The 282,230-nt window shown below is 40.6% G+C and overlaps 23 protein-coding genes across 58 annotated transcripts in view; 9 read left to right on the forward strand and 14 right to left on the reverse strand.

The window, feature by feature from the left end:
* Nucleotides 1-980: 980 nt before the first annotated feature.
* On the reverse strand, nucleotides 981-2,622 carry LOC117150676 (putative gustatory receptor 28a). The gene is made up of 3 exons (XM_033317681.1): nucleotides 1,993-2,622; nucleotides 1,155-1,757; nucleotides 981-1,100 (listed from the first exon to the last, which is right to left on the reverse strand). Exons 1-3 carry the CDS (start codon nucleotides 2,620-2,622, stop codon nucleotides 981-983), a joined length of 1,353 nt encoding a protein of 450 aa, XP_033173572.1.
* Nucleotides 2,623-3,373: 751 nt separating this feature from the next.
* LOC117144657 (putative gustatory receptor 28b) lies at nucleotides 3,374-10,738 on the reverse strand. 5 transcript variants are annotated; one of them, XM_033309968.1, is made up of 3 exons: nucleotides 10,070-10,738; nucleotides 3,702-4,262; nucleotides 3,374-3,639 (listed from the first exon to the last, which is right to left on the reverse strand). In XM_033309968.1, exons 1-3 carry the CDS (start codon nucleotides 10,736-10,738, stop codon nucleotides 3,511-3,513), a joined length of 1,359 nt encoding a protein of 452 aa, XP_033165859.1. In that variant the 3' UTR covers nucleotides 3,374-3,510. The 5 variants fall into 5 exon arrangements, with proteins under 5 accessions (XP_033165859.1, XP_033165880.1, XP_033165851.1 ...); XM_033309989.1 differs by lacking the exon at nucleotides 10,070-10,738 and adding an exon at nucleotides 8,470-9,184; XM_033309960.1 differs by lacking the exon at nucleotides 10,070-10,738 and adding an exon at nucleotides 6,570-7,302.
* A 4,332-nt stretch (nucleotides 10,739-15,070) lies between these two features.
* On the forward strand, nucleotides 15,071-20,924 carry LOC117135304. Its single transcript, XM_033295492.1, has 2 exons — nucleotides 15,071-15,199; nucleotides 19,967-20,924. The coding sequence occupies exon 2, from the start codon at nucleotides 19,977-19,979 to the stop codon at nucleotides 20,634-20,636; it is 660 nt and encodes a 219-aa protein (XP_033151383.1). The 5' UTR covers nucleotides 15,071-15,199; nucleotides 19,967-19,976; the 3' UTR covers nucleotides 20,637-20,924.
* A 13-nt stretch (nucleotides 20,925-20,937) lies between these two features.
* LOC117135302 (dedicator of cytokinesis protein 9) lies at nucleotides 20,938-44,645 on the reverse strand. Of its 9 annotated transcripts, XM_033295482.1 has the most exons (15): nucleotides 44,569-44,633; nucleotides 43,857-44,287; nucleotides 31,882-31,998; nucleotides 31,265-31,800; nucleotides 30,900-31,203; nucleotides 30,015-30,836; nucleotides 29,324-29,956; nucleotides 28,930-29,265; nucleotides 27,217-28,692; nucleotides 25,548-27,158; nucleotides 25,339-25,485; nucleotides 22,714-22,924; nucleotides 22,367-22,655; nucleotides 22,076-22,308; nucleotides 20,938-21,611 (listed from the first exon to the last, which is right to left on the reverse strand). In XM_033295482.1, the coding sequence occupies exons 2-15, from the start codon at nucleotides 43,950-43,952 to the stop codon at nucleotides 21,523-21,525; spliced, it is 6,900 nt and encodes a 2,299-aa protein (XP_033151373.1). In that variant the 5' UTR covers nucleotides 43,953-44,287; nucleotides 44,569-44,633; the 3' UTR covers nucleotides 20,938-21,522. The 9 variants fall into 9 exon arrangements, 8 of the variants coding, with proteins under 8 accessions (XP_033151373.1, XP_033151374.1, XP_033151375.1 ...); XM_033295483.1 differs by having other exon boundaries at nucleotides 27,217-28,689; nucleotides 43,857-44,645; XM_033295484.1 differs by having other exon boundaries at nucleotides 25,548-27,149; nucleotides 43,857-44,645.
* Nucleotides 23,145-25,327, forward strand: LOC117135303. Of its 2 annotated transcripts, XM_033295490.1 has the most exons (5): nucleotides 23,145-24,050; nucleotides 24,144-24,280; nucleotides 24,341-24,853; nucleotides 24,945-25,077; nucleotides 25,135-25,226. In XM_033295490.1, the coding sequence occupies exons 1-5, from the start codon at nucleotides 23,322-23,324 to the stop codon at nucleotides 25,198-25,200; spliced, it is 1,578 nt and encodes a 525-aa protein (XP_033151381.1). In that variant the 5' UTR covers nucleotides 23,145-23,321; the 3' UTR covers nucleotides 25,201-25,226. The 2 variants fall into 2 exon arrangements, with proteins under 2 accessions (XP_033151381.1, XP_033151380.1); XM_033295489.1 differs by having other exon boundaries at nucleotides 23,145-24,280; nucleotides 25,135-25,327.
* Nucleotides 44,646-45,125: 480 nt separating the features above from the next.
* LOC117135137 (general odorant-binding protein 28a) lies at nucleotides 45,126-45,843 on the reverse strand. Its single transcript, XM_033295194.1, has one exon. It carries the CDS (start codon nucleotides 45,650-45,652, stop codon nucleotides 45,221-45,223), a length of 432 nt encoding a protein of 143 aa, XP_033151085.1. The 5' UTR covers nucleotides 45,653-45,843; the 3' UTR covers nucleotides 45,126-45,220.
* A 345-nt stretch (nucleotides 45,844-46,188) lies between these two features.
* On the reverse strand, nucleotides 46,189-127,334 carry LOC117135136 (rap1 GTPase-activating protein 1). 4 transcript variants are annotated; one of them, XM_033295191.1, is made up of 6 exons: nucleotides 125,109-125,447; nucleotides 114,669-115,074; nucleotides 84,731-84,929; nucleotides 48,185-49,894; nucleotides 47,639-48,127; nucleotides 46,189-47,555 (listed from the first exon to the last, which is right to left on the reverse strand). In XM_033295191.1, exons 2-6 carry the CDS (start codon nucleotides 114,911-114,913, stop codon nucleotides 47,400-47,402), a joined length of 2,799 nt encoding a protein of 932 aa, XP_033151082.1. In that variant the 5' UTR covers nucleotides 114,914-115,074; nucleotides 125,109-125,447; the 3' UTR covers nucleotides 46,189-47,399. The 4 variants fall into 4 exon arrangements, with proteins under 4 accessions (XP_033151082.1, XP_033151081.1, XP_033151083.1 ...); XM_033295190.1 differs by lacking the exons at nucleotides 114,669-115,074; nucleotides 125,109-125,447 and adding an exon at nucleotides 126,997-127,334; XM_033295192.1 differs by lacking the exons at nucleotides 114,669-115,074; nucleotides 125,109-125,447 and adding an exon at nucleotides 92,431-92,859.
* A 3,337-nt stretch (nucleotides 127,335-130,671) lies between these two features.
* Nucleotides 130,672-132,037, forward strand: LOC117142389 (serine protease inhibitor 42Dd). Its single transcript, XM_033306336.1, has 4 exons — nucleotides 130,672-130,689; nucleotides 130,747-131,588; nucleotides 131,639-131,777; nucleotides 131,837-132,037. The coding sequence occupies exons 1-4, from the start codon at nucleotides 130,677-130,679 to the stop codon at nucleotides 131,977-131,979; spliced, it is 1,137 nt and encodes a 378-aa protein (XP_033162227.1). The 5' UTR covers nucleotides 130,672-130,676; the 3' UTR covers nucleotides 131,980-132,037.
* Nucleotides 132,038-154,159: 22,122 nt separating this feature from the next.
* Nucleotides 154,160-156,365, forward strand: LOC117140784 (probable cytochrome P450 4d21). Its single transcript, XM_033303879.1, has 5 exons — nucleotides 154,160-154,460; nucleotides 154,583-154,969; nucleotides 155,029-155,098; nucleotides 155,158-155,354; nucleotides 155,415-156,365. Exons 1-5 carry the CDS (start codon nucleotides 154,298-154,300, stop codon nucleotides 156,128-156,130), a joined length of 1,533 nt encoding a protein of 510 aa, XP_033159770.1. The 5' UTR covers nucleotides 154,160-154,297; the 3' UTR covers nucleotides 156,131-156,365.
* A 609-nt stretch (nucleotides 156,366-156,974) lies between these two features.
* LOC117149093 lies at nucleotides 156,975-165,116 on the forward strand. 2 transcript variants are annotated; one of them, XM_033316740.1, is made up of 6 exons: nucleotides 156,984-157,132; nucleotides 161,971-162,818; nucleotides 162,945-163,314; nucleotides 163,414-164,010; nucleotides 164,138-164,529; nucleotides 164,695-165,116. In XM_033316740.1, the coding sequence occupies exons 2-6, from the start codon at nucleotides 162,024-162,026 to the stop codon at nucleotides 164,899-164,901; spliced, it is 2,361 nt and encodes a 786-aa protein (XP_033172631.1). In that variant the 5' UTR covers nucleotides 156,984-157,132; nucleotides 161,971-162,023; the 3' UTR covers nucleotides 164,902-165,116. The 2 variants fall into 2 exon arrangements, with proteins under 2 accessions (XP_033172635.1, XP_033172631.1); XM_033316744.1 differs by lacking the exon at nucleotides 164,695-165,116 and having other exon boundaries at nucleotides 156,975-157,132; nucleotides 163,414-164,015; nucleotides 164,138-164,229.
* A 25,954-nt stretch (nucleotides 165,117-191,070) lies between these two features.
* LOC117140434 (serine-rich adhesin for platelets) lies at nucleotides 191,071-224,284 on the reverse strand. 12 transcript variants are annotated; one of them, XM_033303380.1, is made up of 15 exons: nucleotides 223,888-224,284; nucleotides 212,009-212,094; nucleotides 210,684-210,760; nucleotides 204,929-205,392; nucleotides 204,561-204,680; nucleotides 204,166-204,243; nucleotides 200,537-200,744; nucleotides 200,239-200,475; nucleotides 199,960-200,141; nucleotides 198,313-198,523; nucleotides 198,198-198,209; nucleotides 197,967-198,092; nucleotides 197,750-197,892; nucleotides 193,972-195,058; nucleotides 191,071-193,838 (listed from the first exon to the last, which is right to left on the reverse strand). In XM_033303380.1, exons 3-15 carry the CDS (start codon nucleotides 210,687-210,689, stop codon nucleotides 192,579-192,581), a joined length of 4,134 nt encoding a protein of 1,377 aa, XP_033159271.1. In that variant the 5' UTR covers nucleotides 210,690-210,760; nucleotides 212,009-212,094; nucleotides 223,888-224,284; the 3' UTR covers nucleotides 191,071-192,578. The 12 variants fall into 12 exon arrangements, 8 of the variants coding, with proteins under 8 accessions (XP_033159271.1, XP_033159247.1, XP_033159279.1 ...); XM_033303356.1 differs by having other exon boundaries at nucleotides 204,076-204,243; nucleotides 223,888-224,282; XM_033303371.1 differs by having other exon boundaries at nucleotides 192,579-193,826; nucleotides 204,076-204,243; nucleotides 223,888-224,283.
* Nucleotides 224,285-227,954: 3,670 nt separating this feature from the next.
* On the forward strand, nucleotides 227,955-238,751 carry LOC117140425 (myosin-VIIa). Its single transcript, XM_033303343.1, has 10 exons — nucleotides 227,955-228,132; nucleotides 229,822-230,085; nucleotides 230,150-231,271; nucleotides 231,327-231,842; nucleotides 231,962-232,981; nucleotides 235,079-235,288; nucleotides 235,343-235,641; nucleotides 235,704-237,239; nucleotides 237,289-237,412; nucleotides 237,480-238,751. Exons 1-10 carry the CDS (start codon nucleotides 228,109-228,111, stop codon nucleotides 238,728-238,730), a joined length of 6,366 nt encoding a protein of 2,121 aa, XP_033159234.1. The 5' UTR covers nucleotides 227,955-228,108; the 3' UTR covers nucleotides 238,731-238,751.
* On the reverse strand, nucleotides 238,684-240,377 carry LOC117140490 (zinc carboxypeptidase). Its single transcript, XM_033303453.1, has 5 exons — nucleotides 240,207-240,377; nucleotides 240,011-240,147; nucleotides 239,500-239,884; nucleotides 239,048-239,435; nucleotides 238,684-238,960 (listed from the first exon to the last, which is right to left on the reverse strand). The coding sequence occupies exons 1-5, from the start codon at nucleotides 240,369-240,371 to the stop codon at nucleotides 238,767-238,769; spliced, it is 1,269 nt and encodes a 422-aa protein (XP_033159344.1). The 5' UTR covers nucleotides 240,372-240,377; the 3' UTR covers nucleotides 238,684-238,766.
* Nucleotides 240,378-240,466: 89 nt separating this feature from the next.
* LOC117140485 (zinc carboxypeptidase) lies at nucleotides 240,467-241,998 on the reverse strand. Its single transcript, XM_033303440.1, has 5 exons — nucleotides 241,828-241,998; nucleotides 241,648-241,775; nucleotides 241,198-241,588; nucleotides 240,754-241,141; nucleotides 240,467-240,694 (listed from the first exon to the last, which is right to left on the reverse strand). The coding sequence occupies exons 1-5, from the start codon at nucleotides 241,996-241,998 to the stop codon at nucleotides 240,483-240,485; spliced, it is 1,290 nt and encodes a 429-aa protein (XP_033159331.1). The 3' UTR covers nucleotides 240,467-240,482.
* Nucleotides 241,999-242,442: 444 nt separating this feature from the next.
* Nucleotides 242,443-243,028, forward strand: LOC117138992. Its single transcript, XM_033301067.1, has 2 exons — nucleotides 242,443-242,679; nucleotides 242,734-243,028. The coding sequence occupies exons 1-2, from the start codon at nucleotides 242,515-242,517 to the stop codon at nucleotides 242,863-242,865; spliced, it is 297 nt and encodes a 98-aa protein (XP_033156958.1). The 5' UTR covers nucleotides 242,443-242,514; the 3' UTR covers nucleotides 242,866-243,028.
* A 124-nt stretch (nucleotides 243,029-243,152) lies between these two features.
* LOC117138969 (CD109 antigen) lies at nucleotides 243,153-251,226 on the reverse strand. 5 transcript variants are annotated; one of them, XM_033301018.1, is made up of 8 exons: nucleotides 250,993-251,226; nucleotides 249,050-250,339; nucleotides 248,726-248,987; nucleotides 248,396-248,663; nucleotides 245,952-246,165; nucleotides 245,376-245,554; nucleotides 244,422-245,320; nucleotides 243,153-244,345 (listed from the first exon to the last, which is right to left on the reverse strand). In XM_033301018.1, exons 1-8 carry the CDS (start codon nucleotides 251,052-251,054, stop codon nucleotides 243,257-243,259), a joined length of 4,263 nt encoding a protein of 1,420 aa, XP_033156909.1. In that variant the 5' UTR covers nucleotides 251,055-251,226; the 3' UTR covers nucleotides 243,153-243,256. The 5 variants fall into 5 exon arrangements, with proteins under 5 accessions (XP_033156909.1, XP_033156946.1, XP_033156929.1 ...); XM_033301055.1 differs by lacking the exon at nucleotides 245,952-246,165 and adding an exon at nucleotides 246,365-246,515; XM_033301038.1 differs by lacking the exon at nucleotides 245,952-246,165 and adding an exon at nucleotides 246,771-246,924.
* Nucleotides 251,227-252,418: 1,192 nt separating this feature from the next.
* LOC117140856 (CD109 antigen) lies at nucleotides 252,419-260,266 on the forward strand. Its single transcript, XM_033303988.1, has 15 exons — nucleotides 252,419-252,831; nucleotides 255,004-255,181; nucleotides 255,243-255,721; nucleotides 255,783-256,113; nucleotides 256,169-256,452; nucleotides 256,515-256,626; nucleotides 256,691-256,837; nucleotides 256,894-257,569; nucleotides 257,622-257,753; nucleotides 257,816-258,234; nucleotides 258,293-258,640; nucleotides 258,694-258,871; nucleotides 258,929-259,284; nucleotides 259,345-259,801; nucleotides 259,871-260,266. Exons 1-15 carry the CDS (start codon nucleotides 252,746-252,748, stop codon nucleotides 260,095-260,097), a joined length of 4,410 nt encoding a protein of 1,469 aa, XP_033159879.1. The 5' UTR covers nucleotides 252,419-252,745; the 3' UTR covers nucleotides 260,098-260,266.
* Nucleotides 260,267-260,428: 162 nt separating this feature from the next.
* On the forward strand, nucleotides 260,429-263,459 carry LOC117140862 (sodium- and chloride-dependent glycine transporter 1). Its single transcript, XM_033304001.1, has 9 exons — nucleotides 260,429-260,709; nucleotides 261,354-261,649; nucleotides 261,705-261,760; nucleotides 261,839-261,962; nucleotides 262,021-262,354; nucleotides 262,416-262,567; nucleotides 262,629-262,757; nucleotides 262,815-263,015; nucleotides 263,075-263,459. The coding sequence occupies exons 1-9, from the start codon at nucleotides 260,532-260,534 to the stop codon at nucleotides 263,375-263,377; spliced, it is 1,773 nt and encodes a 590-aa protein (XP_033159892.1). The 5' UTR covers nucleotides 260,429-260,531; the 3' UTR covers nucleotides 263,378-263,459.
* Nucleotides 263,460-265,002: 1,543 nt separating this feature from the next.
* Nucleotides 265,003-267,667, reverse strand: LOC117140870 (sodium-dependent proline transporter-like). The gene is made up of 9 exons (XM_033304013.1): nucleotides 267,413-267,667; nucleotides 267,131-267,262; nucleotides 266,911-267,074; nucleotides 266,752-266,846; nucleotides 266,225-266,679; nucleotides 266,003-266,151; nucleotides 265,785-265,913; nucleotides 265,516-265,722; nucleotides 265,003-265,449 (listed from the first exon to the last, which is right to left on the reverse strand). The coding sequence occupies exons 1-9, from the start codon at nucleotides 267,555-267,557 to the stop codon at nucleotides 265,180-265,182; spliced, it is 1,746 nt and encodes a 581-aa protein (XP_033159904.1). The 5' UTR covers nucleotides 267,558-267,667; the 3' UTR covers nucleotides 265,003-265,179.
* A 273-nt stretch (nucleotides 267,668-267,940) lies between these two features.
* LOC117140878 (sodium- and chloride-dependent glycine transporter 1) lies at nucleotides 267,941-270,398 on the reverse strand. The gene is given in 9 exon segments (XM_033304024.1): nucleotides 267,941-268,355; nucleotides 268,418-268,624; nucleotides 268,727-268,855; nucleotides 269,045-269,182; nucleotides 269,184-269,283; nucleotides 269,335-269,435; nucleotides 269,492-269,655; nucleotides 269,720-269,851; nucleotides 270,072-270,398. Coding segments are annotated over 9 exon segments (1,407 nt in total). The 5' UTR covers nucleotides 270,235-270,398; the 3' UTR covers nucleotides 267,941-268,082.
* Nucleotides 270,399-270,930: 532 nt separating this feature from the next.
* LOC117150695 (sodium- and chloride-dependent glycine transporter 1) lies at nucleotides 270,931-273,723 on the reverse strand. Of its 2 annotated transcripts, XM_033317708.1 has the most exons (9): nucleotides 273,561-273,723; nucleotides 273,144-273,275; nucleotides 272,923-273,086; nucleotides 272,775-272,863; nucleotides 272,205-272,674; nucleotides 271,999-272,147; nucleotides 271,803-271,931; nucleotides 271,529-271,735; nucleotides 271,190-271,471 (listed from the first exon to the last, which is right to left on the reverse strand). In XM_033317708.1, the coding sequence occupies exons 1-9, from the start codon at nucleotides 273,721-273,723 to the stop codon at nucleotides 271,190-271,192; spliced, it is 1,785 nt and encodes a 594-aa protein (XP_033173599.1). The 2 variants fall into 2 exon arrangements, with proteins under 2 accessions (XP_033173598.1, XP_033173599.1); XM_033317707.1 differs by having other exon boundaries at nucleotides 270,931-271,471; nucleotides 271,999-272,674.
* Nucleotides 273,724-274,800: 1,077 nt separating this feature from the next.
* Nucleotides 274,801-280,272, reverse strand: LOC117150354 (sodium- and chloride-dependent GABA transporter 1). 3 transcript variants are annotated; one of them, XM_033317211.1, is made up of 11 exons: nucleotides 280,097-280,272; nucleotides 277,826-278,381; nucleotides 277,049-277,180; nucleotides 276,810-276,985; nucleotides 276,716-276,756; nucleotides 276,535-276,655; nucleotides 276,137-276,476; nucleotides 275,925-276,082; nucleotides 275,737-275,865; nucleotides 275,470-275,676; nucleotides 274,801-275,402 (listed from the first exon to the last, which is right to left on the reverse strand). In XM_033317211.1, the coding sequence occupies exons 2-11, from the start codon at nucleotides 278,184-278,186 to the stop codon at nucleotides 275,142-275,144; spliced, it is 1,926 nt and encodes a 641-aa protein (XP_033173102.1). In that variant the 5' UTR covers nucleotides 278,187-278,381; nucleotides 280,097-280,272; the 3' UTR covers nucleotides 274,801-275,141. The 3 variants fall into 3 exon arrangements, with proteins under 3 accessions (XP_033173102.1, XP_033173101.1, XP_033173103.1); XM_033317210.1 differs by having other exon boundaries at nucleotides 277,826-278,474; XM_033317212.1 differs by lacking the exons at nucleotides 276,716-276,756; nucleotides 277,049-277,180; nucleotides 277,826-278,381; nucleotides 280,097-280,272 and having other exon boundaries at nucleotides 276,810-276,892.
* Nucleotides 280,273-282,027: 1,755 nt separating this feature from the next.
* LOC117142835 (adult cuticle protein 1) overlaps nucleotides 282,028-282,230 on the reverse strand; it is a 1,037-nt gene continuing 834 nt past the window's right edge. Inside the window, exon 2 of the mRNA XM_033307070.1 lies at nucleotides 282,028-282,230. This exon is cut by the window's right edge and continues 622 nt beyond it. The gene's annotated coding sequence lies outside the window, so the exon portion shown is untranslated.

Here is a 282,230-nt window from a genome sequence, read left to right on the forward strand (position 1 = left end):
ATTAAGAATCAAATATCTTGAGATTTACAAATATTTTAGTTTCATATATATTTTTTTTTGTAAGTTATTAAAATGTAATAAATATAAAATGTGTTGAACTGAAAGGGTCAAATATAACTGGGTCACATTTCACAAAATCACAATCAGCGAAAGAAAATCCAATGCACTTAGATTTCATAAAACTGCGGATTTTCGCATACGAAACGGGTGGCGTGTGGAAAAGTAAACAAATCGTAAAGTAGAAATCCGAATTGATAACAAATTGTCGAAGCCTTATCAATGCGGCTAATCGTGATGATTAGCACTAGGTGAACAGCGAACATTCACGACTAACCCCACACACTTGTAAGCTGCGAAAATCGACAAGCGATCAGAGCAATGTTTCAACTGTTTTTTATTTCGCTATCATAGGGGCACAACTCACCAGCAAATGGCATAGAAAACACCAATGGATGGCAGTCTGAGGCAATAAAGCAATCAAATGTCGTTGCTTCAGTGCGTATTCAGGCTGGCTTCCTTATTGGATTAGTGTTTTGCCTCCTTTCACATGGCGTGCTAACTGGGATTAGGTATCAGTTGGGGCCAAAAGTCAGTTACCGCTGCAGATTATGTTGCAATGTTGTGAAGTGGAGCAAGCAGAAGTGGGTCAAGCCAGCCCTTAGCTTCGAAATGGGTCTCGGCCAGCATTCTCCATTTGAGTTCATTAGTGAAATTCAAGCAGCTTATGTCAGCCAGCAACACAGTAAGTGACGTAGCAACCAGCTTTTTGCAGTCAATTGGCTTACGTTACGTGAATACGTATCGTACTGTTTAAATGTAATTGAAATGTGTACTTGCCTTAAATATTATATTATTGCATAAAAAATACGATTTAAAAATTGAATTTACTGCGAGCTGGAAAACTTCAATTTATTTATCATTTGTACGTAAGGACACTTTAGGTTAAAATTGAATTGATTAATGTGCATAAATAATTTTATTCAATCGCCGAGATGAATGGAATGTAAATGATTTGTTGAATTGGAGCTGGTGTCGTCCATGTGATGCGTGAATCGAAACTGGATGAGGATAATGAGGTAGCAAGTGGCAGCACCAGTAATCTGCAAATATATTAACTTAAATAAAATATTTAACTACTTACAATAATAGTTCACCGTAAAAATCAGTGTGCGATCCAGACGAAAAAGTCCCGCGGCTGTGAAAAGGACCTTCCGATGCGATAGTTGCAAGGACAGTCGGAATAGGCGATCTCTGAGTTCTGGATCATCGGTGATATTAAGGATCTTGTGAACTATAGCTGCCGTATAGCTGCTATGCAAAATAGTCCGACTGCTGCCCTCTACGATCAGCACGATGATCACTATATACCAGATGAGCTGCATCAGGAAAAAGGCAAAAAACTCATCGGCCTCAAAGACATCCAATCGTTTGGGATTCAGAATGGCCTCCAAAATGTAAAAGTCATCAAAGAGAATGAACAGGAAGGATATGGCTATGATTCCCAGCAGCGGATATGTGAAGTATTCCTCGATGGTCTGGCAGATGTCGCAGAGCAGGTTGTGAATGTTCGACACCTGTTTGATTGCGTATTCCGGATTGAGGCGTATTACGGAGGTAACACTGTACCGCTTCATTGGCGTGCTAATCAAATTTCGCAGGCGATGTGAGTAGCGTCTGTGATTGACAACCGAGTGCATGGGTGAGAGTTCCAAGGCGCTTAATTGCTCAATATGGGCATCCAAAATATCCTGCAGGATCTGTCAAAGATTAAATTGTTATCATAAGCTAGATTTTACACTAAATAATACGCATTTAATTGGGAATTTAACACCTCTCTGTTTATAAGCATGTGCATTGAAAAAGTATGCTACACAAATTATTCATTTCAAGTTGGCAAGTATTTTACTTGGAAGAGAGCTTGTGATTTAATCCATCGCATCTTTTTCCATACATAATGCCACTGCATGCGCAATAAAGTCCCATGACACTCACTTCGTTTAACATACTAAACCGGCTCCTGGCCAAGTCCGTGGTGCAAAGAAACTTGAAGACCATCAGGCTGATATTGATGTGCGGCAGGGCGAAGGTTGTGAAAGTCACAAATGAGGGCGATATGGTGGCACTGACCAGCAGGCTATAGCTCACACACAAGTAAATGACGTTGAACAGCAGCATGCCCAAGGATATGAGAGAGCTGGACAACAGTATCCTGCGGTAGTCCAACTTCATGCCCAGCCTCACAAATATCTCGTCCACCACTATGTTGTTCTGTATTATGCTGACCAAACGTTGTCTCTTGAACATGGCAAATCCGAAAATAGTGGACATGGCCAGGATGCCAGTCAGGCGTAGGGTTCCATCGCTGAATCTGGTGATATTGGTCTGGAAGAAGTAGCCTATTATGGAATCTCCCTCCATCACGGAGATACCAAAACACAGGACGAAGAACAGGAAGTGCACTATGCCGGCGCAGAAGGAGAACTTCGATGTTTGCACCTCCTTGCGGGGATTCAAATTCAAACGAAATGGAGCCAGGCCCAATAGCGATATGAATGTTAGTGGTCGAAGTGCCTGGAACACATTGTCCGCCTGGGAAAAGCGCTCCCACAACTTAAAGGCCATTGATAAGACCGTTTAATATGGCTTATTTAAATTTCGCTGGAGGTGGAACGTCCGCTCGACTCGCGTATTTTCCGCCAACTGACAACGGAAGTCTTCGCCGGTTGATGATGATGATTACCTTTGTGTCAACTCGAGACACGACTGATATATCATATATCAAAATCGTTAAAGCGCTGACACACACCTTCGCACTCTTAATAGACCAATATCAATAGTAGCAAATATATAATTAACCTTAGGCGAGGGGGAGGGTTACGGGTGGTCAAGGTCATTTACATACAAGTTCAACGAGTTCAACGGAATTCGTGACATATCCATTTTTTGCCAACTAAATGTTCTAGGCAATGGCTATTCATTACAATTGGCAAACAATTTACAACACCCATTTAACGACCACGCAAAGTGGCTGATAGGCCCAATTTTTTGGGGGGTACTTGCTACTAATTAGTTGATGGACAGCAAAAAAGGGTTGTTTTCGCTTGTACGATAATTTGTTTAACTTACCAACAGGTATTTACCCGAAAAACTGAACTGATATGACAAGAACAAATATATTATGACTCGAAGATTCAGTTACTTTAGCATTTTTGTGTCACAGCGTGGTTTTGATTATAATAATCTATAATTTTATTTCTAATTGTTACAATTTTTAGAACACAGAACTAGTTTCTGAAGTTTCTCATTACCAATTTAAAAGACTATCTATGTAACCGATTAAAAATTTATTTCCAATCGTTGGTTCATATTGACAGAAAACACATTTTTAGCAACAACAATAACATTTACAAAAAATACACAATCTGCTGGACGTATTCTATACCATTTCACCGGCTCCATCGACTTCCTTCGATTTCCATCCCCCATATTGTAATGACATCGATAGCACATCTAAAGCGTATGATTCGTCAAATTATTGAAGGTCTCACAGCAAGAGCTGCCATTCCCATAGCCATTGTTGGGGGAATTGGATGTGAACTGCAGCAAGATGATGAGATAAGTGGTCAAGGCCCCGCTGATCTGTTGTAAATGTGTTTCATTAGGGAAATGACGAAAATATGTAGACATGTGTAGCAACTAACCGTGAAATACAAAGTGCGGTCGATGTTGAACAGACCAGCGGCGGTGAAATTAATTTTGAGATGCATCAACTGCATGGAGAATTGCTGCAGTTTCTCCTTGACCTCAGCACTTTTGGTTTTATTGAGTAGGGAGTGCACAATGCCTCCAGTTTTCTCGCTCTTTTTGATGGCGCGATTACTTCCCTCGACAATCGAAATTATGGCGATCAGATACAGGATCATTTGACAGGAGAAAAACGTCACGAATTCCACAGTTTTGAACTTGCTTTCGCGTTTCGATTTTCCCAGCAGGGTCTCCAGAACATAGTACGCATCGAAAACGATGATCAGAAATGCTATGGATATAATGGTCAGCAGTTGGTAGGTAAAATATTTGTTGGCCGTGGCAGCGGCCTCGCAAATGAGATGATGTATCTCCATGGACTCCTGTATAATCTCCGCAGGATCCTTGGTTACAATGGTGTACATGGAAAATGAGTCCAGACATTGTAGAGAACGTTGTTTTTGAGTCACCGCCTTGAGGCTTCGGGTGTCCCATTGATGGGCTAGGTTCTTCAACACCTATAAGTAGAATCAAATAGAAAATATAAGTTGAAATATTAGAAGTGTCCAACCATCTTAACCTCGTTAAGAGCTCCCAGATATATGCGTAACTTAATCATTACATTTCCAGCCAGAAAAGAAATCGCACACACGATAAAATGTGGTGAAAAATAACTAATCATCGCTGAGATGGAAAATGTGGCCGTGTCTCTCAAACCGATCATCAGAAAACTACAGGTTATATATGCCACCATACTGCCAACCAGGATCATAACCAATCGATTCATTTTCTTATTAGCTGCAACCTGCTGCATTGCCACGCCCACGCGTGGAAACGCCTCCGTCTCAAGTCCATCGAATAGGGCCAGCAGTTTCAGCAATTCCTTCCGGTTCAGCAGCGATATAAGTAATATGGCAAATATTCCCAGCATTCCGTTGATGTTTTGCAAAGCATCTATCACATTCGAAATGTCCGTAAGGAAAAAGTTGGACATTAACGTATCCCGATTGACGGCGCCGTAGAATGAATGAATATATATGGCCATTCGTATAATGATGTTGATGTAGCCGATGTACGAGGATGTTAGTTTTCCTCTGCCTTCTGAAGATATGGTCACGTAGTATGGCACAATTCCGAGGCAAAGTGCCATGAATATAGTCAGTCGATAGCAGGTGTATACGTCGTGTGGTCGGTTGCCCGATTTCCCAACCATTCGCCTAAGGAGCCACATGGTGTATGGCTGGCTGCTCAATGAAGTCATTGTGTCCGTGGAATACGCAAAATGAAATTACAATCTCACAACGCAAATGAATTGCGAGGCTCATAAAACGACAGATAGTGTCAATAAGTTATACGAGGGATATATATTTAATTAGCTGAAGAGCTAGTGCTTTGCGAGGTTTAAAGGCTTTAGAGTGGCTTAGTGAGCTTAGCGGGGAAATTCAGACTTTAAACAAGCAAATGGTTTCTGTTGTTAAAGATTAAGTTTCACTTCAGCTTAACCCACCTGATTTAGTACAGTGAAATGTTGCCAAAGACGATGTAAAGTAGCGTTAAACAGCATAACAATGCTTAGTAGAAATATTTGGGGCACATAGAACGCCACAATTGCTGTGTAAATGGGTCGCACATCATTTCCCAACAGCATCCAGTTGGAACTAATCAAATAGCCCAATTGCACGCCATTAATGAGAAAGATCTGTAGAAGTCTCAATCGCATAATGGCGGGATAATTGAAGCATACGCCCAAGTTGAGAAAGCGATCATCTATACAGGATATACGATCCCATATACGGATCAGCAATCTAACGCGAATGCTGCTGCAGAGGAACAGTATCGACATTCCAGTCATGCCGATGAATTTTTGCAGTGAGTCTCCCATTTGAGATATTTCGGATTTGAAGAAGTAGCCAACAATACTCTGCTGTTCGATGAGAGCGGCCAAAAAGCAGTAGCTGAAGAAACTCAACTGAAGAAAGGCATTCAGATAGCCGATTTTACTTAGATGAAACTGCCTCTCACCAGCCTGACCCCTCAAACGAAAAGGGGTCAAACCGAGCAGATAGGTGTAGAAAAGCAAGGTTTGCTCGGCTCCGAAAGCATCCCGAGGATTGAATAGATCACAAAAGAAAAATGTCATTTCTTCAACGTATTTTTAAAATATTTGTAGTATGTATTAAATGCGTTGCATTGTTGCCGAAAAAGAAAGAACTCCGTCGGAGTCCAGTTCAACTTGCTTTTATAGCGCCGCCGGATACAATTCATCAGTGATTGGCTCTTAAAGTATTTATGATCCACACCTTGAACGTCGTGGCGGTTTAATATTGTCTACTTTTCGCCGTTGACAGGTCAGGTAATGTAAACCCGTCCATCAGCCACCGACAAAGTTCTCATTTAATGGTAGTTTCCAGCGTTATGAAATTATAAAGTGGGAGTTGATGTCCTCCGGTTGGCGAGTTCACGGTCACTGTTTGTGTGGGCTAATTAATTTAATTGAATCAGCTGAATGAAATTGAAAACACTGGCGTACTAAATGGAAAAATATTATGTCGTTACTATTTTAGTGTCCTCATGGGAAATACACAATTAAAGCTGCTAACTAGTTGAATAAATAGTTGATAAAAGATACGCATTTGATTGTAATGGTTTTGATTATTTATACATATATTAAGAAGGACAACCAGTCTTAAATTGTCTTCTAGAATGAGATAAAAATTGCTGGATTAATTTGTCACTCTGTGGAAAACAAAACAAAGTGTTCCAACTTTCTTTCCACCAATCTGTCCTACGGTTAAGTGTTGCCCTTGGAATAGGAAATCCCTTACCTTATTGACCATCACCAGTCGCATCTCCACCAGATAAGTGAAGCAGCTGAAGACCGCAATGGCAATGGCGATGACCGTATGCTGGATGAGGAAGGTGAAGTGCAGGGCCATGGTGGGCGCCATTTGCGAGGAGTATAGAACCGAGAAGGTGCCGCCGGTAAAGAGCACGTTTACGAGGAACATGGAGATCAGGACCATGTAGCTAAATCGCAGCACCTTGCTGTACATGATCTTCACTCCCACCGTCTGGAGTTGCACGTCCATGGTGTGAAACTTCTGGAGGCAACGCTCCAATCGATGGTTTGGTACAAAGGCCGTCAGGTAGATGACAGTAACTCCAATGAATCCACTCACTATCTGCATCAAGTCCCCGAAATAGGTGATGCGGGACCGAAAGAAGTAGCTGGCCACCGACTCGCAATTGTTATAAATCGTAAGGCTATAGGCAAAGACAAACATGGCGATGTGCATGATTCCATTGATGTAGCCGAAAATGGTTTTCTTGATGGCTCTCTTGCCGGTTTTACTATCGCAACTAATGTAAAAGGAGGTGAGTCCGTGGATGTAGGTCATATGGAACAAAGGACGCAGGCACTCGTACAGCTGTTTGGCGGTAAAAAATCGCCGAAATCTACGACGCAAGGGCTGGCATAGTCCGGGAGCCACTTCTATGTCAGGAGTATCCGTTGGATTCACCGGCTCCTTGGCCGTTTCAATGTCCATGACCGCTTCGTTTGAGCTTCAACCGGCGACTGACGCCAGGGACCGCAAATGATTTGCATTTTACCAGGAGTCGTCGGACCAGGAAATTTGTGGGTGGGTTTGGAAAAGTAAATAATTTTCCCATTTTTATATGTACCTCGGGTCTAGACAAGCTGTTGTCCGCTTAGGTTTCGACCATTAACCTATTAGCTCTAGCTGTTGCATTTTAATTAATGGCGCAACCCGCCGGGGAATTATTTCCCCAGGGCAATCCAACGATTTCCCCACGTTAAGGGAAGTTTTCCATGTCTATATCCCTATTTAGATCAATGAGTGACCAGAGACCCTCTTAAGCCAAATTAATTTCACGGCTTCCGTGAAGAGCGAGAATGAATTTATGTCAATTGTTCGAAAGGCTTTAGTATTTCACGTCCTGCGTGTAGATGAGATTTGGTTAGTTACGTTGGAATTATGGCCATTATGGATAATTATGGATATTACTCATTCGTTTTATCGGTTATGAGGGGTCATTGACATTTTCGGTTGGTTTAGGCAATGAGTAGCAGTAAGAAATATTGTTGCAAATTTATGATAAGCACAGTTCCCAGAAGCCTTGAAATGGAATCATTTCGTATTCGAAACAGCAAAGTGGGAAGAGAAATTACATTTTTGTGAATGCGAAATGGCGTCTTTGTTTTGGTCATGTTATACTTTAAAGTACTGAACGGATTGTGCATTTGTTGAAATTATTAAAAATTGAAAAATGGAATAGAATGCAGTAGTGAGCAACTGTTAAATTAATTCAAGCGCCTTGACGTAGACAACACATTTTAATCGAATGATTCACATGCTCTATAGAGAAACTTAATCCATTGCCAAGCAGACCTTGTTGGTAAAACAGTCTAGTCTAGGCTGTGTTATTTGCTGACCCCCTCCACCCAAAAAGCAAACGTAATTACTAAACATGTCTAGTGGAATCATAGCAAATAATCTAGTTTGATGGGAGTATGCGGTGTGTAACCATGGCTTTACATAAATTAATTTTCACACTTGATTTGTGGTTGAGTAATAAAAGCGATGATAGCGAGATCCCGACTACAATCCAAGTCACGCACCCCAGACGCGCTGTCTCCACCTGCTGCAGGTAAATATTTACCTGTACTTGCTGGTCGTACTGATAACCATTACCCCCACTCACCTGATTGATGATACTGAGGCGCCGCTCGAAGCTGAAGGCAATCACGCAGAACAAACAAATCGCTATGGAGACAACCGAATGTTGCAGAAAAAATGTCATACAAACGCAGAACGAAGGTGTGACATCCAGGGAGACGAGCAGCCGGAAAACTCCAACGAAATAAACACCCAGGATCAGTAGCTTGAAGATCAGTACGAGTAACGAGTACCGGAATATCCTCGAGTATTTCACGCGTACTCCAATGTTCGAGAAGTTCGTATCCAAGCTGTGTAGAATCGTCAGGGTGCCCAAAAGCTTGCAGCGTTTTAGGATTGCCGAAGTATAAATCACAGCCCCAGCTATCAAACCATTAAAGATCTGCAGACGATCACCGATTGTGGAGATTTCCGTGCGGAAGAAGTAACCCACAATGGATTCTCCCTGCCTCAGGGATGAGATGTAGCAGAATCCACAGAGGCAGATGTAAATGAAGATGTTGAAGACACCGAAACAGGACATCTTCAAGTAGGATTCCCCCATCTTTCGTCTGACCACATGAAATGGCGTCAGTCCATATAGAAACGTTAGGAAGAACAGTGGACGCAGTGCCTCGTAGACCTGAGAGGATATAAAGTATTTGCGCACCCGACGCAGGGCGGACATAGTGGCGAAATCGAACTAATGCACACCGGAAGCGGAAATGAAAACAGAGCACGGCGTATCGCACAACCGTTCGGGTGAAAGTGTCAACGCGAACTGGCTGGTGAATAGGAAAAATGGCGATTGCCACGCGACGGATGCAAACGAAGTGAGCTAAAGGATAATAAAAGGACGGGGGGTCGCGTGAAGTGGGCGAAGAGGGGATATAAAAACGAAATGCCGGCTGGCGAAAGCTCATTATCATGTTGTCTAGGACTCACAACAACAAGTGTCGGGCAATAGCAACAAGTGTTATCGTTTTCTCACTCTATCAAGCTGCCAGTGATGGCTTGGAGAAATTTTATGCACACAAACAAATAAAATGGATACAAATTATGTTAATAAAAAAGACGAAATAAGAATAAGTGAGTAATGTTTATATCTTGGGGGGTACATGGAAAGAAAATCACAACGAATTTGGCTAAATGTATTTGCTAGGACCCTATGATAGCATCATCAGCATCACAGTGTCCTTGAAAACGGATACGACTTGAGTTTAATTCTGCCGCTAGACTTTAAAGATATTCCCCCGTCAAGAGCGTGAGCATCCATGCGAGTTTGCTTCGTGACGAGCAATTCATTGTCTTCATTATCAAGAGACACTCGAGTAATCGCATATCTGGTCACACTCGGTGACTGGGTGGATATGGAAATGAAGGTGAAGGATATCGATGGGGAATCGTTCCTGGCCATTGCTTTAGCCATAAGCTGATCAGATTTCTCCACTCAGCTTGCTGCTTGGGCACAGGGGACGAGGGATTACTCTGATTGACAGGTGATATATGATGATTTGATGGCTGGTTATTCGCTGTAGATGAACTGTGTTTGTTCACTACACCGTATAGAGATGTTTTAATTGAATAGGACACATAGTAAATACTAATACTCAACCCACAAATATTGTTATCTACTCATCACTCACCTTGTGAAGGCAGGTGATTCGGCGCTGAACCGTCCTGGTCATCAGACAGAACATGCAGATGGTGATGGAAATGGCCAGGAGCTCGTAGACAAAAATGAAGGTGAGTTGCCACGAAGCGTACACCTCCATTTTGGCAAGGCAAACTAAGCCAGTTGTCAGCAGGACGGTATCCAGGAGAACTACCGCCAATATGACCAGGACCACCTGGCCCACAACCGTATTGAAATCGACAGGACTTCGCAAACGCTCTAGTTGTGTATCCACCTGCACCATATTCTTGACAGATTTCAGGAAGTGTTTTCGCAGGAGTAGCGGCAAAATAAAGGTGAACACGGCCGCTATAATGCCTCCGACGTCATGGACTCGTGTGCTTATCTGGGACACATGGTTCCTCATGAAATAGCCAATCAGACTCTCGTTGCTCAGGTTAATGTAGCTGTAGCAGTAGGCGAGCAGCAGCCAGCGCAAAATGGCATTTAGGAATCCATACCAGGACTGCTCCAACGAAGTTTCCCCCAGCGCGTTTCGCCTCACCAGAAACGGTGTGATGCCCAGAGCAAAGCCAATGGCCACCAACAAGGAAATGGAGCCATAGCAATCCCGGGCACTCAACCAGTAGCGGATTCGTCCTCGGCAGCCGCGAAAAATGTTCAATCCACAGCGGATCATTGCTCGAATCCGAATAAATTACGCTTCCTCGTCAAAATTTGAGTTGGATTCATTTCGCTGAAGTGCATAGCTTATCGCAGATTAAATTGCGGAGATATGCTAATTGCTGTTGTTGGCTGTGCAGCTATGGCAACTGGCTTAATTTGAATTTCATCAATTGTTATCTAAGGGAATCATATCGTAATCTACATTCGGTCAATTAATTACAAAGCAAATAAGTAATGTGCATAGAACCCCAGCCAACACGCTTTTGAAGAGGTGGAACATTTATATTCCGAGAATAGTGAAAGGAGAATTCTTTTCTTAGAGCTTGGAGAGTAAGCGTTTCGAAATCCTATTATAAAAACCGAGTTTAGCATAATATTTATGTTAGAATGCAGCAAGACAAAAGTCCACATTAACGAAACTGCGCATAAACAAATGCAAACAAGAGAGCGGGCCAACTAGTGCCGCCATCATCTTCATCTGCTGCCAGTAAACTCAACAATGCAAACGAGATTGCGTAATGGACCCCCCCGGCCTAATGAGCTCCCAGTTTCGAGCACTCGACTCCAACCCAACATCGTGCCACAATGAAACAAATCATGTGGCTGGCTGGCTCAGAATTTTTGTCGCACAATTTGGCTAACAACCGCCAGTCGAAACAATAACAAGAGTGTCTCCTAAGAAATTTTGCGTTTTTGTTTTTAGATTTTCTATGACAATGGCGCCGGCGTTAAATGAAATGCATCTCAACTTTTTTGTTTATTTTTCACACGTGCAACGCAATGCAACGCTAAGTATGTGCCACAAAATGATATACGAAAGTGAGAATTTGCAAGTGAAATATCTAAATCGATTTATAGTGAAAAGAAAAGGTTTCAGGCGAATTGAATTTCCGTTGGCTTTGCATTTCAAAGCAACCTGTTTAAAAATAAAGCAAATAACTTACCAATTGATATTTTTTTTTCGTTCCCGCGTTTAACCTCATAATAAAATGTAATTATTTATTCAATTTAAAGAAAACAAAGCCCAAATAAATAGTGTACGAAATTAAGTATAACAAACAAAGCTGGGTAAATGTTTTCCTTGGCCAAAACTGAACTGAACCAAACAATTATTTGAACAATTTAGATTCCAAGCGGTTTGATGCGAATTTATTTCAGGGCCAAATCCGATGAAGGCTTTCCTCAATTGACAAAAAAAAGTGAATAAAAAAATATCTATAAACCGCACATAAATAAAATAAATAATTGTTGATGGCGGAAAATGGTTTGGATAATCGGCAGCTGACCGAATCCACAAATCTACGAGCTCCGTAGAAACCTCTGACATTTTGGCCACCAAAGAGTGGCGAAATAGATGTTGCTTTTTGGCTACGAAGATGCGATGAGTTACAGAACCCAAGGTGCCGACGCCACGTGATGCGGTAAACAGTCAAAGTCAGTCACTGGGTTATGGCAAACTCATATATATATATATATATATATATGTGTCTGTATGTAAACGTGGTAACCCATCGACATCTATATTCGCCAAGACAGTAGAAGATGTTAATTAGCATCATCGCCCCAGCTCAAAGTTAATTATGTTGTGTTATTGTAATTTATCATTGTTCACGCTTTGTGCCCGCACTTCTTTTTAAACGGCAACTAATTTTTTTTTAGACTGTCCCTGAAAAAAGTTTAATTACTGTCCAGAACATTTCAATGAAATAGTTTGTTTTTTTGTCTTAAGCATCTTAATTAAAGAAAGTGAAGATTAAGCATAGTAAGCACCTGCCAAATGGCCATCTTCATTTTTCCTTTATTGTTAATTGCGCAGAAACATGAACTTTATCAGCAAAAAAAAGGTACATTTAACTTTCAAATAAATAAGCCTATTTTGTAAGGCCTAAAGTTTTTTTTTTACCAACTCGCAATGAGCCAGATAAAGAGTTTTTATGTCAATCTAATGATGACTTTCCTCTGGCAATCGCCACGCAATCCGAACGTTGCGTAACCACAAAATGTAAGCCAGAAATCTCGGCTCAAACAATGAGCCCAATTGTAATTAAAAAGTTGTCAGAGGGCGGCGGGGATCAGAGATGTCAAATGATAGATTAAGCGACCCAATTATGAGTATGTGGCATCGAGGCTGCGTGGGATTTTGCCAATTTTGTTAAGTATTTGGCAAAGGAAAGTGGAATTGCAGGCAATGGAGCACCTCAATCCCACAACAGTCGTGAGCATCAGCCGAGGGCCATAAAATATCAGCGTCTCGTGCGTTTGTATATAGATACGATATATCCATCCGTGACGCCTAAGGTCTCTCGTACTTAACTTCATGGTAAGCGGAGCTTTAACTTTTATTGTTGCTCCACCGCCAAGACCCATTTTTAATTGTTGCTCGCCTCTGGGTAACCCATTTGGAGTGGAGTGCAGATCTAATTGCAGCCGCAGCCATGGATATGCTTTTTGGATTGTGTATATATTTTGGAAACAGATTCGTGTTGTTTTTTTGGTGCGGCGGCCTTTTGCAAGTCAGCGTTCTTCAAGTTCAAGTTCGGGGCTCCATCATTATGACGATCAAAGTTTGGAGCTGTTCACACTTAATGATTTCACACATCTGCTGCTTCGACTCATTTCGAGATCGGATGTTCGGATGCATAAATCACTTAAGCAAATGCGTTCAAAGTCACAGCGAAAAACAAGAAATGCAGGCTAAGTACAGAGTTACGAGCCTCACAATACTCTTATAGGGATATTTCAAATAGCTGTAAGCTAGTCAGACTATAAAGTACATGTTCTTAAGTTCATTTATTTTGTTTTAAATGCACTTGAAAATAAATTATTTTTCAATTTTGTCTAACACTATGATGTAATTCTTTCACATTCATTAAATATGTATTTGGGTTGTATGATCATTAGTGTTTTTAATGGAACATAAAAATTACATAGCATTTTTAACAAAGACTGTTTAGAAAACTCATTTGATCTCTTCATAGCCAGTTATAGTTATTTATGGTGACAGAATCATTCCGTTTCACAACTTCACTTTGTCTAAAGATGTGTTAAAGTTGACATTTTGATATTCTTGAAAGCGTTGGCCAAACCTACATTTCTCCGTGATTTTATGGTATTAATTAATGATATCTATAATTAATTCCATTAAACTGTTGTCCGCTCAACCTCTGTTTAGAGTATACAAAAAAGATGCACCCGTATCTTGGCAAATTTGAAGCGATTTCGAATCGATTTGAAGTTGTTGGCTGGCACTCCACCGCACTTCGCAACTGCTGAAAATGCAATTAAATTTAATTTACCGAGCGACCTCACATCGGCTATATTTTCATGTTTTATGCTAAAGTATGCTCGAGATGCAATTTGAAGATGAGCTCGAGGTGCGTGAGAGGACACTTGGAGCAAATCAGAAGCTGATTCGCCTTGTAGGGGTGAACTTGAGCAGCTGCAGCATTGGAGGCTGCTTACTGGGATAAATACCAACGTTATTAGGCAATATTATTGGGTCGAGCACAATGAAAATTAATGAATTATTTTCCTATGCTCTCATTAGGCAAATCAAGAAATCACATTAATCAAATTGAGTAGGCCCACAAAGGCAGCTGAAATTCATTTTTAACAATTTAAACATATTTTAGCTTGTGTTTATTTTTCCATTTTTCGTTATCTTTGCGCTGCCCTTTTCGCTCGCTTCTTCAACACCTTTTGGCTAATGATGAGCAAATTGTGCCGGAAGCAATTTAAGCTCCATTGATTTTATTGACACCGTTTTGCTTTGTATCGAAGAGTCAAAAAATATACAATTGTTACATAAATGTAAAAAAAAAATGCATACAAAAATTTAACCCGAAGGCAATTCGACTTAGCGGAAAACAATTAAAATAAAATCAAACATAAATGCATAATCATTTCACTAAACAAAGCTTGTAACGGTCATCAATGCGATTTGCCTTTTCGCACTTATTAATTTTGCAAAATATGAAAAACAAAAGACTCAAGCAGCGAACTTGCTGCTGCAACATGTTCGAAGCAGCAAGATGCACTCGACACTCCAAGTTATAGACCTCAAACCAGTAGCACACTGACACATTTATGGCAGCAGTAGCTGCAACTAACTCAATTAGCCATCGAATGCATTCCAAGCTCGTCTCCGGCTAAAAAGACCCCCGCTGTTTAGGCCAATTTCGTTGGTGTCTGTTTTTTGCCCCCACGGAGCACTCGATCACTCGTATAAGCCAAGCCTCCAGCCCGGTTTGAAGCACGTTCGAACATCGAACCGACGACCGTTTTTGCTCTTTTTGGTTTGTTTGGCTTTTTGGGGCCAAGCTATAAACCCTGGCTAGATCGTCACTGCGTTCAGTTGGTAAAAGTGAATCGTTGCGTGCGGTTGTTCCCACAACAACATTTTAAGCTTGGATATCTGTGCTGTTCCCTTATCGAGTTTTGAGCCCCGCTTTGTGTCGTTCGTTTCAATCAAAAGGTGATTATCGCTCATCACATGCCATATCCTTTAAGGACAAGTGACGTCAGAGTAGTGTTATCTTATTTTAGAGATATTTGGTTTTAATATTGGCGGTCAGAATAAATTGAGATTTAGCTTAAAAAAGAAAATTAGAATACAAGGAAAAGTACTTTAAGCTTTACATTGAGTTTGGGATGGGTGTTAAATTATGAGAATCGAGCTTGGAAGTGAATGGAACAACACAACAACTACATTTTGGCTTAGAACCGGCAATGACAAATCAAATTTTGATTAAATTCTGTGCCGACCTACCACAACTATTCTGTCACGTCGTATTCTGTCAGTTTAAAGAACATTGCAAATAGTGTGAAAAAGGCTGTTAGTTAACCCAACAATGAGTGAGTTGTTTTTCTTCATTTCTGGCCTCATTTTTAGCTGACAACCACCCACGCCATGCAGTGAAGCAGAAGATTACGCAATATGTTGGCAGTGCAAATGAGTGGAAAATCTAATTTTCCAGCAGCATGCAAAAATTCGGGTAGTAATTGCCAAAATGTCAGGCTGCGCCAGCTGTAAGCTACTGCTGCTACTGCACAGAGTATGGGGGTCGTAAAGTCTAAAGCCAACATGCCAATAATATTTTATGGCTAGCAGTAACAAAAACTTGATAAGAGGCGCGTTGACATTTTTACAGCTGCAACTGGAGATGACCTCACTTGAATAGCTATTTAAAGTCGGCTTTGACAGGTCAACGGTTTAACAATTTCAATGCCGTGAATTTTCCCATCATCCGCAATTGCGGAGGAGGACTAACAGCTGTCCTCTTTTGGTCTGCAATCTCCGAAAATTCCACAGTAGAAATCTCCAGTCACGATTCCGTCTCCAATTGACAATGAAATAATTCATCTCCCCGGAATGCGGGAAAGTCTTGGCAAAAAAACTCCTCTTGTCACTCTGTGGAATGGATTCTGCTTAAAGGAATGGAAAGTTTTTCGGCAGTGGGCGTATCTTTTCCGCCTCTTTTCCGGTTTTTCATATGCGAATTTTGTGGGTCTTGAAAAGAAATGACAATTTTTTTGATCACAATGGGTCCCAATTTACTGACTGCAATGGTTGTGCGTACTTAATATAGGGTCTGCAAAAATAAGTGCTGTGTCAGTCATTAGGGTTTGGTTATCCACATTCATACATTAAAAAGTCTGCTATTAGAAAAGTCTGCCATGTTTTGAACACCAGAGAAATTCTATTTCTAAAATTGGTTTCATTTAACATTTACCTCCAATGCCATTTGATAAAACTAGCTTGCTTTTAATAAAATCTAGTATGGTATAAGTCTTAATTGATGTACTAGAGATTTTTCTAGGTCCGAATTCTAAGAAAAGACTCTCTCATTTTGTAGTTTTTCAATACCTACACTAGCATGTTTATTTATCTGACCATGACAAAAATTTGAGCTACTCATTAGCGCCTGCTCCGAAGATGAAAGTGAAGATGGTCGCTGACAATTGAGAAGATTCCACTTGAACCTCTCACTATCCACCACCGTTCCCTGCTCCTAATTCAACTTGACGCGCTGTCAATATTTATCGATATGGCATATGGCCTGCACATATAAATACGATTTTATGTGATGACCAAAAACTGAAAGAAGAAACATGACCATTTTCACTATCATTTCGCTTCATTGTTATTGTTTTTGAGCGCTGCACTGTCTGTGGAATTTCAGTGTTTTGCTCATCATCCGCGAAAACCAGTAAGCTGCAGGTGCTGTCGCCTCTTGACCAGTAAAAGTAACGCTCCTTCAGCCTGTCTGGCTGTCTGTTGGTCTGGTGGTCCGAAACTGGCCGCAGTTGACAGACTTTCTTCTACAGTCTGTCCAGTTTTTCTGCATATTGTTTACTGTTGGCCAGCGGCTTCTTCTTCGGGCCAAGACGAGAGCAGCCAGATCTGGCCAAGACCAGACCGCGACCAGGCAATTAAGTGGTCGCATCCGCCTGCAACTTTCATAACGGCAGCATCCTGCTCCCTTTTCTGCGGTAACTCCGTGAAAAGAGGTCAAAGTGGTTGACCCACGGCACAGGTGGCGCAACAGCAGACGCAAACATTCTAATTAGCACTAAAAAGAGACCTCGACGCCATCAAAAGCGAGTTATCTAGATACACAAAGGTGGGATGTTGTTGCAACAAGCCATCAAGTGGGTTTTGCAGGTGGAAAATCCGTCTTCTTTATAATTACTGTCATCGCACCGCAACAAGGTGGTGCTTAAAAAGCTGAAACTCGTCTTGTCTTCGGCTTCGTTCTACAAACAACCTGCAAGTGCAAGTTTCTCGAAGTTTTCTCTGGAGAAACGTCTTCTTGTCGATTGATTTCTAATTAACAGGAAATGGCAGAGGCAGATCTTGGCAGTTTAAATTAAGTTGAAGGGGTTCTAAGATGGTAGAGGAATTGCTTAAAGTCAAACCTAGTCTTTAAAACAAATAATAAAAAATTGGTAAATAATGAAATAGCTTAGTTAAAACTCCTTTTTGTCTTATCTTACATAAGGGATTTTAATAGATTTGGAGTTATTGGGAAATCCTGCAATCATATTTATATGCACATAACTTATAACTAGTTTTTTAACAATTTCATATATATTTATACCCTGTGCAACATGTAACTTAGACACCTGCCTCGCTATTAGAAACTAATGACAATTTTTTACGATTTTACGCTGCCTAAGAAAATGCTTAAGGATCGTGATACATAAATAAAATTTGCTTGCCATCTGAGAAGAAAAATCCAGTAAAAAACCAGTTGCTTCGAGCCATGCAGAGACTGCTGTAAAATGTAATGTATAAGACGGAGATTAATTGCCATGTTTGGGGGGTGGTGAGTACAGCGGGGGGGGAGGGGTTTGGCAAAAAAAAAAACAACTAAAATGTTTGGAAGATGCAACCACGAAGTCAGCACAAGTGGCTTGGAATTAATTATCTAACAATTCGGATTCGGAATGTTGCACAGATGTGCTTAGGAAAACATCTTTCAAAGATTTCGACTGCTTTTTGCCGCAGTATTTTATAATATTTATTTGGTTATTGAGCACGATTTGAAGGTTGCTTTTTGCACGCCGCACAGGTGAATTATATAAATAAATAACCATTTCAAGAGCCTAAAATCATCATTAGTCATTAGGCCGCAAAAAAAGACAAAAACAAAAAAAAAACGCGCCTTTCTCCCACAATTTTCGTTTACAAGTGCCTTCGTTGAAATGTTCAATAAAGCAAGTATTGCATAAGAAAAGAAAACAAGCCCGAGATACAAAAGCCAGGTCGAAAAAAATTAAAAGCCAAACAAAAGTGAGACAAAATAAGAGCTACTTGGGAGCAAGTGCCCCGAAAAAAAAAGAGAGGCGAAGACAATCGGTTCGGAAATATTTCAGCAGCCGCCAATGCCCTTACCCACGGCAATTAGCCACAGAAACAACCTGTCATATAGCAAATAAACCAAACATATCGGTAGTGCTTGAAATAGGAAGAGCAAATGAGGCAACGGAAATTTAAATTACAAAATTTACAAGCCGTGAAAAGGGGAAAAAAACATGCAATTGCGCGTGGCCAAGACAAAAGGCCTGAGCAACGGTCTTATCAGGCGGAAGAGTTTCGAATATTGGCCTGGTCAACTGAAAGACCCAGCAATATGTGTAATGCATAACCATGGACGGGCCTCGGAGCCTCGAACTCGGGCAACTTTCTCCATTAACTGCGAGTATTTATTAGTTTGGTATTCATGGGACAAACTCTGGGCTTCAGTTGAGCCAGAAATGCTGGAGTACTGGAATGTCACTGACTTATGAGCATATACGTACGTTCCGGACTGTATGAACAGTGGGACCGGCAGTTTCTAGACTTTGGATAGGTCAGTTTTTTGGGCTAGGTCAGTTACGGTTCAAAAATTGCTTTTAAGGTTTCTTTACTTTCAAATAAATTCACTACAGGTCATTTTTTCATTAATTATTTTAGCTCTTTCAGTCGATTTTTATTGATTTTAACTAATTATCAGTCTGTTTGGATTTGTTCAAGCTAATTAGTTTGTTTTTCGAAGAACAGACAACGCTTAGCACGCGTTTCAGCCATTGCCAGTAAAATGGAATCTCAGCTTAGCCAACTTATTTAAATACGGATCTAGTGGCAAGCAAATAGTTTATATAAGTTGTAATTTCGAGTTGCCAAGTTGGTCATAATCACTACCAGTTGCATATCAATAAACCAATAAAAATTTGCATACAATTTTCATGGTTTTTATGTATGGATATTAAACAATAAGCCCATTTGCATACACTGTTGCTGGGTAAAATAAAAGTCACTTGTTCTCACGTTACGAAATAGAAACCAGGTTGAAGGCCCCTGGCCGAAATGGAAAACTACTTAATTAGACAAAATGGAATCAAATTGTGCTAAATGACAATTGTAAGCGACAAATTCCATATACAAAATACAGTCAAAATTGATCAAAATCAATGCAAAGCATTTCCAATCAGTGATTTTGCATAAAACCCATCAAGTCATCCAAGCGGAAATGAAACAGGTGGGGCAAATCAGATCCAAGCCTAGTCAGAATCAAATTCTAAATCAGTTTACGGCTGAACTTTGGGGTTTAGGCTACTCTAGATTTGACTGAGTAGTTCTAAAGTCAGCAATGTGGTAAAATTAAATGAGGCATCTTAAAAGTCATACATCTATAAATAAAATCATTAAATGTGAAAATGGATAAATAAATAATAAATTGTTTTATATTATCTTTAGCTTTCCAAATATGTCTGTGCTGCGTGCACTGATGCTTCTGGCCTTTGGTGCCACCGTGGCGCTGGCCCAACGTCGCCTGGCTCTTCCCGATCCGAGGAGTTGCGCCAACCGGGTGCGCCATGCCAGCTATCGGGATGCCAGGGGCGTGTCCCACTCGTACTTCTTCAGTTGGGAGCATGCTCCTACCCGCAGCCTGGAGGTGGATTGGCTGGATGCAAGGAACATCTGCCGCAGACACTGCATGGATGCCGTTTCCCTGGAGACGCCGCAGGAGAATGACTTTGTGAAGCAGAGGATTGCCAGGGGCAATGTGCGATACATTTGGACCTCGGGCAGGAAGTGCAACTTCGCAGGCTGCGACAGGCCCGATCTGCAGCCCCCCAATGAGAACGGTTGGTTCTGGTCGGGATCGGGGGCAAAGATTGGACCCACTTCGCAGAGGAACACCGGCGATTGGTCTTCAACGGGCGGATACCAACAGCCGCAGCCCGATAACCGGGAGGCCGCGCAGGGCAACGACGAAAGCTGCCTGTCCATTCTGAACAACTTCTACAACGATGGCATCAAGTGGCACGACGTGGCCTGCCATCACATCAAGCCATTCGTGTGCGAGGACTCCGACGAGCTGTTGAACTTCGTCCGCTCCCGGAATCCCAATGTCCGCTTGTAATTCTAACTAGCCTAAGCCTGAGGGAGATGATTAAAATTTACATATTTATGTAGCCTTAAACGGAACATTAATTGGTTGATTGATTGATTGTTTGATTCAAATTCATTGACTGTTCAATCCAACATTGATGGCTTCCAAAACGCGTAACGTTCGTTTGTTCGGTTTAGTTCGCAGCAAAAGTTCTATAAGCAAAATTTGTAATAACATTTCTGTGTCGATCCGCGCATCATAAACAAAATTGTTAAATAATTTTAAAAATTGTTAATAAATACAAATTGAACCCATAAATGAAAGACTTTGATTTAACATTCAATGCGTATATTTGTATTTAGTTCATTATACGATTTCACTAGAAAATGCATGTATGTAAATATATATCCGTAGATCTGTTAAATAGGTTTTTCCTTTATCTGAATACTTTGGTAAGTTCTGTTGCTTGTGGGAACTTATTTGTCTAACACTAAAACTAATTTCATTTAGGAATAATTAAATTATCAAACGATTCCTTAGCCATTTCAAGTTCTGAAGAAGACACAAAGTTAGCAGATTTTATCTAATAAAGTAACTGGTATAGGTTGCGTAAGGTGCATCATTAGCCGATAGCTCAATAAAATTAATTTAAGGACTCAAATTAAAATAATAATAATAATATACAAGTTTTAAACTTAAATTTAAAACTATTTTCGGGCTCCATTCGGTATGCATGCTATGAAAAAATTTACAAATATTTTTTGTAATTATAATTGTCCAACATAAAAATCTAACAACAATAAATTGGAAATCTAAATCATAGTCGCTTAAGCGTAGTCAAATTAACAAGTAATATCGGTTAACTGGAACTTATGGAACTGGTCGTTTAGCACATAATATATTGTTCGGTTATCGGTTATGAATGGTGTGTGGAGTTCTGTGTGTTTATGTGGGAACTGTGGTGGTGGGTGCTGTTGCTGGTATTTTGATCAACAAAATACGGTCCTAAAAAGGGAGAATTACAAACTCGTTAATACAAAATGGAAAAGCTATGGGCAGGGTCACAGAACATTTAGTTAGATTAGCCGAATTTAGTTAGAAAGCGCTTACGGTTAGTTTCGGTTCGGATTAAAAGCCACCAAATTTAGATTGTTTATGTTTTTTTGTGGTGTTAGTCACATGCGGATTCCCTCAGCCGAGGCGCAAACCATTAAGCCCAAAATCGAGCTTTACCTGCCGCAAGACAATTTCAAAATCAACGACAACTTCAAACAAAGGAACACCAAGAGAGCCTATGTTACGACTACGTTGTGGTTACGCTAACGCATTACAATCTCTACGCTACGTATCGGGCTCGTGTTATTTGAATACTTCAACATTCGGTTTGGTTTCTGGTTAGCCGTGCGTGTGGGTGACTGAGTTTCAGAATTTTGATATCTTATTATGATTTTGTTGGACTTAAGCAGTACTTGAGTTATGGGAGGCGCCACTGATCGCATTGAACAAAGCCATGCTGTTGCGCTGGTTTATGCTATCGGCATCGTCGCCGAGCGGCTGGAAGGACTCGTCGTCCAGCAACTCACTGAGCGCCTGGCACAGCTTCTCGTAGTTCTCCTTGAGCACATGGTGGTACTCCTTCTGGTCAGCGCTGATGATTCGCTCGTTGAGGAACAGGGCCTTCTGACACACCACAATGAAGTCGCTGCAAGAAAGAGACCTCATTTAATAAACGCATATGACTAGTTACTAGAAATGCATACCGAAAAACATCCTTTAGATCTCCGACGCGATCCATTGAGAAGTTGTTAACCACCTTTGCATCGAGAAAGGCATGAGCGTATGCCAAAGGACCAGCATTTACAGTCACCGCCACACTTCCCTGCAGACGCAGCTGCAACTTCTTCACATCGGCCGGTGGGAGAATGATCTCTTCCAGCTCTGAAACCTTGGATTGCATTTCATCGATGGCCACCTCAATGGGGCTCAGTTCTATGATTTCACGGGATTTGACGGGTATACGTTTAAGAACATATGGGAAGGAGTATTGAGCTGCAATAATTGATGCTTTAATATGGGACAATTATGATCAGAGACGGTATTCACATACTTTTTATAACCGTCTTGCGCTTCCATTGTTCTTCTACGCTGCCACGGGCTGCACCCGATTTGGTGAACGGAGTCTCGTACATAAAAGTGTCCACATCATGATTCTGCTCGAATTCATTTAGCCTTTGGTCTAGCTCGTCCTTGGAGAAGAAAGGAATCACATGGGTGACCTGTATGTAGGCAAGTTTGGCATCTAGTTCGTCAACTTTAACCTGAAAAAATGAGTTGTAAAATTTAATTATACCAAATTGTTTTTCTTAAAAAACCGTCTATCAATAATAAATAATAATATAATGCAATAATAATGCAATCAATGGTGGACCTACACTTGTAACTTCGAGATCAAGTCGTCCCTCCACCAAATATCAGAATGAAGTTTGTTTCAGAATACTTCCCACCTTCAACAGATTTGGTTCAAATAGCTCAGCAACTTTACTAGGTACTAGTAAATTGTTTGTTATTTTTATACAACTACCGCAGTCAGTACACTAGAGCCGCAAAAATATCCAAATTTTGTAGAGTTCGAGTTCCTTCCTTTGGCACAAACCATAAGTTCATCAGATTGTCGGACATACGGTAACTATTCCACAATACATTGTCTGTTCCCTTATGGAGCAGATCTTTGAGTTCCCGGCTCGTGCAATGGGTCTGGGATTGGTCCAGATGCCGCAGATGCAGATACCAATCCCGTGTAGGAGGGGGTATTCGCTAAATCCGAACGCAGTGGAATTCGTGCCATCTTTTCGCCAGAAGCCCGAGCTTCCAAGTCTATCGACCAAAACGGAGGCGACCTCAACTACAACATTGCTGCGTCCCGAGGTCGTTGGTGATGCCGCGAATACTGTTGAAAATGATGTTTTTCTCGAGCGCCAGATCTTTGACACACTAAGTCAACTGGGAGATGAGCAAATGCCTCTGGAAGAGATCGCGGTGGGTGTATTACCAGGAGGACAAGGTCTTAGTATGACTTTCACCACCAAAGAGCACGATCAGCTGCAGCCTATGGACCGAAATACTCTAGTAAAGCACAGTCGACAGATCCTCCAGCTGGCTGTGGGCGATCACGAGAAGCTGGCAAACAGACCTGAGACCGTCCTTGTTGCCCAATTCCTCATCCGGGTCAACGATCTTTTGAACGAGAAGTATGACTACGGTGGATCCGTGTGTCCCAGGTGCACCCTGTGCTCAAATCGCAGCTATACGGAGCTGGAAATCGAAAACCAAATCGACTGCATAAAGGCTTTTGAGAAATTTTTCACCTTTACGGAATCAACTCGCTACCAAGACATAGTTTCTCACAAAGCCTTTAAGGAGCTGTGCCACAGGCTGGGATTAATCGTGAGTCGAGATCAGATCCAGGTGAACCGCCCTTCCACAGTGGTCCCTCCACCCACGGCACAGTCCTCTAGTATAACCATTTGCATGTCCAAGAACGAAATGGAATCTGATGTTGAGGCCAAGGCTTATAGAGGAGATGACGAATCCAATTTCAACGGTTGTGAACTGACCGCGAATGGAGGTCAACAGCCATCTATTTCAAATGAATATTTGAGGGGAAAGCTTTACAGGTGGGTGGGTCTTAATTTAAGTGAAGGGATTACAAAAATTATTGTGACTTTTAATTTTAGATACGAAGACTCTCAGGGATGCCAGTTGGTCAACGAACTGAATGTAAGTCAACAAAAAATTGAAGCTATGGAGGTAGATGAATTCGAGTTGGATTTACCATCTACCACGAAGCCCAAGACCGTGGTAACCGCTAGTGTGCCGGCAACCTTTCCTCGGGTGTACAAATCAGCCAAAGCCAAATGCTCGGCTCGAGGGGCAGGATCTAGTGGTCAACAGAGTGGCTACAATAACAGGGCAGTCCGTTTAATGACGCAGCCGTCAAAGGGCTCACCCACGACTTCACATTTTCGGACTATTGCAGTTGGTTGCCACCACCAAGCTGGATCGGCTGCCCCCCGAAAGCTCCAAATGGATTCGTGCCCAACCGGGGCTGCCCGCAAGCAAAATAGGTTGACTGAAGCTAAATCAAAAATTTACCAGCCATCTGGCAGTTCGCAAAGACTTTCAACAGGTCGCGATACAAAACTAGGAAAATCTGGTACAAACGTACCAAAACAGAAGTCAAATCATATGTGAGTTAAAATTTGTGATCATTAAATGCTTTTAATAGTCTATTATTACGTGTCTGTAAACTGTCTATTTTCTATTCCTTTTTTTCTTCAGTTGCAAGTCAGGAAAAATGTCTACCACCAGCAGGATTTCCATGTCTAATCCAAAGCAAACCAATGGCAACCCACAGCGAATGATGCCAAGAAGCACAAACGCCTCAATGATGCGTCAGTCCGAGGTCAAGCGGGTAAACCCCTCGCAAGTCCAATTTCACAAGTAATATAATATATATACTCCATTGTAGCGCATGAGTTTGATGCGCGCCGACAGTGATTCGGATCTGCTATACAACGAATATCTCTTCAAATGATTTGCAATAAGTTATATGGATTTGTTCCTTCCCTTTCAAAAATTAGTTTTTCCAATCCAAATACCTAGGTTATGTTAAAATTAAAATTGAAACCAAGACTGGGAAAACAAGTAAAGAAAGTGTAATCTGTATACTTACCGGTGACGAATCCATGATCATCTTAACAACATCTGCTCCAAACTTTTCCTTGTACTGTTTGGCCAGTCGCTCAGAGATTTCGCTGAGTGATGTTAGCTTGGGCTCCTTGTACACAAACTCGATGGCATGATCTTCTTCAAAGTACATCTAAAAATAGCATTAAATTTAAGTGTAATATTAATTTTAAGGGTATTCTGTAGGTTACTCACCAATCCATAAAATACAACCCTATAAAAGCGACCCAACATTCTCTTTCCTGAGCGATTCACTTCAACTATTTTATTATAAGCTTGTGTGAGATGCTCATAGCAGTGTGCCAGGTCCTGGTAACTACGATCTCTTTCGTACATGGGCAGGATGAGTTTGTAGAGCTCTCCAAGGCACTCAAATCTTTCAGCGCGGTCCAAGAAGTCAGCACATAGCTTAAGCTGCTCCAGAAGCATTTGTTCGGTGTACTGGGAATCCTGAGCACCGGCATCCAGTTTGAGACCTTGCTCATCTAGGGGTATATTCGTTGATATCTTTCCGAATGCAGTGGATGACCAACTAAGAGTGCAACCTCCTTTTAATCGGAGATATTCGCACATTAAAGCAGCAATGTGGAGATGGCAACAGGCAGCCTCCGACAGGTTCCCATTCTGCTCGTGATTTCTGGCCATGGTCACTAACCAAGTATGGCGAAGCTCTGGTGTGGAGGCATACGAATTGGCCAGGGAATACTGCAGTTCCAGCAATCTTTCAGGATCCATATGATGAGCCTGCATTTGGGCAGTGGCCATAAGTACAGTACGCACTCGACGCGTTAGGTCTTTGACCTCCATAGGAAAGCCTGTGCCCTTCATCGCCTTGTCGCTATTCGCATAGCTATTGATGATTGACAAGCTTTCTTGGAATCTAGCATTGTTCAGTCCAATTACGTTGCCAATCATCTGGGATACTGAGATAATAACTTGCAAGTGCACGCGGGTTAGGGTTTTTCGGCCACTGAATTCGAAGTTACTGCGCATGAGAAGATATAAAACAGCGCATGATTCGTGGCGAATCTCCACTAAGCGACTATCGCAGGCTTTAAGTAGCTCATAAACCATCTGACCACACAACATGGCATTTCCTTTGAAAAGGGCCACTGCATAGTTGTTAATAAATGCTCGCAGAGCTGCAAATACGTGTTTTGAGAGCCTTTCTGATTGACCCAACTGCAGGAATCTCAGGTAAACTCTGGCCACCTTGGGCAGGACTAAACTATCGGCCAAAAGTTGTCTGAACTGCAGAACATACAGCCCTAAGCAGTCCAAAATAATCATGCCCACTTCGGTGGCCAAATTCGATTCATAGAGAGCCAACTGACTTCTAGCTAGGGTATCCATGTCCTCTAATAGGTGTTCCCGGGTTTGATTCAGGGTTCCACTTGATGGCTGCTGTTCCTGACTTCCGTTTTCCAAGCCTGTGGGTGGTTGAGTCCTAGCTGGAAGTGTGTTGGCCTTGGCCAAACGCCCCTGACGGGTTTCTGTAGGTATCACTACACTTTTCTTGCCCACATATCGAAATTGCAGCAGGCAGAGATCCAGAATGGAGAGAAACTGCAGAGTCTCGGATTCATTGCAGTTTTGCCACCAACCAACCATTTGCTCTTGTGAAAGGTGTTTGATGATGAAAAGAAAGCCCAGGAGAAGATCCTTGCTTTCCACAGAACTGAACTTATCGCAGCGGGACAGGATCTGTGCATGGGTAACGCTCACTGAGCGATTGTGCCCATTTCGTAGGGCCACATCTGTGTCTCCATTCGTATAGGCTCCTATTGTGGTGGTGTCCTGAGAGTGCTGAAAAGAGGATGTATGCTTGCAACGCTTGACAGGATTTAATTAGACTACAACTTACCCCCGAGTCCGTATTTGAATTTAGTGAGAGATTTGAGATCCCATTGCTAATGGGTTGTCCAGCGATAGCGGCCAGATAGTTGTGCTCCTTCATGTGAACCGAGGTGCGGTATGGACTCGCTTGATCACAGTGCATAGTCAGACGATTCTTTGAACGCGGCGTGGACGTCAAAGAGCCAAAAGTGGAAGAGTCCTTGCTGAACACATAGCTACTTGAACAACTCAAGCGCTTAGTATAGGAAGCGGAGTCCGCATAAACGTGTCCATTGGGCGTACAAGCTCCAGACTCCGATAAATCATCAATACGATGGATGTTGTCCATCACGACGCCCAACCACGGAACATAGAGCAGGGCAATCCTTGAGAGCTGACCCTTCTGCTGATATCGGTTATCCAACTCGTGTTTGGCCAAGAGATCTTTGAAAATGCCAAGCGCATGTCTCCTCACATGGCCCACTTCATTGAGGCTACTTTTCAATTCCTGGAGTAGCAGCCCGGATAGAAAATGTTGCCTACAGAATTGTTCGGAAAGAGTGAAGTGCTGCATCATCTCCGGAGGTCTGTTCTTTGGATTCAAAACAAATGGTAGATTAAGTGGCACATAATGCTCATGCTGGCAGATCTCCTGCAGAAAGTTGAACTTGTATTCGTGAAGTATCCGCGGATTACCAGGCGAAAATTCTCCCATATAACAGCGGATCAAGCGAAAGACAAATCCTCGGTCCATGTAGCTCAGACACTGGCGAACAAACTTGGCCAAAGATCGATTCAACAAATGAGTTTCTTCACTTAAATCCTCAAATCGTGTTGTTATGTAGGGCATTAGTGCCTTAATCAACTGTTCCACACGATCACCATATTCCTTGGGAAACCGCTCGTTGCGGAGCATTCGAATCCTACCGGTGGCCAACAAGTGCTGAGCCATGCTTTTTATAATCAGATCAAAGAATATCGACGAGTATCTCATGAACTTGTTGACGATGAGGAAATCCGGATTGCTAGGATTAAGGAGGTAGGGCAAATGCCTGCAGAGTTCTCCATGAACCGTCCTTTGCCTAGCAGTTTGTTGGCTGTAGTAGGGTGCGTGAAATACGTATTTCACATAGGCTCCCAACAGATCGGATCTTTTCGCCTGATCACTGATCAAATGGATGATGTTTGTAATCAAGCGGATTACATTCAAGCCGATTTCTTCCGACTGAGTGTGAACTAGCAGAGTAAACAGCTCATTGAGAACCGTGGGTAAATAGTTAATCAACGATTTCATATCAATGGCGTGGGCAGCTTTCAAGATCTTGCAGGTTTCCGTTTCCGCTGGCACTGCTCCAGTTTTGCCCCCCTCCAGCAATCTTTCACAGTGTCCAAAAAAGTTGTGCAAGTGCTGATCGGCAGTCAGAACCGTGGAATCCATACGCAGTCCCACCGTATATAAATTTCTCTGATTGTCGATCCACTGGATATCCGGACCGCAGTTCTGCTGAGAAATTGGAAGGGTTTGTAGGCAGCCAAGGGTGGGGTGGGTAGTGGGTGGTTGATGGTGCAGTTAGCATGCATATCAGTGCGGAGAAAGAGAACACAGAAAAAGAGCACAGGTTAGTTGGCAAGCCAGGGAATGAATGTATGTATGGGTATGAGGTATGTTGGGTAAAAGACAAAACAAACATTTCATGAGTTGATGAACGACTTTGCGCAGCACACAACATACACAACTTACCCCTTTGCCCCATCCCAAGGGTTGGATAGATAGATAGCCGACTGGCAATGTGGCAGCCACCGGAAGCTGTTGTTCCTCCAGGCATATCCGATTCTTCTGAAGCAATGGCAACCAGGCATAGCCAATAGGTGTTTCGAACGCCGCATGCGCATCCCTTTTCTTGCTGAGATTACATGACACATGGTAAAAGGAAAAGAGCAGGTGGTGTTCCGGAAATAGTCCCAGCGGTAGACGTAGCTTGATTTCCTCGTACCAGGTGGGCGTTACATTGTGATGCAGCACCGGGCAGGCAATCTGGGACACTAAAAGATCCTGACCAGGGCGACCATATATGCACTGCAATCAAATTGTATTATATTCATATTCATACTTTTAAAAATTTAATAAATTTTACCTTTAATGGTTTGCTGTACTCCCCATCGCCATCACGCAGCTCCACCACGACCGTAATATTCCTGGCTCTTGAGAACAGTTTCTGGCTGTCGAATTGCAAACTCAGTGGGTACACATAGAGGTGGTTACAGAAACTCGTATAAGGGTGTGCATCCCGTTCACTTTGGCTTTGGAATTCGGCCACTTCTACAGTGGGCGGTTGCTTGGAAGATGGGCTAAAGGTGGACAAGGGTGCCAGCGATTTGCTTAAGCCGCAAGGTGTGGTTTGGTCAAGGAACTGCATCTGCATCTTAAGACTGCCAGGAATAATTGTTAGTTTGCTCAGTTTTTCAGGTTTGCGATAATCGACCAAAAGCTTAAGAAGTTCCTCATCTTTCAGTTTGGGTATCTCCTGGCGATAAATGGGACTGAACTCAAACTCCCTTTTGGGATCTACATCCAATTCGTGACTGTATTGTTTGAAGAGCGGTCTTGCTGCCCAGGCAAAAGGCTGCCGGTAATGTCCAATATGTTGAGCATAGCTCTTCGCCGCTTTGTAGACTTTTTGGCCTAGCTTTGGATCCTTGCCAGCTTTGAGATACGGTTCGGCAACCTGAGCTATTCCTGATTGCAGTATTTTTTCTATGCGCACAACCTATACGAGATAACCATTAATTAAAACGGGATTTAGATTTAATGAATTAATTACTAACCAAATATATATCGGCATGTGGAGCTGTCACGGAAAGCAGACATTGCCTCAGTTGCTGAAATTGCTGTCGATTGGATCGCAACAGCTCGGCAGACACTCCATCGAACAGGGAATGTGGTGCCTGGCAAGCAGAGCTCCTTTCATCGCCCTCCGCGGACTTTCTAGGAACTCCACAACCAGCGACTGACGAAGGTACCGGGGTATTCGGTAATAATTGGGCTGCCCACTGCTCATTGACATTGAAGTAAAAGTTCTCGCTTAACTTTCGGTTTGCCTTGGCGTCGAATAAGGCCAGGCTGGTGATATAGGGTTCCACCTGCTGTTCGACTCCACCCGCGGAGCCCTCGTCCTGGGGAATGCACTGCAGCCGGAAACGCAGGTTGTGACAGGTGAGCAGTAACCGTGTGCCAAAGTGCTCTCGATACTGCTCTACATTATCGCTACCGCTGCCCTTGACTGGCGACTGATAGCAGGCAAACAGGCGGCGTCGCTGTTCCCTTCTTGCCAAAGCAATCGAGTGATCCGTTTCTCGTCCATACTTCATCAATTGGGGATGGAGTGATTGATCTAAGCCCTTCAAAGTGCCAAAGGTAGGGGGGTCCATTGCGGGTGGCTGGAGCTGTGGGCTTGGATTCGAGCCAATAGATGGGTGACGCTCCAGTGAAGCATTTCGCTTCTCCTCTTGTGCGCGATTTTGGGCCAAAACCGATGAAATCTTGCTGAGCCAGTCCTTAAAGTCCTGTTCGTTTTCGGCAGCCAAGGTGAAGGATTTATGACCCGTCGTCATGCGGAGCTCGAAACAAAAGCGACCACGTTTGGGATTCTGAAATGGATTTAAAATTAATATTTGTCGCTCTATACATTCCGTTTGAATATAACCACTCACCTGAACTACATCTGTGCAAAAGTCCATTACTATTGTGGCTTTGGCTTCGCCCTGTTTCTCGTCCTTGTGCAGTTCCAATATATATGTTCCATCTATCTCTTGTCGCAGATAGCAGTAGCGTCGTTTAAACGATTTATTGCCGATATTGGCAAACATCCGATCTGAGGCCGAATCGGGCCCTTTTAGCAGATATCCCTGCTTGGTAATGGTGTCCGCCTGTGAGCGAGTCATCTGCTCGTCAATCCGATCCTGATCCGCATCGATTTCGTAGACCTCTTCCACCAATTCCTCAGCAGGCGATATGCTAAGAAAAAATAGTTCAGTTAAATTGTATTCGTTATAAAACAAACAGTTGCAATATATACCTGGGTAGATCGTGACAGTTTCCACCGTAGGCATTATATTTATAGTGGATCAAGTGATTCTTAGCCCTGTATGTGTAGAGAGCCTGCCGTGTGAATCGGGTGCACTCAGCCCTGGAACCGTGAGGCTGTCCATCGACTAAATCCTCGCCGTTTCCATCGTCCGCAAACTCATCCACCTCCTCCGGCTGAGCCAAATTCGATCGGAGTGTAATCGACGACAGGGCTGACTCATAGGAGGAATCCTTGTGACTGGAGGAGCCATTCGAGCACTGTGAACTCTTTCTGGAGAGTTGACCGTGTCCATTGGAATTGCTCAAGCTGCTGCTACTGCTGCTGCTTGTGTGCCCATTACCATTTCCGTTGTGGTGGCTACCATTCGACTGTATGCTACCCTGCCGACTCACTTGACTGTGTCCATTTCCATTCGTTATCATGGAAGGACCATGAAGGGGACACACAATCGCCTCATTGGGAGGATCGAATCTGTCTGCCACAGATTTGGCATTGGTTCGCTGCTTGCGGGGCATGATAATCTCCTATCGGAACAGAGAAGAAGATTAGATTATATCACGTCCATTTCTAAAATCCCGTCAATTGTAGTATATTATTTCACTCACCGATACATCATCTGTGGGATAGATGAGTAGCTCCCTCTGCGGATCATTTTGGATAACAGTTTTATTTTTGGCTATAAAGGCTTCAAAATCGATCGGCTCCACCACGAGTGGCTTGTTCTGAAACAAGAAGATTGAGTTAAGTATACGCTTCTATTTTCAAAATGTTTGTATGCTAATTTATGCGGGCCACTTGTAAAAGCAGAGCGTCCCTATTAATAGCACTCCCCCAAAAAGTAATGCCCAAATGTTATCCATTCCCGATGCCGGAATGCAGACGGATTTCGATAGATTTATAGATACAACGCACGTCATAAATTTATGGCTACTTAGTGATGTGTGAGGTTGGCTCTTATTTTCACTACCCCACACAGAAAAGACCTTGACCGCATTTACACAGCGGATGCCTCCACTTCTACCCCTAGTGTAATGATATTTTCCATGTCTGCCACTCGGAATAAACAAATTCATTTTGCTTAAACTCTAAACATTGTAAGTTTTAGCATTTTGCATTTCTTGGATCCCGCAGGCAATTGTTGATATTTTCAGCTTTTTGCGTCTTAGATTTCGCAAGATGATGATGATACAATAATATATCTGTGCCACGAGGTGTGTGACCCAACCGGTGACCCCACCCAATATGACATGTCCACAGAGGGTTAAAGTGCCACTTCCGTTTTGGCATATCCATTTCAGGCGACTTTCCGATGTGCTGTCATTTTATTGCCTTCTTGAAACTCGAGGTGTGTGGGCTTGATGTGTGTTTTATTCTTGGGCTTGGTTTATTTCAGGAAGACACGGGTCAACTCGGGCCATGGGAAAAGTTAATTTGGAACAGCGTTTAAGCGACGTTAACTGCGACATTGGAAAAAGGATTGTCATAGGTTGGGATCGGTTATTAGGCAGAGAATCAAGTTTGGGTGGGGTTATTACAACATATGCTCATACACCACATTTTCTTATTTTAAGACTAAGACTAAACTAGACTAACTAAATTGAAAGCACTGCAGTTTGAAAAGTTCGACATTTAAAGGTCGAGCTTTTTAGTTGAAAGGTTATTGCTAATTAAAATCCATAACATATTGGCAGGCAATCCATCTACATATATCAGCTGTCAGCTAGTTCCACTGGCAAGCCTTGGCTTTGGCCCTGATTCCAATCGCATGTGCTTCATGCCCAGCCACGCCCACAAAAGTATCTGGCCTGTCCACCCCCTTTCTCCAGCATGGACTGCAATGTCATTGCACTCGCCCACTTAGCCACTTTTGGGCTCGAGCTTGGGGGAAAGCATTTTCCATTGTGAGCTCAGGCGCGGGCCTTTTCCTGGAGCTCCTCCATTTCGCCTCTTGGCACGCACCGCATGCAAATTGGCAGACGTCGCCGCTTGCGTAATTAAAACCACAAACCGGCGACAACCTCAGCTAAAAAAAAAAAACGAGCTACAGGTAAAAAGTACACCTACGGCTATGCGACAAGTGCATGGGCATTGCGAAAAAAGGCAAACTCATCAGCGATCGGGTGGGCAATTACCAAATTGATTGGCCAGCATAAAAGCACGAGAAAGTTGGGCAAACATTTTCGGTGGCTAATTTTTCGTTTTTTTTTAGGAGTGTTAGCTAAACTTAGGTCTTTAAAATGCATTGCCATCGATCAGTAGACACGCAAATTTGCGGTGCAAGATTCCATGAGGCACAACTGGTCCAGCTAGGCGTGAAGAGCTCAAAGATTCACCATCGACCACATGCCACTGCTCAGTGATCATGATCTGAAGCCATTAGGCACTTCATATGAAACAGTAATGGCAGTTATGGCTTATTTATATCGAATTTATAAAAAATATGTAGTGTTTATACAAATATGGTGCGGAGATTTTCATATAGCGATAAAATTTAAGCAACTTAAAATGTAAGTTTTCTGAAAATTCAGTAAATATTTTAGTAATTTTTGCTTGTTAGTTTCAAATTTATAGGTACTTATTATTTGGCTTTTAGGTTCCGGCATCACTGATGACTATCTCTGCCAGCAGCCAGTTTCAATTTAAAGCTAGCGGTTTGAGGCGCCTCTCGTCGGGCAAAACGTGACGATTTATGCATATTTCAGTGAAACATTGACCAGGCCTCAAGTGGCAGTGGCAGTGGCAGTAGATGTGGCAGTTACGACTCTCCCCATCATCCGACGCCCCCTTCTAAACAAGGCTTGACTTTCATTGATTTAAGCATGGCAATTGGCCCTGGCATGTCTTGAATGTCACTTGAGTTGGTGTCCCTTCATTTTACTCGCTTATCAATTGAAATTGCAGCAAGGCGGCAGATGCCATCATTTATATCTGCTACATATTTCTTATAAAAAGTAGTATGTGTACGTAGTAGTCGAGAAATGCGGGAAAGGGTCACGAAAAGTTGGATCGGCTCATTCGGAATTCGCTTTGAAGTGGAAACCGTTCAAGTGGTCTATACTATAGACTTTTCTCTTCCTGATTTGCATTTTCTGGGCACGGAATTATTGTGACTAAATTTAGCTTAACTTATTGCATATGATTTGTTGTGTCTGCGTCTGGCGAACTTTTGACCCGCACGAATAATGCATTAAAGGGCTGGGTAAGTGGGAATCTAATGTAAAAAACAATTCAAGGGGTTTTCCAAAAATATTTCGAATTTTAAAAGCTTTGGAAAAGATAGCGTGTGAGTGCTGGAAGTTCAGATAGGGAGGGATTTTGGTTGGATTTTCGATTTAAAATTAGTTTTATTTACATTGCAAATATAGATCGCAAAGCATTTGCTACAATTTCGTTCGGCATTTCTGGGCTTTCGCCTTGTGTATCTAATACGATTAATATGTAAACATGTGTATGTGGAACAGAAAGTATACAAATGTTATGATTTGTTTATTTGCAGTGTATGGTCAATGGGAATAAGGCAGCTGGCATCCGTTTTGCGATAGAGGAATGCGGCATACAAATTCAATAAATTTATGCCCATGCAGGGATTTCCTGCTCCCCCGGCAAAAAAAAAAAACATGATCCGTGAAATGCATGTGAGAGAATTCTACTGATAAAACTCATATAGATATATATATATATATATATATATATTTATTTATTTATTTATAATACAAATTATAAGGCAAAGTTGTCTTTATCAGTGGTTCGACTAAAGGAGAAGGGGTTTGTCCAGTCATCGGATTTGCAACTTTGAAACTGGTTTCAGCCCAGTGAGTTATATGTTTTGGTCATCTTCGGTGGGTTTCACTGTCGCTCGGTTCAACGAACCCAACAGCATGTTTAAGTAATATTGAAAAACCCAAGCCAAGTGCAAATCTGTAACTGGCCCACCCATAAAGGTGGCGACAAGTCAGCAATTTTCCTCACCCATTCCAGACATTCCACTCAAACGTGTTGCCCAAAAGAAATAAATGAAAACTGAAAACACAAGTGAGCTAGCTGCGCAAATAAAAATCCAACTCAACAAATTTCTCGCCATTAGTTATACAACTAAATAATTTATGGCCCGGGCAAAAGTTGAACTTTCCAAGCAAGATATTCTATTCAAAATGGGCAACGAATTTCACCCAGTTCCAAGTCCGATTCGTAGGCAAATTTACATGTCCGGACAAATGAGGAAGCTTATCATTAGCTCCGTTCAATTCAAAGTAAATACTTTGGCAGCGGCATTCATTAGATGCCTTTTTGTTGTCCCCACAATGAGGGAAATGTGGCAGAGAAATGTCTGCTGCATAAGCGGCATTTAAATCATAAGCGCGACACAACTATAGCATAACTATAAGATATTTATGCACTAATCGACCGCCGATCGGGGTTATATAAGCCACAGATGACGATGATGTCTTACGCCGTTGTAGACACATTTGAATAAGCTGTGGATCGGTATGGCTAAAAGTTCCGCCAACACTTTCATTTCTTGTGCGATTTATAATTTTTCCAAGTTGAAAAATTTTCTAAACAACTTAAATTATCAAAGTCTGTAGTACTGTAACCTTTATAAAAATCTAAATTTAAGCACTTACTCTACATAAAAACACTTGTCTTTCTAATGGAGCAGGTTGAGACCCTTAATGGCTTTAACCCGTCAAGGTCAAAAGCTAACTGGTCGGCAGCTCGTGTTGGCCAACTCAACCAGAAGTACAAGAATAACCAGAAGCAACCTTGAGGACAATATGTGGGGGAACTAAATGAAGACTACGCCAGCAAAAGAAAATAATTGCCCTAAAAGCAGGAAAAGCAAGTGCAGCAAAAGCTGAAGATAAAAAACCAGTGGAAAATCCAAGGCAAGAGACAAAGACATGAAAAGTTCCCACGCAGAAAAAATATGAAAAGTGGGGAAAGAGGGGCGCGGCTAAATAATCACATAGGAAACTCATCCAATATCCAGTTCTTGGTCAGGTCTCTTCGTTGCTCAGCGAATAATTAGCCATTGAACGGAGCCGAAAGAAAGTAAAAGAAAAGCAAAGGAAAACCAAGAAAAGTGCACACACATTTTTGGAGTACGCGAGCAAACAAACAATCGAACGAACGACAAACATTTGCCGCAAGAATATTGTCGAAGACGCATTAATTGCCGACAACAGTAGCCCCGATATCTTCGCATTTACAGATACAGATAGATATGCCTTGGAAAGTTGACAGTTTCAGTGCAGTTTTCAGTGGAAAATTGGGTGTCGGCGAGGAGCTCTGATGGATTCTGCCATCTGTGGCCGGGGCAACTTTCTAAAAAGTACTTAGCACTTTCAATTACAATTGTACAATGTGTCTGCGACGCCAAGAGGCGGGCTAAAAAAAAAAAAAATACGGCAGCGAGAATCTGGCAAACTAATTACATTTATGGCCGCGTCGGTTTTCCATTGTGAATGCATTGGGAGAGTGTGAAATATGTGTTAATTGCACGGCGGCGAATGGTCATCGTAAAATTCAAGTGTCTCTCATTAATTGCTCAATTGTAGAGAGATCCAAACAAATCTCCGGGGTCGACAGACTCGCATTTGGCAAAAAATTTAAAGTGCCACACGACACACCCATTTCATAATCTTCGGCTTGCCATTTAATGCCCAAACGAGCATTAAGCTGGGAAACCAGTTTTCAAAGAACGAAGTTCGTGGGAGTATATTAAAGAAGTAGGTAATTTTTAAAGGATTTTATAGAGGCTGATTCAATATGATTTAGCAAGCTACTAAACATCAATAAGTCTTCTAATATATCTCCCAATGTATCGTTTTATGTAATTGTTTGAGAAATGTATCTATTAAAAAAATCGAACATAAACTGAAACGATTTTAATTCTATTTTAATTAACAAATAAAAAAGCAATCTGCCAATTAATAAACGTCAAGATTTACTAGCTATGCTTTAAATTCAGGCAGACGAATACGAATTAAAATCAAATGAAAATGTCAGTCTTGATTTGCTGTTTTAATTTGCAAATAAATCCTCCTGTTTGAAGTTTATGAAAAGATTCATTATCTTGTTGCCACACATTTTAGTTCTTTCCTCAAAGAGAAAATCCGTCACAAGATGACGGTCAGTACTCACTTTCGGTGAACAGAAAGCCGTAGAAACAGCAGATCGTGCTGTCTTTTTAAGGGCATTATGTTAGATAGATACGATGCCCAATAGCAACTTTCATTCTGCGGAAAAACAAAAGCCGCGGCTTACAAAAGTTGCAAACAACAGAGAACAAATCACACATGCGGATTGAAATAAAGGTTACTGACATGTCAAATGAGTGTCTCTGTCTATGCCAGTAGCCTTTTTACCCATTTCCAGAATGGGCATGAGATACAGTGGTACCGACTGACGCAAAACTCCAACTGGATATTTGCGCACAACTTCAAACACAAAGCTCGCACATTGTGATTGCGAAACGGAAGTGAGTTAGTGTGTTTTTGCCTTGTTTTATTTTGCAGTTAGTAAGTGTGTCAGCTGTAGCAAGTGCTAACTGCTTGCTCACACCCCTTCTAGCCTTTTAAGCGCTTTCCTATTTGGCAGTTCTGGCCAAAAGTGAATGACATTTGCACAAAATATTTGCCAGTGGGTATGGGTATGAACAGAATCAATTGATTCTACGTCCTGATGGAACACAGGGAAATCTATTATTTGCATATTATCTGAAGGAAAACTACCATACACTGAGCACAAAATGAAGAACCCAATTCATAATTAAAATTGCCTTAAATGTTTTGTTTAAAAAATGTTATTTTCGAAAAAATTATCTTGTTATACATGTAAATATGAATAAAATGAATGTGAATACCAAATTAAACATTAAAAGTCGATTTGAATCGTTTCTTCTTCGGTAGACCTTGCCAATTTCAACTTATGCAAATTTAGTTTCTGCATAAAGATGGAAGATTCCATGTTGAAATTGTAAGGGTGGGTCCGATGTGCAAATGAATTTGCAGTAAACAAGTAAAACTCGACAGCAAAGTTGAATCGAAATGAGAAAAAGTTGAATGCGAAGTGGGAGGACTAAACAGAGCTCCCCGGCAATTGTGTTCATTATGCAATAGAGCAAAGTGCAACAGCACCAACTCCAACAGAAACGACAACAATTGTCAACAATAATTGTCGCAAATAAACAAAAAAAGTTGTCTAGAGTGGAACGTTTATCACGAATAGATGTTTGAACTTCAGTGTGGGTGTACACTGTACAGTGGGCCTAGAGTCGGAAGTATGTGTGAGTGGGCGTGGTTAAATATATATTTTCAATTACTTGATGATTTCATCGAATTCCAAAATCGTGGGCAGAAAGATGCTAGAAATGGATATTATTTTGCAGTTGGGCAACAGAATGCATTATACTTTAAGAAAAATACGTGCAACTATTGTTATCTAAAACGAATACTAAATGGGTTAACTTAATATTAACATGTTTACATTATGATAGCAAGTGGTTAAACAGACTGGTGTTTATTTGTGAAATATTTCCATCTCTAATGAAACTACATTGCGGACCAGCAAATGGTCAACAAACTGCAAGCTATAATCATTATTACCTTCTACCAGGTAAGTAGTATTAGTATTTGGAAATCCTCTTTAACTTTCATTGTAGAAAGAGAAACCGACTGAGCAGAGACAAAAGACCCTTCGAAAACCATGTGACAGCAGTCGAAGTTCCCTTTTCTCGTGTTTTGATAAGCTTACAACGCGACCAACGAAAATCTCGACAATACTTTACACCTTTCACTTCCAGCGAGCAGAGTTTCTCCTACGAATTTACAACCGATTCATGATCAGCACTTCATTTGGCACCTTTCTTAGGTTCTTTCACATTTTTACTTCATTCACTGTTTTCTGCAACTTTGTTTTCGCAGTTTGTACTCGTGTTCGTTTGTAATTTATCAGTGCATAAAAATCTGGCACATTTAAATGCCATCCACTTGTTTGAAATGAAGCCTGAGAAGTCAGTGAACAAAATGCTCATTCCGAAATTCTTGCTAAATCCAGAGTGTACAATAAAATAGAACGAAATTTAACAATGATTAAGCGCCGCACACCTCAAATTGATTTATTTATTTCGAGGATTGTAGCTTTTGTTGGTCAGTCGAGAGAGAAATTTAAACAATTTAATTTTAGCAACGCAATTTAAAGCTTTATTCAGCAGTAAATTGCCAACTCATTGAGAGGAAGCTACCTATTATAAATTTTTTATTTTTGAATGCCAGAGCTGGCACTGCATCGATAGTTCTAACGGCACTTTCGATAGCTTTTAGCGAAGATGAGACTTCCGAACTTAATTGTGCGCAAATCCTCTTTTATTCACGTCCTAGCAGTTGCAAATTAATGGGGTTTGTCAATGAGTCAATCTGTAGAATGCATTCGACGCCTTGCTCGATTGCACCTGTCGATGCGATTGGAAAACTGGAAAATGCGACTCATTCCCACTTGAGACCTGTTTGATGGCGATACTTAATTTTTGATGTATGAGTTCGTGTTTGGTATTCGGTTTCAGGTACCAGTTGCAGGTAGAGCATCAGGTTCAAGTTCGGTTCTCGTGGGGAGGCACGATTTCAATGTCAATATTTACACGACTATCGCACCGATAAACATGAAAAGTTAGCATCATCGTCGTCGTTCATTGCTGTTTTAATTGCTCGGCAGCTTCTTCCTAGTTTGGCCGGTGGAGAAAATATGCATAAAAGAAAGTTTATCTCTTAGGCCAAATCAAATTAAAACACTCGTGACATATACAAATTATTCACGCAGCCGGGCCGAAAAAGGAACGTCATCAAAAATAACGAGAGAGTGAAAAGTCGAGCAGATGCAATGTGGGGTGGGTGGGGAGGTTGGCGTGAAAACTCAGGAGAAGAGAGTCAAGGTCAGATCGAGGAATCGATAAAAGTTTGTCGCCACCAGGCTCGGAAAAACGGAAAGCGAATAAGGACACATTGAGGTCACTGATTATGGTTATTGTTGATGGCGGCGCAAAGCTACGCATATAAATGAACTGACATTGCTCTAGATATTAGCAATGCACAGCGAAATATGTATTATACAATCTTATTTTAACACTGGTTATGAAATTTTAAGATCAATAATTCCCTAGACATCTTTTTAGGAGTCCCATGGCCTTTCAAAAGTTTATTATATACTCGCATTATAAAAGCAAAAGAAAGGCTTCCCGTTAGTAAGTGCCAATAAAATCACTTGCTATGTTTTCAGTGTAATATATTTTTACCGCAATGGAGGGGCTACGCTGATAGCGGCCAGTGCAGTTCATCTAAAATGATATAGAAAAAGAAGGGGGAAATGTTTGGGTCAGTATTACAAGCTCTGTTATTAATAGCCAAAGGTTGATCGGATGGGGGAATGGTTAGATGACCATGATATGTTGAGCACGCCCGACAAACAAACTGAATCGGAGCAGAGTGGCGGTCATTAAATCGCAGACAACTCACGTCAACTCGGGGAAAAGCTCAAACAAAAAATAAAAGTTGCGAAACGATATTTCCGGCGGGGGATGGGAAAAAAGCGGTGACCGACACTCAGAATAGAATCACGGAATACATAAAATAAACAATAAAGAGGAGATGCGCAAAAAGAGCAGCTACTAACAATAAAAGCACAACAATATATATAATATACCTATGTTGGATACGAATACGCCATGACCTGGAATTCAACATTTATAAAGAACGTATTTAAAAACATTTATCGCAAAAGCAATCCACTAGGCTTAAGTATTTAAACAGTTAAATAATCAATAAATTAGCATAGTTAAAGAAATATATTTGTAAGTATTTTAAAACAATATAATATAATATTTTTTTAAACAAGTTAAGTACTTTGCATACCCCATCTTTCAAAAAGTTAATAGGTAATCAGTAGGAAAGTACGAGCAGTTGAGCCATGACCATTTTACCTACTCCACTTCCGACTACAAATTTTCCTCTTACCCTTTTTGGACACTTGGAACGTGCAGCTTTCAAAAACAATAAAAAACACTAAAAAGTGGAAGTTCTCAGAAGGTTTAAGCAATTAAACAAACATATGGTATTCTACATTAATTAGATGGAAAAGTATTAATCCGCTTAATAATAGATTTAAACTGTAGATTCTCCTACATTATTCTCATACATTAATTAGATGGAAAAGTATTAATCCGCTTAATAATAGATTTAAACTGTAGATTCTCCTACATTTCAACTACAGGTAATTTTGAGCATGTTTTGATTTAGGTTCGTTTTCTTCGACTTATAAGGAACCTCTTCAGTTTATTGTCAGTTTTTTTTTATAGTAGTGCTTCGCGTAGTTTGGAGATGAGGTCATGACAAAAAAGGTAAATGGTGCCTTGATATTCCCGAAATGGAACAAATAAAAAGTCAAATTCATACTCATAAATCATACGGAATTCTTTGTAGGATCAAATTGTGCGAAAATCGTGATAGAGAACTCAAGTATTTCAGTTGTAATCAAAAACCGGATATAAAAATAAAATATCAAGGCTATTATATATTTTTCTTAAATCTTATAATATTGAAAAAAGTTTGCTGTATATAAATTTTATACACTTTAAAGTCGCGATTCGCTGACGTCAAGACATTCCAGCTTATCCAGACCTTTTAAATTATCTGAGACCCCAACAATTTTAACCGAAGCCACACATTTCATATTTGCTCTGATATCGGATAACATGTGCGCAGCAATAAGTTAACAAGTATTTAAACAAACAAGGCGGAAACACATAAACAAAATTCCATATATAAGTAGCGAGCCATAAAAATTAACCCAAACTCAATGTAACTTATGGTTATGGTTAAGTAATGGAATAATGTTTTCGGAAATGGAACTCCATTATTTTGACCCTTTGAACTAAAAAACTTGACTTGAAATATTTAATTAGTGCGTTTGGAGGGGAGGCCTTTTCCATTTGGGATGTGCAAAACCCCATGACAGGTGGAAAATGAGGAGTACGACTCATTGCAGCCCACTCAACCGACGAGCCACTCTTCTTTTTATTGGCGTGGAGCTATCTATCTGTCGACAGTTGCTTATTATGGTTTGATTGCCTGTCGGCCTGTTGATTGCAGCTGTAAGTCGGCAATTGCTTATCAATTTGGCTTCGACTCTCACTCTACGCACTAATTGAATTAGGAGTCCGCGGAGGAGAATGAGAACCACAAACACACACACACACACACTCTAATTGACATTGGAAGCGCGGCTAATGGCACCCTAATATGATTTTCGTTTGGGACCGTAATAATGCAATTAGTAGGTACTATCGTAAGGGGGGGATGGGTAGGAACATATAGCTGTTTAGGCGCAACACGTGGGTGATGCCCCCACAAAATGAAGTCACACCTTATGCTCAAGCTGGTCTTAGTTATGCCCGAAAGTACAGATAAGCCTCGATAGATTAAATTTTTAATCTAATAGAAAGTCATGTTAAGTAAAGAAATATTATATTATTAAGTCATATATTTTATATGACTCTAAGAGATCTTTTATAGCTACAATTTTCAGCGCAAGCTAGGACACAGCTTTCTTAGGGAATTACCACTGTGTTCGTTCTACAGCGAACATCATTATCGTTCAACATGAATATAAACAAACAAAAGTAGAAGCTGCGGCGGAATTTACAAATCTCACGGCCTTGACGGATTCTTCGCTCTTGGGGCCTCTCTTCTACAATCTTAGGAAACAGAAATCGAGTCTTTTGAGTCTCTCTTCTCCAACAACAACGAATAGAATAACGATGAGATAAAGAACAAGTTTTCCCTTTCCTTAGCACATTTCCAATGTTGACTTTTCTTATGCAACCACTGATGGGTGTATGGAAACTCTTTGCCTTATAAAACATTATGATCTCGGTGATGTGTGCTAAGTGAAAAGAAAACATTATCAAAACTCAGAGCATTTGGAAATGTGCCAAGCGAAATGAAAACATGACCATGTCTACAAGTGTGTTCGAAAAAATATATAAACCCATTTGAAATAAATGCTGATATTAAGCTAATAAAAGGAAAATAATTTAAACACAAATGCAAGAACACTGACATTTTAAAAATTTAAGTAAGGGAAAAACTAGTGTCAACGTTTTAACTATTTGTAAGCCCACATATTTTATAATTTGTCAATCAGCATTACATAATTTTAATAATATTACTATTTTGACCACGGCTGTGTGTTTATGAATGTGTTGCAATGTAGGAAAATGTGCGTTTATGAGTGGGAAATTCTGTCGCATACAGCCAACAACACACAAAGCCATTTGCATTCCGACAAATTCTATATAATTTATCTTTTATTTATAATGATATACACATGTTTACATATACTTATATGTACATACATATATAGTGAGGTAAACAAAACAAAAGGTGACATGCATTACTGGAGACACACCCACACTAGCATATACACATGTACGGAAAACAACAACTGCACTTCTGAAAGTCAAAAATAGTCTAGGGGGAGTGAGTGAGATGGCAATAAGCAGGTGTAATAAGGGAATTTCTGAACTTACCAAAACCGCGCTCTCTCGCACCAGCTGAGAGACATTCTCTCTCATTTGCACCGCTGAGCCGAGCTTATTTAAGCCGCGCGTAAACTTTCGCTCCATCCTGCTCGCTCTCTTCCTTGCTCTCTTTCAGGGATCAAACAAACAAGTTGTTGTTTTTGTCGCACGGGCACTGTTTCTCTCCGCTCTGTTGCTTTTGTTGTTGTTGTGCAGAAACCGGCGGAAATTCAAAAATAGAGAGACACACACACGCACGCACAGGCAGCCAGGATGCGCTGCCGACTGCGCAGTCGACGTCGCTGCCAGCGATGACTAATACGTTATCCTTGCTCTGTCCACTTTTTCTTCACTTTATTTTCCCCTCTCTTTTTGAAAATTTAAAAGTGCATTAAGGCCATACTATAATTTGTCGTAAAAAGGATTCATCTGCGAAATTCCTGAATATCCATGTTATACACAAAACACCAACACGCACGCTGTAATTCCCACGCCCCTTTCGGCAAAAATGAGGGGGGTCTTGGCGAAAAACACAAACACCCACGGCAAATATTTTTAGCAGCCTCAGGCTTCTAGCATCCCGATTAAGAATATAAACAATATATTTTAACGAGCTACACACAGCTGTTTACACATTTTTATTATCTGGTTGATTACTCGCAATTTACGTGCGTTTGGCGTTTAAGGTGTTTGTGCGTTTGCAGCGGCGATTTGAACGAACCGTATTGGCGTGGAGTTTGTCTTTTCGAATTGCCGCTAACAGAGCGCTGAGCTCCTCACGCGAACGAGATCCACTGACTTTTGGGGAACGCGATTTGTTGGGGCAATAATAACATGAAGCAGCACAATTCACTAAAAAATACTTCCAAGTGTGGCAAAATACCGCCATCAGAGAAACTACCCTCGGGTTGGTGAAAATGATTGAGTTAGCAGGGACTCGAACCAGTTTCCGTCAGTAACAGAGGCTATGTTAAGTGAGTGTAAAAAAGTGTGGCCAGGCAGCACAAAACTGTTATTTTTCAAACTAGTTAAAAAAGAAATGTAAATAAATTGTATGAGATAATAATTAAACTGTTAACTTCTATGAAATCTATAACTATTACATATTTACCATCTAAACTGCATTTTTAGTTGTTTTATATTTGTTAAATTAAAAATCTTTTAAGCTACTTTCAAAAATAGCTTTTGAAAAAGTAATGTCTTGAATTTTTCCCGCTGCGCAGAAATGTAAACATAGAAATTGGAGACTTCCAAATCCTTTTTTTTTAATGCATTTATTTTACTCGACCTCGATTAATCAAAACTTATAGATACAAGTGTGGGATTCCAGGTAACTTTATCGGCGTGTCCAGGCGGTGGGGCTGTATTAATTGTTAGAAGAGTCCATGTTTCTTGGCCTCGCTCTTGAAGCAAGCGCCGTAGGCTTCGGCGGCCTCGCAGTGATCATCCGGCACAGTTAGGGCAGCACAGGTGTCGCCGATCTCCAGGGCAATCTTTAGCTTGGCCGGATCGTTGCCCGTGTACTGCTTGGCCTTCTCGCGACCTGCCTCCGTGTCCAGTTTGCCGTCGGCGCCCAGTACTCCGAAACTCTTCATCACGCAGGCGCGCAGGCACTTGCCGGCATATGTGCTGGCTGGCTGCTTCTTGACCATTTCCTGCAGATCGGCATCGCTGGCGCCCACCTCCGGAATGCAGCCCTCGGCTGTCTCCATCAGCTTGGCCATGGCTTCCTTCTCGTCAAAGGCTCGCACCAGTGCGGCGCCGAGGAGGACGATTGCCACCAGAATGATTGGAGTAGACTGCATGATGCTAGGTCGGTGTATCTGAACTGAATTTGTCTCTGCTGATGGGGACTAAGGCTTTTATAGCTAAATCGGTGACTCGCTCGGCTGTGAAATAATATAGTACACCGTTTAACAATCTTTACAATGGTCGCTTAATTGGCCGCATCGCGATCGTTATTAGGGGTTTTCAGCTAATGGATCAGCTAACAAAATGTAGCCGGTCGACCAATAAGTACTGACCGCCCCCATAAGACACGCACGTCCCCAGAAAAGGTCTAAGTGATTAAAAAAGTGTCCCAACGCCATGTCAACATGACTGGCATTTGTGCTTCGTTACGCATAATTCATAGGTATCAAGATTGTCTATCAGATGTGCAATCCTGAAGACATCGAGAGTAAAAGTAAGAAGCATGTACTAAACCATATTAAATATGAAAATCCATTTTTGAAATTTCAAAACCAGCCAAAATTTCAGACCATAAAAGAAGACCCTTCTGATCGTGAGTAAAATTATTTTACCCATTGAAAATCCATTTAAAACACAGTATTTTGTATATATTCCATATATTTTGCATATATTTGTTGGTTTTTTATACTTTACACAATAAAAATGATAATGCATCTCAACAAAAACAATTATTCGCGGTACTTATCGGATAGATTTCAAAGACAAAATTAATGCTTGCGTGTAACTTTTGCTTTTGGAATTCATTTCCCAAATACTACTTGCTTGGTTTTAATTTGCGTGGCTTTCATTTGTCGGTTATTGGTATCTTCAGTAATCGATTAGAAAATAAAATAGTCATAATTAATTTCGACAGATCCGTATGTGGATCGAGAATTATACATCGCTCCTACACATATATACATTGAATGCGGCATGCAAATTCTATTCGTGAGTCATCAATTCATTGATGTTGTGGTTTCTGCGTTTGGTTAAACTTAAGTCATAATTAATTAACATACAGTTTAGGTAAAAGTATTTAAAGCAACTTAAACTTAAGGTTAAGAGTTCCCTCTCTTTCTTGTTTATTTCGCAGAGTGATTTTTGTAGTGTTTAAATGTAAAATAATATATCGATCATAATTTAGTTATCTTCCATTATGGGTATGAAATGTGAAGCGAGAGTCACAGTAGCAGTCACGGCAACAGTAACAGTTTACGAGTGCGATTAACGAACGAGTAACGGTTTTGTAAACCTCAAAACTTTGCTACATTGGTTTTTGTTTCATTTGTGATTATTATCATAATATATCGATATCGATCTCTGTGTGATGCATTGTGATTGATCGCTTTCTACTTAGGTTAAAGTTGGGATGGGTTCTGGAATTGGTTTGGGGATTATGACGTACGGTTAGGGATTTTATTCTTGCGTTAAATATGCTTAAAGACTTATATTATATATTTGGTGTACTTTTTTGAGTTTTGTGTTCTGTTTTCATTTGCTGTTTTATCGCTTTGTTTAGTTTAGTTTGTAACTGTTTGTATGTAGTTTATATAATAACTTGTCCATGGGCATGCCTGCTGCTACCTGTCCGATCTGCGGGGATCTACATCTACAGCTACGTAAACTAAATATAATACAGTTTTTGTTTTGTTTTTGTTTGGGGGTCTTGGGTTTTTGAGGGCTACGCCAACTGTCTGCTATTCAACTCTCCAAACGACTCTGCGATCCCTTTCTCCAAAGTGTTATACACGGCACAGTGGTTACTCCTTTTCCTGTCTTCCTGCCTCATCCATTGGGTTATCAAAGGTTTGCGTTTTACGCTTAGATGGGCGATATGGAGAGTGGTGCTGAAGCTGTATCGGGCATGTATTCCTTGAGGAGATCCCGCAGTCGCAGGATCTCTCTGCCTGCCGCCGATAGATCGCCTTGAAGGGAAAGTTCCCGCTCCCGAAGTCGCTTGATGTCGCGCTGACAGGTCTGCAAAAATAAATATACAATTAGTATAACTCGTGATGGGACTATGTAATTTAATTTAGTTTCGCTTATGTTTGAATACTTACCACATTCTGTCTGAGTAGATCCAACTTGTCGCACTTCAATCGTGTGACCTCCTGGCGCAGATTCTCGATCTTCACGATCGTCTCGTTGCTGGGGGAACTACCCATTATGGTGGACTGGACTCCATCTAAGCACAGGGAGCACGCCTTGGTGGTGGCCTCCGCCGAACTCATGCTTTCTAGCCCAGTATCACTGTCAATGTAGGTGGCTCCGCCGTCCAAGTGCGCCATCATTGGATCGAGATCCACGCTATTCAGACTGGAATCATCGCTCGTTTCCGACATGGTGGCCACTGCGACCACTCCGTTTTGGGCGGCACTGACAGCCGCTGCTACCACGCCCCCGCCGGTTCCATTTTGGGGGAGGTGTCCACCGATGGAATTGGTATTGTTGTTGTTCGCCTGGCGAGAGGTAATGTCAGGGGAGGAGGAAGTGGACTCGTTCGATGACTTCGACTTGGATGAGGATTTGGAGGCCGTGCGACTGCAGGTCTGTGGGAAAAGAAAGAAATTAGCTTCCATTTTCAAATTATTGCAATAAAGACTTACATTTAGATTGGGTGTCTGCATTTCGGGATGGGTCTCCTTCTTGGAATTCAATGTGCCCAGCTTGGTGTTCACACTGAATTTATCCGTTTGTCCAGGTCCATGACCATTTCCGGTGTCCACGCTCTGCGAGCGCACCCTCATGATTAAAGCCTTCTTCACCGTATCGATAAAGCGGGAGCCGGCATTGCCGCTACCACTTTCTGCTTTCGGGGTCTCGGGTGTAGGACTTCCTGCCGACGTCTGGGAAAGATCGGTTCCCAGAAAGTCGCGAGTCTTCTCCCGTAGTTCCTCGCATAAATTCTGGAGCAGAGAGGTCCTGGTGCGCTGTTCCAACTTTGCAAACTTTTCAGCTTTGTAGCACGCGTTCTCAGCATTGATCAGCTTGGTCAAGATGAACTCCTTGAACTCCTGTCCCTTGCGGAAAACTGCGGGATTCGGCAGAGTGGGGCCGAAGAAGGGAACATCATCCCTGGCGGTAACGCTGACCTTGTAACGGGTATGTGGTGTGTTCGGCTCAATGGGCTGGACCACGATGAAAGCGTGCAGAAAGTGACTGGCGATCATGTCGGGTGAGAATGGAGTGTTGGTCTCTTGGAAAACGATGGCCACAATGTCATTGCCAATGTGTCGCTTCCTCTGGAGCTGCTGTGGATCGCCCTCGGTGTGCGGCAATAGAGTGGATACATGGAACATGATCTCTCGCTCCTTGAAGACCTCATAGACAGCTGTGTCGCCCGTGTGACCATTCTGAATGTCAAGCCCACCCCTGTAGCCCTTGTGATCCTTCAGGCGTATCCTTTGACCCAAGACATCCAAGAACTCGTCGAAAGCTGGTGATGTCTGCTGGTTACCGAAGAGTTCCTCCTCGGTGGTCTGTCCATATCTTTGGTAGAGCACTCCAAACTTGAAGTGCGAAACGAGAACATGCTCGTCGTATACACTGATGAGTTGCGAGGCCTTGGGGCACAAAATCGGCATGAAATGCTCGACCGTGATATTTTCGTTCAGTGTATGCGCCATTTTTGCCGGACTTGGCTGTGGTAATAGGCATGAAACTGGAAGAAGCTCGTGCATCGTACCAGTTCTCAATCTCATCAGGATTCGCATGTGCTCCTGGTTGGCTACATTTTCCGTTTTAATAGAAAGCAAAATCGGTCCCAATTGCTCATCCACTCCAATCAAATTCGAGTGCTCCCTAGCGGCATAGAATCTCCTGTAGCACTTGGCCGTATCGTCCGTCTCGAACTTGGCCATCCAGGTGGTCTGTGGGAGCAGAGGATTTCCTCTCGCATCGTAGCCGCACTCATGTTCGGTGCCATCCATCCAGTAACCACCGTGCAGTGGCAGCAAGATCATGGGGTACGGTGCCGGTTTGGCCAGCGCCTCCTCAAGCAATCTCTGCGAGGCGGGAATGGCCGAAACGATCGATGAGTTGGAGCTCACCGACGACTGAGATTGGTAGTGGTGTCCGTTGGACAGCAGCTGGCAACCGGAGGCGCTGACCACCCCACTTAGTTGCGGGGAGGCGGGCGTCGAGCTGCAGGCGGAGCCCGAGACTGTGGAGCTGCTCGAGTGGTTCATCGAGTGGCGCAGTGTTGCCCGCGATCCCGAGTGCTGCAGCCCACCGTTGTGGGGATGGGCGTGGCTGTCGTGGGGTGAGTGTGGCTGTGGCACGCGCTCCTCACTCGCATTACTGCCGCGATGGTGGTTCTGTAAGAAGAAAAGAAATCGATTATAAATGAGTTTAATTCGTTAATTGATTTTTCAATCAAACTTGAATTACTGGAGAGAAAACCATCAGGATACTATAAATTTGGTATTTAATATCAGTGTATATTTTTCCATATACACAAATTGAATGTCACAGACAGCCCCAAGAAACTACCTTTCAAAAATCCCAATCTTATACCTCCATAAATCCAAGCATTGCAGACAATGCCGCCTAATCCTTGGCGGAAATAAATATAATTTTCCCTAGCCATTCTCTGCGAGTACGAAACTCTGGCTTGATTGTTCAGCGGGATAGTGTGTCAGAGATCCATGTGTGGCACTCTGCACACAACTGGGGCCTGATTATGTGTGAGTGGGTGCCACAGTGGAGCCTCCCACACGCCGACGGGCGGAATTAGAGGCTCTGCAGCACTGCTGCATTATAATTTCATGCAATTATCGTCAGTGAAACCCGCCCGCAGCCCGCGCCCCAGCTTCATATGCAAATGGGGCGGCCTCGAGCCATGTGGATGGATTGGATAATGGCAGAGTGGAGCAGGGTGGTGCAGTTGGTTCGTCGGAGTGGTGCAGAGACTGTCGATGGCTTTGCAATTTTGTTGGCACAAACTATTTGCAAAGGCACCAAACAAATATGGTAGTGGGTGGAAGGGGCGTGGTCGTGGATTACGTGATGGATTTGCAGAGAGGGAAACTTCCACTTCCAATGGCTTTGAATTTTTGATAACATTAAGCCAACATTTTCATTTGACATGAACGAGGCTCCTGCTCCCATTTCCTTTACAATTCCTGGCGCCACTCGAAGCTTTTGTCTGGTCGACCCCCTTTTGACCCCAGCCCCCTTGCCTCTTAACCCGATGCCTCCTAAACAAGAAAGCATATTAAAAAGTTTTCTTTTATTTGCAAACAGTTTTTCCGTTTCTGGGATTCTTTTGTTGCACTTTAGGGCGCTGGCCTGCAGCCAAATGTGGCACGTACCCAAGGGGTTAAAGGGAGCGGGCTAGGGTTCATCGATAGTTCGTGCCTTGATTTAATAGTCTGCCGGCTGCCAATTGGAACTGCAGCTGATGGCTGGAAATAATGAGCCAAAGGAAGTAGGAAAAAGGCAGGCAGTGGAGGTACCCACTTGATAGATGGAAATAATGAGCCGAGAAAGGATGGGAAATGCAAATGCAACTAAAAAAAGCAATACAGTTTGGCAAGCACTGTGGGGTCACCGCCTCTCACTTCTGCAATCGATTGAAGGTTAACCGATTCGATTATTCAAATTCGCGTTGTGTGCCATTCAAGCCGAGTTTCCAGCCAGTTGACTGCACCGCTAATGAATTGCATTGTCAGTCATTTGGGTGCATATCCAATGGATTTTGACATCCATCGCTCTAGCATTCATTTGTTTGCATCTGTATCTGTTGGTATCTGTATCGTGTGAACCGAACTATGGTCTAAAACAAAATATGCAAATGCAGTTTCCTACTGTAACTCCCTCTTTGCAGGCAAACAAAACGAATGTGGCAATTGAGGAAAATTAATAAATTTTGTTGTAACCCTAGACGTTCATTTGGTCGCGGGGCGGGGAATTAAATGGGAACTGGAGCTATGGGACTGTTGCAGATATTGCTTATAGAGTCGGTCACGTCACACGCTTAGTTGGCTTCATTTGCTAAGGGCGGTTGGCCTTTTAGTGTTTGCCTAAATGGGAAATGGGAAAACTGGTAAATGGCTGAAGAGGGGGAACCCTCATCCCCAAAAATAGATAGTTAGTTGGATAAGCTGTCTGTGGTTGGGTAAACAAAAGAAGTCAGCGGACAAGTGACTCATCTAATAAGGAATATTGTAGTCTCTCCCAATCTCTCTGAGTTTTTCCTTCAGTTAATTTGTGAAGATTTCCACTTTGGCAATTGGTTTTGGTTTCAGTTTGGCTTGTTTTATGAGATCTAATTAGGAAACCATTTGTGCGGAGGCTGCTGGAGAAGTATTAAGCACAAGCAGACAACTACACAAACCGGAAAATGCCAAAGTTAAATGTAATAAAGTGGAAAGCATGACGAATGTAGAACTTGTGCAGAACAAGAAACTCGCTTCTGACAAATGATCATTCCGCTTCCCGCCGAACAATAATGACAATCATAACGCCGATGATGATGTTTATGTGCCGATTCCGAGGAACTTAAGCGGATTACATACAGCCAGTTCGAGTACACGAGCCACAAGATGTGGAAAAGTGTTACGAGCTCGGAGCAGAAAAGAACATATAGAACACTGAACACCGAACACCGAACAGAAATGGAACCAAAGTGGGGGGAACTGAAGGAGGAACTACAGCCATATGGCAAACTGAAGAGGGGCACGAACTGCACAGAGAATTAAAGTTATGGTATGTCAAATGATGTTATATCTGGACTTCATCATTAAAGGCTAACAAGTTTGTTATTGGCCAAAAGAAATGATTCAACTTAGTGGTCGATTCTCGAATTTCCTTCTTCAGACATCTACATTGAACTAAACAATTTTTCTCACTGTCGAGTGTCATCGTTTCGAGGTTAATGGGGTAGTGGCATGTGAAGAGGGACTTGCAACGAGTGGAAAGGGCAGCCCCTGGCAAAGTCATCTCCTGCATTGAACAAGCGATTTGCATAAGGCGAAGGGCAGCAGTTCCTCTTTTGGACACCTCCATATGTGCAAAAAATCCTGCGACGTAGCCAGAGTCAACAAGGCTTGCTTGTTGTTTTTATTGTTGCCGCTCAAGTGCAGGCGGGCGTCATTAAAAATGTGCATTTTGCATTCAACGCCCTCGTATTTCTCGCTTTTCTCACACCCTAAAAACGACAAAAAATGAAAACAAAATTTAACAAAAGCACAGGAAGCAGGCCCCTAAAAGAGGGTTAAAAAACAAGAGGCGTTGGGAAGAAGGGGCTGTCTGTCATTCGCTGCAGTGCTTTCCAAACTGTTAATATTGTAATATTATTTCTGTTTTAGCCTTTGTGAATATCTTATGCAGTTCACATTGCTTAGCTCAGAAAGTGTCACACATACAAGCTACCCAACTGATTGATATATGTATGCTGTCTACGCACGTGAGACAAATGTCGGGAGAGCAGGAGATATATGTGTATGCGGCGACAAATCCCAATCCCCCAGTGCGACCCACTCCCCACATGATTTATTCGAGTCTCCAAAGGGGGCGATGCAAAAACACAAGCCAAACTCGAGATTGAAGTGCTTAAATCAAAATCGCATAAATCACAAATGTCACAAGTCAAGAGTGCGTATCAAACTGTGCATGGGGTAAGGCAAGGATTCGAGACTTTTGAGATTAGACAGTTTGTGGAATTAAGATCGTAAAGAATTGCAGCTAGTCATTTTTACAACAGTAGTAAGCACTAAGATCACAGGCTTTTATATTCTTCTAGCAGAACTTAAACAATACCGCTATATCATAAAGACAAAAACACCTAATGGGTTCAGCTCCAGCTGCGACGCACTTTAGAAGCCATTGAAAGTCGATCTTTCAACTTGGGATTCTCCACACGTATGAGTGATTCGAGCTGAGCACGATTGTTCTGTTTGAAACGCTTTCACAAACTTAATTAACATACACACATAGTCTTTCTTATCGCTCAACAGTGAGCAGAACAAAATAAGTGTTAAAATGGATATGAAAAGACTTCACATATCATAAAATAAAATATAACGTTCGTAGAAGTTTATCGACTGCAATCGGAATGAGATCATGTCGCGAGTTTGCAAGAAGTGTATAAAAAGTGAGCTCACTCATGGTTTGGGGGCGTTTTTGTTTGGCCAAAATCGCATTTGTTCAACTGGTTCATTGATATTCGTGTTTTGTTCAACGATTATTGAACACCAAACACGGCCTAAATAAGGCAATCATTGAATATGGTGGCTACAGTTTGGCGACATTTTCATTAGCGGAACAAAGCAAAAACGTAAAAATTTTGTGGCAGAAAGCGAAAGGCAGCCAAAATGGATTCAAGATTGCCATAAATTATGCAAGCTACCTGATTGATTTTTAAGATCCACTAATTAATATAAAATAACAAACATTATTTGCGGTTTCGGTGGCGGCTTAAAAATAGATTTTTAATTGCAGCTCGCAGCTGGAAGCCGCAGTTCGCAGTTCGGATTCGAGTTGCATGTGAAGTCACGGTGTGTGTGACCCAATTTGTGCGCAGTGAACCCAACACCCGCTTCGAATATGCCCCTTTTGCCATTACCCATGCAGCATAAAATTAGCTGCGACAATTCCAAGGCAGAATCAAGAGGGCCGAGAAGTAAGAGCCGCAGCCAAAGCTAAAGCCATTCCATTCCCACACGCCCACGGGAAGCAATTTCCCTCGATCTGAGGTAACTCGAAAGGTATGAGGGGAGCATGACTCCATGTCACGGCTTTATGAGCAGCGAACAAGATGGGGGGAAGTTGTAAGGGGTTGGCGTAATAAGATATTCTGCGATTCACACAAACTGAGTTAAAGCCGTACTGCAAATGATTGTGGGTGTCATCAAGTGATTTTTGGGCGGGGCTAATAAGCAAGAAGACAACGCTATTCAACTCGAAGTCCCTGTGAAGATTTTAGTACTTTTCTAAATTTTTGTTCTGCTCTTCAATTAAATTATCCGTGATAACTACTCTCAATTTAATAATATATATTTTCTCTAGTTTCATTAATAACTTGCCCTCGAGTGTACAGTGGCTCTCAAACAGTTCGCAGTGCCTTACTACGACTTTCGTGAGCTTGCCCAACCTTCTTCTCCCTATTTAACCCTTTCGCGCTTGCGCATTGAAGCTGCTCCGTTTCCACTCGAATGCCCAAGACTTTGTGTAACTTTGCACATTTAAATTACAAACAGCTGACAAAAGTTTTGCCGCCAGACCAAATCCCGAGACCAAGATGGCCAAGCCACTCTTCATAAGAAAAAGTGTTCCCCCTGTTTTTATTATTTTCCTCCGCTTGGCTAGCTTTTCTCATAAAATAATTGCTCGTGTGATCGAGACTCGTTGCCTTTCAACTTGAGTTACCAACTCCTCCCCGTGGAGACTTGTGAAGTCAACGATGAGGAGTTCTTTTGTCTCACGAGAATTTTGGCAGTCAAGCGTGAAACATGAAAGAATATGTACAACCTGATGATGTTCTTGGCGAACCCTTCCTAGAATCTTCTGAAATGCTATAAATTACCAGGCCCCAAAGTTGTGTACTCCCATTTGGCTTCCTAGGAAGTTTTCTGCATGTTTTCAGGCAGTTGTCAAAGCTTCAAAGAGGAAACACGATGTGAACGTTTCCTGCCCGTAATTAGTGTGAAAATGTGTGTTATCCAAGCCGTAGGTAAACTCAATTCCCTGCCTCATTTCACATATTGATTAAACAAGCCAAAACTGGAGCATAAACCAGCCGTATATAACGCATTGTTTACTTGGTCAAAACATGCGACCAACGAGGTTAACAAATTGAACGTGCATATTGAATTTGTGAAGGCAGTTTCGATTGGTTGTGGTTCAAAATGTCAGCTGCAGTTGCAAAATGACAGGGAAAAAAAGAGAGAAAAGGCTTGGAACTTTCGAGCAAGTGGAATGGCTCTTCATTCGGAAAACGAAAGGGGAGGGCTGTCAATTTAACAGGACTCAGAAAAAGTTTTTAATAGTTAGTCCAGCATGAAGCCTGAATATAGATATAGCGCTTAAAACTTTTTAATTTGGTTAACTTTTGTAAAACAGATGCCTAGATATCTAGGTTTATCCACTCTCATCGTACTTTTGGTGTATTTGTCAGCGGGTTTCTAGATGATTTATGGCAGTGAATCTGACATTTCTCTGCTTGATTTTTGCTCGAAAAAAGTTGCCTGACCACCGAAGCCGATGCGTTGGCGTTTTTTTGGCATCGGCAACATTCACTTTTTACTTGGCATATCTGTATCTACATATGCATATGTATCTTTGATTTTTATTTCGTTTTTTGGGAGGGTAATGCTGCCCAAAAACTGGGTCAACGCATGTCGCCAGCGCGATTTAACACTCGCTCATCGTTAATCTTCATTCATTTGCATGCGCTTCACTGCATTCGTTGTTCATTATTCATTATTCGGGGCTTGCAGCCTGGCTCTCAAACTGTAGATGCATCCAATAAGTGGCAATTGCCGCAAATTGCTTCCTCAGCTGCTGTTGCTTATTTATAGCAAATCTTTTGACGCCAAGTGAGTGCCCACAAGTGCATTTACCAACCCCTTCGACCTCTCGCCATCCACCGCTTATGAGTCCAATCCCATTTGCCGCCCGTCTGCAAACATTCGTTGACTTATTTATGATCGCACACGAGACTCGAATCGTCGGCGTTTTCTTTCTCTTTTTTGGATGAAAATTAAACAGCAGACGCCAGATGGAAATCAGCGAAAGGCCCATAAAACTATTCTCAGTACCCGACTCCGTTGATTGTTTACCCCGAAAGAGTCAAAGCGACTTAATGGCTGACTAAGGAGTAATGGAAAAGCCTGAATCATCTGTGTTTTCCATTGCAGCATCAGCCATTTTCAGATTGCAATTGCAGATGAACATTTTATGAGCAGTTTTCCAGCATTTACAAATTTGGAGTTTGAAGAGTTAAGAAATAGTTGCATCTAAACTACAGCTAAGCAGTAATGTTCAAAAAACATGTTTTCAATCGAGTCTCGAATACCCGAATAATTTCATCATTCACCGAAGTAGTTATAATAAGTATAATTAAACTATTAATACAAGAATAAATATATTTCATGCAACTGCCAGATTTATCTGAACTCCCTTGATTTCTTTATGCTCATCGCCAATTCAATCACCTTACTTTTTTGTTTTACAACGTGTCTGGCATAACTCACAAGTCGAAAACAAAACTCCAACTGCAGTCTGGCATATAAATCAATAAATTAGCAGTCCATAAACTTAATAAGCCAGATAAATAACAAAACCATTGCCACAACAACAGTTGAGCACGCAATGCAGCCGAAATTTATATCAAAAATGAAATATAAATGTGCGAAAAGAGCGAAGGAGACGAGGCATTCCACTTTTGTAATCAATCATTGACATCCTGCAGAGTGCATTTCGTAGTTGGAGAATCATTGGCCAATTGCATGTTGGGCGCCAATTAAAAAAAACTCCGAAATGGCCAACGGCGGCTAGAAAACAACAAAGCCTACAACGGGGAGTCATGCAAGCGGCTAAAGTGGCCGCAAAGTGAAATGCAAAACAAAAAATAAAAGCCAGGCCTCAAACTCAGAGTTGAGCAATGATCGGTAACAATAGAGAAAAAAAAACAGCGAGCAGTGACCATTGGTCAGCAGATTCGAGTGAAGCCAAAGAGTTGGCCAAATCCAAAACCAAATCCACATCCAAGTCCCATGTACATGTGCAATGCATTTAACACTTTCAACACAGCCACAATCGCTTTGGTGATTCATTCGGCGTCAGGTTTTTGTTTATGCTTTGTTTATTTATTTACTCTTTTTTTTTATTTTTGGGTGCGTTACAGTTTGTCAGCCACTGTGAAACTTTCTTTTTACGAAATATTTATGAAGAAATTCACACAGCGAGAAAAACAGACAGATACAGATAATAAAAACAAGTGTGGGGGGCGGGTTAGCCGAACGCTCGTTGGTGGGCGTGTTAACCACTTTTAGAGCCCTTTCCCAGCTCATTGCCCGGGGGCAACGGGATTTCGGTCTCTGCCTAATGAATTTATCTTTTCCTCTTTATTTTTTAACACACCACATTGCGAGCAATTTCATTTAGAAACTTTCTTTCCCAGCAACATCATCATCAGGCAGACAAAAAACCGGAACAAAATCTCGGAATTATCTTGAGGGCATATCAACTGTTTGTTTGGCTGGTATGTCTCCGGCGAATGCTCTTTATTGTTATTATTATTTCATTATTATTTAGTTTTGAGTTTTTCTCAAGTTTGACACGCACGCGACGCTGTCTAAAACCTTGGCTAAGTCTTTGGGTTATTTGTTTCTTTCCCGTCTTAGCCGAATTTGAATTGATTTGGTTTCTTTGTTTTGCCCGGCCAAAAAGAATCAGAAAACAACGAGTCTCTACGCCTGAAATTCAATTAACAAAAGCCATAAAAAAGTGACGGAAAAACAAATGAGATTTAATTATTAATTGAACCAGAGTCAAGGTTTCTCTGTGCCGAGTAATTTACATACAGAGGCATCGAAACATATGAATATCTATCTAGCTTTTGTTTATAAAGCGAATGAGGCCAAGTGGGCTGATCCGTCAGATGATTATGGTTTTTGGCAGCAAATCAATCTGAGGCGTGTGGACAAGAAGTGCGGGTGTCTCATGGCAAATGGTGATCTTTAGTGGGGGAAATGCTCTTGAGAGTTGTGTAAACAAAAGAACAAGGTTGCGGATATGATGGGGATATTTTTGAAACTGAAGAGGACCATGATATCTCATTCAACTTTGAAGTTCGCCAAAATGCGGTCACCCCTTATCAATTTGATGTGTGCTTGTGGATTTCCAATAAAATAATATTTCATAAAAATCGTAAAATGTTGTAATACCGTTAGATTGCATGCAAAATAAGTTTAATATTCACTCCTTTTTAAATCACTTCTAAACACACCTCCGCATTTATCTTACTCCATACTCCAGTCATCAGTTCATTGAACCAAATAAAGTAAAACCTACGGCAATGCGACAATCCCATTTGTCATCTCTGGCTGTCGGTTGCCTCTGGGGTAAACCCGGTGACCAGGTCGCCCACCAATCTGCCAGATCCCCACCCTTTTACCATCTTCTGTGACAGTTTACAAGGCGTCGTAAAAAAAAAACAAGAACAGAAAAAGCGAAGAGAAATGAACTTTTTCGCACTTGATGGCCATTAATTTCTTATGTGTTGGCTTGTTTTTTTTAATCTTTTTGTGGCGTGGCCCGAGTTCATGTGGGGCAGACTTTATTCTGCTGTAACTGTTGTGAACTTTGACATGGATTTTTGGCTCGCGTGACCCGAGAAATGAGGAGGTTACCCCATATGCAGCACTAAGTGAATTGCAAATGTCCAATAAGGCTAATGGCAAAAGCTCTCGATCTTTGCGTGCAAAAAATAAAAACTTGTTTTTAAGCCGCATGAATATGTCAAATGACTGATCCGCTTATGAGAAGCCTTGGCTACGAATGTATCTGAGTATCTTGTATCTGAATCTGCAATGCTCGAGTGAGCTTTATCAGCTGCCTGCGTTTTCTTTTTTTTTATTATTTTTTCAATTTCTGTGTCAGCTAATTTCCATGGCATTGTTGGCTGAAATAACAAATAACAAGCAGCAAATAACATTTACATGGGCACACTGAACAAACGCTTTTCACACACCCATGCAGTCAGATTTTCAACTTTTCTTGCCAGCGAAAGTTGGCAATAACAATGCTTTTCCGGCATGCCAGTAGGAAAAGAGATAGCCATAGATTGACAGCTGGCAGCAGAGTGAGATGGATACACGCTAAGAAAGTATGGAGCCAAACTAGTTATATCTCCTAACAAAATGAAGAAAAACTCTTGATGGGATTTTAGGCAGGCCTTAAATGTGCGTAATCCCAGACATCGAATTCAAAACACCCTTTAATTGAAATTATAGTTTGGCGCATTTGGCTGTTTCATGTGCGCACTTATTCACGAAAAAAGAGTTTGTATTGGAGGAGTAGTAGGAACTATTACAAGGCTGTTGCGAGTGCTTTTTTTTACGTGTTTTGGCATAAATTAAAACTAAGGTCGTTGCTTGCCCTGTTGAAAACAACAGTTAGACAGTGAAACGGCACAAAAGCAGTTAAGAACAAAAGGCCAGCACATAATTTACACATCACACATAGAAGTTAATCGCCAGTAGATCTCTTTGGATGGAGCTGTAAAAACCAGACGGAATCGATGGATGAAGGTGGGAAACAAAGTCTTATATCACTCCCAGTTACCTGTTAGCCATTTTAGCTTTGTTCCCTGATCTTGTTCTCTTTTGTTCTTCCTTTTTTTCTCGTTGGCATGCTAATGATCTTCGATCTCAAGTCACTTTATTTAAACACGCCCCATTCATAAATAATTTGCTGCTAATTCTCATAATTCTTGCGCAGTAATTTTACCTTTTCGCCTTCTTCCTCTGCAGCTTGATCAATGTAAACAATGTTTTCCGCTTGTCATTTTTCCTCCAAAGTTGTTGCTTTTTGAGGGGCACAAAAACTGAAAGTTGAGCTGGCCAAACCAGCTAACTGGTTTGACTTTAAAAACTGGCTAAACAAAGCTCGGCATTTGTTTTAAGCCAGTTCCCCCTCTACTTTTAAGGTAAGCCGATAGCCAACTGCCTGCTAACTATCGAAGCCTAGGCTTGGGATCTAACATTGGCTCGAATTAGACGCTTTGTTTAAGTCCAAACACTCACTCAATGCAACTCTAGAAGGTCTGCAAGTTCTGCGGAAAAATTCTGCTCGTCAGGGTATCAAATGATCAAAAGTGTACAGAAAGTAAGCCAAGGCGAAGAGCTTTAAGCAGAATAATAATGAGTGTAATTCGAGTTTTACAAAATCAGTCAAGTACACTAGAAGATGGAATTTGAAAATATAGATGATCCCCTCAAATATTAAGGTTTTAATTGGTATTGGTACTAATTTATTAAATATATTTAAAAAACTGGAATGAAAACATACTCCATTTCGGAAAGTGTATTCATTTTATATAAAAGGCAGGCCTCCCCTTAACCGGGCACCCAGAAACCCAATTAATCTCACTCTCTTCGCCAACTTGACTTTAATTTGCTTAACCCTCATTTCGACGATTGTCCCGCTTTTGGCCAGAAGCGTTTTCGATAATGGCCAAAATCGGCAGTGACTGGAATGCTAAACTTTTCGGGGTGCAATTACAATTATCAACAGCTAGAAACGACATTTAATTAGGCTAAGAAGGTTTTTATTTGCTTTGGCACATTATTAACCCATTAATGGCTCACAGCGCTTAGGTCATCACAATTAGCCAAGTTCATAGGAGGCGTTGGGGGATTTTTCCTGCTGGAAATAATTTGATTACAGTGAGTGCAGCGATGACCTCAGCGTGTAATGGAAAACCCATTAAAAACGGCTTTTATTTTTCTTTCGCACTATTTACCTGACTTTGCACCTGTTTTGTGCCAACGCGTGCCAAGTGAAAGGGAGAGAGACAGCGATAGAGAAGTTTGACCGCAAAGTATAAAATTTCAAATTGGCAGCTGCCGCCAGCAGCTGACACCTAAATTTAGGCCACCAAAAAAGGCAATAATTAATAAAAAATAAACCAAAGCCAATGTGGCGAAGCAGAGGAAGCAAAAGAAGAAAAATAAATCCATTTGGACCGGAAGTTCCAGCGAAACTGAGAATGAAACGAAACCACAGAAAGCCGAAAGGCGAGCATAATGCATCCTTCCGTCTTGGCTTCCTTTCAACTTCCTCTCTGGTCCCTCTGCCCCTCTTCCTGTCCAGCTGACAGGGATGATTGAGCTCACCGCGTTTCCTTTACACAGTGCGAAAAAGTTATGGAAAACCAAGGATTTTTTGCATTGCCAATCTGTGGAAATGCACACTTACTACTTTTATATTCCTACTTTACTTTTAGGTCTTTCTGAAAACGACTTTAACCACAATTTTCCCAGTGCACGAATGGACATTCATTGGCTCTCGGCATGACGTCAACAAACTCATTTTCTGGGTCACTCTCCGACACGGACAACAATAGTTTTATTGACATTTTAGCCTGTCGAATGGTGGGGCAACCCTAAAGACAGAGTTGTGCCACAATCGAATTAATGATTGGTTATGTTCCCCAACTACCCCTACATTTATTTACCCATCCCCTGACGATGACAATGTGTGTTTATAAGCGGCATTTATTATTTTATGACAATGACGAGCCAAAGTAAACTGATATAAGCCAGGAAAAGGTGGACGAGGAGGCGTGACAGAGCCACGTGTCACAATTTCCAGGACAGCAGTTGGTTTCCCAAAAGTGGAGCAAACAAATTGCGTGCGAGTAGTAATCATAAATCTCCCCACTCGAGGAGATTTAAAATTCATTACAGTTTGACAAGCACAAGCGTAGAGCAACTACAGTTTGCAGTTCTGCAGGTTGGGGACAGTGGAAACCCGCTTACTGTCAACCGGCATCGTGCCGTCTCCCTCGTCTAAAGTGCTGGCCAGGCCAAGAGCTTGCCATAAATTTTAAGCCATTGCCAGACATTTTTATTAATGACGCAACGCAACGCAGAATTCCAGTCTTATGCAAACAAGTGGCAAGTGGCCAAAGAGTCGACTTCCAAGACTTGATTTCCTTATGCACGGCTAGAAAAATGGGAATCACATGGAGTTCTTTCAAAATTAAACTGAGAAGTTTTATAAATAACGATCGTTAAAATTTAAAATACTTAATATTTAAAGTAGTTCAACTCCTAGGAAACTATTGGAGCCACTGATGAATCTAGGTTACTCTAGATTCAAGTACTATTTTTTTCACTGTGCCACTCCTTTCCCTTGTATTTCCTCCTCTCGACTAAATTTGTTGTCTTGTCTGGTGGCAGTCGTCGTCTCAATCTCAATTGCAGCCTCTAGAACCCAACTTGCATAATTGCAAATGCAGGCAGAGACACAACAACAGTAACAGCAACAACAACCTCGAGGAAATCCACAATAGCAACAAAAAGTGGCCGTTGCAGTTAGCCGGGGCTTACCGTTAGCCAGGCCAAGTCGAGAGGGAAAAACAACGAAATTACTGCAGTAGCCGCCGCAGAGGCTTTTCCAGCATTTTCCCATAATCAAAGAGTAACAAAGTTGCGTCTAATGCAATAAAATTTAAGGCTCTTTTGTACAATGGCGGAGAATAGTGGGGAGATACCCCCCCTCTCAGACATTGTGTTACTATTATAATTATTTGCCAGGCCATAAATTATGGGAACCCATGGCGGCGGACAGGGTTGCCACATCGCTTAATTACCCACCGAGCTCCACATCAAATGTGCGATTTTTTCTCGGGCACTACAGTTTCCCCTTTTAACCCCTTGAAGCCCCAATTGTAAGCTAATGAAACATTTTGCCAGGGGAGTTCATTAAACTTGTCTCATAAAGAAATCACTGTGATGATACCTTGATGATGATATCCAACGAAAGCTGCGTGAGATGAAGACATTAACCATAGTGTCGGGCGATTTGGCGAAACTCGCGTGGTTTTGTCTCAAAATGTTATAAAATTCAAAGCTCAAAAAGTCATCTATCATTTTTGAAAAAACAATTCAGTTCAGTACTCATATATCATATGCAGGAAATAAGCTACAGATCTTTTCCAATATCTTTGTCTCTGGAATCGAAATGACCTTGTAAGTCATTGCCTGTGGATTGATATTGAAATTAAATCATAATCGCTTGACATGTAAATCAAGCGATTTTCTCCAGCTCCATTAACTCGTTGGCTAATTAATCAACATTTGCTTGATTGCTTAATTGCGAGCTCTAAACGCTGAGCATGAAAATAAAACTAAGACAGATGAGTATGAACGTCTGAGACGAGCAGAGCAAACAATTGCCCTAATGTGTGGGCAAACATTCTCAAAATGGCCCAAACGCTAGATGGATGGATGGCCCAAAAGTAATTTCCGTTTTGGCCTGATCAATGGAAATGTCAACGGATGTCGCATGTAATTAAAACTTGTCACAAGAGTTGAGCTCCATTTGAGTTGCGAGTTTTTCCCACACGCTGCGGATGTCAATGCGGATGCGGATACCCAAGGGTTATGGCCTTTCCTACCATACCATTTTCTTGACATTACCAACGGCATTCATCTGGGGAAATAAAGTCCAAAACTTGTCAGCTGAGACAGAAATCGATTCTGTCTCGGAAAAGTTCTCCCACAGTTTTCAGCGCTAGTGAAAGTAACCAAAAGTTTGAGTTACCGTGGAAGGAGGGGAAGAAAAGGTAGAGACTCTGGGTCTTATGGCTAATTGAGCGCTACACCTGTCTCAGGCCAAAGCCGCCAGGTGAACGATTATTCGCTGCCTTTGGTTTCTAAGAGTGAGCCGATGGCCTAAGCCGCTTAAGAGATTTCGCTGTACACGCACAGAAAAACTATTGTGTTTTTTTAATATTGCCTTGCTGCTCTGTTTTTGTTTGTAAAGAAGTAGGAAATTAAGACAAAGATAATAATGGCTATAAATCAGTGTTTTCAATATATAAATACATTTTGTTTTGCTCAAGTTTCTCTCTGTGTACAGTGAAACCTGCCTAAGCCTGACCAGAACGGCTTAGCTCCCAACTATAAATCCATAGCGGGGAAAGGGAACGTGTCACAAAATGCCATAAATGCCTCACCAATTACATTTGGCGAATTAAAAATATGCCGAGATATTATAAAACCCGTACCAGGCGCTCTATTGCTTTATCATTCTGTTACTAATCGGATTTAGTTCATAATTCATGAGCATTAAAATTGCGAACTCCGCTGTTTTTAACCCATCTCCGCCTCTTTTTTTCCGCGATCCCTTCATCATGTGCGTTTTTTTCGGTACTAACCTGCAAAGAAAGAAGAGGGGAAAATTTTGGTTAGGTTTTTGAAAGTGAGCAAAAAACATTTGAAAAGGGCAGCTGAAACGCCCATTCCTAAGTTCTGAAAAAAAAATATTTTTTCAGTTCCTTTTCTCCCCCTAAATAAAACTGCACTGCCAGAGGTTGGTTTTTATTACAGCGTGGGAATGGAGTCAAAAAATCGAGGCTAAAAACGGTCAGCGATTTATGCGAAATGAATCTTTGATGCGCAAACTGCTGGCAGGCACTGTTAAATGGAGATACTTAGATAGATAGGAAAACTGGGTCGCCGCAAGGATTTTTCACTTGCTCAACTGCCACTGATTTGTAATGCAAATGAGGCAAAAGTCGGTGGGTAACTAGTCCGAAAGCATAAACATCCTTGTGCAGGCAGGAAAACAAAAAGGAAAAAACATGAGGAGGCGTACGCAGAAAGAGACAGACGCAGAGTACACTTCATGGGAAACAATTGTTCCTTGAAGAGGAGCAGGTGCAGCCAAGAACACTGCACAAAAGCCGGGGGAGAAGCCAAAATAATAAGTAGACAGCTGTTCAGGGTATGAGATACTGCAGACGAACTCGAGTGGTTTTGCCTCACCAGAAACCGAAAAAACGTACAGAAAATACAGGAACATACCGGAAAACACAGCGAAACAAATTGCAAGCGGATGTGGGATGCGTGCAGGACTCACAAGTGGTAAGAGATATGGATACAAAGTGGGTTCTGGAACGGATCTGGTCAGCTAACAGGCTTCACTTAACTTACCCGTTACCAAAGGAGCAACGTTTGCAAACCACAACGAAACTTCGTTCAGGAAGTGCAACTAATGAGGTGGCCAAGCCCACGAACCAGGGATAAAAAACTGCTGCTATGATGGGAAATCGGTGTATCACGGTAACTCCTTGCACTGTGCGAAATTAAGGTCGTTTCCATTGCAAATTCCATCCAGACAATACTCCTATTTCTTGGCTTAGGTTAAGTCTCATAGCCATTTGCCACCAGAGGGTGACCTAAGCCAACTCATGACCTAACCCAAGCTCGTACACAAGTAAACCATTGGAAATCCCTTCAACAAATGATGATGATCATTTGCAAACCCTGCCAAATGTGCGATAAAGTGGGAGTGGTGGCTGCATGTAGATAGGGAAATGTTCGTGTTTGGACAACATGCTTCATTGGAAATGTAACATGTGTAGGCAGCAATGGACTCTCACCGTTCTGTTCTCCAACTCGCATTCTCTGCATTTGGAGCATTGGCAAAGGATTACGCAAACGGCACCTAGGTCCCCCTGGAGACTCCTTTTTGGCGCCCCTTTCTGCCGCATTTAAGCCTGAAATTGTTCGCATGGCGAATGGCTCGTTGCATTTAAATATTAATAAACATGGCGTGCCAAGCTGAGAGCGCCGAATGCCGCGTCCCAAATGCGAGCACAGCTTTTTTGCTGGGCATACATACGTGACTTCCATGAGTCAACCAAACCGGAGGAGTCAGCCTCCCGCTCGACTCCTTGCCCCCCCCAGCCCCATAAGTGCTCTGAACTTTGGCCAAAAAAAAAAAACGTTGCCGAGTCAGGCAACGAAAAATATTCGCCAGTGCCTCGTTTTCCCTGGAGCCGCTAAAGGCGCACCTTTTTTGCTGCCGCCCATTTACCACTATACAGCCAGCATATAGATCCCCCCTCTGGTTATAGCCAACATCTATCCACCAACCATTATCCCCACCCATTCATTCCATTCACACAGTTCTTGTTTCGCCTTTCGTTTGCGGCTTGTGGATTGTGGCTTGTTTCCATGTCATAAGCGAGTTGCCTACATATTAAATCATCATAGAGCCCCGGCAAAAACTGAAAACAGCAAAAGGGTTGAGTTGGAGGTTCGATGGTGGGCAGTGCCCCCCATATCATTCTACGTTTGGTAACCCCTCTTTTGGGAAAGGCGCCGGCTGGAAATTACAATAAGCACATGTCGAAACGCCCAAATGCAAAAATAGCAGCGACAACAACCAGAATTAGCTATGTCGGGACTGAAAGAACAGCAAAAGACATTCAGGAATGACTACACACTGCGAAAGTAAAAAGTTAACAGATTATTTGGATGCTCTTAAGTTTGTATGAAAGGCATGTCCTTAATAAATAACATTTATATACAATCTGAAGATTACGCAGGCCTCACCCAAACACTCTTGTAAACAATTTCCACCTGGATATCGTCTCATAAATCAACCGCAAACAAACCCATATTTATCATTTAAAGGCTATACATACATACTATCATTTTCCCCTTTTAAAAACAACTAATTTTAAGAGCTCCTCTTAACATTTCCGTTAGGGCACAGCCGCGGACCAAACCGACTTGGCAACCGATCCGGCCTTTGTCTATCCGATATGACATCATGCCAGCTCAGGCGGCGATCTGTTGAGCCAAATGAAAGGAGACAAAGACAGGGCAAAACAAAAATATAAAAAGACCAAAAACAGAAGACTGACCATTTGACGGCTCGTTTGAGTTGGCCGAAGAAGCTCCGCATTTCCCCCGCCACAAATCATCATCATCGTCAGCTGCTGGAAATTTATAGGCAGCGACAGGGAAAACAATTGGCCACCAAACGATCGATGCTGACATTTAAATGTTTTATAATAAATGTCATTTGACAGCTGACAGAATGGCCAAGGAAGCGAGGGCTTTCACCTGGCGAGCTCCTGAGTTTGGCCATGTAAGGACTGGTTTCCTTTCCTTCTTTTTTTTCGGTTGGCTGCTGTGGTTCAGGGAATTGCGCAATCTGCAGAGGAAGCTCCGCCAACCCGCATCGAAATTTTCTCGTTTTTACAACTGCCTCATTTGCTTTATGTTTACAGCCCATTTGACCTTTAGTTCTTGTTGCCGTCTGTAGTTGTTAAGTGTTAAAGCGTCGAGCAAACAAGAACATATAATTTTGTTGACGGTTTCGGCCCTTGTTCTGTTTTTATTTGGCTGCGGCTAATAATCTTGTCAAATGAAGTGACACTAGTTTGGTTATTACCCCCCAAAATAATCTGATTTCAGGAGGTGTGTCTCCACTTTGTCGGCAACAAAAATCAATACTTTTATCATATGCAAATAGACGAACAAAAGCAATTTGGCCCAGCTTTTCGCTTATCTAATGTCTGAAATTGTAATATTTATTTACGAGGGGTGACGTGGAAAATTTTCTGGAGCATTGCATCGATTATATTGTGGGTTAAATGCATTCAAACAGAGTTCCAAATCAGCAGTCATAAAATAACACTGAACGTAAATAAATGATAAGACCGGCAGAAGGGAAGACAACACAAATTTAAATGTTCTTTATGTATTTATTAAATAGAGCAAGGCTTCTTCAAAAATGAAATTTAATTAAATTAGGGCAAAGGTGTACAGTTCGTTTTATTTTTAATATTTTTCTAGTCATCTTATAAGTATATTTTAAAGTAGTACAATTTTTCCCGTCTGTACATAACTGCCTCATTAATTTGCAAAACTGTTTGCAACGCCATTTCGACGTGACCAGCCTCACATTCTTAAAAATATATACAAACGATCGTAAATAAATTGAAATTGTCGTACCTGGCGCTGATTTTCAGATGTCCCCCATAAACATTTCAGAAAATATACATTTTACGAGCCAAACAAAAAAAGTCAACCGTAAACAATTAACTAAAAATAAGAAAACCCAAGTAAGAGTCAGAATCTGAAGCGTGTGGCATGCAGTAATGAGGATTTACGAAAGGCGGTGACCATAGGGCTGTGGATCGCGATCCCGAACGTGACATCAGCACATGGCTCGAAACCCCCGGGAAATTCAGGTAGGAGAATAAAAACCTCGGTGCCCATTTCGTGGAAGGCTAAACATTGTGGAAGGAGGAAACGAGACGAGAGACGCCTGTCATTAAGTGGCAGGCGCCAGGGACAGGAAACTGAATTAGTGCCACCTACGCGCTGCTGCCACGCCCACAGCGCCCACAGCGTCCTCCGCAGGATGTAAATTGACTTGACTGCAGCACAAAAAAGAGAAAATAAAAAAAGGAAAATTGGGAAGAGAAAAAATCCATAGCAAAGTTAGCTCAAAGCCAATTTGCGGCAATTAAAGATACATTCGTATCTGTGTATCTTTGTATCTGTGCGACAGCGTGTGCGAACGCAAAATTGGCTGTCCATTAGCAAAACGTTGATTTTGTGTTATTTTACTCAATTTACTTGCCATTGACATTTGAACTTGGGTGGCTTTGATTAAAATAGACCAAAGCGAGTGTGTGTATAGAAATAGCAACAGAAATCACAAAAGATTTATTGAAATTAGTCAAATACAATGCTGAGAACCAGGAATGTGAATAGATAGTTTGTATCTATAGTATTGGTTCCGAATTTATGGGACATTGCTGGGCAATTTATTGGTTCTTGGGTGAATGACTCAAGAAGCGGCTCTTGGTCTTTTGATTTCGTGCATTATTTGATAGTTTTCCGTGTGACTCAACTCACGACTCTGCCTGTTTCGATTAGGTAAAACACAATGTCTAGACTGCCAGACCGAGCATGAAGGATAACTAAGGTTTCAATTTACAGTCCATATCAACAAGACTTCGTTTTCTAAGCTATTTTAGTAATGCACTAGGAGAAAAGTATACTACATAAAATAATAATTAACTTGCCCAGTAATTAGAATTTAAGCATACAAATAGAAATGCCACAAATATGCCGTGATAAACTGTAGCCATATTGACTGAATTTCTTTTGGCAATCCAATTCTTTTTTTCAATGATTTTCGCAACTGAAACCTTAGTGCACCCAAAGGCCATTCGGGTGGGTGGTTTCAATCGCGATCGGGTGACTTTGCGAGTGTTATTGTGACGGGTCCGCAAAACTGCTGCTCAGACACACCTTGCACACGAATTTGCCGCAAACAATGACGCCAGCAATAGCTGGTAATTAGCCACGTTTGACTTTTCGTTGAGCAACAAACAATGCAAAGTAAAGCAGCAGAAAAATGTTTTTTTTTTTTTTGCCTTTCAAATGGTAAGTGAATAAAAATTGTAAATTTGATCCAAAACCGGTTTTCCCCCCAGCCACATGTCCGTCAAGAGTTGTGCTAATTGACCTCTGAAAATTGAATCTGCGGTCGGTTTTCCAATCCAATCTCTTGGCTAGTTATCTGAAATTGATTTTGATTTTGTTTTGCTGTGCTTTGCCTCGCTCCTAATTAAAATGAAAGTTTTGCGAGGCAAAGTGAAATTGTTGCAAAAAGTATAATAGAGTGGCCAGTGGCTTGAATGATTGATTCAGAAAATATCCGAGCCAATTGGCATTGCAATTCCAGCAATTGCAAATTGTCATAGAAAGCATTCGAGTCAGTCAGCGCGAGTCGACAGGCAAATTGAAATAATTGCCAACGCAGAGATAAATTTCCCGAAGCGAATCTGAAAAAATGTATCAGCAAAAATCTAGCTGAGAACCAATTATAGAATTTGAAAGTGATAAAAGTCGGCCAAAGAAAGTGTCTTTGAAATTCTCTGGGAGAAAAGAATTCTAGAAGATTTTCAAGCTTCTTAAACATCAATCTGTAAAGGCTCTAATGACACAGCTTATATTTATAAGCAAAAACTTAACCAAGTATGAACAACTTTGATTGTGCATAGTTCTATAATTATATCCTGACTAATGGCAAGGCAAATCAAATTTGTTTACATATTGGCAGTAATTACACACTTTGATTGTTGTATTGTTCATTTTTCAAGCCTAGCTCAGCTGTCTACAGTTTGACAGCCACTAGGTGAATTATGATTACATAAGCGGGCTCCGTCAACAGCTCGTTTGAACGGCAAATAGCAAACTAAAGCCAAATAAACATGTTCGTTTAACACGAGAACTGTGAAATCAACTACGGGTAAAAATTGTTTGTAAATAAAACTCGTTTACCACGGCAAAAACAAAAAAAAAATGGTAAAGAAACCTGTACTTAGCTAACATGTAAATTTTTAATGGCACAAGTTTTTCATTAAACACATATCTACTTTTTAAATGGTGAAGTAATGAAGAAAAAATATAATCGCTTGGCATGCGTAAAGTGTTGATGGTTATATATGGATAATGTTAATGCAAATTGTGCAAGTGAAAAAGGTAAAACTTAAGTAGTTTACTTTGTAAAATGCAGAATAATCTATCTATAAATCTCTTAAACTTAAATTTGTTTGAATAATAATTGGTAGCAGATAAAACCAAACAAACAAGAGATGGATACTTGAAACTGGCATTTGCCCCCGTATTCAACACATAAATCAGTTGGCCCATGTACAGCAAACGTCATGACCATATGCTGAACCAATTCCGATTCCCACTTGCATTTCAACTGCGACGACAGACGAAGACTCGAGAGGCCCTCAGAGTTCGAAGTGCGGGGGGAGTGGCAGTAAAATGAAGCGACCTGGAGCAAAACACTTGCAGCTGTTCCCGATCCACTGCGGTCGCATTCGGGCACTTTACAGCACCACTGGCACCATCAGAACCGCCAGCGCCGTCAGTTAGCAGCTGGTATGGAAGCTTTTCTGGGTCACCAACGCATCGAAAACGTACAAAAAAAAAACGGAGACAGAGGGGCAAAAAAAACCAAACAAACGCTGCTGCTTATGGCAACTTTTCACTTCTCTTTCCCGGCAAAACAAAGACAACAAAGCGTGGCAAGAAGACAACAGCGCAAAATGATTCTCCAGCCATCTCATCTCGGCCAGTTGGGGATAAGCATCTCGCTTTGGCTCCACGGCAGGCATCAAATGCAGCATGGGCCCGCATATCTCGGCTTTGCTATCTAGGCCCGGCGAACATGGCGTATGCGCAATATGGCCCACAAAGCGGACGCAACGAAAGAGCCACGAAGATGGGATACCCTTTTTGCCGCTCTCATGCGAAATAAGGATATAATAATCTTTGGTTTACCGTTCTAATGACAAGAAACTGAACCATCTTACATGTTGTGTGCATGGTATGCATTTTCGATAGTCTAAATACCCTTTACTTAGAAGAGGTATCAACAAAATGGCAAACTTGAGCGTGCAATGCCTTGGAGGTTCTTCTCTGGAGCTATGCCTGCCATGATTATGATATACATAAATCTCCGGCTCATAGAGAGATGCAGGGAAATGGAGAACGTGTGGAAAGTTCAAAGACCGCCAGTTGGCTAATAGATTTCATCGCAGAGTTCTCGGCGGCCAAATCGCCGTTGCTTTAAAAATTGAAATTCCTCGCTCGATGTATGTACGTGTGTGTGTGTGACCCAAATTGCTTTTTAGACTCTGCCGCCAATTAACGAAACAGTTGCAGTTAGCCAAATGTATCTAATCATGACAAATTACATTGTGCAAATAATCGAATCGGGAGACGGCGAACGAAGCAGGCGCCGCCAATTATGTTAATTGATAGTAAAAGTCAAGTTGCGATCTCAAGTCTCAGTCTCAAGCTCAGATTGCGTTCGCATCTGTATCTCCAGCTAATTAAAAGCGAACTCCAAATGCAAAATGTTGCAATTAGTTTGTCAACAAACAGACGCGACAAGGTTTCCACTTCGGGCCGTGGAATTTCGTTTCGCTTTTGCCCGCACTTTTGGAAAATCCGAGCCTACTGGCGTCTGTTGGCTCAGCTGCTGCAATTTGGGCCAACCGATGGGGGAGGGAGAGTGCGGCGTGGAGCGGCATGTGCTAAATTTGCCAATGTTTAAACAAAACTTAGAGTCAGATAACAGATATGCAAATACTTGCCTTAAACGGAGAGACAAGGAATGCGTATAAATAAAAGTAATATAAACGAATGCGAACAAAAGCAGTACAAACACAGTTGGGGGCTCGAATATTGTTGGGAAAGTTCGTATTTACTGATCGAGATAATTGTACCCTTACCTAATTAAATGCAACTCAATGGCAGGCAAATTAAGTAATCGATACGCGTTGATAAGATAAGATTTTCTGCATGTCAGTTATACAATTATTTAAGAATATTCTTAAAAAAAGTAGTACTTTTTTAAGAGACATAGAAGTTTCTACTTCTGTTTTGGCCCAATTTTAATTTATAAATTTTTAGAAGACAATTTTTTCAGCCACAAAAACCTCAACCACTGGCCACAAAATTGATCTGCCGTATATAATTTGAGTTCTACTTGCATTTTTCACTCGCTGGCAGAGTCGTGTCAAATTGTCAGACAATATAAATGGCCTCCAGTTTACGGAGTACCATGTGGTCATAAATCGAGCCATCTAGCCTGAATCCACTGCTCCACTGTTTGTACTTTTTTAATTCGGTTTTTCTGTTTGCTTGGTTCTATTTCGAATGGCTGCCTCGTGTATTATTCTTTTTTTTATATACGTTTTCAATTTGGGTCAATAACATTTGGCAACTTCAGTGCGTCGCCAACAAGAAACGGCGAGAAAAAAGGCGCCAAGTTCGCCGATCGGAGGCCAAAACGAACATACAATGGTTGCCAAAGTTAATTGCAATAAAATCGCAACAATGGCAACTATTTTTCATTAATTTCAAATTGAAATGAGCGCGAGCAATTTTCACAAATTTGCCATTAAAAAAAAAAACGTTTTTCGTTTGAGCTAAGCCGCTTCTATAGAAACGATTTGTTTTGTTTAGTCTGGGAAACAAATAAAGCGAAAGCGATTAAAATCAGTGTGTGTGTGTATAAACGTTCACATATTGATATAGTTTGCATATAGAAAACAAAGTGAAAATCTGGGCGACATAATAAAGGTATTAACAGAATATTAAATCGGAATATCTGGGCTTATTTATGACGTCTATAATGAAAAAAGAAACAACTTTTACTTTTGCTTGGAGTGGGGGCAAACAAAAGATATAGCGGCACAAAGACTGACAGATTCTTTTGAGTGAAACTTTTGGGTGAAAAATTTCATAATTTCGAGCTGTTAAAAGGTGTGGGCCTGGCATATACTATATATATTTATAGTCCAGAACCGATTTCGCCATATAACCACTTTATTTGTCAACAGTTGACATCGACTGTCGCAATTTTGTCAGCTTTCAATTTGTCAAGATACTTTTTTAGATGCTGGAAGTGTGTCTCTGATGGCCCTCGAAAAAGAAATATAAACCAAGCAGCTGCCTCAAACACGAAAATTGTTTAATCATTAAAGAAAAGATACACAAATAATGTGCGACCTTATCTTCAGTTTAAATTTGTATATCTAAATAAAAAAGAATGATAAAAATGTGTTTCTTCTTTATTTCGGGCAAATAAAAGCAGACGAAGACCTCCAAAATCATATCTTATCTTGCAACCGAAACAGATAAAGATACACACTGTGGAAATGTGTGGCAAAGATAGCCCACTGAAAATTGTGTTAAGGTAGCTAATAAGCCAGTGTCAATGTTTGGCCAAAGCTTCCTTTCCAGAATTGACTTCATTGTCTCCCCCCAAAACGCAATATTTTTATATTTTCATTTTTATTTACACTTTTTTTTTTTTATTTGTGATTGCTTTTACCGCTGCCATCAGCAGCAGGTACAACAAAAACAATGCTGGCAAGTCAATGTCGTCAACACAACTTTTAACATTACACAATAAACAGCAGCAGCAACAGAAACCAAAACAACAATTGCTGGCTAGGTTTTTCATGCTTTTTAATGCCGCATTGTCATCACATTTGTTGCCATTACTTAGATATATAGTATGCATATGTACATATGGCCATCCATATAAGCCATTGTATATGCGGAGCCAACAATTGCTGCCAACGCGAATGGGTTAAAAGGGGGGAAATGGAGAAACACGTGTGGTGGGTAGCCTAGGAATAAATGAAACTGGTAACGCTCTGGGGGAAAATGTTATGCCAAATTATAGTAATGGGAAAGGGTCTACATTCATGGGCGACAATAGCTTATCATAACGAAACAGTCAATAGCGGCGATGCAGTAATGCCATTTCATATTTTATAACATTGCTTGTTATACTTTCAAACACATTTTCTTAATCATATATTAGTTACCTAATCTATTCTCTATTTATCACACATTGTACACTGTTTTTTCCAATTATACCCAACAGTAAACAGAAAGCAATCTATTTCTGTATAGTTTTCTTACCATAACAAGATCTTCAACTGATACCTCTACATACCCTGAAAACAGTTCTTGGAAGGCCCTATCCCTATCGATAGCTACTTTCTCTGCTCCTCTTGTGTTTGTTTACCATTCATTGATCCATCAGTTTGCCGAGTCTTATCTGGTATATGGGATCGCAGGCACTACCTGCTCTTATCGGTTTCTCTTTCTCATACTACTGTAGCGCATTTGCAGTACCGTGTGGGTTATCCTCTGTCTGGTGTTCCCCTACTCGATTTTACCGCCTTCTTCCTGCTTTTCTCCCGCTTGTGTGGGCATTGTTGTCTGCTTTTAATCAGTCTGAGGCATGGCATAATCATCATCATCGTTCTCCTGCCAACATCGTCATTATTGTCAAAGAGAATCACACATTATTATTATTTTTTTTTATATTTTGCTTCATTTCTTTTTTGCAAAATGCAAAATGGATATCCGGTGCTGGTCGTTCCCAGAAGGAAGTACGCGGTGGCTTTAGCAATTGACTAACTGAACGATTGACTAAATGACGCGGTACCACGGGCCATGAATCACTACAGAAAAGTACAAAATAAGCGAGCAGACAGAAAAGGAGTCTTTTCATTAGCAGTTCTCTGCCCCTCTCGTGCATACTCCTTTTTTACCCATTAATCGTAGGCCATTATGCAAGACACGCGCCTCCAGCTCGACTGCAATCCATATGCATTATATACATATATGTATATACATTTGTGGTGTATAGTACATATAGGGGGTAGAGGGGGATTTATGAGGTATAGGAGTCGCCTGCACCGATCGTTAGTTACATGCTGGCCATTTAAGGGCAGACAGTTTTCGAGTGGCGACAAAAAGCGAAAGCGTTTCCGAGAGACCTTGAGGCGGTTTCTTCAACTCGTTCTCGGTTTCAGAATTGTCCACCCCCCTCCCCTGTGCAGTATCTTGTATCTTTGTACGAGTATCTTGAAGTGCACACACAGCAGGAGGTTATGGGTGGGAGAAAAACGCAGGTCTCTAAACATTTCAAGTGGTACCCTCTATTCAGAATTAGCCGGGGAAACCTTGACATCAAACGCAGCGAGAAATTTCCCCAGCTGATACGTAGGCATCGAAAGTATCTGGCAGATACACAAAGGGATAGCACATGTGGAATGCTTACGAAATCGAAAGAGGGAGATACAAATGTATCTGCTAAGCAAGCAGCGAAAGTTTTTGCGGCTTTTTGTATTCAACATCATCATCTGTATCATCAGCAGACTGAATGGGGCCTGAAAGATTATTTTTGCTCGGATACATGTGCACAGAAAACCAAACTGTCGCCACCTTTCTTTGATATTTTCAGTTCTTGGGTAAGAATTTAAATGTGGAATATTTATGAACTTGGGTCATGCATTTATTATCACACTTTCGATTAAACTGCATTTTGTTAAGTGTATCGAAATTCCAAAACGAACAGGCACAAGCAAATTGTATTAAATGCGAATAAAATTGCAAGACACAGAAATGTACAAGGTGGCGATAACAATTTTGGGAATTGGGGAATTCGAATGGAGAACGGGGCTAAAAACCTCAATTGGAGCGTGCGATCTATGTGTGTGTTTGGCGAAAGTTGTGCAAGTCCAAAGTATCTTTGAGATACATTTGTTGATACAGCGAGACGGGAAGAGAAGCTTGGTGTAGAAGTAAAAGTGCGTAGGTAAAAGCTTCCAGCGGAGAATGCGGCTAATGGGCATAATGATGATGAATGCAATCACAATCTCAATCACAATCAACAACCCAATCATCGTCATCATAATGATGAGTCCCTAGACCTCGTACCAAAAACTTGATTCCGCTTTCGCTGTGGCGACGGCTGTTGAGTGATTTATACGAAATGTGTCAACTCCGGCTGTCTCTTGTATCTCTCTTCTTCTCATCGTTTTCTAGTCGATTTTCCAATCGACCAACAAATTGCCTCCGAAGATTCTTGACTTTCTAGGTAGTCCGGCAACAAATTGCGGGCACTGTCTTGCGACATAAAAATTACAAAGCATCATTCAACATGTGTGTTATCAGCGAGGCGTTCATGGAGTTGTTGACTCTGACTTTATTTAAATTAAGCAACTTAAAAGCACACAACTACACACACTCACAGAGAACAAGTCATGTGTGAACAGACGCTGAGTAACATTTTAATGGAAATTACAATAAAACGACCGTTTTTCATTCATTTTTTTGGTATTAAAGCGGGCCATATTCGGTGGCGGTTGATAAGCCATCGAGAACGATCCGAGAACAGACCCCACAATGCGTGCATGGAGCAGTTTCAAAAGTCATTATCAGGGGTATTAAAAAGGGGGGTTTTAAGTAGAAGTTGAGACTGGCAATGGCTCACAAACTGTGAACACAATATAAGCCAGTCAACAATCGTTTAGGGGCTTTAATCATCAGCTTTCAGTAGTTTTTAAAATTGATAAATTTAGTTATGAACTACATACTACATGAACTTATATAAATAACACAAACAATTCTCTTGAAAAAAAGGTGTTGTAGTATTATGTTGAAACTTATTATCGCTAATGTAAAATATATACAACTCGATCGATTCAAGCTTTAGATATGAGATATAAACAAAATCAATATAGGCAAGTATTTCCCTTGATGTTTTATGTATGAAACCAATTAGCAATTAGAAACCTGTGTGCTGAAGGGCACAGCTATCTAATCACAAATATGAAAAACGATTGAAGTACAATAATAATTCTTTGTTGGCTTCCAATCGCTCTCAAAACTCGCATTTCAGCTGCACTTTGACACCCACACGATGCGCGATTGCTCTCAAAAAGTGCAACAACGTGTTTGTGACTAACCGCAATCGAAGCCAAAAGTGAAAAACAACAACGGGCAACGCCAGCGAACAACATCAATTACAAACGCCCAAATTGCATTTAATTAATGGAAATGTATCCCAAACGTAATGCCCCGTTTTTGTTGTTGTTGTCAAAACAGAATCGGAATTGGAATTGGAAATGGGATCGGGTAAAAGATATATGTACATATATGCCCACACATACCTCGCGATTGTTGTTGTTGTTCATATTATTGTTGATGTGGTTGTTGTTGTGTTGCTGCTGATGAGCGTTGTTGTTGCCGCTGCTGCTGTTGCTATTGCTGCTGTGATGGTGATTGTTGTTGCTGTTGCCGCTGCTATTGCCAATTGAGCCCGAAATCCGCGATCCGGGGGAATCGCGCCATCTCAATACCCCCATGACTGCCTGACGCACCCAACGTCTTTCGGCACCTTCGCTATAAAATGCCACTGTTGTTTGTTGCTGCTGCTGCAGTAAGTACTGCTGCGGCTGCTCTTGCTGCGATTGCTGCTGCTGCTTCAAAAAGATTGTCCTACTACTGCATTGGTTCCGGGTCAATCTTAAGCTTCTGCTCCGGATCTTCTAAGCCAAAGTATAGATGTAATCCTTGGAAGATGCAGTTTCGGTTTCTTTAGCTTGGTTACTTATATTCGACAAAGTGCATATTATCCCCTTTAATGTCGAGGATGTTTAAAGCTCTTAAAGTTACTGCTGTAGATATTATATCTTCTATGTCTTCAAGCTATTATTATTTTGTTCTTCTGGTGCTGTTAATGCTGTGGCTTTTTTAGTTTACTTCTTGAAGGGTTTCTGCTTCTATTGTGGGCGTGCTTAGATCAAATTACTATTTTCCCAGATGCTGCTGATGCTGAAATTGCAGTGGCTGCTTCGTTGCTTCACAAACTTGGGTTAGCACTGCAATATCCGTATCTCTGATAGGGTTTTTCTTAGAGGGCGGTTTCGGGCTTAAAAATATATTCTCCGGTAATTGCTATAATTTTTGTTAACCTTTTGCTTTCGGCTATGTTGCTCTCACAAAACAGTAACAATTTTTTTCCATAAATATCTCTTTTTTACGAGTTTTTTAACTCGTTTGACGGGTTTTTTGCGCTCTTGCTCGGTGACTGTCAAACTGCGGCTTATATGCAAATATTGGGGGCTTTCAAATATTCGGCCAACCAATTTCTAGGCAAATAATTTCACTTGGATCGGCTCATGCATATAGATGAGAGTATATATATAGGATTGTAAGATTTTTGATGCGTGTTTTATTTTCGTAGATGCACCGCACTAACACACACCGAACAACGCATATTTACACCGCTGCAGTTTGGTTTATTGCACTCACAAAATCGGTTTTTCGGTTGTTGTTGGGTTTTATTTCGGTTTCAGCATGGAGAAACCGAGAAAAAAGAGCAGAATCTGCCGCTTCTTCTTTTAAAAATAACTCAAAATGCGTGTGCCCCTCGGTAGTTGTTTTTGTTTTGAATTCGTAACGAACAAAAACGCGAACGCGAACAGAAGAGCGAGATTTTTGAATTCAAACCGGCTCAAACGTCTGCTTGCGGCAACGGAGAAACGGCAACTGAAAAATATCCAATGTTGTTTGCTGCCTCTGCCGATGCGTCTGTCGCTCTGCTCTGCCAACGCACAGTGGGCCAGACTCGATGTCTAAGTAAATCACATTTTGCGTACATATGCTATCCATATGGGCTTTGTAAAAAATTTGTTTATAAATTAAGGAACAACATTCTATCATATTCCAAATTGTTTTTATAAGAAATTTAATTTCATTATTAATTGCGATTTTCAATTTATTTAATTTATTCCATTCAACATTTAAAAACTTTATCACAACTACTACTATTTCTTCCCACTGTGCAACGTTGCGGGCTCATGAAATACACTAAAAAATACCAAGCCTGGCGCTCAATTGGAGCTGTATGTGTCTGAGCGAGAACGCTGTATAACCGAAGAAAGAGAGCGACGTCAAGGGAATGAGAGAGAGAAGAGCATGCGTGGGAGCTGAGAGGGCGCCAACTTTGAATGGAGTGTTCATTTAATTGGTTTTAATAAATAATTTATTAATCATGCAGCCGGAATTAGCCAAAAACGACATAATATTCTTTAATAATAAGCTTAACATAACCGGGAGAGACTAATTACAATTTGAATAATTTTGTAGATTTACTGACTTTTTATCTTCATAAGTGGTGAATAACTAACTAAAAATCATATCATTCATTTAAAAAAATTTGTTCTCGAAAATATGGTGTACAATCAGTCTTAAACAATTCGACCCATGCATCACATTTAGCGGGTAATCACAAAAAATTGTTTAGACTCACATAATATTGTAGAATACTTTGAATAGTGTTCATCTTTTATCAAAAAAAAAAGAAATAAACAAGCAACAACTCAGTAAATGATTAAAAGTTATAAAAACATTTCAAGTATATTTTAAAATAAGTGCCGAAAACATAAGTCATGCCAGTTTCAAGTAAACTGAAGCTCACAATCATTCTTCGCTTGTTCTTTTTCTTAGCCCCACTATAAACATATCCAATTTATGATTGCTTCTAGCCTGACCTTGGCATTCAAGACTTTAAATCTATCGTGCTATATACTAAATTTAGTTTGATATGGCATAAAGTCCATGGAGGGGAGGCCAGTCAACACGTCTGCTTATAAACAAAATGTGACCAAAAAAGAAGTGAAAGAATAATAAAGACTATTTTTGTTTGGATTCTCTAGATAGGTGTAGATATAAGTTTGTAGATCTCTCCACAAACTAGTTATTAACAAAAAATATTATTAAATTTAAATATAATATGAGTGATACCTTCAATTAAAAGATATTAATTGATTAAATTAGCAATATGCATGTCAGTAGCTGCAATCACTTTTGTAGTGCAGATAGATGACTCGCTTAATAAACTCATATCTGCCCAAGTAGATGGATATTAGCTTTGAAAGATGGATAGACAGAAAGATAGATATCGCTGGCTTCCAGAGCACTTCTCATGGTTAATTGGTTATGCTGAGCCCGCATCTGAAATCTGCCGCAGAGCTTTAAATTCCATGTGAAAGAGTTTTAAGTTGAGGTTTGCCCGGTTTTATTATTTTTTTTTTTTTTACTTTATTTCTGTGGCTGCTGCCACTGTCAGCTGGCAATCAACAACGAAGTCAGCGAGGCAGCAACAAGGTAAACATCAGAGACAGCGAAAACGGGGGTAAGGAGTGGATACCCAAGGGTATCCATGGGCGGGGGCCTGTGGGTGGATGACACGGCCCTAGGTTAATGTCAGAGATCCGCCAAAAAATAAGGCAAGCCGAAGGAAAATATTTTAAAGTAAAGTTGCATTGTTCGCAATGCAGGGAAGACCATAGAAGAGGAAATTAAAAAGCCACGAATGAGTAACGGAAAGATTTCCACATGGCAAAGTTGAAGAGTGGCAGAAGGAGATATGTAGTAAACGGGGAAAGATAGAGAGGCCGCATGCAACAAGCGGAAAATAATTATAAATTTTAAGTGCCACAGTGCAGGAGGGATAGAGACACATAGATGTATTCAGGGTATCTTTTCGGATTGCTTGCTTTTTTTGGGATAATTTACAGGCCCGCGGTACGGATACGTGTAGGTAGATGATGGTGATAAACATCGCACATTTCTGACTTAGAATCCATACGTGAGTGAGTGTGTCTCTGTCTGTTTCTACACTTGAAGAAATGGTTTGGTAATAAAAGTTCTTGCTCTCTTTCGATCCTAGAAAATGTTGGAAAGTAAAAGTAAAAGTCTTATGTCCTAAAGTCAGTCAAAAATACTTTTTATGAACTTATTTTCCCATAAACATAATAAGATTACCATTTATTTCGGTTTACATTATGCGTAATTTAATATTGTATATGTGAATTATGGCCAGTGCATCGCTCTTCCCCTCGCAGTTTCTCCGATTGTGAATGCAGCTCATTTTCATGGCGCTGACTGTGGGAGTAGGTTGCTCCGGTCTGCGGACTCCGGGCCTTTCCTCTGTTTTCGGCCAGGTTTTCAGGCACCTCCAGCCGGCGAAAGAGACAGCAACTGAGTTTTCGAAAGAGGCGGTTGCACGGACGGAGATGGAGACTTTGTCGTTGCGGCTGACGACCATCGCAATTAACAACTTCAACGTTCGTTGCATTCGCTGGGAGTCAAGTCCACACCGCTCGCCAGTGACTGCTCAACTGTGAGTAGGGGAGTGGAGAGGGCGAGTGGAAGCGGCGGGGTAATGAGAAGGGAAAAGGAAGAGTGAGAAGAGGCGGGCAGACAAATTGCACTCGGCGAGCACCACAAACTGAGACAAAGACATAAGAGACTTCTAATGTGTGTGCGACTAAAGACGAGGGGGGAATGGTGCAAACACCGAAGCCACAGTCCGTGAAAAATATGCAAGAAAAAGTCCAAAGCAACCCAAATGAAATGGCCAAAGTATATTTTTATAATGGGAAAGGAAGGGAATTGGGGAGAAAAGCGAGAGGAGCGGGACTCGTGCATAAATTTCCAGCGAATCTTAGATGGCGGAGGGTTCTCCTCCATAAAACAAAGGGCCCCAGATTTCCGGCTTCATGGGAATGCACCAAAAGGTGGAAAAAGCCGCTTACAAAAGACTAGCAAAAAATGATGTGCCAAATATTTGTATTCATTCCCCCTCAAAAAATGCCTTGAAAATAACAAAACTCATATCAAACGAAAAAAGAATTTTATTTGTTCAAAATGTAAGTTCACAATAATATGTGATAAGAAAATAAAATATCTTAGTGGTGTGTCAAATATAATGACTCTTATAACAAATTTTGAAAATGTCCGTCCGTGCTATCCCTCACTTATTTCCAGTGTAGAAAAATGCCAACCCGTAACAACTGATATTTGGGCAGCTTAATTAGCCGCTGAGGATAGAGAAGGCAAGGTTGGTTGGTAAAGGGTACCGGACGGAATTTAAACATTCCCAGGCCAACCTTTATTAGCCCCAAACTATGCAATGGAAAAACGTGCGAGAAACTATACAATAGGGAGCGTAGATACACAGGGAAGTAAAAAAAAAATAGCAAAATAAATAGAAAAGGCTGCGAGGAGCATAACTGGAATTCCGTACACAACGGCATGCAGAGTGTGGAAAACTCCAGGGGGAAAACTCACTCACTCACACTCAGGAATGATTTTCCTCACGGCACGTGGCCAAACGTCACAGTTTGACAGCCACTGGCCTTAGCCCAAATTCAATTTTACCAACTTGAGCAAACATAATTTTCAAACACGGTCTGAGAGTCAACCCAGTTTTGCCTCAAGATGCTAGACGAGACTTTCCTCCAGACTCGCCCCTTTGCTTTTTCCCCTTTTATTTTACTTTTACCGAAGGAGAGCCTGCATAAAAGGCACTCGAATGTGGATGAGAAGGCTGCATCTTGAGAAAATATAGCATAGGCTTGGGTTTCGAGGCGGAGATGAGGAATAAGGGATGCGGGTTGCACTTTGCTGCACTACAAAAACCACTTGTGGATAGGGGGTGAGGGGTCGGCTGCTTAGCCTTTTGATATAGAAAAGTTTGCCTCCGAAATTGTTGCGAAAACTAAATTAAAATCTGAAAAGACTTGCCTAGCAAACGGGTGGGCTGCACAAAAAAAGCAAAAGATTAAGAAAAGGCCAAACAGGAAACGATATAATTCTTTAAAAAGGCCAAGTGGATTATGCTCTAGAAAGTTGACAAAACTGAAACAAGAACTATATGGTTTAAATGGAGTTTCTAAAAACGCACAGGCGGGTAAAGTTATAAAAGAATATATATATATATATATATGTTTTGCTCATTTAGGTTTTTTTTTAAGTTAAGGTAAAAATATGCATTAAAAAATTGTTTTATTTTAATATCCTTTTCTTAATGCATTGCACACAACTGCAACAAAAAACAGTGATATGCAACTTGCAGCAAGCTGAGTCTCATAATTTTCAGAGCTTTCCACTCTTTGAGGCTCTTTGGTACCGCATCACACAGAGGTTCGCACAACATCCAATAGATGGCGCCGAAGAACGCCAACAGCGGTTATAAGGCGCAACTTGACATTTTAGTTCGCAAAACAACCGACGCATGTACACATGGCGCCACTCAGCTTCAAACGAAACAAACCAATGAAAGTATGCTACATTTTGAATTAAATTGAAAAGTTTTATAGAATATTTATTAAAGCATACTTTTGAAAAACTCTTGCTGGATCGCGAAAAAGCATATTTCCATAAACAAATATTCCATGCTTAAAGTATTCTCGGATTGCATTTGAATTTTCAAGCCTAGAAATTTTTTTTATTTTTTTTTTAAGTTTTTCTTAGCTCTCCGCGTTAACAGACTATCGATCTGTTCATCAAGACTTTTTTTTGCTATGAACTGACCGAGCCACACCTGACAGCTGCCAAAAACTTCAAAGACCGCAGCTGAATCGTAAAAATTGACATCAAACCAACCAAACGAACTAACCAACCAACCCACCAAGCAACCGACCACTTAATCCCTGGCAGCACACACCCGCACCCATATGAATTAACCCATGACTGCCGAACAATTTGCCTATTAAACCAGGAGACGGAACCCCAAAAAGACCACAACAAAGCGCAGATTATGTCAAATTATACAGATGTTTTGGAAAGGTAAAGTCGTTGAAGGTTTTTTTGTTCTTTGATGGGGATGGTGGCATAGGACTCCTCACATGAGGTATTATTGTTGTTGGTGGCTCTTTGTTTCGATATAGGTTCGCCCACCATTTCGCTGCCTTCGTCCCATACTCCATTCATTGTCCCATTGGCAATTTTTATGGCTTGGCAGCAGTAAAATGAAATTTTTACTACTATAGGGTGGGGGAAATGAGGTACTGAGGTACATATATGGGCAACTGCAAGTTGGACTTTTATGGGTCAGTCCATCACACACACTTAGATTAGTGGAGCATATGCCCGGGGACTAGGCGAATCCGAGAGGGCCGATGACCAACGTTGGACAATTGCCAGCCCATTGTCGTAGGTCAAGAGGTGGTCTATCTTGATAACATGGAGGAGTGGTCTACCGTTGAAAGAACTTAGAGGAACTCAAGCTGTAGCTTAAACCCAAATAACGGGTATCAATAGTTTAGATACATTTTACGATTAGAAATATACATTCCCTTTGCTCTGCACTGCCAATTTAGTTTCTATAGTTTTGACCAACTTAATTTCTTTTTGAAAACCCCTTAAAGAAACCTGCAAACAATTAAGGGTTCCGCTCGAGGAACTTTCTTTACTCACCTGAGAGAAGTATGCGGGCAGGACGCAGCGCTGGTCGTCGAGTCGCGAGCACTGCACACGCTCGAGCAGCTCGAAGAGATCCTGGGTGGCTGTGGTGGCTCCGCGCAGGCGTTCCGGACTGTGGGTGACACTGCCAGAGCCACTTCCTCCGCCCGCCGGTTGCTGCTTCTGTGTGTTGGCCATAAAGGCATGCTGACGTCTGCAATGGGAAAACAGGAAACGGGTTAATAACACGGCACGCAAAGAGTCAATCGCTGGAGCTGGAGTTGGCACAGCTGAGCTTCAGATTCGCGAGCACGCAATCTCTTCATGCTTCGGAGACAGGAGACCTCCTTCGTTCGATTCACTGAGCAAAAACTCAAGTGGCCCACAGGGGTTAACCTCTGCCACTGCGAGGGGTTAAGAATTGGTTTGGTCTACACGACAACTTATGCTATTCCCACAACACGATCAAAAGTGCCACTACAGTGCTCAAGACTTCCTGACTTTGAGAGCTCATGGAGGTATTCTTAAAGAACCATCGATGGATTCGTAAAAAAGAACGTTTAGACGATGAATGAAGTTTACTTAACAGTCTGCGTTGGGAAATTTTGATTTCAATTGTTTCCCGTATTTCAATATAGTTAAGTTTAACTGACAATATCCTGCATATGCATTATTACAACTTTCACTGAGTTCTAAACCATTTCACATATATACCCTTTTGCATTCTCCACTCTCCTAACAGAAATCTTTATTAGACTCGCTCGTCTGAAAGTCAAGAACTCTCTGCATATCCTGAATCCTTTTCTTTGACTCTTCGAACATCTCGAGCAGCTCTCACGCACTCTTTCAGAATTATGAGTGGCCACTTGAACATATTTCTCCTGTTCAGTTGCGAGTTCATATTTTTCTCGAGTTTATTGTCACTAGCGCATGTTTTTTGTGAGCAGCTTGCTCTTGCTTTTTATTTGTGAAGTTTATGTTGACATACAAACGACGAACGCCTCGAAATGAACACATAAAACTTAAAGGAGGATGTTTACCCTGATGTTGTGCAAGGTCCTTTAACGTTGCTGCTATTGCAGCTGCTCCTCTGCTCCACACTTTCCCAAATAGCCGAGGAGAATCTCTTCGCCGGCTCACATCTCTGTTTATTTTTAACAGGAGGAGCTCGCTGCTGTCACTCGTAAATTAACACCTACCCATTCCCTTTGCCAACCAAATGGAGCTCGCATACGAAATGATGACAGTTATGGGAAAAGGATATCAAAGACAAGACTGTGATGAGCCCGATTGAAGTTGGAGGGCTCGACTCCTCCGAATGTGACTGCGTGTTGATAGTTTTCAAGAGTGTTGCGAGCAAAGTGGCGGTGAAAGTGATATTTGGGTGTAATTGGATATGAGTGGAGAAATTATGTGGATATAGCGAAAAAAGATATACAATAATATACAACAATACAACTCACAAAGTAAATCGCAAAATGTTCTTTAAACAATATTGCATAGTTTTTACTTGCTTTTTAGAACGATAGTTGGAAACATGATTTTACAATTTCGTTTCACACATAAAATGCATTTAACCTTCACCCAATTTCCCACCGAACTTAACCCATTTTCCAAGGTAATAAAATCCTATCCATCAATGGTTTTTACTGCTTTTCATCCATTTCTGTGTCATAAATCAAATGATTTGTTTTCCTCATCTTTCTAAAGCTTTACAAGCTGTGCAACATGCATTCACCGATTTTACAACTATTTTTGTAGTAGCATGCTCAAATTACGGAACGAAAACAATTTTATAGCATTTTTATGACAATTTTTCACATGAATTGTTCGACAAATGGCAATGAAATCAAATCGGTAACCGAAGAGAGGGGGAGGGTGAAACCGAGGATGCGGATTGCAGAAGTCAACTGCAAAAATGGCCCAACAATGGGTCGGTGATGATGTGCTGCGAATAGGGTTTTAACCTACAGTTATACTGAAATCTGATGCAGTTGTAGATATTTCTTTCATACGGAAAAAAAAAGAAAGAAAAACACCCACCAAACAGACGTTTCCTGTACTGCGGTGACGCCTGCGCTGAAAAAACCTTTTCATTTAGCTACCTCATTATATGCAACCACCCACATAATTAAAACCCATTACAGACATACAAAAAGCGTTAATTCTGGAGGGGCGGCATCTTCTAGGGCTTTTCGAAAATGTTCATTAAATGCAAATTTATGGGCACCACCCACCGAAACCCCCTATTTTTTGATATTCTCCACTCATTTGGCATGCGCAGCGCATTGCGCGTGTTTAAAGTTTAGCCGCAAGATGTGGAAAAATGGGGTGGGGTTTTGGGTGGTTGAGTAAAGTAAAACAATTACCACGGCGAGACCCAGAGAAGAGCATAGAACAAAGCCAAGCGGTGCTGACAGCGAAAGATAGATGGCTTCAAAAATCCAAGAAGAAAGGGTACTATGGCTAGGAGTACATAGAGTTATTTCCACAAAACTTTTGGGTTAATATATTCCCAAAGAGTGGCGGTTATGCTACGTGGGAAAACCACTTTGCTGAGCCGGAAAAAAAAGAACCAGAAAATAGCACAGGAAGAGAATCGAAAAGAACACTTGCACAGTGGGAAATGTCATTCTGCGGCAAGTCAAGTTCTTTTTAACATTGTTTTTTGGCCATTCCCCAGGCGCTAATTTGAAACGATTTTCCAAAGATATTTCTTCCCACTCTATGTGTTTGTGTGTGTGTGTGTTTGCCATATATCCCAGTGAGAAATTACAGGAAATGTCCAACGTCAAGGAAATCAAGTCCCAAAGGACAAAGGGACACACAGAGACATTCATGCATTTCACAGCTAATAATGGGTCAGGCAAACTGGAAACTAGAGCACTCACAGATAGCATCGAAGTTGGAGAAAAGCGGGGAAATGGCCGGGAGAAAGGGAGAAAGGCAGGGAGCGATGCACTCGCTCCGATAAGCGGACAGGCGACATATCAAAGGATACTCTCGCACACTCGCATAGCACCAAAAAGTCAAAGTTAGGTCCTGCAAGGGTCGTTGTACCGGTCAGGCGGAGAATAAGGGCAGCACCCTGTAATTAATACTATCCCAAAATGTCCCCTGGAAATTCAACTAAAAACCAAGTGGAAAAGGCAATAAATTAACATTTAATTTGTGCAAAAGGGTAAGAACCTATAAAAGTAACTGATTAATTTAAACAAGTTCCCATTTTGTGAAGGACTCTATATGAGTACGAACCGAAGTTTCAGTGTTTAGTAAGGAATTAGGATTTTATTTTAGATTCTAAGGTCACTTTTTTCCAAATCTGCATGCTAAGCCGTTTTACGCGATTATGATTAATGGCTGCCAAACATTGCGAAGTAACCGCTGGGAAAATAGCCACGGAAATGAGTGGCGGAAGGAGAATTTTAGGGAAATGGAAAATCTGCATTTCCAGGGTTGGCCACACCCCGTTTCTTTGCCTGGCCAGTGGTTCCTCCTCCCTCTGCCCATTTTCACATTATCCCGAATGTCGCGACTTCCGCGCCTCGTGAATTGTCATTAAAATTAGTTCCAAGACAGCCGCTGAGATGCAAGCGAAAAGGATTCGCGCACAAGTTTTTCTCATTTCCGCTGCCGGGTGGAAAACTTGCCTCTGCCCAGTTTTCCTTTGTCTTCTGGAGAGGGAAAATCCCTATAAGGGGGTTGTGCAATGCTCACATAAAAAGAACCCGTTTCCCCTTTCGTTCAACCTCATAAATGCAACACGTTCCAGACACTCGAAGTCTAGCGAAGATGATATCCTTTTCTTATCCTGGTACAGCCAAGCCTTTCTAGACTCAGCTCATTTCCCTTTTCTTCTTCCTACCTGCGTTGGTCTCATAAATTAGCCACAAATTTGCCGGAAAAGTTTTCTCCGACGACGCCTTGGAAAAAAGAAAAACTTTTATTGGTCGAATCGGGTTCCTTGCCTGATTAACATATTTTTAATCGTCCATCGCATTTATTCACATTTTTTTGGGGTAAAAATTACACAATTTCCTAGGCATTTTCTTGCCAGAACTTGTTTTCATTTTATTTGCTGACAGCTTTAGGAAATTTATTGCTGCACGATCGCAGAAAAGAAAGTTTGAGTGAGAGTGTAGCCAAGGATAAGGAATATTTATTAGAAAATTACGAGGAACAGCTGTGTGTGCGGTCAGTGGAAAGGATTTTCCCAGAATCCCTTTAAATTTAAATTGAGATTATGGGACTAAGTAGACCCAAATTGCTGTCAGTTTTGAAGGGAAGAGGGAAGGGAAAAGGGCCAGGAACTCTCGGCTATAAAACGATCATAACGGCAGAGGTTATTGCTTCACTTGGGATGATTTTCAAATGGGACATTTAGAAATGACCTTTGGTAGAATTAGAAAAGGGTTCAACTGAAGCTGTAACCTATGAAACTTTTTATTAAGATAGCTTAAAGTTAAGTTCATTAAGTCAAGTATTTTTTATTGAATGCTACAAAATGGCTAGGGGCAAAGTTTAAGCCCCACTCTAAGCTATTCTTATTATTCAATACCATTACTCGCCAACTAATTATTTCAATTAAAAGGAACCATGTTGATTTCCACCATAACCAACAGAGTCATTGCATAATTACCCCCACTTCGTGGGCTTTATGCCAAAGTCTTGATAAATATGCAGAACGTACATATATATGGAAATATTCGAAAAAGGCGACTGAACACCGTCAACAACCCATTTATTCTGGCCACCTTTCCCCAAAGAAGCCTCCTCGTCACACTTTAATATACCTCTCTCGCGATTCCTCCACTTAGTTCGCCAGTCAAGTTCAATTTGACACGCAATTGCTGTCGTTGGAGAACTACAGAAAAGGGGGTTCAGAACAACCTGTTGTTGGCCATGTTTTCCACCCGTTTTGGCCAGTGCAAATGCAGCATAAAAATGCTGGTAATAACCGTTTAAACGTTGATACTTTTAATGCCTCTTACAGGTGGGTTACTACATAGATAGCAAAAGAGGGCTGGACGGCGGGGTGGGACGATTCCAGCTGAGCCACTTTGCATATTAATGAAGAGCGTCAGTCAGTCAGTCAGTTAGCGTGGCTATTTATAAGGCCATGGAAGGCTCTTTTTGTGTCTTGGCCTTCTTCCCTTTGCCTTGCACTCGAAAAAATAACTCATCACCTTCAAGATATATAAAAACGAAAAATGATTTAAGATGTAAGCTAAATAAAAATGTATTTGTTTGCATATTTTTAAAAACTACCAAAAGTGGGTTGAAGTTTTTTGTAATATTTGGTTGTAGCATATTTTTGGTTTAAACATTCTTTTCTTGCAGTGTAGCGAAGTTCCTTGGCATGGAATTAATACGAGCAAGGCACGCGCTTCATCATATCGCTCGTGCCGAACCATAGCTCCCTATTTCCATACATCCCCATTTTGTCACCTTACCAAAAATCGTTGACCAAAATATTTGGCGCGCTTTTCCTTTTGGCCAGGTGTCGTGTTCGCACACCTTAGTCATAGCGTTATGGCTTTATGACTTTGGCTAATAGGTTGGCATACAACTTCCCCCTCCCTCCCCCTACCTAAGTTCCCGACTCCCCGAATATTATGTGGGCGACAACGGGAAGGTCGCGACTTGCAATCTTTGGTGTCAAATCTTCGCCTCGGGGTCTCGTTAATTTCCAATTATTGCCGTGCCGTTTGAACGATGTGGGTTGTCATAGCGGGATTGCCTCATGTCGGCCAACTAAAAATAAACATTATCCATTGTAATCGCCCCGGTGGAAATTCGCAACACATTTCCGCCGCAGTCGAAAATCTAAAATCTGACAAAGATGCGACATTGAGGGATTGCTGGATTGACTGCTTTCCGGCTTGACGCGATTGATGGATGGCCGTATCGGGCTGATTTAATTAAATACTTAATTGCCAATGTGAGGCAAGTCTGTGTTAGTGGGTTAAACGTCGTCGGGTAATTATTACCGCACTCCGGGGATAAACACGCTGATAGCGCGTTTAAAACCGCTGGAAGTGCCAGCGAGCGACTTACACGCGACTTTGCAGAAGCAATATATTTTAACTATCGCCCCTACTTATGTTGGCATTGCATTTTGTGGGCTTGTATTTATTACGTTTTTAACAAGGCTAACAACATAGAACTTAATGCAAGCTCTAATGAATTTCGCATGCAACGGAAGAGTAACAGCGTTTTCCAAGCGACTTTCACGCGTTTTATGCGCGCTTAGCCGAATTCATGCAAGTATCTTGAAAATTCGATTTATTTTTGAGTTTTCAAAATATCACTGCTTACTTACTAAGTTTTTTAAATAATTAAATTTGTATTTACACTAAGATCAAAGCAACGTTGCGTACATAAATGATGCCCGCGACTTGCGCGCGTTTTTCCACAATCAACGGCCAATAAAACGCTTCGAATTATTTTGATTGCCTGCTAATGCAACTTCCTCCACAACTGCAGACTTCTAATTATGTTGGCTGCTGTTTGCTTGCATGTCTTTTGACCATTTACTACCGGCGGTTAAGACCCGAATCCTCCTCCCCTCCCCTCCCCTCCCCTCCAAGGAAACAGTTGTCTGGGTGCGGGCCAAATAAAATTAAGTTGAGTTGAAGTTGTAGTTGGGCACATTACGATTGCACGTCTGCGCACTGTTTGAACTCCACTGCGAGAGATCTTGGACCCTGAGGCGAATAACCATTTTGGCCAGGCGGATATGCATATGTGGGATTGGCTTAACGGTTTCTTCTTATTTATAGATTTTTTACCCGATCGCAGCCAATTGATAGTCACAGAAGTTCCTCTGTTGACTTAGCTGACTGGCAAAAAATAAATCCGCAAAAAAAACGCCTAACGAGGGTGCGAAAAAAAACGCACAAAAGGGTTAAGCCATATCACCTTACACGTTTTCCCTCCAATTTTTTCGTTACCCCTCTCTCTCACAGCTGTTAAGGTAAGGAAATGGGAAAATCATCATCATCAGCAGCAACACCATCATTCATTAATCATAAATTTAATTAACAAAACAGCCTAAGAAACTGACAAAAAGGTTTTCCTCAGACCTAAGGGTGCGCTGGAAAATGGCATCTTTGTAGATTCTTAGAATATCCCTTATTACATCCCGATAATCCATAACTCATTCGCGATTTTTGCGGTTTGTGTTTCACGCCGAGCAAACAAACCCCGAAAAACAAATGACATTTGGCAGTTTGCGAAAAAAAAACACTATCGCTGTGGTGTGAGGGATATTTGCATATATTATGCATTATGCTTATTTAGGGCGCACTCCCAACTTCCTCCCAATCGCAATCCAAATCGAAATCCTGTCGAGTGCATTATTGGCAGGCAGACGGGGCTAATTAGGGCCCACTGCACATTCAAATGGCGAATCAAACAATTTGCATAATTTTTGCATATGTCACAAAGCGACATAAAGCGACATAATAGAAGGTAGAGGGAATTTTGTCAATATTTGCTTACATGACATTTATGCCGAGATATTGAAGCGTAATCAATGGGTTTTGTTTGGCCAATGAAGGCAAACATAAATTACTGGAAACGAGATCAATGTTGAATTGTTTTAAATGAATAAACTAGTTCAATTTGTGAAAGAAGCAATTCATAGATCTAAAATCTAATTGTTTAAGGAGCTCAGTAAATTTGGTATATCCTTGCAAGGAATGTATACGTACAGCAGATTCTTCATGTAGCGTTTGCGTGCCACCAATGTGTAGGATTCCTTGTGTGTATTCGTTAGATATTTCATTTTGTTTGAGATCAGTTCTGAGATTTTCGAACAGGTAGATGTGTTCTCTTCCTTTGGTTAGGTTAATTCACTTTTCTTTTTTGTATGCTTAGGTCAAGATGTGCTCTTTTCTTTTCACAAGCAGGTAGTTTTCAGTTTCCCAGCTACTATTTGTTCGGATTTATCCGTAGATATTGCACAGTTAAGTTAACACTAAATACGATCAACTAAACTCGGTTGAATTCCAATGTCTTTGTTCGTTATCTTCGAGATACATTCGCTATGTTCGATTCGCAGTTTATTTTTTCGTAATTTTCCCCGCGAACTTGACCCACTGAATCGGCACGGAACCCGATTATATGTACAACCTAACCGCACGAAGAATGTTTTCAAACTGAATTCTGTGCGTTGGCAAAAGTGGTTGTAGCACTGCGGAGTTGTAGTTTCAACCCCCGCTTTGAAGCATGTTCGATCGCGTTGCACAGTGGGCTGAAGAGAACGAACATGTTCGATCACTAAGGAAAGAAATGGTATCATCATACCATAAGACTACTGATGGGTTTATATTTTAAGGTTGCTAGCTAGTGCACTATGTTTTTTAACTTAACATATGCAACTCTCTGATATATATTTTTTTCAAGAACCGACTCGTTTTCACACTGTTCGATCGCATGTTCGATGCGAACTTGAGTCGACGTTATCAAGTCATTGGCATTATCATTATTTGATACCGGTACCGGTACCGGATACGACCATGTCAGGAAAGGTTCGGCCTGGCTTTATGTTTTATTTTCGTTTTGGGGTTGGCCCCTGTCCATTTTCAGCTCCGAACAATAGGCCTATGATTCCGATTCCGTTCGGGCAGTTCTCTTCTATAATTTCATACCCAACTTGGTCGCACATGCAAAACATGCAAAACAATGGAACTGTCCATCGCTTTGTGAGAGCAGTAGAATAAGTCATTAACACCTGAACTGGGCGCAGGCTCACTGAACTGAGAGATCAGATATCAAAAGTACAGTGATATTGGGTGGCCAAGGGGTGTGATATCAAATGAACGTATTGCAAGTGAGCAGGAAATAAAAGGGTATAGTGCTGTGGTAGCTTAAATGATTAAGGCAAAGTTTGATAGTTTGGTATTCTAGAGCCATAGCTCATCTAAATATGATGATGTTTTCTTCAACTATGTCCTATGTTCTATCCTAATGTTCTATCCCAATTTAACCCCTACACTCTAGGCAATAATTAAAGTTGACTTAATAGCCTCTTCTTTTCGACCTGTTCATCTGTTGCCTCAACAGGCAACACCCATTTCATACACTTCTTTGGGAGCCCAGGCAACCAACAGCTGACCCAATGCTTACGATCAGACTAATGAGCAACTCCTCAACCTTATCATTAAAATTCAATTCGATTTCTTAAAGACAAGCCATCGCTTCACTTCCTCCGGTGTTACTCTCCATCTTTAAATTTTACCTGAACCTATTTCCGATCTGCTCCCATTTGCAACGCTTTATTAACCGTGTTTTCGTTTAGTTTTCCTTTTCTGTTTTTTCTTTTCATTCTGGAGTGCAACTCTTCATCTTCGGCTTTTCAATGTTGGCCATAACTTTCTATCTATTGTTTCTAGGCCCTCAGATACGCGTCTTCCCTGCACATATTTCCCCCGTTTTCCCGTGTTTGTTGCCCCGGCTGAGGTTTAATGGTCGTTCCGCTAGTCACTCTACGCTCAACACCTCATAATTCTATTGTCTTTCGACCTGTCCCGAGTTGGTTTCTTGTGCCGAGTGTGAGTTTGCATACATAATCATGATAATCAGCGTCTTTGGGCTCGCTTCTAGGCTTCCTCCCCTCGTTAACTTCACTTTCTGCTGCCGCTTGCTTCTTCTTGGTTAGTTTATTTTTCTTATTTCTTTTCTTTTTTTTTTCGAATTATGCAAATTATGTCGCCAGTCGACGACGCACTCCACCCAGATTTTTTTCGCTCTCTGAAGAAGTTTTTTCCCTAGCTTTTTTATGGTTTTTTAATTTGCAGCTCACTTGAAAAAGTGAGGTTCTCTCGGTGGCTCTCCCTGTGTTATTTTATTCTAATTGTCATCTCAGGTGTCAAAGGCGCCTGCGCACGCGTTTCTCACCCCAAAAGGAAAAAAAATTGAATAGGGAATGCAAGGGACGCACCTCACCCTTTCAACCCTAAAAAAAGCACTCACAGTTTCTGCCTTTCAGGGGTGAGTATAAAAAACTTTTTTTTTTTTGAGTTTGAATTTATAATTTCTGGTCCAATATTTTGTGCCTCATAGCCTTGTTCATTATGATTTGTTCGCTCAATTGACAGAGTTTGATTTGTAGCCCTTTTTTTTGGACCGAAATGTGAATTTTTAATAAAAAATTTACATAATTTCATGAATTTTAATGTGTTGCAATGGCCAGAAACAAACCGTAGCAAATTTGACAAAATAAACTATAAAATTAGGTTACAAATGTGGTTCTGTGCATAAAATTAGGAGATGCATTTTATGGTTGTGAAGGAGGTGGTAACAAGGGTTTTAAAGAACAATGATTATGGTATATTGGAATGGTACTCTCTGAGTAACGAAAATATTAAAAAAAAATAATAAATAGTTGATAGCTAAATGTGATTAATGGCAAAATACATAAAGGAATCTCTTTCTTTGTTTTAAATGTTCGTGAAATCTTTCCCCCACCTGATTCCAGCCCCATTTGACAATGACATTGATAGCAGACATTAACCCATGACTAACTTCGATCGCCCCCTCTTACAAACAAATTCCCAGGCCAAACCAAAAAAACGAAAAAGCTAATTCATTTCAATGAAAATTTCCGCAATTACAAAACGAAATTAAATGTTAGAAATGTTCAACGGCTCTGAATATTTTTTCCCATCCAGTTGGACTTTGTGGTGGGGGGTGTGTGGAAAGGGGGGGGGATGGTGGAGAGGCTGTTAAGGGAGGCTGTCAGTCAAGCAGACGCCGCTGCAGCAAAGTACATTAACCCACGTTGTGGAGGCCTCACTCGAATGGGAATTGCTTGGGGAAGGCCGTCGCCTAACCGCCCCTCTTTGCCACCTCTGTCCATCCCCTTTCACCACCCCCAAAGGCCACTCAAGGGGGTGAAAAGGGGGCAAGAGAAACAGCCACAAAACGGGAGCGACAACGACACCCTTTGGAAACATTTCTACTGCTGATTGTATATGCGTGTGTAAACAGTTAAGGATAGAATAATACATATGCCACGATTTAATTCAAAAAAGATAATTAAAAAATTAAAAACAATTTTAGACATTTTTTTATATACTAATAAAATATTATTTTGTTTAAAATGAAATGTTCTTATTTTGTTTCAAATTATGTTCCTGCTGATTTGATTGTGACTGTGCTTTATGCAGATATTCATGCAAGTTAGTTCTGTACATATGTAGAATGTGCGCGTTTTTGTTACGCTTGTTAAATTGCCTCAAATGCTTGGGAAAAATAAAATATAGAGCAGTGAGAGGTTAAAGCTACGGGATACAGATTTCGCTGGAATCCGACGAGGCTAATTTAAATGCATGAAAAAAGCGTAAATATTCGAATATATACAAATTATACAAGCCAACATTTTTATATTCACTTATTTCAGTGTAGAGAAATATGGACTCCACAATGACCCATTCTACTGCAGTTTCCCATCTCCCCAAAGTTAAGAATTTGCTGCATTGGCGCATTTTTGCAATGTTTCCGTTTTGATTTCACTTTTCATTCCCCGGTTATCTCACTCCTGTCGCCATCTCCTAGCCACCCCCTATTTTACCACCATTTTCCCCCAACCCTTTGCAAATTAACAAACCGAGTTGAGCCTCGTCCCGAGTTCAGGAGCTGCGAAATGCAAAATGCTGCTGAAACTGTCTCGCGAGTGTCTCGGCTTTTCCCCTAAATCAACCCCCGCTTTTCCGCTTTTCCTCTAGGCACACATAATTAAAACGTCATCGTCGCTGTCGTATTTGTTGTTGCTGCTGTTGGCATAGTAGTCAGCGCTTTTTGTCCGCTCCTTGGGGTAAAGGATATTATATCAACTTTGCCAGCGAGAAGCTTCGTGAGCCAACAGGAGGTTATAAATGGGTATTACTGACAGAAAGACTTAGATATATTCGGTATATATATATTTATAGATATATTTATTATTTTATAAGTTTTATTATTCAATTGTAAGGCAAAATTTTAAAAATATGCAGTAGAAGAGGAGTAGAGCTGGGTATTCTATCTTCGATTCTGATAAGAAAAATCCTTTTGATATAGCTACGTTAACAACAAGCAGAGCACTTGAACAGGTTCACACGACTACCTTTTCCACTCCCCCGCTATAATTCACCCTTACAATTTCCTCATCTAATGAAATTTAAGCAGCCCCCTACCAAATTACAACCTCTTCAGCCGCTTCGAGTTTATAAGCATGCCCATTCAGCATTTATTTTCGCTCAGTGCACCGAACACTTTTCAACTTTTTGCCAAGGAGTGGAGCAAAGAAAACACAGTGCAAGAATACAACAGCTAGCGGGGAATCAACAATTCAGAAAGGCTGAGCTCTTGCATAATTAGAATGCATCATGTTTGGGTTCTGCATCAGAAATTTTCAGGCAATCGTTTGGCAAATTTCACCAGTTTTCGAATAAACTAATTTGCCCGCCAAATTTGCATATCGGGGCATCGAATGTCGGGGCAAACTGGTTTCGATCACATCTCTCAGATAGCATTGAAAAATGAGAATCCAATAAAAGCGATGAGGTCGAGTTGAGGGGTTAAAGAGCCAAAACGATGGCAAAGTTGAGCCTGTGCTAAAAGAGGAGTAAAAATTCAACATGCGGGCCCCGGAGCAAATCGCAGACAGTGGGCACACACAGAGAATGCTCTCATGCACATTAACAGTGCAGTGTCCCTACAATGTATTGTGAACACTCTATCAGAAAAGGAGTAAAAGAGTGGACTTTAAGGAGCAGGAGACCGTAGAGAGTCCTTACAAGTACGCAGACTGACTGCTTAAAAGGGAAAAACTGAAGTCCTCTTAGTTTCAACGCAGTTTAGATACTCTGCCAACTATTGTCCTATACTATTTTATAATTTCTATATAATTTATAATTTATAATTGTTCTTAAAATACATAAAATGAATTCTGAAATTTTTTTAAATTGTATAAATGCTATGGTACTATATCCTTTAAGATTATAGGGCATACTAGCAGACAGAAACTAACTCAGAGCGGTAGCATTCATCAACGTTAACAAACTCATCGTTCAACGAAGTCGGACGTTTTCAAAGCTGGATGTCCTGGGTGTTTTGTGTGTCCTGTACGAATGTCCTGTGTGCGAGCTCCATGCAAATTTGCTGGCACACGCCTTTAAAGCCAATTTCAAGGAACCTCTGTCTCATTCGCTTGCCTACTTGTATTTGCTCGTTGTCCGGAGTTAATTTTTTCAATTAAGTGAGCTCCTGTCCTGCTGTTTTCCCTCTCTATGCGTTGGCCTTTCCTATTTAATTGCTCTGCACTGGCTAAATGCAAAATAGCAAAAAGTTTCCCCCAGAAAGTTTGAGGAGCTTAAGCTATTTATAGGTCTGAATGGGACTCCTGTTATTTCCCAAGCCCCCTCCCCAGCCATCACCCAAAAAGTCATCCATCCAACAGTCAAAAGTCACAAGTGGAAAAGCTTCTTCAGAATGTATTCCGATGATGCTGGGAAAATTCAGCTCTTGGACTTTCCACCGGCTGGCAGGAAAGCCAATAATGAAATTATATTAGCAATATTTCCAAGAGAAGATGCGAGAAGAGAAACGAGCTCACCCAAGCCCAAAATGGAAAAGTTTTTGAAGAAGGAAATGCACCGAGTTCTGCAAAGACAGATGGTTTATCTTGAAAACGGTTTTCAGGAAGATGTTGGATCGGATTAAAATGGGTATATATATAACAGATAAACCTAGTTATGTAGAATATGTATCTTATATAGATTTTACGATTTCAGGAAGCACTTACAGTACTGTTTTGAAAGGTTTCCATTATGTTATTAAAAATACATCGTAAAGATACGTTATAGCCAAATAAATGTTGTATCTTATGTTGCCTAAAACTCTTTTCACTGCTTATAGAAAATGGAAGTGTTTTATGCATTTATCATTATATTTTTATGATAATGAATTTTCCTGCGCGTAACGAGCCGTGACCGGGATGTGTTATCCTTAACACCCTTGAACATGTGCTAACCATTTTCCGATAAAAGCAAAACCGAAATTGGAACAGAAACAGACACACAAACATTGGGGAACGTGTCACAAAATGTGTTTTTAATTTGCCCGACTCATGCCAGGGGTCAGGTGTTAAAATGCACTGTCCTTTTTAGCGGATTCCACATGGCGACCACACACGCTAGCCACGCCCACCGCCACCTCCCTTTTATTTTGGTCCTGTCACAAGCTGAATTTTAATTGCCTGACATTTTGGCTCGTTAGCGGCGGGAAAATTGCAATAATTGATGGCAAACAAAAATATTTTAATTAATTTCAATGGATAGGCATGGGGCTTTTATTTTCTTTTTTTTGCATAGCAGATACCATTCAGTCAGCGTTTTATGGCCGTGCTCCTTGGCTCATTATTAAAGCCACCTTTTGTGGCTGGCTTTTAAGTCTCTTCCACCTGGGTGGCCTCAAAAGGTGTCTGAGAAACGGGAGTGTTCCATTTAGAGCAGCTCTTCAGGTGTCACCTGAGTGCCTCTTGATCACTACTAATTAAAATTGCTTTTGCCGTATCTGCGTCTACGGCTTATAGCCTACATTTTGAACTGGTACACTGATTGAATTAAGCTTAATTATTAATGAGTTTTAAGTGTGTGCTTCACTCGTAATTTGATTGCCATGTTTTCATGGAGAAAATTATTCCAAATATTTGCTCTGTCAGAGACACACAGGCTTTTGGGCTCTCCTGCATCCCGAAATAGACTTCAATTTGTGCCAAATTTATGGAAATGTTTTATTTTCCGCCTTCGCAACATGAAAAGCTATTTCTTTGGGCACACCTGTGGCCAAGAAGAGGAAGACGACACAGGCTCTGTGGAGTTTTCCCTCACCGAGTTTTCCTTTCTTTGTTGACCCCTGAGGCCAGTGGTTCCGCCCTCTGTCTTCTCCGGCTTTCTGCCTTGTCATTCCACTTTGACTGGTCATTTCTCATTTCGACTATTACGCATTCTTTATTCCTGGCAAATATTCTGCCCAGCGTGGGAGTGTGACAGGTGGTGGGGTACAACTTGGACAGCGGTCTGCCCATTTTAATTAAACTTCAATTTATTTTATTGCAATATTTATCGCCTCCTGGGCATAGGGAACAGGCCATTTAATAAAACTCTCTCTCTGGCCACATTGCAATTAGAAAAGGGGGGAAGGTTGCAAAGGAAAGAGGATACAAAATAAGTGATTAAAGGGTAGGCTTTGGGTACACAGCTCTATTTAAAATTCCCTCAGCAAAAACATAATCTAATTTCGAACTGAATTACAAGATGCCTGAAGGTTTGCAATAAAGAGAATTTTTTATCATAAGTATTAACTTTGCTGAACTTAGTGGCAGTTTTTTTAAGGCTTTATAATTAAAATTACAACATACATGTTAACATGTTTTTACCGCAATTTGAAAAATATTTGTGCTAAGGTTTCTTACAAAAAAAAAAAAAACATAGTTATTTAATTATAAAAATTATAATCAAAATGTTGCTTGATTCATAATTGTTACATCTTTTGCCACTTGTATTTTCAATTAAAAAATTGACACTGGACTTGTTTGCTAAAAGACGCTATAAGTAATGAATCTGCTGCATCGTTAATCACATAAGATATATTTTTTACAAAAATAGCCGGGTTCCCTGAACTGAGCCTGATATTCCAATACAATCCTTAGGCTCCAAAGACTCAAAGATCTCTTCCCAGGAGGCCATGAAGCATCGCCCTTTGTGAAGGCATAAACGCATGACCGGACTGAGTAAGGGTTCACTGGAAGCGATAAAATATGCTCGCACGTTGTAAAATATACGCATATTGCAATTCAAGTTCCCAGTCCCATGACTTTCTTATCAAAGAGCCTGGCTGGCGACAAGTTTCTCACGTTTTATCGGGAATCTTTTTTGCGTTTGCGATGGCAACAAAAGTTTTCCATCGTCCTGAATATATGTCTTGTATTATTTGTTGTCGCCTATCTGACAGGCAAACCCACAACACTTGTGCCAACCACTTGATATTGCTCTGTGGCATATGTATATCCACCTCTTTCTATCTTCGTGTGCCCATCTCTTTCCACCTTGCCATCCACCACCTCCCCAGTGTCTCTTTTCATAAATATATATCTGAGGCACGCAGCATCTTTGCCACATTACCACATTTATCAATAAAGTGCTCGCAATATTGCAACTTCGAGGTTCAAGCCGATGAAGAAGAGATCCCAGCCAGAGGGAGATGGGTAGAGCGGTAATGGATGGGGGCGTGCCATCTCTTTCCGACAGCGCCTGTGGCAGCTTTGCAGTTTGCAACTCGCAATTCGCATCTCGCACAATGTCCCGTTATCTGGCTGCTGCTGTTCGACAGTGGGCGGTTTTATGTTTCGGTTTTGGTCGCAGCTTCATCGTTTGCCGCCTGTCAACAACATAAATAATATTCGGAAAAGTGTGAAGGAATGCGGGACAGTGCGAACTGCCAACGGGCAAAAATGAGATGGATTCAAAAAACTTAAGAGGAATTCGAAATACGCTATCCGCAAAAGATTTTGGATGCCTACAAAACTCTAATGGGAATTTAATAAATTATATAAATAGTTATTCCGCTTCGGCAAGCTTTTGGCACCATTGCTTCCCTACTATGCGATTCTCAATTAGTTTAGTTAGGGGAAATGCAAGGTAGTACTAATTTTCTAGTGGCTCTGAATACATAAGTAATTGAAATCAAACGTTTGTTCATAGTGAACATACCCATATTGTCAACTTCACCGCTGAATGAACATTGCATATCGGCAACCAAATATTGAATACAATAAAATATTTATTGAATTACGGAAGCTGTCGCCGTGATTCGAGAGTGTTTCGCCTGACGCTTTCCGAGTTCGGTATAGTTTTGTGGGAACGGATGGTTGAGGGGAAAAACAAGGCGGTACAGCTAGTTATTATTTGCTTCATGGGAAAATTATTGGTTTTCGGTGCAAACTTATTACACATCGATGAATCCAAAGCAATCAGGTTCCGAGAATTTGAAATCATTTGCTTACCTAAAAGTAAAAAAGAAAATCGAAAAACACAATTAGTTTGGGTTGTTTAAAATTAGAAAGACGAACTTCTTGATTGGATTATTATGAATTTCTTGTGAAAATTTCTACAAAGGAAGCTGGTTGAGCGGTGGCTACTTTTGCAACATTCATTCTGAAGCCATGAAACCTTAAGAGTTATTCGTTGGAAATAGTTGACTTTTGGAAAACGGACTGTGGCAATACCAACTAATTACCAAGTGAACTTCTAAGGGTTCAAACTTGGGGTCAGACTTCAGGCAGACTAAACACACTTCCTCTCCTCATCACTCCCATTTTCCCGATTGCTTCCGCTCCACCTCTCCAACTTCCTCTGTTTGTCTGCCTTTCGGCCACTTCTTGGCCGCTCTTCGTCTTGGTTTTAATTTTGCACTTCCGATTGTTGGCCAAGAGCTCCAAGGCAGCAACAAAAACAACAATGATATGAAATAAAAACAAAAGTAAACAACGAAACAGTCAAAGACGCCTATTAATTTTCTTTTATTCGCCGGGAGTTTCTTCTGTTGTGTTTTTCGTTGAGCAATAGTTTATTGTTGTGTTTTCGGCACTGCTCAGTTGATTTTTGGCATCAGTTTTTGGAGCCACTTTGCTGCTGTTACCAACAACTTTATTAGCAGTAACAAATTTTTGTTTTGTTGTCGGTGATATAAGTTAAATGTACCCCCTCCCTCCCACCACATTCCCCACCTGCTGAATGGTTGAGCGATTTGGCGGCGATTGCATCGCATATATCGCATTTAAGCCAAAATGGTCGAAATGTTGCAACATTTTCCACATTTATTCACGCGCCACGCTTTGTTGTTGCTTTTGGGCTTGTTGTTTTCTGTAAATGTTGTTGCTATTTCGGCTGCCATTGCATTAAATTAAATTACACGCTTTTAAGGTCTTTTCCCTTTTGCGTCTGCGGCTGGCTGCATTTCGGTTGTAGTTTTAATATTAACTTAAATTAGCCGAATTACATTTTTATTTTGGCTTTCGTCAGTAATCTTTGTCGGTATTTTGGTGTTGGTTTATGACCTTTTCCCGCTTCCGATTAAACAATTATATAATACGAATTAACATTGTATGACGGTAAATACTAATAACGAGTGTTTACAATGGGAAAAGGTTCATGCGGATTTTATTGGATTCCCAACTGATTGGTGTTACACCAATTAAATTATCCAATTATACTGAAACCCAGGGAATTGTGTAAAAGTTTATTTCATTGCATAATTCATAAATAAAAATATTTCGCTAATATTTAGGTAACTTTTCGAATGCCAATACTAAGTTTATTCTGTCCAAATATTTGTAAACGATTATCAAGGATATTTTTTATAAAATATGACTAAATCTTTTGTCAGCCTTAACTGTGCTATCAAACTTTTATTGTCTTGTAATATGAAAAAAACGCAGCAATTAGGAAAGTAAAACTATTACTATCATTATTTAAGCTCCAGAACCCGCTTTTTATTCACTCATTTCTCCGCTAGTCCGTTGCGCAGTTTTCCTTTTTTAATCCCACCTCTTTTTGTCTGGACCACTTCGTCTACATAATTTCCCCTTGGACCAGCGTTCAACTTCCCGACTGCGTGTGTCTGGGCATAATTCAATTTCTGGCTCTGGAATAATCCCCAACCCAGGAGCAGAATCTTTCAACTCCTAACGGATCGATGTTCAAAGTTTCTGGGCTTAAAGATTTATCGCTTAAATTATTTACAAGTTGTGGTCAGCGAAACGCTGTTGCTTTTATTAGTTTGACTATGTTCGTGATATTGCCGTGTTGTAGTTTTGCATATAATTAAATTTATTTATCCAAACGACCGACCGACAAAAAAGATACAAAACTCAGAACCATTTTCTGCCTGGCTTTTGCATGCCCGAAAATATTTTTGTGTTTTATTTACTCAACCATAAATGACATTTTTCATTTTGTGCAAATATTTTTGCTGTTTGTTTATCCATGGGGTTATTGTGCATGAATTTGTTTATGTGTCTGTCAGATTGCTTATATAATTAACAGCTACATTTGCTCTAAATTTGTGTGTTGGGGTTTTAAAAACAATTCGTGAGAGGAGGGTTAAGTTAGTTAATTGCGGATGAAGGGTCGAAATATTTTTTGCACTTGGATAGGTGCAAAGAATTTACACGCACGAATGAAAATATGAAAATTCCAGGTCATACGCTAGAAATGTTTATAAAATCGCTTAAATATTTGCTGAGTTTTAATCCCATTAGATATTACCAAACAGTAATAGGAATGCAAAAAATTTGATTGGCATTTGAATTCTTTTTTCTTGTTTTTTCCATGGGTATTTACCTAAAGCTAAAATTAGAACTGTTATGTGTGGTATGCCAATATTTATGTGATTGTAAGTGAAGGTTAAAGGTTAATCCCATCTCCATGAGACCCTGAGGTACTTTATGACTTCCAATCAGGCAGCCACTTATCACCCCATTAAAAGCCAATTGAAAATGCCCACAAATCGAGACCCAGACATTTCATTACGTTTAATTTCACTCGACATCTGTTTTCGTATGCACCCTCTAATTTATGCATCGCATTTCGGGTCTGGACAACCAGATTTTTCGTCAGATTTTGAGCCACTTGCACAGTCGTATGCAATTTGCTCGCTAATTGGCAAACACTTGCACTGCCAGCGATATTTATGGGCAGTTATTAACTAGGTAAAGCCGAAGCTTTGGCTGCAATCTGCATCATCAGGTCGCTCTACACTGTACAACACTCAACTTCATGTGAAACACGGGCCCATTAATCAGTGCGAAATTCGCCGTTGGCCCAGTCGGTCCCACTTTGGAAATAAATAAGCCGGCAAAAATTGGCCGTCTGTCACATTAGGAGCTTATAGGCGAAGGGAGAGCAGTGGTAGCTGCGGCTTGGAGGTGGCTCAAATCCGCTGGGGGCCCACAGCCAAGTTGTCAAACGGGGGCAAATGTAAATGCAAATTAGCCATAAGTCACTGAGATTTCAGGACGTTTGTGCTTATCAAGTTTAATATGAATCACATACGCGAATTAGCCAAATTATCTACCAAAACACAACCAAACAGTTAATTATTGAAACACGATTTAGAAAATGTTAACAAAAAGCGATTTGGGTATAAAATATTATTATTCAGTGTTTGGTCAACTTTTAATGATCCCCCTGGAGCAACACTATCCACACTATTTCAGCTGGACACTCCTTTCCGGCCACCAAGTTTTTAGAAAACACCACGGGGAGTTTGTTTGGCAAAAACGCCTTTTAATTGCATCGGCATTGTTTCCATTCATCCGTTCTTTATCCGATTGAATTGCAGAGTTGTTTTTTTTTTGTGCCGCATAAATTGCATTGCAAATGCAATTGAAAAATGCAATTTGCAATTGTCGCCAATCTCCTTTGCACGCACGCGTGTGATGCGTGTGCAGTTGACAAATTCAAAACCAAAATGCGCATAAATAACGCTTTAACCCGCATTTTGGCCTATTCATTCTGTTCTGGCTTGTCATTTAATAGGCTCCAATACATGACAAAAAAATGCAATATTATGCTTTAAATTAAATTGTTGTTCTCCGAAGCAACTAAAGTTTTGCACAGGAAAAAATTAGATCCAAACTAAAAGTAAATGAAATGAAAAAGCATGATAAAGAACTAAAATAGTATAAATTCTTTACAAACAGATATTAGTTATATTTAAATAATACTAATTAGTTTTAAATCAATATTATTACTATTCATTCTATTCTAGTCGGATATGCAACATGCACATGCACATAAAATGTGAATTAAATATATACATCTGTAAAATAAAACAAGAGTGAAGCACCGTCCAGTAAACAATGCGGAATGGAGCACACCAAACAGTGGCTGCCAAAAGCGCTCGCCCCAGCGATTCAGGCATTCAGACACTTCTCCGTTTATTGCACCCTCCAAAAACCCCCATTTCGCACACCACGCGCACATTGGTCAGACAATTTGCAGTGTTGTCTCGCCTGCCAAATTTAACCCGAGGCAGCAGCTTCACTTGTTCGCCTTTTTTCACATTTTTGCTTTCAATTTTTTAAGTTTTTTTTGTTTTTCACATTTTCGTGCCACACGCCATTTTCGTGGCATAGCCCCCCTACCCCCTGCTGGACGAAAAACGTTGCTCTCTATTTTTTGCAACACATTTTTCATAATTCTTGAGGCATTTTCCCAACCACCGAAACCGCCGCCAGACAACTGCAAAGTTTTTTCCTAGTGAGGAAATTATATTTTGCCATCATGTAATAATCTCCGTTTTTTCTTCTTCTTTTTTTATGTGCCCTGCCAAAAATATTTCATAGTTGCACTTTTGGAGTTGTGCCCCCTCTTTACCACAGAATTTGGTTCTTCCTATAAATAGTTTACTGCAAAGTAGGAGAATTCGAGGCGAAAGGGCGACCGGCGAGTCATAAATATGTCGTCGCCAAAGTCTATATCATGTATCTCTTGTGGATGCCATACATTTTGGGCACAAAATGCTACAAAATCTATGTAATAACTTCCGTACCGGCAGAAAGCTCAACAAATTTGGTAGCCAAGTAGGGAAGGGTGGCCCATTTGGAGAAGAAAATGCAAGGGGCTTAGTACTTTGGCAACATTGGGGCAAAAAGTTTATGTCACAGACTGCTGCAATGTATCACCTAAAAGCCCCTCTATGCGCTTCTCACACTTTTTGGTGACCTTTAAAGAAAAAGTTGTACGGGTTAAGTGTAACAATTACTTCTGCAAACTTGTCTGACTAAAAAACACATTTTTTAACATAGTTATGTTTTTCCCAAACAAATTATATGTGACACAGTCTCTCCTTTCCTTTTCCAAATGTCTATGAAAATGGAGACCCCAAAAACGCCACTAAATGGTGGGAGTTTCTCCAGTGTCTTTGTGACCACATTGTTGTCATTGCACAACTCTAAGCACACATTTCTCTCGTCGGCACAATGGTGCTGGAGTAGTGATGGGGGTACGACAGGCCCCAATTAGGCGGAGACCCCAAGAGAGTTTTTGATGCCATGACAGATAGTTTAACGGCATCTGTTCAAAGATCGAATTGAATTCAAAAATGCAGGAAAATATGGAAAGAAGAAAGAACCAAAGCCCCCGGGGCAAACAAAACTCCAGGTCGAGATAATCGCACAGATGCAGCATACGAAATATGTGAAAACAGGGCGTGGCCACGCCCACCCATTCCAAGGGCAATTGAATTGCTGATGAGCTTTCGGCGCCTCCTGCGACTCGTTTGAATTTTAAATGCAACCGCAGGCGATACAATAATAGCATACGAAATGATGCGCCGATCTCCCAAATGAGGCTCCATCTACCATAGTATCCCTATCTCCCCTTATTTTTTTTTTTATTTTACCCCATACCAAATCTTCACACTTCCTCTTTGGTAATCTAAAAAGCTCCCTCGGCACTCGTTCAATTTGAATTTTCAATATCTTCATGTATTTATTTATATATATTTAGATTGACGTCATCTGTAATGCGCATACGATTTACTTGTTGCTTTCAACAATCAGAGGACACGCCCACTCCGCCTTGCCGCCCATCTGACCACATTGGAAAATCCAGACCTGACTAAAATGCAATACAGTCGTATTTATAGAAATTGAACTTCTTATATAGCTTTATATCAGTTCCCCTCAATATATTATTATATTAAGTAATAATTCTAAGTAAAATAACTTTGCAGCTAAAATACATGGGATAGTTGTTGTCGAAAATAAGAATTACAAACGTAACAACAGTAAGATTGCACTTAAAGAATTTCGACTGTAGCTCTAGTGGAATGCCTCTAGATTGGAAACGAGAAGAAGGTGGAGCAAAATGGTCGTTTTACGTAGAGCAAAAATAAAAATTGAAATTATGGTAAAGCAGCTTTGAAACGCGCGACTTTTTGGTGTTTGACGGCGACTTTTATGGCCGACAAATGAATGCAGCTATACAAAAATTGCCCCAGACGAAAATTGAAAGAGACAGCAACAGACACGTAATTAGCCAACAACTTGAGTACACAGGGAGCTGCGGGGGGAGGGCAAGGGGGCACCGACTGTACCCCATCAAGCCTTAATCGAAAGTGAATTTGAAAGCCCATTTATATTTCGTTTAATTGCGGCCAAATCGAATTCAGAATTACTTTTCGATTTTAATTGCGTGTTAATTAGTCTCTCCAATTAACTCAAGAGCTGCCCAAATTTAACTTCACTTTAAGCAGGTGCTTTTAATTGTGCCCACAAAAAGAATCTTGAGCTTGAGCTGATTTCTCGCATTTTACTTGTCTTAGATTCGAAAACGAAAGTTTAGTTTTTCAATGGGCGGCGGTTGCATGTGGCACGCCAAGAAATATAGCGATACACTTTTGCCTTCTTTTTTCGGGGAGCTCCTTTAGTCGATAATAAAAAAAGGTGTAAATTGGGCCTGAGCACGAATTGGTAATTTGGCAGGTTACAAAACGATTTGCATTGAATCGATAAGTAAAGATACTTTATGCATTAGTGTTTCGAAATGTATTACAAAAAGCTTTTCCCTAAGCTTATACCTACAACCAAATGAAAGTTATGTTGGCGATTCGTCACTTAATTAAACACCTAACACCTCACGGAAATACTTTTCAAACCATTACGCTTGTCATAGTGAAAATTCTACTAATCTCAAGTAAATTTTCCTTCAATCAAATCATCAGCAATTATGTTATTATCTCAGATATCTTTGATAAATTATGATCGTACCGTTCGGTTACGTGTGCATATCAGCGATTGATCAACTTGGATAAACAACAGCAAAGCATCTTCTTTCTTCGGCATCCAATAAATTGCATAATTTTCCATTGATGCGATGCGATGCGGTGTGAAGTGATGTGATGCGATGCGATGACCTTCATCTTGCCCACCTGCCACACCGTTTGACGCCCCTCTTCTCAGCCCACCTCTACACTACAATGAACTTGGCCGTCGATGACTTTCTTTTGTCCGATTCCTCTTATTTAATTCCTGAACTAATGCTCGCTAATCAATTTAACTGTCGCTCATTTGCCAGCCACACACATGGAGCATAAAGCAAACCGGTTCCCCGTTCCTAAATGGCTGACCGCAAGTGTCTTGTCCACGGTAGCCGGAGCTTGAGCATCTGTTTCTTGGAGGTAGTAGCTCAATCAAATGTGAGCCAACTATTTTTGGTCCGCTGCCAAGTGGCTACAAAAGCATGCCAAAAACGCTCCAAGTGGCGTCGGTGGCGGCTTTTTTCTGACCCACTGACTGAGATATGTAAACATTGCCTATCGCTACAAGTATCTGCAAAAAAATATATTGCTAAAGTTTCTTACTTCTTGTTGCCAAATGTAATTAACTTGTCCGGAAAATACAATTATTCTGTTTCAAGTATCTTTTTAAGCCAACGATATGCTTTGCGAATAGTTAAGTTCTATAAGCAGCTATTGGCCCATTTAAACTCATTTCGAATGCAGAAATTAAGGAAAAGGACAAAAAAACTTTATAAAAATATTATCTATTTTATTAAAAAAATAAATTTTAAATACAAAGTTAAATATTTCAATAATAAATATAAAAAGTTTAGTTATTAGCCTCTTTTTCAAAACTCTTTGCAGAAAATTGATAGCATTCTAGGATAATAAAAAAGTTGTTTCAACTTTGCCCAAAAACTTTTCCATTATTCACTCTACGCAACAACGAAAATAACAACAAGCCACAGTTCAATGACAATTCCCACTTGAAATTTTGGAACTCGTCAAAGTTTTCGTTGTCGTTTATTTTTTTTTCTATTCTGGGACGCTTCACCCATTTATGAAAATTGTATGTCACATCATTTTGATATTTGCATCCATCAACAAGAATTTTTAGCTGTGCCCGCAAGACGCCGCAAAATGTAAAAGTTTGTGCAAGTGATTTTAACTTTTATAACTTTGTCATTTCTCCCCCTTTGCCACTTGTGTCTCCGTTTACAATTTCCAATTAATAATTCATAAAGATTTCAGCTTCTTCTGTGTTGTTTCAGGCCCGTGCAACCTCCAAGTCGATTCCCTTCTCGTGGAATTGCCAACACTTGTTGTTCAGAGTGTTTTTCTTGGCAATTTGTCTGCGAGCTTCATGGAAAAAGGTCCATAAAATCGGGAAAGAGATAGCCCAGCGAGTGGAAATTTGTTTATGCTGCATGGTAATTGGGTTAGCAGTGAAGGAGCCACGCTGATGACGTTGACTTGCATCCGTCAGATGCAGCGGCGCATCCATAAGATACAAAATTTACCAAGTGCAGTAAATTGCCTCTGGCAGAGGAGTTTTTTTTTTCCCTGTCAGCTCTTTCACTTCATTAGGAGAAATTGGATGAGCTGCAGATTTGGCTGATTTCTCACACATTTTTTATGTTTGCTCTTTTACGAGACACCATTTGATTTATTCACATGATTACGTTTTTAATGGCCATGAATATTTTTGGTTTAAATGAGATTTGAGTGCAGATTTTCTAGACTGCAAAGAATTTCTTGCAAATAGAGAGATATGGCATAAGTTTAAAATAAGAGAAAGGCGGAAACCCGTTTAAGTAGTTTGAAGTCACTGATTTTATTTAATTACCAATACATTATGTAAAGAACGAAAATTCTACAACTCATTTTTGAGTATTCATTCAAACTCTTCTAAGAATGTCACACCTCTGGATTAAATTCCAGGAGTATTGCATTTATTTAAGGTTAAATCATATGCTAAATCATATTCAGCACTTCCCAGCCCCTTTTCCATTTGGATAATTTCCCAAAATGCTGTTCCACGGTAGCAAAATGGCACAGATGCTTAGATAAATCTTCAAATACCGAGTTTTGTTGCTGCTCCACAAACCCAGCGAACTTAACCATAAAAACCTCATGCATAAGTCATAAGAAAGACAGTTTCAGACAAAGACAGAAGCGATTTCTGTTTGATTTTATGTACTCGTTTCTTTTTGCATAACAAACAAAGGTGACTTTTGTATGAGAGTAAAAATGGTAAATAGAAAACAAATGTTACATCAGTTTGTCTGGGGTTTGTGGGCATAAATTAGCGTCAAACTGCAAAGTAAGAGGGAGACGGGGCTAGTGGGTGTGAATGAGGAGGATATACATATCTCACCTCTTTTAGCAGAACAGAAATGGAACGTTGCCCAGAAGTTTTGCCCAATTAGTGGAGGCATCAAAGCAAACACCCAGACGAAGTCAGTCAGCCAGGTTCACCGGCACGGAAAATCACCACAGGCCTATGCTCCGGTCCCTATTTCCTTTCCAACACTGAAATAAATAGGCACCGAGAGCGCGTCCTAAAAACTCAAACCTGGAAGCGAACTACACAAGCCAAAACAGTTAGCAAACTAAATATAACTGATATATATGTATTTTTCTTTCAAAGTTTTTTTTGGCAAAAATAAAAAAATGTTTGGCACACAATTGTTTTCGGTGCACTGCTCCCTCAGGTTGTTCCTTCGTTTCGCCCCATTCTTGTTTCTTTTTTATTGATTTTCCTTGGGGCGTTTGCTGCCTTGACATTAATTTAATTGTTGTCAGCATCTTTTGAACTCTCCTCCCACTCATGTGTCAGCTGTCAGAGCGTGGTAATAAATTAAAAAATTTAGAGCGATTATGGGCCTGTACAATCCAAAGCCCCAATTGATCTCTGCCGACCAAACTAGTTTCCTGCTCGAACTTCGTAACTGAAATGGTATGAAATCACAATTGAATCGGCAATCGTCAACTTGGCATTGCCGAATACCACTTGGCCCAATGACAAGTTTCTTTTTTCATCCGTTATACGTTTCCTAAGGGGTTTATGGTCTTCGCGCTTGGCTTTTTTATCAAGATTCAGAATACTTGGCCATTTTTTCTCCGGTCAATTGTGTCTTTTTGGGTGAAAATCACGTATGTCGAGGGCCTCGTGTTCTGGAATAACAAAGTTGAGTCCGAAGTAAAATCGGGGTAGGCCTCAAGTGAAGTAAAATGAAGTCGCGAAAAAGTCACGTGCAAGTCCTTCGCGTTTGTTGTCCTTTTTCCTACAACTCTACCCTGCCTTATGGAGATGGATGTCACTGCAAGTCCTTCAGTTGGGTGACCTAATTTACAGTGTCAGTTTGAGGGAAAGATAAACACTTGGACACAAAAAAGAGTTTTTTTTTTTATAAATATACATTTTTGTAACATTTTTAATTTAACATCAGTTCTCTAAGGCATGCACTTGCCAATATTCCCAGACACCATTGTTAGATACTTCCTAGCTCAAAACCACCCACAAAAATATCAAAAACATTGGGCGTAGAGCTAGACAAGGACAGATAACATCTCGTGCTAAGATATTAAAGCTGCTGACATGCCAAATTATCTTTCCAAATTAAAGACAAACACTACGAACGAAGACAAGGAAAAAAAAAAGACACACAGAAATATAAAACCGAATAAATGTTGAAAAAATTGGAAAGTGATAAATGGTTTGGCCCGGTCAGCTGGCCACATAATTGTTGTTGTCATGTTTGTTGCTTTTGTTCAGCTATTTGGCGCAATCTTTGCATATAAATTAGCCAGAAAATGCCTTTTCAAATGGCCGAAGAGAACTCGAATCCAAAGAAACCGAATGGAACAGAACCCGAAACAGAACTCCAATTTGGTCTCGCATTTGACTGACAGGCAGTCGGCCAAGTTGATTTTTAACTGGGCTAACTGCGTTGGCCCCCTTTTCGCAGGCAGAAGAATAAGCGTTTCGGGGTCAACTAGCTGTAGCTCCCCAACGAAATGGAGATGAACACGAAGTTGCAGATGAGGATGGAAATGGAAATGGTGGCATAATGGGAGCAGCGGCAGAAGACACGAGTCTCAGACAACTCCGAGATAAATCAAAAATTGTTGGAAAGCCAAAGGGGGCTGGGGTGTTACGAAAAATACCGACTAATGTTAGGCATAAATAATGCAGCAAGGGACAAAGAAGCAACCGAGGCAAGCCCATAAGCCCCAAGTAATTAAGTCAAAAATAGCCAAAAGTCAAAGGCATTGCACACGAAAAAATAGTATCATTAGGTCTTCAACTGATTTTTAATTAATGTATTAAAATCAATTTTAGGGAGACATTATAAAGAGTGCAAAAGTCGGTTATATACTTTAATATAAGAAAAAAAAAACTAAAAAGTGACAACTATTCCAATAGTTTTCTTATAAAATAGTTTAATTTTGTTCTCTGTATTGAAGACAAAGTTAAGTTCGCCGAAGGGGAAAAACAAGAAGGATTGTTGGGGTAATGAAGGGCGCCAACGGAAGTGTTTATGTTTTGAATATTATGTTTTTAACAGAGAAAATCCCAAAGTAAAAAGAGGAGCATAGAAAGAAAATTGTCTTGTGTGGGTGGAGGGTGTGGAAAACAAAAGATATGAAAATCCCCTTTGATTGTCAAGTTCAGAAGACAAGAGAAATGAAAATGAAAATTGTTTCTGTTTTGGCTTTAAGTTTTTTTTTTTTTTTTGTTTTTTCTTCTCTCACTCCATTCACCACCGACAATGTGACAATGCAGCTTGTGGATATAATAATTATTAACAAAACTGTGCCCACGGCCACGCCCCCAGGCAGGGACCCCAGTCCATTGTTTGCCAAGATTTTCCCCACCATTGCCTTGATGTGTCGCTCTCACAGCCATAAAGCCATAACCATCCGCAAGGTATCAATTACCAGACTCTAATGCGAAAATAACAAGCCGCAAAGGAATGGCCAAGAAATTTTAAGTTAAAGGAAAGGGAAACGGGGGAAAACTGGGTGGCATCTAAGCTGAATACCTCGTAAGAGAGCTGACCAACAATGGAGCTCAGAAAGTAGAAACACAACCGCCAGCGTAAAATGAAATGCAGTGGGTGGAGCAAGTTGTCAAATATATAAGAAGAAAAACCTAATGAAATGAAGAGTGGGTGGAGGGAGATAGAAAGTAGTAGAACCAGAACTTGTGCAAAGTTTTCCATAATTTCAATAGTATATTGTCAATCAAAGCTCTCAAAACAGATACTATATTTGTTTAAACTTATCGAACCAAAATGTGGTTTTGATAGACACGTTGATGCCATTGAAAAGTTAAGTTGCCGATAAGACAGAAAGTGTCTTATGACATTGATACTGAACTTGTCAATTGGCCAAAAGTGTCACACTTCAAGAGTGCGATATAAACTTATATTTCTATATATTGAATACTAAATATTGTTGCCAAGCAAACTTGAGAATGAATCACATGTTTTATTAAATATAAATGAATACTTTATAATTCCAGTAGCTTAATTTCTCCATCCAATTTACACCCAATTCATGCCTGGCAAACGCATTAACCATTTTCCATTTAGCCATACCTCAACGCAAAACCCCCAACTCATCAAGGCAAACGTAAAGAAAATAACTGCATTTGCGGTGAAATTTGTTAACTGGCCAACAAAAGTTGGCCATGGAGAAGGGAAAACTGGAAAACCGCTGGACGATGCACCCATTATGACAACGTCAGTCAACCGCAGCGACCAAAGGAATGTGACAACAGGAAAATGGCATAGAAAAAGAGAGTAGTGCTCTTGCTTTGGGTGAAAATAACCCAAAGGGAGCCCTCATCAAAAACGCATCTATCATTCGACAGATTGCACAAAAGCTACAAAGATACTGATTGTGGATCCAGCTGTCACAATTAGGCGAAAACCAGGAAGCTGAGAATTGTTGCGAAGTGGAATATGTGGAATATTAAAATTTATAATTCACATTGAATGTATTCTTCCTTCATGACCTTCTTCAGTTTCCATTATATTTTCCGTACAATTGATATCAGTAAATAGTTTTTAAGTTTTTTATAAAGGGAGTTTTTTGAGATTTGTTTACGTACCCAGCTGGTGATGATCCCTGGCTGGCGCTCTTGCCACCGCCCGTGTGAATGTGCCGCTGGGGGGGCGTGGGCTGGTGGTGGGGCGACGAGGTGGCCGAGACGGTGGGCGTGCCCCCGTTGGAGGAGGAGCTGCCACCACCCACTTGCCCCTGACCCGCCAATTTGCGCTTTGGTGATAGCTCCTGGGCATTCTCGCAGACATTTTCCGTGTTGACGACCTGCTCCAGCATATGTATCTTCAGCATGATTGATGGATTTGATTGACTGACGTTGTTTTGATTTTGGTTTCGTATTTTTGGTTTTGAAGTATTTTTGGTTTTGTGTGTTTTTGTTTGCTTTTGGTTTTTCCCTTTAAATGGATTCAGTTTTTCACATGGGTTCACTTCACTCTTTTCATTTTGCTGCTCTGCACAGGGGGGAAATAAAAATGAAGTTAAATCTATAGCACAACACTTTTCAGCATGTGTTTTTCCTTTCTTTCATTCTTCTTTCTCTCGCTCACTCGGTTTTTATCTTTTCCCGATTAATTAAAGTTCAGGTTGCGGTCACTTGAGTCGAATTTTCCTTACGCATGTTTTACAACCGTTGTGAAACCGAATTTTATGTGGCCAGCAATAAAAGAATGGAAATTTAATAAGTTTATGCTGCCCGACGTGATGGTCGTAAAACGCGGTAAGAAAAAATCTTGTCTTCAAAAACAAAGAAAATCACTCAAAGGTAAATGAATGTGGATTCTGGGTGAGGCTTAAGTGCACATTATTAAAAAGTAATGCCGGGGCTGAAAACTCCCTGCCCAGCCGAGCGAGGAAAAGTGCGTGAAAATGCGTGCAAAACAGAGAGGAGACAACAAACAACCCGCATATGTTTTTCACGAAAGGAAAAACCCCGAGGCATAACCACTTTCCAGGGCAGTCACTTAGGCCCCATGTCCCCACCTTCCGGGAACCCGCAATAAGCCCTCATAAAGCGGCAAGAAAACTTCGGCTTGAACCTGCCCCACTGACAATTGGCTTAGGTCTAAAACAAGCCAAAGAAAATCTGAAAATTTCCTGAATGGTTGAGTCGGAAAAACTCCCCCCAAAAAAGGTAATGCGATGGCGCACGTGTCCAAGTGCCGCCCACCACAAAAACCGGGCGAGATGATTTATGATTGACGGCATTGACTGAAGGCATCTGGCCGTCAGAAGTCCATGGAGTTACTCCTGCAATTCCCGGATTTTCCTACCCAAGGCCAGGCACCTCGCTTAAGTGGTAATGTGCGTACATAACGAGAGTTGTGAATGGTATTATGGCAGATTTTTGGGCTGGGGTGGTGATAAGAGGGTTAGTCAAAGGTAGACAAGCTAGAATTTGATGAAAGTGAGCCTGTTACGACCAAGAGGAGATGAGATGCACTTGCTTTAAGCCACTTATGGCTTGCTTAACTGTTCGGAGAAATTTAAGGGGGCAGGCGCGCTTAACTTTTACTATACTAAAAGCCAAACTTCAGCAACCATGCAATAGAATTCAGATGGATTTATTTTAGAAAAATAAATGAACTGTGATATTAAGCATAATGCAAAATTAAATTTTATCATTTCCAACCTAAAGTTAAGCTCAGCTTTGTGAATGCGCCTAATTGCTTGTGTACATAAATGCCTAATCTTAAGCTAAACTTAATTGATTGGATTTATCGTGCACGCATCCAAGCAAAATCTGGCAAATATTACCCAACTGCTGATATGATTACTTCACTTTTGGCCAAATGCGCCTCCATTGTCGTTGACCTAAATTGGCAAATCTCTGAATCTTCTCGGCAACATTTGGCAAATCACTTGCCCAGATTGAGATACCTCGCAAGCTCTGTAATGCAATTACCCAGTGTAAAATAAGAAATATATATATGTATATAATTCGTTTCGACTCAAATCGCATTAAGAGCAATCAAAATTTTTGCGCCCATCTCTTTCGGCGTCAACACGCAACTTCCGTTGTTGCAAATTCGTCATTTCCGCAAAAAAAGCAACAGGCACTCAGGTGAGAATGATAAAAAAAAAATAACAATAATGGCTAAAAAACATCATAATGAACTCAACTCGAAATGAAATTGAATTACGTAGCGTAGAAAACAATTTGCGAGCGCAAGTGCTAAATAATTCTTTGGGGCACTGTCGGCTGCATTATAAAAAACGCATATAGAATAATTTATTTAAATCAGGCTCAGCAACCGCCCCCAAGTCGGCGACGACAACCTTTTATGGTGTCATGCCAAAGTAAAAAGAGAAAAAAATCTATAAAAATTTTATATTCATTCATTTGTTGTTGCGCTTGTTGGCTGTGGACAAATTAATGTCAACCGAATAGAGGGGATCGCAGGGGCAAAATCTGGCGAATCGTGTGGGCTGCTGGGCTAATAGTTGATTCCAGTCTCTCAAAACCACCCAGTGGGTGGGTGGCCTTTATCATGGATGAAAATATGGGATGAATGGCGAGAATGCGAAGGAATAGAAGGCAAGTGTGTCACCCAAACAATGATAATTTTTTTATTGTTGCTCATTCAATTTGGCATTTTTATTGATGTGTTGTGATCCGAGTTGCAAATGAAATTGTGCGGATTTCTTCTCGATTTTTTTGTTTTTGTTTTTCTCTGTCTTACTGTGCGATTGGGTTAATGAAGCCAAAACTCCCATTCTCAAAGTTTCTGTTGTTTACACAATCTCTTTGAAGACGATATGTGGTTGAATAGAACAAAGTTATGTGAAGTCTATCGGAAAAGTTGCGCACAATTGAACTGTATAATTCGATTAGAATTTTGTAAATATTATTGAAGTATCTTTTGGGATCGGTCGATTTATTATGCATTTATATCCTTACTTTCAGCCAAAGTCTACTTTCTTACTTTTATATTCATTATCACGTTATCGCAAAACAATCAAACCGTGATAAGTGTGTCAAGTGCTCGACAAGCACAACTTTCGGCAACCCCATTTTTTAATTTTCCCCAACAAATAAGTGCGTCAACGTTTCGCAATCAGATTTCAGTTAGTACTTTATGGTTATAACTTTGTGTCGATACGTCATAAACAAAGTGTTTGAGTTGCCATTGAGTCACCAAGTTTTATATTGTTCTAGTCTTATCGGAAATAAAAAGGCGGGTTCTTAGCTCAATGAAGCTGGGTTCGGAAAAATCGAATTTTTGAAATTTAAAAGCTGGAATCGTTTGCCCATTTTTTGCCCATGTTTGCCCACCAATTATTTTTTTTTGCCCACGTCCAGTTTTTGAGATATGAATTTTCGAACAAGTTCGAAAATTTTCGAAGATCAAAAATTTCACTTTTTTCAAAATTTTTTTTTTTTAATCGCAATAACTTCGTTTGCCCACGTTTGCCCACCCTTTAGAATTTTGAAATTTTCGAAAATTTTCAAAGATCAAAAATTTCACTTTTTTCAATTTTTTTTTTTTAAATCGCAATAACATCGTTTGCCCACGTTTGCCCACCCTTTACAATTTTGAAAAAATTTATACTTTAGAAAATATAAGACATTCAAGTTTACCTAGGTGTCTTTGCCCATCCTTTGAAATTAATTTTTTTCGTTTGCCAACCCTTTAATATTACATTTTAACGTTTGCCCACCCTTCAAAATTAGTTTTTTTCGTTTGCCCACTCTTAAAACTAAATAATTTCGTTTGCCCATCCTTTAAAATTAGTTTATTTCGTTTGCCCACCCTTTAAAATTAGTTTTTTTCGTTTGCCCACCTTTCGAAATTAGTTTTTTTCGTTTGCCCACTCTAAAAAATAAAAAATTTCGATTGCCCACCTCTTAAAACTAAATAATTTCGTTTGCCCATCCTTTAAAATTAATTTTTTTCGTTTGCCCACCCTTCGAAATTAGTTTTTTTCGTTTGCCCACTCTTAAAAATAAAAAATTTCGATTGCCCACCTCTTAAAACTAAATAATTTCGTTTGCCCATCCTTTAAAATTAGTTTATTTCGTTTGCCCACCCTTTAAAATTAGTTTTTTCGTTAGCCCACCTCTTTAAAATAAATATTTTCAGTTAAAAACGTTTTCCCACGCCTTAAAAATGTTTTTTTTTTTCGATTTGCTACTTATAAAACCAAATTTGTACATATGTATGTAATAACTGTAAGTTGTGCCGCCAATTCACATATGTATCTTAGGATCGGCGGACAGAATCACTAATATTATATGATTATGATGAACGTACATAAGGAGATCGCAACCCGTTACACAGTTTTTTCTTTAATATTTATATAATGTTAATCATTCGCTTACAATTTATAAATTTTTCTTAATCATTGATAAATTTCATGCAAGTGTTGATGAACATACATATGTATATATATAGTTTTTTGTATATATATATATATATATATGTGTTCATCATAATCATATAATATTAGTGATTCTGTCCGCCGATCCTAAGATACATATGTGAATTGGCGGCACAACTTACAGTTATTACATACATATGTACAAATTTGGTTTTATAAGTAGCAAATCGAAAAAAAAAAACATTTTTAAGGCGTGGGAAAACGTTTTTAACTGAAAATATTTATTTTAAAGAGGTGGGCTAACGAAAAAACTAAGTTTAAACGATGGGCAAACATTATAAAAAAATTTTAAAGGGTGGGCAAACGAAATTATTTAGTTTTAAGAGGTGGGCAATCGAAATTTTTTATTTTTAAGAGTGGGCAAACGAAAAAAACTAATTTCGAAGGGTGGGCAAACGAAATAAACTAATTTTAAAGGATGGGCAAACGAAATTATTTAGTTTTAAGAGGTGGGCAATCGAAATTTTTTATTTTTAAGAGTGGGCAAACGAAAAAAACTAATTTCGAAGGGTGGGCAAACGAAATAAACTAATTTTAAAGGATGGGCAAACGAAATTATTTAGTTTTAAGAGGTGGGCAATCGAAATTTTTTATTTTTAAGAGTGGGCAAACGAAAAAAACTAATTTCGAAGGGTGGGCAAACGAAATAAACTAATTTTAAAGGATGGGCAAACGAAATTATTTAGTTTTAAGAGGTGGGCAATCGAAATTTTTTATTTTTAAGAGTGGGCAAACGAAAAAAACTAATTTCGAAGGGTGGGCAAACGAAATAAACTAATTTTAAAGGATGGGCAAACGAAATTATTTAGTTTTAAGAGGTGGGCAATCGAAATTTTTTATTTTTTAGAGTGGGCAAACGAAAAAAACTAATTTCGAAGGGTGGGCAAACGAAAAAAATTAATTTTAAAGGATGGGCAAACGAAATTATTTAGTTTTAAGAGGTGGGCAATCGAAATTTTTTATTTTTAAGAGTGGGCAAACGAAAAAAACTAATTTCGAAGGGTGGGCAAACGAAAAAAACTAATTTCGAAGGGTGGGCAAACGAAAAAAATTAATTTTAAAGGATGGGCAAACGAAATTATTTAGTTTTAAGAGGTGGGCAATCGAAATTTTTTATTTTTAAGAATGGGCAAAGGAAAAAAACTAATTTTGAAGGGTGGGCAAACGTTAAAATGTAATATTAAAGGGTGGGCAAACGAAAAAAATTAATTTCAAAGGATGGGCAAAGACACCTAGGTAAACTTGAATGTCTTATATTTTCTAAAGTATAAATTTTTTCAAAATTGTAAAGGGTGGGCAAACGTGGGCAAACAAAGTTATTGCGATTAAAAAAAAAAAATTTTGAAAAAAGTGAAATTTTTGATCTTTGAAAATTTTCGAAAATTTCAAAATTCTAAAGGGTGGGCAAACGTGGGCAAACGAAGTTATTGCGATTAAAAAAAAAAAATTTTGAAAAAAGTGAAATTTTTGATCTTCGAAAATTTTCGAACTTGTTCGAAAATTCATATCTCAAAAACTGGACGTGGGCAAAAAAAACTAATTGGTGGGCAAACATGGGCAAAAAATGGGCAAACGATACCAGCTTTTAAATTTCAAAAATTCGATTTTTCCGAACCCAGCTTCTTTGAGCTCGGGTTCTTATCAATCTCCAAGTGAATGATATTCCAAGCGGGAAATTTTTGGAATATTTTAAGCCGCTGAATACACTCCTTCAACATCCGGTTCCACCCATTTTCCTACACCACACTTTTGCAAGTTCAAAGTTGGGTTTCCTTCCGTGTGTACATTTCCCCATTTTCCTGTTAAGTGGGAGAATTTAGGACTGAAAAATTGGTTGCTTGTTACTTTGCTACACGTGTTTAAATATTTATGCCTTGACAAATTCTGTAAACAAATTTGTCTTATGCTCTCCGGCTTGGTTTCATATTGGGTCTTGTGTTATTTTTCTCGTAGCCTGGCTAACAAACATCAACAGCTGTTGGCAGACCGAGTTGCTCCGGTTTTCTATTTTTTTTTATTTTTGTGGGGCAACAACTTCTGTGAGAGCAATTCTAGTTGATTGTGACTTCTGTTCTGTTTTTGTTTCTGGTTTGGTATCGGTTTGTGTCGGCTGTATGCCATAGGTATCTTATCTTATCGACTGCCAATTTGGCTGAATAATCAGCTTTTGGATGGGCGCAACCTTGACTACACCCACCAAAACCTCCTTTCCAAATTCAACGGGGGAGTTACTTTATGTCGAACACGGAAAATGGTAGATATTTGTGCTTGTAAGTGAACTCTAATGGGAAACTGATGTAGCAGCTTAGGAGTTTGAGATACTGAAACTAGTAGAAGGTACACCGTTTACACATGGTTTAATTTTTTTGACATTTCGGGCGTACGATAAAAGTTTTAATGCTTTTAAGGAAGGTACTAATATAACTTTGTGGACTCAATGGCTATGAAACACAATGCACAATTCCCGTTCTTAAAGAATTTCTATTAAGCCGTAATCCAAACAAAGTTTAAAGTTTAATATCATTTGACCTTTTGCCATTATTTATAACTCGGTACAGGAAAATTTTTTGAGACCAAAGAAGACCTTCAAAACACCTTGTTGCCATAATGTTTTGATTTACCATCTCTTAACCCTTGAATCCCAAAAAAAACAGAAAACTTCAAAGCCTAATTTTTGAGAACGACCTTGACTTGTAATAGTAATAACGAAATTATTAAAATAATATAAGTTGCATCATGTTTTCGTTAGAAACTCGACCACTAAACTGTATACTTTATTATTTTTGGCCCAGGTGCGAACAGGTCGTAAACAAAGGAGGAAAATATAGAAAAATCGTGGCAAAGGCAATTAAAGTGAGCACTAAACGCAGAGGCAGACACTCCCCGCCGACCGGCCGACTTTTCCATTTCCAATTCGGATGCGAGCCATTTGGCACTGGGCCATGTCATGGGAGAAGCGGCGGCACACGCCCCATAAATTAAATTCGCGTGTGTTTTTCCACGAATAAACGCAAAAGGAGGTGAGGAGGGATCTGCGGCAGTTGAGATAAGCAAGGGGCGAACATACAACGCATTGGCAAAACGGTAAATTTTGCAGCAGCCTACAAAGGCTAAGTAAGACGATCGGAAATGGACTTAAAATTACCCACTACTTTGCTTATTTGACACATATGTTTTAACTTTAAAGAATGTGTACTATTTCATGTTAGTTTAAACAATATTTAACTTAAATTTATTTCAACAAGCCTTAGAAAACTCGATTCTAAAACATTTAGATCTCACCTAAAGAAATAAGTTTCGCAACTTTTATATGATGACATTTAATGAGTTCAGAATGCACACTGTATCCAAAGTCCCAACATACCCTCGCCTTTTTCAGTACTGGTCATGAAAGGGAATCCAAAATCAATGCAGGCGAATGACACGGCGAGGCTTATCCACCTCTTTCGCCTTCCCCCTGACGCCATCTCTTTCTGAGCCAAGCTTTTGTGCTGGCTGCACTTCAACTTGAACTCTCGAGTGGCGGCGAGAAAGGGGGGCGGCGAAAAGTGAGAGGGATGACAAGACAATTGATGGGCCAGACAGACGCAGAACGATGAATGGACAGCCGGAGAATCCGAGAAGCGGAGGTGTAGAGTCCAAGAAACCGAGAAGCGGAGGAGACGAAGGCGGCGGGAAATCAGAAGCAGATAGCAAGAGATGTGGCCAAAAAGCAGCTGTTTTCTTGGGATTGTTTTTCACAGCTTTCTGTTATTGTCCGTATCTTCACACCGAGCGACAAGGCCAATTTGCTTCTCGAGTTCATTTACATTCCGCATCGCTGAGGTTTACTTTACATCCCAAAGAGATTCAATGGGGCGGCTCTTCAGCGGACTCCACCGCCCCAAAACCAAAAAAAAAAAAGAAGATATCTGTCAAAAGGCAAACATCCGATTCGGGCAGCGAGAATCTCTTCACGAATGGCATGAATATTTGATGAGCTGTCGTTTACCTTTTTCGCCCTCGGAACGAACTGCAACAAATATTCGGAGCCCCAAAAATGCAACAGGCAAAAGCAAACAAAGGAAAAGAGCAGGGTATCCAGGTGAGCTCGGAATGGGAGCAGATTGCCAAAAGCGGGAGATGCAATGGAGGAACTATTTATTCTACGAACCATGGATGCTCTTAAAGACCTCAACTTACATATGTTTGTGATCTAATAATTTAATCTTTCTTGAAATTAAAAATTTCCATATTATATATTATAAAATATATTAGGAATTTTTTATTTAATTGGAAATATGTATATACCTGAAGGTTTTGAATAAGCTACTATTATTTACATTATCAATTAACTCAGAGTGCAAACATTAACAAACTTTTCCATATCAAAGTCCGGCCACCTGGTGTCTATAAAAAATATGATTTTTATGATGGAGCGACTCGCACAGCTCGTGTTACCCCGTTTTCTCGAAAGAGCAACTGAAATTCCAGAAAACTGCAGCTGGCAAAGCAGTGAAAACAGCAAACAACCAAAACAGCAGTCGCAAAACTCGCACACACATGCCAATAAATATTTTTGCGAGCTGCAGCAGCAGCGAGACAAAAATCGAGAAAAAATTTAACGAAAATGAAAAGTCAACAGCAGAAAACACGGCAACACAAACTGAAATCATTTCAGGCCAAACCCGTTTCAAAAGCCAAAAAGAAATTCACGTGCTCTGCGAATTTACCATCATATGTACATTTTTTTTTACTTTTTGACCGCCGGCCATGCATATTAACAGGAAAACAACAACAACAGTAGTAGCAAAGAATGGGAGGAGTAGTAGAAGCAGAAGAAGATGCAACATTGTCATTTAACGGGACAGGCGAACAGGGCACAAAAAGAGGTGGAAAATGCGTGAATTTTAATTTGCATTTTTGCGAGTCGATGCCGAGAAAAAACGCTTTTCCCGATGGAGTTGGTTGGAAACTGTTCCACTTTCATTTCACATAACAACTCTAATAAATTTAAATATTAATTGAAGCATTAGGACCAGAATAAGTTGATACCACGTTGCAAAGATCTTTAATAAATTCAGAATTCCTTTATGGGAAGTAATATGCAATCCCGTTTTTATTCTGAATAAAAAAAAACCTGTTGGAGTTCATGATCTTCAAATGTTTTCACCCCCCTTATAAAAATTGTATTTCACATCACCATTTCCAATTGTTGAGGTAACTTATAACTGCAATCACCTCACACAACTTGCACATAAATCACAACAAATAAAGAAACACAATTTTAAACTGATCGCAGGTAGATAAAATGGTTATAAAAACCAAAAATACACGTAATAATCATGCGTGACGCATTTCAATCGAACTCCGAAAACACTGAAAACAAAACACAAGAAAAAACTCGGGAACCGCCAAAAACGAGATGAAGAAAGAGGCAGAGGAATGAGACAAAAACGGAACTTTTTTGTGGTTATTGCTCTTTATAAATATTTCTCTTTCGTAGTTTCTTTTCAGGGGTTTGACATTTGTCTGTGCGGATTATGTTATTCCGTCATTTCATGCACTAGTTATTGGATGGCATTTTCGTAATTGAATTGCACAAAATATTACGCACACAATATCACTTGTTTTCAACACTTTCTTCGCTTCTGCTTTTGGATTCTTTGCTCGTTAAATTTCAATTTCAGCCAACGATTTTTGTTTAAAAATTTCACTTTTAACTACGTGCGCGTATTTATGCAGCCGTCTTTTTTTTTGGCAGACTTATTTTGATTTCTATTTGTCTTGCCCATTTGACACCTTTGCCACTTTCGCTTCTAATTTTTTTGATAAGGCCAACAAATGCGATTTCAATTTGTTGTTATTCAAGCACACACGTTCAATTAAAAGTTCGTCAAACACTTTGTTTATTGTTTGCCTATTTATTGCTTTCGTTTTCTTTATTTTGTTTAGGCTTTTTAGGAAACCGCCTCAGCGGGATCAATTGCAAATTAATTGTTGAAGAAAGTTTGCGTGTTATGCTTAGCATGATTTGTTTTTGTTCACTTGTTTCAAGAATTCAAAACCACAAATCATCATTGCCTTAATTGGTTATATTAATTTTATAATTTGTTTGATTGATTACCTAGCACTTTCACATATTCGAGTATTCGTTTGTTATTGTTTGCTCTTCTTTTTTAACAATTTTCTTGTTTGTTTTGATTTTCCCTTTCGTGCTGCTCTCTTCACTGCTGCCGATTGGCAACTGCTTTGCGTTCTACCGTTACTATTCGAACAGCTAATGAAGAAGACGCAGCAGCGGCTGGACCGGAGACCCGAAATATATTACGATTCCTGTTCCGATTCCCGATATCAGGATTTCGCGACGCAGACGCGCGACAACGCTCACACACACGCCCGGTCGTCCTCGCTCACGCACACACTCAGTCGGACACTCGCTGGCTCGCACGCCCACACGAGTTGGTTCACAAATCGACTCTGAGTCGCAAAGCAGAAAAGCTGCGGGTCTGGCCCCAAACGAACACGAATGCGAGCGACGAACAACATCGTTGCGCACGAAGCTCAGATTTCAGGTTCCACTGCCGAATGCGATCCACAAACTCCACAATTGGGGCCAAAATAGTAGTGGCTGTGGATCTGGTTATGGAGAGTTTATTTATGTACACATATAAACTATGCAGCTAAAGCATATACCAATTATTTAATGCAGCGCAGAAAAATAAGAGTGGAATGATATATGGAAAAGCATGTAGTGCTACATATATGCATTAGTTTCATATTCAGGAACAGATAATTTTATAAATTTCAATGCTATTGCTTTGACCTTAACTGTACGTGCACTTTGCATTTTTGTTAAGGCGAGAGAGCGAGTTTGTTGTTGTTCTGCTCTCACTGCTTTTGTTGCCTTCATGGGGGCGAAATTCTTGTTTATTTACATTTATTTACATTCCAAATGCGCGCAGTTTAGGCAAACAGAAAGAGTTGGTGCCAGGGAGAGGGGAGCTGCCCGCATTAGCCAAAGTAAACAGTTTGGAAAACAATGCAATTCAAAGAAGCCGGCAATGCAGTTGCCAGTTAATTATTTGCACAGTGTACCCCAAAAGTATGCAGAAGGCAATTTCCCTCCACCGAGAGATAACCAAAACAAACCGAATAACCGGAACCGGCGTGGGACACAAATACACGAGTAAACAGAGGCACGAGTCAAAAACAGTCGTGGTTCCCCCATTTCGAAGTGGAGTTATTCCAGAACATGTTCGTTCATGATTCGTTTTCGAGAGAAATTTGGTTAATCCATTTTTCTGGATTTTTGATGTCAACCCAAATAGTATTACAGAATATGAAATCGAATGAGTATTGAAAAGGAATAATCTACAATATTCTGTTCCAATTCTAACAATTTGTGGAAAAAGAAGCACTTTGGAACGCGTTCACTAACTTTCGACTTGTATGTGTAATTGCAAACAATGCAGTTCTCCCACGAACTGTGTCCACAATCCACAAAATGACGTCGGCGTGTTGCACTTGTTCCATCGTTTTTATCATCCACATGCTTGTGGATGTTTTCGTTGGCGGCTGATAACGAACAGCTGATAACCACACGATAAACCGCAGCTGCGAGGGGCGTTTCGAAAACCAGAAAACAGATAACCAACTGTTGCATGCCCCACATTTTTGGGGTTACACATCAAAGTGAACCGCAAGACAATGGATGCCACCTCTTTGGTAGTTTCTATGTAAACAGGTATGGAATGCATGCATATATTTGGTCAGTCAACATTTATCTTGGTCTCCATGGAAGTGATTTACAAGAGAAAGAAATAAAATTGATTTGCTTACCATGTGTCGGTAATAAAACCTTTTTAAATGCACAAACAAATTTCAAATTATTGACCACTTGATGCTCTGATTCTAAAAGATTAACCTCATAAAAATAGCTTGGCACTCATAAAAATGACTATTTTATTAATGAATAAATTTGAATAAACTTGTTTTTGTAATTGAGTACTTACCTTAGTGGTTCTGTCAGCATATCTATATTCTCGCAGCTTTCCATCTCCAGTCGCTGGTATTGCAATTGCCTGGCACTCGAAGTGCTCGATCTGCCCCCTGATCCTCCCGAAATTGCAGCCGAGTTGGATGAATGGCGACGGTACTCGGCGAAACTCTCGCTTTTGCGGAGACCCGGAATTTTTCCGGAACTGTTGCGCCAGTACTTGATCATCCGGTGTAGTGGCTTGGGCGAACTGGTTGCCGAACTCGAGGCCAGCGATATTTCACAGCCTCCCACTGTAATCGGATGACCGTGATCCACCAATGTCCTGTAGGAACTCATTTCTATCGCTTAAATCTACTAAATTTTGAAAGAATACCCTTGATAATATGTACTAACAGCTAATATTTAGTTTTATTTATTCAACACCAACTTTTTATTGCTTTATTCTAGTAATTGCCAGTAATTTTTTTATTATAATGAATTTATTAAGTTAATTGAAATATATAATTTTTTATTACTTTTCATATAGATTGCAGAATATATTATATTTTAAATTTATATTGTTTACTGTGAATTGGTACTCTTATCATTTATAATCCAGGCATACACATATATTTATTATATCCACTTATTACACATTGTGACTATAGTTATATATATATATATATATTTTTTTTTTTTGCATAATTTAGAATTCGTTCGTTGCATAAATCGCGTTTCGTTGGGCTTTCGATATGATGTCGCGTCGCGCCGCCTTCGATTCTCCGACTGACCGCAACAAAGAATCGGAGCAGAGCCCCAAGAACCGACTTTTTAGAACCGAGCTCCATTATCTGGAGCGTTCTCCCTCGCTTGTTTTTGCTCTCCCTCTCTTTCCATTTCCATTGTTTTTATAACTTCGCACGTTTTATTGCGAAGTGTTTTTTTCTGAATTTACTTATATTTCTTGCAATTTCATTATTTAAAACATACCGGGTACTTTTTATTTAAATTGGGAATATATGTATTTAGAGCGATCATGCAATGGTTAGAAATGCTCTAGGATGTACTATAAATAATAAATATTGTCACCTTTTTCGGGTTAATAACTTGATAATTTACTTGATAAGAATTAAAAAGTTCAATAGTTACCTTTGCCTAAACTAAAAAAATTTTAGGTTTTTAGGTTTAATCTAATCTTGTATTTTACAAGGTATATTCCATTCTTAAGCGCCAGTTAAACGTTTTTACTAGTTTTGCATTGTATTTCAGTTTTACGTTGCTGGCGATAAATGACCGAGCTGGGATTTCGCTAAGTCAGCTCGTTTTCATTTTATTGCTGCCGATATACAAATTAAGTGTAATCCGTACATATAGAGACGTCTTTATTTATTTTCATTTACCATTTCCAGCTGTCGGTTATCTCAGGGTTTTCAGCACCGCCCCCTTTAACACGCCCCATGAATAGAAACCATTGTCTAGTTCAATGCTCCAATCAATCACCATTTAGACTTTGGTTAATTAATTAAACAATCCATCAAGATTTTTTCTTATCAGAGTCTTACACCTTCGTTTGACATTTTCAGGTGCTGGGAAATTGATTTGCGCATAATAAGCGTAGATTTTACTCAGATTTTCCTCAGTTCTATGCCACTTGCAACAGGGAAAAGTAGTGTGGGGAAAATATAAATGCCTCATCGATGCATCAATGAGTCAAGCTGGGTTTACGATTCTGCGGGTCACCACCAAGAACTTTAATGGCTCTCGAAAAGAGGGTGATAAGGAAACAGACTTCAGGGCGTCGCAATATGCACAAAAACGGACGGAGAATAAGTGCATTACAGTGGATGGGGGGGATGGAGACAGTGGCGTCGAAAAGCGGTTCCACTACTGCTAAATGCCGCTGCAATCGAGTTATCAGGTAATCGAATATCCAGCAAATCAGATAAATGGAACATGCAAAACAAATCGCTCGATAAGAGAGCTGGAAATATGAAAATTATAAACAAGAAATCAAGTCGTTGTAGCTTCAAGATACTCTTTTTAAAAAAAGCAAGCTAGCATGCATTCACAAAATATAATGGTATTTCTATTATTTTTCATAATACTTGTTATTGGTTTTTATATATTTGATATATTTTAAATTTTAAAGTTTAATGTTCCCCTAATCGCGATCTCCTAATTACAGAGTATAAAAACAGTTTTAAAGTGAAATCGAAAACCCAAATCGAAATCGAATTCGCAGTTGCTACTGTAACGGTTTTGGCCACGGGAAAGTCGAGTAAGATTTATCATGACATTTCCTTGATGACGATACTCAATCGCAACCTCCCCCCGACATCAACCACCCAGCACCACCCCCAACCCCCCTGACCATTTGAGCATCGTGTGTGCGTTGTCAAAATTACATTAAAGCGGAAATCGCATGCTCCGCTTCAGTGCCAATCGAAAGAAGACAGCAAACTGACCGCAGAGTAGAAAAAAACTCAAACTGCACTGCCCGCAGTCTCGGGTAACTGCACTGGAAAAAACTCTTGTCTCTTCTATGTGTTTTTAAAATTCTGCTCAAGTAACAACTATTTTTTTAAAACTTTATACTATATATAATACGTATGTATAGCTTTTTTTATAAATATTTCTTTACAATCGTATAGCTTAGGATATGGAATACGCCTAATATTTCTTTGTTAATCTTTATATTTATTTATTAAAAATGTTTTTTTCCTGTCTATAGGAAGGGGTAAGAAGGGGGCTGTGGGTGCCGGCACGCAACACCCGCGACACTCGACGACATAAATCAGGCTCAAAGAAAAACCTAGTGAAAGAGTTGGGGGCGACTGTAAGGCGAGACACTTGCATTTTGGTTCGTCGTTTTTTGAGGGGTTTGAGGCAAACGTGTCCAAGCTGTCGCTTGTATGCCCCTCTTTATCCCCCCAAATTCAGCACAAACATATGCAGCACCCCCTCTACTTCACCAATACGCGAAAATGTGCGTAACGTAACACAGGCAGCCGCGAAGCACGCAAACTTGGATCTACACAGAAAAAAAATGTATTCTATTTCAATTTAACGATTGTTGTTAAAAATTTTCTTCAAAAACTAATGAAATTTATTCAAACGGGCCACAAAAGTGAATAACTGAATTTGAATCATTAAAGATACTTTAAAATTATGTGTCAGACTTCAGGATGTTAAAAATTAAAGTTAGTACGGCTTAATTGATTTTCCATTATGAACTTTTTTTTAATAAACTTTAAAAATAAAAAAAAAAATCATAATTGATTATTTTATCAGTGCGCGTTTGAGCTGGATCTGACGTTAGAGTTGGAGAAGGAGTCTCGGACTGAGTTGAAGACTGAGACTAGCGAACATATTTCATTCCACGGACATGAGACACGAGACCGCGACTTTAATTGACATGTGTTCATTAGAAGAACAAGAGGAATCGGGTTCATGAATTAAAACGCAGAGAGTTCGGAAGTATGTATCGGGGCTAATGGGGAGCTGTGAAAATATGCTCGATTTGAAGTCATTACAAAATTATAATTATATTTAAGCAGCTTAAAACAGTCATTGACTATGAAGCATTCGAACTGTAGCATGCAGTGTTGTAAAGTGCATAGACCATGAAAAATCGGCGTTCTTAATTAAGTTACTACTATCAGTCTATTTCCTTACGTTCTGCTAATATCCGTTCAGTCTGAAGCCGCTCTTAGAATGAAATACTTGTGTAAGCGGTCAAAGAAGTCATACCTTATTCTGCAACAATTCAGTATAATTTCCTTAGATCTTCTTTTGTTGGCCTCCTCCGTAGAGAGCGGATTTTGGGAGGACTTTTATCGAATTCTGGCATCGGAAAATGCAAAAAAGAACCTCATTTATTCGCCAATATCTGCTGAGATTATTATGAGCATGGTTTACATGGCAGCAGGTGGAAAAACGTTCGAAGAGCTTAGAAACGTTTTGAAATTTTCAGAGAACAAAACACTTGTGGCAAACAACTATCGAAGCCTTTTAAACGACCTTAAGCGCCGCGAAAAGGCTATTATCCTGCATCTGGCCATTCGGATATATGTGAACAAGAAATATTGCCTTGTACCGGAGTTTAATGAGGTGGCACGAAAGGCCTTCAAGGCCAAAGCCAAGTCGATCCGCCTAGACGATCCAGTCAGCGCGTCTGCAATAGTCAATAGCTGGATATTAAATCGAACGCGTGGCATCATCCGGAAAATAGTTTCACCTAAGGATTTAGATCCGGATACAAGTGCATTCCTGGTGAATGCGATCTACTTCAAGGGCCAGTGGCTGTATAAGTTTCAGGCCGACCAAACTCATGTAGCCGACTTCCATGTATCAGCTAACGAAATTATTCCGGTGAAGATGATGACTTTATCTGCATCTCTACTATCAGCAGACATCGATGACATTGATGCAAAGGTTATCGAGCTACCCTACTGGAACTCAACTCTTTCCATGCGCATCATTCTGCCCAACAGCGTTGATGGTCTAAGAAAACTGGAAGAGAAAGTTGGGTTTATCGACCATCAACTGGAAAAAAAAACCGTCAATGTTAAGCTGCCCAAGTTCAAAATCGAATGTAGTGCACAACTAAAGGGGACTTTTGAAAATGTTAGTATTTATATATATAGTTAGTTTACATTATTTATACCTTTCCTCAGTTAGGCATTCGAGATGTATTTAAGCCCTCTGCTGACTTGAATGGGCTAGTGCTAGAATCTGGTGCTAAGATCGAAAAAATTGTGCAAAAGGCCTTTCTGAAGATCGATGAAAAGGGTGGCGAAGCTTCTGCGGCAACGGGTTAGTAATAAATATTCCCCCAAGATTCGTGGCATTTACGTAATTTGTACATTTTTTAGGTATTCTTACTCGCCGAAAGAAGTCCATTGACAATTTAAGACTGCCTCCAATGGAGTTCATAGCTGATCATCCTTTTTTCTACGTAATTCATGACAACAAAGTCATTTACTTTCAGGGTCACATCGTTCAACCACAGTGGTAATCAAATGCCAGCAAAATGCGACAAAATTTTTATAGGTCAAAAAAGAAAATATTAAAAATATGAAAAATTGACCAACGCCTATTAAATTCTTTCCAAATCTTGTAAAGAAATTTGATATTTAAAGGTTAATGTTAAATGAAAACTTGTACAAAGTTAATGAATATTTAAGCTGAATATTTGAGGGCTTTGAAATTCAGGGACTATGGAATTATATAAAACCCTGTGAAGAAGCCGCAATCAATATCAGCGTAAAGATTTCTCCTTTCCACCGATTGAACATTTTCTAGGTCTTATAGTTTTTTTTTGGGGCCATGTGTGCCCGGTCAAATGGGCTTAACCTTTTGCCTTATCCTCCATTCGATATAACTGCTAATTGGCCTCGACGACAGCCAAGGGAATGACGTCCGAAGAGTCCGACCAACACAGCTGTTTGACCTTTTGGCCTTAGCAAAAAAGGCAAAGACAACGACGTCGATAAAAGTTATAGGCGCCCATAAATTAAAATGCAAATTAAAAGACGGCAGAACGGGATAGAAACATCTAAATGTACTGAGGAAAAAGGAATGTACTGCGTCGATGGTTTGAGAGGCAGGCTAATAATTATCACTGTCATTTTTTATCGCCTTAATTATGACCAATATTTGGGCAATAAAAAAATTCGGCAATTCAGCCGGTCGAAGACAAGTTGCCAAGCAGCGTCATCATTCTAAGCCAAGCCAACAAAGTTTTAATTAAAGAAAATTGTTAACTCTGATACGGAAAGAAAAAGAAACAAATTGCCAAAAAATATACGTGAAAATTCCGCTGTTTTTTTCTGGATCTTGGTAAATCCGAAATCAGCTTAAATTTAATTTTTGCGCTTTCCTTTTTGGTTAGAAGGAATATCACTGGATAAAGAAGGACACCGGAAGTGACGCCAGTAGCTGTTTCCCTTGGTTCCTCTGCGCTTAGAAATGCCTGGGGCTATGAAAAGTTTGCTTAGCAAACTCTTGGCTTCCCTTCTTGGGAATTTTATTGGGACAGGTTGGATTTCGGCTAACAAACAGGGTGCTCAATCAAGTGAATCTCAAAAATTTAAAATCTTTATGTGAAACTTAACTAAAGATTTCTACAATTTTAACCATTTCAGTTATATTATTCACTTGAATAATATATTTATTAAACATTTTGTTATGTTTATAAAATTGAATAAACTACTTCGTTTCCCTTTGACTTTTTAGGTGTACAATACTGATACCATGAAATGCTGGAAAAGGTTGTCGATTATTCAAAGTTTGCGATAAGCCAATAAAGCGAAAACGAAACTTTTCGGCCATCTAATTTATGAGTGGCGAGCATCGAAAGGGAAAGAGAACTTTAAGAATGGTTCGAGGAAGAAATTAGAGGAGTATCCATGCAGTTAACAAATTGCTTAGCTAAACGATTTGCTTACAAGTGCGCAACTAATTAAGAATATGGAAGACACAAGAGCTCGTGTACAAGGACACCCCCGCACACACACACACGTGCCACAAGTGGTGGGGAAAGAAGAAGCAGCCGCAGGATTAATGAGCTGCCACATGAAGCACTTTCAACGCCAAATAGAGGAAGGCCAGACAAATGTGGCAACAACTTAATTTAAACATCGAGAAATTAAGGAAATGCACTCGGTTTGGGTTGAAATAATTAACAAACTGTCGACGGTTCGGGGTTATCTAGAATGCAACAGCTGTGTTCAAAGGAAACGCATTTAAATTTACAAATAATAAAAAATTGTCAAACGCCTGCCCGACGCCTACGTGTTTTAAGGACCTTTTTGATATCCTTATCTCGGGATCGTCGCAAATGTTGCGTAACTAAGTGCGGTGCCTTCGGCGCACACTTTTCACCCCTCTTTGCCGATCTTTGCTTCTACCTGCCCTCAAGAGATTTCTAAATGTCGCATCCAATGGATCGCCAGAAAAGAGAATCCATTTGTGACTCTATCCTAACCTTAATTGAGTTGTCGGCCCAGAAAAAACAAGAGCGTATTTTCAAACACTTCTTTTGACACTTTGGCTGCGCATTTGAATGAGATCCTGGGACATGTGGCGTCCTACCAGTTGAAGCGTGCCAGGAAGCGAAGGAAATTGAGTTGTGAGTGGAAGAAAAGTGCATTGCGAGGGAGTGACATAAAGGTATGAAAATGAGAGGGTTTTAGGGAACCGATTACCAAGAACTGAAGTTAATAGAAAACTTCCTAGTGGAATACCTGAGATCAAATAGTTTATAAGACTACTTTTTGTATTTCTATTTTAAGTCCAATATTTTCTTCATTTAATTGTGGCTACTGTATTGTAATTTTTTTTTCTGCGATTGCTTCTGAATATTTTAGGACATCACATTAAAGTTGAGAAACATTTAAGGCACGAGCAGACAGTTCAATGCGAAATATTCCCATCGATGGAATCGATAGGGTTTTGGAAAACCCGTGACCTTGCTAACATTAGAAATGCGCCAGCTGTCAGTGCTACACTCATAGCTTGTTAAATTCAAAACTCATTGAAAATCAATATAGAAAAGTCAAGTAAAAACTGAAAATGCAGTCACTGAACACGAATGCCTTGACCATGAGGAGGGGGAAACGAAATGCGAGTAGCCAAGGGGGCATCAATTACTTGCGCACAATTTGCACACGAAATGATGGCAATTAGCAGAGAGACACCTGCCAAATGGAAGCTCACCTGAATGGGTTGGGGTTGGCTAGTTCGTCATGAGTTCCGTTTTTTTTATAGGAAACGAAGAGGGGGGATGCAACTGGGGCAGAGCCAAATAGTTGACCCCGTTTATAAAATAGCTGAAACTGGAGGAGGAAGTCAAGTTTCCTGGCCATTGTCACGTGCTGAACTCGTTTTTGAAGGGGATACCAAATGGGGTTAAAGTAAGGGATCTGAGAGACTAAAAACGTGAGAGTATAGCATTAATAGCTTTAACTTGAATACTAGCAGTCAGCTTATTCTTAAACCTAACCTTTTTCGGTCCAACCAAGCTACAGTTCGAAGTTATGTATGTAATGTATCTGAATAAAATTAATATCCTGATAAAAGTCAAATGTGACTAATAAAATAAAACAAATTCACGTCCTTCATCGCCAAAGTTTCGTCCTATTAATACTTCATCGAGAAAATTGTGTCACCTAATAGTCGCCAATTCCACCGCGTTCACTCCTCATTCAAACAACTTGTTTACAAGACAAAGTTGGGAAGGCGAACTGAATGTTCTGTCAAAGGAAAACAATTCAATTTCCGTGGAAAAACCAGAGCACATAACTGTGAATGTCTTCGAGGAATGGAGTGCGTGGGTGGGAGACAGGGTGACCCAAATCCGCAGAAAACGGAAATGGAGAATATCAAATAAAAATGCAAAAATAAAACTAAAAGCAGCCATAAAAGTCCAGCTTGAACACTGGAAAAAGTTCTGCAATAAATAATCGAATATAAAACATTGACTAGAATTTTTTATTATTAATAAATATTTAGTTTATAATTTAAGCTAAATTTCAAATAGACTTATATATACAATAATTAAAGAATAAATTGATTTTTGTTTTAAAGTAAGATTTTTCCATGTGGGCCAGCATCTGCAAGTGCTTCAAATCAGTTGAGCAAATAGAACCAGTTGTCTGAGGGGTCGGAAAATGGGGAAAATCTTGACGGCTTTTGGGTCATAGGGGGACAGGAGGCTGGACCCTGCCCGACTGTCTGCCCAGGATTCATAAATAAAACAAAGTGGCGCCAACGCGCGACGAAATGACGCGTCGCCAAAGTATCTGTAGCTGGTAGTTCCTTCTTGGGTTTTCCCCATTTTCCTTGGCTTTCCACTTCCCGATTGTTATTCATTGGCTTCACTCACTTGCCATAGAACCGCTCTCGCTTTTCTCCCTCTTTTTTCGTTGACCCAACTCCGCCGAATATCGATTTTCTGGATGCTACATTTGTCTGGCTTTTAGTTTTTCCAGCTAGCAAACGCAACTAGTTGCGGTTTTTCCGCTACTCTCCCTTTTCCTTTCGAAAAGCACTGCTACTGAAATAAAGAACAATTGTGGGTGAAAATTTTTGGCCCGGAAAACTGTGGAAAGCGTATTGATTGTTTCCTCGATAAGCGAATGTCGCGCACAAAAGAACGAAACTTTTTCAGTCGGTGGGTAAAATTGCTATAGTTTGGCACTTGATGTGGGTATAATTTACGAAAAACTTTTTGGAAAACAACTCAATTTATGTGACATTGAAAAATAAAGCAAAATGCAAGCAACAAGATCGGGCACCCTAATTTTCTGAACTGAAATTCGCAATACTAAAAATCCCCCAATCCAAATTCTGATCCCAACACTGGTGGTATGGTATCAAGCCATCTTTTATTATCCCTCAGTCCCTCAAAATGCAAATTGCAATTTAAAAAGCGGACAAGAATCGATGGCGAATGCAAATTTATGAGGGAAATGTCCTTGAAGCCATTTAGGAATCGAAATTATGCATGCCCACTCGTTAAAGTGACAAACATCAAACCGCGCACCCCAGCCCCGCTGATTAAATCGGGAAATGCACTTTTTGCCATTAAAATTTATGGGCTTCGCCGAAGAAATGTGTTCCGAAATGCAAAAATGTGCAAAAATTATAGCGGGGAGGAATGAGCATCCCATTGAGCGTGATGGAGTGAGGGGATGACTGCACTTCGGGGGGTGGCATGCAAATTTCTGTCAACCCTGATGAGGTAATTAAAGTGTACGGACCAAACACACACATTTTTCCCATTTTTATGTTATTTTTTATGTACCCTACGTAAGAATATATTAGTTTTTGCATTATGAAGGAAAGTTATAATATGAAATGTGCCCTGTATATTAGACAAAATGGTTCGTATGTTTATAAAATCCTACCTACTTTAATTTCAGTTATAAGGAATATATTTCTTAGTAAAGTTTAATATAATAATTATAAAATAATTGTATAAGATTATTAAACATAATAAATAGTGATTTCCGTTTTGAACAATTAATGTTGAGAACCCAATTTTTTACTGATCGAGATTTTTCCAAAATGTGATGTAAGGGCATATCGAAGTCGCATTGATTATTGAATATCCGTTTTTTGCAGTACGTATTTTTTCGGTTTTTTGCTGTTGATTGCTAATAGGCAAATCGTGTTCGATTAATGCCAAACGATTTCCGATCGCCGAGTGGTGTGTGGAATGGAAATGGAGTGGGTCGAATGCTTCCTTGTTGCACTTAAGTAGCTGCCGCAAATTGATTTCACGCTGTTTCAGTTCCCTCTCCCCTGGCAGTGCTCCACTTAGAAAAAAACTAGGGCAAAGACCCAAGTCCGAGACAGAAATTCAGGATAGAACAATGCTGCACCGCAGGAGGAACGTTGCAACTAAAACGGGAGGGGAAAACTTTTCTACTTTTTCGGTTTTCGCCAGTTTTTGTTGTGTTTTTGTTTGTTTGTTTGCTTAGCTTTTCTTTGGCGGCCCGAGGAAAATAGATTTTCCCTTTCATTCATTGTCCGTGGAAGAATGTGCGCAACCCTTTTGGTTGGGAAGCTGGGAAAAAATCCGTTCAGCCAAGAACCCAAATCCTTTTGTCCAAGAAAACTACACCGAACCGAAGTAAAGTGGATGGAAAATAAAAGGAAATTTCCGCAGTTGCTTAGCTTCAAGCGAAAAATACTTCTTGTGGGAATTCGCACAATTAGAGCACGGCGAGTGGTTCCTTTTCGTGTCCCTCGGGGTAACGAAAAGTGAGAGCTAATGGTGAGATACTTAAGGATGTTGGCAACCGGAAATAAGGAAAGTCAATGGTGATAACAAATAGGTCAAAGGGGTAACACAATCACTCAAGTTCCATATGTGTGGCAATATAACTTGTAAGTTATAAGTAAAAATGCACTTGTTCTGTTCAACTACGAGACATGCCACAAGACAACTGAATTGCACTTGATCAACTTATCAATCTGAGTCCCTGAAAGTACCACACAACACAGCATTCATTGTTGCCACTCGAATGAATTGCTCCACTGCCTTACACCTAACAACCTACATTTTCAACATATAACCCATTTGAACAACCCCAGCCTAATAAATAAGTCGCAGCCCATCTCAGGCATCTGTTGGGGCGATCTCTAATGGACGATCAATCAATCACGATCAGATATGCGGCAGCCGGTGGCAAGCATTTAAATGTAATCGCAGACGCTAATCGCCAACTGCAAATCAAGTGGCTTTCAGCTGAAGCCGAGTTCAGATATGCAAATATCTTGCAGAAACCGAGGAAACTTTTCGCAGAGTTGCCAGGTCCGCTGATGGCCACATGTTAATTAGAGAAAACCCAGACTCAGACGCAGACAGTTCCGCTGATTGATTGATTGGCTCTCTATATGCGAACCCTTTCCTGCTCTTTCCACTTTGGTTGCAATCGTTCATTAAGAGTCGCCCCAGTGTCGCCATTGAAAATATATCAATACGTGGAGATGTTATCGTGAGTTGAAACTTTTTAATTTCATAAGTAATACGAATATGTTAGTTAGTTCCAAGAACTATTGTTATTTTAAATGTTTTGCAAGTCCACATCAAATTCAAAAGGCTGTTTTAGATTAAATGAATTTAAAGAAACAAGACAAAAGATATCTTTACATTAATTAGAACCTTCTATGCATTTTAAAGATTGGCGTACTCTAAACAATTTTAAGAACTGGTCGAAAAACACGGTATCATGTTTTAAGTTCACGTCTCCATCTCTGATTTAATGCAAGTTCTATAGTTTCTGAAATACGCGTAGAACAAGTAGATCAGACAACGCCTACGATTAAAACCATAATCGATTGCATTCGATTCTAGAGAAAAACGCCCCCACCGTGCAGTTATACCAAGAAATTTATGTGACCAGTTTTAGCTTAGATACCAAGAGTCTTTGGCCTAATCGACGGTCAATTAGAGGTAATCAGAAAGCAGTATCTGGCGTATTTGGTCAGCTGCAATAGAGATTACTGCTCGGAACTAGCCGCCCTCACCTCTATTGTTCGAATTCTTTGCTGTGTGAAAAGACCGGAAGTGCATACATAAAAAGTCAGTATTCAGACTCTGACATCGATATGAGGCAATAAAGGAGTTTTAAACAAAAACAAAAGCCGCACTACATCACAAAATCCAATGGTAGAAAAAAAAAACGTCTGAACCCATCCCGAACCCTTCCTCCCTCCAGTGAAGTGCAAATATTTTTTTAAAAATATTTTTAAAGTCGCGTGTGCTTGTTTTAATGCATTTTTGCACACTTGACTGACTGACGTTGCCCCTTTACCTGACCAAAAGGGTTAGGGCTAGGGTATGGGTTAGTTTCGCACTTTTAGGGGTTGTGCTATCCAGCCCATCGCTGCCAGCCTTTTGATTTATTTTTAATGGGCCTCTCATATTTTTGCTCAGTCTCATAAACTAGCAGCCAATATTGATTCGGCTCTCGGTCTGATCTATATTTTATGAGCTGACAATTGGACAAATCGTGGGTTGCCGAAGGGTAGAAAATAGTTTGGGGTGATTTCAAATAATGAACTAGGATTCATAATATCTAGGATAAAGACTATTATTATTTATAAATTTAGTATCGTTATTGGCTTTAAAAATTTAAATATTTTAAATATATTAAAAAAACTTAAAAATGTTATATTTAATAAGTTAATTTAAAAAGGTTCTTAATTTAATGAATTTAGAATGTAAAATGTTCGTTTACCAAATATTTAAGATCCAACATCTTTGAGTTTGAAAACAACCCCTTATATATCCCGATCCAACGCGTTGCAGCCTTAATTTTTTCAGCACAACATGTTTATAACGCAAGGATCGTGATCCTATTCAAACATGTTTGATATTCATCGAAACAATATGAGGGTTGTTTGTTTTGGCAAGATATGAATGAAACCACAAAAATTTCTTTTAAAAAACTAGTTTTCGATCTTTTCTCAGGCGAACAATTAGGAAAACCAATAACTGACAGCTTCCATCGAGCTTCTGTAGCAGACTTTCTTTGTGTTTATTTATGCATTTTCCTTTCACATGATTTGATTTTGTGGCGAAGGGAAAAATGTGTTTGGCAGACATTTGCATTTTCTTCACCCCTCAAACAATTTGCTGACCTATTTCCCTAATCATCTTCTTAAGTTTCCCCAGGTTGCGCCATCAACTGGAAGCACTTCAACTTCTTTAGATTTTTTCCAATTGAGTTGTCCTGACCCGATGAGAACCTTTGACGGGACAATCCCAAGCCCAAAGCCAGGGCGTTGACTTGTACTCTGGATTTCTATAATATTCAAATGAGGTTTTCTTTTACGCTTGGTTGGGTTCAAGTGTCTGATTGATATTTTCAAATAACTTATAGATTCCATCAGAGATATGTTTTTCACTGCTCGAATTCAGGTAGAGTTTATCTTTCAATTGAATCTCTGGCTCATCGGCTTACATGAATCCCTCTCCGTCATTCTGACAGGTCGAACGAATTCCCTTCCCAGCTCTGCCCACATTTTGCATATTTTGAAACGGAATTTTAGAAAAAGAACACCGATGGGTGCAGCTTCTGGTAATGCCCTCACTGTGTCTAATTGCGTGGATTGTGTGGAGTGCACAATACAATGGAATTGATGGACTCGTGTCAGAATCCAACGTCATTCCGGTTTCCTTTGCGATCGCGACGGCATTTGAGGGTTGCTCTCTGCTCGATTTAATTAAATTTTATGCGCCTGCGCGCAATTTTTTACTCATTTGTATTCACCTCGTATCCACTTTCAGTTTAGCTTTTCGTTGACCCACACACCTTTCATTAGCTATTTCATACATTTTTGTGGTTCAGGCTGTTCAGGATGACCACATTCTGGATATGCGGATTTTAGAGTTTAACTATTAAGTTTAAATATCATAAACTACTAATGCAGAAAAAACTTTCCTTATATTTATGCAGAGTACTAAAGTTTTTATTTCCCAATGTACATTCAATGACTTACATCATTTCTGTGATTTCTGGCCTTTATTTTCAGTGAATAGTACACAAGGATGACATTCTTACCTTCGACATCTGATCAGTCTCGTGTTAATCAACATTTTTCCAGTTGAACTGATTTTGTCAGCCTCGCCTATAGTCTTCCCTTTCGACGTTCACTTAATCAAATTTCGAAATCAATAATTAATCAACTGATGCAAAGGCTGGGAAATCATTTGTCGCTGGCAAATGGAAAATCATTAACATGCGAACCTATGTACATAGTGCCCCGCTCACCCCCTGACTATGCAAATTTTCATTCCGTGTTTCGGCCTCGATTCGCGTTAAGTTACACAAACAGAGGCTCCCGGAAAGGATAATATTCATACAACATAATCTGAGCGATGGCTGGATTTTTGGGCCGGCATTTGCATATATTACAAGTTCTGCTGGCTCTTTGATGTTTGATGAAATTAGCCAGAGATCCAATCCTGTCGTATTAAATTTATTATAATGATGTCAATGCAGGCGGTCCATTCGCCCTTGCCTGGTATTATTTTTCCTTTATTTCCCATTATTCCCTCTTATTTGTATTTATTTTGATTTTTATTTGTTTTGCTCGGCGGCTTATTAAACCATAAATAAGCAGGTTAGCAGGATGTTCGGCTTGGGTCGGATGCGGAAATTATGAAAATACTCAAATTGCCCACATCCTGTTCGAGAGTTTTCCTTTTAGCCGTGGCTGGCTGGCTACCTACCTGTCTTTTGCCCTTCCGTTCGGCATTTTCCTTAGAAGTCTTTCGGGTAGCCATTTGCGTGGCATACTTTGCGGCTGCTCTGCTTTTGAGTGCTCGCTCTTGGGTAATTTATCAAGAAAGCGTAGGCCAATTATGGCTTAAACAAAAGCCTGAAAGGTTTTCATATTTCATAAATTTAAGGCCGTCAAAAGGCTTTTACCCACATTCCGTTCGCCTGCACGCAGTTTTCGCTCATATGCTCGTTAGCCACTTTCGGGGAAAACCGCTAATGAAATGCCGCTGGAAAAGTTTTGCGGACCAAAGCGAACGCATCGCAAATTGGCAACATCAATTAGTGGGGTTGAAAGTGGGGGAAAACATATGCAAACTAGTTACCCGGTTAGATGGTTTCGGTTTCTGGTCGCCACTCGGGGCTGGCAGGCGCTGAATTTTACGCTCCAAGTCAATTAAAAAGTTTCGGCCAAATGCGAGACGCTTGACAACTGTCCAAATTAAAAGCGAAAGGTTAGGAGGATGCATAAAACTCTCTAAACTCGAACTTGTAAACAAAACCAATTAAAAGTATCATTTGACCGATTATATTTTATCTAAAATTTAGTTTGTCCTACTTGATAAGTTTCTATACGATTAATCACTACCCCACAAAAACACTTCCACAAGTAATTTCCCTTATTAAAGGAAAACTGCTGGGGTACGAAACGCAGGGCTCAATTAATTTTATCAGATGCATTTGATCAAATTCAATTAAAAGTTAAACGCCAACGCGCGTACGTGAGCCATTACTCAGTCCTGAAGCACCGAATAGATGGGGGCTAAAAGGTCCTTCGCCAATTGAACCTTTTTTTGCGACCGCAGTTATCGTTCGACCAACAGGTGGATGGGCGATTGGTTCGCCCACAAATGACCCCATCAATAAGGCTGCCACTGAAAGGCGGGCTAAAAGGCTTTGCTGGCGAACAGAACCCAATGAGTTACCCACTCGGCACCCAAACCACTTCCCATGAGAGCCAGCCAATTTGATGGGACTTTGTGTCCCTCTGTCTGTCGGCAACTTTTAAAATGGTCATGTTTCAAAAGTTATCGACGTTGGGGTAGAAAAGAGGTGTTTTTGTTTTTTTTGGCGACGAACCGTGGGGAGCGGCAATAGGTGGATCCAAAGTTCCTGTGGCACATTCCAACTTGTCCGTAATTCAATCAGTGATGGTGGCATTCTTACACGTGAGCTGTTTACGGAATGTCTGAAGAGCTCACTGGTTTTCCTCGATTAGTTGGGCTCAGAAATGATAGCGTGAGTGAACGGAAACAGGAAATTCCTATACTAGCTAATAAAAAATATACCCCTTTTTAAATTAAAGAAGACTCCTTTTTAAAATGTTACAATTAAATTAGGATTTATTTATTTTCTTTTATTTTATTTTCGAATGTCTTGTACCTCCCTTCTCAACCTCTCACCTGCGTGAATCACGCTTTCGCCCGTCGGACACCTCACTAGTGGCTCATCCGTAAATTCGCTTAGCCAAGCTCAAAGGACCTTCGGAAGCGCATCATCCACTCAAGAGAAGCCATCAGCACAAATGCGACCACATTAAGGTGTGCAAAGTCGCAAGAGGAGTGAAAAAATAAGACCCAGAAGACGAAGAAGATGCCATAGGAAGACACACACACCCTCGAGCTGGACATCTGCTCTGTAATGCAGTAAAGGACATGCCGAGGTGTTGAACTGGGTCAGAGAATTGCCTGCGTGGCATTAATCATTTTTGGCCAACGCAACAACCTGACAAGGCACTGAATAATCGCTCGAAATGCGTCGGCAATTATATAATTCCCGATTTCAGTGAGTGGGTTAGTTGGGGATGAGGTGTGGCTCATTTATCATGCTAATACCTTTCGGTCAGTGGCAGTTCGGGTTTCCCGTGTGCGCGAGTGTGTTGTTCGCCATCATTAATTATCTGCACATTGCGTCGACTCCTCCTCCTCGTCGTCCTCTGGTCACCTCCGATTCCGCCGCCTCCTGTTGACACAACAACTTAAGCATTTGTGCAAACAGGGAGTAGCCGATGTCCAGTCTCTAATCCCCTGGACTCTCGGAAAAATCACGATGAAATTAATCATCCGGATAAAAAAAAGGACAAAGTGCCAGCAAATAATATTGCAAGAGATGGACCTGAAAAGGTGCCTGATAAATATTTAAAACACCGAGAAAAATTATTGCATCGATTACCATTTATACGGTTAATGATTTAATATAAAATTAATTATATTTTAATAAAATTTAACACATAACAGTTATAATTGAATTTTAAAATATTGCGTAAATTATTGAGCACTTTTTTTTAATTTATATTTAATTGATTTATTTAGCAATTTATTATTAAATTTGTGTTCATAAAATTTTTTTTAATAATTTTAAAATGAGTTTTATTTGGATTTTAACCTTACTTGCACTGGTATTTTTTTGTTCTCTGTGTGCCAAAAAAAAAACGGACGCTTGTCACTTTGACAAATGACTTTCGCTGAACTAAATTTAGCTGCAATTTGCATTTGGGATAATCAATTCTCAGACAGCCAGCCGTGTTGCCTCAGGAAAAGCGAGATAGGGGTGAAATAAACATAAACACCCCTTCGGATGGGTTATGAATACTTTTATCACCTCTTTTGTCGCACAAAAAATTCGCACGTGGCTTCAGTTCGCAAAAGTTTGAAATTTTCATGTGTATGTAAACGAATATTGTTGGGCACACAAAAGTTTGATTGATTTGGGTTCGTCCTTGTCCTCTACCTCATTGATTGATTCGCCTTTGGATTAGTGTTCAAAAACTTTGTTATACGTTGATTGGTTATTTGATATTCATGAGTCTGCGGGGGGTGGGCAAAAAATTAAAATAAAATTGAGAGCGACTCAAAGGTGCCAAGAAAACGAAGAAGAAGTCCGCGATGATAAAGTCGGTAATCGAGGAAACGGCGCGTGCTCGTGGATTAATGTAATTACTCTTGTCGTAGGTTGTTAAGATGGATAGATAGATAGATAGATAGATAGAAAGATAGAAAGATGGATGGATGGGTGTAAGGGTGTCTGAACAAGCCGCGAGTAATTCGATGCGTACTAAACGGGATGAATGACAAAAGCGGTCGAGGATGATAAATTTGTTGAGGTAGGCTTACAAGCCATAAAAACGGAAATATTAAATGCAAAGACGTTGCAAAAGAAAAACCTTCTGCCTTAAGGAATTATTTAAGGAATCTTGAATTATGTATAATACAACAACTGTTTTTGCCCTTGATGACTAAAGGCAAAGTTATAACTCCAACACATACTATGTACAAATGGTTACTTATGTAACATTCATCGAGAGATCTCTATTTATTTATGCATTTAAGTGGTGTGGCCCCAATTATGTTAAAATATGAACTCAAATTGGGCACTCAGGCTTAAATTGTTCAGCTAAAATCGTTTTTGATAAATCGTGTGAATATTTTAATACAGCAAGATTTATCCGAAGGCCTGGCTAGACAAAAACCATGCTGTTGTCATCAAGCACAATCACCCACAAATAACTGTCATTAAATGCAACCACACTCACACATATGCACGTATAAAATACAGTCTTCAAAATGAAACCATCAATTACAATAATAGCAACTAAAGCGACATAGGAAAACACAACAACAATCAGAGCACGCGGAAGTGTTTACAAAATGTCAAAGCGAATACAAAGACTCAAAGAAAGACTCGAAGAAAGACCCGAAGAAAGAGGTAGAAAGACGAAGGCCCTTCTCCCGAAAAAGAGTTTCTCATGTCAATTTGGAGATTTCGAACCGAACTGAAAACGGAAAATGTCAATATCAGTGGCATTTGTCGTAAGCCAACAATAGAGCAAGATGCACTTAAAATGCTGCGTGCTATGAGGGGAGAGACGAAACATACACTGCAAGAAAACGGGGTTAAAGATTAAAATTTGACAATAATGTAGTTACATTCCTAAAGCGAATTTTCTCTTATATTTTACAAATTTAAATCTATTAAGAGACAACGAGATTCGCTTTGCCTAGAAAGTGCGTGAACTTTATATTTGCTGCCAATTTTTCCAAGTGTAGCTACTTCACTTGATGCATTGCCTGAGGTCGTTTGATTTATATCTGTTGGACGCATTTCACCAAGCGCTGAGTTGGTAATGAAACTCCAATCAACAACGTGGGATGACCACTGGTGGGTCACTCCACTCCACTCAGTGGGTTATTGGGGTTGGGGAAATAATCACTCTGGGACTGAGACGCTGTCCCCGACTTTTGCTTCTTTCTTTATTACCATTTTGCTTTTTTGTGTGCATTGTTCGAGTGTCTTGTAACTGTAACAGCGATGCAGACAGGCGACAGAGTCGAAAGACGGAGACTTCGAAGATTGCGTAACGCAGCCAAAAGTGGAGCAGACCCGTCGCTTTCTCCTCCCCCAACACCACATTCTGTCTTTCTTTTTTACACACTGCCAGTGAGTCTTTTAGTTTTTCGAAGATGGTCTTTATGTACAGGAAGTGGCTTCATACAATGCTACCAATGTTTTCTTCAAAATTGGTAGGTTAGGTGAGAACTATGCATACTAGTTTTCTTTGTTTTGCCATCATATATACATAATTAAAATCCTTCTTTGGTAGAGTATCTAAACAAGCACATTGCATTCGCTGTTGCTAGTTTTTTCACTTTCTGACAAGTGCATGATGCATTGCCTCATGGTGGTCGAAAGTGGGTGAAAGGCTCTCGTTGCTTTTCGGTGGATGTGGAATGGCGACCACTCTGGCCGTGCTATCTGTGCTGAGCAAGTGACTCCTAATTTACGACTTGGGGACCCGGCGACGACCACGATAACAATTTGTCAGCTTAATGGCGCCAAAGGATGCGCGGTCTGCGTTTTCGCATGCCAACTCCTTTTCCCGCCACTTATTTTCCCAAAAACACGGAAGTGCTTTTCGAGTGCAGCGGACTGCAGAGCCTCCATTTTCGGGTGCAACGACCAAACAGCAATTTTTGTGCATTGCGTTGATTTGGTTATAATTGCTCTGCTCCACTCCGATCCAATCCGATACGATACGATCTGCGCAGCTTTACTCCGCTCTGCTCCATGGAATGCAGGCTGTTCGTGACTTGCTGAGCGAGACGAATGCGAAACAATTAGTTGGGGGAACCTGGGAGCTATGCGAGATATTGTGTAGTAACGAAGCAGCTAGCTATGAGGAGGCAAAAGCTTTTCGGATGTAAAGTTATTTCCCGCTGATCAGCTGTTTTTATCTGCACACTTCTACCTCACTAACTCAACAACTAGTTTCCAGTTTGGAGAACTTATCTAAGAAAAAGCTCAGCGTACACCTGAAATTATAACTGAAACTTCCTCTATAGAAATCTTAGCATTTTTATAAATAAAAATATTTCTCACTGCCTTTTCTTTCGGTGTAAGCCATTGGAGTCCAACGGGGACACAAGTGGGGTCACAGCTTCATGGAGAGACAGTCATGCCCATGCAAATGTATTCATTAGTTACTGCCGGCGTCTGTCTCACACATTCACACCGAGACTCGCTTGGATTTATGCTAATCTGAATGCAAATACACTCCTCAGAGAGACCGCTCCCCAGTCCCCCATCGGCTGATCCCCTAACTATATCTTGACTTTGACTTGGAGTAATCACCAGCAAGTCTCTAGACTGCGGCGACAATCGAGCTTGTTCAATTACGTGCAGCAGCTCCACACTGAAAGGAAATTATTCATACCATGTTATATAAACACAAATTATCTTTACATTTATAAAATAAATATTTTTTTAAATTTTAGCGGGGGGTTGCACTGTTTTTACGAAGACAGCACAATTCACAATCCTCTTATAAGTTATAAGTTCTTCTCCCAGTGCACTCTCGATTTATGTCACTTGAAGCAGGATGGAGTGGCCCCTACCTATACATGCTCCACCCCCTCCACGCCCGCTGCTCCATTTGCATTTGTATTGCATATGTTTTCATTAATCTTAGTTTTGGTGGAAAGGGGAACAATATGGGGAACTGATAGGCCTATTTGGATCTGCAGTGGCGTTGCCCACCAACCTGATCGGAACCCCAATCTGCTGTCTGGGCGATTGTTTATGATGATATAAGGGTGATCGTGGTCTGGGTGGCATGTGCCAAATTTGCCGCAAGGTTAAAGAGCTGAGTTGATTTGTTGGCGGCTGTGGGCGATCTGGGGATTGGATATTAAAGACCTGGGAGGAGTTGTGTGAAAGGTATGGAGTACATAATTAATTATTGTTCGTTTGGTGAATTAATTATTGTATTTCATTGAGGCTAAGTGATATCAGATGAGGGCAAGCGATTGTGAGATTTCCGACAACGTTAAAACAAATCTCGTTTGGTTACGTAGCTATAAATACCGTGAAATTCACCTACTAAGCTTAAATTCTAAAATCTAAGTAAGGTAAGTCAATCCCAAGAAGCCATATATATAAGCTATGACAACGAAGGTCTCAACCTAACTGAAAAATACAACTACTTCTTTACAACTCCAACTGAATCTTCACCTTTTGGTGCTTCCCATAAGGAAAAACAAAAACCAAATCAAGTCAGACCTCACCTTTAAATGCAAAATAGTTTATCACGCCCCCATCAATCAGGGCTAAATGTTAAATCCAAAAAAAAAGAGACAACGACGATGAAATCAATTCCACTTCTTGTATCTGTTTCTGAATGATTTCAATTGTTTGGCTTGAATTTTTTTCTGGCGTCATCGCATTATCCAAATGCCATTTAAGTTTAACCTTTTGAGCAGCGTATTTCAATTGAGGAGCAGCCCGCAGGGGAGGTGGTTTGCTATGCAAATTTCATGGCTACCAAAACAGCGTTCATCATCAGCGGCGCGGCTAAAAAGACGCCAATTCAATGCTACCCAATAATGAGAGAGAAAGATGATTTTGACTTTTTGGAAACCGCAAATTCATGATTTCTCTGGGTGTCATTATATCCCCCATTTAAAGTGAGCCAAACATTAAATACCTGACTATCTCAATGGGCATTGTATGCAGATCGAAATGGATAGCCAGCAAAAGGGCCACAAGTGACATGGCTACCGCATTGAACAGCCATGAGTATTTTTATTTTTCGGGGAGTGCCAGACATAATGGAGCTTGGAAACAATTTTGCTCGCTCATTTCTTAGAAGCACTTTTCAGTCCAATTTTAGAGGGCAATCATTTCAGGCTGGAAAGTTTGACATTCTTGCCTGGCGGCGGCATTCTTGTTAAGATTAGCACGATTGCATGGATTACCATATAGGTAAGTAGGAGAAAAATGAATATATAGACAACGGGCCCGGTCTGGTAACTACTATTTTTTTTTTTTTCAATTTTATATGTTTGCGCAAGCGTCTTGACGGCAACGACGTCGTTTTTAAGATTCCCGCGGCGCATCGCACCTGAAATTACAAATTTTGTAATTGCCAAACAAAGCGCAGAAGCCGAAAAAAAGGGGTCGAGCAGGGTGAGTAGGGAGGTTGCTGCTGGCAGGGGAGGAGTCTTTCCAACTGGGACTGAGACCAACTGAGACCCAGTCCGGGTAGCCAACTGAAGCCCCACACAATGCCGGTATTGCCAAGAAGGCAAGCGCTAAATTATAGTAGATACGAACTCATGTTGCAGGCAAAAAGGCATGTGCACGTTGTGCAAATCGCTGACAAAATGCGAGCCCACTTCGAGTGCTGATCGCAATTGGCGGTGGCAACGTGAGGTGATCACAGATTAGAGCGCTGTTCATGGCTTCATTTTAATGAATTTTATGATGCTCCATTTCCTAAGCCCCGTTATCCAAAGAAGACTTCATTAAGATACAATTGGCATAAATTTGCCACATTAAGGAAATGGCTTTTTCCAGCGAAAAAGACTTAGAGTATCTATCTATAGAGTGTCATATCTTAAATCTGAGACATGATCTGCATAATGAACACAAAATACTTATATATTACGTTCGATGAAGCACGCTTCTGCACTAATTTAAAATACCACTTAATATGTTATACGCGCACCATTATGGTCATTAATTTATTAGGTAGTCAAGCCTTGGCGCTTTTATATTTTATTTGCTGAATATCCAAAAAACGGGTTATAATGTTCTACGAAATTTGGAAGCATACAAATCACATATTTCTACAATAACATAGTATTTGATATTGGTTTTGTTACTTGTTTCTAACACACGCTGTCACCTCTAGTGCAATATGTAATATGCAATAGTTGAACGCAAATAGAGATTCACACCGAAAGAAAATTACGACAAGAAATAGCTCACTACATCAAATCGAAGGCAAATGAAAACACAAGTTGAGTCCATAGACATTTGGATCGAGATCCAAAAACGATGAAGCACTTTCGAATGGGCATCCCTCTTCTTCTGAAGATCTCGTGATGTGGAGAGACCTCCAAGATGTTCGTGTTTCGTGTGTAAGTTTTTTGCTCTTCGATTTCGTTTTGTATTTTTGTGTAATTTTTCGTCGTTAGCCCAATGCGGAAGTCGGGCTTCAAGTAAATGTTTCTTTGTCTAACAACTGTATTAGCCAGCATCCAAGTCGCAGTGCTGCCAGCTCAACACCCGCATCAATTGATCAGCACTCCCGGAGCAATTACGATCACCGCCCGCTGGCTTCGCCGCGGAGTTTCTATGTTGTTTCCATTTTTTGTTAAATAAAATCAAATCCAATCATAAATAAATTTAAACTCGTTTGACCACAAACTTAAGCCAAATGAACACACACAAGCGCACATGAACTTATATCCACATATAGAAAATCCCGATTGGCATGTAAGAAGCGTGCAGGTTTTAATGCGAATCGAGATTACACGGGGAAAAACTTTAGACCAATGAAAGCGGAAATGAAAAAAATATCTTAATGATTATTTCAGAAAAAAAATGTAACGAATTAAATTTATAAGTACAATATTCTTACAAGTTTGAGTTTGAAAGCTAGAACTAGAACAGAATAAGGTTTAATTTCCGCTACAGAATCCCTGAAGGCACATTCTATTTTGCACTGTGTATTACTATAAAGCACGGAATTGGAATCAAAGTTAGGGGAGTTGGGGCGGATCCTAAGACGAGGGCACGGAAACAGGTACAGGCACTTAAGTGCGTTCAATATTGTCGTGGGCTGTGGAGTGCCAAGAGTGTACCTCGGATACGGATGATTGCCTGGCTTCAACTGTGCACATACCAATGGTTGTAAGTACCTACATACAGATCGGTGGAGTATGCTGTAGATACAACTCTATCCGCCCCCTCCTCGAGTCACTGGGGTTGTCAACTGTGGACATTACTCGGTCCGTTGGGCGGTTATCGAGTTCAATTGGACGCGAAATGCGGCAAGATATTTATCGCACGACAGCGATACCCTTTAATTTGAAGGGAATTTCAAGCTGTTATTTTGATTGGATAATCAAACAAATGCAGGGTTAGCTTTTTACATGTGTAGCAATAATGGACTCTAATTGTTATGTGATTTAGTCGAGGTCAAATTGTTACAAGAACTCAGGTATGTTTTTGACATTATTGAAAGATTAAATGATTTCATTTGTTATGATAAAGTAAACCAAGTAAAACGATTAGAAAATCGAATGTCTCAAAACTTAAATTCAGATATCCATAACATTTTTTTTATTAATTTTGTATCTCCAGCGAAGCTCAATGAATTATCTTTTATTGAGTGAAATCTTTCTATTGCTATTACAATCCCACCCCGATTTCCATTTCCTATTCAGTTTGTCCTCTGGCTGGGGAAGTTGGATATGATTTTCCTGGGTCGCTTGCGTTTCGACCTCGATGCAGTAGCCGCTTGACTTATATGTATCACGCTGCTTTTTCTTGTTATGTTGTTTTTAGTTCAAGAGTTTTTTTTTCTATTTTAGCCAGCATTTAAAAGCGTGTTTAATCGCTATCGGCGGAGAGCAATTCGCTCGTGTTTGCTATGTTAGCTGATTTTTTATATACATATATCTACATATGCGATGTTCCTCTATTTTTGTTATTTCGCTTTAATCAATTCAATGTTTATTTTTACTATAGTTTCGCACTCATTTGCATCAGCCATAAATTGAATTCAACCCGAGTGTCCGTCTCTGAGTCAATGATTTTCTCTTTTTTCCCACTTTGCATATCAGGTGACGCGTTTTGGGGGTAAAACGCTCCCACTTTAACATACATCTTGATTTCTTCCTCACTGCTCAAGTTATTTACACGCATTTAATTCAATTTCAATTGCACAATTAATCAAGAGCTTGGTACACCCTGGACCTGAGTGTTCACATTCATTCACCAACCGAAAAAAAACCGAATTCACTTTTAGTTTCCCTATGCGTGTTTTGGCGCTTGAAGTTCAACGGAGCGTATGAGCGATTTTGGAGTTGTCGAGCCTCTCTTTTTGTGTTTGTTGAACTTTTTCTGTGTTAATTAAACACTTAAATCTGGCCGCGCTTTGTTAACGCTGTCATAATACCGACTATCCACCGTTTCCCCCCTGAACACAATTGCATTTTTTCCGAATCTGTTCCGTTTTCGTGTGTGCAAAATGATTGATTCGATTTCTCAGTGGCAGCCAACGCACAATGGGCAAAGCCACGCTAAATTTATGGCCCCCAACTCGTACTGCATGAAATTTTTGATTACATGCAACGAAGGCTGACCTCAAATGGTGAAATACCCTAATAATATCATTACACATTATTTTATTATTTTTTTAAGTCGGAAAATTTAAAGTTAAAAAGTTAAAGTTATCAGTTTCAATATCATCTTAAGAACAAACATAAAATTCAAGATAAGCTGAATGATAAGTTGTGTAGAGAAGTTCATATGTTTAACGAGTATGACTCCGATTCACAGTGGAAATCGGACTGGAGTCTATGACTTTTAAGGTGGGTCGTCGTGAATAGCGGAAATTCCACATGCGATCAGCTTGCAAACAAACTCTGAAAAGTCAACCACCGCCTCTATTGGCGGGCGCATACCGCCAAATGGAAATCAAAGCCAAATGGAAACACGAAACTATCTTGCAGATGCATAGATGCACGGGGGCAATTGAACAAAAAAAAAAACGACTCCAGAGCTGCTTGGGTGCAATAACATTGACATTTAGAATGCGGACCGAGACCTGGGCCATTCATAATTGCAAAAATGCCATACAGAGCGGCGAGAAAACCCCAAATGAATCCGTAACCAAAACCAAAGTCACAGATGCCAGAAACAAAACCGAGTCGCGAAACAGAAACTGCCAAACGAAATCGAAATTGAAATCGAACGCACTGAAAGTCCACAAATCCACTAACCTTGTGCCCCGCTTGGGCCATAAAAAGCTGCGTATCGATTTCGTTGCATAGAGAAAAACCATTAATAAATACTTTAGGTGCAAATTATCTTTAACACTTTAAAATTGGATTATTATTGTAAAATATATAATTAACGTTTATCTTTTATAGAAACAGGGCAGCGCCGTCATTGAGACTCCAAAAATGAATTTTCCAAATCACGACCTTCTTATTTTCAGTTAGTTTTTAGCATTAAAGCAAAATAATATTTATTTGATCATATTTTGTTAAGGCGATCGGTAGTTGCTTCTACTATAATTATGTTTCGGTAATCGTGAAATGCTTTAAGATAGAGTCTTATATCATGTTGTTCAAACGGAGAAAATACCAAGTACTTTTCCCAAGTGCAAGCAGTGCGGTTTCTCCGTAGGAATTGCAATTGGCTACGGAGTCGTTCGGGCCAGGCCAATTATAGCGCACTTGTGCGCGGACATGTGTTGGGGGCCAAATAGCCATGGCTCCAAGCAGCTGAGTGGGAGTGGGGCAGTTTGTGAGGCCAGGACTTGTCCATATCAGTCCGCCACATGTTGATGCCGCAAAATGCATTGAGCAATGCGTAGAATTTCCTTTCCTATATTTCTTGTTTTTGTGGGACACATTGTAAAGTCATTTCTATTGAATTCTGATTTAATTCTGGAATATTTTAATTGTCGAACGCTGGCACATGCCCTTAAGTAATCTTGGACAGTTATTGAACTTAATCAAACTTTAGTAGTATTTAAATATGTTTTAATTAAGGTTCATACCGGTAATTTTAGACTTGGGTATATAATTTGAATAGATAATCATCTTTTTCACCCCGTAAAATCAATTATTATAGATTGTGGGTAAGAGTATTTTCTTTCGTAATAGCACTTAGAAAAAAATCTTTAGACTAGAAAAATTATTAAATATGCTTTTAGTTATTTAACTAATACTAAAAATAATATGTGGTGTCTGATTATTTAACAGAAAAGTAGAGGAAATTATATAGTTATATTAATAATTATTTTATGTTATATTTAAGTTTCAAAACACTGAAAACTGTCGTTTATATTTGTCTGCGTGATATTTGTTGTGTAAGACTGAGGTAGTATTAAATAGAGAATATATTTTCTTGGCATTTGATATAAAACCGCAGTCTGGAGAAAATAGTGGCGCATTCTAGACCGACCCTGAAACGATTCGCCATCATTCTTGTAATTATCGTAAAGCGGATTTAACCTTAAGAATGTGGATATTGTTGGGTATCGCAGTGCTGATCATGACCTTAGTCTGGGATAACAGTCGCAAACAATGGAGAGTTAACACCTTTGAAAAGTCCAGGATTTTGGGACCTTTTACGATACCGATAGTGGGCAATGGACTGCAGGCCTTAACTTTGAGGCCAGAAAGTGAGTTTAACAAGAAATTGGTTGATAAATTAAAGGTTATGTGATCAGAATTTCTAAAAAAGAAACCAACAACAAATACCCATTACCAAAAACAATTTGCAAATTTTTTTGTTTCCCTAAAGATTTTATTCAGAAGTTTGGTGACTACTTCAATAAATATGGCAAAACCTTCCGGCTGTGGATTCTGGGCGAGTGTCTTATTTACACGAAGGATCTTAAATACTTTGAAAGTATTCTGAGTAGTAGCACACTGCTCAAGAAAGCTCATCTCTATCGATTTCTGCGTGATTTTCTTGGCGATGGACTTCTTTTAAGCACAGGAAATAAGTGGTCTTCTCGAAGAAAGGTTCTCGCACCAGCTTTTCACTTCAAATGCCTCGAAAACTTCGTCGAGATAATGGATAGAAATAGTGGAATTATGGTGGAGAAATTGAGAAACTATGCTGATGGCAAAACGTGCGTGGACCTATTCAAGTTTGTTTCTCTGGAAGCCCTGGATGTGACCACAGGTATGTGAATATTTACAACAACATTTAAATATTAGTATTTATTTGTACAAATTTATTAGAGACCGCCATGGGTGTCCAGGTGAATGCTCAGAACGAACCAAATTTCCCCTATACAAAAGCCCTTAAGAGGTAGGTGGTGTATATCCTCCATGTGGTCTATGCTTCAATAAAAAGGATGAACTTTTCAGTGTGGTTTATATCGAGTCCAAGCGATTGGCAAGTGTCTCGATGCGGTATAATTGGCTTTTCCCGCTGGCGGCTCCTTTGGTTTATCGCCGTTTGCAGAAAGATATAGCAATAATGCAGGACTTTACTGACAAGGTCATTCGCGAACGACGAGCTATTCTGGAGCGAGCCAAGTCTGATGGCACCTACAAACCGCTGAGTACGTTAAATATAATCCTTACCCTTATTGTATTATTTTATAATGTAACCTATTTTGTAGTAATGGGCGACGATGATATCGGTGGTAAAGCTAAGATGACTTTGCTGGACATCCTACTGCAAGCCACCATTGATAACAAGCCCCTAAGCGACGTGGATATCCGCGAGGAGGTGGACGTTTTTATATTCGCAGGAGATGACACCACCACCAGTGGAGTGTCCCATGCACTACATGCGATATCCAGGCATCCCAAAGTGCAGGAGCGCATCTACGAGGAACTAGTGTCTGTTCTGGGACCGGATCCCGACGCCTCAGTGACCCAAACCAAGTTGCTGGAACTAAAGTATCTGGACTGCGTGATCAAGGAGACGATGCGTTTGCATCCACCAGTTCCAATCCTCGGAAGATATATTCCCGAGGACTTGCAAATTGGCGAAAAAACCATTCCTGGCAACACAAGCATTTTACTAATGCCGTACTATGTCTACCGAGATCCGGAATACTTTCCGGATCCCCTGGTTTTCAAGCCGGAACGATGGATGGATATGAAAACCACCTCGCATACCCCTTTAGCATATATTCCGTTTAGTTCAGGGCCCAAGAACTGTATAGGGCAGAAATTCGCCAACCTGCAAATGAAAGCGCTGGTCAGTAAGGTCATTCGGCACTACGAACTTCTACCGCTTGGTGCGGATCTTAAAGCTACGTACACATTCATATTGAGTTCCTCTACAGGCAATAATGTAGGCCTTAAGCCAAGAACAAGAGTTAAATGATTCAGTGATATATATGGTTAATAGAATCAAATTTACATTGTAATTTGTATTTATATTATGTTACATGGCAGGAGTGCCAAAAATGCCAAACTTATTAATACTGAAAACTTAAAGTGGAACAGTGGAAAAGTTGTCAACATAAATAATGTTATCATAAGGTTACTTTAAAAATTAAATGTTAAATTTCAATAAACTACTATGCTAGTGATACTAAATATTAAAGTATCTCCAAACATCTTACACCATAAAATGTTTGATTTTTTGCTGTGCATCCTGCGTAGTTTTTTCAAATGGCTCTACCTTTTTTGGCATTCCATGACTCATCTGCTGAATCCACTTAACCCACTTCGAAGTTGAAGCCGTCACCCACATGTGCGAAATTTCCATAAGCCAATTGCAGAAACCTCAGCCCCAACGATCCCAGAAAAGCTGCACAAGACCGCCGCCAACCAGTAACGACAGTTTTTTTTTGTCACAACTCCAGCATTAAAACATTCTTTACAGCCCCTGGGCACGCTCCATTCCGCACACACACACGATCCTATAAAAGTCAGGCGAAACGATCTCATCATAACTTAAACGTCACGTTGCAAAGAGCCATTAAAGTATTGGCTCCAAAGCCAAAAATAAAATAAAGGAAAAATCGCTGGCGACACAGTTAACCAATGACTCCTAACGATCGAGGGAAAAAAAGAGTAAAACTGCATTTTAAGAGTGTTCCAAGCTGGTTTTAAGAGAGAAACTTGAAGTGCCGGTGATTTGAGACCCGATCCGTGGATTGAGCTCGAAAGCGAAATCAAATCGAAACCGAAAGCCAAGCCGAGTTGAGGTGAGCTTCGTGTTGGGCTCTTTCAGAAGAATCCGAAAGAGAAGCTTTGGGTTTTTGGCTTCTTCAGCCGAAGTTTTTATCTTTCAGTCGGTTTTTTGGCAGCCGATCGCGCGGATGCGGCTCAAAAAAAGCGGGTTTCAAAAATCTTCAAAAATTAACAACAAGTGCAAAGCGTGAGTTTTTCATCTTGAGGTATTAAATGTAATTGAAATTATAGTCGAAGTGTAAAATTATTTGTGATTGAATGAGTGGAGTGTGTGACCAGTCTTGAAAAATTACTGTGTTTGAACAAACTTTAGGGTAGAAATCCTTTATGAAAAAGATACAATGAAGCCTCCCACAATTATTGGCGTGCTGAAAAATGCCCGACAAATGCTTGCCAAACGAAATTTTTATGCAAATTAAGACGTTCGTAATTACAGAGCAACATGCTCAAATTGCCATGTACAAACCCAAACCAAAGTCACTTTAATTAATTTTGAAGTTTGCACTTTTAATTAAAGACAAAAAAAAAGAAGCGAAAAAATAAAGTTGCAATCAACATTGATTAACATAACATGAATGTCGAGCACTCAAATTCGCATATCCATAAACATTCGCGGTTGCCCTGCAACAATATAAATAATAAAATAAAATCTCGACCGCAAAGTGAATCTGAAAAGCGTGGAAAAGTGACAAAAGTGCGGTTCTCGTGTGAGCTACGATCATCATCGTCAAATGGGTGTTTGCTGGTGTGAAATAAAAATCTGAAAATCTGGTAGCTGCATTAATTACAAATGTATTCAAATGAGCAAACAGGTGAAGCACAGACAAACCAGAACTCGCAGTCTGGCGCTTGATGATTGTGCAGTTGTGTAGATCTCTTGTAGGCCTGATTGATAAAATAATTGCTCCGATGACAGGCAGATTTAAATGCAGCTCGTGTCTTAAGGTAGAAAAGAATAAGTCCATATACTGCTGATCTTTAGATGTGCTTAAATATCAACGAGTTATTAGTCGAGAAACTAGTGGATGAACCATTCTAAGATCTTTTTTAAGGCGCTAAATGATTATGGTGGTTGGCAGCCGACGGTTTCTGAGATCATTTCCCAGCTGAGTGATCATAAGAAGTTTCTAAGATTTTTTCAATGCTAACAAATTATCATAATGGTGATGGCTGAAGAATTCTGACATCACTTTAACGCTGTCTGATCATTGGAAGATTGAAGATTTTTATGATTTAGGTCGTAAAAGTAATACGTTTTCCATGTGAGAGAAAAATATTTATATTAATATAACCTTAAATAAAAAAAAACACCATTATGCTAAAAATCTTTAAAATTATACACTCGATAAAAATAAGTTAATGAACTGAAACAAATGTTTACACGCAACAATTTGAGTGACCAATATTGCCTAAGAAGAACAACAATTATTGAGTTCCAAGGATTATGGGCGGGGTATAGTAATCAATACAGTTGTTAAAACTTTTGTGTATCAGTCGTTAACTTATTAAGTATCATGATCATAAACAATAATTGGAAATAAAACTTAAAGAGAATTCGCAAAACCATGACTGATCAGTTTTCGCGATCGCATAACAAAAGGTGCCAAAGAATGTAATACAATGCAAAAGTAATTAAAGTTTTTTATGCGGTAATGAGGAACCAGTTGAAAGAACTGGAGATTGTATTGTACTCACTTATCCATGGATCAAAAGTCAATTAAACTACAGACGTGCATTTATCCGCCCACGATCTGTTCAAATGTCAACAATGATCGATGGCTTAATCGGTCAGAATCGGTGGAATCTATTGACTCCACTGTCATCTAATCAGCCCAGTCCACCTCGACCCAAACACGACCGATCGCTGGTTGTCATAACCTAGCTGCGCAGCTCCTCTTGATCTTCTGTTCTCCAAACATGACTCAGAACTTAGCCAGCCAAACTGTATCAGCTTGTATGCTCATGTAAGGCCATAATCGCTATGTCTAACTGCCATAATCCACCCGCTAACTGCCTCGGAAGGCAGCTGGCCTCAGCTTCACATAGATTCAGATTCAGCTTTAGACCCAGACTCCGACTTCCAATCGCACTTGGACTGGACAGAGTCGCCGGCTCACCTCGTACAGAAAAACATCGCATGGCACGTACTGAGGCTGAACTGAAGCAAAATAAAATCGAAAAGCATAAACAATTTATTTGTACAAAATAACTTTGAACTGTGCGGTTGCAGTTGCATTTGCTGCAAAGCTTGGAGTCGGAAAATGACTTAACTTATAAGCTGGCATTCGCCAGTGGATGCTGCAATGATTCAATGCAATTTACCTGACCAGGAATGCGAGTCATGCACTTGGAAAAAGCTGCTCTACCGATGATAGCGATACTGTATAGGAAAACCATAGGTGTTTTACCATTATTTCTATATTTCTCCATACATGAAATATTCTAAGCTGCATTATTTCTGCCAGCGTAATCGAAGCTAGTTTCGTTCTTGTTCGACGTGTGAAATGACCAACATCAAAGCCACACAAACTAAAAAAAATTATACGGCGTTGGGCAACCCATATATGCACCTACATAGATGCATGTTCAACCAATTGAAGATTGCACTAGAGAGAGGTACTGAAGTACAGCTGGGCATTGAGGCATACCATTGCATTGCCAAAAGGTGTTCTAATGGCTGGCCAAACGAGCGATTGAACAATGCCTGGAAGTGCCTTTCGGCCTCAGATACAGCCACTCAGATATCGAATGCACTAACAGATACTAATTAGACAGGTTGCCAAAGATCTAGATAGGTGCGTGACTTCGAAACAAAACTGAGTCTGTAATTGAGAGGAGATCTTGGATCTGCCAACCACTAAAAATGCCCCCTTTGTACTTAGATTACCTCATTTCCCACGCAGTCTGACATGCTCATCGGTCGATAAGTATGCTTGAAAAACCACCAACTTCTTAAGTACTCCACATTCACCGCAAACATTTTGGTCCCACCTCATCTGGTAATCGTGCTCTTTGGTTACACCCATCGAAATCTGAGTCTCGACCCTAAAGCAAGGTTCTTTGCGGCACTCCGTCAATTGCTGTTATGACCTTTCTGTAGATTGCTTACCTGGCTTGCCTAGCATTTTCCACCATTCAACTGACCTTAGCCAAATCTTAAAAGCCGCCAGCGAAACGCTTAATAACCTGGCCAACAAAAATGAGAAAAAGATTTTGCACACCTGAGAGGAGTTGAAGAGGCGAGAGTTGAGTGCCGGCCTGCAGCTCATTAATCGGCCAACGAACGGGAGAGCAGATGTTGATGTACTCAGAAAAATATTACTCAATTGTAAAAGACACATAAGAAGTGCTTACACTGAAAACAATCAGAATCGCAATTCAAATATTCAATACCACTGAAAAGTACATAAAAACTTATGCCTAAAACTTATATAATACACAATAGACTCAATTGATCACATTTAAAGCTCAATTATGCTGTCATATTAAAAGGGGGTTACAACTTGAGTTACATTTTCCTCTGTGTCACAGACTCCGCCTCTTGAGCTTCCCGACAAGAAGCCGCAACACTTGAGGCAACATGGAATCTGGACAACTTGGTTACTTGCAACTTGGCAGCAGGCAGGCAGAGGCAGTCAGGCAGCAACGAAAACAAAAGTGAAAAGGTCACTAGCACCAGTTGGCCAGCAGTTGGAGCAAGAGGAGCACGATCCCGTCTGGAGTTGTCTGAACCAAAACCAAGAGATATACTTGTATAAATGTATATGTATATATAAATATATATGTACAGACAAAACACTTCAGCACTCGACACTCAGCCAACTGTGGCCGCCAAGCTCAAGCGCCTTTTGATCATCGCACTCGTAATGCCAACTCAGGGGAAAAGGGTAGAAATTGGTAGTAACACGAGTGCATAACACCGAGTGATGTCTTAAGTAAGGCAACCCTTTTAGGGATACCCTTAAAACCAATTAAAAAGAGATATACAAAATATGTCTATTAATATTGGAATCTTTGACCACATAAATGTCTTAACAAAAATTTAATAGAGGTATAATTTTTATGCAATCTTTTCACTGAAAACCTAAACTAAACTAAAGGTGTATATTGCACATAAAATAAGGAATGCTGTGTGGTAGTTACCATTTTATTTGACATTTTCTTGTGTATCCAATTTCCAGCATTGGCCCATTCCCATATATAATAACCGCTCCCAGGGCATCTATTCTTCGTGTCAGTCAGATTCACCAGCTTATTTCCAACTATTATTGCCGTGGTTTTGCTTGTTTCGCTTGCTCTTCGTTTTTCCGGCTAACGAGTTTTCCGCTGGCTTTTGTGTATCTGCAACTTTATGTGAACTTACTGCTGCAGAAGCAGCCACTTGCCGGCGATCTCTTGCCCAATGCAATTCGCATTTCAATTTTTCTAAACTATTGGCCAATACATTTGGGGCTTCTCGGTTCGTATGCTCATCGTATGTACGACCATACCGATTATTTATCACCGCAAAGAGCTTGGGAAAATCCAAATGAAATTGCAGCATCTGCTTCTTGATTGCATGCGGCTTTTCATCAGTGGAATTAATGAAGCTTAATTGAAGCAACAGATTGAAGATCAGCTATCTCTCGGGTTGGTTGACAACTTTCCACTAACGGTGGAAATGCCGAAATGCATATTGCCTGCATGGCACTTTCATTTTCATCTGCAATTCGATTGCCTTTCGCAAATCCCCGTTTTCCAGGAGAGAGGAGCAGAGCCCTAATCTACGGAAGACTCTTGAAAATCAGTTAGACATTTGCAATTACCCGCGGGTTATGCAATAATGGTAGATACACTGGGAGAAATAGCAGAGTAGCCTAGTTAAGTCCTGGAAACCTAATTAATATATTATTTCATCGACCGTTTAAGACTTACATATTATTAAAAATATTTACAAAATAAGATATCAAATTATACGCACTTAATTATTAGATTAGATTTTATTTATTAAATGTTTTTATTGTTTAAATTTCTTTTCCTGTGTAGCTTTTAGCAATTGACATTTGGAGGGGCTATTTGAAAGGTGAGCTCAGGTAATAATGGCCGAACAGAAGCAGCTGGAAGCAATTGCGAATGAGACCTCATCAGTCACCGGATTGAGACGTCAGCCCACCAAATATCCCCACGGCCTCAACATCACGGTGCAGACCATCGACGATGATAATGAGGGATCTCCGAAAGATCACAGTGACTACACCCGCGCCTCCGGCGAATCGTGCTGGAGTGAGACCCAGAAATACCACATTGGAATGCTGGGGAGTCCCGAAACCCTGGCCGAACTTCAAGTTCGACGGTACAAGTACCCATTGACGGCTAATTATTATTTGAACAGCAAGTTGGAAAGGCCGGAAAAGCCAACACCCTGGATGCTGTTGGGTTATGCTCGAAGTGTGTGCAGGTGGAAGTATCTGAGGTGGCCCATTATATTTGTGGCCAGCGTTTTGCTGTTCTTCGGGCTGATCACCTACTGTCTATGGCTTCACGATGTCAGCGTGGCTAGAGCCAAATTGCTCCAGCGTCGCTATGAAGCCACTCTGACATCCACGAGCTCGAGCAGCAACGAGGTCTGGGATGAGGAAACCACCAGCTCCACCGAAAGGTCGCCCCAGGAAACAACACGACTCGAAGACATGGATGACAGCGATGAGAGCACGGAGCTGCCTGAAATAGCGTTTGGTGACGATGGAGACCCAGAGGCTGGAGGTGAAGATGGCGATGGCGACTATGATGACACCTTGCTGCCAGCGGACAGTATTAGATTCACCTCCGGGCATCAAAACAGCTTTGGGGTTCCCATAGAGCAAGACAAGAGAATGCTGCAGTTGCTCAAAGAAGTGAGTTATAGCTAAAGTATTCGCTTTTAGTACTATAGTGTTTTTTAATAACTTCGTATGAGTTCCATCCGTATGTGTGCTTCCCTGACAGATAATTATCACCTATCCCATTATATTATTTTTCAGTTACTGCATAAACCCCAGGCGACTCCCGCTGGTAAAGAGCCTACTCTGACCCGGGTGTCCCCCACCCTGCCACCACCCCTGTCGGCCAGTGGGCGGCCCACAGAGGCGATGGCCTTGACCACCCCCTCAACGACGAACAGTGGCTGCCAGTCGACCATGCTGCCCATGTGCCAGGGAGTGCTCGACTACGATCTCACCTTCAATCGCGAGGGTGCGGCACCACGGGATGCCGTATCCATGGCAGCCTACGAGAGCCTCATCCGGGCAAATTGCTCCGTCAGGGCGGCTGAGTTCATTTGTGGCGCCCTGGAACCCGAGTGTCGACCCCTGCATATCGGACAGCTGCCTCCTTGTCGCCGCATCTGCAAGGGTAAGGAAGAATTATTATTTATATAATGAAACGCCATTAAACCATAAAAATACGAAATTATTACGTGTTAATCTTTAAAAACGTTTAACCATTTCTTAGCCATTTTGGAAGCCTGTTCCATAGCGATTTACAATTCGGATGTCCTTGGCGAGCTCTTCGACTGCAATCTCTATCCCGATGCCCACGAGAGCCACAAGTGCGAGGATCCCACAAGGCGACGTGACTATTGCTACGGAAATGAGTTCCAGTGCCATGATGGGAGTTGCATTCCCCAGAACTGGCAGTGTGACAAGATCAAGGATTGCCAAGGTGGCGAGGATGAGGATGAGCAGTGTTTGGTTTGCGAACCGGACGAATTCCGCTGCCGTTCAAATGAAAAGTGTCTCGTAGAAAAGTATCGATGCGATCAAAATATTGACTGCATGGATGGAAGTGATGAACAAGACTGCGATGAGTACGGCTCGGGAGATTTGGCTCCATTCGATGAGTCTGAACTGAATGCCTTTCCAAGGGTATTCTCCTATGCCAGTTTCTTATCACCCAACGAGACGAATGACAAAGTATATACGTACATTACGGCCGCCACCGATGAGGACGCGGGCACGGAAACCAAGTTCCAGATTCACCAGGTGGCCGCACCTGCACCTCCAGTGAACTCCAGTGCAGAGGAAGGCGCTGGAGGTCCTAAAGGATTTGGTAAGGTGACAAGCCAAATCAATTTTACATATATTTAATACAAATCAAGTTCCGAGTGTAAACTTTCTGCTAGCGTTTTTAAATAATAATTTTTAGATTTTATGTTTTAATCAATATATTTCCTTAGTAAACTTTCGTGACAGCAAGGAGATAATGATGACCAGTGATTCGGAGACCAAGTTCAAGTATTCCCAGAGAGCCAATAGAACTTCGGTGAAATTTAGCGTATCAGCACCCACAACTCCAGCGGCCAGAACAGCAAGTGCGATTCCCAATTCAGCTTTGGTTCAGCAGCGCGAAAGAACCACAAGTACCACCACCACCAGTACCACCACAAGTACCACCACCAGTAGCATCACCAGTACTCCCGGCATCACCAGCACCACTCTAATCCCAATTAATGCAGCCACATCAGAGCCCAATCCTTACGAAGTGGTAACTTCCCCAGGAGGATGTCCACCCCAAGAACTTCGTTGTGTGAGTGGCAAGTGCATCACTGTCAGTCAATTGTGCGATAAGGTAAGAAAAGCTCAAATCCTTTGTTTCTTAGTTCTCCAAAAACATCTACCAAATACAAATACAATCAATCAAATTTTGAAACCCATTTATATAAATATAATCGCATTTAAGTAAAACGAAAAAAGAGAAATAGTTACAAAGCTGTTTTGTACGTACTTCCTGCAGCAAATTGATTGTCCCGATGCTGCCGACGAACTAATGTGCGTTTATCGGGAGCGCCCAAGTAGGAGGCGCACCACCTCGACCACTGCACCACCCACAACATCATCGGCACCACCAGAGACAAGCGCTGCAACAACCACAGGTCCGGTGAGCAGTACAAGGCGTTCGTTGAGGACCACGCCCAATCGAAGTCGAAAGCCCAAGTCTTAGAGAGATGTATCTTGTATCTAATGTTTATTTATGTCTCTATTATTTCTCTCCACTTGTATTTTCTTCGCTCGCTATATGTATGATAAATGATGTATTTGTAAATCTTTGTTAGTGTCTAAGTTGTCTAGTGTTTAGAGTTGTTTGACTATTTGTATGCGCGTGAAAATTGTATTTTTTGCAATGAATAAAGTTTAAGATGTGAGTAGTAGCATAAATGATAAACGTGAAATTGGGGTAAACTCGGTGCTCATTATTTTCTTTATTGTTCCAAGCTATTAATCTCCTCTATCTTCGCACCGACTAACCTTGTGGGAAACATATAAGCAATCCAGAAAACATATAATTTTCTTTGTTTCGTACTTTCGAAAGCCATAAACATATACTCATATGGACAATGCTCTAACGAAATTCAAATGAAATCGATACAATTAAAGTCGGGACATTATTTCACAACAACAACCTTGGTCGTTGGTCAGTATGGCCCACGCATTCAAAAGACCGAGACCATTTGGTTTGGGCAATTCAATTAACCAGTCCATTGTTATCGATTCGGTGGTGCAGTGAATGCTAGGGAGTCCATTATCTATATGAGTGTGTGCTTAGCTGGCTGCAGTACACTCGGAAAAATGTGGAAGTCCTTTCAACATGCTTTTGGATTTCATAGTTCAACTGTTCAAAATGTCGGAAAAATAACTATTCTAAGCCGTCTTAAATTTATGATAAATTCTTGAATAAATGAAAATAGAACATTTTGGCTAGTGTACAGCAAAATTTATTAGGCAGTCGACAAACAGATCCGGCTTTTATAATGCTGCCCGAAATTAAGAGAGACAACAACGGGCGACAACACTTGTCAAGGCAGATTAAATTGCAGTCTGTGTTTAGAGGAACTCCTACCCGAAACTCAACTCCGGTTTAGAATCCAACTGACAGCCCATTTCTGTTGAAATTTTTCGCTTAGGGGCTGCTGGTGGCGGATTGCGAACATTCTTCTGTCGAATTTCTGCACAACCACAAAAGTTAAATGCGCTTTGATTTCACCCCAGAATCATACGAAAACCGATTGGCAAAAACAAGGGAAAACAATCCGAAAAGCGAGGCACATTTCTGATTGATTGCCATCAAAAATCCGCTTTTGGCATAACGGCAAATGCGATTTGATTGCTGTCATTGTTCCGGGCCCAGAGATTATTAATATATGTTTTCGGCACAATCCCTAATCCCAACATTGGGCAATTGGGCGAAGACGAAAAACCACCCGAAAAAACTGCACGAAAATTAGGGATAAAAAATGATATTTGATTTCCTGTAGTTTACTACTCTTTTTTGTGTTGCTCTGCTGCCATTTGATACGTTTCATACGCTTTTGACAGCTGTCAGGCATCTAGATTTTCACCTTAATTAAGTGATATTAATCGTCTTTGCCAATCTGCAACTTTCATCTCGAAATGATTCAGGGGAAAAAAGGTGCTAAACGTTTTCCGGACGCGTGCCGAAAAACGCCCTGAAAACTAATATGCCAACAGAACTAAACGGAAATTTAAAACCCGAAAAACTCATACTCATTACTCGTATTAAAAGCTCTTTCACCTTGGCCCTTGAAATAAAATAGAGTGGCATTAGACGCAGTTCGAAACACGGAATGGACACGCTTAATTTCCATGTTTAGTGCCCTTTTTGGGCGGTGGACCTTTTCCTATCCTTGAGCTGGGTCACTGGCAATATTGTTAATGTAGTCGATTGAAATGGGCCCCCTTTTGAGTGGGCCAACATCCCAGGGCTACCAGTGTGTTTAACTGGGTTTTGGGAGCCTACTTTGGACCATATGCAAGCATTAGAATGTCTTGCTATCTCTGACCAGCGGGTTGGCCATCACAGTAATTGAAAATTTTGTAATTAATTTTGGGTCTATACGGTAGTAACAAAGAGGAAGTTTTTGGCTTATATTCGTGTACAGTTCTGTTAAACAATAAACTATTACTATTGAAAATAAGATTTCATAAAAGAAAAGTTATATTACAGAGGAGGGGAAATCTTACTTTGTATTGAGAACCTTAAGTGGTATTACTACTGTATTGTATTTAGCGAAATAAAGGACACAGTGGGAGTTCGTAGATGCCTAAGGATTAAAAGTGTAATACAAAAAATGCAATACGATTTTGTAATGCATCAGAAGCCCCGAGTGCAATGCTTTCTTTGTGCATGGTTGCAGACCCAAGATGTCTATCATCATGCCCGTATCCTTGAAGATCCTTGCAAGATACTTACCCCAGCAGATCCTGCGACCCCAGAAGGGTTCTGCACCCCTCGAATATCCCGCCGTGAACCGTCTTTAGGAGCACCCATAATTACTGGGCTCATTGCATCTGAGTTACGCTTGATCGTTTTCAAATTGCAGGCGGCGCACACTTCCGCCCTAAGTTGTGAACTAGGAAGTGAACTTTAAGGATCGGTTCAAGAAGTTGACATAATTGTGCCAGCAGCGAAATGGAAAAAAGGAAAGCGGACAACGGGCTGCACATTTTGTATCGCTTTAAAGGTGCAACCCCCTTTTCTGCAAGAAGTTAACCCATCTGCCCGTTTTGCCCTATTAAATTTCTATCTGCATTCCTGTGCGGCTAAAGGAAATGGGCGTGGCATTATGGGAGATTTCTGTGCAATCCCTCTTACCCAATGGCCCACTCCAAAGTACAGTTTAGCCATTAGAGCAAGAGCACAAATCTTGGAAAATCATTAAGCGCATTTTCCAATTGATTTCACCGCTCGAAGCGACCGCAGCACGAAGACAAAACTTGACCAAAATCAATAAGCAGCCAGAAGGCAACCGCATAAACACAGAGCCAAGTCGGAAAAGGGACGCCGAAGGGAAGCTTCATGGAGATTGTCACTGCGGCTTGGGTGTCTGACCATTCATCCATGCATCGGACCAGACAGATGATACACCCATCATGTGGAGCAATGGGGGCATACTCAAAACTTGGTCAGGATATATTTATACCAAGCAAAATTCTAGAAATCTAGGCCTACAATCGCTATCTTTGAATGATTCCATATCCTAGAATTATTTTTAGTTATAGAACTTTAATGCTGGGGTATTTCAAAGTCCACACTGCACATTTCTTCGATTTTGATGCCGAAATTGTGTCGCATTGTTGCAGTATTGACGATGGGACACTCCCAGTTGCCTGTACCTCCAGTTTCCCTGATCTCTTTGTTTTGCTGCCCATCCATTCGCAAAGGAAAAAGGCAAACAAAAACCGATAAACCAAAAGTGAAAATTGCTTTTGGGCAGCATCTTTTTACGCCTGACTGCAGCCAAAAGTGTCATCGGCCGCTGTCCCTCCTTTGTTTGTGGGTTTTTGGGTTTGGTTTTCGGCTTGGGCCTGGATTTTTTCCCTATTGAATCGATCTGAGGACCCACACACCCCTCGGCACATATGCAAACACACGTGGTGAATGATTTACGAGCGAGTACAGGATGCTCAAAGGATAACACCGAATGTTACAACAGCAGAAGGCGAGTGTCGGACACATTTGGCCTGATCATTTGCATAAATACTCATTAAATCATGTTGCGCACCGATATAGTTTTCTAACTTCCTTCGTGAAAAAGTCTCCAGCCGGTTGACCAGTTTCAGAGGCCATATACATAGGCGACACCTCTACGGTTTTGGCCTCGGGCCCCCCGTTAATTGGCTGTTGGATTGCTGGATTGTTGGACTGGACATTAGATGGCGATAGTTGAACAAAGTGTGGCATCCTGCGGAAAGTGAGAAAAAGTGGTCGGGCGAATGGTGCACATCTGGTTTGGCGTGTGCCTAATGAGTGTTCACTGTGCCGTCATTTGGGGGCAAGTAAAAAAGAAAATTGCAGCCATAACAATTGAAGCATGAGTGGCGTGGTGATCAATTATACAAATACCGTGATTATTAGCGTTCATTGTTTGCAGTCGGCTAATTTAGTTTTTTAAGCCATCAGAAAAAACTCGTCAAATGGCGAAATATTAACAAGAAGTGCAGAGTGATTAGATACAATTTCGAGATATTTTTATATCTTTGTCATTATTAAGATATTCATATTTTTCGCTGTTATATGGGGATTAGTAACAATTTTGTAGTTTTCTATTGAACATTGGCTTTATTCCCGTTTCCCCTTCATTTGCACCACATGAAACCACTCCCACCTTAAACCATTGATAATTCGCTCTAAGTAACCCTTACCGCATGTGAATAGGACCTTTGTTAATGGGACAGGCAACTGAGAAATCGAATGCACATAAAGAAAGAGCCAGGGCCAGGCCCAGATACACATGTTGAAGGTGCGGCTCACAAAAGCGCATATCAATGACTAATAACCTTCGGCGACCCCCTGCCAATGAATGCAATTTTCTTATTGTTCCGATGCCGCTATAGCCGTCCATATGCAATAAGAATAGATCAGGACATCTGTCAGCAGGCGTACGACTGACGGGCGACGCACATGACTAATTATGGACTTTGCAGCTTGTCGGCAATATACATATGAACATATACTCGTACATGCCATATATGCACGGATATTGGACCCAGATCGGTCGCCTTTGAGACCGCTAATGATGCATGACAGACGCCGATCGGAGGCACCTTTTGACCGACTGGCTGCCACTGCAACTGCAAGTAGCGTGAAATATTCGCCATCAAAACAACGAACAAACACAAGACACCGACAGAGTAAATTAACTTTATCGTCCCATACTTTTCGGCCAATCTTGCTCAGTCACTGTGGAAGTAGAGGGGGTTTTTGGGGGGTGACCGACTCGGCAGCTGCATAAACAAATTGCAGTCAACATTCATAATTTCCTGTTTAAATTAAGCTCGGCCTGCAGTTTGGCTCTTAACTCACATCAAATGCATTTCCTAGTGACAAAAAAAATTACAACTCCACGCACTAAATCCGCCAAAGCAACCTACCCCGCCCCAAAAAACCCAATCGCCGGCAATTAAATGTCGCCTTCGAAAACAAGACTTTTGTCGAGCACTGTGCCGGTGTCTGAATTTGAAATTGAAGCAAATGCGATACGAATCGAACTCCGCATTGATATGCAGTTTGCAATGTGCGTTTATTGATTTTATTATGCATAAAGCCAGCCACAAAAGCGACAAAAATGCAAATCGCCATCGATATGAAACGAAAATTATGCATTTGAAACCAAAAACGATACGAATTTTACTCTATCTTTGAGATGAAATATTTAAGGAAGAAGATGCTAAGATGGTGCGGTCCTTTAAAGGAAAAGATATTTGGTACCTCTTGGATATTGGTATATTATCGAATAGAACAAGTTCGATATTTGTATTCAAATATGTTTATATTGCAACCTTGAAAAGTAAGAGTATTAAATATTCGGCATACCGCGATGAGTTCTCGCTTTTCCCTGACTGAATTTTCCGTCCCCTTGGAGTGGCGACAAACGAGAAGCGAATGCCATCAAATTGGCAATGCCGCCGACGCCAGCGATGGACGATCGATGAAGTGGACTCCCCTCCGGATCCGTCTCCCGGGGCTTTAGTGGGTTAACCTGTTTTCGATTTTCACATAATTTTTGCGGTCTCCAAGCCCGGCTTGCTGGCATACTAACCATACCATACCATTCCATACCCGTAGATGTGAATGTCGTTTATCATAATCTTATCAACAATTCACATTCAATTATAAATCAATCAAAATTGCACCAATTTCATTTAAGCCGCAACGTTTGTGTTGTTGCCGCCGGTGGCACGCTTTGGCATGGGTCTTGGGCTTGGGGTTTTTGGGATAGATATTCCTACAGAGATTGAGATTGAGATTGATATATGGCCGGCAGTCGCGGCTCCCACGTTTACGGCCCCTAATGAAGTGCGGTAGAAGGGAGGGTGTCGGATCGACGTTCTCTGACAGCGGAGAATGGATCGTTTAAATAGTTTTGTATATATTGATATATTTGTTAATCGAAAATCGAATGTTTTGGCTGTTGAAGTGCACGCAGGAAAATATATATCTTGCTAATCGATTTGACGCGTTCCAAATTCATTGATATATTCTTTAGAGCAGTGACGAAGCCATTAAATACTCAGCTATACAACTTTAGTTATTTTTACAGAATTTGCCATAAATAGTTGATAGTTAATTCAATAAAGGCCAGGATAATTACCAAGCTGAATAAAATACGTTTTATTGAGAGCATTTTTTTTCTGTGCAGACAATCGCCTACTCGCGCCCATTCTAGTTCATTATGCAGCTTGTCGAAAATTCCTTCGAGCGTGAATTGTATCTCACTCCACAATCGAGAGTTAGCAACCGAATTTCGATTTTTTGCACACAGATTTGCAACCCCCCGCGGGGAAAGTGCTCTATATATTCGCAATAGAATGGCATTGCGGATGATCCTTAATCAGGGGACACTTTACCGATTGCAATCAACTTTCCCTCGGCGAGCAGCTCTATTATCTCTGCGGTTGTTTTATCACCGCACTGCAATCTTTTGTGAAGCGAATTTTTAATGCTTCATTAATTGAAAATTCTTGTGCAATGGCAAATGGAAATTTTCGCTCAATTATGACCTGACAGCCGCAAGTAAATATGCTCGGCATCATGAACTTCCATAGCTGTGGGTACACATGGTAATGTACATATCTCCGGAACGTGCCTTCCATACGAATTTCCATTTCCATTTGGATAGAAAAGTCTCAAGTGCTGTTTGCCGTGCAAGTTGATTTTCCTTTGGCAAACATTTGGGAAAACGGTTGGAAGCGCATTTAAATGGAGTTGCAAAGTGCTGGGCGTTGCTGAATCTGAATAACTAGTTTCGTGTGGGGTGCAATATTATGAGGAAATTATTATTTCTTATTCCCCTGAAAAAGCAGATTATTACTTTGCTATGCCATTGACTTGATATTTAAGTAAGTTCGTAAGCCAGTGAACGCTTCTCCGATAAATACATCTGCTTCGCTTTTATTTTCTTTGAATTTATAATAGTTGGAATTCTTGTATTCATTAAAACCAAACCAGTTTCGCAAGAATGCTTGAGACGACTTCTCTAGAGTGGCTGCTGACCACAGTCGTCCCTCTAATAAAGTGTTTTTCTTCTATCCAGATAAGCATAGAGTTCATTCGAGTTCATTCAGGCGTAACCTTGAGTCACTAAATAGCACGTGGGCATATGAGGTGGGTGGTACATTTAAGCCACCACACGTGACTCATTATTTGGGGCGCATCTTTGTCTAATTATGCAGTGAGTGTAAGGCGAAAATCTGAGGGGGCGGCGAATGGTAAACAAATGAGTAACATATTCTGCTGCTAATTAATTAAAAGGTGAGGCTCACCTCAGGTGGCGACAGGGCGAGCTCGCCTCTTCTTTGGCTTGAGGCAAGTCAAGGTCCGCAATGAGGCGGCAAATATGCTTCTTTGATTTTGAATATATGTACATACGTTTACGTACATTTGGAACTCTAGGCAATGGCTTTGCTTGATTTATGGGCTTGTGCCCACGGGGTGTGTTCTCCATTAAACATCAACTGTCATTAGGCGTGTAACAAACCAAAATATTCATAAAAAACGCATTAAAAACGTGCAGTGAAAAATTCGTTGTATTGCTGCTTGAAAATGCATTCAAAGAGAAAATTCACGATGTAGAGGGGGTAGGAAAACCCCTTTTTGATCCGCTCTAGGGCATCAAAAGTAAAATCACATAAAAGTAACCGAAATTCTGTTTAATTTTTATGATTTTTTTTTGTGACACTTACGAAATGAATATAAATTTTTTATGCATTTTTCTAGCTAATTGAGAAAATGTCCTGGCAGCTGGTCGCTTGGCCCGACTAATTGCATTTAATTAGGGCAAGTTACGAGCACATAAATTCCACTCTCTGCCTCTTGCATTGTGTCACAACAAAATCAGGAGGAAGTCTTCAGGTCGATGATTTTTATGGCACGAGCTAGGAAATTTTACGACCAATTTTGGATCAGGACGGATACACAGCAACAAAATTCAGATATATATCAATGATGATAAAATATTATAATGTTAAAAGAATTTTCCTGAATATTATTGGTTTAAAAATATAAATAAGCTTCAATAAACAAATTGCTATATATGTAAATATAACTTTTTGATATTCTTTCGAGTGAATATAAAAAGAGCAACCACTTTTTGTCCTTGTGTAGAAAGGATGATATCCAGTCGAACCAGCTGGTAGGCGGTACGCTGCCACGCTTCGTCAGCGGACAGCGGAGCGTGCCGAATACCATTTGATGGATTACATAACGCCCAGGAAGAGACAAGGATTCAGATACAGTATCTGTTTCTGCGCCTGCGCAGCCCCCGGATGAGTAGTCACCCCTTTTCGCTCACTTCCGGACTTAGCTTTGCTTTCGTTTTGATTTGTGACAAATTGCCCGTGACAGTTGCGCCTGCGTGAACTGAAAATCTCCTGTTTTTGGGTTTCGTTACGCCGCAGGAGCCACTGTACTTGAAAGTGTCGCAGCGATGGCACAACAACACATTCGTCATTCGTAAGCGATTCACAATATGTCAAATGTCATTATCTCCATAGTCGCTGCACGTGCACTCGTTAGACGAGGAAAAAGTGACAGCTAGAGCGATGGTAAAAATTTCACGCCCCGTCCCCATTTTCAAGTACGAGTAGCCGCTGCAATTCAGTTTCCATGTAGTCATCGAGGCAAAGTGCCAGCTGCCGCCGAAGTACAGTCAAAACAAGGTGGCAACTGACAAAAAATGTCATTCAGTAACACACTTAACTGGTTGCTCCTACCAATTTTAAAAATAGAGACTAGGTGATGACAGTTAATAAGGTGTACTAACTATGCATGTACTTACAATGACAAAAGTACAAGCACCTATGGAATGCCAAAGTACAAATGTTCACCCCAGTTAATCATCATCTTCCGCCCTATTTTTAATTAATACGGATTTCTGTAATATTCAGGAGAAAAATGTTCTCCCCCTATCAGAAAAATACACACACACACTCAGCTACACAGTCACGCCCAATGTAAAGCAAATATAATTTCGCAAAGTAAATATGAAATTATGATTGCCTTTGACCTCTAAAAAAAATGAAATGAAATCGTAATATTTTCAATGGGGAAAGTAAATTGATCAGCAGCTACCTTTTTCCCATTTTTCCTTCATCACACATCCAGTTTGTGAGTTATTAAGTGCAAACTGCAGTTCGAGCTGTTCGACAATCAACCCTTTATTTTCTCGAAAAAAACCCGCAGAAATCTCAACCATAAATATGTCAGAAATGTTTAGCAAAAATGGGATGAAAAAGGGGTAACGATTTTTTTGTGATAAAAATAACAAAAACTAATTAAAAACGACCCATAAACAAAGTGAAAGTTCAAAATGAAGCAATTCCGGTGAGTGCCAAAATTACAGAGCGTGAAAAAATCCACAAAAATGCGTGGAGATTTTTATGGGACAGTAGCCGAAGGCTTAGATGCGCATCATTTGATTTGAGGGGATGTGTGATCTTTTTCGGCCAGCTGCACGTATTTTTGCGCAAATTTTGTGTGGTGGCTTGGTATTATAAAGCGATTACCAGTTCGATTCCCAAAGCGTATGGAAACGGTTTAGGTGCGGTGAAAGTGACCGATGCACGGGCACAGCCATCCTGGATGGCAATATCCTGCTCGCTGTCCAAAAACTCACGCCCCTACAATAACAAACAACCGGCACGCACAAAGGAAGTGCAATTAGGGCAGGAAGAGGGGGAGGCTAAGCCCGGGGGAGGACGAGGTCGAAGGACGAGGAAGGAGGACCCTTGCTGATTGCCCATTGTGTGGGCAGCTTCCTATTTTAATCCGCTCCATTGTTTGCCCTAATTTTGCTACTTCCTCGCTGACCACACTATATGCATTGAGATGTATGTTAGTTTGCAATGTTAATAGAAAAGTAATATGTATTTCGTATTTAGTTTTTATATTAACGCCCATCGTGGCAATCTAAAATACAGCTCTTGGTTTCCCACTTCCTCCAGCCAATCTTGCACTTCAACTCAAATGAAGTTGTCAGCGGCGGAGCATTTAAATATTTCAACGGCCACCAATCTCTGCCCATGGTCTGCAGTGCGTAATTTAAGCCCAAAGTGACCCAAAAACTTGAGATTCGAATTGAAACTGCAGCTGAGACATGAGAACAGCGAATTTACACACTTTATCTATGAAAATATTCATGGCAAGTTGCATAAATAATCCGCCTAGCACTTCAAATTGATAAAGACAATTTACAATTTATACAATGCACACAGGCCTATCTATATGTGCTGAACGTGAGTATAAATGAATGTATATATATACGTACACATGCCAGATTGGGCGCCTGGGAGCAGCTTACTGACTAGACAGCTTCGAGTCCAAAAAGCGATTTTAATTCAACACAAACAAGCATCAATAGCAGAGCCCAGGCAGCCCAAACAAATCAAATTGGAGTCATTTACCCCTCGACACTTCTGGCGGCGGAGGGAGATTAATGGGGGAGTGGGTTTTGGGGCTTCGAGTGAAGTCAGACTCATGTGCCAACGACATCTGCTCCAGTCGAGTAATGGTAAAACAAAAAATACAAGACACCAAAGAAGTTTCGGATACCCTGAGGGTACTTGAACACGGCACACTAGCTGGCAAAGTCATTTACGAAATGAAATGTCTTCATTTCCATAAAATGGAATGTATATTTTTTACATTTAATTGAAATAAATTTATGGTGAGAAATAAGTAAATTACATTAAAAAATAAACTGCTTATTTTTAGTGAGGCTAATGTATATTCAGTAATTATTTTCATTACGTTAAACCCACGCAATGTATTTATGTATTTACCCTGCCTACCGACGTAAAGATGTGTAAACATATCAGTTAACAACTCGCATAGTTGAGTGACCAGTTCCCACCGCCTTGTAATCGCTTTAAAAGCTACCCAATCGATCATCTGCCCGACAAAAGCCATCCGAATGTTGTCATACCCCCGCCTTGGTATCTTTGCCAGTGTAATATGCCAGACACATGCAAATATCTCTGTAAATTTGCACTGACGACGGCGAATCGACGACCCACATATGGAACAACTGGCTTAGATACAGATACACGTACTCACGGATTGCCTGGGAGTAGCTGTCGTCTCTCCCGTGGGCTCAGCTCGAGTGGAAATTGCTTTCTACTGGCAGTCACTGAGTTGGCAATCAATCAAGTCAAGTACTAGGCTCGGAGCAGAGAGTATTCTCTAGGAATTATGAAACTCTGTGAGACGGATATCCTGCAGCCAGAATGGATCGCTCTGCACTGCGAAAAATTGGCTAAAATCATAGCTTCTCCTTTAAACCATTTCTTGTTCAAATCAAGTACTATGAGTATAATTTTAATAAAAAGCTTAAGGTGTTTTTTAAATATCTTATCTTTTGTTAGCAGGTCATCTGATTACGCTTCTTTTTTTTGTTTGGTGCACTCGCCTCAAACACGAAGTCATTGCCAATTATGTCAGCGATATGGCGGCGAAGACGCTTTCCAGGCTGTAATCAAAACTGGTTACCTTGACATTGCCAATGGTCGGAACTCGACGCTCCGAGCTCCGTCCAGCGCAATTACCTCGGCCATCCACCATCAATCTGTGCATCTCCGCTTCGCGCTGGCCACTTGTCCACTTGCCCACTTTCGATGTGGGTCATCTAATGGCACACAAATTGGATTAACGCATTGCCATTGCATTACCCTGAACATCGGGATCGGGCCATGTCGAAACATCTTGGCAATTTGCTGTAATTAAATCGCCGCCTTGTCGTCTTGCACTTAAATGGCGCATTTAATGGTGTAATATCATTCGCGTTGCGCTTTTAATTTCTATTTATGTCCGTTGGCCAGCAATTTCTCTTAATTGCAACACACACTCAGTCGCCGAGATACGCACATTCTGCCGATAGGCCACTAAGTAACTGACAAGTATTTTGATAAACTGCTTTCAGGCCGCCCCCAGATCACGCTTTATCACTGAAAAATAAATAAAAATAAGACCCAAATGCTGTCAATGCCGTTTTGATTTATGCGTTCCGAGTTCTTTTCGATTCCGTTTACATGGCCACAGCAACTGGGGAGTAGCGCTCCAGTTCAAATGTTAACAAATTAAATTTTCTACTTAATCAAAATGCAGTCGAGAACATTCAAAATATGAAAGGGAGCAGGCCAAACATGTGTGTCTGCGGGTCTACGCTTTATTTTGGGCACAAATAAACAACTGAGTCAACTCAGCCCATTAGATAGAACACATACAGACAGAATCAGCCTTGAGGTATAAAGTCTGCAAATATAAATAAGTAAGTGCCTGGCACCTCGGTAACCCCAACGAAATGGATTGCTCCCGATGAGGAGGGCATGGTGTATGTCAACCTATTTTTGGGTAGCGATGGAAACCCTCTGTGGTCATGAAAAACTTACGAGTGGGGTAATTACTGAATTTCACGACCTTTTACATTTAGACCATTAAAATACATTTGAATAAGTCGTGCATATAATGTATTTTCCAAGAAATGCAAAATAAGACTAAACGACTTTATGACTTCCTAATTGGCACGAATGAAATCAATTACAAGTTGCAAAACCACTAATCAGCTGTTTAATTTTATTTTTTCACTTTTATTTTATGATTTCCTCATCATCAGCTGCTCATTTCAGTGGTTTTCTTTCGTTGCTTTTATTTGGATGTAAAGCAATTACCTGGTAAAACATTTGTTGGCGCCGATAACATTAAAACCCAATTAAACGTTGCTGTTTAGAAAGTCAGCGAAGAAGTTCCGTGGGCTACACTTGACATTTTGCCATTAGCATTAACATAAATCATATTGGATTTAACAATTTAAAAAGTCAAACAACACAAAGCAAAAATGAGGAGGGGAAAAAAGTGGCAGATCATGATGATGACGACGACGATGATGATGAAGGCATTTTCAACAGCAATTTAACTATGCCTTCTCCTCCCCCACCTGCAACGCCGACTTTTCGCATTTTCCATGCAATTTTCGCAGAGCCAAAAGGTCAGTTCAAAAGTAGATGGCAGATGCCAGCTGGGAGATGTGAGATTTGCGCTGGGGCCGTCTGGGATCAACATCGTCGTCTCGACTACAATAAACATCAAATGAATGGCAGTCTGAGTAGCACGAACAACAAAAGGAGCGAAACCAGTTGCTTCTCCTGATGACTTCCTCCTGAGCAAGGGAGATTCCTTATTGACTTCGGAGTAAGCCCCCAGCGAAAACCCGCATCGCATGCCCCAATGCTTGACATTTGAAAGCGCAGGCGAATCGAAACGCCGACTACACAGGGAATTCGTACAAATATCTGCGAAAGGTAAATTTGAAATATTTATTCTACAGAACGAAATTACGTATTTCAAATATTAAATGCAATTATGTAGTAACAAAAGTGTTTAACTTATTTATCTTTCATACTGCAAAAGCGTGACAATATATAAACTAATAAAAATCGAAAACTTTGTATTCTCAGATAAGGATAAAAGGATATGAAAAAGTGCATCACCGCTTCGATTGCCTTCAGTTTGAGTTTGTCTTTTCCCTGACCGACTCAAGCTGACAACAATATGGCAAATTATGGCACTTCCTGTTGACCTTTGCCTGACCCAGGAGATGAGAAGGTGATTTGGGAACGTGTGTCTTGGGGTTAGAGTGGCACAAGTTATACAATTACGCGGCAATCAGAGCGAATCTCGATGGCGATTGGGGAAAATATCTTTGAAGGCGGGCGAGTTTGGTGTCTTGGTGTCGGGAATCTGAATCGGGAGTGCGTGATAAGCACTTTGATTTATGCCATCGGGAAGCAGCGTTCGAGTACACAAGCAAAGCCTTAATTGAACACGCCGCTCGGCTGCTAAGTAACTAATTTTATGGCATATTAGCAGACCATTAATTATGCCGGTGTTATAAATCTTAATGCCGATTAATTGCTGCCAAAACATAGCAACACAACCCAGCGATCTGTGTTTGTTGACCCAACAACAAACAGTGAACACACCGAGCGCTTGTAGCCGAAAAAATAAAATCAAATAGGTAAATAAACTAAAACAGGCCAAACAAAAACAAACTCTGAAAGTTGTCATAGTTGTTGGTACATTTTATAAAGTTTTTGTGGACCAAAATTATTTTCTATTCCACCTGAACAGACCCCCAGATTGAATCAAAACAACGCTTGAATGTACATATGCAGAAGGTCAAAATGATAGCACTAGTTAATTTATACAAATTAAAAACTATTACTAAACAATACTACTACCGAGACTAAATGAAATAAAATGTGGAAAACATAGATTTTTTGTTATGCATATATTTTTGTTAGTTACGACAACTCATCATACCATAAGTATACAAGTTTGTTTGGTAATATTTACACAGTGTGGATATATTTTGCTGAACTCAAGTGTAAGCACGGGATATATATGCGTGTCGATTTGGATGGCCAAAAGGCTTCCTGTTGTGCGTGGGACGCTGATGTTGTCGCTCCACCGGCAATGTTGCCAATGTTGCGATGTCTCTAAGTTGCCGACACACGTTGTGCGCTGCACCGCCGGCATCGTCATCAAATTGGCCGCACGCGTCATAAGAAATCATTTCTCGTCGAGGAAATGGTACACAAATTGGGACCAAAACGAATACAAAACCACCTTTTTATTTTAGAGTTTAAAAGAAAAATGTTTTCAATGCTAAATATTAAATAATATTTTATTAAAAAGTGGCTTATATCTGCCACAGAATCAAACTTTAAATATGCTACAAAAATATTTTCACAAATTAACACGTTTACTTTTAATTAATCGCTGGTATTTTTTTTCCAAAAACCTATGTTGTTTGTTTAATAGGCTCGAAAACGTCCAATCAATTAGTAAAACTAAAGAGAGTAGGGTGCAACTGCTTAAAAGTCGATATTTAAAGCGCATAACTCTGCATTCAGTTGATAGTGAGCGAGCCAGATTTAATTTATGCAATTTTGATTGCATTCGGTGAGGGTTTTTAATTTGATTATAATGGTATTATGGTTATATATGGCGATTCAGATTGAAGCATAATCGCCGATATTTCGGTTTGGGGGAATATTTATGAGCAGCTAAATCAAAAGCGGAGCTACCTCAACCTGCTGGAATCGGACCCACAAATGTCACATAAAAGTGTCAGCAGATTTTTGAACTAAATTGAAAATTTATAGGTAACTCTCGTCATCACTCCCCCCTCTCCCACATACTTAACCCTCCTACACGGACTTCATCATCTTATATTCCCACTAGCGAAGTTTTGTTGGACAAATTTGTGCGGGGTTTCTCCGGCTTTATGTAATGAAAAGCCTTAACAAATTTCTTGGCGGCGTTTCGGTTGTGTAGTTTTTAGTGGCCAGCTAATGAAGTGTCTTCAATTTTATTAGTCCAACTCTTCCGCGTATCTTTTGAGTAAAGTGATGAGACCGGATTTTAATACGGCTATTGGGCTCGTAATCAGCTTTAGTTAGTGGGAATGGTTGTAAACAGCGGTGCTTTAAATAAAAAGATAAATTGATTAAAGAAATTAAGAGGTGATAGTGTGCTTTTGGTAAGCTAACAATTTGTGAATGTCTTATTTCCCAACTTATTTTCTTTTATATTTTAAATACTGTATTTTTCGCCTTAAAATGTTTATACAATTTTTTCTGCGCTTGCCAGCTGTGACCCTCGATTAGCCATTCTAATTAACCGTATCCTTCGAATTTTTGCAAGGTCAGCAGCTGTTCTTTTACCCCCTGCAAAATTGACGACCACGCCCCGCACTAAAATACCAGAAATTATGATTATGACAGCTCGGCGAGTCGACAAATCAATTTCAACTGCTCCCCTAGAATATGCAAGGAATCAAATCTATAATTTTCCAAGCCCAAAGAAAGAAAATTCGCCATTCTTTGTCCCGTGTCAAATTTATAGACTCCGATTTCGAGCCCAAAATCGCATTGTGCAATGCAAATTTATGACAAAACATATCGCCACCGAGAGTGTGGAGAAAGGTAAACAATGGCCAATTTCCCTAAAAAATGAATCAGAGCGGGTTGGAACGCGCCTAATAATTTAATTATGACTTTTTTGCCGGGAGCATGCAAAATTTTCTAAATTGCATGCATATTGAAAAATTTTAGAGCAAGACAAAGGCTGAAGGGATTTTCGCGCAAATTTTCCAAACAACAGAAGTTCGGTTCGGTTTTTGAGTTTTGTTGGGTTGGCTTGGGGTTAGGTTAGGTTAGGGGTTGGTCTTTCATGACCGACTTGTGTGTAAATTCGTGGAAATTCCTGGATCCGACAACTGTCTGCGATCTATCCATCATATCAGACCAACCATCTATGTAGACCTCTTTTAACTATCGCACCCACGCGATAATGTCAATCAAAAAACTGTTCAATATTGCACGCTGGACCCACTCCCTAGTTTTCCGCATTCCACGCTTTTGAGTACTGAGTTTGTGGGTTTTAAGAGGGTATATAAGTTGATTACCTATAATGTTTGAGGTATTGTAAAAATATATATTTTTGTCAAGATGAAATTGGAATATCTTCTGGGTAGAAAGTCTAGACATAAGACAATTGATTTGGCTGCAAGCATTGGTACTACGAGTATTCAGTATTTGATTTAATGTTTTAAGGAACATGCTGGGTATCTGGGTATGGGAGAGACACGCAGTTGATGTCCCGCTGGCGATAAAAGAAGCGGAATGCGGGGTGGAGAAATAGAAACAGAAAATTACAACCGGCTACCTGGAAAGGTTAACTGGTTTTTCCTCACTAACCGAATGAATGACGTGTGACCAGCGGTCAGCCGGAATGAAGTGACCAGGAGGAAATTGAATTAGAACAAAAGTCTGTCAAGGGTTCCATTGGATGATGATAATGACGACGATGGCTCCGGTCGAATTGCGTGTCCGCCTTTAATGGGATTTACGTGCAAAGCGTAATTACAGAGACAGAAAAAAGGGGCGAACTTAAAAACAATGTTAAAAGCTTAGATCTATCGGATGATCTTAAAAAAGTATAAAACTTTTTAATTAAACCCGTAATGATTTATCAATTCTTAAAATATATTATCTATACAATTAATAATGAAACATTATAATTTATAAAGAAATATCCTATAAACCTTATAAAATCAAAGTACAGTCAGCATTATGGGATGTTTACACATTCAAGTAGTTTTTGTGTAATTTGCATATTTAATGAGGTGAAACGTTCACAATTGGAGTTGTATTTTTTCTGTCCTTTTTTCGTTATCGGCTTGAAAAACAAATAAAAATTAAGTGAAAAAATCCCGGGAAAATGGTTTCATTGATTAGCGGCGGAAAATTGTCGCAGCCGAAAAAGGGGATGCACTGAAAACAGAAATGTCGTAAAAGGGTTAAGGGGATTTACCTGAGGGTTGGAGTGGGTCATTTGTAATTTGCATACGAAGCTGTGGAAGCTGCAAACAGGATATGGGTGCAATCCTATCTGGATATGTTCACATAAATCACTGGGTGTGTCCTAAGGGAAATGGTAGAAGAACGGCATTTGCATTTCTCTTCTGGCAGATGTCGCCGGAATAAATTAACAATTGGTCAAGGCATAAAGACAAACTAATGTGGGTCCTAATCGAATATCAAACATGACAGATACTAACAAAGTGTTGCATGAAAATTGGATATACTTATAAAAGACATAATTCAAATTGCTAATTTAATGCAAACAAATTGATTGTTTAAATTATAATATTTCTGTAATCATCTTCTTTATCTATATACATTTTCTGGGGGATAGAATCTGTCATGTTCCCTATTCAATGTGATGTGCATATACTCTCCAATGCTAGGGTATATCGTATCTCCTTCTTGGCAAATTGAGACTAATCCTCGTCGTGAAGCAATTTGTTGGACAATCTCTGTGGCAATATGCTAAACATGGCACTCAGTTAGGCAAACATGAATTACTCCACACAATTGAGCTCACACTTCTTACCATTGACCAGGCTTAACCAAATGCATCCAAGTGCATCGAGTGCAATCGATTGGCTATTTAGTAATTTCAGATACCAGATATTGGTATGGGTCCTGACCAAATAAATGGCCAGGTGTTGAAATATCGACCACGGACGAAGGCCAAGAAGTGCAATGTTAATATGAAACAGTAACAAAAGTCATGTTTTTAAGCTTGAATTGATGATACGACTAATGCAAATTGCACACGATTTTCAAATCGAAAATTCAGCATTAATAGAAAGCTTTTGGGCAATTCAGAGACGCTTAATGGTAAAAATATATGTATATAAAAAGCCTTTGAAATATTTAAGTGGTCAACCTTACCTACAATAAACATTAAAATTTTATTTTACAATCCTCTTATCGAAAAAAAACAACGCTTGTTCTAAGATTAATAACAATAAACACATCGATCAGAGTTCCTAGAGTTCCTGGCGATTTTCCAATCAGCTTAGATAAAGGATTATGCCGACAAGTTCCGTCGGGAAAGCAGTCACGCTAAACTTTAATTGAAAGCACTACGCAGCAAAGTATGCAGCTACTACCGGTGGGCACACCCGCCCACCAAAGCCCCGGAATCCCGGTGGCCACTTTCTTTACCCCTGCTTCATGCCCCTGGAAAAACCCCTGCCCTGAAAACAAGAAGAGAAAACAGTTCACTTAACCAGAAAGCAACACGCAAGAACAACCCAAGGCAGCCGGAGGCGGGTAAACACAGACTCAGAACCAGAATCAGGACGAATCCTCGCCCGTGGAACTTACCTTCCCCTTTCACATGCGGAATTCTCACCCGGGACATGGCAAATAGAGCTATGTTGGTAAATATGGTTACACTGGGAAAAACATCATCTAAAGGCATTTTCACATCATAAACAGGCTGTGACCCAATATTTTTATGAGTCTGTAGAGTTAGCTTTTATTTAATTTTCGACGGGACAAATACCTTTTCTTTTCAAACTAAAGTATAGTACTCCAATTTTCTCGCAGTGTAAATATAGCCAGAAGTGAGGAAACCAAAGGTTTTCGCTTGGCTCGTGGCATTTGAATTTCTGATGCATTTTCGATTTTTCCAAGAGCTCCCCCTTCTCATACGCATTTCCCATTTGCGCTCTATTTTCTTTTGTTGCACAGAAATTGCAACATTGTTTATTTAAGAGTTCCAGTCTTCGTTTGTGTTGTTTTCGGGTGTGTGTTCATTTGTACTTGGCCGTGTATTTATTTTTGATTATATGGCGTGCGACTGTTATTTTGGGTAAGGAATTAGCCCAGAAAAAACAGCGTGGAAAATTGTGTCTGAAACAGCAAGATCTGAATGCTTAACCCTCAGTAGAGCAAGGACATGCCATAATAATTATCATTTTGCTTGCAGTTTAGTGTAATTACACTTGGCAGCTGGCGGGGAAAAGACAAGGTTCAAAAGGAAGGTTCAACTTTGTCAGCGAGTAAGTGAACACTGTACAGTGGTTACCTTAAATAATAGTACTATTTTTAATTTCATAGAATAACATTAGGAGATTTGAAATAATTGTTAATGTTTATGATTTCTCGATTTATGAACCATTATAACAGTATCATATTGCCTTATTAAAGCGCTAAGTTTTATAAGTCGAACGATTGCCACTGTCACCTTATGGGATTCTGGTATTTGACAGCCAGCATGAGTGTATCCCCCGCCTGAAATAGTCAAGTGACAGGACGAAACCAAAGGAAGAAAAGGGCTGGAACGGGACGAAGTTTCCATTTCATTCCTTTGCGACACTTCACCTGGAAGCCGTCAGCCGCTGCAATTGCATTTAACGATTAAAAAGAGCATGGCTCAGAGGAATATGTATGTGGCCAGCTATTTACACTTGTGGCCAAGAGCTTAGTGAATCCTTGCGACTGAGAAATGGTAAGAAGTTAACTGAGCCCTAAACATCTGAAGACTAAGAGGAACACCACAGGTGGAATTATAAAATTAACGATCTTTTTATTATTTTATTATCAAAGTGTATTTGAAAACGCCTTTACCTCAACGTTATGCCCAGGAGTATATAATGAAAAGAGGCACTACAGGATGCCCTGGAAGCGGGTGAACTTCATAGGCGGCGCAACTGTCGCATTTCCGCGTTGCAAATTACTTCTTTTATTCGTGACATTTTTTGTAATTAAGATAAAAGCAAACCCTGGGCGGTGAAAGGAATTAAAAAGGGCACAAAGCTCTTGAGTGCTTGACAACAAAGCATTTAAAGGCGGCAATTGAGCAGGCACAAAGGGCAGGGAAAATCATGTCTCGCCAGTCCAATAAGAAGTTGTCAACAATTGATTTAAGCCACGAATGACAATTTAAGTCTGCCGTTTACACTTTCAGTTTATAACTAATTTAACGTACAAATGACATAAAATATTATACAAAAAATAGCAGCTACAACTTTTCTAATACAGTCCTGTACAGCTATATATCTTTTGGCATAATTGAAAAAAGTTTCCAGTGCAAAGGAAGTTGTCAGCAACTGCACTAAGCCAGCCACAAATGACGGCTTAATCTTGAGTCCTCGGTGACCTGCTGGGCGCCTCGTAAATTGTTAAATGTGGCATGCATAATTGCAACTAGAAAACGTCAGCTTATCAAAATATAAAAAAGAGCAGCGGACACGCCCCGCGGAGCTGGCAGATCGGCGATCTATAAACCTCAGTCAGACAAAACATTTTCGAACCTCGGACAGCTGCAACACCCAAAAACCTCATCGAGGGCATTACAAGCTCATCAAAAACTCGGGCGCAGCCTCATCATCATCGTCAGATCCTTTCCTCCCTCCCTCGATTGTCATTCAAATGAACCCGTTTCACGTCAGCCCACTGCTCCTGATATTTTTTGTGACATTTTCCGTATTAAAAACGTTTTAAAAAACAACAAACATGCAGATTTAGATGCCGAGGGTTGATTTCCTCCGGGCAACAGCATCCGTGTTAAAATCTCTGCTCAGAAATGAAACATTTTGACCCAGGACCTATGGGATAAGCACTTTTGAAGTGGTCGCTGCCATATCGGCGATTCGAAATCAACAGAAATCATGATCTGCAGGAAAGGTGGTCAGGATCCGTGGTCCAGGATCCTCGTCCTTTATTTTGACAAGCCCAAAACATTGTTTTGAGGCAGAAAGTTAGGAGATGCAGGCGAGATAAGAAAACACATTTGATGCTCATGAGTTCGCCCTTGTTTTCATATTTTGACAGCACTAAAGCCGGACATCAGATTTAAAAGAGAAAAATACATTACCTTTTTCCTTGCGGTGCCACATTTCGATTTCAAATAATTTTTGATTTTATCAGTTCATTTCAAATTCTAATAGAAATCATGAAAAGCTTTCCCTTTTGGTTGGGCTTAATTTATTAATATGAATTTTTTCCAAACTCATTGAATTGTATTTTAGTACAGTTAGCGCATTTGTTTGAAGGTACCCGTCAATTAACGACAATTTATATGGCCACAAGTTCTTCCACCCTTCCTGCCTCTGTCTGGTTTTTCAGTATTTCCGTTTCCTTTTCGAAATAACGACTAAAGCGAAACAATTAACAATTGTTGTAGCTGCGCCTGCGCCCAGCGGACAAACAGCCAAACAAACAACAAATCAAAGTATAGAATATATGTGTTTTTTGTCCGATGTATTTTTGTTTTCTCTTTTTTTTTGTATGTGATGGCGCGAAATGGAGTGCGCTTTAATTTGCATAAATTACCAGTAAAGGGTTAAAAATAATAGTGGGAAGGGGCCAGGGGAGGGTTGGCCGAGCTGAAGTGGTCGCCTGCACTTGAAAAAATCTGTTGCAAATGTACAGACACCGCACGAGCAACTCCTACCAGCTCCATCCGCTCGTCTGCTTTTGTTCTTGGACTCTGGAGTGGTTGATTGCGTTTATGGACCACGGATACAGTTGCCCCGGAGCGATCTTCTCATACGGACGAGGTGTGTCCGCTCAGCTCAGCCGTGAAAATTGTAATGTACATGGCAATTCCATTTAATATAGACAGCATCCAGATGCCGGAGAGTTACGCAAATAGCCAAGGGGCTCGGGCAGGAGCTTTGGGTTAGCAATCATTTTAAAACCCGCATAATTGTCGGGATTTGCACGCCAAACGCGGGTGAGAATATACCTACTTTTCGGGGTGGTCGCTAAAGGGTTAATATGGGTGAGGGGCGTGTCCGGGTGAACCAGAAGTGGGAGTTTTCAAAAAAGCCTCTAAACAGATATATTGCATACAAACCATAATCTGCAGCTGAAGCTTATATCAATAGTAAAACATTTTGCAGATCTAACGAAATCATTATACACTGTGTATAATGATATAATGTATATTTAGCAACTTCCTCTTCGATTTAGGAGACTTAATTCCTATCTCTTCGGACCACAATCGACTGATAATTATCGGGCGTTTAATTTCGCGTAACAGAGAAACCTGAATTTCCCCAGCCCTCTTTCTCCATTGAAAGTATTTTCTACTTTGGGATTCTCCACGGGTGACAACTGCAGGCGCGGCTTTTATTGAATGTCAAAAAAAAAAAAATAAATAAAACGCAATGACGAATAAAAAAAAGGTGCAAATGAAGCGCAAGAAAAAGTTCATAAAAGGAGACAGATAAAATCAGCAGGCACCGCAGGATATTTCAAAGAGAAGGATCACAATGCCACCCAAAAAAAAGGGCTATAAAAAACATGTATATAAAATTAATCGTTCGCACGTGCGGTGAAATCGAAATTTGAATTTTCAAAAAAAAAAAAAAAACAAATCAATTTGCGGCGTACTTGAATATTAATATTAAATCCAAGATTGCGGGTCGTCAATGAAGATGATAATTACGTTGGTGATGTTGTGTATCATCACGATGATGGGCTACTTGACATGTCTATCAATAATATATTGGTACAATAATTGCTTTTCGTGTGGCGACGAATATAAAAGAAAGTTTTTATACTTTTGGCAATGGTCCATTAAGGAAACAGTGAGTGAGCTAAACAAACAATTTGTTAATGGGACCCGTATGCACTTAATTATGTAATAATGGTTGATTATGATAGGCGTGCTGCTGAGATGATTTCGACGTTAATTTAGGAAATAAGTTCGGATGATAAAACAAAACTACAGCCAAAGCTCTGTTAAGTGGACACTAAAATAACTGAATAAAATTGATAAAACGAAGTAAAATAATAGAGATTTGATCAATTTGACTTTCTCAACTAAGCTTTTAATAAAAACCAATTGAAAATGATGCGAACTAATATTCGGTTTAACATTCAAAATAAAGTGAGTTATAATATGCACAAAGTCAAAGTCCCTAATACAAGTTTAAAAAGCACACCCCTTTGTTTTTATAAGGACGTGTTCGAATTACTATTTTCCCTCCCTCCAAAAACATGTACTTGCAGCTTAACATCTCTTAAAATAGCAAAACAGCAAATACTCATTAATGCACACATAGCATAGAAGGCACTTTACTCTGTCCAGTTGGCATATATAAGTACCAAAAAAATCAGAATCATCCACCAAAAAAACAGCCAGATTCATAAATAAACGTTGACAAAACGTTGACTAAGGTCGATTAACCATCCCTCGAACGTAGGAGGTCAACACGAGGAGGTCAGTCGTAAAAAGGCCGTAAAAAATAGTGAAATCGGCGTTACGCAATTCCTGAGTAGATGGATGATTTATGGACAGCTGGACAGGCGCCTGTGACTCGAAAAGGACTCGAAAATTCAACTGCGCTTGCGCACAGCTTGACAATCCGAGGCACTTGAGGCTAATTTCCCAGCAGTTGGCCGGGCAGGCGATTGAAAATATTTTTTAATTAAAAAATCGACAGTTGCTTGTGAGAATTTTGAATGAATAAGTGACTCGGTGAATGAATGAATGACAATGTTGGCGCACACGCGTATTGGGTTTCCCCCGCGAGACGCGAACATGTTTTTCAATTTTCATGCGAGAATAATTTTGCGTGTGCGGAAAACGGAGTGCAGCTAAATGACAAAAACACTTGCTCGTCGAGCTGTGAAAATGGCCAAGTGGAAATCGGACACTGGACATGGCATTGACCATGTCCACGAACGGGTCGCTGAACATTGCACATTTGCTCGGTTTTGATTTTGAATTTCTGTTGCAATTTTAGAGCATGTGTTGGATATTTCCAGCATAGTATATTTCACAGAGTACGCTGAAATGTATCTGTAAATGTATTAGTAGGACAATAACTAACCGTTTGGAGATATATTTCAATTTCCTTGCTTGTAAATTGTTACATCCGTATTTTTTTCCACCTTTTTCGATACCTACCGAGAGTGAATTCCCTCGGCGATCGTTTGGGTGCAAATTGTAGATGGATCGCATAAATCTACTCGCCTGACTTTCGATCGCATACCCGCCACGCCCCTCAACCCTTGAGAGATAGAAACAATGTGCCTGGGCACCACCAAACCACTCAACCACTGAGCCACTTGAATGGTTGAAACGGCACATAAATCTTCAGATGAGACACCGGAAATTTGTCACTTTCACCGCGACAAAAACAATTGACAAATGGGCGCAAAAAAAAAAATCGGGGAAAAAGTTCGGAAAATGACAGAAAAACTGAGTGTTGCGACCAAATCCCGCCGCAATAAAATATAGTTGAAAAAGAGAAGCGCAGTGAATTTCACGGTAAATTGGCCGAGCACAAAGCCAACCGCGAGAAGTCCTTTTAATCCTTTTTGCTGTACAAAGTAAAGGCAGCGAAATTGGCACTCAAAAGGTGAAAAACCGAGGGAAAACATTACCAGGATGTGAATGGACATGGTGTCCTGCTGCGAGCGGCACGCGCTGAAAAGGGAGGATAAGTAGCAGCTGCGCCTGCGCAGAGGATACAATTTGAAAATGGAAAGTGACCGGGAAAAGGGGTCGAAAACTGCGGTTGCCAGTACAAATTGAAATGCTAAAATCATTTCCATTGCCCGGTATTATAATTACAAAACCAATAAATGCGATTAACTGGACTAGAGTCGGACTGTAAAGTTGCAGGGGGTTCAGTTTTGAGTAGGAAATTCACGCCTCGCTACACAAAAGCGCTGTAAATTATATTGTTAGAAGGACTGACCATCGACCAGTTTCGTTTCGCTGTCCGTAAAATTGCCAAATTCCCATAATTGCAGCTCCTGAAACAATGGAGAAATTTACTGGACAATGCGGAGCGCACAGGACGAATGACGCAACCCTCGTCGGGTAGGAGGGGTGGTAAATTTTATTAGTTTGCTGTCATATGCTCATTGACTGTTTGTTTAGGATGCTGGATGCACGGAGCAACAGCGAAGAGATGGAAACACGCACAGGACATGACAGGACATAATCATAAATATGGCAACTAAATTATGAAATGGGTGTGTTTCCCTAGTCGCTGCCACAGGATTTCCTTTTCCCACCTAGGCTTATTGGTCACGGTTGCCCAGTTCGGTGTTTTTAGAAAAAACTCAAAGATGACACTTCAAACAAAATGAATTTAGAACTGTGCATTGCCAAAATAATCCTCACTTTAATACAGTAGAACATTATTATTAAAGAAATAGTTGGTAACGATTGGTCTTAATTCATGTAATTTTAACATATGTAAAATTAACATATATTATTTGGGTACAATCAAAACATCGTAGCTCATAGTTTGCTGTCAATCGAAATTTACACATATAAAATTATATTTTCTTTGAGCTATTCAACTGGATTTTTAATTGTTTTGTTGAATAAATTACCCTATATGTTACAATTTTGATTTTACATCTTAGATGCTACCAGACTGTCAAATTTATTATGAATTTTTAAGCAAATTTATATTTCTACATTTTACACATTACGTTTCGATATTCAACATGGGAAATCATCCACCACCAGGTGGCGCCACTCAAAACACTTAGTTCACAAAATAACAGATAAAATAATATGGCACTGCTTCGAAGCAGTGGAAGAGTAGTCAAGCAGTGCAAACTAACGTTTCCGGTGACTTTAAAATGTAATTTAAAGAAATCTGTTCAGCTTTGTTGAAGATTTTCATGTTTTTAAGTTCTTAGGGATCTTTACTAGGGAAGTTCCCTTCTAGTGCTAATGAATTAAAGCTCCTTTGAAATGTACGTCGTTATCTCGTTTATTTGTTAGTTCTCAAGGGCTTCACCATTTTTGGGGTTACATAAGTGGATACACAAACAATTCCAAGCAAATTAACTTACAAGATATTGGGGATACATACATATACATTCTAAAGGGTCCCATAAACAATGTTTTACGCATTCATTAGCTACGAATAATCAAACTAAGGGCGACTCTGTGGCAGATCATTTGAGTTATTCAAATAGGTCGGGTGGGGCTGGGCTTTGAATCGGGATTCGAATCTTGATCGTCTTAGTCAAGTGCGTGCGTCTAATATTATCTTCTATATATATGATCTTTAGTGAGTACATTTACTTTGTGTTCGATTGTGTGTGGCGTTTGTGATATTTTTGTTTCCGATATTTTAGTAAGTTTGATTGCATTTCTGAATTGTTTTATTGTTTACCGTTTTATACGACAATGCTTAACTCTTATGGAGTAAAATTTATGTCTCCGTTGCGATATTGAAGTGCTGGCTAATGTGTAAATTCAGAACAAAGGATAAAAGACTAAAGAAATCTAAATTGTCCGTTATATGTTGGATACTTTCAACTCTGCCTTGGATTCTCCATTGAATGGGCTAACTTTCTTTGGCTTTGATTGATCGATTAAGGTTCTTTTGGACTTAGTTCCCTAGAATATGTTCATTTTTTAATTTATATTTAAAACACGCTCCACTGGGAGCTTAAAACGATTTTAAGCTACAGTAAAACATTTTCAATGCGCCAAGCTGCGAAGCTTTTAAGTCTTAACTATTCAATTAACTACCAAGTAAAGTGTATAATTCCGTATAATTCGAAAACGGGTTTCCTTTAAATTTGTTTAAAAAACAACTAATCAGCAGGATGGTATCCTTTTGTTTTTCTGTGTTGTCTCGTGGCTTAGCAGTCTAGAGATTAGCTTTAGTAAAGAAATATGTATTCTAGTTTACTTCGAATTGCTGTAAAAGCAATCGGCTAAAGTTCAATATAAAGAGAAAAATATTATTGTTACCAGAAGAAAGCTTTGAGTGTAGACGTGTGGATTTAGCAAAGGCGGGGCAGCCAATTATATAATTGTGAGTGGGTGTATGTGTTTGTGTCGAACTCAGATTAGAATTGCTTCACCTCAACCAACACTGGCATGGAGAAAGCCGTAGTAAAAGAGTTTTCGGGAAAGGTTAAAGGCCCTACAGAATATTAAAACGGTTAGGTATTGAACTCTGTGATAAGTTTGTAGTACTTGTATTTAAAATATACATATACAAGATGTCTCAGAGGAAAATGAAAGTAGGTGTTCATCTTTGTAATATAAAACTCAATACCTTTATGCCGATAACTCTTTTAGAAGACTTTCGCCGTCTACCATCTCGTACCTAGCCTAGTAGTTCTATAACTTGATGGTTCCCCGTTCGATTTCATCAATATTTGGTTTCTTTATCACATGCTTTGCATTTCGGCTGCTCAAAACGTATATGTAAGTGCGTGTACATAGTGTTAACGGGATGGCCATTAGAGCTTGTCCAGATCGGGTTCCTCTGGATCGGTTGGACTCATCGGGGACATTTCCACACTGTCCAGAAGCGGAGTCTTCTCTTCGCTGCATGTGCTGCCCGGTGCATCGTCCATGTCCATCACGAAGATCCTGGAGAGGTCAGCTCCGCTGAGTGTGTGTCTCGACGGGGACTCGTCCACCGAGCTGGTGGTGCTGCTACTGCTGTCACTGCTGTTGGTGCTGCTGCCCTTGGTGGTGCTATTCTGGGCGGTGTTGTTTTGGGTGGTGGCACGGATGCTCGGGATGGCGATGGTGGCGATGCTCTGGTCGAGGGACTTGGATGGTGTGCGATAGCTGGCAGTTGCCGAGGTGGCCACTAAATTCGATTGGCTGGACTGAGCTGACAGCGAGGTGGTCTTAATATTGGTCGTCTTCAGGTGGCCGCCAATGGAGCAGCTGCTGCTCCACCTGCCACCCTGATAGTGCTTCTGGTGGTGCTCCTTCTGATTGTACTGGATGCCGCATTGCCGTAACCCCTGACCCTGCGATGATACCGTTTGATTATTGTCATCGTTGAAGCTCATATCGTCCTCGCTGTGCGTGTTGTTTATTGCCGTCTGCTTGAGTCGCACCAGGTGCCGCTCGGAGTACGATTTCCGTGCATCCATAATTCTCAGATAGTCGGAGGACTCGCCCAAGTCCTCGCTCTTCGAGCTGCAGTATCTGGCCGAATTTCTGGAGGCACTGCCGTTGCCGCAGAAACTGGTGGTGACACTAAGCATTTGTTGACTACCACTGAGCGATCTCCTGCTGGCCTGGGAGCTGCTCCTGCTCTCGTACTGATTATCCCGCAAGGAGCACGGTGATATCCTGGGCGAGGGATTGTTTTCCATTAGGGAGTCGTTGCTTTTGGCGATTCTGTTCTTCCGGTAGAACTTGCTGTCCCGCCAGAGGGTCTGCCTTCCGGTTCGTTGCATCTCAATGCAATTGCCAGGCTGACCGGGGGACGTTTGGCTGGTGGGCGTGGCCGTGGGCGAGTCCTGACCTTGACCTTTGCTGATGCGGAACGAGGCGTGCGTGAGCTTCTTGTACTTCTCGCTCTGCATATTCACGCGATTGTCCGAGTGGGTGCGATCTGCCATCGGCAGAAAGGCATTGTCGATCCGACGTTCCTCCTCCAAGGAACGAAAGGCCAGCCGATTCACGTGCTTCAGGTGCTGTTTGTCTGAGGTTCGCTTCGGGGACATGTCCTCGAAGGAGCTCACCTGGAAGGGACACTAATTAAGCTTTCATTCACACCGCAAGACTGTTGGCAAGGTTTATATGAATACAGTAATAGCAACTTAAACATTAATTTAATATGGTAGTTTAGATTTAGCAAATATAAAACGTTTACTTAAATTTACTCACCCGATATTTTTGTGAGAACACCTCTATCATCCCCGATCGCTTCGAGGGCGATGTGGTGTAGATGGAGTTCTGATCGTTGACTAGAATCTTGGGCGGATCAAACTGCTGCTGGGGATGCCCCTGTCCATGACCCTGGGCCTGACCTTGACCCGCATTGCTGCTGGATGCCAAGGACGAGTTGCTCGAATTGCTGGTGGCCGTTACCAAAATCTTCGGTGAAAGCGAAACAGGAAACTGTTGGGGACGTATATTTCCGAAGGAGCCACAATTAGAGCCAGAGGAAGTTGAACCCGTTCCCGACATGGCATCGTCAATGTGCAGGAAGTTGTTGGGGGAACTCTCGCGACAGGGCGATGAAATCGCCGAGTCTTGGGAGACCATACTCCTAGGAATGGTGGCAAGTTCCAGGCAGGTCTCATTACCACCTGTGGTGGTGGCTATGATGACATCCTCGACGCCCTCGTCAATGGGCGATGAAATGGACTGAAAGCTGCTCAACCTAATGCTGGACGATCCAATGGACAGGTCGTTGTCGGTCAGAGAGCCAAAGGCTGAGTCCTGGGAGGGATTACTGCGGCCATACTTGAGACACTTGAGGGAGTACTCCAACCTCCTGCTCTTCGAGTTCTTATAGTTGCACATATCGGCAGTGAGTTGATGGTTGAAGGAGGCCCCAGCAGCCGATGAAGTGCAGGCTGGAGCCTGAAGCCTCTGCGTTCCCGAGGAGCCACTTGCCTCCTCTTCTTGCTCAAAACCCTCCTCCTCCTGCTCCTCGTATACCTCTTCCGCGGCACCCTCAGCCAGAAGGACATCCAGATTGCTCTGACTACTGGTGCTACATCGAATGGTCGGTGGCTGGGGATCCTGACCCGGCTCCTGGCTATTATCATCCGAATAGACGGCCGCAGGGTCACAATAGTGAATCGGCGACTCCGAGGCATACGAGTGGACATATGAGTGGGCGGAGTGCCACTGCTGCAGGCGAAGCAAGTGCTGGCGATGGCAGCTCCCACCGACGACAATCTCCTCCAGGAGACCCTCCTCCGAATCGCTTGATATGTCAAATGAGTCCATTGTTCGGCTGATACTATGGGATCGGCAGGGGATAGTGAGTAAATGGGGAATGTGGGTAAGAAAGGGCAGAGAATAACAATCAGAATTTTCAAAATTTTTGGTTCCGATCCGGCAGCGCTACCGGCACCTGATTCGATTTTCTTTTGTGTTCGGATATGCAGAAAAGCCATGGCATGTCATTGTATGCGATGAATGCATTGATGGAATTGTGAGTATGTCTGCGAATGTGTGCTGCATTAGAAGCGTCAATACGTGCGTGTTTTCAATCAAGCTCAAGTTGGCTGCTCTGCATTCAAGCTCCTCCAAAACTCAATTAGTGACCCAAAAAATGGCAGCTATGCTGATGTATAGCAATAGTTTCCAGGTAGATATGCCTAGTCTGTGGCACGGATATCTCAATGTGTGGTGGTGAACTCAATTAAGGAGCAAAGTATCTAGTATCTAGCCTAATTTTCGGTAGTATTCGAGCTTAGTCTTAATATTATTCGGAATATAAAATTAAGCTTGATTAAAAAGCATTCATTGCTGCTCTGAAAAAATATTTTGGCTGCACTCTATCCTCTAACCCAGTTAAATGGTTTTCTCTAGAGCATGCACGAAACAACACAAACATAAACATTTTTATTACAAACTGAATAGATGAGACTTATTGAAAAGGGTTAAGCAAATAACTTACAGCGGGGAAAACATTTAAATTGCATTATGGTAGCCAGAACACGAAAAACCAAAGTAAATAACAGACATTGGATAATGTGGTTTGCACATGTTAAATAAATAAATATATATTCTGCTGGCCCTTTTCGATGCAGGTTCGGCTTGGTGGTGCGAAGTGGTTTGCTTGCTGGGTGGTGCAGCTTCTCTTGGTGGTTAGAGCATACAAAAATATTGCCACTTACCACATTTGGCTACAACAAACACTGCCAATTACTTTTTGCAGCATTTAGATTCGTTTCCGTCTGGTATAAAAACATTAATTTTCGTACAAAAAATGATGTGTTTGCTTTATCGGTTTGTATATTGATTTTATTTAATTTTATTCAGGTATTCATTTGGGTTTTATTTCACACGATATTCGTTTTGTAAATTTGAATTGTGAGATATTCTTTGTGAGTTGTTCATTGTTGGTTTTGGGTTCGGGTTCGGATTTCTTTGGTTTTGGTTCGGTTCGGTTTGGATTGGTTTAGTACATACGAAAGACTTCATAGGGCGCAGGCAGAACACTGATGTTGTTGTAGTTGTTGTTGGTTTTTGTTAGTCGAACGGGTTATGTAAATAAACAAATGCAGAAATGCAAGAGTTTGTAAATCAAAAACAAAACACACACATAGGTAATATAAACAAAAATGAACGTTGAGAGACATTCAAGAGCGGATCGGTATGTGTGTAGTAGATGATGGGTTTGGTGTAGCGGCAACTGTAACGGGAACTGCAACGGTAACGGGTTTCTGGGCGCTTTCGCAACACTAAGATAGATAGATACACACACACACACAACAAAGTTGAGTAGTAGTAGGCGTTAGGAGAGAAAGAGAGAGTAAAACATTGCATACGGAAAAAATACTTTAGTTGAAAAAATCCTCCACTACATATTTTGTTAGTATTTATGAAAGTAAAACATGCGTTTGAGTATTTTAACATATTATTTTTTTAAAGGCAGCAGAGTAAATTTACACAGGGTCAGAGATGCTTAAATATACATGAGGCAGCAAATGAGCACTTTTTCCCTGTATTTATTGTTTTGGGACTTTTTCTCTGGCTAGTTCCTTGTTTCCTCGTTTTTATCACTCAATTATATTCCTGTCTTGTATGCATAATTTTAAATTCTGCCTACGGCTTTTGGGCAGACGGGTCGGGCTGCGCAGAGTCCAGGACATTATCAAAATTACCTTTAGACACGCACAGGCACACGCACATCGTCAAGCGTGTGGCAACATTTTCCGCTTTATCTCGGCTCACAGCGTTAGTTTTTCTCGCTTTTTCGTCATTTCTTGCATCTTTTTGTTTAAAGTCTCCTCAGATGTGTGTGTGCATTTTTCTTTATTAGTCCCAAAAGGGAGTGCACGGCAAATGGATTAGCGGTTCTGTGCGGGGTTATACATAATTGGCGCCCAATGTGGGGCCTACCTATGCGGTCTATTCAAATTTTATTCTATCCAGTAAGTTTTTCTTTTAAAGATATGTTAAAGTGCAACAAAGTTAGGAACACTTATGTCATATTCGTCATTATGAAATTTCCTTATTCTCTGAAACTCAGCTGCAATTAATAGAGCCCATGTACATATATGGCTTCTGTTTAGGTTTGGAGTTGTGAATCCTAAAGTTTTCTACTGTTATTTATTACAACAAACTAAGCTAGGAGAAATTATTAATACGGACTTTTAATAAAAATATATTAAAATAAACTAGACAAACTAAAGGCGCTACTGGAATAGTATATTCAAAAGCCATTATTCTTCGTTATCAACCAACTATTAGTTAAAAAAAATTTTTTATTTTTCGGACTCAAAACCCTAATCCTGTGTGGAATTGGTAAATTCTTGATGAGCATACAAGACTTGCTTTTCCTTACACGCCGAAAAAACACGAATATGAGTCAGTGTGTGTGTGGTGAGGGAAAAATGTGAGATATGCCAGTGACCGACAGAGTAAAATTTGCACGTTTGCATCTAGGTGAAAGAAGAGCTACGCCGGCAGAAACACTCACCCTGTTCGTCGATCGTGCGGCGTCGAAGGGGGCGTACAGGGCGAGTTGGCCTCACTGAGGGAGTGGCCCAGGGAGGCGCATTGGCGCTTCTTTACCGCTTGCAGCAGGTTCAGGGTGGACCTGCTGAGGCTCGGCTTAATTGTCTGCAAAAAATATATTACGCGTTAGATGATGTATCCGGCAAAAAAGAGATCATTCGCTTTATAAAGGTACTTACACTGAAACAGGGACCGCGAAGCTCGCGCAAATCGATGCTGCGAAATAGATCGCAAAGGACTAAGTCCTCGACGGAGGGGCAGACACCGCTAGGCGGCTCAAAGATTAGACCTAATATCTCCAGAATCTGCAAAGAAGATTACATAGTCTAAGTAAACTTCACCTCGACACTTCTTTTGAAAGTCTCGTTAATTTGTAACAGTGGGATGTTAGCAAATAAACTATACTTTACTTGTTTTCTTGTCTGAAAAATAAAACAAAAATGAAATAATAACGTAAAAATGATAATGGTATTTATAAAACAGAAGCTCTGGTATTGCTGCGATACACCAAAGGACTTTACTGACCTGGCCAATTTGTGGATAGTGCTGCAGCTCCATCTCGAGCACCCGCATGGACGGCTTGGGGGTTGTCAGCTCCTGGCCCGTGCACATCTCGTAGAGCAGGTGGCCAAAGCAGACGATGTCCACGTTCTCGATCTCGGTGACCGAGCGGGACCACATGACGGCGTTAATGCGCGAACTGAGGCCCAGGAGGCCGTTCTCCAGACCCGATAACCTGATGGGTGAAAAACGGAATAAATGTCACGGAAAATGCATAATTAAATGGCGGACCCCTTGTGCTTTCCTTCCCTTTTGTTTCGGTCTTAATTATGCAACATATTCGATGGCTACCCTGCCGTATATTGATGGCCAACACGTGGAAACGTCGGCCGCAAAGTGTCTACTTTTATGGATTTATGTGCGAGCGAGAGGGAGCAGGTATCATCTGCCATCTCTTTCCCCACTACCCATGTGCCTTTATGACAAAGAGAGTGTCAGACCTGATATGACAATATTATGGCACTCTACACAACACAGCGCTGTATATTGCGGATTGGTTGGGGCTTTCGGTTCGAGGGTCCTGCCGTCATTTCCTAGTATTCATTAGGCCAAATGCTGCTGACTAGTTGGAAAGGTATCTCAAATTGGCTGACAATGGAGGTTCTGAAGATGCTAGTTGCCGTGTGCTATAGTTTATTGGCTTTTGTTGCCAGTTGGCTTTGTTTATTTTATGATCACTTTAATTAGTTTTGAAAATCAGATAATTATAAATATACGAAAAAGAGCATTTGAGCTTCAAAAAGTTCAATACAAATTGCTGAGTCAATAGGTTATACCAGAAGTATTTGTTACCAAATTTGTTAAATACTAATTTTTGTAGCTATCATAAAACAATAAAAGCGTTGTGCAGACATAAAATCGTTTCTTTTATTGTCATTGCAAATGTCCTGAGATTCTTAACTCACTTGAGAAAGTATTTTCTTTTCTACTTTGTCAATCAGCTTTTCAGCTTACTAAATTCCATTTTACCCGTTTTCTTCACGTTGGTCTTTCAACTTTCCTGTGGCCCTATCGATAGCTGTACGTATGTATAAGCAATTTATATGAAAATCAGCTTTTCAATGCGCACAGCGATACCCTGGCGACGAAGGCAGCAAAATTGGGTCATGCACTTGGCGCAAACTTGAACGCAGAAAATCCGCACTTTAATCGACTTTCACCTATAGGAATTCTAGCTTGCAGATGCCCCCCGCTTTTAGCCCCGTTCCTGGGCTGCAATATAAGCATCTTTTTTCGCCGACCACTTATTTTTAAAATGGCAAAAAGCTAAAGCTTTATTTTTGTTACACCCATTCGATGTTTGCAAGTGGGTGGTTTAGGGTGGCGCTTACGCGTTGTCGCACAGCAGCTACATGGATAGGGAGGGGGACAGCCAGGGGCTCACGAAACAGGGACATGCATTTAAAGTGCCCTGAAATGGGCAACGATTCTGGGGAATTGCTTTTAATTTGCCATTTAGGCTGAAATCGATGTCGGTTCTATTTGGGTGAATTTTGAATGACTGAAATTTTGCAGTGGGGATAGGGGCAGGACACCGATTCGATATCAAATATTGCAGCCATTATTAAATTAGTAAACAGTTGAGTGGGCCCCAATCGCCAACGGACTCACCTGGCTGCCCCGTTCTGCAGGATGACATTGCCGCTGTGCAGGTGACCGTGAAGCGGAAAACCGCGCTCCCTCAGGAAGAGCAGTGCCTCCAGGATCTGTCGTCCCAGGCGCTGCACCTGGCTCACCGGTAAGCCATTTGGCTTACGCGTGTACTTCCTGGCCCACGGCTCATTCCACTGCGCCTGAAAGGAGAAATAAATTTGAAATCCATTAGTGGTTTAAAAAGGGGGAAAATGCTGGAAAAAAGCTTGATTGATTACAATCCATTTAAATACTCACCTTATATATGAGATCTTTAAGACTGCCCCGCGAGTTAAATGGCGTCACCAGGCAGGCGTAGTTATACGAGTTGTTGCGCAAAAAGCCCAAATCCAGAACGGGATATATGTACGGATGATGCAGCGAGCCCAGCAGTTCCATGAGTATTTCCCTGGCGCATTCGTTGGGCGGGAGATCCTCGAAGGCCACACAATCGGGGGGCAGAGGTAGCAGAGTCTGTAAACGATCCGTGCGTACCTAAAATACGGACAAACATAACTCTGTGGATACAATAAATCTAACTTGGGGAAGCTCTTACCGAGGCATCTGTGACAAGAAACCAGTTCTTGCCATGCCTCGAACCGATCTCATCCAGGTGGGCAATCACTTCGTAGCGCCCATTGGCACCCTGAATCCATTCCTGAGTGGCATTCAGGGCCTTTTCCCTCTGAGCCCGCTCCCGGGGACTTCGCTCCACGATCCCATTGCCACTGTCCAAGGCGGAGTACTGATACTTGATGTTGGGTCTGAAAAATGTCAACGGAACGTTAGCTGTCAGCCTGTTAAATTCCAGAGATACAAAATGTCTTAAGAGCATACTTAGTAGAAGATTTGCTAACTAAGGAAACTTGATTGTATAGTACAACTAAAATTAAATGATTTAGACATGGATTTTTCGAAAATGTCTTAACATTCATCGCATCACACTCAGTTTGGGCAGGTATTTACACGATAAACAGGAGTTAGCACTTAACATACATTTTCCCGCAAGCTCCCGCATTTAAATTCGTCTTTCCTTTGTTGATTTTATGGCTTCACACTGACGAATTCATTCACAAATATTTAATTTATTCATCACAAGATATGTGTGGGTGACTTTAATCACAATCAGCACTTTGCATTTCAATTTACTGGGATTAAAAGGCATTCTAATTCATTATCATTAATGACCTCGAAGAAAATAGTGACATTTTACACTTTACACCATCATATAGTCTAGGTGTACATTGTTAATACTATCAAATGTTTTATGGTCTCTTTGTCTCCATAAAATATTAAGAACCTCACTGACTTTTCATTCAACAGACCACACATCCTTAACTTGGATCCATTCCTTACAAAAAACAGAATAAAATTGTCATGTATAGGTCACGGATAATCGTTACTGAAATGTTAGCCAAAAAAGAGGAGCACAAAATAATTTGGACAGGACAAAATTTTTTCTGGCAAATTGTGGAAGGTGCCGCAGGACGAAGGAATTTGCAACTCAACGTGGACGGAAAACAAAAGGAAGGGCCAGAGGAAGAGGAAGTAACTGCCTGCACAATGGCGCAGCGGAAACGGAAGCATGAGTTTATCATTTCATTTCAGTTGCTTTTTTTGGGAACTATTTATTTTTTGTTTATTTGTTGCAAGTGAAAGGTTTTACAAAGAGAAAAGTGCAGTAAAGCAACTGAAAATGAAAACGGTGTCAAACGAAAATGAAAAAAATAGAAGAAAAGCTAAACAAACTGCACTCACTTGGAGGCTTAAACGAGAAAGAGATGTTAAGAAGACAGAATAACAAAGGCAGAAAATGTAAAAAAAGTTGGTAGTAGAGGTTGAGAGCCGGTCTCATAAACAAACACTTACGGGCCACTCAATCAAAACAGAGCGAAGGTTAAGCACATCCTCGGGTTAAGTTTAGCATGTGTTTGAAAATTTAATAAGGCGCAAAACGAAGAACAGTAGAAAGTAGAGAGTGGAGGGCAGCAGAGGGACAAAAAGAAAGTGAAAGTGTGTTCGTGTGTGGCATAAAATGTTGGCCAAGAGGCTCCTTTCTCTTCCTCTCACCCCATTTCACTTTCATTGCGTCACAAGAACTTGCAGAAGCGGAATAAAATCACAAGCCCACAAGAAAAAACCACCTTGCACCTTTCCTAGCACACATTTTTGACCAGCAACATACTATCTCAGAATGGATACCAACCAGAATGGGAGCAACAAATAATATTTTCACTTTATTACATTTTTTCTCTGTGTACAAATGTGTGCTAGCTAGCTAGACCAAAGCAACCAAAAGCTGGCAAAACTCTTTGCCCATTGCCTGTCTCTTTAGGCGCACCGCTTGCGCTTTTGGCTAACGGTGCGTATGTGAAATATTTCTCATTTCCCTGCTGTTCAAAAGACCTTGACTCCGATTGCAGCTGTAACGGGTTTTAGCATCCAACTGTGTATGTTTGTTGAAGAGTGTTTCTCCTGTTTGTTTGTTGACTTAAGCTAATTTTTGTTGCAAAGCGGAGAGGTGACTTTCCCTCGTTTTTACTCTTGATGATATTGCAGCTTAAATATTTGCCAAACACTCGACACACTTGTTGTTTGTCAACTGTGGAAAGTGGGTGGGAATCAGAAGGGTAAATCCTACGAAAAAACTTGGGGAAATGCTTAAGGCTTGAACTCTTCAATAAAGAGGGAAATAAATTGAATTTATCTTCTTGACTATTTGGATAGTAATAAATGAGTTTGGGCAGTCTTCAAAGCGTCGTAAGTTATAAAACATTAAAGAACTTAAAACAGCTTTCTAATCGGGAAATATTTGAGCGGTTGTTTAAAATAAAATTCTATCAAAAATAATGTTCGAAATCAATTGTCCTTACCAACAAAATATTGGGTAAAAATTAAAATTAAAGCCTCTTTAAGAGCCGAATGAAATTGCTAAACAACCTTTTCCGATTTATCGAGCAAATTAGCCAGGGTCAAACACTTCTGGGAAATGCTTAGATATATAACGCCATGGATAGATACTTTACAGTCAGACGAACTCGATTGGCGGCGAACTGAAGTTGAAATATTCGGATGCCTCGCGTAATTAACGTGCTCGTGTGTGAAATTTTTTATTGCATACTTTGCGGCACTACCACATGCATATTCACCTGCTCGTTAGGGGCACACAAGCACACTCACACCAACTCACATCGACAGACACTTACACACACGAACAGATGCTCACGCTCGCTTGCACATTCATCATACGGCTCAGCACGTAGAATTGTGAGGAGTGATGAAGAGAAGGGTGTGGCAGGGGGGCAGGAGTCCTCACAGATACTCACACACACAGTCGAATCAATTTTTCGCCCTTTTTCGAGCGAACTTTTGCCAAGTTGATAATTTAATTTGCAATTTTTGTATGGTGTGCCTGGGCATCTAATTTGAAGAATTTTCACCTTGGCAAACTTTCACCTGCCGTTGGAACAAAGAAAAATAGGGGATACGGGTTGGGAAATGCATTCTATCATCGCACTTAATGCTTTGACTTCGGCAATGCCTTTGGCTTTTCATTTTGAATGAAAAAACTTTTCAAGTAAAGTTGGGTAAAATATTCAGCAAAAGAGAAAAAGAGTCTGTTTAATGTTACGGGAAATAGGTATATACATATAATTTTTGATTTTAAAGAACCATTGCCCACAAAAGCTTTCAAGTTAATTACTTTTTTGTGGCTGCCTTTCAAACCTCTTGAAAACATTAGACACATTAGTTGGTTTTTCCTCCGAATTATTTGCGTTATCTCTATGTATATACTTGTGCATGTGTGGTACATCAAAATAAGTTCGAATAAAATGAATTGTTTGGTGATTTTTTCTACGTGTGGCAAACATTAAAAGCATTTCAGGTTTATTTCTATTCGTTTTTGGCATGCAAAGTGCTGTAGAGCTGAAACGAAAACTCAAGTAAAAGGAAAACAAACTCGGCAAGCAAAAGAAAAACTTGGCATCGAAATCTGTACACTAGTGAGGCTGATTCTGAATTTCAAGTGTGGGTGCAAGCTAAATACGAAATAGATTAATTTAGTACAGTTTAGAGTAGAGTAGTAAATGCAACCTTGTTGTCAGTACTGAATCTATGGTATCTCTACTTCCGGTTTCCGCTGGCATCGACTTGCTAAAGAAGAGCCTAGCTAGATTGTCTAACCTCGCGCTAACCAGCGGCGATTTCTCCGAGTGCTCGGATAGATCTGAGTTATCTTGCTCCGAGCTCGCCGACCGATTGCTGCAAATAGAAGGGTACACAGTGGTGGTTGCGGTGGGTGTTTTTTGGTTGGTTTGGTGGGTATTTGGCAAAAAAAAAGAAAAATATACAAAAGAAAATACTGCGATAAGTGTGTGTTCTCTTCTCATCTTGGTCCGTCAAAGAAGCTTCACTTAACGAAACCAAAACGTGTGATAAACTAAATCATAAATCGAGGTACCTGTGCACTGTGCTCGATTTTGCTTGAGTGTGTGAGTGGGGCTCACACCTCCGCACACACATTGCAAAAGTCCTATATACACACGCATATATATCTCGCCGATCGGTTGGGTACTCACCTACTATAGATCTGTCGGCGATTGGCAGCTGTCAGGGCCGAGACATCGAACTCGATCGCCGAGTTGGAGCGTTTCAGGCCGTTCGCCTTGTGCAGCTTCTTCATAATGTTCCTCACTTTCCTATCGCGTTCGAAATCGGTTATCGGGTGCATTTAGTATTGAGAGACGAACACATTGACATTTCGGAATTTCAAACTTTTTTCTAATTAGGCGGTTGAAAAAGATTTACTTTGCTTTTTTAAATTCAATTTTTTGTATTAACCAATGAAGTTAACAAATAACTAAATGCCGTAATCTGCAAAATGTTCGTTTCCAAAGCTTTTCAAACAGTTTGGAGTTCCTCAATTCTTGGGACACGGAGCACTCACTTTTCGGGCACTGGTGGTCGGACGAAGGGATCGTGTCCTGTGACGGCACTGTTCCGATTGTCGATCCGCTGCTGCTGAGCGGCCTTGTTGAACTTGAACATGGTGAAGGACTTCTTGGCGCTGGCCACCTCACACACACGAACGATGATCTTGCGACTGCTCTTGAAGACCGTGTTCAAAGTCTTGTAGACGAGAATGGAGACGGACTTGGGGGTCTGGGGATTGTGGTGCGGATTGTGGCTGGGCTGCTGGGTTAGAGGTGTGGGCAGAGATTGCTGCTGCTTCAGTTGATGCACTGGAGCATGCGGCGCGGTCGACGCCGATGATTGTGATCGGGTGATGACTTTGCTTTCCCTCTGGAGATTATTCCGATGGCACTGATCCCGCTGATCCCGGTGGCAGCTGATGATGAGCTCCGGCTCCGGATGCGACGCTGCCGGGACGTTGACCTCGCTGCAAGTGTCCTGTGGTGTTTGCAAGTGTTTTTGTGGGGGAGTTTCGAACAAAAGTTGAGTGGCCGCGGAGAAATGGAAAGAAATATGCGGTAGAACGATTTAAAAATTGATTAATCGCGAATTGAGGACGTAGCACAGCAACGAAATGAAAACGAGAACGGACAGAAGCGCTTCGTGGAAAGTAAAATGGGGAAATCATAAGCTATCAAAGCCATTTCTATTACCCCGGCATTTGCACTTGCTCAACAATCGTTCAAAGAGTGTAAAATAACTTGGGTTTAATTATTGCTGTAAAAGACAATCACAAAAGCATTTTGATAACGAACTTTGCCAAGTCCTTTTGTTTCTTTTTCAATGTGTGTTTGTGAAACGGAAGGAAAAGGATAATTAAATGAGGGATAAAACATGCTTTAGGGCATATGCCAATTTACCAATTCAACTAAACTAATTTACAGCCAATTTGTATAAAAGCGATATCTAATTTTAGGAAATTTGCATAAAAGTATTGCGTGAAACTCAAAAAAATAATCCAACGAATTTCAGCGTGTCTTGGGTGTTGATATCTTAGCAGCCAATTGAAGTTGTAAAAATCAAAATTAGTTTGCTTGTGTAAAATTGTGTTCTTTTCAGCTTTGCTCTGGTGATTTAATTTGCTCTCAATTTGGTGGCTAATTTGCATCGCTCGATAATTTGACTTGCTGATGCAACGAAAGCAAATTTACCTACCGACTGCGATCTCTTAGGCAAACTTCGCTACAGTCCAAAAATGCAAGACACCTAAATTCAGGGTTCGATGTTTACAGAATTTTAGTTTTCAATTCGATTCATACGTTTTGCAGGGGTGAATGGTGGGAAATCAGGGGGAAACAGCATTTAATGAATTGCGATGAGAGCAAAAACCACTTTCCACCGATCGATTTCAATTTGCAGGTTTATATCATTTAATTGTTTTTCCCCGTTTAATTTTACAATCGTTTCATTTTTCGGTTGCGTTTGACGGAGGTTTGTCTAAGCTTAATTGAATTTCAGCGGACTCTGACACTAAACCAATCTAAAAAGCTTTCTGTATATATCTAAACTTATTTGTTTAAAATTATTTTAAGATCAACCAAAATTTATATATTTTTTAAAAAACTGATACCCATTTAATATTCCGTTTGAGAGAAGGTCCATGAACTAATGGATATAAATATTTGTCATTAAAATTCCGAAAGTAAAACAACACTTTTAAGAAAATTCAACAATTATTTGACAAAGTTTGAATTTTCAAGTACTTTAACTGCAAGCTGTTTGTAACTGTTTGTGAAGAGCACGCTTTGTTTTAGCAGAACAGCAATTAAAATATCTGATCCGATTTCCATTTCAGATGCCGCCGCACATCACTCACTACTGTGGCTTTTGCTGTTTTGTTAATTAAAAAGTACACGCCCCTTCGGCATGCGAAACTTTTGAAGTTATTTTACCGAAAGCGAATGCGTTGCAGTTCAACGAATGTCCTTCACACGATGAAAAGTAAACCACAGCAGCAATAAAAACAACCACTTCTATGCCGGCAACAGCGGCGAAACAATGGAAAGGACTTTAATAGACGCTTAAATAAATCATACGCCCCGTGCGTCGCGCCTTTTTCCCCTCAACAGCCGCTTTACATGTGTGTGAGTGCGCGGCGTGACATTGAGCTGAGTATAGAACTGAACCAGCCTTAGTTTTTGCACGTGTTTCCTGCACTTTACCACCCCCGCGACGGCCTATTTGTCTAATTGTCTAATTCTAATTTTAAATTGTGTTTAAAGTTGCTGTTGTGGACTGGTTTAATCGTATTTGTTTTTGCCCAGTGCGGGCAAAACTCTCCCACCGCCCATTTAGCTATATAGGAACCGCACACAAATGCTCAAAGTTCGTTTCTGCCTTTTACTTTCAAGACACTTTATTGATTTTCCTTTTGGGAGCGGTGTAAGTGGTTCGTTTTATTTTCTTTTAGCTTTCAGGTGTACACTAGACAATCCCCACACCGCCCACTTTCCACCTGTCTGGGTGTCAAATTCGTATTCATATTCACAATCACGATATGTGAGTTCTGTTCTGGCTTATCCTTCACTTTGATTATTGCATTATCCTGTCCGTCACTGGCTTGTTCATTGCAAATTAAATTGTCAATTTCGGTAAATGGCTGTAGGAAACGCAATGGAGCGCGGAGGTAGCTCTACACAAATGGAAACAGATGTCATTAATCAATATGGGGTTTAGTTCTGCGTTTTAGACATTAATTCTCAGCACTTTAATTGAATCGTCTTTGGAAAGAGCTCAATATCAATATATTACTCACGTCTCGAGTTAAAAATAGCTGATAAATGCGCCCTTAGGCAATTAGTAATAATTTGTTTTAGGTATTATGTGGGCTTCAAAACAAAATGATTAAGACGTTGGGGAACTTCCGCAGGTAAAATATTTTTTCTTGGGCATTATGATACGAATTCATAATAAATGAATGAATAATAAAGTGAATGCTACATTCTGGAAGCAAAATGAAATATTTTCTTGAATTTTTTTTGCGTTTACTCTAAGAAAACTTAATTTTGAATAACAAACATCACTTTTGGTATATAATAATGCCTAATGCTTGTTCCTGTGTCCCATATTTCTCATGTTTAGCATGATTAATCTACGTAAGTATCACCATCACTGGCTGTACAAAACGACTCCATTATTTTCACTCATTTAATCTGCCACCGAAAATATCAGGGACCGAAATAGAATTGCACATTAAAAATGATGATGATGGAGATGATGAGCGGAGTGGCACCTGCTTTTCGACGATTCTGGGCTTTTTCCACCCTAGACCAGCACTTTCCACGACCTCTTCGCCTTCATTATGGTTGCACTCATTGTTGATTGGGTCAGACAAATTTAAATAAATTTTTAAATAGTTTCGGAAACGTCACAAAGTTGGCAAAGAGTTGACGGCCGCGCGCCGTTTAATGGATTAGAAATTTTGGGGAGCACCGAAATTAACTGTGCAAAGTTCCAACAAGTTTTACAAAGTAGTTCACTCGCTGACGCGCCGAAATTTAGACGAACTTGGTTGAATATTTAAGCCATGAAAACGTGGCCAGCACGGTGCTCGGGTCGTCCGTTAATGAAGGTGCGATTCGAGTATCGTTGCGCCTGGGGCGAAAACTATGAATTTTCTTGATTCCAGTCGGACTGAGGTGTGTTCTTTGTATGGACGAATGTATATACCAACATACGCTGGTGTAAGTCGGTACTAGCGCCGATTGTGGGTGAGTGGCTTAGAGTGTTTGCGTGTCCATATCGCTTCACGTTTGTGGTCGTATTTGCGGTTGACTCGTCGGTCCGACTAGCCCTCTCACTCGCTCCCCTGCCAACCGACCGACTGTCTGTCTGTCTCGCTTTCGACTGTGCGTTTTCCCCTTCTAACTGGATTATAAAAATTGATTTTTAATTTTTATGACAATTTTCCAACTGACTCATGGCGAGCACCGTCGCTTGGCATTCGCAAAGAATGCGCCTCGTCCGTTCATTCCATTCCCATCAGCTCTCCCTCGGCCAACGGAGCAACCGAATCCCCTCCATCGAATCCCATTTGAACTTGGCATGCCAGTTTGTTTTTCTTGACAATGGGCTAACAATGTATGGATAATTTACCGTGGGGCCAGCGATAAGAACGGCATTACTGGCACACGAAGGGCAAGGTCAACGCAAGTCGATTTTTTGGTGTCGGAGCTCTTACTATTTATAAAGTTTAGGGAATGTTTTAGTTTAGTTAATGCATAAGCATATTACGAAAACGTATTTTCCGGTATATCCTAGTGCGCAAAATATTATTTTAATTGATGTTGATTTGCATTTGAATAGCCATTTCTAGTTCTCAAAGTTCAGGTTATATCTTCCTCTGGTTTTTATTATAATATTTCCTCAGCACATAAACTTTTAGTTATACTGGCTTCACTGTGCCATGTCTGCCATTAAAAGTGTGGGAGGTTTGTGCTTGCGGCAAATAGTCGTGATGTTGCCCACTTCGTGACACATTAATCATGACCCGCTCAACGACTGTTTACCTTCGCTCTGACCAGCACCCATCCACCCACTCAGTGCTCACTCCATTTTCCACAGCTCCCAGGACATTCGGTTGTATGCAAATATTACAGTTTGTTTGTTTGCGGGTTTGCTTTTGATCGCTCCATATGGAAATTGGAAAACTTTTTACGCGCTGGCCTCGCGTGAAGCCAACATGAAAATTGAGGAGAGCAAAATGAAAATGGAAGCCGTTCGGCGCGGTCATTTGTCCTTAAAGTGCGTCCTAGCTGCGTGTCCCTAAGTGAAATGTATGCCCTCAGTCTGACATTTACAACACAAAGGTACACAAGAATTAAACGTAGCCATACAAGCGGCTCCATAAAATTTTTCAAAAGTTAGCAGAAAAACCTAATAAACGATTTGAAATCAACATAACTTAAAAAATGTATTTATCTTCCTTTAGTTATCTATAAGTTTTACGGCTATTGCGGTATTGAGCGTCATGATTTATAGAAGTTCTACTGTATATTTATGGCATATATTTTTCACTGTCTGTCCGGACGAAGTGGCGCCAACAATAGTAATGGATCCTGGCATGGAAACGGGATGGGGAGACCCAATGGTCACCGCCCTCTAAATGCCGAAAGTCAACTGCGTCATTGTTGGGGAGAAGAGGCCAGCCCCAGCTGAATTTCCACCATTTTCCGAGGGGTGAGATAAAGGGCCCCGGGCCAGGATGGCCAGGCCCATTTCCAGTGACCTTGCATCATTAACTTAATTGCTCAAACAGTCGTCGGACCGTCCAATTGCCGGGCTGAATTATTCAGTTGTTCTGCTCGGCCAACTGGCAATTTTGCGTCTTTACTAATGTCACCACAAGCTCATAGAGGAAGCGCTGTCTCTCTCTATTCGGGGCTGCACTGGAAAAGCCATCCGACAGAACCGTTTTTCCATGGGGGCTGGTGAAAATCCCCACGTGCATTCGGTGTGGTCGTTGGCCCGTTCACGTTGTCCCCCATTTTAAAGGGGCGTCACGTGTAGCGGGGCTTAGGCCCACCCACCACAATTTGACATTTTTTACGAAAACAAAATGCAGAGATACGAAGAGAAAAACCAGGCCCAAACAATTTTCGCTGGACTAATTGGATTCAAGAGTTTTCCTGCTGCGCTTTTGTCAACGCATATTGCAACAGAAATATTCATATTTATTCATATTTGAAAGTTCACTGTCAGTACAGCCTAGCCTATAGTTAAATACATACCTGCATCGTCTTATCCAGTATGAAATTACAACAATTCCACCCAATATCAAACCACCTAAGGCACACCAAAAGAGGGTCTGAAAAGAATTAAAGAACAAAATGAATTATCAGTTCATATTTGCTTAAAGTAATTTATAAATCTATACAAATTTTGAGTTCTTCCACGTCATCGACCATTTTTATTATAAGAAATCTAAAACCCTTTTCCTGATCCTTTTTACACTTTACTTGTTTCTTTTTCTCAGCATTAATATAATAAAAATATATTTTTTCCAAAAATCATAAATTATTTCTTATCAGCTCAACTTTTCGCAGTCGATTCTCATCATTGCGAAAAAGGCCTTAGCCTTATCTTCAACATTTACCCAACTTGGCACTTCTTTAAGTAAAGTTTAAAGAACAACTTGAAATCATTTTCAAAGAATCAATCAATTTAAGAATTTATTTTTTATGACATGTAAGGTCAAGACCGCTGAGCTTGTAATTAAATTGTACATTTTTGTTTTCACGCTTTATTGAAGGAGGTTACTAATCATTTGCGAAAATAATCTTTTTAACTTTGGAGACAGACGGACAAGCAAGACCCAAACTTGGCATCAAATTTGGAGGTGGATCATCAATTTTGCAGCCAGAGATGTCAATTGCAGTTGGCATTTGGGGTCAGAGACGAGGCCAAAGAATGTCAATCCAGAAACGAGTCGATAGAAATCTGATTGTGTGTGCAGGAATTTGCCGATTCACGAGGTCACGGATGATTTATTGATAAAATGTCTGGATAGATCATTAAATATGCATAGCCATATGATTGGAAGGAAGAATTTTCTTTATCACTTGCCGATTTAAATGAATTACTTTGGTATTTTGGTTTGTCTCCTGTACTTTGTACATTAATATGATTTAAGTGATTAACGACCAAGAGTTTAAATCAAATGTGACTTATTTCCATAGACCTTTCAATAGTGCTTGGGAAGCGAAGATTGAAAGTCACATTTGCCGCCAGTTCGGCATTTGCAAACAATTTTCGAGCAATAAAATTCAATTGCTAGGACACACACTCGAAGGCATCCTTTGACCCCGGCTCTTGCGCTCATCCTGTCACTGTGGAACTTCCTGCCAGCCTGGCATCCTGCCAAATCTGAAACAATGCCACATCAGCCTTTCCACCATTTCATTCAGCATTTGTGGCCACTTGTCTCCGCCTAACTATTTTTTGGCAACGACTTTTTGGCCAGCCATTTTTATGCCTCAATAATTGCAACAGCACAGAGTTGTCACGTTGTAAAAATTAAAATAAATTATAGGAAAATTCTCGAAGGGATACTTACAATCCAGTAGTGCGTTTCAGTTTGTCTACTTGGATTCAATTGCATCGCACGTTCCTTTCATCTAAGAGCACGTCGCAGTATGTTAGCTGCAATGGAAAATCCATAGATTGGGTTAAATAAAGTTTCATCTTAAAATTTTATTTCTATACTCGTATTTCGAAATTTTCTTTCTTCAAGCTTGCTTCAAAAGCAGATAAGGTTAGAAAAAATGTCAACATCAGCTTATCCTACACGTATTAGATTATAACAAGAAAATTTTGAATCGAAAAAAGTTGTCTCTTGATTAATACCAAAACAAGAAAATCCCATTCAAATAAATCGTGTGTTGGTGTTTTCGCCTATTTTCATCTCCTTGATGGCTAATTATCGAGCATTGCACAGTGCTTCCCATTGTATGGGGAATGCGGCCAAAAATACTTATAGTTGAGCTAGGCACTTGAAACTTAGCATAACATTTTCTTATTTTTGTAGCAAAAATATTTATATGAAAAAATCAGCCGGATCGGACCGGATCTTGAGGCGGAAAGTTAGAGCAAAACAAAAACAAGAATAAATTTGAATAGCTAGACCAATTATGAGAAAGTAATTATACATTTAAAGTCAAAATTTGGACTTTGATTTTTTATTTTTGGCCTATGGAGGGAACCACTGTGCATTGGCCCGAAATCCAGTTCCTGTAATTACACATTTATTGATTTGTCTTTGGTCCGAATATAATTGCCAAAATAGCAAACACTGCCGCCCACTGAGTGAACTCAGCTGAGCCAACAGCAAAGGCGATTAGCTCTGCTCATCGAATTTTAAGAGCACTTTGTCCAGATTGGAGTGGTGGGAGGGGCGAAATGGGGGCGGATGTCCTGGAAAAGTTTCGACTTGGGGTCCAAGTGGAGGAGCTCATTGCGTTTGATTTACGAGGACTTGTTCAATGGAGCGCACTCAATATTTTAGTAGCTGCCGCCTTCGGAATTATCATCTTCAACGGGCCAAATATCTTTGCCTTAAATGCCATGCCTTACTTTTGGCCTTTACGCAAGTCGAAATGAAGGTGGGAAACGGCAAACTGTTGATTTCCCTGCTTTTCCCTTTGGAACTGTCAGTCATGTTGTTTTCCTGTTCGGCACGCGTCTGAACTTTGAACTTTTCGGGGAAATCAAATGCTGGATATATGCCGATTGCTTGTCATTAGATTCTATTTCTTGAACTCATGAAGATTCTTGAACTTAAAGTGAATCTTAAAAATCCAAATAAAATATGGTATACGAGTAACTCGAAATCGCTCAAGTTAGTTGACTTATTCTGCCAACGATATCCAAGCAATCGATTTAATATTGTTCTTCTAATACACATAAAAATTCCTGTTTCAGACACACCCCTTAATTCATACCTAAATCTACCTTTCCATTTGACCTGATTTACCGATACTCAATATACTTTCCGTACAACAAAATATGCAAATATCTCCGACTGACTCTTCAAGTGTAATCAATGCTTTTTACTATTTCAAGGCTCTGCTGGCGTTAAATTTGCATAGTGCCACTTGCGTGCATTGCATAAATAGATTTTTCACTCTCAAAAAACCGAAAACGGGTAAATTATACAGAAATAGGAAAAGAATTGCAGTAAGTCCGTGAGGAAAGTAAGGGGATTGTAGTGCGTGTAAATGTTTCGAAGTTCAAATGGAAATTTACGCTAGAAATTGGTAGCGATTAAGTTCTATTGCTCGAATTTAAGTTACTTTCTAGATGATTTACTATACTAAGTTCTGGCATTAATGAAACTAAGTACCTAAACCTTAGCCCCCATAGTCGACCTCATTCTTGTATTATTTATTTTCAATAGAACCGAATTTCGCATTCCACACTACCAAATGAGGTAATCTGAATTGATGACAAACGATTGAGGATTGCAGGCTAACACTCGCACTTTATTCCCCAGGCTCTGATGTTGTTTTATGCCGCACATGAATTCTGTCAACAAACAGTCATATACGAGTACCCCACACCGCCAAAAACCAAATGTGTTGGCATATGTTATGAAATTAACGAGTTTACTTTATGCGGGCGGCATTATAAACAGGCAAACAAAACTGGCCTAATAAAATTGTCAATAATGCGACACCCACATGCGGTGCGGAAATCAAAAGAGGGTTAGCAAAGTGCGGAGAGTGGCTGAGATAAATGCTGACAACAAGGACATTACTCATACGCAACGTGTGCACGCTTCGACTGGAAATCAACTGCAGCTGACCAAAAATCAGTGTCACTTTCAGCGGGTTCATTTATCATCGTTTTGCCTTGGCGGCATCCAAGGATTGAGGGTCAGAGGAGCAGGTCCTGGGTCCTGGGGCAGCTGTCATGTTGAGCCAGTCAACGTGATTTGTCTCGACGCCAGTCAAATCAAGTTTTTCCTAGGAGTCGTGCCCTTTCGCTGGTGGCACACTGATCGAAACGTGTGCACCATAGAGGAAAATTATTTTTCCACTTTTTCTTTTTCCTGTAAATGGCCATTGATACTTTTTTGCCATATATTAGCTATCTTTTGATAATTTCCCTCACTCTTTTATAATTTAATATTGTATTATGTGTATACTCTTTACTATTTTTTATTGCGATTTTAATCTCTGTGCATGAAAACCGCACCCACTCTCGGGGTGGATGCGATGGGAAAATGTGGTGCCAAGTGAAAACTTTCAAGGTCCCACGCACACATTTCCTCGTTGTTGCGTGTAAACTCATAATTTTGCGGCACGGCGAAAGTTTTGCTTAGAATTCGTTGTCGCTCAATTTGATGCGTGCGAATGGGCGGTAAGCGTGGGGCGTGGCTTTCCAGGCTATTATGATTATCGCTTGCGAAAACATTAATTATAAGGTCATTGGCGAACAGCAAGAGCTGTTCGTTAATAATATTAATTAAGCCATTACGCTCAACTTCCATTTGGGTTGGTTGATTGTCAATGGAAAGGCATTACCCAAACTTAATTGGAGCAAAATGTAATGCGACACTGGGGAGGGGAATTACGGAAGGACTAATTGTAGCCACTTACACACGTAAGGGTATATATTAGAGTAATAGTTTTAAGCTAAGCCAGCTAATTGCGAACTTTTAATTTAAGTTTAACCCCTTCAATGCCTTTTCCTTTTATTCAAACGTAGGCCAAAAAGGTTGGACAACGTAAGGGTAACTTTTTATATTTTACAAAACCATCATTGTTGTTAACAGTCAATATAACACAAGAATTCTTGAATGCTGATAACATTTTCTGGCATTTCATTGAGTATTTAAGTGCAGCGCAGATGTGGTGCGAACTGTTACCCTTAGATTTAGTTCTCTCCCATTTGCCATTTCTTTCGGCTCATCTCTCGCATTTTCCCATTTCCGCAGATCAGCCAAACGGCAATGGCAATGGTAATGGCCAAGAAAAGCGGCCGAGTGGCAGGAAAGGCAAACAACGGCATGGAAAACTAGATAATGTGGCAAGCGAATAAACAAATCTCGCCATGGGCCTCTATATACACAGTTGGTCAGTTCCGCACAAGTCGGCGTAGAAAATGGACGCCGGCTATTCGCCTCGAAAAGTACGTGTGAAATTATCATTATTCAATTGTGTTTTTGGGTAAAGTGCGAGTGTATGTATCTGCGTGAACGGGAGTGTGTTTATGCGTTGGTAAATTGAATTTGAAACGCAACGCAATTAAAGAAAGTGAAATGCGATCGAATTGAAATGCATGCAATCAAATGCGAATTCAAATCAATAAAATTGATTGCAAAGCGGGAGGGGAAGTCAAATAACGGGCAGGAAAAGTGGTCGGAAAAGCTTTCCCCGACAGCCCACGAGTCTGAAATTTGTTTGGGCAGATCTCAGGATTGACCATTCACTGGAAATGCGTTTTTAATGTTCCAGCTATGTGGTAATGACAAAGAGTCCATGACCACCATCTGTGGTGCGGATGCGGATTCACCTGCCGCACTTCGTGGCCATGTTCGACCTTTTCCTCTTTCACCTTTCACTCCCCCGAACCGGATGTAATAAAGGCGAACGAAGACGGACATGCAACGGAAGTGCAGAAACACCCTCCGCGGCCAACTGCCCCAGACTGGGTGCCTCGTAAATTCGAATGGTTTCTGTTATTTACGGTCTGTTTGATTGCACAACAATGTGTTTATGTGGAAGGTGACATTTGTAATTGCCAAGGAAGCCAGGAAGTCGACCCCGACGACATTCGCACAAAGCCATAATAGTAATGGTAAACGTAGTGGGACGTTGCAGGTGAAGGCACTAACCATAAATCGCGATTGCTATCCAAAGGAATGTTTTTTGTGAATGTGTGTTGGGCTTGGAGGTCACCCTTAAAAAGTTAAAAATAAAATGAAGTCAAGTGGCTTTCCAGCTTAGTGTCCTATCCGATTCAAACCTCGAGATCTGTTTCGATTAATTTTAAATGTAAAACTAGTTTGATGATACATTCAATATATTGATATTGATTTATTGATTGATACATTCCACTGCTGCTTTGAGTAAATATTATTAATATGCCAAATCCGGTAGCTGCGGGCTACCACATGGAATCGAAACTGAGCAAACAAAAGTGTTGATCGAATTTATTTTTATTAAAATGTTATCCCAGCAGACACCTCCTCACAATCCCAAAACCATGTGGCACTGAATCCTGGCACTTGCTGGTTGGCTGCCACGTCCTTGTTGACGTTTTGTTTGTTTTTCCCTCGGTCGTCGTGGTCTTTTTTATTTTGTTACGCCAAGTAAAATTGAATTCAGCTGAAATCTCACACGTTCTTATTATTTCACGGAACAAACAGAAATCCCTTCCAGCCCAGAAAGATTTATCCTTCGCCTTCCGTTATTTTCTGTCAAAATTGAAAAGTTTCTCGGGGAACAGCCGTCATAAAAAGCAAGAAATAAGTTCATAGTGCCAAGAAGGATATCAGCGATGTTGTGGCGATGTTTGCTTTGCTGTCGCCTCGCATTTTCGAAAATGTTTTGCATGCGAATGTTGTCCAAGGACACTTTTTGCCGTCCTCTCGCCCCTAAGCATTCCAGCCCTGACACACATTTTCCTTTTCCGCCAAGAAGCGGAGGAAGTGCCACCAAAACGCTGAAACGGTTTCGGTTTCGCTGCCTACCGGTAAAGAGATTAATTAACCGATTCCGGCTGCCAGTTGGCACATTTCCCTCTTCGCTTGCAGTTAATTAGCGCACACTCTTGGTGGGGGGTTGTGTGTAATTTCCCAGGAAATCATTGCAGAAAGCGCTGACGTCATTGACATATGCCCCAAGCTCCAGATGGCAAGGGAATCCGACCAACCCGCAGACAATGCCTCAATTAATCCCCATAATGGTCGAAAACCGCAGCAACATTCGTCCCACAATGTCAGTCCCGAGATGTTGACAGTTGTCAGTCTCCTTTTGTTTCCGCGGCAATCAGTCGAACAAATTGCTCTGGAACGCAGCGAGGAATTATAACTGGCTATGGGATAATTGTTATCTGGCTGCTGACGGATAACTGATGAGATGCAAATGGGCTCAAATCAACGTCTGAGCTGGCTTAAAACAGCAGTCAGATCTGACGTCTGGCAAAGGAAATCAAGGGTTTTTAGAACACAAGCCTATTAAATATGGCCAAGTATTGAATTGCAACCCTTTTAATTATGCTTCGAAATAGCTCTGTACAAAAATGTTCTTTTAATCAATAACTATTTGCTTAATTGATGACCCATATATACAATTATGAATAACTTTTCATTTTCTTTTAGCTTTTTGTACTAATTGCCTTGCAGATATTTAACTATTGAATTCTGAGTTGCAAGTGATTAAAATTGCATTATTTGTTATGTATTCAACATTTATCAAGTTTAAATAAAATATTCCGAGAACGAAACTCATTAGTTTAATATTTTGTTTATTTTTTTCCGTGCAATTGATTTGCGCGAATAAAACGTTTCCAATTAATAAGGAGTCCAGCCAGACGCAAACACGTATATTCGGACTGTGCATAAATGATTAATGATTGGACCTGTGTCCTGGTCGTGTCCTTTCTATTCGCAAACGATGCGCAAAGGACCGTTCACGCTGGACTCACGTCTGCTGTCCACGCTGCTTTTGCATAATTAAATCATCCTCAATTGCTCCACATTTTTCCGACTTTTCCCACATTACTCCTTGTCTAGTTCGGTGGCTGTCAGTCATTTTTGCTGCTTTGCTTGTCCGCAGGAATTATCTGGACCCCGGGTACTTTACCTATTTTTTGGGGCTCCTCTTCGCCTTTCGCTTTTCAATAACAACAGTTGAGTGGGGGATTGATATTCCGCTTTGATTTAATGAAGGGATGTGGCTTATTTCTAATGCGAATCTAAGAAGTTAAGTCAACTGCGGAAATTCCTAGAGGAGTGAATCAGTGAATCAGGAGTGAAAAGACTCAATTCCCTTGGAAATCTCCAACTGAATTCCATTCAAAAGTATGTTTATTTCCATTTCACCGACTGAATAAACTTCTCAATCGCAATCGATTAAACGGCTGAGTTCATGCATATAAAATGTATCCAAAACGTCTTCGTTTGAATACCCCAATTAGAATGCAGTGAATACTAGCTTGTGGGGAATATATGGAGATCGTTCAAATGTTCAGTTCAGTTAAAACCACCTGCTAATCCAACGCTGTTCAGGGCCAATTCAGACCCTCGTTCACTCAGCTAACTTCAGGATTATGCAAATGGATGTGATCTCTAGTTGACTTGAGTCCTCCCAAGCTGTGTCCCACTTTCCATTATCTCTGTTGGATAAGTAATTATGCCAGAAATTACAATAAACTTGCATTCGCACACAAATTCATTTGCATATCCCCTCTGGACGGGGTTTGGTCATAACATGCGACCACAATTTGACATTTGCTTATTGAGAAAGCTCGGTTTGGATCCCCTTTCACACTGAGCGAAAAGACAGTGAACCTACATGAATGTTCTTGTTTAAAAAATATTCAAATATTTAATGTATTATCTACTTTAACAATTTTGACGTTAAAATGCACCAATTTTATTATTCAGAGCAAAAGGTATACGAAAAAGTATATTTGGATGATAAATATACTATTATTTCACTTAGTATATGTGGGTGTGACCTGAATACGATGAAGTGGGCGTTGGGAAGAGCTTGTCCTGGTGCATACTAAACTGCGGTTTGTGGTCCATATCATATCGTACCTGAGCAAGCGACTCACAGGCAAAAAAGCCCCTTAGGCGCCTGCTTTGTGTGAGATATTTTGCCTCCTTTGTCTATCTGTATGCCCCTTTCTTTTTGTTTTATAGAAAAGTGGGTTCAATCTCATTCAAAAGAAGAATGTATCCTTTGAGAACTGGCCCCAAACTGTTGACCGATTTAATTATGATTGCCGGCCTGTGAATCCCGGTTAAGCCGAAAACAAATGACAAACGTCGGTCGACCGAAGGAGGCCACGAAAGCAGATCAAATAGAGGGTGGTGAAGGAAAATGGCCGAAAAGAAAACCACAATAGCCATTTCAGTCCATTAGCTGTTAAGCCAATGACAGGACAACACGGCCAGGACAACAAAAGCAGAAAAAACTGCGACAGGAGCAGCAGCCGCACGTCGTAATAATGTCGTCAAAGTGCGGCTCACCTGCTAAACTCAGCCGTTGCCACAAATATACACTGTAAGAAACAAATTCAGTCGAACACTAAATTTTATTTAACATTTAAATCTGATAATTACTCCAGAAGAATATTTTAGTAAGAAAATTATCTATTGAAATATAAGGCTTACCGTCATATCTCCATTTTCTTATCTTTAAACTTTAATTATAAGTAGGTTTACTTTTTTTCTTGTAACGAAAAGAAAGGGTCTTTGTGCTCATGCAAAGTTATGACTCCGAAGTTTAATTAATATAATAAATTATTAATTAAAGGCTTCTTTTTTTCCGTGCACTTCGTTTTCCAGCACCCCGCCGTTTCTCACCATGAAAAGTTGCCACCTGCAGCGGCGACTGTTGAAAGCTTGGATTTTTTTGCGCTTTTCCCCGTGCCTCTGCATTTATTTCAGCATGGGGTAAAGTAGGACAAAGTAGGACTCTCACCCCTGGAAAGTTGGCCTGGTCAGCAACCCGATTGTGGGGCTAATGAATAAATGAAACTGTCCCCATGCAATGGCGAAACGAGCGAACCGGAAATGCGCATTTCAAATGCGAGCGCCATGTTTAATTTCCAAATTACACCTACCAGGACATGTGTGTACGTTGGTATTTATGTGCGGCTGCCAATTAGTCGCGATTGGCAGCAAATTTGTACCATTTACCTGGTCGCACCTCCTCCTATTTAGGGTCTGCCAATGCAAAGCGGAAATATGATTTGTGTTTCAGTTTCGAGCAGCGGAAGCGGAAGTTGTTGCTCGCATGTCGAACGGATCAACACCCAGCACTCTCTGCACAAAGGATTACACTCTGTATGTGTGGTTACGGTCATAAAATTAAATACATCAACTTATTTGTGCACGCACACATGTATACATTTAATTGTTTACTGCGATGCGTGGGTCAGCTCGTTTGTTATGCAAATTGATTGTTAATTGAATCCCTAATTGTTCATTCGGGGAGAAGAAAATACGATTAAGTTCAAGGAGCTGGAAGTCCCTCCACTATTATTATGGATTTAAATTATGAGGTCGTCATTATAATGTTGCCAACTCATCAGAGCTTAATAATAAACAAAAAGCATTGCCTACTTTTAAGCCCAACTCGAAACAAAACTTTGCGGTTAGATATAACCTACTCAACTTAAACAAAACTCATTTGGAAAACTTTATAATTAGTTGTCCTGAAAGGGGAATGCAAATTTACGGCTTGCTTCCTTTTTCATTTTGCTGATGTTGCATATTGGAAATGACTTTGGGTTATAAGTTAGAATTACATTGCCGTGTGCTGTCAATATATTTCACGATTTATGACGGGCCGGGGTGAAAAAAGGAATGGGAATTACAGTGACCCCCACAGCTTCATCTGTTTTTAAAGATGCATTTAATAGACACCCTAAGAAAGGGATATAAAATAAACATTCAAATACACATATACATTAGGATTATTATTGGTATTGTTAAGTAACAACTGAACAACATACTTAAGTAAAATATTTTGTTTGATTTTGTTTCCATTACTTTATTAGAAACCTAATATACGTATAGTTAAAAAACTTACAACTTTAAAAATTACTGTGCTGATCTGCTAGCACCTAAATTTTCCAAGATTATTCACTAGCAGCTCACCCAATCCAGAATTTTCTTTACTTCCACAATTTTACGCTGCTTGTCAAAGTCATTTACCATCATAAGGCTGCCTCGACCTTTTGCCCCCACTACCTCTGAATTTAAGAATCCCCGCCTTGGTTGAAACTCGATGCGCAGAATAAACGTTATTTAAGTTAATTTTATTGCTGGCATTTGTAAAATGTCAAACCCTGTCCACCATAATATTTCCCCCAGGTTTTCTTTTGTGGGACTGTCTTTGATTTCAATTTTCTTATCGCAGATCATGTGTTATTGTCGTTTGTTAAATTGGGACAACAATGAAAGTACTTTTTTGGGGTAGGCAAAGGTCAACCCCTGACCTTTCCCGCGAGCCCATAAATATTATGACTGCCCTAGTCGATAATCTCTTCAAAGTTTCCGTCGCTCGCTGGACTTTTAATGAATGTCAGAAAAGCACATAAACAAAATTTCAAAAGCCACGCCCACCCAAAACGCCCCCTGACCCACACAAACACACATGGCTGAAAGCCCAAAGCGAATGCGAAACAAAATGTGGCTAACTTTGACCTTTTTCGAAAAGTGAAATAAACAAACAAATTGAAAGCAACACACAAAACAAATCCTGGACAAAGGGGCGGGGTGAGCGATGGGGCGTGGCCAACATGGCAGGATGAACTAATTCTCTGGCACTCCAAAAAAGGGCTCAGAATAAACATTTTGGCTGGAATACAACGCATAAATCAGCGAAGATATATAAGATTTCGTCGATACGAAAACGTTCTCTTGGAATTCAGAGGGTGTTCAGCGAAGAAAGGGGTTTAGATGGTTTATTGTCTGACCTGAGTAATGACTACCGTGTCAAACCAAGCGCTTTCGAATCAAGACTTTACCTAGCGACTCATGTGAGTCCTAACAAAATACTTTTTTCTTTAGTGAATCCATGATTCACTCAGTTGTCTATTTTTAGAATCACCGCCAAGAAATCTCGACGCCTGGTACCCTCACATCCCAAGACCTTTGTTGTCTTTGTCAAAACAAAGCAAAATATGGCCAAAAGTATTACGCATACGCAGCGTTTGCTTTTTGTACAGAGGCGTTTGCATAATTAGCATAAATTTCGGAAATATTGTAGGCGACACTTGGGCGCACTTAAACGTTATCTCCGTCCGCAGGAAAATCGATCCAGTCGAGTGATCTAAATTAACATGAAAATCAAATCAATGAAAATGGGAGAAAGGAGACAAGAAAAAGCAAAAGTCGGAATCAAATAAAAATGTTTGCACAAACACAATAAAATTGGGAAAACGTTGATAGAAAAATGTCCACAAAACAAATCGTTTTATATTAGATTAACACGGGACAATAACTGCCAGAGGAAAAGGAAATGTTTTGTCTTAATTTTTAAGGTAAAAGTCATACAATTTTGAATTCTTATTGTTAAGTTTTCCAGAAAAGACTTCCACTTTGAATTTATAAATTTTCTTCGATATAGTTAGCAATTATTTTCCCAAAATTTTAAAATATCCAGAAAAAATGGTTATTGCATTTCAATAAATTTCCTTAAAGTCCATTACCAGGCAGTAACCCAATTGAATTTCCTGTCAATGCCACTTTCACTGATTCCGTTTGGGTTCCCTACTCTCCAGTGAGAGAGAGTTAAAAAAAGAAAATTGTCTATTTTGGGAAATCCTGGTGCTCTGTCTCTGCTTTTTCTCTCGTAAAATGTGGAGGGAAGGACATTAGCTGTCTGCTCGTTTAGTATCCCAACCCCTTGAGAAACTTCCGAACGGCTTAAGGCTATAATCCGGCAGTAAACTGAGTAATGTACCGCTAAAGCAAAAGGCCTGCCTTCGAACCACCCAGAAGACCATTTTCCTGCTCCTTTGCTTCTGCCGATGTCCTTGGGCGCAATGCATTCCAATTGAGATTGAGAAAGAAACGCAGCGGCATTCAAAAGAAACCGAGCGCGTTCCTCAAGGGTTCTCTTCACCAAAATCTGAGAAGGGGTAGATGGATAAATGAGTGCGGGACTCTAGCTTTATGATTGCGATTAAGCTGTCTCATTAGGAATAGTTCGTGCAGTTGGCGCTGCAATTACCGCATGGGGAACTGGAGAGTGAAATGGCAATGGATGCTCCATTGAACGTTGACAATCATCATCTCCCAATGCACTTGCTTTTGGCGGATGGGGCGTATGCGTAATATGCTTCCATAATCCGCCATGACGTCCATGCAGCTGTACAAAACGAGAAACGCACAGAGTCGCTGGCAAATTGCATTCGGAATTGAACTAAAGCTGCGGAGTGTTCTAAGAAAAAGTTTTTGACCTTCTGCGGGGTTAATGAATCCTGCTTTAAGCTGGAAACCGGTCTTTATACGGATATAGAATTCCAGTTAGCCATTTGGAAATCCAGTTACCCATTATCTCATAAAAAACTTGGGAAAATAAAGTCAACATTTATAAGATTCCACAGAATTCTCAATTACTTCTGAATTAAATTAACAAGCGCATAGATACGCATTGTGGCTGCCGAATAATTGCATTTACAGCCCTTCACATTTCAAATAGGTCATAAAAGGCCACCACCCCCCCAAGTGTCATCCACTGAACTCACCTGTAACCAGGAAAAGGTGAGAAGAGCTTTGAGCTTGATTTAGAGTTCCTCTTTCTTTGCTTGCCTATTTTCCGGTATTTGATTATCTGATTTATTGATGGTTTGAGATTCGGGTTTTTAATTGACTTATTGCCGCAAAAATTTGCACTCGCGAGAGTATCCCAAAAATGCTGTTGTATCTTACAGATGCGGATGTATCTCGAAGATGCGATGCGGTGCGGACTGATGCGATGCCCTTACGCGACTGAATTTCCGTGTGTTTGGTGCTCGGTGCTTTTTGGACTTCGGTATGTTTCCTATTCGGATTTTTCGGTGTCCATCGGCTCTCTGCACTCTCCGCTCGCAGTTGTTTTTGTTGCTCCTGGAGGGCAAACAATTTCTGTTTTTGTGGGACAACCAGCAAACAAAAGCACAAGGAAACTGAATCAAAATAAATGCCTTAAATAATTGATGGCATTCCCAATGACGGTCGTGTGCGAATAGCCAATATACATAATCAAATTTTGGGTAATCAGTAATCTGACTTAGTTTTCTAATTTCAGTGTAAATTTGTTAAAATTTTAATTTAGAACTATCGTTTTATTCGCGACGCGGCAGAGAATCGGTTGAAAATTACACTGAAAAATAGAGACGTCCACTCCGCTGGCTGACTCGAACTGGATTGAAAAGCTGCCAGCCGCTTGCCGCCTTTATTTCCTCCTAAAAGAGAGTGGAAAACCGAGAGACAGAGAGAAAGTGTCCAAAAAGTTCCATTTGTGGTCTTCCATTGACACCCTTTTTCCCTTTTCGGTGGATTTGCCTGTTCCACTGTCACTTGTTCCGTTCTCGCTCTCGCTCTGGATTTGTCCAGCTGATTACCCCTTCCAAGAGCTTCTACGGTCGCCAGTATCTGATAGTATCTTCTCGATAACGGTTTCATGCAAGTCAGCTGTTTGAGTTGCCCATTCTTGTTACCCGTATATGTTGTAGTTTTTAATATTTCATTGAAGAAAGAAGAAGAAAAGATATGGTACGTGATGTAGAAATTCTTACACACATAATTGATAGCAACAGAATAGTTGTCCAAAAGCATGTGTTAAATTATTAAAGCAGACAAAAACAGAATAATTAAGTTGCTGTCATATATTGATGAACAAAATTTAACTGCTTAACGGCTTAACTGTTTTTCAGCTTTAACTTTCATTTATTAATTTTTCTTTAATTGAAAAAATTTACCTATATGCGAAAGTGTACAAACAAATCGTTATTAACAAATTCATAGCTGCGAATATCCTTATCTTTGTAAAAAGTAACTAGTTTGTTTGGGAGAGTGTCGGAGCTTTTCATTCCAGTCGCAAAGCTTTGATAAAGCACCGACGTGGAAAGAGTGATTGCTACACAGCTTTTCTCCAGCGAAGCGGATACCAGGAGCTTTTACTCAACTTACTCAACAGCATTGAAAACGCGGTGCAGTTGTTGTTTCCCCGTTCGCCTTCTGTTCGCCACATCTGCTCGCGTTTCATTGATGCCCAAATATAGGTCAACAATTTGTTCGAGAGTGGGGTGCTGGGTGGTTGGTTGTCTTGAAGGCGGTGGTGGGAGGTGGAAGTGTTACATCGCCAACTGAATTATCAGTGTCAGCGAGCAAATGCAGCGGTGGATGCGATGCTGCTATCTGAGGAACACGGCAAACATTGTAAATTGCTCGCCTGACGATGATTGCTTGGGGTTCACCTCGCAACTGGCAACTCAGAACAAATTGCTCGACATTGCGCATACGCCGCGTTATCGGCGTGGAATTTATGACGGCACACTCGCCTTGTGTTCATGTCCTTTGGCCAGCCGCCGCCGACTTTAATTGAATTTTTATGCGCCACCAGCAATCCGCGAAACGTCAGAGGAAAGTGAAAAGTCTTTGCTGTCATCTTCGGCCCTTCTTTAATTTTTCTATGCAGAGAGAAAAATTTAACTACAATATTAATAAATAGTTTGTTCCCTTTTGGTAATTGTGAATGTAGACAGCTTCTAACATGTTATTATAAAATTGTATATTTGTTCGGTTAAGAGTATTAAAAAGAAAAGTAAATTAACTAAAATCATTTTATTCCCAGTGCAAAGCCACCTTGGGCTCTTTCTTTGCTTTTATCCGCCGACGAATTAGTGACGTCCGAAATTGGGTCAAAAGCTGAGCTCGCTCAGCTGGCTAAGCTGCCCCGGCTAGTCCGCATGTTGCTCCTGCTAAGCACACTTGCTGGATAATCCTAATTGCGCTTTTAACGCGCACCTCTCGCCCCTCCCCCGAGCTTTCCAAGAGGGTTCGTTGCATTACGCCAAGGACTCGCACTCGCTGCGAAAGGAAGAAAAGCCGAGGGGAATTAGTGGTTGCTGCTGGCAGGATTGGCAGCCACATCCTTTTGCGCCCGGGAAAGTCACACCCCAGATGCCGCAGATACTCGCGTCTTTCGATGTTTCTTTGCCGGCACGTGCCATTCGCTGTCTCCATGGGCACCTGCAATTTATTACAGCCACTTGAAGCTGCTCCCTCGCTTATCGTCCAAATAATCTACTGACAACGATGACGTTACGCCAAACGAAATGTCAGGGGGAGGGCCAAAACCAAATTTAGTATCAACGAGAAAATGGTGAACTCGAGTCAGTCTGGGAGCTCTCAAGTCGCTAATCTGCTAGTAGAGTACTTAAAAATAATTTCGGTAATCTCTTCTAAAATGAAATGCAATTGGAATAAGAACAGCAATATTTGTTTGTTTGCTTACTCACAAGGCTATTTAGCTATTTGCTATTTAGCACAACCTAAAGAGAAACGGCCACATGTCGTATGAGTAATATTTTCGTATGAGTTAATGCGTTAACAAATATAATAAGTTCAATTGATTAAATGAGGCTATACATTTTATTTACAAAAGGACTAGCCGGCACTTGCACTTCAAATGAAGTTAGTTTTGTTTATTTGCTACTAGTAGTATCTCGACCACTGGTTGCTGAATAAACAAACCCATTCAATTATGATTATAACGCTTAACAAATTACTGAAGCAAATGACAAGCGCTGTCGCTGCGACCGATAGGCAAAACGAGTTGAGAATGACGAATCTCAACAATTACTGTTGGACTCTGTAATCTTTATTGAAATCGAAATTTATGGATTGAACACATTGCGTGGGGTGAAAGGGAATAATTCCAGAAAGGTGTTCGTTTCTAAATAGACACCTGCTTGTGATACTTATATCAATAAAACGAACTGCGTAGTACTTTCTTATAATACTGAAGACAATGTCAATTTAAAATTGATTTATCAACTTGATTGTCTGACAATGAATTAACAAAAAAAAGGTTCATTGATGAACAAAAGAAAACAAACTACATAGTATATAAATCATACGAAAACAATTTATTATGTGAGTAATTGAGGCACTAAATATATATTTTATTCTGATTTGAGTTGCATTAAGACATTATAGTTTTATTAAATACTTTATTTATTCTGAAATTTTCTGGATTATTAAAAAACTTTAAAAATATGTATTAATAAAAAAAGGTAATTGTTAAAGGTAAAATTAAAACAAAAATGATATGTGTTCTGATAGCACATGTTGGTACTTTGGTACTTTCCCTAAATCGCAATAGAACGACGCTGGCCATTGGCACCACCTCATGACTAGGTACTTCAGATTGCATTATATTGGTATTAGCTTGCGTTATCCATGAGCTACGGAACACTCATGATCAATCACATGACTCATGGGCAGGGTCAGTTACGGTGATATTCGCATGTAAGCCAATGTGCAGCTCATGTTTAGATAAGCGGCGATTCGTGAAATACACGATTATACGGCTAATCATGACGTATGCAAAATGCATGGGCTGCGGTGAGTATACGGCATATCCCCTGGAAGCCGAATTTGTATTTCGCTGAGAGCGCCGCCATATGGCGACAGGGACGATAAGGGCTGCCAAAAAGCATTCAATATTCATTATCAGGCGAGATAACAGTTGGCAATACTCGCTCCGCCAGCCGAATGGTTCGAGGGCCCCGATGAGCAGAGCCCAGACGTTTGCGAGACTCCGAACCGAACAGAACTACAGAAAACTTCGATTAAAAACGGCTGTGGCAACAGAACTCAAATCTTTGGGCAAATATTTGCCAATTAAGAACCGTCGACGGCGCGTGTGTCTGTGAAGTGGGGTGAAGTGAAATTGGCCAGGCCAAAAAAAAAAACTAGTCATGTCCGAATTTGTGCGGCAACATGTAAGTGCGAATGCCAAAACCGTACGCGTTTAGATCGACTTCATGGTTGTCGTGGCAGTTTTTCCCATCCATTCGCTCTGGTTATCAGAAAATTACTATGATAACCGAATCGTTTTATCACATTCCTTTGGCAGAGCTCTGCTTTATGCCCATCATGGGTCTCATTTTAATTTTAAACTTCCCTCCTCTTATCACGTACACTCACCTACACGTGGGGTGTTAATTGGAATGTAGTAATACCTGTGATTATGGACATAAAGTATTTACGAGCAGGTAGCCTAACAAAAGATTGTGTCCGTCACGAGCTCAAATATGTCTCGGGTTTCATTTGCAGAATACAACCAAAAATAGCACTATATAAATTCCATATACTTCCTCTCTGAGCAAATGTCTTATCAAAGTCAATTATCGATTAAGTTTAGTCGCCACAGGATTAGAGATACGAAAAAGCTCAATAAAATTCTTTGGCATAAACTAAACCTGAAACTACTTAAAGTAGAATGCATTGCCTTTGATTAAGTTTTCCTTATCAGCCTGTTTTTGTTTGTGTGTTCTAAATTAGTATTATACACCCATTAGCCAACACTAATGGTTAAAATATTTTTGATAACTCGCAGAAATTACTCATTGTTTAATGGGGTGATCTCATAGTCGAACACTTTAGTATAACCGACTGATTTTCAATAAGTATTTATGGCGAAAGTAAAGTTCTAAAGTACAAATAGATCGATTTTTTATAGCAGGTGCTCATGTCTTTTTTTGAAATGGGTAATGGGTGACATCAACTGATTTCGGTTCGATTGGTCTTTAATCTTATCTTGAAGTAGATAAGCAAGGTCGTGGAAGATCGATACCAAAAAATCAAATTTTCTAGATTACGTAGATTAAAAATATTTCAAAATTGTTGCTCTTCGTGGTGACCCTTAGTTTTTGCCAATTATTACTTGTTCGGCTTCCATGTCATTCCATGTCTTCTTCTGTTCACAGTTTTATTCCGAAATACCGATAAAACCTCTTTGTATATCGGCATTCCGCCGATAAGATAACGCCTGGCAACAACTACTTTTATTTGCAAATGTTGGCTACCGTTTGCTTTCATTACCCTTATTTCATTCACCTATTTCTAAAGCAATTTATATAAAGCAGACAAAGTAAAGTCACCGAAATTGGTTTGGGTGTGGCAGAGCTATCAAATATATCTATATTTCATTGGATAATTAAGAGTCCCACAGGTTAATTACTTAACAACGCATTTGATACCTTTCTGATTTCTTATCGGAGTCTAAAATCGATTAATATAGGAGCCATATACTGAAGCATTGAATGCAAGATGTTTTGCTTTTCAAAGTTCTTTAGTTAAATAATAGTTAAAAATGAAGTTCAAAGTTCGATGATCTCTGCCTTAATAAATGCGTCATTCTAAATAAGCCTCTGTTAAGTTCTCAGGCTTTATTGTTCACTTTATGAACAGGCAGGAATTTAGATTTATAAACTTCCAATGTAGAATTATTTCCGCTCGGCGGTGTAATAACTTCTTATCAGTATTTACATTTGAGATATGACCCACTACCAGTTTTTGACTGGGGTTGATATTGCCACTGGGTTGATATTGGGCTTGTATGATTTTGACAATAATTAAATAAATTCTATGACATTAATCTCTGTTATTTTGTGATTTCATTAATACAGGGCGAGTATGTGTGGGTTAAGCCGCAAAATACTACCAGCGAATTCGCAGTGCCCTTTGGAGCTCGAATTGTGCGAACGGAGAAAACACAGACCCTAGTTTGCGATGACCGGAACAAGCAGTTCTGGGTTCCAGCGGGGGATGTCCTGAAGGCCATGCATATCACCTCCCAGGAGGATGTGGAGGATATGATAACTTTGGGTGACTTACAGGAATACACTATACTGAGGAACCTGCAGAACAGATATGCCAAGCAATTAATTTATGTGAGTTTACTAGTATTTACTTAACAAGTTCCCTAGCTAGCTAACCATATGTAAATATTTGTAGACCTACACAGGCTCCATGTTGGTGGCCATCAATCCGTACCAAATTCTGCCTATCTACACGAATCGCGAGATACAGCTCTACAGAAATAAGTCCCTTGCTGAACTACCTCCTCACATTTTCGCGATTAGTGACAATGCCTTCCAGAGACTACAAAGACTTAAGGAGAACCAGTGTGTGGTGATCAGCGGGGAGTCGGGTGCCGGAAAGACGGAGAGCACTAAGCTTATCCTTCAGTATCTGGCCGCAATTAGTGGCAAACACTCATGGATCGAACAGCAAATCATAGAGGCCAATCCTATTATGGAGGCCTTTGGCAATGCCAAGACGGTACGGAATGACAACTCATCGCGTTTCGGAAAGTACATCGAGATCAGATTCACGCCACAGGGCGCTATTCAGGGAGCTAGAATCCAGCAGTATCTTCTGGAAAAATCCCGAATTGTTTTCCAGAGTCGCGATGAGCGCAACTATCACATTTTCTACTGCATGTTGGCGGGACTTTCAACTGCGGAGAGAGAGCGCCTAAAGCTACAGGAGCAATCGCCAAGTCAGTATCATTACTTGGCCCAAGGAAGATGTTTTACTTTGCCAGGAAGAGGAGATGCCAAGGATTTTGCCGATATTCGAGCGGCCATGAAGGTGCTTTCATTTAAGCCGGAGGAAGTGTGGAGCATACTTAGTTTACTGGCGGCTATTTTGCACCTGGGAAACCTTAGATTCACGGCCACCGAGGTGGCCAATTTGGCTACGGCTGAGATAGACGACACACCAAATCTACAGAGAGTGGCTCAATTACTGGGAATACCCATATCAGCTCTCAATGCTGCTCTTACGCAAAGAACCATCTTTGTGCATGGTGAGCACGTGACCACCAGTTTGTCCAAGGAAGCGGCTATTGAGGGTCGAGATGCGTTTGTAAAATCGTTGTACGATGGAATTTTTGTGCGCATCGTGCGAAGAATCAATGAGACTATAAACAAGCAAGTGGATCAGCCCATGAATAGCATAGGTGTTCTAGATATCTTTGGGTTCGAGAACTTCGACAATAACAGCTTTGAACAACTGTGCATCAACTATGCCAACGAAAATCTACAACAATTTTTCGTGGGACATATCTTTAAGGTAAGTGATCAAAATAAAATATGTGATGTCGTTACTAACCAAACTTTTCCCACAGATGGAACAGGATGAGTACCAGAACGAGCATATCAACTGGCAGCACATTGAGTTCCAGGATAATCAGCAAATCCTCGATCTAATTGGCATGAAACCCATGAACTTGATGTCCCTCATTGACGAGGAGTCCAAGTTTCCCAAGGGCACTGATCAAACTCTGCTCGAAAAGCTACATGTTCAGCATGGTAATCGTTCCATTTACGTAAAAGGTAAAACCACCCAAACGTCTCTATTTGGAATCCGACATTATGCCGGCGTCGTGATGTACAATCCATTGGGATTCCTTGAAAAGAACAGGGATTCATTCAGCGGAGATCTAAGGACTCTGGTGCAGCGATCTGCAAATAAGTATCTGGTGGACATATTCCCCCATGAAATGCCCATGGATACGGCCAAGAAGCAGCCCACTTTGTGCGTGAAATTCAGAAACTCTCTGGACATGCTGATGCGCACTTTGTCGCAGGCACATCCCTACTTTATCCGTTGCATCAAGCCCAATGAATACAAGGAACCAAAGGTGAGTGACACATTTTTCATTTGAAATAATTTAATTCAAGGATGTAGTGTAATTATTTATTGTGAAAGCCTTCTTCGAACCTTTTTAAGTCCTAATATACTTTTTCTACTTTTCCTTAGAACTTTGACAAGGAGCTGTGTGTGCGGCAGTTGCGCTACTCTGGAATGATGGAGACGGCACGCATTCGAAGGGCGGGCTATCCGATCCGCCACGCCTACCGTGCCTTCGTGGAGAGATACCGCCTCTTGGTGCCACCGGTGGGATCTTTGGAGCAATGTGACTGCCGGAAGGTGGCGCGGCAGATCTGTGAAGTTGCCCTACCTGCCGATTCCGATCGCCAGTACGGAAAAACAAAGCTGTTCCTGCGGGACGAGGACGACGCCAGTCTGGAACTGCAGCGGTCCCAGCTGATGCTCAAGAGTATCGTGACCATTCAGCGAGGAATCAGACGGGTCTTGTTCCGACGTTACATGAAGAGATACCGCGAGGCCATTATTACGGTTCAGAGATATTGGCGAGGTCGCCTGCAGCGTCGTAAGTACCAGGTTATGCGACAGGGATTCCATCGCCTAGGAGCCTGTATAGCTGCCCAGCAGTTGACCACCAAGTTCACGATGGTCAGATGTCGAACCATAAAACTGCAGGCCTTGAGCCGAGGGTATCTGGTTCGCAAGGACTTCCAGAAAAAGTTGTTGGAGCGACGAAAGCAGAACCAGCTGAAGAAGGAGGAGTTACTTAAGTTGGCCAAGATGAAGGAAGCAGAGGAACTGCTGAGACTGCAGCAACTGAAGGAGCAGAAGGAGAAAGAACAAAGAGATCAGCAGGAAAAACTATTGCAGGAGGAGCAGAGGCTCAAGGCCGAAGCAGCCGCCCGAAACGCCTTGGCCATGGCTGCAGTGCAGCAGAAGAGGAGAACTAAGCCCCTCAAGCAAGAGGCTCCCAAGGCTCCAACCCTGCAAGCCCGCAACTCCCTGCCACCACCACCCACCACACTGATAATAGCTGCCCCACTACCCACTCGACCGGCCAGTGCCGCCACCAGAATTAATACCATACCCGAGAGTCCTGGCACCATTGATGTGGAGTCCTCCAAGCAAATGGTGGATGACGTGTTCCGCTTCCTAAACGATGAACCCGATGTGAGTGGTCCTCTGGGGCCGAATGTCAAAGAGAAGTCTATGATGTTCGAGCAGGCATTGCGCCTGCGCAGAGATGTGCCCACCAAGCTCCTTTCCCGCCCGGTCAACTATTACGAGGCGGCGCCTCGGAAGATTGTCAACCAGACCCGCCTCTAGTAGCGAATCAGGCTGGGACTGGAACAGATCCGAACAAACTAGACACTCGTAGCTATGGCTAATATTAATACGGCTGGAATTGGCCAGTATACTCTCTTAATAGTGGTCCTGATCAGTACGATTGGTTAAGGACTTAAAAAGCGTTCTTATACAACAATTATCCACGCAAAACTGTAAATAAATCATTTTTTTTACAAACTTCAATCAAAAGAACATGTAAATTTCATAAAAAGTTTATACAAATTTGCTTCTTGAAAATTGCGCTTCAATTGGGATTCCTTATCTGTATAAAAATATTTTATTTATCTGTATAAAAATATTTTCTTTGCCAATGGCAAAAAACCATATCTCTACTGACTATACGATATTATTGATTTAACTTTCCAAACGAATGGTACCAACATACTGATCAGCACCCTTCCAGAGTTTTGTCCAGTCCAACGACATAGGTTAGCTTGGCTTCAAATTTATTCGATCCTGTTGATTTTGGGCCAGCCATTTGGGTTCTTTTTAAATGTACAAATCTTATACATAAGTACAGTAAATGTCGGCTTGTATATAAAACATATAACTTGGCTTGTGATTGCGTTTTGTTACATTTTCCTTACTTCTAAATGTATCATATTTATTAAACTCTGTAAATAAAACTCTCTAAGGCAACTATAGACATTAATGCGCATTTCGTTCGTGTGTTTACTCGTCTGCGTTGGTTGTGGTTGTATGGTTATGGGGTAAAGTCGAACTCCCCAATCCGGCTTTTGTGCTTTGTGTCCAAGTCCAGTGAGCGTCCCACCCTCATATCCCCACTTTGGGATTGCTTTTCACCATTATACTCGAAAAAAAACCCGAGTGAGCTTGAGTCATCAGTTCTTACTTATTAAAATGTGACAGTGGACATGAATAGGCCAAGTGGCTTACAAGGGCATTTAAACGCTATCTCGATTAGAATAAATTAATTTGTTCAAAAGATAGGCGCACCACAGGCGATTTTATTGTTATTTTATTAAACCTACCAGATTATTATACCATATTATATATAAAGTTCTAGAGCCTTCCACAATTTTTATTTAAAGAAAGCTTATACAGTTATCTAGTTAAAATTTGTTGAATGATTTATTGCATTAATTTAAATGTATTACTTCAAAGTCTATTTAGAATGCTTAAGAGGACCACTAAAGATCTTTATTTCCATTATGGAACATTTTTATAGCACCATAAAATGAGATTATCAGGAAGCTAATTTATGAGCCAATTTCCTTACCTTTTCGTTTATATTTCCTTTGGAAAGATAATTCTGTAAGGGATTTCCTTTTACAAAAATATTAAAGTTAGCTCATACTTTACCACGAAGAAATTGTTTAGGCCAAGGCTAAAAAGGTTATCTGCCCAAATTTAAATAAAACCATCCGCACCCACCCGCACTAAATTGTATTTTATTTAACAAAATTTTGAAGAATTTTGCCCGTCCAACCATTTTTTAGTACGCAGATCCATGTCGTGTCGTCTTTAGTCAGTAACTAAATGGGTGCTAAACAAATTTTCGCGTCGAGGCCTGAGTTTTTCGAAGCGTGGCCAACACCATGCGTTATCAGTTGGCGGCAGAAGTTTAAAACAAATACCAAATGATAAATGAAATAAAACGGGATCGTAAATAATCGCCGCCGTCCTTATCGCGAGGGCATATCTTCGGGTGCAGCATACCAGTACTACCACTAGTCCCTCGCCGACAAGTTTATATTTATAAAAGCTTACGAGTAAAGCACCTTTCGATAAGTGGCACTCAGATTACAGGTGTCGAAATAATTAATACGGCAGAATTATAAACTCTGTGCTAGTACCGGGTATAAGAGATCGAAACTAGGGAGAGTGAATATAGCTTGTATAGGTGTTTGAAACTTTGTTTACCCTGTAAATAATCATATTATCAAATACTACTTTCAGGCAGCCTTGAGGAAACTTAACAACATCTCTTCTGGAGATACAATACGCCTACCCAAATCTGTGCCGAATAACATCGACACCTCCGACTTCAGTTATTTGAAATATGCGGCGACTTACTTCGGCGGTGGCGCCACTGCACAGCACGAAAGAAAGCCTCTGAAGAAATCTTTGTTAAAACATGAACATCCCATTGATGAGATGGCATCTAAGGTAAGTGATTGGAAAGTGAGTAAATATAAAATAATAATTTACATTTAATTGTAGGCCATTTGGTTGACTATACTCCGCTTTATGGGCGACTTGCCCGATGTTATTTCCTCGCCTTCTCTTCACGCATCCGATAATGAAAACTTGATGAGTGATTTGGCAAGCCTCTTGAACACTTCTGATTCCTATAAGCCTCGCTTATTTGTGCGTCAATCCCAAAGACGTATTCCAAAGCCATTGGCTAGTGGTGAAAAGGAAGCCCAGGAATTCTATCAACACTGGCTCAACATTCCCACAAGCCACCTGGAGAAACTTCACTTCATCATTGGTCACGGTATAATAAAGAATAGCTTACGGTATGTTATTATAAAAGGACAAGATATTTCTTCACATCAAACCAATCAATTCATTATTGCAGAGATGAAATCTTAGCCCAGATCTGCAAGCAGCTATATCTTAACCCAAGTAGGAGCTCCTACTCCCGCGGATGGTTGCTCCTTTCCCTATGCCTCAGCTGCTTTCCACCCAGCAAAGAGTTTGAGCCACACTTGCGCAGTTTCATGAAGCAGGGAACTGCGCAACTGCAGGCCACTCCTTCCCTGCAGCGATTGGAGCGAACCCTGGTCAATGGACCACGCTGTCAGCCACCTTCGTTATTCGAGCTCCACGCAATCCGCGGTCGCCATCCACTTAAGTTGGACATTCACCTGATGGATGGACAGCAGAGAAGATTGCAGGTGGATGCGGCCAGTACGGCCCGAGAGGCAGTCCACCAACTTTGTCAGGGTATGGGGCTAACCGACACCTTTGGCTTTGGATTGGTGATGTCATTGAATGGGAAGCTAATGCCGCTGGGAGCAGGTCAGGAGCATGTCCTGGATGCCATTTCGGAGTGCGAGCAACGCCAGCTGGACGCACCATGGAAACTATACCTCCGGAAGGAAATGTTTGCCACTTGGTACGATCCCTCGGTGGACCCCAAGGCCACTCAACTTATATACAAGCAGATTCTTAATGGGTTGAAGTGCGGAGAGTATCGATGTCGCTCCGAGAAGGACATAGCAATGGTGTGCGCTCTGGCCTGCTTTGTAGAGCATGGACCTGGGGAGATTCTTCGATTGAAGCCATCGGAGATCACTGCATTTGTCCCAAGTGATCTTCTAGCTCCCGGCGAGCGAGCCATTGAGAACTGGAGTCGCCTAATAGCTGTTACCTACGAGAAGAGCTCTTATGTAAAGGAAAAACAGAATGACCTGCTATTGGAGGCCCAAAAGAGAGCAAAGGAGGATATATGTCTCTTTGCACATCTCTCCTGGCCTATGAGGCACTCCCGACTGTTTGAAGTGGTTCGCAAAGAGGGACCAAAGCTCCAGAGCGATGAACTTATGCTGGGCATTAATTCCACGGGCCTTTTCCTTATAGACGAAACCGAACAGGTGCTGGCTTCCTGTTGTTTTAGCGAGGTGCTGAAAGTGCACGTGGAATCAGATGATAAACTGCATGTTATGACCTTTCAACACGTCAATTTTGTGCTGCAGTGCAGCACTGCTCATGATGCCAACGAGGTGGTAAACTATATGCTGGATAATCTCCGACAGCGTTCAAGCTATGGCGTAGCTCTTGATCAGGTCGTAGAGGGGGATCTAGAGGATTGTCTAGTGCTAAACCCCGGTGATCTAATCGAATTCGAGGCAGGTGTAACAGGTGCCCAGTTAATGGCTGGTAATGCACAAGACTGGTACAGGGGATGTGTTAATGGCCAGTGGGGTCAGTTTGCTGCTGGAAATGTTCGCGTTTTGGCCACCCTCACCAAGCCGAGTGAAAAACTTCAAGATATCCTCCGGGAGGGCCGATTTCAAGAACCCCCGAAACCAACTCCAAGAGCCAATTACTCTCGTCGTCGTCAACACAATATCTCTCAGCTGGCTGAGAGCCACTTTAGGGAGGCATTGGAGTAAGTAAAACAAGTTGGTATGGAATTTAAATTAACCATTATTTTTTAGCTCCGATAAGGCACAACTATCAAAGTTTTCACCCGAGCCACTGAAAGCGCCTCTGCTCAAAGCTGTAGTTAAGGTACCGCCACTTTTCCAGCAGGCATTGGTTATGCATCATCATATTCTTAAGGTATGCTCTGGAGTGAATAGAAGATACATCCTTTAGTTCTTACAACCAATACGTTCTGAACATATAGTACATGGGCGACATAGCAAGGAGCAATCTACCTGTCAACACGGACCTCATCTTCCAGCCAGCGCTGCAGCACCCGCTGCTGTGTGACGAGCTCTACTGCCAGCTGATGAAGCAACTGACCGATAATCCCTCCAGCGAAAGCGAGAAGCGGGGCTGGGACCTGCTTTACTTGGCCTCGGGATTGGTGGCTCCCAGTGTCTTGGTCATGAGGGAGCTGATCATACTACTGCGCATGCGTGCAGATGCCCTCGCCGATGCCTGCCTGAAGCGACTAAAGCGATCCTTGTCACAGGGCCAGCGAAAACAGGCTCCACATCTCATTGAGGTTGAGGGAATTCAACAGCGATGCCTGCACATCTACCACAAGATATATTTCCCCGACGATACGGTTGAGGCTTTCGAGATTGAATCGCACACCCGGGGAGCAGAGCTTATAGCGGACATATCCCAGAGATTGGAACTCAAATCACCTGTGGGTTATAGTATTTTTTTGAAGACAGGCGACAGGGTCTATGCTATGCCGGAAGAGGAGTTTGTTTTTGATTTCATTACTCAACTCATCTACTGGTTAAGACAGCAGAGGACCATACGCTCCATATCCGATGGCCACTACCAACTGCACTTCATGAGGAAGTTATGGTTAAACAACCATCCAGGCGAGGACCTCAATGGAGATATGATCTTCAGCTATCCGCAAGAGCTGCACAAATACTTGAAGGGCTACTATCCCATCGATTGCGAGCAGGCCTCGCGTTTGGCAGTTCTTGTGTACAGTGCAGATCATAACGTTAGCTTGCAGCGGCTGCCCGAAGTTCTGCCACGCTTAATTCCTGAAGACCTAATACCGCTTCAAACGGTGGCCGAGTGGAGGCAGCAGATCCTTCCCAAAGTCCACCGCGATCATTTAACGGAGGATCACGCCAAGATTTTGTTCCTTCAAGAGCTCTCCCATTTCGCTTGCTTCGGCTCCACATTCTTTGTGGTGAAGCAACAAAATGACGATACCCTTCCCGAAACTCTTTTAATCGCAATTAACAGCACAGGTTTCCATATGCTGGATCCGACAACTAAGGAGATCCTTCACAGCTATGAATACTCCCAGTTGGGAATTTGGAGCTCGGGCAAGAATCACTTCCACATTCGGTTTGGTAACATGATCGGAGCATCGAAGCTGCTGTGCAGCACCACCCAAGGATACAAAATGGACGATTTGCTGGCCTCTTATGTTAGGTACTTTAATGGACACGAATAAACCATATATGATAATCGGGACAAATAAATCGTGCTCTTACAAGTAGCCCAACTCCTTGGTCTTTTCGATTAAAGCCAGCATTCCAACCATTAGCTCCTCGCAGTTGGGAATTATCTGCACTGGTGGCAGAATAAAGCCGTAGCGACCCTTATCACGATACTCGATTGTGTAACCGATCTTCTTGCCCAGCTCGTTGAACACCCAGTCCACGGAGGTTCCAGTGGCCACATCTGTTGGAAGAAGACACATTTGTGTAACGGTTATAATTTAGCATGCGGGTGCATTAGTTGTTCTAGTTTGATTAAAGCAATACTTACAAAGCACATCAGCAGTAGAACCATACTGGTAGACGGTTCCGTACGGCAATGCTTCAATGGCATCGGCAAAGGCCTTTCCAATAGTCAGGATATCATTGTAGTTTTCTGGGAACTCCTCCTTGGTATGTCCGTAGGGCGAAAGCAAATACTGTCCATATGAGTGGAAGGATATGTACACACTAATTTGGTCCTGGATTTTGGTCAGATACTCGACCAAGGCCTTGGCTTCGGGCTCAGATCCAGGGTTATCCCCAGCAAAAGTCTCACTGCAGGGATTGTTGGAGGCTCCATTGTTTTGGAGCCAATAGGAGTCGAAGTTCCTATTGGCGTCAGCTCCAATACAGGCATTCGTGGCATGTGGCTGACGTGTCTTGCGCCACATACGGTCCTGTTATCGCACAAAAATTTAAATACATAAATAGTTCTCAAAATCAGTGTAAGCATGCACTCACCTTCTTGTGTGAGTACTCAAAACCATCTACATTGAACACGGGAATTATATGCCAATCATAGTTATCGGCCAAACTTCGCACATCGGCATCCTCTGAGGTCAACAGCTGATTGATGAACCATGTAGCACTGGCCGAAGTTATCCACTCTCTGGCATGAATGTTGGACTCGATAAAAATGCCAGGATTGCCAGCCTTGTGGGAGATCTTGATGCCTCTAATGGTTCTCCCCTCGTAGGACTTGCCAACGATGAACTCCTCGGTCACCGAGGGATAAGCGTTTAGAATCTCGTCCAGCCAGGCCTCAATCTCTTCCAGCTCATAGTACTTCGTCCAGCCAAAGGTGGCGCTATCTGCAGTCGGCGTGACTTGCTCCTCGTCGATACGCCTAAATGGGGATCCGATCGTTAACTTTATGGTCCCAAGTGAGTACGCACTAATGGTTAGCTAATCGAGCGATCTTATCGACTCGAGTGGCATTAACCCGTACGCTGTGCCGCATTCCACTACTTACTCTTGCACATTCTCGATCATAAGCTCGCTGCTGATATTATTGAATTTAAGCAGCTCCTGAAAATGGTTCAGTTCTCCAGGACTAACCATAATATCAATCTGCCTACTACGCTCGTCATACTCCTTCCAAATATTGTACTAAACACAAAAGAATATAGTGGGATATGTCTTCTGATCTGCGGAAGTGAACAACTAACCTTCTTCGTCAGCTCGCCAATTTTTTCGATCACAGCCAATTGAATTTTGTTCTGTATAGTGAGCTTGTATACCCTGAAGTTATCATAACGCTCTTTGGAAGAGTCCTTAAGGATACCAGCACTTGTTAGAGCCACCAGCGTGGCAAGCAACCAAAGCAGACGCATTTTGAGCAATGACTAAAATTCTACTGGCGGCCTCGTGCTCAAGAAACATAACACGGTGATTATCTGCAGTTAATCTTTATTGTTTTATTGCACATTGAATTTCCCCAGCACTTACAGCGCGCTCTTAAGCCCGAGATAGCCGAGGTCTTTACACTTTTCTAATAGGGCAGCAATGCCGATTAGTGCCTCCTCTGCGTTCGGAATAATGTGCACCGGGGGCAGGATAAAACCATATCGACCGGTGTCCCTGAATTCAATGGTATACGATATCTCCACTCCTTGTTCATTGTATGCCCAATCGATGGTGGCTCCAGACGCGGGATCTGTGAAAATAATTCAAGTTTACATCTATGCAAATACAATCTATTGTCCAAAAGCTTACAAAGAATGCCCGCAGCTGAGCCGTATCTGTAGACAGTTCCATAAGGAAGGCTCTCAACTGCATCTCCATAGGCTTTAGCAACTTCCATCATATCATCAAAATTGGGAGGAAACTCCTCTTTAGTGTGTCCATAGGGAGAGAGCAGAAGCTGACTGTACGAGTGGAACGCGAGCAAAACATTGATTTTGTCCTTGATGCTGATTACAAACTCAGACATGGCCTGGATTTCAGGCTCGGAAAAGGGCTTGGGTCCACCGTAATCCTCCGCACAGGGATTCGAAGAAGCCCCCTCGTTCTCCATCCAATGCGAATCGTAGTTTCGGTTGGGGTCTGCTCCGATGCAACTAGAAATTTCGGAAGGTTGACGGGTCTTTCGCCACATGCGATCCTACAAAATATGTGTTTTACAAGCAAAGTGTCAAGTATAAATGAATGCAGTGGTACCTTCTCATGAGTGTACACAAAACCGTCGACATTCAGCACTGGCACTATATACCAGTCGTGATTCTCCGCAAGATCCCTAACTAATTCATCCGTGGAGGTAAGGAACTCGTTAATCAACCAAGTGGCTGTGGCAGAGGTGATCCACTCCCTTGCATGTATGTTGGACTCAATAAGCACTCCTGGGTTATTCGACTTGTAGGAGATCTTTATGCCCCGGATGGTGCGTCCCTCGTACGATTGACCCACTATAAAACCCTCTGTTATCGTTGGATAAGCGGCTAGTATACCGTCCAACCACGCATAAATTTCCGCCAGAGAATTGTACTTCGTCCAACCAAATGATCCATCTCTACTGGCTTTCAGATTTGCTGCTTCCTCCGAATCGATAAGCCTGAAGAACAATCTTTGAATTCCATTTACTTTCACAGTCACTTCTAGTTGCTTACTCACTCTTGCACATTTCTGATGAACAGCTCTGCAGTGACATTGGTCTTCTGAACTTCACTATCAAATTCGCCAAAGGCACCTGGACTTATCATCAGGTGTAACTCATCCTTCGCTTCATGCCACAGCCTGAACTGAGTAAAAAAGGTTTAATTTTGTTTAAGATATTACATTTAGCTTACTTACATTTTCTCGATCTTCTGCAAGCTTTCTTAAGATACTTCTCTGCGCCTGAGTTTCAAACTTGACTTTATAAACCGAGTAGCCGTCATAGCGTAGTCTTTGGTCCTGACCAAAGCTTGCTCCTTGAGCTAGGACTACCAGTGCCAGGACTAAAGGTAAACTATATAGCGCCATGCTTATTGCTGAGAATGCGGAAAGCAACTACCAATTTCGTTTAAATAAAAACCCAGACATTTCCTATATCAATCGATTCATAATTGGATCATAAAGATAGTAGCACAGGAGCGCACTATTAAACGATCTATAAAACCGCTTTGATCGCCTTATCAGATTCACACAACTGACCGTTAGTATATGCATAATTTCTAATTGATTCTTTTTTTTAAACATTCAGAAATATGGAAATAATATATATAATTTCTTGTAATCAGAGTAGTCATGACTCTGCATAATGAGGTCACATTCCGCAGAAAATCCCCTCATAAATATGAATTTCATTTCCAGATTGTTTTCAGAACAGCTTTATTTAAAGGCAAGTGTCTGTAGCCTTATTCTTATTTTATTACTTTCGGTCTTGAGAAACACAACCCTCTGAACCCTCATTCATATTCTACTATTTTTTATTCTCAATCCCAGCTGTATAAATAGTCAGCTCAAAATTACAAAATACCCCTTTAAAGTTTAGTCAAGATGCGTCCACTGATTGCATTGTTACTATTGATAACTGCTTGGAAAAGTAGCCTATCAGATCCTATACTCCCCCGTTTCTATGAAAACTATTCAGTGTACAAGATTTTCATAAAAACTCGGTCGGATCAACAGGTTATCGATGGACTGCTGAAGGACACAGACAATGTGAGTGTCAGTGGAATTTAGAGGAAACAGCTGAATAATGCCTTAATATTCTAGTATAACTTGTGGCATCGTGGCATAAAGGTAGTCCACATAATGGTGAGCCCTATGGGAAAAGATTCTTTCCTAGCTTTAATGCGAAAGGAAAATATTGTTGTGGAAGTACTGATAAAAAATGTTCAGACGTAAGTAAATAAGCATTTTAAAGTTAAAATGCTCTGTTTTCAGACTTATTGATAGGTACTGACGTGTCGTTGCTTATCTAGTTTTTATCCCATTTAAGCAGTGATCTTGAACTTTGCAATATCATGAACAAAACTTAAAGCTAAAATGTGAACGATGCAGCCTAATGGTATGCTTCACATTTAATATGATCTGGTTTTAGATTTGAAAGACTTCCAAAAATATATTTTGTATACCTTTGTGCTCTAACATTATCTAAAAATTATTGTCAAATGTGGTCATAAAGAATTATATTTAATTTGAATGCGTACAATATCTGTTTTTTATTTAATATTTCCAAAGGAAGGTTTGTTGATACTACTTCTAAAGGTTTTCACCATCGTTTGACTCCAGAACCTCAGTCCTTCTTGCAGCCCTCTCCGCAGTCGGCGCCCTCGCAGATGTCGCACAGGGAGGACTTCACCTGGTAGTACTCGGTGGCCTTGCGCTCCGTGTCATAGTAGTCGTACAGGGAAACGGAGGCGGGCTTCTGCTTGGCCACCGCGTGAGCCTTGGAGGCCTCCAACGGCAAGCAACGAACATCACCGGGAGTTAAGCTGTCAAAGTAGACGACCACCGTGGAGTCGGAGTTCTTGGTCTCTACGCGCTTCACCCGATCCACCGCCTGGATTTTGCCCAAGCTTTCGGCGTCACCAACGAACCCTGAGGGCAGTGCGATTTCCATCACTGCCATGTTGGAGTCCTTCTCCTTGTCGGCGTCTTCTAAGGGCACGTACTCGGCACAGATGTCCACCACCAGTAGCTGGTTGGGCGTGTCCTTGACCGTGGGAGTTACCTTGAAACTGGGCTTCTTCTCTTTCTCCGCTAGGTTGTACCGATAGGAGAGCTGAACCATGGCAGATCCTGTTCCCTTGGCTGTAAAGTTTAACTTGCGAGTGCTCTTTGGCAGGACATGGGTCTGCAGAACCAGGGAATTCTCTGGGTTAACCTTGATTGTATTCTTGGATTCACCCGCAGATGAGAACTCAATATCCATGGTGCCTGAGCCAGAGCCCGTCTTGTAGGCGAATTTCGTAAGCGCCTGGAGACCAATCACGGTGTCCTGAGTGGAGGAGAATCCTCCGTTGCTGTTACGCTGCGATATCAGCCACTTGATGATGGGCAGGGCCTTTTCAGCCGGATCCTTTTCAAGAAGCGCAAGCAGAACATATGAGGTGATCTCGACGTCGTTACTGCGAGGTTTCCAGTGAAAAACGCGTCCATCCTCACCAGTGGATTCCGTGGCCTTAGACCACCACATTCGATCATTCTCGTTTCGGGCAACGCTCTCCAGCTTAGCAATGACCTTCTCCGCCTGCGGGTGCTTGGCCAGTTGGAGGGCCACGGCGGCAATGGCCAAAGAATACTGGTCGTCCGTCTTGTCAGCCTCTTCGGCCACATAGCGAACTGCCTTCTCAATGGCACTTTGGTACTTCGGGATCAGTTCCTGAAGCAATTAAGCATAAATCTCTGGTAAAAATACATAATCGGTATGGTAATAGGCAACTTACTAGGTGACTTACATGATTCTCAAAGAAAGCTAGCAGAACGAACGAAGTTAGAGCCAATGGGTTTTGGTTCGCGTTGTCGAAAAGTTTGCCGACCTCCGGGAACTCGCCACTCTCCTTCTGCTTCGATACAAGGAAGTCAAGACCAGCAGTAATAACCTTGGGATCGATATCCGTGTATGTTCCAGCTTGATGGAAGGAACGCATGACATAGGCGGTGAGCCAGGTGCTGCCCGAAGCGTCCGACTTTCCAAACGCACTATAGGAACCATCGTCGTGCTTGTAGGTCAGTTCCCTCTGGTAGCCGATCTCCAGGAACTTTCTAGCCTTTGACTCCACGGACGGAAGCTTTCGACCAGTAACCTCGAGGTATTTCAGCACCAAGATGTTGGGCACAAAGTTTACCATGTTTTGCTCTCCGCAGCCGTACGGCATACGCACCAGATTGTCGAGATTCTGGAGCGTCGGTCCCAGAAGATCACCAACCACAGAGAACTCTATAAATTCGGATTGGGGCACGACCTCGCTGGGAATTTCGGCATCCAGGGACTGAGACATCTCCGGCTGATCCTTGAGGTTGATAAAGACAGCCCGGTTCTCGAACTGGGTTACGCCCTCCGGTTCAACCTTTAACTTCTGGTGAATAGTATCGCCGGCCAAGGCAGAGGTGGCTGTGATTTTCAGGGTCGTGAATCCTACAGATTTCGGTCGGATCATAAATGAAACACTCTTGCCACTATTGGCCGGTATCGTGACCCTTTTGACCCGGCGCACCTCATCGATGGCCTTCTCCAACACCTCATTGGTAGCCTCGGTGAATTCATATTCCTGATCAGAGTTGTCCATGACTACATCTGCATCAAGGGTCTTATCCAGGTAGTTGAATATGACCACGGGAATAGCAATTACCTCACCTTAGATATTTTTCAAATGTTAGGATGTTAAATAACGATATTGCAATTGACTCACCTCGCTTTACGGAATACGGCAGGTTTGTGGACACAAAGAAGGGCTGGAATACTCGAATCTTGCTCGGACTCTTAGTTAAAGCAATTCCGGATGTTGGGTTAAGGGAGAATCCCGTAACCACCCATGAGGTGATCGTATCCGGTATTTTTTTGGTCAGGGTGAATCCCTCTTCACTCACGCTGTATAAGGATGACAATTTTGCGTTTAGCTTTTAAACTTTTATACAAGTTAGAATGTATATATACACATTGTACGAGAAAACACAAAGTATTAGGGTGGCGTGTAGGGTTAGTTAACAATTAATCATGCATGGGAAAAGTTAAAAAGCAGTACGGAAACTAATTACTTTTTCGGTAAATTTTCAAGACTTTCTGTGGATATTCTTATTGACTCTTCCCGCTTCTTAAGATGATTGCCTCGCTACGTGAGTCGGTTTTTTGGAAGTCTTTCGTATTATTAATAATTTCGTATTAATTAATAATTTCGTATCTTATTAATATATCGGATTTCGAAAATTGTTAATCATAAAAGCATGCAGACATGCAAAACAGGACACAGGAGAAAAAAATTGTTTACTTTTCAAAAAACCACGTTTCTGGAAACTCTTTTCGGATTGTCGTTCGTTGGGGTGTTTGTTTTAAAGGGATTTCTTTTAGATTTACATTATTTAATCTCGGGGCAGAGAAATACATCCTATCTTCACCTTGTATGCCAACACGATATGTTGAGAACATAATCCTCGGATGGTGTCTAGGCCCTCCTAATGCATAAGGGAACCTCAAGAGGCGACCTACGGTACCAATTATTTTAGAATATTTGGTTATTGTTTATTCCGACTAAATTGATAATGGGTTTTCTATTAAAAATTGTATGATCATATAACTTTCATCTTGTAAATTCAATATATGTTTGTTAAATTGTAATAAGCCGGGTTTTTGTTAGTCATAAACACAAATGGAACTTGAATAATAAAATTTCAAGTATCATACTTTTCGAAGATGTTAAATATCCAGTTTTCCGGAAACTCTTTTCGAACCTGTGGTTCAGTAAGAACGTTTTGTGCTAGAGATTCAGTAACTGTTACGCGGTTAAATAGTGGGCGTGGGAAGCCAATCCCTGGTCTAATGAATATTCGTCTTTCTGCTAGGTACATAACTTAGTACTTTAATTTGGTTAGGAGGAGGAGAATTTGGAGTAATGGGTAAGGTTAGTAAGTCAAACTCTTGACGGAGACGCAATTTTTCCAATAAATAATCCTAATACAAATTTCAAACCTGATCTACGAAATCCAAAGCATGTAGATGTTAGAGCGTTAATAGTTAAGCGTAAAGACGACACCCCAAGACATTATACACAGTGGAAAGACCTATGGATAAGGTTAGAAATCCGTCATACTTTTCGGCATTATAAAATATCCAGTTTTCCGGAAATTCTTTTCGAATCTGTGGAGGTGAAGTTGGAGGTGAAGCCATTCCCGGTGCCTCTCCCGCAAGAGAAAATGCAATTGCGAAATCTCCATTAAGTAAATATGGATATATTGCATAAGAATCTGCATTGGGATATATAATGATTATTAACGAGTGTATTTAGTTTACGATTTGATCTAGTCCCACAAAGCTTTTAATATCCTGAAAATAATATATATCATTGGTTCTTCCAATTTGAAGATCCTAAGTTCGTTAATGTTCCTGCGATGTTATGATACAAATCTACTCCAATTTGAAGTCCCAAACTGACCACCCTTAAGAATACCTTGTCATACCTATTTCGTCGGGTTAGGTGAGCTAAGCAACTTTAGATCAATAGCGAGCATGCACAAGAAAAACTAAAACCCACCTCCCAGTGCCCGAATTTGACCATATCCAGACTTCTGCATAATTATTTCAAACTAATTCGATTTTTGTAGATGAAATTAAATGTTGCACTCGAAAGTCAATATTTTAATTTAATCCAAATCAATAAATATGTCTAAAATATTGATTTCAAGGAATTTGGATTAAGTACGATTGCTAACTCTGAGCCATAGATACCGAAGCCTAAGCCGTAGTTTAAATATCTTTGAACACCATTATGGCAGTAAAATATTATGATACCGCTGTCGTATTAGTACAATTTTGAGTTAATAGATGAGATAGACTCTAAGGATAATTAATTTTACCCAAAAATAAAAATAAGAAAGCAGAGAGATCTGTACGTTAGGGTGCAAAACAAATAGACATAGAAGATAAGCTAAAACCCACCTCCCATTGTCGGATGTTGTCCACATCCAGACTTCTGCAAAGTTCGTTCGAACTAATTCGATTTTTGTAGGTGAAGTTATAGAAATTGAGTCCACTTCGTCGTACGAAATCGAATCTTCTACTTGATAGTCAAGACTTTCAGGGAATGCTCTGGCTATAAAATTGATTTTACGGATAAATACGAAAGCAGAATGTGACACATTTGGCACCTAACGATGATCACGAAAGCGGCCGAGAAAAATCTAAAAATCTAAAGTCGTACGGCACTCATTTATAAAATAATCAAAATCTATCATTAGAACAATATTATTCCGTTGCTGTATTAGTACAATTTGCATTGATAGTCTAGATAGCCTTTGCTTAGACATAAAAATAAGAAAGCAGAGAAGCTGTGCGTTAGGGTGCAAAACAAGTGTGGTCAATTTCCAGTGACCCACCTCCGGCCGATCGATTGCCAAATCCAGACATCGGCAAAGTTCTTACGTATCTCTACCGGCTGAATGGTATTTCCGGTGCCGGGGGGGAAATTAGCAATAGCAGGCATTGGAGGCAATGCTTCAAGATTGTTTTCGAAAGCGTAGATTTCCGGATCGTCTTCAACATAATCGGGAAATTCTGACAAATGATTAAATGCATTGTTAACAGATGGCAACTAATTTCATATTCATGTAGCTGAAAAAATAAAATACTTTTCCCTAAAGCCCTTGTCTACAATAAATTTTGGAATACTTGAATGAAAAAGTCCTGCTAAATAAAGGTTCTAAATGACCGAATTCTTACCAGTGTTGTAAGGATAATTTGCGTTAGTTAGCGTCACTAGTCCGGATGTTTGACCAGGATAACGCCCATAGCCGTTCATCCAGGGTGTTGATGTCTGATATTTGTTGAGGCTATTAAAGATATCATCTTGGCTTAGATCGTTGCCCGACTTGAGCAGCAGGACACTCTGATCCACCCCCAAAAGACCCACAAAGGAATCGGCATCGGTTTTAATCCGTAGCTTGACTTTTTCACTCGGTTTGGCATTCGTCGGAGCCGATATATCAATCTATTACGGAAAAAAAATATTTATTAGGTGCAACTTAAAATACATTGAATGCGTAGTCATACCGAGTTACTAAACTCCTTCTCAAAGTCAATAGTTTTCTCTTCGAACTGTAGGTCGTTGTTTACAACATAATGAACATAGATCGTTGCCTTCGGCACCATGCTAAATGTTGGTGTGAACTTAACCGTGAATGTTTTCTTGCCGTCCGGCACATCCACGTAATCACTGAGTATCACATTACCTCTGGCCACAATGGTGTATACAAAATAGGGCAGATCTTCAATCGAGACGACATCGAAAGAAACTCGTTCGCCTAGTCTAGGCCTAAAATATCAAAGGGTCAAATACCTGCTAATCCTTCATTATAGACTTATTCAACTACTTACTTTTTTGTATTCACCTGAATCTTTAGCGGCTCCCTACTTATCATTGTTGGCTCAAACTTCGAGATGGAACCGAGGTGGCTTATCGACCTATCGAATGTTACAAATATACGATAATATCTGGATTCGCTATCGGGCAGCGTAACATTAAAGGTTGCAATGCCATTTTCATTCACAGGTGCCTCAAAGTTAATACTTGACACAGGAGGCATCTCATTAAAATAGCTAAACGTATTGGTAAAGCCTATCTTGGCGTTTTTCGCAGAGCTCGTGACTGGGGATCCATCAACATTCTTCACCACAACCTGATAGATGAACGACTTATTGGCTTCAAAGTGGTCTGGCCTTTCATAAGCCTCAATCATGTATCGCTGTTTATGCAGAACAACTGTGGCAGTGGCATTCTGCTTGTTGCCAGTCAGTTCCTCAGTGACGACGGCAAATAGTTTAACGGGCGGTAAGTATTGATCTCTTTGGGTCCAGCTTATAATATCGAACTCCACATGACCCTTTCCATCGACGTCAATGGTTTTCTCCTGTTTGTAGTCGTTCCCTTCCGGGTTTCCAAAGTATCCATAGCTTCGTTCCATGGACACTGTAGCCTTGCCCTTGACTGGCTTTCCGTATGTGTACTTGGCGCGAATCGTGGCCTTGATCACCTTGTCTTCAATGACGGCAGCCTTGGGCGTGTCCACGATTACCTCGAACTTCGGCAGGACATATTTGTCAACCTCAAAGGACTTGGTCTCCCTATTATCACCATCCACGCTGACGGAGATCTTCCAGGTGCCCAGAACAGGCTGTTCGGACAACTGAAGTTCACCAGAGAAAACACCCTTCGTCAACTTGACGTCGCTTAGCTGTTTAATTCTGTTTTGAGCTCCATCTGTGATTATGACAGATATGGGCTTTTCAATCTTTGCAGGTCGGGTGTTTTCATCCAGAAAGAGAATACGGAATTGAACGAGATCAGCGGGCTTATAGGTGGCCTTATCAGTTTGAACAAAGACCGATGGCTTCTCATCCGCATAGTTCAATTTGGTAGAATTCTTAAACACAACACCGGATAGACCCTCTGCCGTAAGATTATAGTTGCCAGTGGCCAGTTTGGGCACCTCGAACTCCACATTTTGGGTGGACATGGGCGGCAGTTCGATTTGCTTCGTCTCGTTGTACGAGGGTCCATTTAGACTGACTTTTATCTGACTCGGACCATCTGCCTTGTGGACAGAAACGACGACATTGTACTTGGAGTTGGACCGGAGGGTACCAGGCCCCACCACCGAATAGAGACTGCAAAGCGAGAATTATTTTTTAATTGAACAATGATGATTGTGTGGCTACGTATTGACATTACCGGATTTTGAATACCTAATTGCAATTTCATGTATATTTTTGATAATTAATTATCTGATAGAGTTCTGTTGTTCTATGATTGATTCATTTTAATATTCTGACAATGGAAACACGGAGATGCCTTCTAATTCTGCGAAACTACTGCCCTCACCTAAACATGGCACCATATTTTGACAATATTAATAATAATAATAAAACGAACGTAATCAGTCGGAGTTTTCTAACTTTTTGCGTGCAACCATTAAAATCCCCTTTAAAGGGGAAATATTAAATATACATATTTTTATGGCCAATTAGTGAGTTAACCCTGTGTGGTTCCCGTATTTTATGCATTAACTGATTTTCGCCATCAGGCATTTGAATAAAACTGACTATAGCACTGTTATCTATTTCATCGTGGTTTTCCAACCGGTTTAAAGGGAATCGGCAATAAAATCAGAAAGACGTGGCCTGTGAACTTTCCAATTTTTATTGGTGGCTACATATTCAAAAGATTATTTTTAAGAATTCCTTTCAGCCTCGCATTTCTTTTCGAACTGATAAGCGATCAATTGTTTATCATATTTGTGTTTACTTTCAATCAAACTCACCCAGTGGCATTAATTAGCAGGGCGTATTGTAAAATAATTCCGCACAGAAAGATCCTGAACATGTTGCAGGAATTGCAAATAGATAGGTGTAGATTAAATCAATGCACAAACTTTTGATCCCGAACGGTTATTGATTGATATATTATTTCACAGTATTTTCTTTGTCTCCGAGTTGCTGGAAGACAGGAAAACAAATCTGAACCCGAAACCCGACCGATCGCCAGCTAGCGACGATTCACACTGAGTCAGTCTTGATCTGATGCCGGCTTTAAGTAGAATTTAATCTCTCTTCAGATCTCTCTCTCTCTCTCTCAAAATGCTCTTTATTATTTTTTCGGGGAATTCTCCAGCCGTAAAAGGGAGACCTAATAGACACAACAAAAAAAAGCCGGTAGAATTAAATTAGGTGTTTGTTTGCGTCACTGATGATAAATCTGTTTGCGTCTCTCTCTCTCTCTCTCTTTCTCTTTATTAAGTTTAAAAAGTAAAACTGGAAGCTGGACACTCTCAACTAATAGGAAGCAAAACAAGAAAGGAAGCTTGCAATCCGAAGCTTACATACCCTTGCAGTAATTATAATTACCAGCTTATGTGCATACATAAGTATACTGGACAAGAACACACTCTGATCAAAAACAACAAAAATTAATAAAAAAAAAAAATACAGTTTCTGATCAGAAAGTGCTTCTATATGGTAGGACACATCTTTCTGATAAGAGAGGTCATTAGAAATTTCCAACAAATTCATGGAAATGCACTTATCGGGCCTTCTTATCATTAAAACACTCTTTATTTCTTTTGTGCGTGATTTTCTATGGGGATAACATATGTTCTAGCCGAGAGATCGTTAACCGGTTAATTCGTGTTGAACAATGCATCCATGTGCTAATTACTATATAAACAGCCATTTTACGTTTTCCTTACAGTATGCTTGTTGTAAGCACTACAAGCTTGCGAAAATGGAAATAAAGAATAAATATTAACAGCTGGAACATAGGGAAGGGTTAAAGCGGTGCCTTTGTTGTACCGCCAATCTTTTGGATATATTAGTATAAAATACTTATAAATTACAACAAATCTTAAAATTCTCAAATTACCATAACAATATGTATATGTTCGGTGATCAGATCAGCATTAATTATCAGTAAATTGAATCTGAATTGAATGATTTTTTTTAGTAAAATATAAAAATTAATTCGATTTAAATTGAATTAAATATCTTTCTCCCAAACTTTATTGTCGAACATTTTCGGCAAGGTGTTTTGGTTCGAGTTATAGCTAAGCAGTGCAACGAACCCAACCTGCAAAAAGCTTTGAAGCTCTCAAAAGTTGAATTTGTTGTTATTTTTTGATTTTGTTGCGACAAATTTGAGAATTCAAACATTGCAAGAGTGATCGGCGACTTGAGAAATCAGTTGCCAGCGAGCTTTCAAGCGGACAACAGGTGATCGCGACCGTTTCGCAGCAAAGGTGAAAATCGCGTTCAACCGAGAGCGAGTAAAGTCGCCCCAAAAACGCGCACCTCGTCTTAGGCAATCTGCGGTGCTTTTATTTTGGTGCTGCTGCAATCTCGTGTGAGAGCGAGATAGTGTTCGGCAGTGCTAGTGCGAGTGAGAAGGAGCAACGCGCCTGCCCACGGCAATAAAGTTCGACTTGATTTTTGTTTTAATATGTGATGCCAATACACAATTCAACAATCGAGAAAACGTGTTTACACTTAATTTTGCTAACGTGATTTAAAGACAAACCAAAAATGCGCCTCCAAGGAGCGGATATGGGCGCTATTCCAGTGCTGATCTTAGTCACCGTTTGTTTGCTTTACCAAACATCTGCCCAGGGGTTAGTATAACAAACAGACACACATCACCTCCACAGGTGACACATTCGGCAAGCGATAGAAAAATGGAAGTATATTTTTAAATGCCTCATAATGACATCACTCAACTCCAGATGAAGCCAAAACAAATGACTTAGACGACGAACTCGAGAGATCATTGGGAATTTCAGGAAGATGCCGCCACGCAGATCTGTAATTAACAGCATGTAATCAAGAAATTAGCCCTGGGTTTTATTACTGTCATAATAAGCTGACAAGACCGAAACAAGACGGCAGATGAAATAACCCGAAGCCAACGCGATTTTTGGAGGCGAACTCAAAGCTTCCTACGCATACTAAACTCGATAGGGTGATGCAAGGTGGCAAGATGCTAAAAAGGAGATGCATTCCAATGGAAAAGAAAAATGTTAGCTTGCGTAATAGTTCCGCATCCCATAATACATTCACTTGCTATCGAATATGGCTGGATTTATTTTTTAAACTTACTAAACGTTTTATTACTTTTCAATATATAAATGATCCCCTAAACAAATTAAATTTTCACCTATGAAAAAATTTTAATTGCATATGACAATATCTCTGAAGCAAAAAATTCCACCACTCTACCAGTATCATTCTCTTCCCGATCGACTCACCCTGATGCTGTCGCCTGGTTGAGGTGACACATTAACATGGATTGCTACTTGTGTACTCATTTCCGATGGCTCACCTTGAAGGCTGACCAGTCGAAGCGATTTTATAATCACTTTGCGAATTTATTGTGTAGAGCTTCGCCAAGAACTGTGTTTGATCGAGTAATGATCACTACCATTGGAGGCGTCTACTTCTGGTGCTTTCCTCCTGTTTCTCCTCGAATTCATGATCTGTCATTGAGTTGGCCGAGCTCAATCTGCCACCATATATGGGCCACTCGTTCAAGGCTTGATTTCGCCAGTTCATGTGGGTGAATTTCATACAATTGAACCCGGATCGAATAAGAGCTATCCTATGTCTATGAATCGCACCTGGTTACATTCGTTTAACACCCCATGGCAGAATCAATCAGGTGGAACATCGCTACTGCAACTGGAAACTTGAAGCCTGCAGTTTGCGGCCAATTTGAGCAAAAGCGAAATTGTTTTTGCCATTTACCTGTTGGTTGAAAACCGTTTTGCGAGAGCGACCACCATCGAGGGAACCTGTTTTTTTAGGCTAACAAACGTGACATAAACACAAAAGAAAATTTTTGGTGGGAACAGGTTAGACCCGCCGCACCAATTGAAATTAGAACAGGCGGCAAGCAGTGAATTACCAGGAAAGGTGGCACAGTTAGGAGGCAGCTCATAAGTTTAGCAATTTAGCTGACAACTAAATGATCAGCCCGAGCATTTTACAAAGGCAGCCAAATGTAAGAAGCACGAAAAACGGATACTAAATGAAAGAGCTTACGTAAAAAACTAAAATTACTTAAGCAACATAAGGCACCTTTCGAAAGCAAGTTAGGTGTACGTTGGTTACATTTGTCTGCAAAATAAATCCATTAGTTATTAGTTACATACACTTTTAATACCAGTTTTTTTTTATAAATTAAGTGGTAATAAGGTAGCTTAAATTTACCATGATAATCATATTCAAATGAGCCCAAAAACCTTTGATCAACAGCTGCTGATTGTTTGGCTTAGCTGATTTAGGAAGCTTCCACATTCTGCATTTCGAGGAGCCCACAAAAGAAAACCACACAAAAGTAGTTATAGCTCGAGCCACTCTGCCGTACTTCCCACAACCCCGACCCCAAGCCCACAGACCAAACCACCTCCAACCATTTCCGACAGATACCTCACCGCAGCGATTGATGCTGACCCGACCGAAAGTTAAAGTACAATACCCTCTTTCGGGTTGGGGTATTGTCTTCCGTTAGACGCGTGAATGAATAGCGAAAAAAAGATTCAGATAGCATAACAGCATAGGTGTAATCCACTTATCTACGAACATTAAATCTGTAGCTCTTTTTGTTTATTTATTTTACGGCAGTCGCCGGCCTGAGGTTAAATCGGGTTTCGTTTGGAAAAATGTTGTTCAAAATATAAGGAGTATAGTAAAGATATAACATTTTAAAATCTTCACAGATTGTTTTTAAGATATATTTCTCGTTTTCACTAGTTTTGTTATAATTATAAACGAATTTAACATTGTAGTTTGTACTCCATCATTGCTCCGAATACTCTGCGTCCGAACTCGCAATTTCATGTGGCTGTGAGCTTGCACAATGCACCTGAATCCGCCACATTTAAGGTGGGAATCCTGGGCAGCTCTTACACGGACTTTAAGACCGTGGAGTTACGACCTTTTTCCACACAGCTATTGCACTTTGAGGTAGGTGGTAATTATATATGATATAGCAAAAGACCTTCTATTTATCACAGATCAACTTTAGATTCCCGCCCTAAGAACTGACAGATATCGCCTAACTGCTGAGGGCCTTGGAGGAGTTCAGTTTACCAATGAGACTCAACTGCACTTTGAGTCCAAACAACATACGGTTTTGGTTCAGACGGACAAGAGCATCTACAAGCCAGGCGATTTGGTTCACTATCGAGTGCTTATTTTGGATGCCAATCTGAAACCCGCTCGTGGCTATGGACGTGTGCATGTGGATATCAAGGACTCCGGTGATAACATTATACGCAGCTACAAGGACATTCGTCTAACCAATTCCATATACTCGAACGAACTGCGATTGTCGGACTCGCCTCGTTTTGGCACTTGGTCCATTGTCGTGGATGTTTCGGAACAAGCGCACACGCAAACTTTCGAGATCCTTGATCATATTCTGCCAAAATTCGTTGTAGACATCGATACTCCCAAGCACGCTATTTACAAGGATGGCAAAATAGGAGCCACAGTCAGAGCGCAGTAAGCAGTCAAATTATTAAATAAATTTCAATACGATATTAACCAAACGTTTTTTGTCTAGTTATGCATTTGGCCAGCCAATTGTGGGTGAAGCCACCCTATCCATTTATCCCACTTTCTTTGGCTCGCTCCAACCTTTTGTTAACGATCTCATCACCCGAAAAGTTGTGCCAATTGATGGCAACGCGTACTTTGAGTTCGATATAGAGAATGAGCTCCATCTGAAGCAGGACTATGAGAGGCAATACCTTTTGGATGCCCTCGTTGAGGAAAAGTCAACTGGTTCGGTGCAAAACTATTCAACAGTCTTGACACTGCACTTGAACCATTATCGCGTGGAGGCCGTCAAGGTGCCCAGCTACTATATTCCTGGAGTGCCCTTTGAAGCTACAGTAAGTGGTCAAGGAAAGTGTCTTTTGATAGTTATGAAAATGAATCTTATTGCAGGCTCGCATAGCCCGCAATGATGGCGGCCAATTGAGGGACTTCAATCCCCAAATAACCGCATACTTGACGAATGTCTATGGCAGCAGTGAGATGTACAATCGTACTGCCTATAGCTTGGATGCCAGTGGAGAGATCAAGATGAAGTTCACTGTTCCGATTGGAGATCGAGATGAATTTCATTCCATAATAGTTGACTACCAGGGCGTGATCAGTGAGGTGGGAAAGATCCCGAGCAAGCATTTGCACAGCAAAAACTATATCACTGCTAAGGTGTTGAATGATAGGTCAGTTCAGATATGGAAAATACATTTTAACTATTTATTAATAATAGTATCACTATTTAAAGGCCCACTGTAAACCAGGAAATTTCTGTGGTCGTACGCTCCTTTGGGCCCATTAAATATTTTATGTACCAAGTGGTCGGTCGCGGCGATATTATTCTGTCTCGCAATGTGGATGTAAGTTTATATTTTTTTGTATCAGAAGTATAGTATGCTTTATCGAATTGTTAACTTTTCCAAGGTGACCGATGGAACTTTCCACACAATCAAATTCTTGGCATCATTTGCAATGATGCCAAGAGCCAAGCTGCTCGTATATACGGTAGTAGATGGAGAGTTTGTTTACGATGAGCAGGTCATACAGCTTGAAGAAAATCTACTCAATGCGGTAAGAGTTATTAAGTATATTTCCAATTTCTGTTAGTTCTCATTCTTTACTTATAGGTACAAGTTGACGCTCCCATTAGAGCACCTCCTGGTCAAGATATTGACATAGGTATAAGCACCAAACCCTACTCATATGTGGGCCTCATGTTAGTGGATCAAAATGCAAACGACCTTAGGAGTGGTCATGATTTAACCCACAAGCGACTGATGGATGCCCTGCGTTCATATGAACTGAGCGATGTGAACACCCCAATGGGATCACCTGGCAAGGAATCTGGTGTGATAACCATGTCCAATACGAATTACTTTATCGAAAAGGAAGCTGAGAGCAATCCGGCTTTGGATCGAGACGTTTCCACCGGGCCCGAGGAAGACAAATTAACGACTGTGCGAAAAACAGACATTGGACCTGCCCACAAGATCGAGGTTAATACGTTGCCACCTGGGAAAGGACGATACGCCTTTTCTTACACCCCAAAGCCCTTCTGGCATAATCCAAGGGTCCATGTGATGCGCGATCCAGCGAATACGTGGCTCTTCTTGAACATATCCGCCAGCAGCGATGGAAGGAATTCAATCCACAGAAGGATTCCCAGTGAGATGACATCCTGGGTAGTTTCCGCCTTTGCTCTGGATCCGGTTAACGGATTAGGATTATCTCCGGCCAATGGAAAATTGGAAGCCTACAAAGAGTTTTACATAAGCACCGAGTTGCCATACTCCATAAAAAGAGGTAAGGCGTGAATCGGGTAAAAAATAAATGATAAAAATATTAATATTTTCAGATGAACTCATTGCCATTCCGTTTGTGGTGCACAACAATAGGGACAGTGATTTGAACGTGGATGTCACCTTTTACAACTCAGCGCTGGACTTTGATTTCCCACAACTGGATCCTAAGGCCACCAACCAACCAAGTAAGTTATCCATGTTACTGTTATGACCTACACGATTCTTAAACTAATTATACAATTTTCAGAGGTGGAACTCTACAGACGTAGATCCTTGCAGGTACCGGGGCGATCCGCCCGTTCCGTGTCCTTTATCGTGACTCCCAAGAGAGTGGGCCCCCTCTTGGTCAAGGCAATGGCTGCCTCCTCCCAGGCTGGCGATACAGTCGAGCAAAATCTGCTGGTGGAGCACCCTGGAGCCATGGAGCGAATCAACAGAGGATTCCTCTTCGAACTTAACTCCAATGCCCAGAATAGAAGAAACGTCACCATTGCGGTTCCACGCAACGCCATTCCGGAATCCACACGTATCGAAGTATCAGCCGTTGGCGACCTCATTGGCAGCTTAGTGGGTAATCTGGACAGCCTTATCCTTCTGCCAACTGGCTGCGGCGAACAGACCATGGTTAATTTTGTACCTAATCTAATAGTATTACGTTACTTGGGGGTGAGTCAAATTCTGCGATGTTATAACACAATTTTATGATGTGAAATTCTCTCCTTAGCGCCTTCGTCAACTGACCCCAGAAGTGGAACTGCGTGCCACAAACAATCTGGCAGTTGGCTACCAGAGGATTCTCTATTATCGTCATGAGAATGGTGCCTTCAGTGCATTCGGATTAGACATCAAGCGAAGTTCCACCTGGCTGACAGCGTACGTGGCCCGCTCGCTTCGGCAAGCTGCTCCATACACCCAAGTGGATAGCAATGTCCTGCAAAAGGCACTAACCTATTTGGGAAGTGTTCAGTCAGCAAACGGTGGCTTCGAGGAGCGTGGCGACGTATTCGAGAGATTTGGCGACGATGGCATCAGTCTGACTGCATTTGTGACCCTGGCTCTAATGGAAAATGTGGTAAGTGCAATGGCTTAAACACATTACAATTGTATTTCATTAATATTGTCTAGGATCTATATCCCGAATATCGAAACAACATCAACAAAGCCCTGGACTTTATCACCAGGGGCTTGGATGGATCAAGTAACCTGCACGCCATGGCCATAGGCACTTACGTGCTCTCCCGAGCTAATCATAATGCCAAGGCAGCTTTTCTTCAGCGATTAGACTCAATGGCCACCAACAAGGGCAAGATAATTTATTTTTTATTAAAAGTACTTACGTAATAGTGCAACTATCTTCCAGATGGCCTCAAGTGGTGGAATAAGACGGCGCCCGCTGGTGAGCAGCAGTCACCCTGGTATAATGCCACTCGTAGCGTCAACATCGAGATCTCCGCTTACGCCGCCTTGGCTCTGCTGGAAAATAACTTGGTGGGCGATGCCCTGCCCGTCTTGAACTGGCTGATGGACCAGCGAAATCCCAAAGGTGGTTTTGTGGCATCGCAGGATACTGTGGTCGGCCTCCAGGCGCTTCTCATGTTCGCCGAACGCTTTTCCAGTCAGGGCAATAATCTTCAAATCGGCTTCCATTACGGAGAAGGTGCTGAAACGATAATTAATGTGAATGCCGAAAACTCACTAGCCCTGCAAACGGTGGAGGTAAGTGATGAGCTTTTAATTAACTAGAAATGATTTATACTTAATTGGCCTACTTTCTAGCTGCCAAACAACCTTAAAAACTTGAGTGTTTCGGCCACTGGTCGGGGAATGGCATTGGCCCAAGTCAGCTACACCTATAACACGAACGTGACCAGTGCCTGGCCACGATTTGTACTCGATCCCACTGTGAATCGGAACTCCCATGCGGACTACCTCCATCTTTCGGCCTGTGCCAGCTTTGTTTCCGTGGTGGGCGAGAACGAGCAGCGCTCCAACATGGCAGTAATGGAGGTTCACCTGCCCAGCGGCTTCGTCGTGGACAGGGATACACTTCCCACCCTGGAGTCGAGTGAGCGCATCAAGAAAGTCGAGACGCAGAATAGAAACACCAAGGTGGTCATCTACTTTGATTACCTGGACAGAAGGGAGGTCTGCCCCACCCTGCATGCCTACAAGACGGTCAAGGTCACAAAACATCGACCGGTTGCAGTGGTCATGTACGACTACTATGACAGCGGTAGGATTGACAAATGGAACAAATATCATTAACCTTTGATTAATTTATCAATTTACCCTTGATATACAGCTCGCCGTGCCAGGCAGTTCTACAGGGCACCCAAATCCAATATCTGTGACATTTGCGAGCACGCCAACTGCGGTGACCTATGCGAAAAGGCCGAGAAGCGCGAGTCAAAGCGACCTGATGACTACACGGCGATAGCGGGTCATAGTTCAGGGCCGAGACACACAGCCATTTCAACGCTATCTGTGGTTATGGTTTTGTCGATCCTTTTGAAAACCCTTAGCTGTTAGACGATACTGTTACCGCCACGTAACGTGGAACCAAATCGAAGCTTTAACAACACCCACTCACATAGTCCTTAAGCTAGCCTAATGAATGCCGTGAACTAAACCTGATCTAAGTACATCTAACGATGCTAAAGTGTTGCCAATAAAGTGTTAAACGTTTACTAAAACCAGAGCGCAATGTTTAATGTTATGTTATGAAACATTCCTTAAAGTTACATTACTTTTGAGAAGTGTATTATTTACCTCTTCATACGCGTTTGCGAGATGTATAACTCATACGCTCTGTTGTACTCGATTGCTTTAAACATGTTCCTCTTGACAGAAACAATTTTTTTTTTGACAGCATCAAATAATAAGTGTAAAAATAGATCTATTATTTTTCAAATCCCTGTTGTTATTCAGTATGGTAAATTCGAAGTTCAGGCTTTAGTGACACAATGGCGAATAATCAGCCCCCGACAACGAATGCTCCGCGTAAAGATAAGCGCATAGAGCGGGACGAGAACCGCGGCCAATGGAAGAGCAAGTCGGAGTTCATCCTCTCGCTCCTTGGATATGCCATTGGCATTGGCAATGTGTGGCGATTTCCGTATCTCTGCTACCGCAGTGGCGGCGGTAAGTCACCATCAATTCGCCCACCTGCCCACCTGTTCACCCACTCGAGCCAACCGAGCAAACTGAACCAAGACCCACCCACCAATCGTCCAGAAAAACGATGGGTGAGCTCAAGCTCTGGCCGCTCCCGAAATAGCGCAGCACTGACGTCATCACCGAACGAGAGTGCTGCACTGAGTGGCAATGTTTATTTTTAGGCTTTAGCTTTCGAGTGAAAGCTGGCAAAGCTCCAGCACACATGGGGGCCATTTGGCCGACCGAACAGCGACGCCTTCGATAGCTCAGTTGGTAGAGCGGTGGACTGTAGAGTTTCCGAGGCTTGGTGATGCGAGCAGAGGCAGGACTCTGGGCCAAACAATACCATGGCCCCAGATAGCGCTTGCTCTTGTATCATCAGTTACTGAATCGCGATATGTTGAAATCCATAGGTCGCTGGTTCAAATCCGGCTCGAAGGATATTATTTTGGGGTCACTTCCTTTTTCTTTGTCGGTTTCTTTCTCTTTTGCATCCCTGTTTATCTGAAAGCCGGTAAATCGTTTAGAAAGATGTATTTAATGAAATGCAGATACATTTTAGTGAAAATCGCTCTTTATAATGTGTCTAAGCTTTTTTACATTAGTAAATGATTTTACTCCTTTTTTAGCCGCCTTTCTGATCCCGTACCTGTTGATGGTAATTTTAGCCGGCGTACCTCTGTTTTATATGGAAATTCTGATCGGTCAGTTCTCGAGCACCGGATGCACTGGTATGTTTCGCATGACGCCTCTGCTGAAGGGAACGGGAATCGCTCAGGTGGTGGTCAATGCCTACTGCGTGTGCTACTACTCGGTGATCATATCGTATCCCATTCGGATGATCTTCTACTGCTTCTTCAAGAAGGTGCCCTGGGAGGACTGTTCCAATTCATGGAATACCGACGATTGCGTTACCGCGTCTGATGTGAGCTAGTTTATTACAATAAGTATCCGTATAAATAAGTATTTTCGGTTTTTAGATGGGGAACCAAAATAGTAGTGATGTATTCAAAACTTCCGCCGATGAATTCTTCCAGTAAATACCATCATAGCTATGAATTTCATTCCATTGACAGTTAATATATTTAATATATTTTAAAATCTCCTTTTGCAGCTTGGAAGTACTTAGAATCTCAACAGACATCTCTGATTTGGGTGGCATGGTATGGGAACAATTAACTGCCCTGATAATCACCTGGATTCTTATTTACTTCTGCCTAATGCGAGGAATTAAGTCGGTATGTTTTTTTTAAACCACGTTATTGGACTTATCATGCTCTAACCCATGAAATTCAGGTTGGCAAGGTTGTGTACTTTACAGTCCCCTTTCCCTACTTGCTGCTCTTCATTCTGCTCATCAGAGGAGCCACTTTGCCCGGAGCCTGGAAAGGCATACAGTTCTACCTGTATCCGGAGTGGCACCGCTTGCTGGACCTCAAAGTCTGGGCCGATGCCGCCGTCCAGATGTTCTTTGGCATAGGTCCCGGCTGGGGTGGTATCGTCAACATGGCCAGTTTCAGCAACTTTCGAAATAATGCCAAGTGCGACTCGGTTCTCATAGTATCGATCAATGTGTTCACCAGCTTATTGGCCGGATTTGTGGTCTTCTCCGTGTTGGGTTTTCTCTCTGGTAAGAATTTGTTGTTCGTTTGCTCACAGTTGCATTTGTTTGAGCGGTCGTTAATTTATAGAAAAATCGGGCATACCCGTGGAATCGGTGGCCACCGGAGGAGCTGGACTGGCCTTCGTCACGTATCCGGAGGCCATTGCCCTGCTGCCTGTCCCGCAGCTCTGGGCGCTCATGTTTTTCTTTATGCTCTTTTTGCTGGGCATCGATAGTGTGGTAAGTTGAAAGTGTTTCGGAAATATCATGAAATTCAGCTACCTACTGTTTCCATCCGAAGTTTGTGCAACTGGAGGCCATCATGTCATCGATATTGGATGAGTGGTATTGGGTGAGAAATCACAAGTGCAAACTGACGCTCATTTCGTGCCTAATCTTTCTCGGACTCTCATCCATAATGTGCACAAATGTGAGTAGTTCCAGATATGTATATGTCCTCTACTAATTTTCTATTCACTAATTTCAGGGCGGCATGTTTATACTTCAGCTGTTTGACTGGTACTCCTCGGCGATAGCCGTAATTGTCATTTGCCTGGTGGAGATTATTATGGTCGCCTGGATTTATGGCATCAAAAATTTCATGTTAGATGTCGAGTTTATGCTCGGAAAACGGCCAAGTCTATATTGGAGAATCGTGTGGCAGGTCGTCACACCTGTCATTATAATTGTAAGAAGCTTTCACTTCCGTTTTTGACCGACGATATGAGCCTAATGAGAAACATTCAGTTTATTCTTATAACTAGCATTGTATTTATAAGGACAATCACCTATAACAACATCCCGTATCCCCAGTGGGCCATTATAATCGGCTGGGCCAGTTGTGTAACATCAGTTATGTGGATACCGCTCTACATATTCTATATCATGATCCGTAAGCGGGCCACACTATGTGATAGCCTGAAGAAACGCCTCAAGCCTTTGGACTGGACACCTGCGGATCCGCAAGATCGTGCGGATTACGAGGCCTTCCGGAGGCAACGTCGAATGCCTGGATTTATGTCTGACACGGATATGGAGAGCTCGAAGTAGATTAATATGTATACGTAAATTTTTTTATTTGTAACCAATTTACAAAATTTTTACGCATAAAGATTAAATATTTTGGAACAAGGGTACAAATAGAAAATACAATAGTCTATTTATGGTAATTATGGTAAATAGTGCGGATACTTGAAAGCAGCAAGATTTGAACATTTAAGTTAATATATGTGGAATCCATAATATATATGAAGTTCCAAAGAGTTTTAGGTTTGTTCAAATATAATAATTATATATGCATTAATTAATATTTCCTCTAGTTCTCCTCTTCGGTACCATTACAAAGATGGTCTGTCATCTCAATGTTTCCGACGAGATCCCCGTAATGCTGACGATGTTTCACATCAACCGGATACCAATCTGTGGGTCGGCAGGAGCGTTTTAGACGCTCCAAAAAGGTGCCAGAACTCTGTTTTAAGTAGTAAAATGCATAACCAGGTATTGCCAGAAAGGGTAACACAACAAGTACAATGCCTAGTACGAGAAAGACTTCCTCAAAGAAGGAGTGAGCTCGTATGCACTCGATTATGCCCAATATCTAATAGGAAAAGCATTAATTAAAGTTCTATAAACTTTAAGTTCATAACTAACCAGACATATCACAAATACTATTGGAGCTGTATAGCGGAGTATAAAAACTTTCCAGGAGGCAAAGGGCTGGCCCAACATGAACTCAATATCCCGCTGGAAGCGTTTTTGGCCATAGATCCATAAGACAACCAAAAGTAGCAGTAAGTGCAGCAAACTGTGTGCAAAAATTATATCAACACCCAAAATGGCGAAGTAATAGCTACCATGCTAAGATATAAAGAAATTTAAAGTTTTCGGCCTCTATGAAATTTTTTTTATATTAAATACTTACTTCGGTGCAAAAGAAAAAGGAACAGATTGCAAGACCACAAATTGTGCCAAAAGTTACTTTCTGTTTTCTTTTTTAAGCGTTTCAAACTCGTCAAATAAACTTTGCAAGACTGTAAAGAGTTGAGTTGCCTGCAAAATTATTAAAAAATATGTAAATTTGTATAAAAGTTAATAAGCAGAATGTACATAGTACGTACAATCACAGTCAGAGAAGCCATTAGCAACATAGAATAGTAAATAAAGGTCCAGAAGCATATGACGTTTCATAAACCATGTTGCTTCCACGATATCACACCGATGAATGAATCCGACGGGGATTCTTGAATCTGTTTTCTACTCGGCACGTGCGAGATTGCAGCACAAAGGGGAATAATATAAAATATTAAAATGTATATTATTTAATTGATCATATTAATCAACACGGGTCTCTACTGGCGCTTCGCCGACAAATGCACTCTATCAACTTTCGTGCGACTTCGGAATAGTTCTTCGCGTACGCTCTCTCGAAATTTGAACACAATATTAAAGCGCACACATTGTCATCGGCTATATAAATCTAGATTTAGAGTCTGACTTGTAGAACCGATGACCGCGGACTGAACTGATTTGACTGGGCTTGTTTCCCGGACTGAGAAGACTTTCGGATGAGATGCATTACTGGCCTCCAGTAACATACTAAAAACTTATTCATGTTCCCTTATACTCATAAGATTAAAGATAATATATATATTCTTGTTTGGCCTGGCTTTGCAGGACAATCGGATCTGAATTTTATTTAATTATTTACAATACTGTTTTTAAACAGTAAGTAAGGAAAACCCCTTTAAGGAACTCGATTAAGCCAATGGATCCATTTGAAGGATCTATGATATATTTTTACAATAAAAAATATGTTTTTCTATTTCAGAAATAATGTACTACTAGAGTATTGTTTAGTTAACCTCCTCGGTGCCATCGAAAAGTTGGTGGGTCATATCTGAATGCTGGACAAGTTCTCCGTACTGCAGCCGGTACTCCATCTCAACCGGATACCAATCTGTGGCTCTAAAGAGCGCGGATAAGCTGCCGGGTCTCTGACGAAAGTAGTAAATTCCATAGCCAGGTATTGCCAGAATGGGTAAACCCAATAGTATAATGGCCATAACGTGGATAACTGCCGAGGCATAAGAGTGTTCTCCTAAGCACATTTCAATTTCCAAAACCTAAAATGGATGAAACGAGCTCAATCGTTTTTTAAAAGTGTAAACAATTTCAAACTCATAACAAACCAAACATATCACTAAAGTTGGCGGAGCTACGTAGCGGAGTATAAAAACCTTCCAGGAGGCAAAGGGCTGGCCCAACATGAACTTAATATCCCTCTGGAATCGTTCCCGTCCATAGACCCACAAAATCACCAAAAGAAGCAGCAAATGCAACAGTGTTTGTGAGAAAATAGCATCGATCGATAGAGTCGCAAAATAAACAACACCATGCTGTAAAAAACAAGCAAAGGTTGTTTTCTTAACGAATTTTTGTTAATAAGCCAATAACTTACTTTTGTACATAAGAAAAGAGAGCAGACGGCTAGGCCACCAATCAGGCCAAAGGTCACCTCTTGTTTTTTGGCTCTAAGCTGTTCGAACTCGTCAAACAAACTTTGCAAGATTGTGAATATTTGTGTTGTCTGCAATAGATACATATTTCAAAATAGAAACAATAGTTTTAATCAGTATAAAGATTGGGTATTAGGTAAAAACAAAGCCAAATACTTACGATTACAATAAGAGCAGCCATCAGTAGCATGGTATAGTAAATAAAAGTCCACAGATTTGGCCAACCCAATGAGGACAACGCTGACGCAGTGGCCAAGAACAGCATCCAATCGTTAATCACATGCGCTTCGAACAAAGGCTCGGTGAATCCTAAATTGAAAAATAATAGTAAAAATGTATCTATCACTACAATTGCATTTCCTAAATAGTGATTTGGCTCTACCCTTTAAGTAGTGTCCCAGCATAAAGGAAACCATGCCAAACATTATATAAATGAAGATCTGTCCGAAGGAAATAATCCAACTATATGACATTATGTTGGTCTTGAATCCGTTGAAACTGGACAGGGCTATTACACTGCCCCAGCCAGCTCCAAACGCTTGTAGTGCCATTATAAATGTCGAAGAAACCCCCACCACAAATTCCTCTATAGATGGAGTCATATAGTTTTTAAGACCCAGATGCGCTCCTGGAAGAAATAGAAAGCGCACAAAGCACGCTAAAAGTAGAGCGACGGTCCCAATAACCATGTAACGAATGCACTTTCCAAACTTTGCCGGCTCCGAGAATTTGTAAAATACGAATGCAATCATGGCCCAAACTAAAGCAAACAGGCCCGATAAATGCCATGAAATATCGTAGTCGCCAATATCATTTTCAAAACTTTCAAAATGGCTTCTGCGAAAAAAAAATACATTTAGAAGATATAGCAACTTGGATGCGTTATAAATTAAATGGTGTTATACTTACTGAAAGTAGACAATGGATGGAACATAAATTTCTGATATGTATGTCTCGTTTTCGGACTCTTTTGCAACATGCTCAGCTATTGTCACATTACATATCTATAAAGAAATAGTGCATTATGTTTACGTTATATTGAATATGTGTTATATTTATATGTCATACACTCAATTTCACAATAGTGTCATTCTGCCAGGACTTGAAGCCTTCACAACTCCAAGGTAAAGTGGGTCGAAAGGAGTTAAGCATGAAGAGCAGCGGTACGGCAGCAAAAATGGCGTAGTAAATTAGAAGCGTGATAGTCAAGATAAGACTAACATAACCCATGCCTAAAAGAGTATATTCAAGAAATTAAAGTTTTTGTCGAAGCTTCTTGATAACGTACCTTTACAAACAGGAGACAGGCGAAATGCGGAAATGAACCCACTGCTGGAGAACTGACCCATGTAGGAATGGATGACCATGATTGGAACCAAGAAGATAACCATATACATGAGGTACGGCACCATTCCAAAAACTATAAAGTGTGAATCAAATATTCAAGATTATTTAATCTCTGGGGGAATGCACCTAAACGCCCCCAATAAGATTAGGCAAACTATGCAGCACATTCGCTCATTAATGTGGACAGATAATAGTTAAAACTGCAAATTTTTGGCTTACTTACTGCCCATATTAAAAAAGAAATAATACGAGGCCACAAAAATATCTAGTTTCAGGGCTAATCCAAAACAGGCAAAAATATAGTCCGTCGGTTTTTCCCAATTTCCGCGATTAAGGTCAGGGGAAAAGGGCTTAGAAGCGTAGGCCATGTTGATTTTCGACTTTCTTTCGCACGTGGATTATGGTACTTAGTATATACTGGATTGACGGAAACTATTTTCAAGCTTTATAAAATCAAAATGAGGCACTGCTGTCTACAACAGATGCAGACTAACTGAATCGGCTTCCCACTGCAGGTCGTTTTTAGCTCATCGTATTGAATTGATAAGCAGCCATTATCGCGTCGATTTGTAGTTGTAGACACTGAACATTTGCATAGCTATAAAACTTGTTAGCAGTTAAAAGTATTAACAGCCGTTACTAGCAAAGTTTACCCCCTTACTTTGCTAGATTGATAGCTTCGTTGAAAACTATGTAATTATTAAAAAGTATTAAAACGCGTAAGCGTAAAGTAATATATATTCTTAATCAGAATCACTTGCTATTTCCATTTACAATTTGGAAAATTGCCTGATAGGCAGGACATTCCCTTAGTATTTAAAAACATTTAAGTATAATTTAAAAGCACTATTGATTATTCAGCAAAATGAAGGAGTTACTCGTGATGGAAGAACTCAGTTTGGCACTGCGGTAAGCTGTTGGGTCATATCAGTATTGCTAACAGCTTCCTCGTACTGCTGGCGGTGCTCCATCTCAACTGGATACCAATCGGTGGGTCGGCAGGTGCGTCTGAAGCGTTCGCAAAAGGATCCAGTGCTACGGTATATGTAGTAGATTCCATAACCAGGAATGGCCATCATGGGTAAAATCACTAGTACGATAGATATTCCGAGGACGATTGGTGAGGTATAAGAGTGCTCCATGTAGCACACAAATATTCCTAATACCTAAAATAGCAAAAAAGGAAGACATTTTAAAACACAAACCACTAAAACAATATATACCCTACCAGACACATAATTAAAATTATTGGTGCTATAAAGCGGAGTATGAAAATCTTCCAGGAGGCAAAGGGCTGGCCCAACATGAACTCAATATCCCGCTGGAATCGTTCACGACCATAGATCCACAAAACCACCAAAAGGAGCAATAAGTGCAGCAAACTATGTGAAAAAATGGCATCAAGACCCAAGGCCGCGAAGAAAGTAATACCATGCTAAAAATAGAAAGATACAATTAGCCATGGAATTAAATCCGTAATTATATTTAAGTCTTTTAAAAAATATTTCTGATAATATTACCTAATCCAGATACTTACATTTGTGCAAAAGTAAAAGGAGCAGACTGCAATACCTCCAATTAGGCCAAAGGTTACCTCCTGTTTCCTCACTCTGAGTATTTCAAACTCATCAAACAAACTTTGCAGAACAGTAAAGATTTGCGTCGTCTAAAATAAAAACACACATAATTCGTTTAGGTCCATGAACAAGTATTCGTATGTGAAGAGTGTGTTGTAATTTTTTAGAACCTTGAAAAATAACAAACAGTGTTTTATCACCGAAAAATCTGTTAATAAACACAGAATCGATGTTCTTTTCGGTAATTAACCATATATTTTTCAAAAAATTAAACTTACTATCACAATAAGAGCAGCCATCAACAACATTGTATAGTAAATAAAGGTCCACAGGTTCGGCCAACCCAAAGAAGACAATGCGGTAGCACTGGACAAAAACAGAGTCCAATGGGTCAATACTTGTGAGTCGAAAGAACCTTGCCCAAACTAGTATAAAGAGGCTCACAAATCGCCAGGAAAGCTCAGATTCTTGGCGCAAATCTGTATAATATTCCCCTTGGACGCTTTCAAAGTTGTTTCTGAAATAAATAGAATTTTAATCGATCACCTTCATAACACCTTCTACTTACAGAAAGTAGAGTACGGAAGGTACATGAAACAGTATTCTGTGAAAATGCGTGTTGTTATCGGAGATATCCGTAAGATCCTCACTGATTGTCATATTACATGTCTAGAAGGCAAAGCAAGTTGCCTTTATTACTTTAGTATATGTGGTTATTTTCTTACTGTCTTTCTTCCATCCGATTCATTGTACCACAACTTAAAACCTTCACAACTCCATGGCAAGGTTGGTCGGAAGGAGTTGATCATGAAGAGCAGAGGAACTGCAGCAAAGATGCTGTAGTAAATCAACATGGCGATGGTCAGGAAAACGCTTACATATCCCATTCCTATACAATACAAGATAAACTTTCAGCCAGTTATATATTATTTAGTTTTCTCCTTTTAACATACCTTTAAAAAACGGTGACAGCCGGAAGGCGGAGATGAATCCACTGCTGGAGAACTGACCCATGAAGGAATGAATGACCATGATTGGAACCAAATATATCACCATGTAAACTAGGTACGGCAGCATCCCAAAAACTGAGGAATGAAGAAAATTGTAGCGTTAGTACTATTTTTAACCGATATTTACATTAATTAAATTATATTTATTACTCTTATCTGATCAGAGCGTAGGAAATTCCAATATTGCAATCAACGCCCCTAAAATGCATAGTCTAACCTTGGTGCATATTTGCCCTATATTGCACTTAATATAGATACCTATGTGTAGCTAAAAGTCTCTGTTTTTAATACTTACTGCCCATATCGAAGAAGAACCAATACGAGGCCACGAATATATCCAGTTTAAGGGCTAATCCAAAGCAGGCGAATATATAGTCAGTGGGCTTATCCCACTTTCCTCTCTTCAGGTCGGGGGAAAAGGGTTTGTGCCCACTATCATACGATGTTTCATATATCATTTTGTTACGTTAATATAACCCGGTAAAATGTGTGAGGGATTTGAAAACTTTTGTGTAAAAAGAACTCTATCCAATTTCACACGCCGATGGATGTACTTATCATTAAAAGCTCTGGCAAACAACGAACATTTCGCGAGCGTTTTAAATTGGCGAACTAATTAGTAGCAGCGATGCGGACGAACTGAATCCGATTCCGCTGATAAACCGCAGTGTAGCTGATCCCAATGGACTGAGATGCTCATACCCTATCCCGGACCATTCACACCAGATTGATCATCAAATGAACGCTAGATAAATAATGTAAAGCACCAGTGCCATTAAATTCGAACTATTTTTTGGAGTAAATAGTCGGTTTGATATTGTAATACAGTGTGTGGAGAATTCCGATCAGGCAGTAAAGAGTCCCCTAATAATTTAATGTAATATAATACATATTAATTTGGACATGTTGAAACAAATTGTAATATAATACATATTAGTTTTAGCGCGTAAAAAAATCCCGCTCTCAAAAGTAGTGAGTCACCGAAATGGCTTTCTGAAATTAAAAGGCATTTCTTTACACTACCATGACGTCAATAAGAGTGTTTTGCTTATAACCATAATTAATCAATAACTACATTAATAATTGCACGTGTTTAAAAGCTCCCTCTCTCTAGATAGACAAACTATGCAAGCAAAATGATAGTGGGCGTCACAGATTTTTTAAGCTCAACTTTATTAAAGTTTCCGAGATATCTACGTTTTTATGGACAGTCACAAGTGGGAACCTGATCGATTCAGGTGAGATAACCGCTGTAAAGCAAATTGTTATAATCATAGTGCAACAAGCTTAGCTTTTCCACCTATTACAATATGATATTCCAAGAAAAATTGTGTATATATGCATACCTTCTTAGAATACGCATTAAAATTACTCATATATTTATGTTCAGTACATTTCTAAGTGCATCAGTAACTAGTTGACTTCCTCAGTAACCTCGAATAGCTGGTGGGTCATCTCGGTATTGTCCACAGCTTCCTCGTACTGCTGGCGGTGCTCCATCTCAACCGGATACCAATCGGTGGGTCTGCAGGTGCGTCTGAATCGTTCGCAAAAGGTGCCTGTGCTTTGGTAGAGGTAGTAAAATCCGTACCCAGGAATGGCCAGAATGGGCAAAACCACGAGGACAATCGACATCACAACGACCACTGCCGTGGAATAAGAGTGCTCCGATATGGATAGACCAATTCCCGCGAGCTAGTTCAAATAATATGATTATTTAAAGCAACAAGCAACTATAACCCCATTACTAACCAGGCAAATGACTAAAATTATTGGAGCTATAAAGCGAAGTATGAAAACCTTCCAGGAGGCAAAGGGCTGGCCCAACATAAACTCAATATCCCGCTGGAATCGTTCACGACCATAGATCCACAAAACCACCAAAAGGAGCAATAAGTGCAACAAACTATGTGAAAAAATGGCATCAAGACCCAAGGCCGAAAAGAAAATAATGCCATGCTAAAACGGAATAATTATTTAAAATATTTCTTAATAAACAACCTTTTTTGGAAACTTAAGTACTTACATTTGTGCAAAAGTAAAAGGAGCAGAGTGCTATGCCTCCGATTAGACCAAAGGTTACCTCCTGTTTTCTCAATCGAAGTATTTCAAACTCATCAAACAAACTTTGCAAAACAGTGAAGATTTGTGTCGTCTGAAAAAACAATTACTCAAGTTTAGTAGCGTGAAAAGTATAAATAAATTATATAGATTATCATCACCATCACAATTAGCGCAGCAATTAAAAGCATAGAATAGTATATGAAAGTCCATAGGTTTGGCCATGCCATTGTGGACAAGGCGGAAGCACTTGACAAATATAGCAGCCAATGGCTCAAAACATGTGCGTTATCTTCAGCATCAGAAAGTTCTGAAAAGGATAATTTGAATACAGTGAAGATAATGCAAAACAATAAATTGCTATTACCATTAAAGTAGTGTTCCAGCATAAAGGACACCATGCCAAACATAATGTAAATGAAGATCTGTCCAAAGGAAATAATCCAACTATACGACATGATGTCAGTCTTGAATCCGTTGAAACTGGACAGGGCTATTACACTGCCCCAGCCAGCTCCGAATGCATGAAGAACCATAATAAATGTGGAGGCTACTCCCATGGCCATGTCACTTGCCGTGGGAGTCATATATCTGTGGAGTCCGTTAAGAGCTCCAGGAAGGAACAGGAATCGCACAAAGCACACTAAAAGAAGCACCAGGGTCACAATCACCATGTACCGTATAAGTTTTCCAAACTTTGCCGTCTCTGAGAACTTATAAAAAATAAATGCAATCACAGCCCAAATGATTGCGAAGAGGCCCACAAAATGCCAAGACAACTCGTAGTCCTTATACCAATCCGGAACTGAATCCTGTTTCATGGAATCATAGTGATTTCTGTAAACATAGAGTTAAAAAGAAATAATTTATAAACAATTCTTTAAATAAAATTAAAATATTTTCATTGTTTTATTGCTACATAAATAGGAGCACTTACTGAAAGTAGAGCACGGATGGCACATGGAGCAGCTGGTAAGATCTGTTGAGTTCCGAAAAGTCCTCCAAGATCAGTGTCTTATTACAAGTCTTAAATATACAAATGTATTTAGTCTTGAATTCAATTTAAGCATACACAAATTTCATACAGTAGATAGCGTTGCACTTCCATTGTGCCAAGTATTCAATCCCTCACAGCTCCAAGGTAAAGTGGGTCGAAATGAGTTGATTATGAACAGAAGAGGAACCGCAGCAAAAATGCTATAGTAAATTAGCATGGAGATAGTTAAAAATCCACTCACATATCCCATGCCTGAAATTGACATATCGATCATTATTTAATGTCTGTTCAAACTTTTTAGTTACCTACCTTTAAAGAAAGGCGACAGGCGGAAGGCGGAGATGAAGCCACTGCTGGAGAACTGACCCATGAAGGAATGGATGACCATGATGGGAACCAAGTAAATGGCCATATAGATAAAGTACGGCAGTATTCCAAGAACTGGTGCAGGCAAATAGTATATTTAAATAATTGCATTCCAAGATAAAGCTTAAATTCTGATGTATAAATAACTATTTAAACTGTTATCTCTTGTGCTCTATAAAGAGATACAATTATAACTTTAAATAAATAAATATCGACAGAATGAGTCATTGTTTTGTATGTATGACAAATGAGTAGGTAAGAAAAAATCATTAGTAGAGCACCGCCCCTCCACAGATTAGACTAAGTCCGAACCTTATCAGCAATATAATATAGGGAGGCACCCTAGCTTGCATTACTTACTGCCCATGTCGAAGAACATCCAAAACGATGCCACAAAGACATCCAACTTCAAGGCTAATCCAAAGCAGGCGAATATATAGTCCGTGGGCTTATCCCACTTTCCTCGATTTAGATCGGGAGTAAAGGGTTTAAGCCCGGTATCATACGATGTTTCATATACCATGTTGATATGTGGGCGAGAATGGATTTAAACAAATTTTTTAGATAAGTATATATAACTACGATCTGATTTTACACTCCCGCAGAGGTAATATTAGTATATATATTTTTTTTTTGCAACCGATCCGCGAGCGTTTTACTCTAAATTGACGGACTAATTAGTAGAACCGATGCCGGCAAACTGAATCCGATTCCGACAGCAGGCCTCTGTTTAGCTCATCCCTCTTGAATGAGATGCTCATGCCCTAACGCAGGCGATGCACACTTGGTCTTTAATCACACAGTTATTACTATGGAAGTGGGGCATCTTCATAACGAGATTCATTTAAAACCGCTCGCATATTTTAAAAAGAACTGTTGTCAAAATAAAGATTTGTTAGGAAAATATATCTAAGCAAGTTATCTATAGTTTCAAGCTTTCGTTTATCAAAATAATTGCTAAACTGTTATTTCAAGTTTTGTAAGCGTATTTCCGATCGCGACCATAAATTGCCTTTATTGTTATTTTGCTTTAAATTCAGATTATTAGAGCTCTTATATCTGTGTCTGTCTCTCTTGTGTGCGCCTATCGTCGTGCATTGCCAAGTTCATTTCGATTTTGGAACTGGAAACTGATATGCTCGTTGTCGGGAAATGGGATGACAAACAAGACAGCCGCAAAGTTATCAAATCTGGGGGAAAACTCAGACAGCAATGCAAAAGCAAGTAAACCCCATTGCTGTTGATTTCAATAACGCATTGATAATGTCTAAGTTATTGTTTTTGCTTAATCTCCTCATGATTCGGTGCTACAAAAAAAGCCATTTGTTATTAGCGATTAGTTTCAGGTGATAATAAACAATTACCTCATAGGCTTTTTCATTATATTATTATTTTTCATGCATTTAAAAAATATGCTTTTGACAGAGAACATTTTAAAAATCTTCATATATTCTTTAACTAAAATTTCAAAATTATTACTTATCCAAGTATCCAATTAGTGTGACATCAAATAGTTTAAATTGCTGACAGAGATATATCATAAATTTCAGACTTTTCCTTATACTTTTACCAAACTCAAAAAAAGAATAAAACTTGTTAATGCCTAAAAGGTACAATTTTATTAGTTCATAACAATATTTTTGGCCGAAGCTTGTTGAACATTTTAGTAGGAAACTACTAAATATCACCAGTATATTGTTCTCTATAGCTAGCATTTGGAAAATATCAGTACAACTTCGTTACAACAACTAACAATCGCCATTACCAATTGATCCGCTTATTTATATACTAGTGTGCGTATTTGTTATTGTATTTTTTGCGAGTGTGAATGTGACCGGGTGTATGGGTGTATAATAAAAGTGAGTTCAGTTCAGTTCATTTGTCAAGTGACGACGCTGTAAGTATTGAGTTTTGATCTAGGGAGTATTCGATATTTAGGCACTATGTGGTGTTGGCATTGGCATCTATAACCAGCATCTCCGAGATGCCCATGATTTCCTCGTAGAATCGCCGGTTGTCCGCATCCACCGGATGCCAGTCATGTGGTGCGAGGCACTGTTGCAATCGCTGGCGCCAATCGCCATTCGTCCGGCATACCTTGTAAACCATATAAGACATAGCCGTAAGGAGAATCAAGCCCTGACTCACATAAATCAGGACGTCGTGTATGCGATCACGCGTAAACAAATAGGTAAGTTGGAACTGCAAGAAATTACAAAAATATAAGTCATTAACTATGTGAAAATAATTTAATATAAGCACTACTCACCAGACACAGGCCCAGAAAAATGGGCGTGGCAAAGCGTATAAAGAAAATTTTGAAACTTGAGATCGTTTTGCCTAACATAAACTGCAAGTCGCACTGGAAACGAACGCGTCCATAAACCCAAGTGGTCATCAGCACAAGGATTCCCGAAATAAGCAAGTGTGTAAACACCGCCAAATTTGGCAGCTGAGTCAGCTGACTAAAGCCCAACTGAAATGGATAGTTATATATTATAGTATGCACTCAGAAGTGGGTAAAATTCCAAACTACCTGAGTACAAAAATATACAGAGAAGGCTGTGAGGCAGAAGACCAGCGATGAAATTACCAGAATTCTTCTTGAACGCAGTGTCTCGAACTCATCGAACAAGGCAGTAACAACTGACATCATTTGAATGATCTTAAAAAATACAATTAATTTAGAAAAAATTTTTTAGTTGGGTTTATAACAAAACTTACCAAGGCACATAGTTCTGATAAAAATATCATGCCAAAGAACAGAAATGCCCAGAGATTTGGAGTCGTCGTAAACCGTCCAAACAAGTAGGAGAAGCAGAGATACAGGAACTGCATATGATGCTTCTCATCCACATGTAATGGCATCATACCCACGTGATCTGTTGGAATATAGCAATTTAGAAATTGAAATTTGGAATTGGAAATTGGAATACCCTCGAAGTGATCGTGGGCCACATTGCAACAAAGCAGTCCCATTAATCCAATGGTAATATGAGTAAGGCACACCCAGATACTCAGTCTTTCGGCATCTCTGCGAAAGTTGTTGTAGCTGGACAAGGTTATGATACTGCCCCAACCGGGCCCCAAGGCTCCTCCGGCCATCAGGAGGGCGGTGCGAGCCGTTGCCAGGATGCTGTCAAAGCTATCCAACTGGGGCATCCAATAATAATGCAGGGTATCAAACGTGACTTGCTCGTGAATAAGTAAGTATAAGAAAACAGCGACGAAGAAGCCGAACATCAGCACGCAAGAACATCGCAGAACTTTCCCAATCTAAAAAAATTAAGGCTGTTAAATTATGTATATTTTATAGTTTATATGAAATACATACAAAAGCAACTGGCTTGAGCAGCAGGGCCAGAACCACCAGCCAAATGGACAAAACGCCTATGAGCATGGACCACGATATGCTCATGGAAGTGGAACCTTTTGCAGTGGAGGCAATCGTCGATCTGAGGATATAGACAAATTATGCTTAAGCTCAATCTTATGTGATTTCAACTATGACTTGCCTGAAAAACTCTACCGTGGAATGAGGATCAACCCTATAGTCCTATAAACACAAACTATCTAAGTAAATAAATATATAACTATCTATCTACTCACATCGACGTCGTAGTTCTCGTGCAAGGAACACTCCTGGGTATTCCAACTGTTGTTGCAACTCATCCAGGGTATCACTGGGTGTATTGAATTCACGGTATAGATGAGGGGCACCACAGCTCCAATGCTGTAATAGGTGAGCGTTCCCAGATTGAGAAGCAGAATGGCGTAGCCAATGCCTAAAAGTATGCCACATTAGTTGAAGCATTTTACAGTTTGCAACTATTTTAACAGATTTTCACCTTTAAATATGGGCGCCACGCGAAATGCTGATATGGTTCCAGAACTTGAAAACTGTCCCAAAAAGGCTTGGATCAAAAATATTGGCAGCGAGTAAAATAGCATTCCCATCAGGTAGGCGATTATAAACAAAACTATAATAAAAGAATTTAAAAATCAACTATATATGAGAGACGGCGCACTGTTGATATATTATGAGTAATTCGAATTATTATTGAACCCTGATACTCATCATAATTATCTTTAGCTTGCACATCGTGTCGAACAGTGTGTCATTACTTATGAGCTTATCTTAAATATGAAATTAGTAATTTGTTGATCCAACAATTAAATCATTAGAAAAACCAGTTTTGAAGATAATTAAAGTCGGTTAATGAGAGGGATTCTGGAACAGTGGTTTTGATTTTATGCGGGCTTTGCTCCGCTGTTCACCTTATCGCTCGCAAAATATAACAATTTTTCAAAGTGTTCGCAAAAAGCCGTCATTAACGCAGCTCAGATAACCTTTGCTTTAGTTAATTGAATTTTATTGATAACAAACAGCAATGGGATCAAATAAAGGGGATAACCGTCAGCAAATGCACTGCAAAAAAATTATATGAAATTCTTATGCGAGAGTTTAAATTTGACGCTTTTTGACCTCGAATAAGAATGTCGCATTACTTTTATTTTATTGTTCAATATTTGTCATTAGTATGAATATATATTTATGAAAAAATAATTTTTTTTTAAGTGAAAAAATATTGTAAGTGCACTTTGCTATTGTTAAGGGTACTTACGCCAACCGCCATGAAGTATTCCAAAGGTGGAGAGCTCCGAGAAGATCAGCGAACTGAAGGCATGTGTGCAGCTGGCAAAGTAAAAGTCCGCCGATTTGGCCCAACGACCACGACATTTGTCATGCCGATATGGTCGCTCCAGGGTATCATACGCACTGCCCGATCGCACGGCCATGCTGTGCACCTGGCGGCTTCGGATTCGACGGGCGGCTAGGGCCAGACTACCGCCCATTCCGCCTCCGGACTCCGTTTCCACGGGCTCTCCGGTAAAATCACCGGGCAGCTCTGTGCCATGTTCACTATTCTCACAGTCGCCCAGGAGCATGCAATTGTTGAGCTGCTCACCGCAGATGCCCTTCATGTTGGGTCATCAGGTGAGAAGTTGCTGGCCAGGTGAGAAAAGCAAACACTCGCGACTCTGCTGGCTCAATTAGAATTGTCCAGATTCGTTTTGTTCCAAGTTCATGCCGATTTGTTCCGTTTTTGTTTTGCTTCGGTTTTTTTTTTCTGTTTTTTGGCTCTATGACCTAGTATTCAGCAGTGTTTTTCTGGGTCACTTCACGAAGAACAAGTTGTAGAAATGCGAGCTTCAGATTATCTTCTAATTGGTTGCTATTGCCGTCAGCGGATTCACGCTGCACTCTTGAACCTTATTTGAAATTAAACTCGATTTTGATTACTCCGGGCGCCAAGCAATCAGCTCCGATGCTCGGCGGCAAATGATGCTATTTAATGGGGATTGCCGTTCTCAAGCTACGCCAAATGAAGCATTATTATAGGCACCACCAACAACAAAGAACCTAACAACTCACAAATTTAATTAAATATATAAGTCTTTCTACGTAGTTTTTTCGTACAATGCGTATATGTGAGTGCCATTGAGTGTGCAACGATTATATACGAAGCACAGTGGTGCGAAAGCTAAGCAAAAATAAACTTGTAAAAATGGAAAAAAATATTTTGGAATCAATTATATTAATAAGCAAACTTGGTTAAACTTGATAAACAGAGTGCATTGCACTTTAATGCCCCCTTCAAAATCTCCCTAGTTCAATCAGTAAATAATAGCCTATTTAAAAACAAGACAACATATTTTAAAATACATTAAATTATGTACAAAATTGTTTTACTACTACTTCTACTTCTTGTGCTCCTTTAAATAGCTCGTACCTATTCTATTATCAGTATCGCCAAACAAAGAAAATTCCAACAGAAGGGGAAATCAAAACAAATGAAAATGTATTTTTAAAAACAAAGCCATCGTATTGAATCGAATCCAATCGAATCGCATCGAAGCACAACAAAGCCGATAAAACGGAATGTAAGAGAGGAGAAGAGAAACGAAATGAAGCTAAACGTATGGCAAGCTGAACGGGGGCAATGGACAGCTGATGGTGCTCTTTCCCACCCCCACTTGCACTCTCTCCGCTCTCAATGCCGGTGGCCTACGGAGCGTATACTTGACATTGCTCATACGTACCGTTGTCTGCGAGGAAGAGTCAGCTCTCGTGTTTTCTCTGCCCAAAAACATTTCAACAAGTAAAGCGAATAGAAGAGAGGGGTGGCGGGGAGCGTGTTAAAGGGTGTGTGAAAATCAGCTGTTTTTTGTTGTGAGCTGTGAGAATTGTGTAATTCAAGCAAAATTTTCAGCCTCTACACTTTCTGCCTTCGGTGTTTACGCGTATTGGACGCCGATGACGCTGTTGATTTGGTTTGGCTCCATTTATGAGTAAATTAGTGAGTGCACCGAATGCGGCGAACGTGTCCAATTACTCGAATCGAAATGTTTACAAACAAACACTCAAGTGTGCGCAATAAATTTGCGAAAAAACATTTGAAATGGCCAAGAGGAAAGCACAAACAAATATATGCACAGTGAAAAAATGTTAGTCTGGCATTCATAGACAACCATGACATTGGATTTAACAGTTTTAAATAAATTAAAATAATGTAAACTTGATTCTTAACAATTTGTCTATGATCTCTTTGGACCATTAATAAAATACCGAATAAGCTGACTGAATGACCATAGATTTGGGTTTTTTATCTCTCAGTGTGTTTGCTTGCGTTCAAAAGACGCAAAAAGTTGGCGTCTCAAGTGTTGGCCAAGTCTGTGGGCAGTACCTTGCCCACCCATCGCAGTTCCAACCCATTTTCACAATTTTCCGCCCGTCAAGAAGACTATGAATACATAGATAGCGATATTGGCGCCACATAAACTCAATATGTCCCCTTATCGTCCGTTTGTAATCTCAGCCATCTGAAACTCACATTTGCATGCACCTGCAAACAGTGCACTTTTCTATTACGTTCAGGCGACACGTTTTCCAATCACGCACAAAACCCCTGCAAAACTGGCACTGCGCGAGTGTTAATCCGAACCCGAATCTCGATCTGAACCCGAATCGGAAAATGCTGCGACTGCGACGCACGTTGCCAGCACGTCTGCCAGCGAACGACTGAAAACTGAAGAGTAGAAACACAGCCAGATAGTCGCCGAATGTCAGGCGAATGCGAATGTTGCTGTTGCGACCGTTGATGTTGCTTCTGTTGCTGTGTTACTGCAGATGTTGTGCTGTCTCTTATCGCAGCCGCTGCTGTGTGCTACTTTTACTCTTCGGGAGAAATGCGAAGAGTGACAGAAAGAAAGAGCAACAGCTATTGGTTAATTTTTTAAATGCTGTGTGTTGGAAAGAAGTTATATTGAATCTGAAAAAACACATAAGCTATCATAATCAGATTTTATAGATTATGTGTATTAATAATAATAATAAGACCCTTTCTTTATTAGAACTGGAACATTTAACAATGAATATCCTAACTTTATATAGTGGTTTATATTTTAAAACATATTCTACCAAAATTAATATGGATTACTAACGGTACATATAGCTTGTTAAGCTATTCAACTATTCAGTATGTCAAATCGATTTCGAATTAAGCTATGTTTTTTGTACCAACAAATTGCTTTCGATTATAACATTAAATTAAGTGGTAATTATTTAACCCATGTCGTATCAATTTTCTAAATTGCATATAGGAACGATCATAAGAGCACGCCAAATTCGTATTGACCCCTGCGACTTCTGTGTGATTTTCTCTTTGCCGGTCAATTACCGGCTATTGCCAAAACGAAGCCCAGTAGGAAATTTCTTGCCATTTTCAAGTCGGACTCCAAGTAAGGGGAGACTGTCGACACGATTGACGCTTGACTCTTGGCCGCCGGCGTACAATAAATCATTGCAGTCAGTTCAATACAGCAGATTTAATCGCAAGACATTGCAGAGAAAAAAAAATTAAATCATGTTAGAAAAATAATGCAAATAATATATTTTACGGGTATTACATAAATTTTGAGGTAGAGCATAGATGTTTGATAAGCATATACACTTATATAATGTATAATAATTAAAATTAATTTTTTTTATCAATTTTCTTCACAGTTCTTTTCAGTGTATTTAAAAGGAGGTGTGGTGAGAAAAAGTTGAAGGAAGTTCGAGGGGCACTGTTATTGATACACTGACGCATTTCATTCAACGGCCAAATGCGGCAACAAAAGCGAAACTAGAAACATGAAAAACAAGCGCGAGACTTTGTAAACCGCTGTTGGAACTCAAAGTGGGAAAAATAAAAAAGGGGCTGGCAAAGTGGGAGGGGAAAATCACGCAACAGCTGGTCTCTGCTATAGCAAATCGAAAGATATAGGGGGTAAGGAAGGGAGGGGTGCCGCAGTTGATTCCATTTGATTTGTGGCTGCGTTTCGTTGGGGACTTTGCGCATGCGCATGAACTTGACATTTCAGCATTCGATCTGATGGCTTTGCTCTAATCACACTTTATTACGGAGGAAGGGGTTGCATGCAAACAGCGTAGTGTCAATTTGAGGCAATGAGTCAATTAATTGTATTCGGAGGCGTAAATATGCAATGATAATAGATTGAGAGCGAACGGGCTTTGTATACTAATCGTATGTGCCTGGGGGAATTTGTCAGGCAACAACTATTTATTTTAATCGCTTGACCAAAACATACTTTGTATACTTACATTTAAAGCTTTAAATAAAGCTTTATCAAACGAATAATAATTATTACAAAATGAGGAACTATGCCATTTGTATTATTTCGTAAACATTTTATTATTGATGCAATAATGCTAATTAGTCACAATAGTTTTTACACATTTCCCAAAATAAAACGTTCATACTTTAGTTACATTTTCTTTATTGGCAAGATGTACAAGCATTTCCTTCCAGAATGCACTTGGCATTCCATTCGAAGGAAAACTTGTGGGGGGTTTTTCACAGGATGCTTGGAAAATGTATGCTAAATAAATAGGTAAGCGAGAGAAATAGACAACCACAAACGTGGCCGGGTGCTTAGGTTGGAAAGAAATTTTGATGACTCCGT

The sequence above is a fragment of the Drosophila mauritiana genome, chromosome 2L, assembly GCF_004382145.1.
Source record: "Drosophila mauritiana strain mau12 chromosome 2L, ASM438214v1, whole genome shotgun sequence".
Lineage (NCBI taxonomy): Eukaryota > Metazoa > Arthropoda > Insecta > Diptera > Drosophilidae > Drosophila > Drosophila mauritiana.

What these genes read in the sequence shown, in the direction of transcription:
- LOC117150676 (XM_033317681.1), bottom strand. Translation starts at nt 2,622, where the DNA reads ATGGCCTTTAAGTTGTGGGAGCGCTTTTCCCAGGCGGACAATGTGTTC. An exon ending in GGTTTAGTATGTTAAACGAA is followed by an intron (nt 1,758 to 1,992) that starts GTGAGTGTCATG and finishes AATCTTTGACAG; the next exon opens with ATCCTGCAGGATATTTTGGA. An exon ending in ATCGCACACTGATTTTTACG is followed by an intron (nt 1,101 to 1,154) that starts GTGAACTATTAT and finishes ATATATTTGCAG; the next exon opens with ATTACTGGTGCTGCCACTTG.
- LOC117144657 (XM_033309960.1), bottom strand. Translation starts at nt 7,292, where the DNA reads ATGGACATTGAAACGGCCAAGGAGCCGGTGAATCCAACGGATACTCCT. An exon ending in GACTGGTGATGGTCAATAAG is followed by an intron (nt 4,263 to 6,569) that starts GTAAGGGATTTC and finishes TTCTACTTATAG; the next exon opens with GTGTTGAAGAACCTAGCCCA. An exon ending in ACCGCACTTTGTATTTCACG is followed by an intron (nt 3,640 to 3,701) that starts GTTAGTTGCTAC and finishes CATTTACAACAG; the next exon opens with ATCAGCGGGGCCTTGACCAC.
- LOC117135304 (XM_033295492.1), top strand. Translation starts at nt 19,977, where the DNA reads ATGTCTGTGCTGCGTGCACTGATGCTTCTGGCCTTTGGTGCCACCGTG.
- LOC117135303 (XM_033295489.1), top strand. Translation starts at nt 23,322, where the DNA reads ATGGAGCAGATCTTTGAGTTCCCGGCTCGTGCAATGGGTCTGGGATTG. An exon ending in TTGAGGGGAAAGCTTTACAG is followed by an intron (nt 24,281 to 24,340) that starts GTGGGTGGGTCT and finishes TTTTAATTTTAG; the next exon opens with ATACGAAGACTCTCAGGGAT. An exon ending in GTCAGTCCGAGGTCAAGCGG is followed by an intron (nt 25,078 to 25,134) that starts GTAAACCCCTCG and finishes ACTCCATTGTAG; the next exon opens with CGCATGAGTTTGATGCGCGC.
- LOC117135302 (XM_033295480.1), bottom strand. Translation starts at nt 43,952, where the DNA reads ATGGAGCGAAAGTTTACGCGCGGCTTAAATAAGCTCGGCTCAGCGGTG. An exon ending in TTTGCACAGATGTAGTTCAG is followed by an intron (nt 30,837 to 30,899) that starts GTGAGTGGTTAT and finishes AATCCATTTCAG; the next exon opens with AATCCCAAACGTGGTCGCTT. An exon ending in CACATGCCGATATATATTTG is followed by an intron (nt 29,957 to 30,014) that starts GTTAGTAATTAA and finishes TATCTCGTATAG; the next exon opens with GTTGTGCGCATAGAAAAAAT.
- LOC117135137 (XM_033295194.1), bottom strand. Translation starts at nt 45,652, where the DNA reads ATGCAGTCTACTCCAATCATTCTGGTGGCAATCGTCCTCCTCGGCGCC.
- LOC117135136 (XM_033295190.1), bottom strand. Translation starts at nt 127,319, where the DNA reads ATGAGTTCCTACAGGACATTGGTGGATCACGGTCATCCGATTACAGTG. An exon ending in ATGCTGACAGAACCACTAAG is followed by an intron (nt 84,930 to 126,996) that starts GTAAGTACTCAA and finishes TTCCCATTGCAG; the next exon opens with ACGTCAGCATGCCTTTATGG. An exon ending in TGCCCGCATACTTCTCTCAG is followed by an intron (nt 49,895 to 84,730) that starts GTGAGTAAAGAA and finishes TTCTTCTTACAG; the next exon opens with AACCACCATCGCGGCAGTAA.
- LOC117142389 (XM_033306336.1), top strand. An exon ending in TAAAGGGGACTTTTGAAAAT is followed by an intron (nt 131,589 to 131,638) that starts GTTAGTATTTAT and finishes ACCTTTCCTCAG; the next exon opens with TTAGGCATTCGAGATGTATT. An exon ending in CGAAGCTTCTGCGGCAACGG is followed by an intron (nt 131,778 to 131,836) that starts GTTAGTAATAAA and finishes TACATTTTTTAG; the next exon opens with GTATTCTTACTCGCCGAAAG.
- LOC117140784 (XM_033303879.1), top strand. Translation starts at nt 154,298, where the DNA reads ATGTGGATATTGTTGGGTATCGCAGTGCTGATCATGACCTTAGTCTGG. An exon ending in CTTAACTTTGAGGCCAGAAA is followed by an intron (nt 154,461 to 154,582) that starts GTGAGTTTAACA and finishes GTTTCCCTAAAG; the next exon opens with ATTTTATTCAGAAGTTTGGT. An exon ending in AGCCCTGGATGTGACCACAG is followed by an intron (nt 154,970 to 155,028) that starts GTATGTGAATAT and finishes CAAATTTATTAG; the next exon opens with AGACCGCCATGGGTGTCCAG.
- LOC117149093 (XM_033316740.1), top strand. Translation starts at nt 162,024, where the DNA reads ATGGCCGAACAGAAGCAGCTGGAAGCAATTGCGAATGAGACCTCATCA. An exon ending in TGCTGCAGTTGCTCAAAGAA is followed by an intron (nt 162,819 to 162,944) that starts GTGAGTTATAGC and finishes ATTATTTTTCAG; the next exon opens with TTACTGCATAAACCCCAGGC. An exon ending in TTGTCGCCGCATCTGCAAGG is followed by an intron (nt 163,315 to 163,413) that starts GTAAGGAAGAAT and finishes ACCATTTCTTAG; the next exon opens with CCATTTTGGAAGCCTGTTCC.
- LOC117140434 (XM_033303356.1), bottom strand. An exon ending in TTCGCGGTCCCTGTTTCAGT is followed by an intron (nt 197,893 to 197,966) that starts GTAAGTACCTTT and finishes TATTTTTTGCAG; the next exon opens with ACAATTAAGCCGAGCCTCAG. An exon ending in TGTTCTCACAAAAATATCGG is followed by an intron (nt 193,839 to 193,971) that starts GTGAGTAAATTT and finishes AAGCTTAATTAG; the next exon opens with TGTCCCTTCCAGGTGAGCTC.
- LOC117140425 (XM_033303343.1), top strand. Translation starts at nt 228,109, where the DNA reads ATGTCCGAATTTGTGCGGCAACAT. An exon ending in TCGTGGGACATATCTTTAAG is followed by an intron (nt 231,272 to 231,326) that starts GTAAGTGATCAA and finishes CTTTTCCCACAG; the next exon opens with ATGGAACAGGATGAGTACCA. An exon ending in TCCTAAACGATGAACCCGAT is followed by an intron (nt 232,982 to 235,078) that starts GTGAGTGGTCCT and finishes TACTACTTTCAG; the next exon opens with GCAGCCTTGAGGAAACTTAA.
- LOC117140490 (XM_033303453.1), bottom strand. Translation starts at nt 240,371, where the DNA reads ATGCGTCTGCTTTGGTTGCTTGCCACGCTGGTGGCTCTAACAAGTGCT. An exon ending in TTGAGTACTCACACAAGAAG is followed by an intron (nt 239,436 to 239,499) that starts GTGAGTGCATGC and finishes GTGCGATAACAG; the next exon opens with GACCGTATGTGGCGCAAGAC. An exon ending in TTCTACTGCTGATGTGCTTT is followed by an intron (nt 238,961 to 239,047) that starts GTAAGTATTGCT and finishes TTCTTCCAACAG; the next exon opens with ATGTGGCCACTGGAACCTCC.
- LOC117140485 (XM_033303440.1), bottom strand. Translation starts at nt 241,998, where the DNA reads ATGGCGCTATATAGTTTACCTTTAGTCCTGGCACTGGTAGTCCTAGCT. An exon ending in TTGCAGAAGATCGAGAAAAT is followed by an intron (nt 241,776 to 241,827) that starts GTAAGTAAGCTA and finishes TTTTTTACTCAG; the next exon opens with TTCAGGCTGTGGCATGAAGC. An exon ending in TTGTGTACACTCATGAGAAG is followed by an intron (nt 241,142 to 241,197) that starts GTACCACTGCAT and finishes CATATTTTGTAG; the next exon opens with GATCGCATGTGGCGAAAGAC.
- LOC117138992 (XM_033301067.1), top strand. Translation starts at nt 242,515, where the DNA reads ATGCGTCCACTGATTGCATTGTTACTATTGATAACTGCTTGGAAAAGT. An exon ending in TGCTGAAGGACACAGACAAT is followed by an intron (nt 242,680 to 242,733) that starts GTGAGTGTCAGT and finishes TTAATATTCTAG; the next exon opens with TATAACTTGTGGCATCGTGG.
- LOC117138969 (XM_033301018.1), bottom strand. Translation starts at nt 251,054, where the DNA reads ATGTTCAGGATCTTTCTGTGCGGAATTATTTTACAATACGCCCTGCTA. An exon ending in ATTCAGGTGAATACAAAAAA is followed by an intron (nt 248,988 to 249,049) that starts GTAAGTAGTTGA and finishes TTGATATTTTAG; the next exon opens with GCCTAGACTAGGCGAACGAG. An exon ending in GCCGTATTCCGTAAAGCGAG is followed by an intron (nt 245,321 to 245,375) that starts GTGAGTCAATTG and finishes AAAATATCTAAG; the next exon opens with GTGAGGTAATTGCTATTCCC.
- LOC117140856 (XM_033303988.1), top strand. Translation starts at nt 252,746, where the DNA reads ATGCGCCTCCAAGGAGCGGATATGGGCGCTATTCCAGTGCTGATCTTA. An exon ending in GGAGCCACAGTCAGAGCGCA is followed by an intron (nt 255,722 to 255,782) that starts GTAAGCAGTCAA and finishes TTTTTTGTCTAG; the next exon opens with TTATGCATTTGGCCAGCCAA. An exon ending in TAGTATTACGTTACTTGGGG is followed by an intron (nt 258,235 to 258,292) that starts GTGAGTCAAATT and finishes TTCTCTCCTTAG; the next exon opens with CGCCTTCGTCAACTGACCCC.
- LOC117140862 (XM_033304001.1), top strand. Translation starts at nt 260,532, where the DNA reads ATGGCGAATAATCAGCCCCCGACAACGAATGCTCCGCGTAAAGATAAG. An exon ending in TCCGCCGATGAATTCTTCCA is followed by an intron (nt 261,761 to 261,838) that starts GTAAATACCATC and finishes CTCCTTTTGCAG; the next exon opens with CTTGGAAGTACTTAGAATCT. An exon ending in TCACACCTGTCATTATAATT is followed by an intron (nt 263,016 to 263,074) that starts GTAAGAAGCTTT and finishes AGAAACATTCAG; the next exon opens with TTTATTCTTATAACTAGCAT.
- LOC117140870 (XM_033304013.1), bottom strand. Translation starts at nt 267,557, where the DNA reads ATGGCCTACGCTTCTAAGCCCTTTTCCCCTGACCTTAATCGCGGAAAT. An exon ending in CCTGTCTCCTGTTTGTAAAG is followed by an intron (nt 267,075 to 267,130) that starts GTACGTTATCAA and finishes ATACTCTTTTAG; the next exon opens with GCATGGGTTATGTTAGTCTT. An exon ending in GCTGGGACACTACTTAAAGG is followed by an intron (nt 266,152 to 266,224) that starts GTAGAGCCAAAT and finishes TTTTCAATTTAG; the next exon opens with GATTCACCGAGCCTTTGTTC.
- LOC117150695 (XM_033317707.1), bottom strand. Translation starts at nt 273,723, where the DNA reads ATGGTATATGAAACATCGTATGATACCGGGCTTAAACCCTTTACTCCC. An exon ending in GATGTTCTTCGACATGGGCA is followed by an intron (nt 273,276 to 273,560) that starts GTAAGTAATGCA and finishes TGCCTGCACCAG; the next exon opens with TTCTTGGAATACTGCCGTAC. An exon ending in GAAGTGCAACGCTATCTACT is followed by an intron (nt 272,864 to 272,922) that starts GTATGAAATTTG and finishes TGTATATTTAAG; the next exon opens with ACTTGTAATAAGACACTGAT.
- LOC117150354 (XM_033317211.1), bottom strand. Translation starts at nt 278,186, where the DNA reads ATGAAGGGCATCTGCGGTGAGCAGCTCAACAATTGCATGCTCCTGGGC. An exon ending in AATACTTCATGGCGGTTGGC is followed by an intron (nt 277,181 to 277,825) that starts GTAAGTACCCTT and finishes CTTTTATTATAG; the next exon opens with TTTTGTTTATAATCGCCTAC. An exon ending in TTTTTCTGGGCCTGTGTCTG is followed by an intron (nt 275,403 to 275,469) that starts GTGAGTAGTGCT and finishes AATTTCTTGCAG; the next exon opens with TTCCAACTTACCTATTTGTT.